Here is a 243,793-nt window from a genome sequence, read left to right as displayed (position 1 = left end):
CTGTAGCCCGCTCTCGAATGAGGAACTATCACAGCTGTTGAAAATGGGCAGCGGGAGGTTTAAACACAATGGTACCACTCTCTGGTGATGAAAGCTACACAGTACACGGGTCAGGGGATCCAGAAATGGGAAGCTGACTCAGCTTTTAATACTGTCCTTTGAATTGTCTAAAATGTCCTTGCAAATAATCAGAAAAAAAATCATAAAAGAATGATTTGTTAGCAAATAAGTTGACTGTGTTTATAACACTAAAAATAGCCAGAAAAGACAGCACGTGGGCTGAGCGATCCTGTAAGATGCAAATGAGGAGATAATTCCCAGCACTAAGCAAACGCAAGAAACTTAATTAGAACAGCTGAGCCTTGTCTGATGACCTGGCATTTGTTCAAAACTTGGTCAAGAAAAGGAACTGTTAAAAAATAAAGATTGCCAATCAGGTCTCATCCTGGAGGCCTCTCATCCTTAGTTGGGAGGCTGGAGTGGGCTGATAGTGGGAGCTGCCAGCCAGCCTGGGGAATTAGAGTGAGTTCAAGGCAGCTTAGTGAGTCCCTGTCACAGAACGGAAAGTAAAAAGAGGGATATAGTCCAGTGGTAGGACATTAGACCAGCAGGTGCAAAGTCCTGGGCTCAATTTCCAGGGCCACAGAAATAAATGGATGAATGCATGCATGGATATAAAAGTAAATATACAAACAGGATAAATGACTGAATTAAAATAGAGGTTTCCTTAAAAAAACAAAAAACCCAAAAAAAACAAAAAACCAACATGTCCTCATCTTCAGAGTAGCAAAAAGGCACCCGCATGTGTCTCATCCCTAAATGCTCCCTTTCCCTGGAAGAAAACCCCACCTTGTCAGGCCAAAGAGACTATCCTTGATGCAAATCTTACAGTGGCTTTCCTTCCCCTACCTAGAAGTAGGAATATACTATGAAAAAAAAAAAAGGTAGTTATCCAGGCCATCAAAGAAGTATCTATAGAAGATTATCAGATTGTCATTTTGTCCCCTAAACCCACATCCTCAAGGGTGAAACCATGGGACTCCTGGGCACATGCATGGCTGTGGTGGCCATGAGCACACTTAGTACTTCCAGACTAGAAGAATCCTCCTTTAGCGTCTTCTTTCTTTATCCTCAGATTAACTCATTTAGAACTGACATCTCAGGGTTGGAGATGTCGTTCGGCTGATAAAGTGATTGCCTAGCATGCTCAAGGCCTGTGGCTCAGTCCCTACTGTCATCGGACCTAGCTGTGGCAGAACCCACTTGTAATCCTAGCACTTAGGAAACAGAAGCAGGACAATCAGAAGTACAAGGTCATGTTTGACTGTTAGGGAGTTCAAAGCCAGTCTGGGCTACTGGAGACCCTGTTTCTAACAAACAAACAAACAAACAAAACATTGAAATGATATCCCTAGCAAAACAAAACAAAACAAAACAAAACAGAAAACCCAAAACAAGAACAACAACAACAACCCCTTAGTAAGGCCTGGTGGCATAGGAATGGAATTACAGCTACTCAGAGGACCACTCTGGGAGGATCACTTGGGGGTTTCTATGGAAATTCTAAGCCTGTCTAGTATCCAGGCAACAACACAAACAAACAAACAAACAAACAAAAAATACCCAAAGAGGGGGGATAGGGATATAGATCAGTGCTGGAATAGCATGCACAAAGCCCAATTTTAAATCCATGGGGCTGCAAAACAAAAAAAAACAAAAATCAAATAGATAATAACTCTTAGTTGTGCTGCTATTCAAACGCTGTCCAAGAGCATCGTTCCTCACTCGCTCTCCTATGTGAGCATTTTCATCTGCATTGACTTTGTCTCCCCGCTCTCCCATGACATTCAGTTCTCCTTAATCTCTTCAGTGCTTCTGATCCTTGGGTACAAAATAGAGCCAGGCTCAGTGTCCTTGCCCTTTAAGGTCTAGCTCAGCTTGCTGCAGTCCTGCTGGTGTGTGGAAGTCTATCCCCTCACTGAGATTTCTGTGAATTCTTAGGGGTTTATAGTTACAGTCTCTAGACACACCCACATCTGCGTGCTCTCTGCATCTCAGTTCAGTGTGATTGCTAGGATTCACAAATTAGGTTGTTGGTTCCACTAAAGCCACCTGAGAGATCAGGGGAAGGGTTCCCCATTCCCCAGCACATTTTCCACTGTCTTGCTTATTGAATGTACCCCGCTTTCTATTCTCCTTTTCTTTGTTCTGGGGTGCTCTGAGGCTAGCCAGTTTGCTCACTTTAATGTGCTTGTAATAGTCAACTTATTTTCTCTTTCTCCACACTATCAATTACTGAATTATTTTGCACACTTTTAAATCTATGTTCCCCCCACCCGAGTCCAACTCTTGGGTTTAGGTTTCTGCCTCCACCCTGAGATTATTATAGTATTACTGTGAACTTGGTTTTGAGTTTTCAATTTTTGAACCCTATAAAAAGTTCTGCATGGTCCTGAAAGGGGTATCTTTCATTGTGTGTGTGTTTTGTTTTTTTTTTCCTCAAGACAGGGTTTCTCTGTATAGTCCTGGCTGTCCTGGAACTCACTTTGTAGACCTCAGAACTCAGAAATCCGCCTGCCTCTGCCTCCGGAGTGCTGGGATTAAAGGTGTGCGCCACCACGCCCGGCTCACTGTGTTTGTTCTTTAAAGGAAGAGTTCTCGAGTAACCCAGTACTCACGCAGCACAATCCTAGTTGTTTAGCCTGGCTTTGCAAACATTTTGTAGTATGGTCCCAAGCTCAGTTTCCAGGCTAGTCCCCATCCTTTTGTCATCTGAACCAGCCAACCATGTAAGTACATTTCTTGAATAGTCTTGGCTTCATAACCCTGGACTGTGATATGCCTGATATTATTCCAGTTGGATTAATTAATTGTCAAGTCTAATCTCATATATTAAGGCCTCTTGCACATCCTTCCTGGCAGTCTCCACTTGAAGGGGTCGTCTCCCTTTTGCTGATGAGATGTAGCTTGGTGGGTGGAGGTCCGCCTAAAAATCCTTTCCCCTTTGACCCTCTGTCTTAGTTCCTTTTTTAGTTGCTATTGACAAAATACCTGGTCAGATAATTTAAGGGAAGGGTTGACTGTGACTCACAGTTTGAGGGCAGAGACAGCATGGCAGCTGGTCATGTCACATTCTCTGTCAGGAAGCAGGAAGAGATGAATGGTTAGCTAGCTGTGATGGTTTGCATAAGCTCATCCCAGGAAGTGGCACTATTAGAAGGTGTGGCCTTGTTGGAGGGAGAGCATCACTGTGGGGGTAGGCTTGGAGATCTTCCTCCTAGCCACCTGAGGATGCCCAGTCTGTTCCTGGCTTCCTTTGGATGAAGATGTAGAACCCTCAGCTCCTCCTGTGCCATGCCTGCCTGGATGCTGCCATGCTTCTGCCTTGATGATAATGGTCGGAACCTCTGAACCTGTAAGCCAGCCCCAATTAAATGTTGTCATTTATAAAACTTGCCTTGGTTATGGTGTCTGTTCACAGCTGTCTACAGTTAGGGTGAGTCTTCCCCACTGCAACAACCATTCATAGGCATGCCCTTGAATGCCAAGAACCTTGTCTCTTCATTCAATCCTGTCAACAATTAACACTAACCATCACACCAATTTCTTTTCTCCTGGTATGCATTAGGGTGATAATGTTGAGGGGTTTCTTGGAGCACAGGGCTTTTAGCAGTAAAGTGGAGTGGTCCAAAGCACACCAGGATGGTTGGTCATTCTACTTGTAATATATGTGGCAAAGATCCTTGTGGCAGAAAAGTAGTACTTTCTCATGGCTATCTATCTTGAAAATTCACAAAGCAAAAATAGCCACACCACTTTTGGGGTGGGGCTGGGTAAGGATGAAAACCCCCAGACCTGATGGCAGACCTGGGGATGAGGCCATCAAATAAGCAAATAGTCAGAAATTGTCCTTCTCTGGAAGTCTCACTTGAGAATTTTTTTTTCTCCTTTTAAAAAATGAGTTGAAATAATTGAGGAAGGAAAAAGAAAAAGAATCCTCCAGTCAGAGTCTTCGTAAGAACAGAAGTGGGTGGAGAAAGTCCAGCTCTCGATACCAAGAGGAAAGTCTAGGCAGATACATAACCTTTTCCTTGTGCTGTTACCTTGGGAACAGGCAGATTCGCAGCTATTCATCACCAGGAAAATGGAATGAAACCCAGAAGTCAGGACTGAATTTCCAGGTGCTTTTCTGATGCCAAACTGAAATCCAAGATGAGGTCTAGAGGTGTGATAAAGCAGCAGCCAACGAAACCGTGGGAGAACCATACTGGAGGTCTGAGATGCGCAATTCAGTCTACTGCTAACGGAAGAAAAGAGCAGGGTGGACCGATTAAGCTGTGCAGCACATACGTAAGTAGTAAATAAAACTTGGGAATGTTAAATGTACAGACACCTTAAAAGGGATGGAAGGACCCAGTGAAATTTAATCGTCACGAGGTACTACGTATATATATGAGGACCCGTGGCCACAGAGAAAAATCAACTTAAAGGAAGAACTGTTTATTTTGGCTCCTGATTTTGCAGGTTCCTGGTGATGGTCAGCTGGCTCAGTTGCTTTGGGGCTTGTAGTGGGGAAGAGGATACAGCATCATGCCCAGGAGATACATGTGGCAGAGGAAGGCAAGCCAGGAGACACACAGACACACAGACACAGACAGACACACAGACACAGACAGACACACAGACACAAAGACACACACACATACACACAAGGGGGGGGGGAGAATGAATGAAAGAATGAATGAATGAATTTTGGGACCCAATAACCGCTTCAAGGGTATGCCCTAGTGATCTGACTTCTGTCCATTAGACCCCCACCTCCCAAAGGTTTGATCACTTCCCCACAGTGCCTACCACCTTGAGATAGATTCTTTACTCCTTAGACTTTGGGGATGTTTGAGACCCAAACCATGACACAGGAGACTTGCCCTGGTGTTTTCCTGGTAGAGCACTTTTTCATATGGGTCCTTGGAGACAAATCTCAGTTCTGGGATTGGGGTTGTTAACCAGTAGTAGAAGGTTTACCTAATGTGTGGGAGCCCTTAGTCTAGGCTTCAGCAGCCCCCCCAAACAAACAACAAACAAGTGAACAAGCAACAAACAAATACCTCTGGGGCTTTGGCCCTCACATCTACACCTCGGCAGAGAAGCCGATAGAGTGCCATGAATTCAGGCAGCATAAACAAGCAAGTTTCCTAGGACTCACCCTGTTAGCCCAGCCGCACCGCCCAATAAGAGTCTTCTGTACCCATCTCACTTCTTCCCCCCTGCTCCTCATGACTATTTTAAAGTGATTTAATGTGTTGTGAGATGTGGGCATTTTAATACAGTGTAAGAGTCTTTATAGTTGATACAGTGACTCCTGCCTATACCTCAGCATTTAGAGAGCTGAGTAAGACACTGCTGTCAGTCAAACAAACACAGGCCTGTGAAATGGCTTAACAAATGAAGCTGTTCGAAGTCAGGCTTGACAGCTTGTGTTCTAGTCCTTGGACCCACAGAGTAAAAGGGGAGAATGGACTAGTGTGTATTGGGTGCACCCCTAAATATAAATAAATGTAATAAAAATTAAAATAAGCAAACAAATACTTGCAAAGGGAAAAGACCTGATGACTTTAAGTCATCAGGACAAAGTTATTAAAAAAAAAAAAAACCAACCCACAAGTGAGATTAATATGTAAAATAACAGATTTTCAAGTTCTCATTGAAACTATTATTTATAATTAAAATGCAAAAACAGGTTACAGCAAATGTTTTCAATATAGACAAACTTTTGAGCTGGAGATGTAGCTCAGTTGGTAGAGGGCTAGCCTAGTAGACTTGGAGCCCCAGGTTCAGTCCCCAGCACCGCGTAAATGAGGTGTCATGGTGTTCACCTGTAATCATAGCTCTTGGGAAGTAAAGGCAGGAGGATCAGCAGGAAGATCAAAGTTCAAGGCCATCCTTGATTAAACAGTGAGTTAGAGGTCAGCATGGACTATTAGTCCCTGTCTCTAGCAAACAAGCAGGCACGTAAACAAACAAACAAACAAAAAACCCCAAACAAACCACAATTTAAAATAATTAATAAATAGATTTTGTAAGGTAGAAGCAAAAGACAAGTTAGAGAAAATAAGCAAGTGTTTTCTATATAAAGACATGCAAATGACTATCAAATGCATATGGCTTTCAAGGAGTGAAAAATTGTCCCTTTTGTTTTCTGAAGATTCTCCAACTTGAAGAGATAGACAATATACAAATTATAGGAGCAAAAATAGTCACAGATATTAACATGTAAATCTTCCTGGGAGTTATACAAAATATAAAGCTCAAAAAAGGGTCAAAGCTGGGCATGGTGGGCACAGCTGTAGTCTCAGCAGTTATGAAGTCAGGAGTTCAAGGTCATCACTGTCTGTCTGCTTCTTAGAGAGTGTGAGGCCAGCCTGGGATACATGAGTGCTAATCTAAAAAAAGAGAAAAGAAACCAAAAATCAAATCAAACCAAAACAAACATCAGCCAGATAATTAAAAACACTCTTCAAAGGAGAGAGCTAGAGAGAACCAGGCGGTAGAGGCAGGATGCAGGCAGCTGCCAAGAGGCAGACAGTGACTTTGAGGCGAAATGAAGATGGGCTTGGAGAAAGCTTCTTGTTGTGACAAACGTTTGGTTGCTCCCTCTGTGATTCCCATTCGAGATTCCTTGGTTAATAAAATCTCAGTTGGAGGTCTAAAGACAATCTGGCTCCTCTTGGGTGGATCTGGCCTTTAGATAAGTGGGCTTCCGTGGATGCCCAGCCTAACACTCGCTGCTACCCGGAGCCTCACAGCTGAAGTTCAAAGTAGAACATTGTCTGAGACCTAACAAAACAGCATCCAGATTCATTAAAAATGAAATAAATAAGAGCTAACATAACTGTCTGCACTTTGTAGATGGACAATGAAGGAAGAACTTCAAAGTAGTAGAATTTAATAAACTTCCAAAAACTGCTTTTAAGTCTATATTTTGGGAGGGGCAGGGTCTTGCCCCGGAGTTCAGGGCTCTCTTTAAACTTTCTATGTGGTCTACCCTGGTGTTGAACTTGCGGCAGTCATCCTATCTTAGCCTCTGTTTTAGGATTTACTGCTGTGAACAGACACCATGACCAAGGCAACTGTTATTTACATTTAACTGGGGCTGGCTTACAGATTCAGAGGTTCAGCCCATTATCATCAAGACTGGAGCATGGCAGCATCCAGGCAGACATGGTAGAGGAGGAGGTGGGAGTTCCTCATGTTCATCTGAAGGTTGCTTGGAGAAGACTGGCTTCCAGACAGCTAGGACTAACCCTTACCCACAGTAACACACCTCCTCCAACAAGGCCACACCTCCTAAGAGTGCCGCTCCCTGGGCCAACCATATACAAACCATCACAGCCTCCCAGTGCTGGGCTTACTTACAAGTGTGGGCGACTGCATCAAGGGAGCATATACATCTGTTGGAACATTATGGTGGATGATTGGTCATATGGTTCAAAAACTATAAATAGTCATGGTCTTTTATCTATCAATCTCCTTCCTGGGAATTTATTTTAAGCAATAAAATAGTAGGGCGGGAGAGATGTTGCAACAGTTAGGAGGACCTGCGTTCATTTTTCAGCACCCGTGCCTACAACTCCAGCTTCCGAGATCTGACACACTCTTCTGCCTTCAACAGGCAACTGCATTCATGTGCACGTTCCTATAAACAGACACATGCACATCATTAAAAATAATTTAAACAGAGTCTTTTAAAAAGTAATAAAACGGGACTGGAGAGATGGCTCAGTGGTTAAGAGCACTGACTGCTCTCCCAAAGGTCCTGAGTTCAATTCCCAGCAACCACATGGTGGCTCACAACCATCTGTCATGAGATCTGATGCCCTCTTCTGGTGCATCTGAAGACAGCTACAGTGTACTTAGATATAATAAATAAATAAATAGATAGATAAATAAATATCTAAAATAAAATAAGAATAAAAAGTAATAAAATATTTTAATGGAATGACAGAAAGTATCATAATGATTAATAATGACACACTGGCATGAATTTACATGAGACTGAATAATAAAGTCAACGGTAAATTGAATGCATTATGGTACTCTTACATTAATCTGAAACTGTGATATAGAAGACTACTAAATGACATGAGAAATTATTTCTAATATGTTGTACTATTAGAAATCATGTTACAATGCTGGATATGATATGATTTTTATGAAATGTATGTAGTGATACATGTGTATATATATCTATATCAATAACTGGCTTGATATCTTCTGAACACTTCTGATTTATATTATATATTGTGGTACTGAGGGCTGAACACAGTCCACGCAAATGCAAGAGCTTCATTTCTAGACTGGTGATAATGTTTAATTTCATTTCATAAGTTCTTCTGCATTTAAAGATTTTTCTAGAAAACAACACAAGTTATTCACAAAATAGTAGTTAGAGCTGTTTGAAATAGTTTTAAAAATTCAAATTCTTCTGATTTATTTATTTTTTGTTTTTCAAGAGAGGGTTTTTCTGTATAGCCCTACTGTCCTGGAACTCTTGCTGTAACTCACAGAGATCTGCCTACCTCTGCTTCCTGGGTCCTGGGATTAAAAGTGTGAGCCACCACCTGCAGTCAAGAAATTAAAACTCTAATAGTTAATTTTAGCAGACATTTCTCAGCCGTGCAGTTATTGAAAAACTATTATTAAGTAGACACAAGATCTGGTGATGTAGCTTAGCTGTAGAACAGGTGATTAAGATAAGAAATCCTGGGTTAAATCCTTAGGGACAAACATGGAGAGGGGGAGGGGAGGGGGAGGGGTGGTGCCTGATGGTAGGTGGTATCTTAAAATCATTCCGCTAAAAGACCAACAGGTTTTATGGTTCCCCTCCAACACAACAGGATGTCATCCTGAGTCACCCTTGGTTACCAAGAGTCCTAGCTTTTGTGTTGATATTTGACTATGTCTTGTAAAACTGCGTGACTTCGCCTCCTTTGAAACCATTTGCAACTGTAGTTTATCCGTAGGACAAGGAAGTTTCTAGACTAAGGATTAGAAGAATTGTTCTGGGGGATGTTCCCGGGGAAAGGACTATAACCACAGATAGAAGTGTAGCTCTTGTCTATACTGAAGGGAGTCTGGTAGATAAATGAGCCAATTAGCAACAAGCTTCGAAGGTCAGAGGTGGCTTTTGCTACCAGAACCATGTAGGAATTTGAGTGTGAAACCTTTTCATGCAGCTCTCTTGACATCATACCCTGACCATCCCATAGAGAGAAGAAAGGCTGGCTGTGTTCCGAGGAACCTTATTATCTCAATAAACTCTGTAACTTTCAGAGGTTCTAAATCATACGGTTGATTCTGCCAATCTCCTAGCACAACACAATGTGTCAGGAAGAATTGGTCTCATTTGCCAAGGACCATCCAATGAAGACTGGGAGAATCCACTGTAGCCCTGTGAACCAGCCAGGCAGTGGTCTGGCCGGAGGAGAAGGGGTCCTGGAATCAGCTGGACTAGGGGTGCTCAGGAAGTCAACTGAGCCCTCGGAATGAGAGGTCGTGAGGATTACTCCATCAGCAGCACACAGCTGGGATGGCCAGGTATAACTGGAAAAACCCGAGAGACTTCTATTATTGATGTCAACTGCAGCTCATTTGAATTTTCAGGCCAGAGACACTAAAGCCTTCTTCCTGCCTCCCTTCCCCTTCCCGTTCTCCTTTTTGAAACTTATTTGGCTGTGCAGGTTTGTTTGCTTGATTGATAAACATGAGTAGTTAAAAAAATAGATCTGAATCTTTTTATCCATCCATTCATTAAATACTCTCAGAGCAACCTCTGTGTACTTGGTAACACAAAGACTTGAAAACACAGGTTCTGTCTTGTGGGGGGAACGAATGGGGCAAACGGTAACAAGGTAAGAGATGGGCGAGCGGGCACAGGCCTACTGAAGCAGGAAGGCGCAGCACCTAAGGGGTGGGGGTTGGGTCTAGGCACTCTTCTCTCAGGAAGTCACACATATCCCAGCTCATCCTTACAGTTCTGGTCACCTGAGCTGCCACGTCTGTTCGCAAGATGTCTGATCTTGGCCAACTAGATTGATGAAGGCCTCTCAGTAGACCCAAAGATGGCAAACATAATGCTTACAGGTTTTGCCCTTTAGTCAAAGTCTCTCTCTCTCTCTCTCTCTCTCTCTCTCTCTCTCTCTCTTTCTCTCTCTCTCTCCCTTGCTAGAAACTGATAGATTACATTCCAAAAGCTCGCCCCCAAGGTCTAGTCCTTATTTGGCTGCTTTCTCATTCCTGAGACAAAACACCAAGGTCCAAAATTCAAAATTCATTATTTGGCTAATATGTCCCATCAGGATTTATGAACTCACCCTAGCACAGACTCCCTGTTCTTCTTAGAAGCCCACTCCTGCAAAACAAGCAAAACAAACAAACAAACAAAAAACCAAAACAAAACATACACAAAAACAAACCACAACCACCAAAAGAAAACAAAACTAAACTAAACTACCTGATGTGGCTTGCTGTGTGCCTATCTAGAGGCAGCCCCCACCTTGCCCCTCCCAGGTAATAACTCTCCTTTGTGGTAAGAATTTGGTGTCTGGGGGCTGGTGAGATGGCTCAGTGGGTAAGAGCACCCGACTGTTCTTCCGAAGGTCCAGAGTTCAAATCCCAGCAACCACATGGTGGCTCACAACCATCCGTAACAAGATCTGACTCCCTCTCCTGGTGTGTCTGAAGACAGCTACAGTGTAGTTACATATAATAATAAAATAAATCTTTAAAAAAAAAAAAAAAGAATTTGGTGTCTGGATGTGTTCTGTGTCTTCTCCTTTGGTTGCCAAACCCCTTCAATTGTATCTGTAATCTGTGCAAGTGAGGAAAGCAGGGAAACTCACCCGAAAAGTGAGCGCGTCCTGTTCTGACGGCAGCCCAAACTAAAGGAAGAAGGTTATTTTTATTTTTAATTTATTTATGATTGCTTTTTGGTGGCTTGCCTCCATTCTTTCTGGCAAGTTCATCTGCTTGGTTGTTGCCACTGCTACATCCCTTTGGTGCTGTTAGGAACCTTCTTTAGTCTTCCACAGTGCCAGACTGAGACTTGCAGACCTGTGGACTGAGCAACTACTACTGTGTTTTTAGCCTTTCTGGTGTGAGACAGCCATTTTCGGATTTCCCTGGTGTTGGCTTACAGGCGATTCCGCTGGGCTCCTCCCAGGAAACTAGCAAAGGCTTACCTCATAATCTGCCACCATTACATGCTGCAGCCAGGTGCAGCCAGGCAGCCTATAAAAGGACTGCTAGCCACCCCAGTTCACTCTCTCTCTGTTCCCACTTGTTCCCAGCCAGCCAACCTCTCTCCCTTCCCTCTTTCTGCTATCTCTTCCTTCTCTGTCCTCGTGGCTGTGCTACTCGATACCTACCTCTTCTCCAGGCCCTCCCTCCCCTCCCTCCCCTCAAATAAACCCCCTTTATACCAGGTCTATTGCATGGTATGATTTCTCAGGGGGGCACCCTAGCATGGGTCCACCAGGTCCCCACCCCACCCTCCAGTCATTATATTTCATAACACCTGAACTATGTAGACCTCAATGTGTAACAAAAGGTGGTGCAGTGTGAAGAAACTAGGCAAAAGGAAAAAGGGTTTAGCTCAGGTGGCTCGGGAGGGCAAATGTATAGTCAACACAGGCTTTAAGTAAAGCTGGTTATGCGGGGAAAGCCTTGTTCTCTGTTTTCTGGTACGGGAACACAACAGAGCTAGGCAATTCAGGGTGCCATTTTTGGTTCCTAGCTTAACAAAATAATTTAGAATTAGAGTTTGCAACAAAACACCATGACTGGAAAGGAAGCTGAGGAAAGGGTTTATTTGGCTGACTCATCACTGGAGGGAGTCAGGACAGGGATGCGAACAGGGCAAGATTCTGGAGACAGGTGCTAATGCAGATGCCATTGAGGATGCTACTTTCTTATAGAACCCATGACCACCAGCCCAGGGATGGCACCACCCACAATAGGCTGGGCACTCCTCCATCAATCACTGATTTAGAGAATGCCCTACAGCCAGATCTTATGGAGGCATTTTCTCAATCCAGGTTCTCTCCTTTCGAATAACTCTAGTTTGCATGTCAAGTTGACATAATACTAGCCAGCCCAGACTTTGAGAGAAAACCAACCAGGGCAGGCAAGCTTTAAATACTGGCAGCTGCTGGGAAGAAAAAGGTTAAGAGCAATCATGCTTTTCAAATTAGAGGTTGAGATCAGAGAAAGAGTGAGAAAGGCTAGAGAGTCACAGGGCTTGCTTAGACTTTGGCCAGTAACTGAAAAACAGATAAAAGTGCAAGGGCAAGCAGGCTTAGCGCCGGCCCTTGAATCTAAGTTCAGGGAATGCCCTCTCCATCTCCCTCTGTTCCTCCTCCCCCCCCCCCCCCCCCCGCAGACCACAGTTTCCCCTCCCTGCACCCAGTTCTCCCCCCCTCCCCCCTCCCCCAGATTCATTCCTCCTTGGTTTTCCTTCAGAAAAGAGCAGCCCTCCGAGGAATATCAACCGAACACAGCACAGCAAGTTACAGTAACTCTCATATCAGGGATGGGCAAGGCAACTCAGTAGGAGGAAACGGGTCCCAAGAGCAGGCAAGAATCGAAGATACCTCTGCTGCCAGTGATAGGAATCCCACAAACATGCCATGCTAATGTAAGGAACAAGACAAAGAAATGATACCATGAAAAACAAACCTAGAGTAGGCTTGAGTATGATAATGTAACCATGGAAACCAAGCCTTGTGTGTGTGTGTGTGTGTGTGTGTGTGTGTGTGTGTGTGTGTAAGATAAAGTTGAAGCCCGGTGAAGTAACATGTGAACGCCTTAGTTATGATTGGCTAAAATAGTTTAAAAACCCCAGTCTGGCACCGCGACTCACTCACTCCCAGAGTCCTACGGAGATGCCGTCTCGCTGAGAGACCAATCCGCAGACCCGGATGCCCTGAGCCTGCACCTCGAACCCAACTCCAGCAGGACCTGAAAAACAGGAGACTTCGTGAACCTTACTTGACCAACCACCATCAAGCCAGGCTATCACATCGGGCCAGACCGGAGGTGTGTGAATGAGTGCGATCCCATTTCACCATTTACTTGTTTATTGCTACTTCCCAATACATAAGCTATTATAACCTAACCTCCAAGTCCGAGGTTTCCTTCTCGCCTCTGTCCTCAGTTCACGACAGTTCGCAACAGTTTTGTGACGCTAAACAACCACAGCATGTATGTAGAGCAACTAGCCCAGACCCATGCAGGATCTGTGAGCCTCTATGAACCAACCCTGCTTAGTTGATTCTGTGGGTCATGTTCTCCTGGTGTCCTCCACCTCACTGGCAGAATCCTCCAATTCTTTCTTCCCCTTTTCCTCAGGGCTCCCCAAACTCTGAGGGGGAGAGACTGGAAGGAGACTTCCAAGTAGAGAGCTTTCAGCTCAAGTTTGGTGTGGGTCTCTGCATCAGCTCCCATCAGCTGCCAAAGGCAGCCTCTCTGATGACGATTGGGCTAGGCACTGATCTATGAGTACAGCGGAATATCATTAGGAACCATTTGCGATTTTCTTTTTCTTATCAAAGGTCTCTGGGCTGTCCAGCCTCTGGTTCCTGGTCATGCTGTAGTATCAAGCATGGGCTTCCTTTTGTGGCGTGAGCTTCAGACTAGAGCAGTCACTGGTTGGCCACTCTCCCAAGATCTTTGCCTCCTTTGCCCCAGCACATTATTTCAGACAGGGTAGATTGTAGGTGAAAGGTTTGGGGGCTGGGTTGGTGTTCTGGTTCCTCCACTGAAGTTATATCCCAAGGCTAAGGATTACACCACAGATGTGTGGTTAAAATAGAAACACAGCGCTTTGGTTTTGTTTTGTTTTTAAAAGGAGGGAAATCCAGGAGTGGGCTCTTGAGCTGAAGGAAGACACCTCGCCCCCAAGCATCAGACCACACATGAGGTGCAGAACCCACGTCTCCCAGGTCTGTAGCGTCCTTTGTGAAGCCCGAGGAGGGGGGAGTGGGGGTAGTGCTCTACTCTTTGCAAACTGGCTGTCAACCTTGCTGTGTCAGTGCACTGCTCCTACTCCCCAGTTACATAAATACACCTTTAAAACAGAGTGGGGAGTAATCCTTACAAAGAGAAATGTATAGTCTACTTCCAGCAGGAAAAGGGAGGGCAAAGAGTTGTTTCTCTGTCTACTGCGTAAAGTAATCCTTATGCTTAAACGTCTTATCTGTACCCTGTCCAGTCCAGCTAGCATCGGCTGGCCTTTGAGGATCCTCTTGCCGCAAGCTCCCTTACTTATTTTTCGTTCTTTCTCTGTGATTAGATAGCCTGCTCCTTTAAAAAGACCGTTTTCCGTGAAGATCCACAAAAAGGGGCTAAGCAGGGAATTCTTCAAAGTTCCCTACCAGCTTTAAGGGCTACAGCTGTGGAGAAGAGACACACCACCATATTTTCTTAAATTAAAATTACATTCCCCAACAAACCAGCAGTAATACCACCATTTGCCCCCAGCCCGGAAAAAAACAGTAGCATTCTTTTCTACAAGACATATTCATATTTTAACTATTAAAAAAAATAGTTTTCTCTTATTTTATTCAGATACTGAGGAGCCTTGCCTGCAAAAAATTTGTAGATGATTTCATTTAACAATTCCAACTTTTAGCTCTTAAACTGCTGTTGAAAATGCTACTTTTGGGGGGGGGGTAATGGCAAGTAAATAAAAGCATCTCATTATAGCGACGTTCAAGGTCTCGCTATTGTATTGTACATTTTGCTCAGCCCGCCTATTTTGCAATCAGATCTGTGTTTCCAAAGCTCCACGCTAAAGCAAACACACGGGTTCTCAAGGGACAGCGGGCCAAGGAATGCTCTCTGGATCCCTGGCTCGCCCCTCCGAGCGTGGGACGGGAAGGGCCGCGCCGCAGGAAATAACCGAGGGCGGCCAGAGGTCGGAGCCCGAGCCCAGCACGGCCCCGGGGACCGCCCCGATCCGGGTATCCACGCCTCGCCGGGCCGGCCCCTTCCGGCTCCTCCTGAAGCGGCGGGTGCCGGGGATGCTGCGACTCGCGGGGCGTTGCGCCTCCGCAGGCCTGGCCGCCGCGGCCCGCGCCCCCGCCGTCCCGCGCGCCCCGGGCCCGCGCCTCCGTCTCTGCGCCGCGACCATGGAGCGCCCCGCCGTGGGTGAGAGCGCTCCGCCCTGCGCGCCCCGGGGCGGCCTCTGCCGTGGGGCGTGCTCGCCCGCCCCGCTCCGCCTCCCAGGCCGCCCGCAGCCCCACGCCCCTCGCGATCGACCCTCCCCCTACACCCTGGGCATCCCGGTCCAGCCCGGTAGTCCGGGCAGTTTGGTTGCATCCGTGGGTCTCCGTGCACCACTCCACTCCTCGAACCGAAAGGGGTGTACACACAAGTTGTTGTTTCTCTTACCTCTTCCTATCTTGTGACCCATGACCCAGAGTTTTGCAGCACATCCTTTCCTACTGTGTTGGGGAGGTTAACAAAATCAAGGGGGGAAAAAAAAAACTCCGTTTTATTTACCTAATTATTTTTTAAAATGGCAAATAGAAGCCTCTGAACACTGTCTTGTCTCATTTAGGGTTTTACTCGAGGCTTGGCAAGGCACACTTTAAAACGGGCGCCAATCTGCTGGCGCCCAGGATGTACTTCAGCTTGGGTCAACTTTCGTTGTATGCTGAACCTGGGTAGGAATTAGAGGTTGGACTCGGAGGGAAAGGGACTGGGAAGTAAGGGGAAAAAGGTGTTCTACAAGAACACCTACATGTATACAAAGCGTAAGAATATTAAAATAGGCAGTCCAAGCATGCTATGTAAATACTTTATATGTATGTAAATATAAATCAGGTGAATAATGTACATGCGTTTATAAATTTCATGTGAATGCAATTACTCGTATCACGTGAGGAGATGCCCAGAGTGTCCCTGCTTGAGATGTTTTTATAAGGTTACAGGAGTGTGGGTAATAGGCAGAAGGGAATAGGGTAATAGTTGGAAAGAGAGGACTCTTCTCACCTTTTTACACCGTGTGGCTTTGCAGTTTGGGATGCTGTTAGCGCATCGTTTCCCTATAGTGACAAAGCTTATGGCACTTGTCCAGTTTACTGGGTCCTTCCATTCATGTAGTGTCGATTTGTCAATTTCTCCTTAATAATTTGGATTGCTCCCTCTTCATGAGGCGCAAATGGAAGCACACTGGGTAAGTGGCCTGGTTGGCATGAAGTTTAAACATTTCTGGAGACCTACTCTGCTGTTTTACGTAGCTAGTCGAAGTAGATAGACCGTAATGAATGACAGGCCCATTCCATAGCTGTTTACAGTGCTGGGGAACCAGAAGAGAGTCTTGCCCAATGAAGGTGTGTTTTGTTGTTCAGATAGGAAACTTACTTTGTAGGACTTGGGCAGTCTGTCTGTCTGTCTGTCTGTCTTTTTTGTTTTCTGTTTGCTTGGCTTTGGTAGTGTTTGCTGAAGTGTCCCTGTGATCTGAGGATTTGAATGCATTTACTTTCTTGGCTTGAGAAGATTCTTTACATACATTCATGGTTTTTCTTACAAAAGCAATATTCACTTTAGAAACAACCTAGTACAGTGGTTGGAAAGTATTTGGCATTCAGAAACACTTCAGCTTTTATTCTTCCTTTCCTACCCGTACGTCTTGGGAACATGCAGTTTTCTAGCTACTTTTTGACTTATGCTTGTTTTTGTAACACTGGGGATAAAGCCTAGGGCTTTGTGTATGCTAAGTCAGCATGACCTTGACTGCGTATCTGCTTGTTAGAGAGTCGCCTTTCCCCCTGTTGTTAGACTCCTCATACCGGTGGTTTTCAGTCACCAGAATGATCATGCACTGTTTAGTTGTTTCTCTGTTAGACATTTAAATTAGTTCCCCTTTTCTCTTTGCTTCAAGCAAGGTTGCGAGGAGGCCTGTTTGAGTGTATGTGAGAGGAACCCAGATTTCAGTAAGACATTTAGGCCATCTTCCGTGCTTCTCACCTGTTGACCCATTGCTTCCTGCCTCAGTTTACAGTGCTGCCATCAGTATATGGTAAAGAGTGATTCTGGAAACTGTGGGTCATGTGACATGTTCACGTGATCCGAATGTTAGCTCCTGAATCTACTTTACTTGTGGGCAGGTTCCTAAGTCGGTGCCTGGTGTAATACTAGTCTTCCCTATAACAGAGTTGTTAAGGTTTAAATGAGTTACTTAGCAAAGTGCGCGTGCCTGGCATAAAGTACCCATTACAATGTTGGCTAGTAATGCTGGTAATGCTAATGTCTAATTAGCAAAACTAGTAATTCTAGTATTGCTAATTTCCAGCTTCACGTCATCATTATTAGTGTAACCTTTACTCCCGTGATTATTTGGATTTTTGGAAATGATACACTTTGTTTTAGTGACAGACCAAATTTTGGGTGACTTTAAAATTCTTTGTGCCATGTGGCTCAGGCTGAGGGTAGCCTTGAACTCTTCACCTTCCTGTCTGTGCCTCCCTGGGATTGCAAGTGTGACCTAACACGCCTGGCTTACACACTTTGACATAGCTTGATGTACTTTGTAGAGTTGAATCTCAGTCTGGTACGCAGCAAGCAAGAGCTCTCTCATGGTGGTAGATCCCGAGCTCCGTTAACTTTACAGGTGAGACAACAATCTCACTAAATTAGTTGTATAGGTTTGTTTGTTTTTTTAATTTATTATTCTGCCTCAACTCTTTAAGTACCTGGGATTGCAGGTCTGTGCTACCAGGCTCAGTTTATTTAAGCAACATTACAGCAGCCAAAACAATGAATTTGTGCTTTAAATCTTAAAGATCGACTGTTTTAAGGCAGTTTTCCCAGAGAGAAGTATTTACAGCTTATGTAACAGGAAGTATGGTTGTAATGGATATATTTAGTTATATCCCTTAGACTTTGCCCAAATCCCTGTGTGCAAACCTGGAGCAAGGCTCCTGAGATTTAGTTTGAGAAATATTGTTCTGTGGAATGATCTGCACTTCTTTCGAGATCTGTGAGACAGATACAGTGATGCATACACCAGCCCTTTGGTAACTAAGGTAGGAGGATTGCTAGTTCAAGGTCAGCCTGGGGTATATAGAAAGATTGTGTCTCAAAAGCAAACAAACACAAGGACTAGGATGTGGGGAAAGATGAACCCTGTTGACAGGGAGGTGAGCTTGTGTAATAATACGGTGGGAATCAACATAGAGGTTCCTCAGGAGCTGAAAATATAACTACCCTATGGCTATATGCTATGGCTATACTGTATCGCTGTACCACTGCTGGGTATAATACACTCAAAGGATGCTTACGTCAGTGCATTGCACATCCACATTGATGATACACTGTTCACAGTCGTCAAGTAATATTACTAACCTAGAAGCCCATCTACACAAGAATGGAGAAAGAGAATGGGGTACGTTTATAGTCTCCAAAATTCCATAACACAGCATTTTCGCAGTTGTGAAGAAAAGTGAAGTCAGGGCATTTGCAGGAAAAGAGATGGGACTGGAAATGCTTATCCTAAAGGAAATAAGCCAGACTCAGTTAAACAACATGTATGCTTTCTCGTATGTGTGGGACCTAAATTAAAATATATATGTAGATATTCACATGTATTTATTTATGTATGTGTGCTTGTAGGTCATGAAACATAAAAGAGAATCTTGAAGGGGAGGCAGAGATAGAATCTAAAGGTGGTGGACAATAAAGAAAGGAATGAAGTATTTTTAACAGGAAGGCAGAGAAGGACTAAGTCCAGGAAGCAGCTGGGGGTGGGCAAGGCGAACTGTTATGAACAAATGATATGGTGCACGAGTATGAAAGTGCCACAGAAGAACCCAGTAATCCGATAACCCCAAACTAAAGCTGGAACTCCAGTGTCATAAAGAATAAAAGAAAAAAAAAAGACTTAATTGTAGGTCACATTCTCTTTTTGGAGTTAAGTCTTGTCTACAAAAATTCCCTTCATTTTGTTCTCTAACGGTGGAAAGTAGTTTGTATTTTAAGTTCTTGGCTTTTGTCAATTTTGATAGAAGATGGCATTTGAGTTTAATATTTAGATATGTAAAATGATGGCAAGTGGGCGGCCATTGTTCTGTACCCTGTCATCCCCGAGAGGTGGAGGTAGGAGACCGAGGAGTTCAAGGCCATCCTCAGCTACATGTTGAGTTTGAGGCCAGCTTGGAGTGCAGGAGACCTTGTCTCAAAACCAAGACCAAGGAAGCAGACATACAGACAAACACAAAAGAGTGCTCTAGAGAAAATCATAGTATGCCTTATGTTTTTTTTTTTTCTTTCTGATATTGGTTGGTTCTAGTTTTGGTGTGTAGGATTGAGCCCACAGCTGGGCACAATAGACTGGTGGTCAGTGGCCTTTTAATGAATCCTGTGAAAATGAGACAACCTTTTTTTTTTTGGTTTTTCAAGACAGGGTTTCTCTGGGTAGCCCTGGCTGTCCTGGAACTCACTCTGTAGACCAGGCTGGCCTCGAACTCAGAAATCCGCCTGCCTCTGCCTCCTGCGTGCTGGGATTAAAGGCGTGCACCACCACTGCCCGGCCTGGTTCAGAGACTGCTGTTAAATACCATTGGTTTCCATGGGTAGTGAGACAGCCATACTGCTGTCGGATAATAGCCACGTCCAGGTATGTACTTGCTTTGTCCAGTCATTTGGTAAAAGTTGGTAGAGGATTCTTGCAGGTGATCTTGCTCAGTGCTCAGAGTGGAATTATCCAAGGGCAGCCAGCTGGGGCACCGAGGGGGTGATGATGAGGATCATTTTTACTGACAGTCGTTGAAAGTTCCCCTTTTCTCCACGTTTCCTGGTTAGAGTGGTAGGTAAGCTGTCACTTTCCAATCTCACGGAGAGGACAGACAAGTGGGCAGCTGCAAGGCGTGCATTCCTGGTGGTCCTTCCTAGGTGTCCAGAAGGAGACTGGATCGCTGGCTCCCTCAGCAGCGTTTGTAGATCATGCTTTTTATTGCAATCTGTCATTAGAGCAGGTTCAAGGGATAGGAAAAGTGACAGTTTTGGCAATGACTTTCAAACTTCCCTTGCACATGGGAATCACCTAGAAACTTTTAAGGAATTCTGGAGGATACCCTGGTCTATACCGTGTAGACCTGGTTTAACTGGCCTGGGGGTGAGATCCATCCCTGGACAGGTTTGGTGCAGTGCCTGGAATCACTGCTCCTAGTTTAAGATTCTTTTTGGCTTCATTGAGTGACTCACTTAGCATGCTTTGCTTGCTCAGTACTGATGCTAAGTGATCTTATGATGTACTAAAAGTTGAAGTGCATCAAGGACTTAAAGAATGACTTAATTTGCCATGTATTTAATGATTCTCCTTGCTTTCAGAATGTACTAGAGCCAAGAAATCAGTTTCCTCTATTTCATATATTACCAAGATGTGCGTTGTAAGCATTCATTGTAAGTGGCAAATACCGTAAGGAGAAAATAGGCCTTAAAATACACCAAGCCTGCTGCACATCATTGCTTAGCAACATAGTCCATTATAGAGTTTTGTTTCTTTCATCTCAAGATCTTGGGGCTGTACTGAAGCTGGGGCTTACTGCTGTCCCTCCCCCACCCCACCCCCAGCATCACAAGAAGGAGCATCATTCCACTAGCCTGGGAAGAAATCAACACTCAAAATTTGAATATGCTTTCTACTAAATGACACTGCTTTCCTGAACAGCTGACAGGAAGGAAAGTTGAACAGAGAACAAGATGCAGACCACTTCCCACAGACTCTGGACATGGAACCCCACCCATATCCCGACCTCACGCCCTGCCTCCTTGGCTCCAAAAGCCTAACCACATTCCACACCCTGCCTCCTTGGCTTTGAGAGCCTCAACTCCACCCCATGCCCTGCCTCCTTGGCTCTGAGATCCTGAATCCCACCCCATGCCCTGCCTCCTTGGCTCTGAGATTATGAATCCAATCTCACACCCTGCTTCCTTGGCTCTGAGATCCTGACCCCACCCCACGCCCTATCTCCTTTAATAGTAGTAAGAATGATAGCTAGCTTTTGTACTATCGTGAGATTGAAAAGTTTTACTTGAAGCCATTGTAAGTCAGGAACTTTCCACATGGCATGTAGACTTGGGAAATAGTATTGACTTGATAGTATCATATTGGGACTATTTCCTGTCACTAAGTGCTAGATTGAGAAAAAGTTAGGGGAGCCATAGTTGGGTTTATTTATTTCTCCAATTCTGATTTTATGCAATCTTCTTAAATGTTATAGGTAGTATATAGGTATGTTTAATTGTATAAGTACTTTAAAAATTGCTTTATCATTGATATTGTTATTTGGAGTCAAGATCTCAGTCTATAGCCAGGCTGGCTTTGAACTCAGGATTCAGGCAAGGGTCGATGCAAATTAGAAACACAGAGAGGGAAGAAAAAGGGATTAGAGGTGAAGTGCGTAAGTGTGTATGTGTGTGTGCATGTCTCTGTGTATGTGCACTCTCATGTGTGTGCGTGTGACTCTGATCAAATACACTATGTTCACCTATGAAAATATTACAATGAAACCTGTTAGGAGTTATATATATTATATATGTAATATATATGTATATGTAGGTATATATCTAATATATATATATATATAAATATATATATATTAGTAATATATATTACATATATAATTAATATATCTCCTAACAAAACAAAATTAGGCAAAACATATTAACATGCCCCATTTAGCTGATATCATTGAAAAGAGACTTGTGAAGACACAATGAACAAGTTAGCAAACAACCTTTGTTAGTTTGTTGTCAAGAGGTGAGAAAATACGGCTTTTAGGAGTAAGAAAACTTACCAGTGAAAGATGGAAGATTATTGATGTATTTGTCATCCATGTCTGAGTTGAACATACTCAGGAGAAGGCTTAAAGCCTCAGAAGCTCACTATTTAATGTAAAGAATGCACCTTTAAAAACAAGACTGTCCAAAACCAAAGCAAGCCAACCAAACCAACCAAATAAACAGGAAGCCAGGCATGGAACCCATGTCCACCCAGCACTCGGGAGACAGAGGCAGGTGGACCTCTGAGGTCGAGGCCATCCTAGTCTACAAAGACAGTCCAGGATAGACAGTTTTATTACACAGAGAAACCCTGTCTTGAAATAACAAGACCAACAACCAACTAACCAACCAAACAACAACAGCAACAACAACAAAAACCAAGCCACATCAAAACAAACAAACAAAAAACCCCCAAGGCTCCGTTAAAGGAGTAGTAATAACCTCTCTATGGAGATTCCTGTGTATTGAGTTCACTTAGCCAGGTTGTTTCGGTTTTCACATTGGAGTTTAACAAATAACAATTTAATAATACTTGTTTATGTTTCTGGTCTGTTGCAGGAAAACTAGATTCCGGTACGTGTGAACATATATCAGGAGAAGAGGAAGTGGCACGAGAACTGGAACCCAGCCCTGTAGGTTCCCTGACAGACATGCCGTTTGCTGCTGTAGATATTCAAGATGACTGTGGAAGTAAGTTCTGTATTCAAACACAAGTGTTTAGAAGCAGTGGACACTACATTTAGTTATACATTCCCTCTTTAAGTTAATTCATTTTATAGATGTATCATGCTTTTGAGTGCTGACAGTTATCTGGTACTTTGTTATCCAAACTGTCAAGGATAATGTTAAGGCATGGCTCACAAAATTTTGGACCAGACTATTCTGTGGTTGTTTCTGAAGGTCACGGATTTGGCAGATCATTTCATGGTTTACAATAACCCACTTTAGTTCTTTAGAACCGCCTCTGATTTCAGAACCTATCACTTCATGTAATAAATGGTTAGTGGCATTTGGGTGTATGTAGGCACTTGGCTTTGCGTTGATCAGATCTATCTCTCCGCTAGTGAACCAGAGAGGCATTATCAGTTCAGTTCTGTCAGTCCCTTAGAGCTTTGTCTACAAAGTTTATGAATCAATACTTGATTGAAATGCCAAACTAGAAAGTTTCTGTCATTGTGAAAACAGAACCATCCATAATGACTGGGACTCTCTCCTCTACCAAAGTGACAGATTTCTGTTATTCACAAGCAGGAGATGAGACCTGCCCACTGTCCAGCTGTTGGCATGCACTTCTGATCTGTCCATGTCTTACTCTCATTTAGTATATCTGAACAGCTTACAGTAGTGTGAGTGATGAGCTACTTCTGGGTTCCCAGAGAGCAAACAGTGTTCTGTAGCGTCTGTGATCTGACTATTGATGGAGGAGGTCCATGACCACTGTATGCCAGGGAGAAGGACTGGGGTGCGTTTGGGACCTCTGCTCTCTTCATGCTTTGAAAAGGATGTCTGTTTCTACTCAGGATGGGCCTCTGGAAGGGAGGCCCTTTATGCAAGCAGCATCTCCATTCTCCCAGTCCCACCTCTTTCTCTCTTGTTACCAGAGAGAGCAATACTATCTATCCATGTAACGTGGTATGTAGGCCAGTCTACTGAAATCTGTTCTTGACTATGGAGTATTATACCACTCTTTGATATTGTCTTAAGAGCTTTAAAATCATTTGAGTATTAGCCTACACTTCAAACCACAGAATGGGAGCTTTCTTCTGTGGGAAGATGGCTTTCCCTGTGGGATAAGGGGAGAGAGAGAACTGTGTTTTCAGTTTCGATTACTGAATTTTCTTCTTGTGTGACTTTGGTCATTGAAAGTGTGTGAGTGGGACTCTAACTGTAAAAAGAACGCAGATTATAATTCCTTCTTGCTTACCTCATTATGATACTGTGCAGATCAAAGAGGAAATGTGTATAAGAAAAGGGTTAAATATAGCTATGTGTAATTGCTATTTTATAAAATCTTTCTTTGTGTGTGTGTATGAGTGCGTGTGCACAGTTTTATATGTGCTGGCACACACGTGCATGCGGAGGCTGGACAGTGGCGCTGAGAGTCTCCTTTAGTCCCTTTCTGCCTTGTTGTTTGAGGCAGTCTTTCATCGATTCTGTGACAAGCTGTTTCAGGAGGACATCTGGAAAGTGTACCCCTTGCCAGAGAAAACACTCTCCTGACTTTTTAGATGATGTCTCTTGTAGTGACAATATTGGCATTTTTGGTTTCTTTAAAAGCACAGAAATATTGTAAGAATATGTTTTCATTTGACTCCCAGGTGTGGGATGTGGGGCGGCTTTAGGCTGTCTGCAGCAGCTGACTGTGATTTGCCTCGTGCTCTAGCAAGGACATGATTTTGCCAATGGCAGATAGTTTGTGCAATTATGTGATATTTGGAATTCGGGGGGACTTTTCAGAGGTTATATAAATGCTAGGGCCCCCAACGGGTGGGATTGTTGTGGTTGTTGGATGGTTGCTATTGGTTATTGTTGGCCATTCATTAAGCAGTTCAATGCAAAGAAGAAACAAGAAGAAATTGGATATCCTGATAGCAAAGATTAAATTTGCCCCAAGAAACTCAATGCTGATGCTACACCCTTCCCCCCATCCTTCATTCTCTCCTATGTAGTGTTAGAGGCTTGAAGGGGTAGAAGAGGAGGAGTAGAGAAAGGTAGAAGGAAGAAGGACCCAGAAAGTAGCCAAAGACAGCCATAGTCTCTCTCATTGTACAGAGTCATCTTTACTGGGTCTGCTTGGCTGAAATGGGGTTTTGCATTTTTGGGGGTGCTTTTATGTAAGAGGATGTTTCACTAGAAATATATAGGAATATTAAATGTTCTCAAATAGTAAAATCAAATACAAGAATATTAGATACGTCTAAGGTCATTTGTCAGAATGCAGAGATAGATAAATAAACCATAAATGTATATATGAAAGAAAATCTGGGACATGCTGAGGAGATGGAGCAGCCCAGATCACACTTTTGTCTGTTGGTTAGGCGTGTTCCAGCAGATAAACATAACTTGAGAGAGGACATACCAGGACTCGGGTGTGTTTCTTCTCTCTATAAGAGAACTGTGGTTCAATTGGTTTGAAATCCAGGAAGCCTCCAGAAAATGTTTTGTGGTTTTGTTGTTTGCCGCTGACAGTGGCGTGGACATTAGCATGGGAGAGTCATTTTGCTGATGGGACCAGCCTAGTCTGCTTCCCAAAGAAGATGGGGAGAGCTTTAGTTTCACTGACTGTCGTTATGTGAGATTGTCAATTCCTAACAACCAAGCATCATTTTAAAAATTACATTTATTTGTGTGAATGTATATGTATGTAAGTATACATGTAAATAGATAGGTATATGTATGAGTGTGTTCATGCCAGCTCATACACGTATGGAGCTCAGAGGACAACTTGAGGGAATCAATTCTTTCTCTCCACTATTTAGGTCCTGGGAATTGAACTCACGTCATCAGTCTTGGTGGCAAGCACCCTTACCTCCTGAGCCATCTTGTCTACATCTTGCCTTAAACTACACTTAAATCAAGATAAAGAAAACATTTGAGAGTTGGTTTTTAGTTACATGACTTTCCTAAATGTGAGACTAACTTCCATAGAAACTACTAATTTTCTTTTTATGTCCTCAAAATTTGTTTTGTTTATATGGGTGTGTGTTTTAAGACAAGGTCTCATGGGGCTCAGAGTGGTCTTGTAATCCTTATGCAGCTAGGGCTAGCCTTGAACTTCTCCTCTTGCTCCCCTAAGCATTGGCCACATCAGCTTGCACTACCACGCTGAGCTTCCTCACACAGAGTTCTAATATAATTATTAGAGATTTTTGAGCTAGAGGAAGTTATAATTTCATTTCCTATTAACTAGTTAGGTTATATTTATGTACTTTTTAAAATATCAAACAAAATTCATCTAAAATTTTTGTATAGAAAAGATTGTATTTTAGTATATAGAGATATCAGTGATTATTCTTTGTCAGTTAAAAGGCGATTCATTATATTCAGTGTCTTTTATATAGTTAATTGAAAAGGCGAATACCACATACAGACATGCATGGTTAATAAGTTCTGAGAATTGCTTTATTAGGCTATTTTTTTGTTTGTGTTGTGTACATCACAGAAAATGTTGCAAATTAAGAGGACTGTGATGTCACTAGGTGATACTTTAATATTTTAAATGTATTTACTTTTTTAAGATAGTGACTCCATGTTTAGCCCAGGTTGGCCTTGAACTCAGGCTGCCTCAGCCTTCCCAAGTGCTGGAATCACAGGTGTGCATAGCCACTCCCAGCTTACTTGAGAGATTTTTTTTTTAATCTGCTTTAAATAATGAGAAAGGAAATAGCAAAACAAACTCTAATTTATTCTCAGCATTTTAATTAAGAGCAAGTGTGACAACAAACCACAATAACAGATGGCACACTTAATTAATTTCTCTTCTAGTTCACTCCTTTGTAGTTTTGGAGGAATAAATAGAATTGAGAAAAAATTAGATGATTTACTTAAGATGACTTGTGGTGCTTTTGTTAAAAAAAACAAAAACAAAAACCTGCAGTTGAGAGAGTAACAGCCTTTGTCAATGATGCTGAGTCTATCAGCAGCACATAGTAAATGGCTACTGAGGTCATTATGAACATTAACAAGTATAATAAATTAGGTTTATGGGTTTACAAGCTGTACTTCCACGGATGACTTTTTGCTAAGTAGTAAAATTACTATAAATAATCTGGTGAACGATCCAAGGCAGCTGGCCAAAGATTTCTACATTTTGTGACCTCACGTTACCAACCTTTAATACTGTTATCCGTAAGCTAGATGATTACACACATCTTTGGTTTTTATCTTTTCATGTGTAAGCAAGTAAAAGAAATATGAGCAAGTTGTCTTTCAGGACCCAGATGTGATCTCAGAGCTGGAAGGACTATGAAGCGCGGGGTGAGACAGTAGAGACATACTCTGTTCTGGTTCTACAGATAAATGTGATAAACACAGGAAGCCTCTTTGCAAACAGGAGACAACGTGACTGACATCAGCTCAGTGTCATGGGTTGCCTGTGTCAGCAGGACACTGCAGTAAGGGGACAAAACGGCAAACACACTACAGGGTTGTAAAGCCGTCCCGTGTGCATGCGAGACACTACTTTTTAGAGTAATTCTCTGAGTTGTCGTTTTAGTTTTTTCTTTTTAGAATCATTGTGAACTGATTGAATATTTTTTTTTTTAAGATTTTTATTTATTTGTTATATATAAGCACACTGTAGCTGTTTTCAGATACACCAGAAGGGGGCATCAGATCTCATTATGGATGGTTGTGAGCCACCATGTGGTTGCTGGGATTTGAGCTCAGGACCTTCGCAAGAGCAGTCAGTGCTCTTAACCGCTGAGCCATCTCTCCAGCACCCTGGTTGATTATTTGATATAATTTATACTACTAGATTTGTTATTCAATTTGATGCGCAAATGATCTCACCTTTAGCCAATGGAAAGATTATAAATTGACCTGACAGCCTGTCTGACATGATTCCTCTTGAGACAGTTTAGATCGTGAATGTCCACAGTGGTCCATGTATTAGGTCCCCTGCACTGCTGTGGGTGGCGGGACATCGTGCTAGGAGGAAGTGGGGTTGGCAGGAGGAAGTTAGGCCATAGGGAACTGATGAAATAAATAAACACAAGGCAACCTACAATTCACTTCCCTAGTGCTACAAAGACCATGATTTCAGATGTAGTGGCGAATACCTATAATCCTGAGTTTGAGGGGCCAAGAAAGGGGGATTGGTTTATATAGCAAGACCCTTCCATAAAACAAAATAAAACAAAACAAAAAAAATAGGAAAAAAAAACCCAACAAGAACAAACCCTTTGGCATGTGGCAGAGAATGCTTGTTAGTGGTGCCTTAAGGCACAAGTCTGTCTGACCTGTTTTTTAAATAAAGTTTTATTGGGACACAGCTGTATCCTTTCATTGTTTTGCCAGAGTTGGATTGCTGGAACGTGGAGCCTGTGGTCTGTGAAGCCTAAACTGTTAACGATTATGTTGGTTATGGAAGTGCTTGCCGACTCTTGCTTTATATTTGAAAATGACAATTATACAGTATTGTTGTTTATTAAGGACACTGCACGCCTTCTTCCATTTTAAGCTGGGTTATTGTTGTTTAAATGTGCGAGACACACACACACACTCTCTCTGCTCTGTTCTCCTCTAGGCCCTGATGTACCTCAAGCAAACCCAAAGAGAAGCAAAGAAGAAGAAGAAGATAGAGGCGACAAGAATGATCATGTGAAGAAGAGGAAAAAAGCCAAAAAAGATTATCAGCCCAACTATTTCCTGTCCATTCCGATCACCAACAAAAAGGTCAGGGTTTCTCAGGAATCTGTGTTTGCTAGGAAGTTTTATTCTGAACAGTCTTTAAAGAATATTACCTACTTGTCAGCTCACTTGCTTTGTGGTTCTAATACTATTTGATACCATTTGAGAAGGACCGAGTGAGGAAACTTCCCATTTAAGTTAGAGAAAGTTGTTTACATAATAGTTTTGAAAAAAATATTACTTAAATCATCACATTGGATGATAACAGGGCCAGATTGAATGCAGGCCATTAGGAGACCAAATGGTGGCCAGCTGGAGTGACTTCCCCGAAGACGTGACGGTGACCAGATGGGAAGCCAGTCTTTTGTTTTGATTTGGTACTTTTAGGGTCCCCCAATGTGTTTAGATCTGAGGGTAATCAGGCTGTGATTACCCCACTATCTTGATGTAAAAGCCGTACTCACAAGCCACGTCTGGGTCCCTTCCAAAGCCTTGCTTGGTGCATTGGAGAATCCTTTAGAATCAGAGAGCAGTGGCCACGTGCGAAAAGAGGCTTCAAGTCTCTTTGAGGACGGGAAGTGGGGCCTTTTGCTGCATAGTCCTTCATATGATGGGCGCCACTGGAACATCATTTCCATAAACATTCTTCATTGCTGTGTAGGCTGCGTGTCCCCTGCTCAGAATGCTGAGACCAGGTATCTGACACATTATGGACTAATTTGGATTTGGACTGGTGGGGTGTATGTACACAATGAATTCTGGCTGAGATCCACCTCTGAATAAGGAAGGCGTTTACTCCTCGTGCTTGCCTTCTTTCCGTATCCTGACGGTAACGTAATGCATGGTATCTAGTGTGCCTGTGTCTTGACTGCAGTTTATCAGACGACATCAGGTATAAAATTTTTTCTTGCATTGGGGTTTAGCTTTGAGGTATTTTAGGTTTTAGAATTTTGGATTAGGAACACTCAACCGATTGCATATTAAACTCAGTAAGAATCTATTAAAAATATGAAAACAAAATCAATGTTGTATAAACAGTAGAAAATGGGACTAGCCAGTGAACTCGTACCGAGATTCTCTTAAGATAGAAAAGTATAGTAGTGTATTAACCAAAACCCCGAAGCGGCAACATGGGAATGAATTCACATGATATTCACCAGACAGCTTTACGACTTAGCCTGAGGTTAAGTCAGATCTGAGTCTGATTGTGAGTGACATATACTCTCTTTAACTAGGCCAGCAGTTCCCATCCTGTAGCTCATGGCCCCTTTGGGGGCATTAAACAGACCTTCACAGGGGTCACCTAAGACCACTGGAAGACACAGATATTTATATTATGATTCATAATAGTAGCAAAACTACAGTTATGAGGTAGCAGCAAAAATAATTTTATGGTAGGGGATAACATGAGGAACTGTATTAAAGGGTCACAGTTTTAGGAAGGCCAATCGTTAGTTACTGAGGATCCAACCCAGGGCCATGGATTTACCAGCAACTGCTCAACCACAAAGGTACCCCCCCCCCCGTCCTGCTTATAATCTTTAGTTACATACATACATACATACATACATGCATACATACACATGCATACATACATGCATACATACATACATACATGCATACATACATACCATGTTTTGTTGGCTCAGTCTAGGAAATACCCTGTTTTTGAGTCAGGGTCTAGCTAGAGAGAAGACACAATAAGAAGAAAAAAAAATGACTACAGATTCCCATTCTGGTCTCCCTAGCAATAAGGTTGTCCTTGGAAATGTTTAAGTGATACACAGCTTAGAGTATGAGCAAGATGCTCATACCATCTGTAAATGCTCGTCCATCGTCTGGATTGTTTTTCTCTTGCTTTAGGACTATGTGCACATGGACATTAGGCAGGAGCAGGATGAGAACTTCTGCCCCGTTAGTGGGCAGCTGCATGTCAGCTGGGCCCTGAGGAGATCAAATGGTAGGCAGCTGGAACAATTTCCCTGAGGACATGTGACTGTGACCTCTGCCTAGAAGAGAGGCCGGGTTTTGGTTTGTCTCTTTGTTTTGATTTGTTGCTTAGACTGAAGTCTCGATGTGTTTCGCTGTGAGGGTGATTGTGTCCCTTCCTCCCTCACTGCCTCAACTATGTCACTTCTAAAGCTGTGTAGTTGTAAAATAAAAGATCTTCCCTAACAGAGGAGGGCCGGTCTTTGCAAGGGGATATGAGTAGCTTGCACACCCCTGCTTGCACCTCCAAGCTAGCTCTTAGCGTGACTGATCTGCACTTCTGGGTTTAACTGGGTGGGTCATTTTATTGATTGATTGTACTTGTGACTGGCCCTAGAGGGCCTGATATGTATTAGCACATGCTCTAACCCTAAACTGCATTCCCCCGGATTCTTCTTACTTTTCGATTGAGAGAGGGCCAGTTGCCTAAGCTCAGCAGGCAATTGGGTTTAGAGTTCTCCCGTCATACTCTTTGCTTTGCTTCCATCTTAGGGTATCTGTCTTCTTGCTGTCTTTCAGTGAGGCTGTAGGGGCATGTGATGGGATGCAGTACATGAAGATGGGGACCACTGGAATAAGGCTGCCAAGCTCTTTTGATCCTCATTAGGATTTGGTCCACAGGGGATTTGGGAGGAAGGATGCTGGAGTCCTGTATGGCTCAGAGCTCACAGACCGGGTAACCTGTCACTACCTTACAAGCTCTACTGGTGACTAGATTATTAGAGTTTTAGCTCCTTCAGGGGACAACACTAACCTCGAGTGCTCGTTTTCCTGTCCCCATGCTGAACACACCAGCCTCCTGCTTGCTTCTGGCTTTCCCCGTTGACATCAGGGTAGAGCTGTACTCCTGATTCAGTTCTTCAAAGACCTTGCTGTTCTGTTCTTCTCCATGTCCGTCCTTCCTGTCTGAGCCTCTCTTGACCAGGTCACCTCCCTATTCTCATTCAATCCCTCAGTTAAAGGTCTTTATAGACTCTGCTTGTCACTTGTCACTCGTGCAGTTTGTTTCCCTTACAGTGTGTTTGTTGGCGTTCCCCATGTCTAGACTGGTGCTCTCCGGGAGTAGGTATATGCGTTTGCATACGCAGACCCGGTCCCCACTGTCATTTCAGGGATTCACCGTACCAAGCCCTAATCAGAACTCCTTTTTCTTTAAGCATGGCACTGAGGGTTGAATCTAGTCCTCACATTATGATAATTAAATGTTTCAGTCCCAGCTCCCAAAGTCTTAAAAATAAATAAATACAAATGCTTATTTCATAATGTAATGTCATTAGTAAATTATTTCAGATGGGGTTAGGTGGTTTATAGCTGTGGGAAATGCAGCTTAATTTAATCATGCTATCTTGGGAGACTTTTAGGGAGCAGTAAGTTTTTCAGACTTACACAGGCGGATGGGGAGAAAAATGTGAGCACTGGCTAGGAATAGGACTTTATGTATCAGATCTTTTGCTAGGCTCCTTTTCTGTTTGTTTTAAAGTATCTAATTAACGTTCATTTTTCTTTTTAAACTGCTTCTGAGGCTGGGTAGGAAGGCCTGGGAAAGGCGGCCCGTTTGCCACATTGTTTCAATGGAAGAATGCATTCCAAGTTCTAGTTTAGTGACCTGCAAAGAGAATCTTGGAAGCCAGGACATTCACAAAGAGTTGCTCCACTTTTGGCCTCAGCTTCTTGGCACTCAGTGTTAAAGAAAAAAAAAAGAAAGCATTCAGAATTATAAGGCTCTTCGGTTTTAAACATGTTTTTAGTAGTTTGGAATTCTTTATTACGGAAATTTTTCATTTCATGTTTTTAAGAAATTATATTGGAAATTAGATTAGAAAATAAATTAGAATTGCAGCAAGTTAATGCCCCAACCCATAGCACAGGAGTGTGTGTTTTGCAGTTAACGTGTAATTTCATATTAATTTAAAAGAAGAAAAAAGTATAGCAAGGCTTGTTCTCATGGATACGACTGTGTAATTATTTATCTGGCTGTTGCCCACGCGTGGTTTTATGAGTTTTCATATGAGAAGTAATCTACTTGTTGGTTGTCTCCCTAACAAAGCATCTGAGATTGACTCTTGCTGTCTGTCCGTGTCTGGCTTGTTGGTTGTCTCCCTAACAAAGCATCTGAGATTGACTCTTGCTGTCTGTCCTTCGAGGCCCAAAATCCTCTTCATGCATGGAGCCTGTGGTGGAGCAAAACTGCTTTCCTCCTGGCAAAAGAAAGAGGATTGAACCAGGATACAGAAATCCCTTCAAGGCTACTCCCCCAGGGATCCAATGACAGCTCACTAGGTGCTCAAAGAGTCACTGCTCCAAAGCTCCACCCTGGGCACTAAGCCATTAACATAGGGACCTAGGGGGCATTCATGAACGCATCAGCACTGAAAGACTGGAAAGGACCTGCCAGAAGCAGCTGAAATGGGGAGGGAACTAATTTTTAAATAAGTTCTTTTTGTATGCTAAATTTGTATGCAAATTTCCTTCAGGCCGGTTAGAAGCGTTTGCTGCTGTAGTTCTTCATTTTGTAATGTGGAAGTTGCTACTCTTCATACAAGTATGGAGGACTAGTGAATTCAGCCCTAAAATAGAAAAGTATTTCAAGTCTTCCTTATATTAAACACTTGGTAAAGAACACTTTGGTTTGTGGCTTTTTTTTTCTTTTATTCCAGTATTGCTATTTTATTAGTTTTTCAAATAATTTTCATGGTTGTTTTCAGTCAAGAAAAATGAGAGTATTTAATATTCTCTCTCTCCTCTGTGTGCATGTGTATGAGTATTTTGCGTGTATGTATGTGTACCATATGAATATCCAGAGTTCTCAGAGGACAGAAGACGGCCTCAGGTACCATCAGACTAGGGTTGCTGGTGGCTGTGAGCTGTCATTTGGGTTCTGGGATTCTGATTCATGTCCTCTGGAGGAGCAACCAGTCCCCCTACCTCTGAGTCACCTCTCCAGCCTCCAAGAGTGTTTAGCTACAAAGTTTGGTGGCAGGCATGCCACATGGACTTTTCTTCCTTGTCTTAGAAATCAAACCTAGGTCATGTGTGCTAGACAAGTACACTACCAGTGGGCTACACCCTAACTCCTGGATAGCATACTAATAGAATTCTAGTAACTCTTAAAGGGGCAGCAGATTTAGCAATGATACAATGTTACAAAGTGAGGTCAAAGACATTCTTTTCCTGTGTACTAGAATATAACTTATGTCTTTCATGGAGAGGCATGCTAATTTATACCATTAAAAAAACTTATACATGCATTGAGTCAATTAGAACGAACCCACACACCTATGGTCACTTGATCTTTGACAAAGGAGCTAAAACCATCCAGTGGAAAAGAGAGCATTTTCAACAAATGGTGATAGCTCAACTGGTGGTTATCATGTAGAAGAATGTGAATTGATTCCTTCTTATCTCCTTGTACAAAGCTCAAGTCTAAGTGGATCAAGGAACTCCACATAAAACCAGAGACACTGAAACTTATAAAGGAGAAAGTGGGGAAAAGCCTCGAAGATATGGGCACAGGGGAAAAATTCCTGAACAGAACACCAATGGCTTGTGCTGTAAGATCAAGAATTGACAAATGGGCCAGGCATGGTGGCACACGCCTTTAATCCCAGCACTCGGGAGGCAGAGCAGACAGATTTCTAAATTCAAGGCCAGCCTGGTCTACAGAGTGTGTTCCAGGACAGCCAGGGCTACACAGAGAAACCCTGTCTCGAAAAACCAAAAAAAAAAAAAAAAAAAAAAAAATATATTGACAAATGGGACCTCATAAAATTGCAAAGCTTCTGTAAGGCAAAGGACACTGTCAATAAGACAAAATGGGAACCAACAGATTGGGAAAAGATCTTTACCAATCCTAAATCCGATAGGGGACTAATATCCAATATATATCTAAAGAACTCAAGAAGTTGGACTCCAGAAAACCAAATAACCCTATTAAAAATGGGTACAGAGCTAAACAAAGAATTTTCAACTGAGGACTACTGAATGGCTGAGAAGCACCTAAAAAAATGTTCAACATCCTTAATCATCAGGGAAATGCAAATCAAAACAACCCTGAGATTCCATCTCACACCAGTCAGAATGGCTAAGATCAAAAACTCAGGTGACAACAGATGCTGGTGAGGATGTGGAGAAAGAGGAACACTTCTCCATTGTTGGCAAGATTGCAAGCTGGTACAACCACTCTGGAAATCAGTCCGTCGGTTCCTCAGAAAATGGGACATAGTACTATCTGAAGACTCAGCTATACCACTCCTGGACATACATACCCAGAAGATGCTCTAACATGTAATAAGGACACATGCTCCACTATGTTCATAGTAGCCTTATTTATAGTAACCAGAAGCTGGAAAGAACCCAGATGTCCCTCAACAGAGGAATGGATACAGAAAATGTGGTACATTTGCACAATGGAGTACTACTCAGCTATTAAAAACAATGAATTCATGAAATTCTTAGAAAAATGGATGGATTTGGAGGATATCATCTTGAGTAAAGTAACCCAATCACAAAAGAACACACGTGATATGCACTCACTGATAAGTGGATATTAGCCCAGAAGCTCAGAGTCCTTCTTAGAAGGGGGAACAAAATACCCATGAAGGGAGCTACAGAGACAAAGTTCGGAGCAGAGACTGAAGGAAGGACCATTCAGAGACTGCCCCACCTGGGGATCCATCCTATATACAACCACCAAACCCAGACACTATTTCAGGTACCAATAAGAGCTTGTGGACAGGAGACTGATATAGCTGTCTCCTGAGAGGTTCTGCCAGTGCCTGACAAATACAGAGGTGGATGCTCACTGTCATCCATTAGGTGGAGCACAGGGTCCCCAGTGAAGGAGCTAGAGAAAGAACCCAAGGAGCTGAAGGGGTTTGCAGCCTCATAGGAGGAACAACAATATGAACCAACTAGTACCCCCAGAGCACCCTGGTACTAAACCACCAATCAAAGAAAGCACGTGGTGGAACTCATGGCTCCAGCTGCATATGTGGTAGAGGATGGCCTAGTTGGTCATCAATGGGAGGAGAGGCCCTTGGTCCTGTGAAAGTTGTATGCCCCAGTGTAGGGGAATGCCTGGGCCAGGAAGTGGGAGTGGGTGGATTGGGGAGCAGGGGGAGAGGGGAGAGGATAGGGGATTTTGGAGGGGAAACTAGGAAAGGGGATAACATTTGAAATGTAAATAAAATATCTAATAAAAAAACAAAAAATTGAATGTTTCAAAGATATAAAGATGCATTTTCTAATTGCATTGTTCTAGGCATGCGGACTGTGGCTGAATGGTAATGTTTAGTAGTTAAAAACGTCTGCTTTCCTGTTAACTCAGTGAGCAGAATATTGGAAATGTCTGTAAAGCTTTATTTGTAGAAATTTCTTTTAATGCCATATTTAAGTTTGACTGTTAGTATTAGGTTTGAAAATATACTTTGTGCAGTTACACCTGTGGTGGGGATTACGGTGATGAGTAAGGTTTAATGGTTTTGTAGAATTTTATTCAGCGACTGTGTCTGTTAACTGTATACAGTTAAGATTCTGCCGTGTTTTTCTTGTCCTTTAAAGATTGTGATTAGGAGTAAAAAGCATTTAAAAAGTCATAAGATGATATCAGGGAATCTATACATTAATTGGAAGCATCAAAGCATAGTTAGAAATTCATTGCTTGATTAGATTAGCTTTTAAATTTTCATAGGTTTGAGCTTAATCCTATATTACAAGCCCTATGTGGCTCCACGGAAATAATAAGTCCTCTAAGCATTTTACAGGTTTTCAGTTTCAGTTTTACAATTTGCAGATAATTAAAAGGCACAAATGGCCTAAAACCATCTCACATGTAAGACATTGCACTAAATGCTGAAGATGTTTGTGGGGCGAACTCTGTCAGACCTTAGTGTGGTCCTGCATATCTCCCAATATTGAAGGTTCTGCCACAATTTTATTAAGTTCGTATAAAATGTGTACTTTGAGGGAAAAATTTGAACCAAGATCTGTAGTATCCCTCAAATCCAGAGAGACCTCTCTACAATCTCTTAGATGCTGTTTGAGGAACCCTTGGACCGGCTTTCCTTTCAGAGGAGAAGGAAACACTTCCTGTAGTCAGCCCATGATCTGAGCAATGGACCTATTCTTACAGATGTGAACATTTTCTATGGTGTTTTCTTTTTTGGTGCTGGTCAAGTACGTGCTGAAGGAGAACTGGGTTGTTCCCGATCCTATTTTGGCAGGAACATCATATCAGATTCTTTACATATTAAGTCAGCAGATTGTCTCATGAATTCCAGGGCTGACAATGTAAGACGAGCCGTTAGTGGACTCAGATGGCGTTCAGTCTGTGTGTACTGCTGATCCTTAAAGGCACAAAAAGTGACTGACTTCCATCAGGTCTACCACTGTGAACTATTTAGAACCTGCCGGCACATCAGATAGCAGCGTTGGGTTCAGAACACCCACTGTCTTGGAATTATAATTTCACGTATTGCAGAAAACTCTTAGACAAACCCAGTGCTTCCTCTGCCAGGTGTTTGCCTGGCAGGATTAGAGTGCTACAGGCATCCGTTAGTGATGTGAGTGCCTACAGCTGTAGGGAGTTTTGGGCAATTGAGGCAATGGCCAGTCTACTCGAATGTTTATACTTTTAATTTTACCTGTGCTGGTTGAGGAGGAAACCCTCAAGTGACGGGGACAGGGTTGGGGGAAGGGGGTACAGTGTGGGGGAACAGGTGGGGACACGCTTCAGAGAGGTCTGAGTTTCCATTTTATCACTTCCTGTTTGTGAGGGGCAGAGTCCTCACACTCCAGAGGGTCAAGGAACCCTGGAATTACTTCCGCTCCAAAGAGAACGTCACGTGTGCCCTCAGGATAGAAAGCTCTTTCAATCCCACTGTCACCTAGCAGGAAGATAACCATTCCTGAGACCGGTGCAGAAGACCTGGGAACTGGTCAGACAGACTGTCCGGGCTTGATTTGAACACCACCCTCCCCAAAGATCTTCCTTTAAGTGGTTTGTTGGTTTGTTAAGAGTGTATAACAGGGGAGATGGGTTTTGCTTTCCTCCGACCGTGTGTTTGTGTGTGTGTTTGTGTGTGTGTGTGTGTGTGCGCGCGCGCGCGCGCGCGCGCGCGTGCGCTCTGTTGATTTGGATCTGAGCTTGCCCCTGGCTATGGAAGCGTGTTAGTGGAAGTAATGTCGTAGTCGTCTAGTGCAGCAGCAGCAGCAGTGTGGACCTTTATTTCAATAGTCAAGATCTTGAGGGGCCACCCGATGGAGAACTTTCTATTCCAAAAAACATGGTTTCTTTAAAACTGTCAGCATACTGGACAGTCTTTTCCCTCAATGTCACTCATAATGGTGACAGAAATCTATTAGGTGCAGGGCTTCTTGGGTTAGGACAGCTTGAGATAAGACTTAGAGGCTAACTTCTCGATCTTCATCCCTGTAGCTTTTTGTTTTTTAAAGTCATCTGGACTATTTTTCTTATTTTTATTATGGCATTTTTATTTAAGTTATGTGAATGTGTGAGTGTAGGTTTGTGTGTATGTGTATGTGAATGTGTGTGTGTGTATGAGTATGTGTGTGTGAGTGACTGAGTGTGTATGTGTGTGAGTGTAGTGTGTGTGTGTGTGTCTGTGTATACACCTGGTGATGAGAGGATGACTTGTGGTTTATGGGGACTGAGCTCGGGTATCAGGGCTGAGGGCGGCAGGTACCTGTGCCCGCTGGCTGAGCTGGTTCTCATCTTGTTCTTAATGTTCTTTTAAACTGTTTGGCTATGGTTCAACCTCATGTTTCTCTGCAAGTCACTGAGCCCTCTGATAAATATTCATAAAAGTCATTTAAGAAATACTCCTGCTTTGGGTCTAGTTAACTTTGGTGTGTGATATTTCTATTTAGAAGTTCTTTGTAATAACAAAATCAATAGAATTAAAAAAAACTACTCAGGCTGTGTTTTAATGAAAATGTTAAACAAGTGAGATTGCTAATCTGGCACGGTAATCAGAGGGTGACTCATCTATCTTTTTTTCCCCTGCTTCTATGCCTGAGTGGTAGACCATTCAGTCTTCTGTGGGCAGACAATGGAAATAGTTTGGACAGGCCTTTCAGCTGTTTGTCAGGTCCCTAGAAGGAGCTTTTAAAGATCTGGTCAGTATTTTGTTTAGGTGTATTCCACTTGCTGGACCTACAGTGGCCCTGATACCTTCCTTAAGTTTGGCTCCTCAGTGTTCCTGGAGGTCACTGGGGTCTCCTTTGGATGCCACTAAACTCTTAGAGCAGTGGTTCTCAGCCTTCCTAATGCTGCATCCTTTCAGTACAGTTCCTCATGTTCTGGTGGCCCCCAATTGTAGAATTATTTTTACAGGGTCTTAGGCGATCCCTGTGAAAGAGTCGTTCCACCCCAAAAGGGGTTGCGAATCACAGGTTGAGAACAGCTGTCTTAGAGGAAAATCTAAGTTTGAGTACAGATCAGTTTGTGAATTAGGGACAGTAAGCATAAAGGAGGTTTAGCCTTCCAGTTTCCTTGTGTTGTGGGTAGGTATTTATAGGCAAAAGGTAGGAGTAAAATAAAGAAATTGGTTGTACTTATGAAGTTGCCTTTTATGGTTTACCTTGTTGGAACACCCTAGTCATGTAATCACTCTGGTAGTTAGATACTTACGCTTGGCTGAGGTCAATTTATATTTCTGCCTAACAAAACCAGCAATGACTAGAAACAACTCCAGTCAAATTTTGCTTATTTCTTTTCCATTTGAGCAAAGTTGAGGCTAAAATCTCCCTGGACAATGTTTAAAAAATTCTTTATATGCACTGGTGTTTTGCTTGCATGTGTGTCTGTGTGAAGGTGTCAGCTTCCCTGGAACTGCAGTTGCAGGCAGTTGTGAACTGCTACGAGGGTGCTGACAACCAAACCTGGGTCCTCTGGGAGAACAACTGCTGAGACCCCCTCTCCAGCCCCCTCCTCGGACAATTTTAAGGCTAGATTTGTTTTCACTGTACCAGGCTCCATGGACACAGGAGTGGGATATAGGAGGTAGGTAATGGCCTTACTGAGCGAGATGGGCTTTATTCCGGCGTAGAAGTACAGTTGAACTTTGTAACAAGGGACAGTGCTAAGGTCATTGCTGGCAGAACCACGGCTGAAGGAAGGCCACAGGGACAGTAGTCAGGGTACCAGGGATGGGAGGTTTTCACCAAAGTGACCAAAGTGACTTCTCAAGCTTCTTCTCAGATCGGGTTCTACAGGGACAAAAAGGGGTCTAAAGCATGGGACTTGGAGGCTGATTCAAGGAGAAAGCCTAGGACGGCGTCTTCCGACTTGCTCAGTGCAATCCACAGATGGATAATGCGGGCATTGTTCAGGGTCACACAGCCACTCCAGAATCAGAACAGCCTGCTAGGCTCGTGACCCCCTCTCTCCTTATCCCTGCCTGTTCTGTTTTGTTTCACTGGATGCTGCTCCTATTGCGAGCACAGCCTTTCCTTTTCTCTCAGTAATTCTGTTGTCCTGAGGCTTTTATGAATTCTCTGCGGCCTTTCTTGGGGCTTGCTGTTTTATTTCATAGTACACTGCCATTTACAAGTTGGCTAGAATCTATGACTCTAACAGGAAATGGAGGAGGGAGATACATTGTCCCTCTTCCCGATCCAGAAGATCTCAGTACTTCCCAGGTACTGAGAGGGAAGTCAGAGAGCAGCCCGAGCTGAGGGGCTTTCCCCTGAATGCATAAGGTCAGACTTGGAAGCCTTCAGCTCTGTCTCCGTGGTTATGCCCCACCTCTCACAAGTTAGGAAAACATGGCAACAATCATTCTTATTGGAATTCCTCCTATCCCAGAAAACCTTAAAGGCAGCAAGGAAGAGATCCAACGCATTCACTGTGGGACAAATAAATATTACTTCTAACAGAAATGGAATGTTGTCTGCTGATTTGACCTTTCTGTGGAAGAATAAAGCTTTTCTCTTAGGAATGTTCATAATTAGTGAGTCAGATCCATATTACAAGGACACATTTCTAAAAGAATGTGTGGCCACAGGGAGTTTTCCCACTCAGTCAGTGACTCACTCTGCAAAGAAAGAGCCTTGTGCTCCATGCTTGCAAGATGCACACACATTTCTGCCTGTCTATGTTTATATATCATACCAAGAATCCAGTTAACTCTCTAGCAAGTGAGGGATCAACTAAACAAATAATTGCGTGTTTATTTAGTTGTGGAATCTCATCTTCACTTTAATTTTGGTAGTTTGATGCTTATTTTTCTTACTGATTTAAATTTTTCCTTAAGTCTTTTTTTTTTTTTTTTTGTATGTGTGATTAGATTACAACCGGAATTAAAGTCTTGCAAAATTCGATACTACAGCAGGATAAGCGACTGACCAAAGCCATGGTGGGCGACGGCTCCTTTCATATTACCTTGCTAGTGATGCAGTTATTAAACGAAGATGAAGTAAATATGTGAGTACCGTCTTCCCTGCATATTACTTTCCCTATTATTACTCCACTGTGAGCAAGCATTGTGAGCCCAACGAGGCATGGGAATTTAATGAACTAGTCTTCTTCCTGACCATGGTGACTGCAAGTCAATGCAGACAGGGCTTTTCATTTTTTGTTCTATATAATGTGGACCGGATGTGTCAAGTGTGGCCCTGGACTTCTGACCTCTGGCCTCAGCTGACTGAGGTTAAGACAGGTTCCACTACATGCTGGTTCAGTACTCGTAATCAAGATGCTCTGTTCACTCTGTTATCAGTGGCATCGTTCGGTTACACAGGTTTAGTGCCTACGTTAATTATCTAGAACACTCCGGCATCTGATGCTAGAGTCTAAGCAGAGTCTCTAGGTGGAGATTCAGGAACTCTGACAGAGCCACCCTTTCTTAGCAGCCTGACATATGCCTGCTATCCCAGTAAACAGTGTCAGTACAAGCAAGAGCCTAGCATGTGCCCCAGCAGGCTCTTACTCGTGGCTGTCCGTCATCAGAGCTGTTACTTTCCTGGGGTGGGGTGGGCATTTCTGGTTCAGCTTGCCCCACTCACTCTCAGGGCCATGCTATTCCATTCCACGCCTCCACTCCACAGTCCATAAAGGTTGACTGTAAGTCACTGATTGTAGAATTCCTTGCTGTCTCCTGTGGCTTTTGATGTATTAAGTTCAAGCTTGAATTCTTTGGAAAACCAAAGCAAGGATGAACAAAGGATTATTCCTGTTTCTGACCCATATGGCTCCTGAGGGAATGAAGAAAAGGCTTGAGTTGGGGAGAGGGTGAGGGAAACATAGAAGAGAGGAAAAGAAAATACATTAGTAATTCACGGTTGGCCACATTATGATGAATGTAGTTAAGGTCTTGACGCAGTCGACCCTTGTGTGACAGCCAGCAGTCTTCTGATCTTTATGACCTTCAAGGGCAGAGAGAAGCAGAGATATTTCTTGCTTTATTTCAGCTTATCAATATACCAATCATAAGAAGAAACAAATGCTTTGATGCTTCTCAAGGAAGACAAACCAAAGGTGTGCCCCGGAGTGAGAGTAGTTGGGCAGAATCTCACCCTGTGTGATGGATTGGTCCATAGCAACAGTTGTCCTACTTTATCAATTGTCAGGGTTCTCTAAGGACAGAACAGGTCGGGTATGAGCACACAAATTCCCGTTCTCTATCCATCCAAGTAGAAATAGCTGCCTATGTAGAGATTCATTCACAGAACTGGCTCACATGGTTGTGAGTGTTGGTAAGTCTGAAATCTATTGGGAAGACTGGAAGGCTGGGGAGCCAGAAGAGTTTGTGCTATGGGCTCAATCCAAAGGCAGTCTGGGAATAGAATTCCTTTGGCCCCAAGTCTTTTCTCCAAGGGTTTCAGCTGATTTCATGAAACCTGCCCACATCTGGAGGAGCAGAGCTGTCAACTTCTAAGAGATGGTGTGATGCAAGGTGTGTCTTCTGTCTGGGCGTCTAACTAGAAAATGGATGGCATTTTCTGGAGAGACAGTTTTTAATGTGAATGATTTTTTAAGTACCCCTAGTCTAACTTTGTTTTTTCATCTCATATTGTATAGTATGTTAGCTATTTGGATTAGTTCCTAGTCCATATTCATTTTAATTCTTCAAAGTTTAGGATCTTGGACTGGTGAGATGGCTCAGTGGTTAAGAGCACTGACTGCTCTTCCAAAGTTCCTGAGTTCAATTCTCAGCACCTACATGGTGGCTCACAACAATCTATAATGGGATCTGATGCCCTCTTCTGGTGTGTTTGAAAATAGCGACAGTGTACTTATATGCATTAAATATATAAATCTTAAAAAAAAAGAATAGGGTTTAGTCAATAGATTGGATGTTGAATATATCCAACAGACATTTTTAAAATCATGAACTGGTTTTGGTAGCTATTATATGAGGTCCTTTTGAGTCTTCACAGTGTAGAAGGAAGAAGTAGAAATATTTTAGGATAAAGCAGCTGTTAATTGATAAGATAGTTGTCCTAGCTTAATTTGAATATCAGCTGTCCTGAACTCAGTTTCAGAGTTCTGTTTTGTTATGCATATACTCTTTTTTTAAAAATTAAAAACCTTTACTTAAGTTAAAGAATAAACTTAAGTATATAGAAGTCTTTCACAAAGCACTCTTGAGAACCCATGTTTAGAAGGATCTAATAGCAGTGCTTCCTAAGGCACCCACTGGATCAATAGCGCCTCATTAGGTAAATGCTTTGCTTTATTCAGCCAGATAACTGAATGCCAGCACTGTGTAGGCCGCCTGTTTCCTTTACCAGGACTCTGCAGATTCATTGCTTCTGGGAGGTCTTAGTCTCTCTCTCATGGTTTGCCTTAGCTTGTGGTTTATAGTTCCATGGGACTGGATGTCTTGTGTTAATTCCTTCAGTCTACTGTATGTGTGTGAGTGCTCTGTGATCCCGTGCTTTGCCTCACAGAATTCAGCGAAGGGAAGGGCAGCGTTGGACTAGGAGTGTGTCTGTGTCCCATGGCTGCGAATGCAGTTAGGCACACCTGACTTCAGAGGTAGCCGTGGAGGCGCAGGGAGAAACGCTGGCATGTAAAAGCAGTTCTCCAGCATTACGTTATCTCTGCGGTGTGGCTGAAGTGCATGCATGGGTTCCTTCAGAGCTTGGGTGTGAAGATTTAGAAATATGAAAACACTACAGAAATCTGTATTTCGTGTATTTGACTGCCTTGATCCAGAGGCAGGTTTGTTAGACAGTTTGAAAAGCCTCTCCAAACCGCCTGCGTTCATTTCTTTTTTAAGCAATTGCTGCCCTCTAGTGAGAGTTTAATTTTTTCTCATGCTAAGCTACACCCACCAGAATTCTTTTTGAGCCGGAAGTGGAAGTGATTGACCCTAAGTTTAAGACTGTGCACAGTTTGCTCGTATCTGATTCGAAGTATAAAGAGCAATGAAGATTTGAAACACAAAGTGGCCATAAGTGAACACGGGCTAAACAGCTCTAACAAACTGTTAGCTCTGGTTGGCAGATATAGATAAACTTATACTTTATTTGAACCCAGTTTTAAGAAATCATATCACAAAGAGTGTTGTATTTTGAGAGAAAATGCCTATTTCAGTTTTAGTGGAATGCATTGCAAACAGTGAGTCCTGTTTTTCTTCTGTTTTGTTTTGAATCTAGGACTTGGGCTGGGGACATGGTTTGGTTGGTAAAGTGCTTGTCTGCTCTGTCAGACACAGCCTGGGTTTGAAACTGGGCATGGTGCGTGCCTGTCACCCTAACATCTGGGAAGTGGTAGCAGGGTGGCCACACGTTCAGAACCATCCTTCTGTACATGAGAACCTGCCTGAAACCCCACCCCTGGAAACAAAAAACAAACAGAAGGTTAGAACATTCCTCACAACCTAGCAAAGTTCTTGTGTGTGGTAGGTTGGTTTGGGATATATCATTAGTAAAAAATTAGTAAAAATGTAGTTTTAATTCTCTCTCTACCCTGGAGGGATAGATTGGATCTAGGACTGGAGACTGAATCTAGGTAGGCCCTCGCACACAGCCAGCAGGTGCTCCACAGCAGAGCTGTGCACACAGCACTTTCAGTTATTCCGGTAGTGTTTTCTTGGTTAGCAGTTTATTATTTGTTTATTTTGAGTTAAGGTCTTGTTGTAGTCTACTACTGTGGTCCAGCTTGGCCTCAAACTCAAATTTGCTGTCCTCCTGCCTCAGCCTCCAGAGTTCCATGTTTACAGGTGTGTACTACCACATCTGACTTAGAAGTTTCTTGATGAATAATGAAATACGATCTGCTTTTATGTCTTTAATAGTAATTATAACTAGGAAAAGACTTAAGTCACTTCTATAGTTGTCTAAAGATTAATATTGGTTTTTAAACATAGGTTAGATTTAAATGATATTTTGAACTTTGAAATAATTACTATAATATACAATTTATTTTCAAAAAATTGGATTTCTTTATTCCATATTTATTTTATTTTTCTATTTTGCTTTTTATGCCATGCTGAAACGTCATCTCTCACTAGCGGTACCGATGCACTTTTGGAATTGAAGCCATTCGTTGAGGAGATCCTTGAAGGGAAACACTTGGCTTTGCCCTTCCAAGGGATTGGCACTTTCCAAGGTCAGGTTGGCTTTGTGAAGCTGGCAGATGGAGACCATGTTAGCGCACTCCTGGAGATAGCAGGTAAGACGGACAGTGTTGCACTCAGGAAACCCCATGTGTGTTTTTGCCAGTGGCTGTCATGGAGATCTGGTGTCTTCTAATTTGGAGAATCAGTATAACCTCACTGCACATGAACCGCTTTGGTGTTTGTTGTGTGAGCAGTGGCTAAAAGCCTGGGAGGTCCTCTTGAGGAGACTCTTGATTCTGGAGCTTTCTAGGGAAATACTAGACTGGATTCAAGTATGAACTGTAAGTCCTTTGCTTATGAGATTTTACATATGATCAGCCCTTGGTAAGCATCGAGAGAATGAGAGACAATCACCATTGCTACTCAGAGGCCTGTGGGAACTGTCACCTCTATTACAGAGAGCCAATCAATGAAGATTAGTCACGTTTTCATTTGTACAGCCCCCTCCTTCCCTTTGGCTAGTTTTTTGCTGAGGAGAATGTCTACTTAGGAGAGTCTGAGGCCCCACATTCATTATAGGCCACTTATAACAAACACACTCAATTGCGACAAAGTGGGGGTTGGATGGGTGGGTGAGCTTTGGGTTTGACTGGGAGATAGTAGGTTAGTGTTAGGCTGCACACTGCACTCAGTGCTGTGTGGCGCTGTCTTGTGCCATCGCGAATGCTCACTCCTCTTTGGTCTGAAACACTGTCAGTGTTTGGTATATGTGTGGTTTGCTTTTCTCTTTTGACTTTTCTCCTCTACTTATCTCTTTTTCTCTCCTCCCTTTTCTTCCTTCTTCCTCTTTACCCCTCTACCTCCCTTATTCCCTCTCCTTTTAACTACTTAAAAAATAATGTAGGAACTGAATGTCTAGTACTAAAATGAAAGCTAAGGTTTCCACAGATTGTTGTTATCCCTACAATCTCTTTCTGGGTCTGTCTCCATTTAATTTGGCCGCCATCCTGAAGCTGGGTCCTTGTATTCTCTTAAAATATATGCATATTTATTTTAGTTGGTTTTAACATGATAAAGAGAAGATCATATTGTCTGTGACCCTTTAGGACATGCTTTTATTCTTCACAGTATATTACCTCTGTGTGTTAATAGTTGCTTACTTAAAAGCACACTTTAGTGGAAGGCTGGGTGGAGTGGCAGTTGGTTTTCATGGTTGGTGTTTCTTCTATGCTTTAAAGAATTTGACCTGCCCTGCAGGTGCCAGGTGTGGCTGCCGAGTCCTGTGTGTGTGTAAGTGGGTGGCAGAGGAGAGAAATCCTATGTCTAGGCTCAGTGTTCTAACCTATGAACATCTAAGTGAACAGTAGTCTAACACTCCCTGAGAAAAGGGAGCCTGAGACTACCACCAGCCTGGCACTGTGCAGGCCCGGGAGGGAAGACGATGACCGAGATGACCCCTGCCTGGTGCCGTACTGCATGAGCACAGCACAGCACTCCCGAGACCACTCCTGAGATGACCCCAGACACTCAGAGACCCCAAGTGCCACTAAGAGGAGCAAGTCAGTGGCAGAGAAATAGAAGAGAAAGAGAAGCAGAAGGATGTGGGCACAATGAAGAGAGGCAGAACCAGAGACTCAAGTGCAGTGAGGAACAGCCTGATGTTAGTAGCTGGTGATGCCATCTGGGACCATGGTGGGGTCCTGGCCTGTGCTGGCACTGGGGGTCATGTCTGAGTCTGTGGCCCTGAAGCAGCAGGGGTCTGTTAGCACCAAGGGCCAGGTGGATGTCCCTGGTCTGGGCTGCTGCCTGGGGACATGCTGATGACTGAGGGCTGTGCAGAACTGGTCCCACCTCTCACTGGGTATAGTGGGAGACCTGGCCTTGGGGACAGGAGAGCAGGTGAGCTGATGCCACCTCTATCCAGCTGCAGTACTCAGGAAAGTGGGGCCCCCACACTTTGTGGGAGTTGTAGGTGAGCTGGCCCTGAGGATAAGATCTAGGAAGAGCTGGCCCTACCACTTGTTTCTCATGCAGAGGTATGGACAAGGGAGCGATATCCTCCTTCCCCCTTGCCCCAGTACACTGGCAGCAGGTAGGAGACATGGACCTGGGGTCATAAGAGCAGAAGATCTGCTCCTGCCCCTCCCCTACTGCAGCACTTGGGAGAGCAGGTCCTGTACCTCACCTGGGCAGCACGGTAGAGCTCACACATTTGGGACACATGGCAACACACTACAGTGTCCACAGAAAGCTTTTGTTTTTCTGTGTTAGGGGGTAGTGTTCAAGGGCAAAGGGCAAGGTGAGTGAGATTGGGGTACATGATGTGAAATTCACAAAGAACCAATAAAACATTTAAAAAGAGAATGTGAGATTAGTGTTTTGTGAGTGGCAATGTTGTCATAGGATTCTCACTACTCAGACTACCCGTGACTATAGAAGGCACAGCAGTGGTGCCAACAATACTGTCCTGGGAGGAGCTGAAGTTTGTCTAGTTGCTATCCATTCAGGTATAGTAAGCAAAGTGCTGTTTAACTTTCAGTAAAAGATTTTTCTATTGTTTATGTGAAAAAATATTTTACATATGAGCATTTTATCTAGTGAATGTAAAATTTGCTATTGATGTTACAGTCAAATTTGTCTTTTTTTTTTTTTTTTTTTTTTTTGAGACAGGGTTTCTCTGTGTAGCCCTGGCTGTCCTGGAACTTACTTTGTAGACCAGGCTGGCCTCGAACTCAGAAATCTGCCTGCCTCTGCCTCCCAAGTGCTGGGATTAAAGGCGTGCACCACCACACCCGGCTCAAATTTGTCTTAACTAAGATTTTGATAAATTTATTTTCCCTAAATTCATTTCTCCTAAACTCATTTCTTTTATATAATTCCAGGGTGAAGGGATTGTACTTTAGCGGGACCATTCATCACTTTGCTTAAGCAGTTGCTTGGGATAAACAAACACTGAAATGCACTTCTTGGTCGTCTGAGGAATAGTCTTTCACAGAACACATAGATGAGCAGATGTCATGGAAGGCAATGGTGTCTATACCTTGAGGTGGAGCCATGCACTAAGGAATCGTAGGAGAAGCTTATGTATGGAGGACTGTAGGCTTAGATTTTTCAAAACCTACTTTTTCATAAATGCTTCAACCTCCCTTCTAGCCCACGAACCAAAGGTAGGGGAAAAAGAAGGTTAATAAGAAAAGGGAGTTGTGGACCTGTTTATAAATATTTCCTTGGGGCCTCAATATCAACAGGCCAGTCCAGTAGCAAACACCAAACATGAACCAGAAGCCAGAAGCAATAGCAGTATACAACAGAAAGAGCAAGGCTCCACTGAATTGGCACCAGTCGGTGGAAGCGGCCAAAATTAGCGGCAGGAGTGCCACGAGAAGCCCTTTGGTGTTTCTCTCTACAAAGTGAAAACCAGGACAGACAAGGGAAGAGCAGTGAGGCACTGCACAGCGTAGAAATGCAAGAACGTCCTGAATGAAGACCACCAAAGTTGTACATGGCATAGCAGTCAAGGGCATCCTCTTACTGTCTGTGGGGTTCTATTTATGTTCTTTCTAAACACCATGGTCCCTCTCAGGTGTACGTTTTCAGCAAAACATCACATGCCCTCTCACAAGATAGTTTCCAGAAAATATCTCATGACATAACTGAGTTTTTAAAGAAACCAGAAATTTGTACTTCAGAGGACATTTTCACAGGAGATGGAGCACTGAGCTGAGCAGTGAGGGTATTTGCAGCATATTCTATTTGTCCTCTGTGTCAGTGTGGAAGTGCACGTGCAGCACACTTGTGTGGAGGTCAATTAATAGTTGTGTGGGCAACTCTTATCTTAGTTTTCTCCTCCTGCTTTTACATGGCTGTTGGGAATCAAATTTAAGCTGCTGGGCTTTCACGGCAAGCGCCTCTCCTGACGACGCCACCTGGCCTGTAGTATAGTTTTGTTGGAGTTTAAATTACACACCTAGGAGTATCAGTAAGAGGAAATTAATTTACTAAGTGAACAACAACAACAACAACAAAACCCCAGAAAAACAAAAAAACAAAAAACAGTGCAGAATGATTTTAGACTAATGGTAAAAGCTTTAAGTAGTGGGCAAGGGAAACAGAGGGGGGAATTTTGTGAGCTGTGTATGATGGGATGGGACATCGCTGCAAGCGTGTTTAGGATGATATTCCAGAACTCCTACTTTCTTATTTTCTCAGTACGATTCTAAGCGTGGAGTGGAGCGAGGAAGCTGAGTTAATGCATGCTTGACCTTTACAGGCAGTTGAATTAAAGGGACCAGCAGCGTGGAGATTGATTGACACAGAGTGCTAAGTGCGTCTGGTGGCATGTTATCTGATTTCTACTATAGAATGAAGTAGGATGGAGAGAGGTTAATATTGGGAGACTGGGACAAGAGGGCTGAAGGTTAGTATTAGTAGAAACCTACAAATGAGAAAGCTGTAAGGGTTAGTAATGGCCAGAGAACAGTAGGTTGAATTTTGGGAGTTTAGGGGTGTTATTCTTGACAGAGATTATTAGAATATTCTTCCATTACTCACAAAGCAGAACAAATGATAGAAGTTCAAAGAAGAAGAAAGACCGTTAAAGCCCGGTGTAGAGTTCAGTAAGGTTGTTAGAGAAAGTATCAGAATAAACATATGGTAGATAATGGAGGCCCGTGAGGTGGTCTTGTGGGTACAGGCGCTTGCCACAAGCCCCGTGATCTGAGTGGGTTCTCTTGGCTCACATGTTAGAGGGAGAGGAACCAGTTCCTGCAGGTTGTCCTCTGACTGCCCTACAGTCGTTGTGACATTTGATCATGTATGTGCACGCACATGCACAAATGTAAATAAATGTAAAAAATAAAAGTAGATAAGTTTGAAGTACCCAGGTTCCTAATGGAGCATCATTTATAACGGTAACACAATGGGAAGAACGTGAAACAGCGTACGTACTGCTGAAGGACAGGCTAGAGAGAAGATTCTAACAGTGCCTTTGCTAGGTGCATTCATCAATGTTTTCTTCAGTTTTCCTTTTCTTCGACTAGCTCAGACCATCAGAAAATTGAAAACTTACTTAAATAAAACCATGTCTCTATAGACGTGATATGGCAAAGTTGCTTTCAAAATCTTTCACTTTCACGGCTTAGAGAAATGTTATCTATGTATTTAAAAGTAAATGTTGCTAATTAGGTTTTAATATGCTAAGTAACCAAAAAAAAAAGCTGATTGGAATTTTCTCGTTCTGTTTTGTTTTTAATCTTGTTTTGGGACAAAGTCTCATGTAGCCCAGGCTGGCCTCCCACTCACTGTGGAGTTGAGGATGGTCTTGACCTTCCACATATACCACCATGTCAGGACAGACCCAGGGCTTTGCGTGTGCTAGACAATACTCTACTGAGCTATATTCCCACCCCGTGCCCAACTTATTTTTTAATCTCAGTATCAGAATATTTTCTTAAGCAAAATACTTTTTACTTGTTGAATATTGGATGTTTAACTTGCGTCTTCTGAGGCAGACTTGCTTGTGAGAGAACTTAGATTTTAGTTTATTTGATTTAGACTGTAGGACACTTCAGCCATCTTCCTTTCTCTCGTTTTCTTTAGTTTATAATCATCTTAAGTCCTGTTTTGGGGTAGGGTCGGACAAAGTGTGAACAAGCAGCCATCTGAGCAATAGTATTTAGAAGGCAAATAGGATGTAAGCACATTAGCTGGTGGACGGGAAGGCAGCTCACAGAGCTGTGAGGGCAGATCATTCCAGAATCGATGCCCACAGGCAACACTGTATTTTCTCTCTGACTCGAGAGAAAATGCTAGACCCAAGTCTTTTCCTTTGTAATATAACTATCACCAGAACGTTTCTAATTAGTCAATCAGTCATTGTCCTTTTAAATAATTCAATGGGGGCTTGCAACAAGAATTCCATCCATTTGCTGCAAATATTCCCACAAAAATACTTTCCAGTATCCATGAAAGCTACATTGTGTGCCGAGGAATGTGAGCTCTCACCAGCTGTCATGGGAGCAAGAGCCCTGCGCATGCTCATTCGTCATTTTAGCACAGGCCACTGCCCCTGCAAGAGCCTGCACATGCTCATTCGTCATTTTAGCACAGGCCACTGCCCCTGTAATTCCTTTTCTTATTCCAGTTGTACTAGGAGTATTTATATTCTGAAAATTTCATTAAAACAATACAAAAAATAGAAATCGGAGGGAAAATATCACCAGCTGTTAAGCTTACTTTCCACCTGTCATGTATTATACTGTTGCTTTTCTTTGTATTTTTCCAGTGTGCTCACAAGAAATCCAGACATACTAATAGTCATGGGAGATTTTCATTTATTTACGCATTGAAGCAGAAGATTTTATTTATTTATTTATGTTGTTGTTTTGAGAAAAGGTTTTGTTCTGTAGCCCTGCCTGGTACTGTGTAGCCCGGGCTGGCCGTGAGCTCGAAGTGGACCTCCTGTCTTAGCTTCCAACTGCTGACATTGTGTGCGTGCTACGATGTCAGCTGTTAGTGATCAGGCACTGCCCTGAGAACAACAGGCACTGGAGTCAAGTTGCTTCTGCCATCCATGGAGTATTCGCGTAGTCAGAATGTAGACAAGTTTTAGTATTTTATTTCTTTTGTTCACTGGATTACATTTTGGCGTCAGGGGTTGAACGCAGGGCCTTTGCCATTACAAGTATATTCCTGGCACTGAATTCCATCCACAGTCTCTAGATTTGGTTTTAAAGGAATTCTTCAGAATCAGGCGTCTGAAGACCAACAGCATCTTTATTGGGATCTCTCTGTCGCCTCCCCTAAGTCCCCTGACCCCTTTGAAAGAAGCCAAGGAAGACACACAGGGAGATATGGCTTGTTGCCGAGTAACGGGAAGCACTGTGGAGGTGAGAGTGGGCAGTGGCCAGAGCTGTGGCCGACCTCTCTACATGCAAGGCAGGTTTTCTAAGGTGTCTGCACCAGCCACCTTCCTGAGGGACATTTCCCTGCCTGGGTGATTGGCTCTGTTAGGTAGACTCAATGGCTGTTCATCAGATATTTTGCTAAACGGTGACCTTATAAGGTTTAGGACTCATAAAACCAGGTTTAGATAGTTATCCATGACCTTCAGGGAAATTGAGGATGTCATATCTCCTCCCAGGGCTAGACATTTGACTCAGGTCTCATTCCTCAAACAGTAATTAGAGTCATGGAGTTCTAGTCTTTGTTTATAAAGTGTCTACCCCCCCTAATATCCTCTAAGCCTGCACACATCTGACAAGTTACCTAATGGCATCAATACAATAAGTTAATATTTGTTTTTATATTGTATCATAACTTTTTGTTCAAATGGAATATCCTAACTTTCAGATGAATATATTTCATCTGGCAGGATGTTATTTAAAAACTGTTATAAATTATGTGTGTGTGTATACATGTGTCTATGTAGTCATATTAAATGTTTGTCTGGAGCAGTGGAGACAGAGCTGGTCAGACTTAGTGGAAAGCAGGAGATTGTAATGGATGTAAATAGTATGACTTACCTATTTTTTAATTGAGAGAAGTCTTAGTTCTCAAGTTAAACTCTTAAAGCAGTACAAAGTTATTATAAAAATCAAATGACTTTAGATGCTGCTGTTTGAACTTATCACTGAAGATTATCAGAATAAGGAATGTTAAGACTCTGGGTGTGAGCCTCATTCCAGCCTTGCTTGAAGAACATGAGTTAGAAGCCTGGACAACACAGTTGGACCTTGTGTGAAAAAGAAGTGGTTTAACAATCCAGTGTATAAAGTTGGAAAACATTCTTGTGTGCATTTAAACAGAGAGTCTAAATTAATGAGCTTTTCCATTGATGGGATTTATGGTATCATGCTCAAAAATATTTTTTGTGTGTATGTTCCTGTGGTGTGCACATGTGTTTATGGTGTGCGTGTGTGTGTGTGTGTGTGTGTGTGTGTGTGTATGTAGTCAAGAGTTTTGTGTTCTGTGTCTTCTTTAGTGATTCTTTGCTTTAACACTGAACCCTGAGCTCACTGTTTTGGCTAGGCTGGCTGGCAAGAGCTCTCCAGGGATCCACCTGCCTCTGCATAGCCAGTACTGGGGTTGCTGGTGTACACTGTTGTGGCTAGCTTCCTACTGGCGCTAGGGATCTGAACTCACATTCTCAGGCTTCTGGGGTAAGCTCTCTACCCACTGAGCCATCTCTCCAGTCCATACCCTAAAACATTTTATTTACTCTAATGATTTATTTTTATTTTATGTATATGGGTGTTTTGCCTGCCTGTATGTCTCTGCACCATGAGTGTGGCTGGTCCGCATGGGGGTCAGAAGAAAGCATTCGATCCCCTGGACCTGGAGTTACATATGGTTGTGAGCCGCCATGTGGGTGCTGGGAACTGTACCTGGGTCCTCTTGAAGAGCAGCTGGTGCTCTTAATCACTGAGCCACATTCCCATATCCAAAGGCATTTTAAACTAAAGACCAAATTTGAGGAGAAGCAGCTAGTCACTTTCTGACCTTCTGCCCTTCCTCTGAAGAAGTTTATAAACTTAGGAGGACTTTTCTAACCATCCCTGGAAGCAGGTTGTCTGGCTTACATTTGAGATGCTGTCTTCCTTACCCCTGAAGGAAACGAATGACCTTTTCTCTGAAGGCTTGCTAAGCTCTCCCAGCCTGATATTATCAGATCAGAATTTTAATCTAATTGTTCTTTTTCTATAACTATCCACATTGTCAAACCCCCTTAAAAAAATCACACAGGTTTACCTGGTTTGGGGGGAAATTGGAAAGAGCATGGTCTTCAATTTCTTATGAAGGGTTCCAAGGCACAGGAAACTAAATAAAATTGTGTGCATTTTCTTGTTACTTTGTCTTTTGTTACAGGATTCTGAGACCTCAACATAACAAAGTAAACAATATCCCCTTCCCTCACTATCAGTCTTTATACAAGCCGACCTGCTGCTACAAATTCTTTTTGTCCTTCTAATGTGAAAGGTTATTTTGTACGGATAGGATGAAGGGTGGAGCTCATCTTTGTGGGTTGGGTGAAGGGGCGGAGCTCATCTTTGTGGGTTGGGTGAAGGGCCAGATTCCATCTTTGTAGGCGGGGTGAAGGGGCGGGGCCCATCTTTGCATTCTGGAATCTGTGAGTTTATGGTGGGGGCTCCTGGAGAGATGTCAGTTATAGCACTTCAGGGGCTCTGGCTCACATCTTCCTATCTTCATCTTGTTTTCCAGAAACGGCATCAACTCTTTTCCTAGCATGATCCTGTAGCCTTAGGGATTATAAAGATACAGAAAACTGAATTTATATGACATTTATTTACATTTACAATAATGAAAATTGCTCTGAAAGGCTTTGTGCATAGAAATGGATATGGAATTTTATTCATTTTTAAGCTAAATGCAATTTTGTTAAGAAGGTTATTAGATTGAGAGATTGCTAAAACTTCAGCCTGTTAGAATTACAATGGTCTTGGCATATTTTTGCTCCAATGAGAAAAGTGCCTTTGGTTAGCATGATAAACGATTCCAAGTACATTTATCTCATAAAATAGAAGATGAAACGATTTAGAATGTTCATTTGAGCATTATGCTTTCTCTTATTTTGACTGCTGTTTTTCCCCCCAGAAGGAGAGGACAAACTGTATTTCTGGGTTTTTTTTAAGGAGATTGTTCCATTCCCAGCATTTTTGGGTCTCTCAGACTGCCGAGATAGTGATGGAAGGTTTCCAAACGCAGGCCAGGCGGTTGTTCTCTCAGGAGCCTGCTGACCCTTCACCTATGGCCGGCACTGGGCTCTCTCTGGACAGAATAACTGCTGTACTTCTGGGCTGCACTTCCTTCCTGCCCGTGCTCCCTGTCCTGAGCCTGGGCCTGTCTTCTCTCCCTCTCATCTCTGCCTGTTGGCATGTGTTGTTCTCTGTGCTTCTTTTCTTTCCTTGTTTCTCTCTTAACCTTTCTGTCTCCTTTTTCATTTGCTTGATTTTTCAGTTGGACCTATAAATGAAGATTCATTGTTTTTACTTTGTTTTGTATGTATGTGTGCCTTATGTGCGAGTCCCTGTGTAGCCCAGAAGAGGGCACTGTATCCAATAGACCCGGAGTTATGCTCTGGATGTGGGTGCTGGGTACTGCATCTGGGTCCTCTGCAAGAGCAGCAAGTACTCTTAACCTCTGAGCTGTTTCGCCAGTCCCTCTAATCATCTTTCAAGTATCAATTCATTAGTTTCAGCAAAACTGTGAGGTAGGGCTCATCACCCTAGCCCCACCTGGTTACCTGATAGACAAAAATGAGGTGAAGTTCCTTACTTGTTGGTAAATGGCAGAGCCATCATGTGCATCCAGGCAATTTGACCAGATTCTGTTTGGATGAGTTATATGAAATCTTGTCAGTTTATAAATTAGCTGCTAGGCTCCCCAGACATTTTCTGAGAATACCCCTTGCCTTTTTGGCTTAGCCAAAAGACAGCTTTTTATCTGAAATGGTAGTTTCTGTTGATGAGGAAGCTGTACATTTCTCCAATCCCATCATACCCAGGACCCAGAGGTGTCACTGCCGTGCCCTGGTCTTTATCTTTTCTTCTTGTCCTGACCTTATGGAAATCTTTCTTCATTGGTGTTTCATGGCATCTGGCTTGTTATCACCCCTCCCCCTTTCTGCGGTCACCTTGGCGTTCCATTCATTTATTGAACCTTTGTGTTTCTTTAACCTGTACTGTGATTCCCGATTGCTCCTGTAACAGAACACAAACTACTGGTGATGCTGGCTCTGATGTTTGTATATATTTGGCCCAGGGAGTGGTACTGTTAGGAGGTGTAGCCTCGTTGTAGTAGGTGTGGCTTTGTTGGAGTAGGTCTGTTACTGTGGACGTGGGCTTTAAGACCTTCCTCTAACCACATGGAAGCCAATGTTCTCCATAGCAGCCTTCAGATGAAGATGTAGAACTCTCAAATCCCCCAGCATCATGCCTGCCTGGATGCTGCCATACTCTGGCCTTGATGATAATAGATTGAGCCTCTGTAAGGTTCTGTAAGCCAGTCCCAATTAAATGCTGTCCTTTCAAGAGTTGCCTTGGTCATGGTGTCTGTTCACAGCAGTAAAACCCTAAGATACTGGCCACAGGGTGAGCGTTAGAGGCAATCAGAATGAACGTGATGGCCTGTGTGCTTGTTAGCAGAAGAGAAGCCATTCACCTCTCAGCTCTTTTCTTTCTTTCCTTGTGTAGCTCACCTTCAGCTCCTGACACGAGAAGAGCTGGTGTGTACGAAACGGCTAGCATAGTACTTGGCACACATGCACTGTTAAATGGCTGGGGCTGCGTCATTAATGATAAACCCCACTGCCCCTGACAGTACAGCGCAGCACTTGTGTTTCTGCCGGTGCCTTGATGTCTTTGACTGTTAGACTAATAGGGTCAGCTGTGGCTTAATCCCTTCAATCGTGTTCCAATCTGCCAATCCCAGCCTGGATTTTGCTCAGATAGTTGATCCTGTTTTGAGTTATTGTGTATTTTCAACCTTTCAGTCAGCCTCTTTCTCTCAGCGTTGTTACCTCGATAGCATCTTTCCCCGGGAGCGTATGCACTGTATCGTTCTCCTCTAGTTTGTTTATTTCAGAATGGCCTGTTTCTAATTGTTCACTTTTACTTACCCTCCCCTAAAAGTAGGTCGCTCCTACTCTATTGCCAAGTCACATCTGTCATTGTTGTCTTTTTTTTTTTTTTTAACTTTTGCTTAAACCTTGACATGCCCTACCCATTGTTGGTTAGAAAAATGAACTCCTACCCTCCCAACATGAGCTTACAAGTGGAAGTTCTGGTCGTTCTGATAGTAAACATAGACCATAGGTCCTCCAGTGTCTCTGGATTTGGAGCCCCAGGTCTGGCCAGAGATTTTTTTTTCAAGTCTCACCCACATATTTTTGATAGTAGCTAACTAGGCTATGGAGATGGTCTAATAGGTAATGTGTAAATTGAAAGCATGTGGCTGCGCCCTCACAGACATGAATGCTCCAGGTCCTTGCTTAGAAACAGACTAGGGCCCAGTGCTGGTAGTGCAGTGTGTATAGCTTGAACATCTTCTGGGTCACATGGTCATCTGATTGAGGCTGCTGACCTTTATGAAACACATCCTCGCTGCCGCTGTCCTCTTGCTCCTGAAGACGGGTGAGGACTGCAGTGGGACTTTGGAGAGTATGGCTGGGATAGGAACCAGAGCTCCTCTGGCCACAGTACAACCAGACATCCCTGCTCATGGTGTCCTGATTGCCCTAGATAATGGTTGTTCTGGAGTTACTTACCTGACAGTACACACAGGACCTTCCTTAATCATTCCTGGTATCTGGGACTACCAGTTTCTTCATCCCCCTGCCTCTGTCTCAATTCCACTGTAAGCTGCTCTCTCTCTCTTTTTCCCTCACCAAGTATCCATGTTTTTGGATTTTTGAATCTGCCTGTCTTTCTCTTACCAGTGCTTCTCCTTTGGCAGGGAGTATCTTGGTGAATCTCCCCAAAGCCCTGCGTCATTCTAGACATGTGGTCATCATCTGCTGTGCATTTGGTCTGCTGTCTCCTCTCTTCTGTACCAATTGCTGTGTCTTGGTGGCTGCTCTTTGGTGATTCCATATTGTTTTCCTGAAGGACAAAGCGTATCTTTTTTTTTTTTTATTAAGATTTATTTATTATTACATCTAAGTACACTGTAGCTGTCTTCAGATGCACCAGAAGGGGGTGTCAGATCTCATTACGGATGGTTGTGAGCCACCATGTGGTTGCTGGGATTTGAACTCAGGACCTTCGGAAGAGCAGTTGGTGCTCTTAACCACTGAGCCATCTCTCCAGCCCAAAGCATATCTTTTTGATTCTTCCACTTAGAAGAACTTACTGGCTGTGAGCTGTGGCCCATTCTTCTTACTGTGCCATCTACAGTCTCAGCTGTTTGACTCTTCCCTGCAGACTCAGCCATAGTTCTTATGTTTGCTACTTGGGCCCTCTGTTATGTATAAACTGCTTTTACACTGTGAAACACTGGGTGTGTTGTGCCTTAGTCAACAGGGCCACTGTCACGTGGAATAGAACACCTTTACATTTACGTTACTCGCCTGATCTGATGGCCATCACTTTTTAAAAAATTCATTTTTAGTAATAGTAAAGTCACATAAAGTTTACCATCTTTAACCATCTTTAAGACCCCTGCAACTGAGTAGCGTCCAGTTTGTTAATATTACTATGTAAACAGTCTGTATATATTTCTTCATTTGGCAAAACTGAAACCCTCACTGGCTTCTGCAAGCAGCCTCTGTCCTGTGCCTAGAGACCTGGCTATGGTGGCTTGCTCATAGGAGAGAGATCACATAGTATTTGCCCCCCTTTTAGATATGTTTAAAGCAATTCTTGGTGAGTTTCACACCATGCACTCATTTCCCAGTCCTTCTATTTGCCCTCCATCCCTGTAACCTCCCCCTGCGCAAAGGAAATAAAAATTAAAATAAAAAATGATTTTACCATGGAACTGTGGTGTGTCACTGTTTGTCACACAGTATACCTTTTTGCCCAGCTTTGTTTGCGAATATTCATTGCACTGAGTCATTGGTCTGGTTGCAGGCCTCTGGCTTCTGCTATACCATCAATACTGGGCCCCACTGGGACTCCTCTTGGATATCCTGTTGCTACCCTGAGTCATGGAGATCCTGTAGGACCACTTCTCTTCATAGAGCAGGAACCCACCTGCTTCTCTTCTCCTATCTCTCGACCACACACTTGCTTGTTTTAGTGGTGCCTGCTTATCTGCCTGTACTCCAAGGCCATGGGTGGGCCTCTGGCTCTAGTATTTGCCTTTTAAGTCTGGCCTGTTTCACTTAGCATCATGCCCTTAAGTTTACCCATGTTATAGTGGCAATCAGAATTTCTTTCCTTTTGTGTGTCTCCTGTGTGTGCAGGTGTATGTAGATAACTACTGCAGAAAGCATCATAGCATATTGCATTTGCTGTGTAGAATCTTTCCCAGACAAAGTAATATTACTTTGAAGGAATTTTTCATCTCTGTGTCCACAGAGCTGGACACTTAAAACTCATTAAACATTGTAGTAGATAAATTAATGCAAAAATATGTTCTGTAACCGTCAGGGCATAACTGGACATTTAATGTTTAACTGTAGGCGCTCCCACTTATACTTGTGCCTCAATCTTTGCCTAAGAACTAAGTCCGTTCCAGGAGTTCTAGAATAGTCTAAGGATGATGCAGCAGAATCTCCCTAAGTTTCCCCTTGAGCTTGTTGGCTGTGAGGATGAGAAGGTGACTAACTTTGACCAACTTCCTGAGGTTTAGAATCACCTTGGTAACAAACCTCTGGGCATGCACGGTGGTTGGAATGGGATGGTCTCCATAGGTCATATAGTTTTGACTGCTTGGCTACTGGTTGGTCTTGCTGTTTGGGGATGCTTAAGAGGTGTGGCCTTGCTGGAGGGGGTATGCCACTGGCATTGGGCTGTGAGAGTTTGAAGAGCCACCATTCCCAGTTTGCTCTCTGCTTCCTGCCTGTGGTTGGAGATGTGAACTCTCAGTTGTTCTTGCCGCCATGCCTGTCCACTGTCATGCTTCCCCACCAAGATGGCGTTGGAAACATAAGCCCACATAAAGTTGCCACGGTCTGTAAGTTGCCATGGTCATAGTGTTCTCTCGCAGCTACAGGAAAGCAAGTTAAACAGCATGTCTGTGAGGGATTTTATATCTTGGGCTAATTAAGGTGGAGCGACTTTCTCTGAGTGTGGGTGGTACCATACCATGGGCTGAGGTCCTAGACTGGACAAAAGCATAAAGTTAGCTTGACTCAGGCATCTGTCGCTCTACTTCCTGACTGTACTGTGACCAGCTACCCCTAGCTCTTACTGCCCTGGCCTCCCCACAGTGATGGCCTGCACCCTCCACCCATGAGCTAACATAAACCCTTCCGTTCTGAAGTGATCCCTTCCAAGTATTTTATCACAACAATAAGACAGGTGACCAACACAGAGACTGAGAAAGAGAATTTATTACAGTTTCTCCCAACAGAGTTGTGCATGTCCAAGAACACAAGCCAAATGTTGCCAAATGCAACCTGGAAGTTTCTTTGGCTTCTCTGTGGTAGAATGGATGCCATTCATTACATGAACCTATAATTTTGAAGACTTGCTTTTTCTTTTCTTTTCTTCTCTTCTCTTTCCTTTTCTTTTCTTTCCTTTTCTTTTCTTTTCTTTTCTTTTCTCTGTCTCTCTCTTTCTTTCTTTATTTTTTTGTTCTTCATTAAGCAAGTTTATTTCTGCAGAGGAGGTGTCATGTTTATATCCAGGGAAGAAGCAGAAAGAAACTACCCCTCTCAGAGTCTCTGAGTCCTCTGTAGCACGCTGTGTCTCAACCATCTTTACTGGGGACCAAAGAGGTTGGGATCATGAAGAATCAAACTAGTTACCAGCTGTTCAAAGTTACCCAGGCTCCAAGGTGGACATGACAGATTTTCAGGGCCAAGAGACCTGCTATGACACGGGGGCTGACTGAAGGTGAGCCAAAGATCAGTCTGATACTGGGGCGGCCAAAGCAAGGCCTTTGTGGCATCCTTTGCTACCTGCTGCTTGCCAGAAAGGACCCAGGCATCTTGACAGCAGTCTCTCAGGGATCAGTTCTCCAGAGAGGCTGCACAGATAGCACATGCACAGCCCTAGCCCCCTGCACCCCGCCAACGTCCTCAAAATGGTACCGCGCAGGCGCAGCCGCAGCCGCTTCGCCCTGCACGTGGGCGTGCAGCTCCAGAATTTCTATGATCAGACTCTGGTTGGTCACAGGATGGCAGGAAACTTCTTGGTTTTCTGGCACCGGTCGGAGGTCACTCACATCAATGGCCCCTGTGGGGAAGATGGCGGAGAAGGCGCCTCTGAACTGTGGAGAGTTTCTGGTGGGCTCCATAGATCTAGTACTTGAGTCTGGACATTAGCGAGGTTTTAAAGAAACCTACATGAGCCTTTGAGGCATCATTTTCCCTGGTGTTCTCGGAGCAGCCACTGAAGTCTTGCTTTTAAGAATGACGTGTTTTAAATTTTTGTTTTACAGTATAAATATATATAGTATTCGATTGGAAATCTCTAGCTTAGATGAGGAGTATAAAGTTTTTAAAATTGAAATTGGTCTCAACATTATGTCAGCCTTTGTTTTGAAGCACATAGTTCCAATTCCTTGTGGAAGCTATCTAATGACAAAATGGGTTTAGGCAGGCCTTCTTTAAATTGTGACACTGGGAATGACACAAAACACTTACTGCTTTTATTCCTTTGAAGTTTAAGGTGAGTGAAGAGTGGGTCTAAAATTTTATTCAGTTGTTTTTCTTATTATATGTGACATAATTATACAGCAACTCACACCGATGTTAGGAAGTGTCTTCCAACTGAAAAAGAATTTCTTGGTGTTGTAAGACATTTTACTTCCCCACAAATCAGATTTTTCGAAAATCATAATCTTACTTACCATTCCTGTTATAAATACATAGTAAAACAGAATGATGTGGACCACATAATTTACATTTAGCATTTGAGTTTGGTTTAGATAATGCTTATAATTATTGGTCCTGGGTTTGAATGTCACCAAGAGACAAAGGCATTAACATATTTATAAAAAGGAAAAAATAATTTATGTACAGTGTGGGGACAAAACTGGTGAGAGAGAAATTTTAATTTGCCCCGTCTTGCCCACCATAGTGTGACAGCTAGAGAGAAGATGGGACTAAGACGAGAAACATTATGTGTAGATTCTGCTGTAGGCCCCTGGTTCTTCCCCAGCACAGGGGTTTTACGGGCCGGGCCGGCTGTTTTGACTTCCAGGGCTCTTCCCTGCAGGGATCCTCAGTCTTAGTGCCCTGATGCAATCTCTCCATATTTGGGGCCTGTTCCTCAGTCTTGAGGAGTTTGAGAACCTGTGCCATCTGGTTGGGTTGTGTTACTGATTAATGTGTGTGTCCTGCCACCAGCACTCAAAGCCCTAAGTAAAACAGGAACTTTGCCTGTGGCTGACAGAGAGATGCTCTGAGCAGAAAGTAAGTTGAAGCCCTGGAGGCTGTCCGACAGCGCCCCTAGTGGAAGGATGGGTAGCATGCGTAAGAACGCCCCTCCATAATTGCTTTTGGTAGTCCGCCTGGATAATCATCCTGTCTCCAAACTCCAAAATCTTCCTGTGTGCATGCGTGTGCGCGCGTGTGCTCGTGCGCGCATACACTACACACCAGTGTGAGTACACATGTCTGTGTAGGGGCACACAGAGGCCAGAGCTGACTGTTAGTGAAATCTTAAGAAAACTAAAGGTTGTTTCAGCATCTGCTTGCTTTTAAATTCTCTTTAATGAAGTTCAATTTATAACTCAGATTAAATAATCTACTATTTTGATATAAGAGATTTATGATCCTGCAGATCCTAATATAATAGTGTGCTACCCTAGCATGTTCTACAAGTAAGTAAAATTTGTTCTTGCATTTCTGAACTCTTCGCTTATACATAATTATTATAATTTTACAACTGTCACTCATCTATCTCTCTGTGCCTTCTTTCCTGGAGACAAAGGTCTCACTGAGCTAGAAGGCCGCTCATCCTTTCAGCGATACTGGCTAGCCAGGGATCTATCTCCTGGGATCTGCGGGTGTCCTGTGCGGGTGTCCTGTGCGAGTGTCCTGTGGGGGTGTCCTCCTGTGCGGTGCCAGGGCCGGTGCCGGTGCCGGGGCTGGGGCTGCGGGCACACGCAGCCGTACTTAGCCCTTGTGTGTTGCTGGGCATCGATGCACACTCTGCTCTTATGCTTGTAGTTTTTACTCACAGTATTATCTCCCCAGCCCTGGATGAAGTTTGTTCTTTGGAGTCTTTGATCTCTGGGTTCCTTGTGAGGGGTTGGTGCAGCCCCTGTGGTAGTCTGTTCCTACATAGGAGAAAAAAAGAGGACAGAAAGGAAGAAAAAAAGAAAGAAAGAAAGAAAAAAGAACCCCCACTACTTCCTTATATATTTATTTTTTTGCCAAAGTAGAGCAACAAAAGATGTCCTTTCAAAATTTGCTTTTGAAACAGTGGCCCTTAGGTTAAATTAACCTGTAGTCAGTTAGCCATTAATAAAATGATAATTAGCATCTTGGAACAGACGTACTTACACATAATTTTGACAGTGTCTACTGACAACATTGAAACCAGGTTATCTGTAAAACCGGCTTAGCTGTCAGAAGGTCTCAGCTAAGAGCCACTGTTGGAGTAGCATTCAGGAAGAGAGCGTATTGATTCAGAAATCATAAGCTCAAGGAGAAATATGGTAGGGATTATTTAAAAGCTTCTAAGCTTAGTCCTTTCCTAGAAACTAATCATGAGTAAGATCAGGAGTTACATTTTAATAATTAAGCTGCAGTTCCCTGCTATGTTTATGGTGATCACGTATTTTAGAATTTCTTAGGCACATGTCACAGGGCTGTAGACTCTGAATGCAGAATGGAAGAATTACTCTTTATTTATTAAGAGCACATATACCACACATGTAAGTACTAAGATTTTTTTGTTGTTAATAAAATAATTAAAAAGACATGAACCTTGGTGGGAGGTGGAGCTGGCGTAGGGGGGAGAATTGGAGGAAGGTGGCTGGGTGTGGACATGATCAATACACACAATCAATATGTAACGTTCAAAGAATAAAAAAAAATCCTAAAAAAGGACTCATGTAAGTGACTGCATTATAAATATATTTTGTAATATGACTTAGTTTTCAGTATTTACATATGATACAGCTAATACACATGCTAAAGTTTCTTTAAAGTTGCTGTTCTTATAAATCTCACATTAAAACTATAATTTTAAACTTATTTAAAATAAAGGTGAATAAAGCAAGATTCCTGGCTTACAGAGATATGACTCATGCTATATAAAAATACCACATCTATGTGTGTGTATATAGGGTATTTAGTAACTCAGCAACCAAGTTTAAGATATTTTCAGAGCACATTAAGACAGTAATTAAATCCTGTTACATTAGGAATTTTATAGCCTTAATGATTTTATAAAAGTTATATTAATAAAATGTATAGTCTAAAAATAATAGTAGGTATTTAGTCTGAGTTGTAAGCTGTATGTCATTCAAAAGACCTTACAAATAGGCAGATGTTTGGGCAAGGTTTGACTTTGGTCTTTAAATAGAGTTCTTTTGTAAATTTATTTAGAGCCTCCAGTGTTCTGGAACATGAAGAACTAGAGTAGGCTGAAGAGCGGGCCCAGCAGTTGCAAAGGGCCTGAGTTTGGTTCCCACAATACAATGGCGTGGTTCCTATGGAGCATGGACACCAGCTCCACAGGATCGGATGCCCGCTTCTGGCCTCTACAGACACCTGCACACACATGCTCACGTGTACACAATCATATAGAAACGTTACATACATTTTTGGAAGAACTGGCTTCTGGTTTCATATGTGTGTATTGAAGTTTGAACTTGAGACTGCTATAAGTGATCTGTTAGTCATAGGTAACTTAATCATCTACACACTTCTATTCTATTTTCTTTCTATGAGCTTCATGTAATGGGGTAGAACTTTTGTAACACAGTTAGATCTTTAGTTACCACAAAGCATAATTCTTGGCATTTTACATGATAGTATCCTAAAAATCAGAACTCATATAGATACTACCATCCTTTAAACAACTAATTTGTTATTTTCTTCACTTTCTTTAGGTATGAGGGCAAAAAATATAAATTTAGATTTTTCTCAGCTCAGAAGTCTAATAGGCCTGGTGCTGTGGTGCACACACACATGTAAATCCTAGGATGTGGAAGGTAGAGGTGGGACGATCAGAAGATCAAAGCCATCCTTGATTACATAGTGAACTTGAGGCCAGTCTGGGCTGTGAGACTGTCTCAAAACCCAGTAACCCAGCCAAACTGAAACAGCGAAACAAAAACCCACCAAACAAGAAGAAGGGATCATTTTGCAATGTCTTCTCCTCATTACAAACTTAGACGGTGCTTATCCGTGTACTTAGCCATAGTTAAGGTTTGACTGTCAGTCTCCACGGGCACTCAGACCTTTGCTCCAGACATTACCGATGTGACTTACAGATCTGAGACTCGTGTGTTTATTGTAAGCATGATACCTGGGTGTGAAAAGCATGGGTTTTGCTCTCATATCTTATAAAGTTTTTCTGCAAAAACAGTTAAAGATGGCATTTTTTAAAGATCTAGGGCTTTAAAGACCGGTAGCTTCGTTGCAGATCACTTGCCTAGCATGCACAGAGCCCCCGTCCAATCTGCAGCGCTGCAGAAGAAAATCAAAAAGCACTGTGCTGGCAGGCAGGTAGGCAGGCAGGCAGGCGCAGCAGCAGCAGCAGCAGCAGCAGCAGCAGCAGCAGCAGCAGCAGCAGCAGCAACAGCTTCCCGATTTCAGAAAAGCAGGCACGCCTCTGTAGTCTTCGCTAAGATCGTTGGCATCAGTCACATAAATCTGATTAAGATGCCAAGAAAGCTCTAATTACCAGTTCCATTTGGAATGTTTTTTTTTTTTTTTTTTTTTTTTTTTTGAGAAACTTGCCATGTAGCTCAAACTGACCTGATATTCAGATCCTTCTGCCTTAGAATCCCGAGTTATGGTAGGATTACATATGCCACTATGCCCAGCTGAAGTAATCTTTGAGTTGAAGTGGTCTTTGCAACACAACAGAGTTATCTGGATAAACCTTTACTACAGTAGACAACAGCTGTTTTACAACTCATTTATCAAGTATAGTTCCTTTACACAAATTACAAACTCTAGGGATTTTAATGTAACTTTTTTTTTTAAGCTGGGCAGTGGTGGTATAGACTTTTAATCCCAGAACTTGGGAGGCAGAAGCAGGTGGATTTCTGAGTTTGAGGCCAGTCTGGTCTACAGAGTGAGTTCCAGGATAGTCAGGGCTACACAGAGAAACTCTTGTCTCGAAAAATGCCACCACCACCACCACCACCATTTTAATGTGAATGGGTATTTTGCCTTCATGTAAGTCTGTGGACCATGTATGCGCCTGGTACCTGCAGAGGCCAGAAGAGGGCATCAGCTTCCTTTGAACCGGAGCTATGCATGGTCGTTAGCTTCTGTGTGGATGGTGGTGATGGACCTGGGTCCTCTGGAGGAGCAGCCTGTGCTCTTACCCCTGAACCATTTCTCTAGCCTCAACCTCAGGGTATTTTAAATTAGTGAAAAATAATATTCTTAAATATCATCTTAAATTTTTGCTGCTTATAGTTTATTTTCTCCAAAGGAACACTACCAAACTCATTCTCTGAAGCCAGCATTATTACCCTGGTATATCAAACCAGATAAAGGCTCAACAACAATACCAACAAAGACAATTCGTAGACCAGTTGTTCTGTTGGACAGGAATCCTCAATCAGATACTTGCAAACTAAATTCAAGAGCGCATGAAGAAGGTTGTTTACCGTAACAAGTGAGTTTTACTACGGAGGAGCAAGGTGATTTCTCAGCACATCAGGAAGTGGTGATATAGGCATGAATAGGGTTAAGGACAGAAATCACACGTTCATCTTAACAGATTTAGAAAAGGCTTCTGACAAAGTCCAACAACCCAGAATGATAGAAGCCTTAAAACAGAAGGAGTGTCCCTCAGCAAAATAAAAATAACCCGTGACAAGCCTATAGCCAACATTATACTGCATGGGGAAAAGCCTGTATCATCAGAAATGAGACAGAGTTCCTGACTCTGCCCTTATTTAGTATAGTCTTGAAGTCTTACCTGAAGCTATAAGATAGAGAACAAAATAGAAAGGATACAGTGAGGGAACAATAAAGTTAGAATATTCCTACTTGTAAATTATATGAACCTACACTACACCACAAAGAATCCAGATACCACAAGGAAACTCATAGATTTGAAAATGACTTTCAGCAAAGTTGCAGGGTACAAATAGACAGACATTAGTGGTTTTAGCAAGGCATGGAGGCCGGAGCCTGAGGCATGGTGGTGTGAGCCTGAGGCTAGGTGGTGTGAGCCTGAGGCATGGTGGTGTGAGCCTGAGGCATGGTGGTGTGAGCCTGAGGCATGGTGGTGTGAGCCTGAGGCTAGGTAGTGTGAGCTTGAGGCTAGGTGGTGTGAACCTGAGGCTAGGTGATGTGAGCCTGTTATTCCAGAACTCATGCAGAGTCCCAGGCTAGCCTGAGCTACATAAAACCCTGTTTCAACAGCAGCAATCAGTTCCCTCCTCTAAACAAACAAATAAACAAACAGAAGCTTTTAGAAATAATATGACCTAATAATAGACTAGCAAAGAAAAAAATCAGGAGGGAAAAAAAAAACATTTTAAATAACTTCACACAATCAAACCACAGTAACAACAACAACAAAATAAATCCCCAACCCTCCAAATTAGGAATAAATCTAACCAGGGAATGAAGACAATAAGAGATTCAGAGACTTCTAATGCTCATAGATCAGCAAAATTAATATTATAAAATGACCTTTTAAAAACCAAAGCTGACATAACCCTCACAATCCTCAGTGAAATTCCAGTGACACTCTTTACAGAGCTAGGGAAAAAAATCCTGAAATTCTCAAAAGCTCAGAAGACACCCCAGTAGCCAAAGCAGCTCTTAGCAGAAACAGCACTGCGGTTCATTCAGAGACATTGCAGTACTGACCTGACACTATCTTAGTAGCCAACACAGCCAGATCTGCACAGAGAGCAGACAGAGAGCACGGAGCTCAGTGGAATAGAGCAGCCGTTCTCAGTCTTGCTCATGCTGTGACCCTCTAATACAGGTCCTCATTATGTGGCCACCAACAGAAAATTATTTTCTTTGCTACTTTATAACTGTGATCTTGTTACTATTATGAATCCTGATATGAATACCTGATATGCAGAATACCCCACAAGGCGGGTCACAAATCTCAGGTTGAGAACCACTGGAATATAAGATCGAGGAATAAAACCTCATGTAGCTAATCCTTGAAAAGGTACCAAAAACATACATTTGGGAAAAAGAGTGCCTCTTCAATATCTGGTGTAATATTTGGAAAAACTATATATCCACATGTGAAATAGTACAACCATATTCCTGTTATGCTGTGCAAGACCAAAATGGATCAGAGACCATAAGTAATACCAGAAACTCTGAAGGGCTGGGCAAAGTAAGGCAAGCATTTCTTCTTTCCTTTCCTTTCCTTTCCTTTCCTTTCCTTTCCTTTCCTTTCCTTTCCTTTCCTTTCCTTTCCTTTCCTTTCCTTTCCTTTCCTCTTTCTTTCTTTCTTTCTTTCTCTCTCTCTCTCTCTCTCTCTCTCTCTCTCTCTCTCTCTTTCTTTCTCATTTTATTTACTTATTGTAAGTAAGTATGCTGTAGCTGTCTTCAGACACACCAGAAGAGGGCATCCGATCTCATTACAGATGGTTGTGAGCCACCATGTGGTTGCTGGGATTTGAAATCAGAACCTCTGGAAGAGCAGTCAGTGCTCTTAACTGCTGAGCCATCTCTCCAGCTCTAGGCAAACATTTCAAGACCCACACATAGGTAAGGACTTTCTGAAAATGGCTGCAAAGGCACAGAGCACAGTCCCAGATTGACACGTGGAGCTGAGTGACAAAGAAGCCATGAGCCGAGGGAGAGATTGCAAGGGCAGGCCAGGAACAAAGGAGAATAACTGTATGTAGTAGGCATCCTATAGAATGTTCAGGCCTTGCTCGATGAAATGCTACCACTCAGCATTCAAAGTCAGATGAGTTACCCTCCTCCATTACTACATAAAACTGGCCAAGAGTTTTGGTCATTATCTCTCTATCTTAAATTGGATTTCTAAACTATGCTCCATAGGAATGTGTCTGAGAATTTGATTTTGGAAAGCACTGTCACCTTGAGACTGGTTGGCTATTCCACGTATGCTTTAAAGATTGACTTGCCTACCCTAAAATTAGAAAATAGAAAAGGGAGGTTGTAGGGGGTCATGGTGGGCTTGGCTGAGCTGCCTTGAGAGGCCTGCATCGTAGGCTGCATCACAGGCTGCTCAGGTTAGAGTCCATGGCTCCTGGTGCACAATGTACCTTTCAGTTCCTGAGAGACCTGATGTCCTTCCTTGGGCAGTGAAGTGTCGGGGCCTCTTTGTGTTTCTCTGTTCCCGTAGTCATCAAGGAAGCATGGACGCTTGACAGAACAAATGGTGTCAGACATCAATCTTGTGTATCCCATATAGCTTGTATCCTGGAAACTACGACTGTGTTGATCCTGGCAGTTGCCATTATATTCTGTTTCTGACCAGGGCATAAAAATATTGTTCTCGGTAAAACTGCCACAGCTTCAGTTTTGCTGTTACCCCTCCAACTTGGAACCCTTGGTTCCTTGTGGCCATATCAGGCGACACTGGCCGGGTAAGTAAGCATGGGAGCTTACAGACAGAATTTATTTAGGCTTCTGGTTCCAGAGGGATACAAGTCCTTCGTGGCAGGAAGAACTGGCAGCAGACAGTGTGAGCAGACTGAGAGCTCACCTCCTCCATGGCAAATGAGTCCCGTAAACAGGGAACCGGAGAGTGCCAAGTCTCTAGACTCTCAAAGCCCACCTCCAGCAGCATGCTTTCTCCATGGAGGCCGTATCTTCTGAGCTGCCCCAAACCGTGCCAGCAGCTGAGGACTAACTGTTGAAATCGATGAGCCCACGTGGGAAATTCTCGTTCAAGGCACTGCAGCTATAGAACCTGTGTGGTTGGAAATCGAAAAGGAGGGTTGTGTGTGGAAACGAAGGACCATGCTGAGAGAAGGAGGAAGGCGGGGAAGGGAAATGGTGGGAAACACGGGTAACGGATAGGAAATGTCGTAATGAAGCCATTACCATTATTTTCACATAATCAAATTGGAAACTTTATTCCCTGTACATTTTATTCCTCTATAGTTGTTCTCTAGCTGGGAGACACCATCAAATAATGTTCCCCTGTGTTTTGTCTTTTTTAAAATTAGAGCCCTGGCCATAAAGCTTGGCTATGCTCCCCTAAATTGGCTTGCATTAAGAGGAAAACACATTATGTGTGTATGTCTGCATCATGTGCATACCTATAGATACATATGCACGTGCTTAAGGGTATGTGTATAAAAATGAACGTATTTACAGTTTTTCCTCAAAGCTGTAGTTAGAAAAATCTTTGTCTGATCTGCTTCCTCATAACAGTGTTATAAAATATTGAAAATACAAAAGAAAAGCTAGGTAGTGTACTCTGTGTCAGTATATCAGCCGAGGGACGACTGAGAGGTAGTTCTTCCCTGGAAAGGAGTTGTTTTCCTGATGCTTTGGCTATTGGTGTGGGCTGCTTTTATTCTTACTGTGGTATTTCTGTCAGGGACCCTAATTCCTAGAGTCCCAATTACGGTGTTGTTGTATAAACAGCATCAGAGTTTGAGGAAATATTAAGAGATAAGAAAGGGAAACAAGGTTTGCAAAAATGAGTATGCAGTTAGAAATATAGGATTCTGTTAAAATCAGCTTAATAGTTTACTTTGAAACAATGTTTAGTGACTTCTTTATTTTTAAGTATAAATTTACTGCTGCCACACTTTTAAAGAATTCATTTTAGTAAGATGTATATAAATATGTAAAATCTAAAACAAAAAGATAAAGCTGTTTTTGTTAGGTTCATTGAAGTGTTGCTTATTAAATTGTTTCAGTGTTCAGCATGGACTTCTAGTATTATAAAAATGTATTTACACATTTGATTACGTGTGTGTGTGTGTGTGTGTAAGACAACCCATAGGAGGCTTTTTCACCATATGAATCTCAGGGTTTGAACTCCAGTTGTCTATGTTGGGCACAAATGCTTTCAGGTTCACTGAGACATCTTGCTGCCCCATAAAACACATTTCAATGAGTTGTTCTTTAGGCAACTCTTTTCCTTCTCATCTGAGCGATAAATCATATTATTTAGGAAGCACAGCACATTGTCATTTGAAGGGTGCCCGATGTATTTGTTGTGTGATTTTCGATTTAGTGTGCGAAGGAATTTCTGTCTTTCTAGGAAGAATTGACAGCCTCTTTAATTATTCATGAGCTTCCCTCCAGAATAAGATTGAGTGCAGATGAAAAAATCCACATAATTTTTACATTAGGGGAGATTTTTTATCTCGAAAGCAACACATGTATAATGACCATCCAGTACCCAGGCTAAGCAATAGATTATCCTTCTACTAAACAAAGTCATTAAGAAATACCTCTCAGAAGGAGAACATTTCCTTCCTCACTTCTTTTTTTTTTTATATATTTTTATTAGGTATTTTCCTCATTTACATTTCCAATGCTATCCCAAAAGTCTCCCATACCCTCCCCCTACTCCCCTACCCACCCACTCCCACTTTTTGGCCCTGGCATTCCCCTGTACTGGGGCATATAAAGTTTGCAAGTCCAATGGGCCTCTCTTTCCAGTGATGGCCGAATAGGCAATCTTTTGATACATATGCAGCTAGAGTCCAGAGCTCCTGGGTACTGGTTAGTTCATAATGTTGTTCCACCTATAGGGTTGCAGATCCCTTTAGCTCGTTGGGTATTTTCTCTAGCTCCTCCATTGGGAGCCCTGTGATCCATCCAATAGCTGACTGTGAGCATCCGCTGCTGTTTTTGCTAGGCCCCGGCAGAGTCTCACAAGAGACAGCTATATCTGGGTCCTTTCAGCAAAATCTTGCTAGTGTATGCAATGGTGTCAGTGTTTGGAAGCTGATTATCGGATGGATCCCTGGATATGGCAGTCTCTAGATGGTCCATCCTTTCGTCACAGCTCCAAACTTTGTCTCTGTAACTCCTTCCATGGGTGTTTTGTTCCCAATTCTAAGAAGGGGCAAAGTGTCCACACTTTGGTCTTTGTTCTTCTTGAGTTTCATGCATTTATCAAATTGTATCTTATATCTTGGGTATCCTAGGTTTTGGGCTAATATCCACTTATCAGTGAGTACATATTGTGTGAGTTCCTTTGTGATTGGGTTACCTCACTCAGGATGATGCCCTCCAGGTCCATCCATTTGCCTAGGAATTTCATAAATTCATTCTTTTTAATAGCTGAGTAGTACCCCATTGTGTAAATGTACCACATTTTCTGTATCCATTCCTCTGTTGAGGGGCATCTGGGTTCTTTCCAGCTTCTGGCTATTATAAATAAGGCTGCTATGAACATAGTGGAGCATGTGTCCTTCTTACTGGTTGGGACATCTTCTGGATATATGCCCAGGAGAGGTATTGCGGGATCCTCTGGTAGTACTATGTCCAGTTTTCTGAGGAACCGCCAGACTGATTTCCAGAGTGGTTGTACAAGCTTGCAATCCCACCAACAATGGAGGAGTGTTCCTCTTTCTCCACAGAGGATGATTATTTTTAATTGAATATTTTTATGCAATAAATTCTGATTATGTTTTCCCCTCCTCATCTTCTCCCAGATCCTCCCCACCTTTCTCTCTCTCATTAGGAAACACACAGGCAAATAAAACAAGATAACCAGAATAAAACAAAACGAATACAAAAAAGCATGAGAAACACACACACACACACACACACACACACACACACACACACACACAAAACCCATAAAATGCAAATTGGAAACCATAATATGATCTTCCTTATAATACAGTTAGTCATCTCTTGAATCAACCTCTTAATAACTAAAGATAACTGTGTGTTACAGTAGCACTTTTGTGTTCTTTTTATCTTCTTCAGAGACTGCGAAAAGAACATTTCGGGAAAAAGGCATCCTAGCTGGAGAAAGCAGAACTTTTAAGCCCCACCTGACCTTTATGAAGCTGTCCAAAGCACCGATGCTCAGGAAGAAGGTGGGTGCTCGTATGTAACGCTGGCCTTGGTTTGCAGGGCACAGCAGGCTGCAGCGTAGTTAGGGGTGTAAATGATAGTTTGTATTTTTTGGCGCCCTAACCTTCTTGTTCCTGGGACCCTTGGTCAATTCAGTTCTAACCCAAGGGTGTCGGAGATCTCAGTGTTTCTAGGAAGCTGTTAGAGCTTGTTTGCTGCGTGGTTGTTAGGTGCACAGCGACACCTCTGATTGCTGTGGCTTCTTTTGCGACTCCTCCCAGGAGAAACCTCTAGATGGTGCCAGAGGTCACTCGTGCCACCTTGGTTAGGTCTTCTGCCTCCTTCAGCTCTAGGGGCTTTTCCCCATGCTAGCTGGCCTTTATTCACCTGCTGCTCACTGCAGTCTGCGGTTCAAGCCCAAGCTGAGGAAGACAGTCTCGCGCTTTAGCCCAGGGGTTTCTTACTCAATTTAACTCACCAGCTGACTTCTGTTATAGCAGAATTTCTGAGATGAGCGTACAGATCAGTGTCCACTCCCAGCCCCGCGTTCTCCTCTGCCCTTGTTAAGGCTTGTTTGCAGCTTTATGAAGAAGGTCATGCTTATTAGTAAGTAGCAACCTCTCCCCGCCCCCGCCCCGCCCCGCCCCGCCCAATTTAGCATGTTCTGTTCTCAGAACTGTTTTTTTTTTTTGTTCTTTAAGCATGGGTTTGAGTGATCTATCCTGTGCTTATGTGCTGTCTACAAACTGTTGTTAAAGACGCCCTCAAAAAGATATCTTGCCTATTGTTGATAGTTATGTGAACAATTGATTAACGTGACCATGAGGCATGATTACAAAAATTCATTTGGTAAAATGACTATGTAAGTACTAGTCTTTGCAGCCCTGAGTGGCAGCCCGCAGAGCCTATAGACTGTTTGCTTCTCACTCACTATCTTTCTTGTTTTGCTGTCAATGGATCGTCGTCTTCCAAGTGGTTTCCCACTTAACCCCAGAGTGAAAACTCGGTTGTGAAGGTAATTCCCCTATTATAAATGCTGCTTTGTCTTTACGATATCAACTTGCAATGGGAGCACCCAGCGACGTTCACCAAATGGATGTTTAATTGCCCAGGTTCTGGATTTCAGCCTTTCAGACTGTCTGCATGTGGTTTCTTGGCAGTTAGCTGCGTAGAATCGACTCCCTCGTCTCCCCCAGAGGGAAGGGATGTGGCACTCAGGTTTAAATGCTTTAAGCGAGGTTGCGTCCTCGAGTTCTAATTCCTGTCTCTGTGTCTATTTTCAGTCTCATGTTCTTCCCTCTCACCGGCCAACTGCAGGTCACCCAAGTTCATTTATAAATATGGGGAGCATCTATTAGAAGCCATGATTTGGTAGCGATTACGTGCTGGGGACGGTTGCTTTGACCTAGGCTGGTAATCAAGATGGAAGGTTTCTGCTCGAATGATGTATGAACTTGAAACCAGGTTGCATTCTGTTTAGATTAGAAGGCTGAATCTACGGAGAACAAATTACCGCATCCTCTCTGTTCTCCATGGAGGAGATGCAACAAGGCCCCCAGTAAGTGCCTGACAGCACAGCCACCACTCATCACTGTATGTGTTCTCATCCCCACATGTGTGCTTACTCACTCAGAGGGGTTTATCTTCGATACATCAAATGCCAGCATCAGCCCTGTGCACTTTGGGGCCTTTATTATGTAAATGTAAGAATTACTTAAATTCTGTGATGCCGAGACAACCGGTCTGATCTCAGATGTGGTGACCGAGTGGCTACGGGGAGCTCCCTGTAGTTAGTGTGACTCTGTTGGTAAAGGGTTGATTCCCATCCTGGGTGGGGCCGGGTAGCAGAGGGTCTCATGCTGCTCAGAAAGGTGCATAATTCAAGACTGGTACGTTCTCTCTCTCTGGAATATCTTTCACTGGGTTCTAGTGCCCACTGTCAGCCTCCTTTTATGATGAGGCCTCCTTAAGTTGCCCAGGCTGGCCTTCAATTCTTGGTCCTCCTCCTCCTTCTCCTTCTCCTCCTCCTTCTCCTCCTCTGTCTCCCAGAATTGTGGGTGTGTATCACCAGGGAAGCTATTTCTCAAATTTTCTATTCAATACTTTTAAAGTGTGGTTGATCACAGAGAACTGAAAGTTTACATAAAGGTGCTGTTGTGGAGAGCCCTGGGGCTAATTATATCTGATGTTAATTCTGTTCTCCTGTGAGTGGTTGTGAACATGGAATTCTTCAGCCCTCAGGTGATTTCCTGTAAACCTGCTTAATTTGTAAAATAAAGGAAAGCTGAGGATTGGGCAGATAAAAGGGAAGTTGGAGTGGAAGGTGAGGAGAGAGAAGGAGAAAATGGAAGAGGGAGAGGATGCAGAGGAGGAGGAAGAAGAAGAAAAGCTGAGCAGAAGCACATGGCCTGGAGAAACCGCAATTTCTAAAGGGTCTCATAGATGTGGAAGATGATAGTGTAGTGGTAGATCTCTCTAATCTAGGCACACAGCATGTAATCATATTAACTGAGTTGTGTTTTCATTGCCAGGGCATATGTGGGTTGGAGAGTTACCACAACAAGGTGGGGCTTCTGACTGCCTGTTTAGATCCTTCCGCCTTCCGCCTTCCGCCTTCCCCCTTCCGCCTTCCACCCCTCCAGGTGCCTGGCCTGCTGCTTTCCATTGGACACCTCCTCCTGGGCAGTAACGTATCACCGTGTCAGCAGTTCTTTGCTGTCATCTTAGAGAACTAATTTTTGATGTAGAATCTGAGGTCTAGTGCTCTCAGGATAGCCTAGACTGACCTTTAGAACAGTGGAGTGCCTCTAGTGCCTCTAGTGCCAGTCACAGTATTTGAGACCAACATTTGTTAAATCAGTTCTTGGTACAGGGACAGCAAGGATTATAAATAGTGGCTTGTAGAGTTGGAACAGCTCTTTAAGTTGTCAACCATGTATCCAGCATTGAAAAACATTGCAAAAAGGTATATTACTGAGGCTGGAGAGACGGCCCAGCAGTTGGGAGCATTTGTTGCTCTTGCAGAGGACTCGGGTCCAGTCCCTAGCACACATGGTGGCTCACAACATCTGAAACTCCAGGTCCAGGAGATCTGCTGTCCTCCTCTGAACCTCCAGAGACTCCAGGCATACACTTGGTGCACACCTGTACTCGAAGATAGAACACTCACAGATGTAAGATGAAATATAAATGTGTATTCTTTAACCAAGATGCCTTTGTTGCTGATATTATCATAAATAATCTTAATAAGGAAGTTCTTTGTGCATGAAGATGTCCATGCAAGCATTAGCAGTGCTAGAGAACGGTTAGGAATGATGACTATGGTAGAGGGACATTTAAGTGAGCCATGTAAAGTATACCAGTGATTTCAGCATGTGTATATAAGGACCCTATAACAGTATAAGGAAGTAAATGAAATTTAGAATGCACCGTCACCAGAGATCTGTCATGAAGTTTGGGAGGTTGCTTTGCATAACATTTACTGTGTCTGTTAATGTCTTTCAGAGGTGAAGAGCGACTTCCCAGTGCTCTCTTAGCCAGTGGTCTTTCTGATGGCGACCTCAGTATCCCTAGATTCATGAACTCCCCTCGGCATATCAAAGATTCTTACTTGGCTAATATTTGCTGGGTTCCAATGGAAGATGGCCCTGGTGACTGAGTTTAGTAAGAAGTGGTTATGGGCAGGTCAGATGATAAGTCAGGAGTGAGGGATGCCACTGGTTTTCGAGGATGTAAGCTTTCTATCACCTTGGAGGGTGCTCATTAGTGTCTAGGAGAAACATAAGGCTTTATCCAGGAGAGCCAGGGCTACAGAGAAACCCTGTCTTGAAAAAAACAAACAAACAAAAAAATTTGTTTTTTATTATACTTGTTTGTGTGTGTGCACGTGTGTAAGTAAGTACATGAATGTCATGGTGTACACACACATATGAAGATCAGAGGACAACTTACAGGAGTCTGTCCTCTCTTTCCACCACGTGGGTTCCAGGTAGCTAACTACTCCGGTGATCAGGCTTAGCAGCAAGTGGCCTTGAGCCACCTCACCAGGCCATAGCTTTTATATTTCGGCTTGACATGCTAGAAGGACATTTGGAAATAATTTTGGGTGTGATACTGAAGTATCCCCAAGACACTGGTGGTGGTTTTGTTGGGGTTGATGACTGTGTGTGTATGTGTTTTAAGAGGTGTGCTAGGCAGAAAAGGGCTGTAGATTAGCAGAGGCAATCTTGCTTGTAAGGCAGCAGGATAGACAGTACACCTACTGGTAATTGTAGGAGACACAACCCTAGAGATTAGGTTTCCTTTTTTCGTGTAGTCTTTGTCATCTTTTAATGACCCCAAAAGCTATTATCCATGTTAAAGTTAAAGGAAAATTCACAGTCTGAGCTGTAACAGGGTTTTTTTTGGGGGGGGCATAAAATATTTCATTATCATTGTGAATGGAGCCTGTGCACTCAACCCACTAAGGTCCAGCCCCAGCCCAATGGTGGCTCTCTTTACATCACATATGAAGGGGACACCAAAGCAACTGCTCTCTGAGGGGGAATCTCTGTAATAAAATTGAAGTGACATGAATTGTCTTGTTTTATAACCCAAGAAAAATCACATAATGTCTTCTGTGTTTAATCACGGGGCAAGCATTCTTTGTTCCTGTCCTGAAATCTCTACATGGTAAGAATTTTGATCAATAGTCTGAGTTCATTTTAGAGAGAGAGGTTTTCGTTTTGGTTTGAACCTCCAGCTGGCTTTCTTGTATGTATGGAAGGACAGTGACAGAGGGAATGTCCTCAGGTTCTTCTAGAAAGGTGGTGGCAGTTTAGAAACCTTACAATACACACAACTATGACAACAATAGGGAAATGGTGCATACAACCATTTTTGTGGCATACAATCTTTGTGGCTTTGTCACAGGATCTCATTGCTATTCCTGACTGGCTGAGAATCACTGTGTAGACCAGGCTAGCTTCAAACTTATAAGGAACTCTGCCCCACCCAGTGCCAGAGTTACAGGTGTGTGCTGCTATGCCAGTACATACTCGGCATCCTAGGTAAAACTGGAAAGTTATTATAGATACCAAGTTATGTGCAAGTCTGGTCAGAACAGGCTAGGATATATCACAGGACTGCATGAAAAGTCTCTGGGTTGGGAAGCAGCCCTGTGGGTGGAAGATGGGGGTCACTCCAGATTTTCACTGCAGAGGAAGAAGGCAAAAAGGGTGTGGGAGGGGCCAATGAGGAGATGCATCTCAGGGGTATCACTTTTAGAAAAGGAAGCAGCCCCTACAGCTATAATTGGTGGACTCATGGGTAAGGGTAGAGTTTCTGATATGGCAGACAGAATGAGGAAGCTTCACAGAGCTGTAGCAGAGAAAGAGGAGAAAGTTCTATATCAGAGAATCTAGAGACAGTCTACCACAGCCTCCACCCAGTTCCCAGAAGATCAGACACACACTGTTTTATAACCGTCTGTGGAACCAGAGGGAATAGCCCATTCCTGAGATTCTAAGAGCAGACTAACTTTGCTAAGCTGTATTGCTAGCATTCACTCCAGTGCTAGTGGCCTAACTATGCATAGTTCATAGTCCGTTCTGAGTCACTTTTACATTATAAGGTACATTAAAGCAAATCCCTTTTTGTCTTGATGGCCTTTTAACTCTAAACATTCAAGGACATCAGATGGATTTATAATTTCTTCTGAAATGCTCTCCCTGCCATCTGTCGGCATGCCATCGAGCACACCACTTACATGTTGGGCTGTTGTGTGATCAGTTTCCATCTATCGATAAATGCCGAGTCAAGGGTGCGACTGTCTAAAGATTGGAGATGGCACCTGAAAAGGTGAACCTACCCGAGTGTAGACTCTCTGCCTCTGCACTGTGAACATCTTTAACAATCTGAACTGTTGAGAGCTCGTCTGTTTCTACAATATCAGAATTTATTAAAAAGCAACAACCCATGGGCTTTGCAGGTTTCATTGGCTGCAGTTTGTCACGTGATGTCAATTTCCTCTAGCAGCTGGCTGTGGGAAAACCGGTTTTAATGCCATCTTAATTACTGATATTAACACTTTAGTCAGACACTTCAAATTATATCTGTGCACCTACATCTATATATGTAGGTTATGGAAATAGATACAAGAGTTAAAGATGACAGAAAAGGGTTCACGGAGTTCCCGGAGGCCCTTAACTGGAGAAGCCGGGAGCTGATACCGAGGCAGAGGGCCACTTTCGTGATCTGATTGATGTACCTAGTTGGAAACTCTGAGTTAGGGTGTAGAGTCATGCGTGAGCTGGGTGTCAGGACCGAGGCGAGCTGCAAGGATGAGATGTAGGATCCGGGAGACTGCAGAGGTGAAGGGCGGGATTGGTCTGCATGGGAGATGAACAGCAGTGTGGGACTGAGCTGCCGGGTGGCCTGGAGGACAGCCGGGAGTTCCTTGCCCATCAGTCACTGCCAGCTTGAGTGGAGGCTCAGCCTTAGATCTTTTTATGAGGTCTGGGTGAGGGTCTGGTATGTTTGATAAATTCCTGGCTTGTTTTTCTGATACGTCTTTAATATGTCCGTGTGCTTATATGGCCCCAATCTATGTAACTAAGCTTGCAGGAGATGCCTTTTTACTTTCAGGACCACGTTGTTTATCAGTGAATGGGTGGTACTGGATAGGTGTTGGTGTCTGTAAAATGTTGCTTGTAAAATGGAGTCCCCCTGGGCTGGAAAAAAAATCACTGTTTTATACAATGTGGAGTAACTTAAAACAGGGTGGAGCCTGATCACCATGGAAACATAGTAATTTAAAACAGGGGCTAGCTTGATCACCACAGAAACACACAGGGTAGATAGAAAGCTATCTTCCTGCTTCATTGACCTCCTATTGGTCCTGATTGACTTAGAGAGAAATGACACAATTAACCTAGCAGTAAATACAAGAACGGAGTGAGATTTAAAGCAACTGTTGGCATTTTTTTTTTTTTTAAATTTCTCTCAGAAAGGGGACGAACACACTGTTAAAGAAGAAGGCAATGTCAAAAAGCAAATTTCCCCCACAGATTTTGCCATGAGTCAGCTAGCCTTTGCCTGTGGTTGGTTTTAGATTTTTTCCTAATAGTTTGAGCTTGGATGGAGAATAGGCTGAGAGGTTTTCTGGGAATCTCTGAGCTCAAACATCACAGAATAGAAGAGAGCCCTGCTGTTTGTGCTTAGTGGTGAGTGCCAGAGAAACTTGCTGGTCTGATCCTCGGAGAAAACGTACAAGCAGATGAGCAAGACACGTGTGTGCCTCCCTGACATCCAGTGTGTACCGGCATCTCCAGTTCACATCACTCACTGAGAGCATCCCTCTGAAAGGCCAGATTGCTGATATATCCAGGATGTTGTGATTTGAGCATCCTGGGCCTGGGGCTTCCTCGATTTCCCTGCTGTTCCTCTGGAGCCATCTTCCTGACTGTAACCCCATCTCCACTGTGCGGTACCCTATTGCCTCTCTGTGGGTGCAGTCAGTCTGTGTCATGTATGTTATATAGCATGGCAAAATGCTCTAAACCCAGGCAACCCGGGAGTATTGTCACTCATGGTGTACATTTAAGGCAGGTCACCTGATCACTCGGGATGTAAAAATTGATCTTGGTAGGTTAGGCCTAACTGAAACTTTTTTTTCTATTAAAAATACAGTGTTTATGAACATTTTTACTCACTAGTATTTGAACCCACAGACAAAAACTTTAAGTTTAAATTTTAAAGTAGATTTTTAGAACTTGTTTTAAAAAGGTATAATAACAAAGTATCCAATTTAATTAATATTACCAACATTTGCTTTAACTCTACTAAATATAAGTGTTTTGTTTCAAATGTTACCATTAGTGACAAGAAACATTGTTTTCCCCCATAAACAGCTATTTTCAGGGAGTTTGGAACATGCATGGCCTAGTGGTTAAGTTCATTGTCCTAATCAAGGAAAAAGGAGAAAATGGATTGTTACAGTTTTGCAGGGAACTGGCCTGCCTCCACAGGGTTAATGCTGGGTGGAGGCAAAAGAGAATGTGTGGTCCGACAGTAAAGGCTTATCCCTGGAGTGATGGACAGGCTCGTCAGCCAACTGCCTGCTGTTAACTATAATTACCCACACAAAGAATCGCTGTATTCTTCTGGAGACCACCCCTTCTTCATATGAGCAAACGTGAAGGTTGAAAATACGCACATGTGATTAATTTATGTTGGGCTTATATTCCCTACTCCTAAATGTAGGAGTCACTTTATTGTCACAGTTCACTTGGGCCTCATTTGTATGAAAAGGAAGACTTCAGGAGCAGGACGACAGGTCCTGGGGAGATGGCTCAGTCAGTCATGTGCAAACATAAGGGCCCGAGTTGGGTTCCTGGTGCCCATGTAAGAAAGCCTGCCTGGCACAGCTGTAATGGTGGCACCAGCTAGTCATGTTTAGCTACAGGAATCTTACTTTTGTCCTTGAAGCCATCCTGACAGTAGCATTCTTAACTCTTGGTACCATACCAAACTATATTTTGTTTAATACGATGTATAGGTTATGTAATTTCTTTAGCTCTAACACCCCATGATATTAATTCCTTCTACCTAAGTTTTTCATTTCCTACTGAGTACATTGCTTATTTTATTACTATAGTATTACTATACTTTTGAAAAATGGAATGATCTTTTATCTTTAAAATCTTTAAAAGAAAAGTGAATGTGGAAGTTACTTCTCATGACATTTCTTTTTTTTTTTTTTTTTACTGTGCTTTTCTAAAAGCCATATGTAATGTGATTTCAAAGATATACACTAATGTGTTTCAAAGATAACCCTAAGTACCTTGGAGCATGTATGCAATCAGGGTAATTGCATCAGGAGTAGAGAAGGGGGGCAATTAATTAAACATTTAAATTTGGTATGTGGACAAGAGGAAGGTTACAAATAAATGTTAAAAATAAACTTACCTTGCATAGCAACTGTGAGACTGGGTTTGATGATGTGCACAGCTGGAAGTCCTCTGCACAATCAGGACAGATGTATTGGTGGAAGCCAGTGTTATGCTGAGAAGGCTGTTGATGGGAGGTGACCGGAAGGCAGAAGGGTGGCCAGTGCCAGTCCTGGAAACTGATAGTTCCTGAGCAGGGATGAGGAGGGCACACTGAGCCTGTACACAGGATTGTTGCAGAATGCCTTGCCACTTTCTTGAAAAAGAAAAAAAGTGATGTCTGTAGGTATACTTAAATTATTTGTCTCTACTTTCTTAACTCATTGGGCTCTACAGTCTCTGTACCCTGGCCACCTCTTGCTTGGAGTGTGTCTGTACTGTGTATGGTAGGTCTGAAGATTAGTCTGTAGAAAATCCAATTTGGGTGTATGGTCCTGTGCTCTGAACTTCTGACTATACATTGCAGGATGCATTTTTATCACCATACAGAAAGTTGTGATATGTAGGCCATTGTGACAATGGAAGGTAAAATTGATGTGTCAGGATTTTTTGCATGACCTGCTTTCTTTCTTTCTTTCTTTCTTTCTTTCTTTCTTTCTTTCTTTCTTTCTTTCTTTTAATTTATTTATTACATTTATCTGAGTACAATATAGCTGCTTTTTGGCACACCAGAAGAGGGCATCAGATTCCATTGCAGATGGTTGTGAGCCACCATGTGGTTGCTGGGAATTGAACTCATGGCCTCTGAAGAGCAGTCAGTGCTCTTAACCACTGAGCCATCTCTCCAGCCCCAATGGCCTTATTTCTAAATAGTCTTCTGGAGATCAGCATCATTATCTTTCCATGCCCTGAACTTTTTCTTTTTTAATATATCAATTATTTGCTTACATTAATCACTGGATGTTTTTAAAGAAAGGGCTGGTTAGCTGGGGAAGTTATTGCATTGGAAGACAGAAACATTAGGTCAGGCTGTAAGTCTAAAGGGCATCTGCGTTGAAAACTTTCGATGTAGGGATAATTATCCTTAGTGTCTAGAAATGAATTGTTAAGTTCAGTTCAGGAGAACATGGGCCAAAGAGCAAAACCTCGGGAAAACAGATGTGACGTAGGGAATAGGCTGATTCTCGTTTCTATTCCAGCAACCACAGGGCAACTCTGGCCCATGAACAGCTGGATCTTGACCCCAGAGAGTGGAGATGCCAGTTCTTCTATGGGGTGGGGGTGGGGGTGTCATTCTTGGATGCCTCTGCTATAGGGCCCCTACTTTCCCCCTTCATTTACAAAGCCACATGCAAGCTCAATCGGGATTGTCTGGCCCAGTACACGGTCTCTCCTGATAGATTTGATAAGCTTTCTGAAGGAGAAACCAAGGCTGGCTTAATGGACGAAGCGTGAGCATTCGTGAGAAGTGGGTAGGAAATGTGGGCACCTCAGTGTTCTGTCAGGGATCATATTGTGCCTGCAGCTATAAGAACCCATGTCCCAGTGATTAACATGGCCAGGTCTATATAAAAGAGCCCCAGTTAGAGTGTTTGTAAGCTAAAGCCAAACTTCTTTCTTTCTGCTTGATGCGATGCCAGCAACACTTGGAAAGAAGTGTTGGGCCCAGCAACTATGGTCCTCCTGGGGATGTTGTGAAGTGGCTTGTCCTATAGGGCTTTCTCTCAGTGACTGTCTTCTTTGCCACTTGATGTCATCAAGGAGCATTGGACTCCTCTCCAGTGACAGGACGGAGAGAGAGAAAAGTGCCAAGAGGGGCTCAGCTTTGCTTCTGTTTGCTACTCCCTGAAAGCAGAGTATTGTATATAATATAGGTAAAGACGTTCTGTGTTTCTTTAAAGTCACAAGATCAAACAAGGCCAGAGTGCTGGAGGCAAGTTAATAAATAGAGGGACCATGGAGAAGGTATACTTGAAACATCCCATACAGGACTATGTAAACATTCTTGATTAAAATACAGAATAAAGAACCATTATGTGTTCAGGAAACCATTGTCCTAGAACTCAGACAATTTCTGCTAGCATTTGAGACTTATACTTTCTTACTACTTATAGTAAGAAAGGGGCTTTTTAAATGAATTGAGTCATTTGCATATTTTTTCTGTGTTTAAGTAACTTCTGTGAGTTCTTTTAAAATATTTGTTTTTATTTATATTTATTAATTATTTTATTTTATTTATGTGTGCCTATGTGAATGAATGTCACATTTGTGTGGCTGACTACAGCAGCCAGAAGGGAGCAAATTCCTTGGGCTGTAGTTACAAGAGGTTGTGAGCCAGAACACATGGGACCCAAACTCGGGTCGTCTGGAAGAGAAACGAGTGCCCTTAACTGCTGATCCATCTCCCCAGCTCCTAGGAGTTCTTGCAGTCTCTCTTCCCTAGTCACAGGGAATGAGAGCCATTTCCTGTATGCACATAGTGGTCTCGTGCCAGCTTGCTGTTGTTTGCTGGGCAGAGAATCCTGACTGTTCCTGAGCCAGTAGGTGGGACCATGAAAGCTTGTGTCAGTCATAAGCAAGCTGGGGTGGGTCTGACTTTGCACAGTTGTTCTGACTGAGAAAAGCTGAGGAAGCCTGTAGTTCACCAGGGATAAATGTTTCCTATCATTGTGCGGATGCAACCACATGTGTAAACTCCAGAAATTATAGTTACAGTAAGAGGGCTGGGGTGATGGGGAATTTCAAACTGACATTTTTCTCACTTCTCTATGCTGATTCCAATTTTTTAAAATATCATTTTGAGTACCAATAGGATAATTTTTAATAAGAATAGTGATTTAAAAGTAATTTAAAAAGTTTTAACACACCACTGAAGAACAGCCTTCTACCACTCCAGTAAAGAAGCTATCATTGCTTTTTAACTAGCCGATGCCCAAAAGGTTAGTCTAGTTTGGTTCAGCTCTTAATACATCTTTAACATTGGTTTTAGGTCATTGTTGCAGGAATTTCTTGAGTTGTCTCACATATTTCTTTAAAAACTAATTGTATCTGGGAATTAAAAAAATAGCAGAGATCCTGAAAATTAAGCTTATTGTCAATTCTTTCTTTTTATTTGTTTATGTAAATTGTGATTATCATAACAAATAAGATGTTACATCTGTTGTGAGCTACTGTGTAAGTTTTCTTATTTATGCCACATCTCTCACCGCATTAAAGATAGATTTGGATGCTCAGTAATGGAAGTCTGAACATCCTTGGGCACATTTTAAATGATGTATATCACTGAGTTGATGTGAATGATGCTGCAAGTGCTTCCAGAGTCAATAGTCTCCATTATTTATCATTTAGATTTCCACCATCAGACAATTCTAAATATACGGGAAGGCCCCTGTGGCGGCATTTTTGAGGAGTTGGCTGTTTGGGTGCCAAGGTACACTCTCGTGAAACAGCTCAGAGCTTCATGGCCACGCCCCAAGGGCTGACAGATGACCTTGACCAACACTGATCTTTTCTGGGGCTGAAAGGGTGCCAGAAGGCAGTGAATCTTGGGTCATCTCTAATAATTAAGACAACCTTGGAACCTTCTGTTTGATACTTATTTCCACGAGGGAATTGCTTCAGAGTTTAATATTTAATTTACTTAGAATGATGTTTATTTTGACAACTTCATACATGTAAACAGTCGCCATCTGTATTTAGCCTCTATTTCTTCTTTCAGTGTCATCATGCCTGACGAATGTGATATACTGAGCACAGTTGTATATCTGAAGCCCTTGAACCGTATGCCGTCCTTGTTAATTTCCAGGGAAAATAGCCTTCATATGGGATATTAGACCGACATCCTGCATGCTTCAAACACCGAGTTTGTAGTGTTCTTAGCACAACATTGTCAGAGATGTCCCTTGTGGAGTTTCTCTACGCTTGAAGCAATCTCAGCACACTTAGATTTTATTATAGGCTGTGTTTCCCTGGGTGTCACAATTTGAGGCTTTTCGTTGAGCTTTCCTGGCATGTTAATACCTTCTACCTTTAAACAGTAGGACACACTAGGAAGGGCAGAGCTGGCCTGTGACAGATTTGGGAGTCATTGGAAGTCCTGAGCCAGAACAGTGCCATCACCCCCAGTCACGCACGTGCACTTGAAGCCATAACCTTGAGCGGGGATACGTCTGAGGCTCTCTTGGCAATCCTATAGATCCCTTTCAAAAATAGGACCTTTCTTAGCCTTGCCTCAAGCAATATCTGACTTTAATATAGGCACCAATTTTCTCAGAATGAGGGCTTTTTGTTTCTTATTTAATTAGTTTTTGAGACAGGGTCTTCCTATATAGCACACACCAGTCCCTTTATTATTACAAAAACCCACCAGTTGCCAGAGCTGGATGGTGATATGAATTCAGGTTTATGAGAAAAGAGATGGGCTACCCATACCCAGCACATTCTCCAGAGAGCAATGATGATGCCGGCCTCCCAGTAAATTTAAGATTAAGCAATTCTCACCTATTTCTAGATTCTTTATTAAATTTTTTTTTTATTTTGACCAGGAGACAGAGCTTCAGACCCTCCCAAGGTCTCATGCCTTTCTAAGTGCACTTTCTGTATGGTATGAGTTATGGAATTTTTGTTTTACTTGCTAATCGAAGTCAACACCTAGGGTGAACATTAGAAGTCAGCTGTGCAGAATTTTGGTAAAACAGTTGGCGTTTGTCGTTTATTACAGTTCATGAGTGGAGGAGGTGGGTTTGCAGGCGTTCTTGTATCTCTCATTTCTTTGGGGCTGCTGAGGTGAGTTGGTGGGTGAAGGTGCTTTCTGGAAAGCCGGAAAACTTTAAGTTCAATCTCCAGGTTCCACACGGGGAGGAGGGGACCCGTTCCCTCTGAGTTGTCCTCTGACCTCCAAATATGCACTGAGCCATGCCCCATCCAAGTAACTTACCAAATAACTAACTAAGTTAAATGAGAATAAAACGACACGGGCACACATGCACACACACACATGAGTAAATGCATACACGTGCATGCACAAGTACAACCATGCATGAATGCATGCACACACAGAGAAAGAAAAGCATTTAGAAGACAAGTAAAATCATTGTCATTTTCTCAGAACTTTTAAAAAAATATTAGACACCCGGTTTTATTTAAAAGCTAGCAAACAAAACCTCTATTGGCTCTAAAACCACACATCAACCCCCCACAGTGATGGAGAGTGACTTCAGTGCTCTGCCTGAATCTAGCCTCTACAAAGGTCAACTGGAAGAAGTAAAGGAGAGTCTGGCACTAAAGAACATCATAAACCCAATAGACACAAAACACATCCTGTTGGGTCTAGCGGTCTTTCCGGTCTGTTCTCCATTCCCTCTGGCTCTACCCCTCTTTCTGCAGGGTTACCTGAGCCCCGAGGGGAAGGATTTGACAGAGGCATCCTGTTTAGTACTGAGGGTGCCAAGGTCTCTCACTCCACACATTTTTCCAGCTGTGAGTATTTGTTCCCATCTACTGCAGGAGGAAGATTCTCATGATGGCTGAGCACTGAGCAAGGCACTGACCTATGAGTCTAGCAGAATATTGCTAGGAGTTATTTTTACTGCTGCGTGTGCCCTTAGCACAGTGGTTCTTAACCTTCCCAACACTGCAACTCTTGGATAGTTCCTCATGTTGTGGTGACCCCGACCATAAAGTTATTGCTACTTCATAGCTGTAATTTTGCTGCTGTCGTGAATTGTAGTGCAAGCGCCTGCATGCAGGATATCTGCTATCCCACAGAGGTGGAGGTGCACATGTTGAGGACTGCTTCTTTGGCAGAACAGTAGCACTTGATTTTCCACTAGGTCCCTGGCCTATCTGATCTCCAGGTAATGTTGGAGATAGGCTCCGCCTCACAGGGTGTGGCTTAAATCTCATTATATACTGGCTGGTCACTCCCACAGGCCTAGTGCCCCCACGGCACTAGCACATCTTGCAGGCAGGACACCACTGGAGATTAAAGAGTTTGTAGCTGGGTTGGTGTTTAACTTTCTCCTTTGGTAATGTGCAGAGCACCTTCCTGAACCGTGAACATGAACTAGTCAGTAGGCGTGAGGGCTTCTGTTAGGCACCAGCTCTACTTCTCCATGTTTAGTGAGTTGTACATGTTGTCTGCAGCGACAGAGCCTTGCTCTCACTGAGAACAACCAATAGCCCTGGCAGTACCCTGGGTCTTTTGGGAGTTCCCAATGGGATCCATATGGCCAGCAACTCAATTAGCTATGACTCATTTCCTGTAGTAGAAAGTTCATTTGGAGGTGAGAACTATCCAGTTGGGGCCCATCTCCTTTGTTATTAAGCCGTTTCCTTTAGGTAGCCTTCATACATGTATATATTTTAGAAAGCTTCTACTGCATTAGGTTGCATACAATTTTTCGAATGGCCTTGAGTTTTATCCGTATCTCTTTTAACCTGTCTCCCTCACCCTTACCGTTTGATCCTCCCATTCATTCCAGTTACCCCTACCCTCCTCCATCCATAACTGTCCATCTCCCCATCTTAGGGAGATCTGTTCTCTCCCCACCCCAGGTCCCTCACTCTATCTGTAGCCTCTGTGGTTATATGGATTGCAGCTTGCTTATTAAAGACTTACCAACTAAAATCTACACAATCTATATAAGCTAATATATATCATAATTGCCTTCCATAGACTGGCCTCTGACCAGATGTTACTTTATATGGTCTGGGTGACCTCACTCAGGATGATCTTTTCTAGTTCCATCCACTTACCTGCAAATTTCATGATGCCATTAAAAAAATAGTTGAGTAAGAGTTTTTGGTGTAAATGTGCCATGTTTTCTTTATCTATTCATCCATTGATGGACATCTAGGCTGTTTCCAATTCGGGCTGCTATGAAAACTGTGGCAGTGAACATGGTTGATCAGGTGGCTCTGTAGTGTCCTTTGAGTATTTGCCTAAGGGACACATTTATACCCAGCTTCCTGAGGAGCTCCAACATTGATTTACATAGTGGCTGCACAAGCATGCACTCCCACCAACAATGGATGAGTGGTCCCCATTCTCCACTTCCTCGCCAGCAGGAGCTGTCAGAGCTCTCTCTTGGCTGTTCTGACTGGTATAGGGTGAAATCTCAAAGGGGTTTTGAATTGTAGTTCCCTGATGCCTTAAGGGTGTTGAACATTTCTCGAAGTGTTTCTTGGCTATCTGTCATTTCTCTTTTGAAAATTCTCTGTTTAGATATATACCACATTTTTAATTGGGCTGTTTTCTTACATCTAATTTTTTGGGTTCTTCATATAAACTCATATTGTCCCTCTATCAGGTGTGTAGTTATTTAAAACAATTTCCCATTCTGTAGCCTGTGTGCTGCTTTGTCGGATGGCATCCATTGCCACACAACAACTTTTTAGTCTTATGAGGTTCCACTTATTGTCATTGTTCCTGTGCTATTGGTGTTCTGATTAGAAAGAAAGCTGTGTGCTGGTGTGTTGCCGACTACTCCTCACGTCCTCTCCTGTCAGCTTCAATGTATCTGGTTTTATGTTGAACTCTTTGATCCATTTGGAGTTGAATTTTGTGCAGGGTGATAACAATTTATCTATTTGCATTCCTCTACATGCAAACAACCAATTTGACCAATCTGTCTTTTTTTCTTTTCACTATGTATTTTTGGCTTCTTTATCAAAAACCAGGTGCCCATAGGTGTGAACTTATTTCTGGGTCTTAAATTGAATTCCATTGATCACATGTCTGTTTCTATGCCAATACCATGATGATTTTATTACCATAGTTCTGGAGTACAACTTGAAATTGGGAATAGTGATACCCCCAGCAGTTCTTTATTTGCTTGGGATTATTTTAGTATCTTGGGGGTAGGGGATTGTATTTCCATATGAAGCCGAGAATTGGCCTTCCAAATTCTGTAAAGAACTGTGTTGGGCTTTTGATGGGGATTGCATTGAATCTGTAGGTTCCTTTTTGTACAATGGCCCTTTCTTTCTTTCTTTCTTTCTTTCTTTCTTTCTTTCTTTCTTTCTTTCTTTCTTTCTTTCTTTCTTTCTTCTTTTTTTTTTTTTTTTTTTTTTTTTTGAGACAGGGTTTCTCTGTGTAGCCCTGGCTGTCCTGGAACTCACTTTGTAGACCAGGCTGGCCTTAAACTCAAAAATTCACCTGCCTCTGCCTCCCAAGTGCTGGGATTAAAGGCGTGCGCCATCACACCCGGCCTCTCACAATGGCCATTTTTTACTATAGTAATCTTACCAGCACACGAAGGTGTCTCCATCTACTGACATCCTCTTAAATGTCTTTCTCTGCTGTTTTCAGTTATATATATATATATATATATATATATATATATATATATATATATATATATATGTGTGTGTGTGTATTTTTTATTATTATTATTATTATTTTATATTAATCAAGTCTTTCACCTTCCTGGCTAGAATTACCCAAAAATATTTTATTATTTTTGAGACTATTGTGAGAGTTGTTTCCCTGAATTCTTTCTCAGTTTGTTAGTCATTCGTATATAGGAAGGCTATTGATTTTTGTGTATTGATTTTGTATCCTGCTGTTTTTCTGAACGTGTTTATCAGCCCTATAGAGCTTTCTGGTAGAATTTTTAGGGTCATTTATGTATAATAAATACTATCATACCATCGTCAACTAAAGATAGCTGGACTTCTTCCCTTCCCATGTGTATATACTCTCTTGATCTTCTTCAGTTGTCTTATTGCTTTAGCTAAGACTTGAAGTACTGTATTGAATAGGTATGGAGAGAACAGACAGCATTCTCTTATTCCCTCTTTTCCTTTACATGGATGTTGGCTGTGGGCTTGTTGTAAATCACCCCTGTTATACTGACATGTATTCCTTGTATCCCAAATCGACCTGGGACTTTTATTATGAAGGGGAGTCAGGGATATCCCATAGTGTTCAGCCTTTGCAGGTATAATAGAGTTCTCAAACTGAGTTGAGAAGGGCTATAAGTGGGGGGAGGGGAGGCAGGGAGCAGTTAAACACGCAACACAAGGATTTCTTACTATACTATTAACTATCAAGGGCAACAGCCTACTAGATAAATAACATGATACTTCATACAGTGGAGCATGTAGAAACGAAAGCATCTTGCAATCTGTATATTAATATTGATGTGGCAAATTTACTGAAATAATGGAAGTGGCTTTTAAGAAGCACTGAGGCTAAAACCATATTCATGTGAAAATTAAAAACTGACTTTCATTTGCATAGGGAAACTGAAATAGAACAAGACCACATGGTCTCCTGTCCTCATAGGGAATTTCTAGAAATCTTTATTATTAATAGGGGAAATTGTATTAGTAGAAAGTCAAAATTAGTAGAAAAAGTAAAACTCAGTGTCTGTGTCTTGGGTCTCTTGAGGTTGCAGTGTCAGGACACTGTCGTATTGAGGAGAGGGGATGATGTTTCCTGCCGGGAGGTTACAGTAGCACCAAGAGGACCTTGCTACAGTCGTCAGCACCTGCTGCCCTTGCTGTACAGGAAACCAGGAGAGGCAGATGGAGAAAGATGCAGAAGACCCACTGGTCTCCCTGCCCTGTGTACTATGAGAAGGTTCCCCTCCCTCTGAAATACAGATCCGCAGTGCTTCAAAACCACCGGTCCATCCGGTCCATGGTGCAAATGGTTACTCTGCCCCTGATGGTTGCTCTGCCCTTGATCTGTCTCATCTCATGGTTTCTCAGCTCTGATGCTTAAAGATGTACTGAGTTTCAAGTGCACCACATCAGATTAGCACTCTTAATTGATGGCTTTAAATACAGCCCTCCCCAAGCCTAGAGACTTAAAACCAAAACCAAAACCAAAACCAAAACCAAAACCAAAACCAAAACCAAACAAAAAACCCAACAGTTTTGTGGCATCTATTTTCAAGTGCTGGGAGGCAGTTCTGAATCCAAAATGTACTATCAGGTTCTGAAAGATTGATAGACGTATGATCTGGCTGCCCAGTGAAATGAGTGCCTGACATGGATTTGTTTTGTCCTTTCAAGGGAGTGAGAAAAATCGAGCCTGGATTGTATGAACAATTTATCGACCACAGATTTGGAGAAGAACTATTGTACCAGATAGATCTCTGCTCCATGCTGAAGAAAAAACAGAGCAATGGTTATTACCACTGTGAGTCTTCCATCGTGATCGGTGAGTTCTGTTGAGAACATCGTTCAGTACAGTTATTCATTATTTCTTGACATCACTTCTAAAATAAATATTTCAGGTTACTTGTGTACTTTTCAATTCACTGCAGGTTTTGTTTGTTTGCTTTGTGGTTGTTGCTGTTTTGTAACACCGCAGCGGAAAAAGTGGAGAGAACTTTTCTCTCCGCCTCTTAGGTCTTGAAATGTCCATGGAAATTTGTTCCAGTTTAATTTTATTTCATGGGCATAAAGAAAACACATTCTTCAGGGCGCATCACGTGGCCACACTGCTCCCCAGCTGGCCTTAGCATGGTAGCTGCTATTAATAATGGCTAGTGACCGGCTCCGGAAATTTCACTACGGGAAGAAGAAGTATAGGTGGCCTGTGACAGTCAAGACTTTGTTGCTTCTCTAAAGAAAACATACTTGAGGGGAAGCCAAGACCCACACAGAGATGGCTCGGTGCTCATGCGTGAAGGCTCCTGCAGGGTTCGATGAGACCAACCCGTTAGTTCCCAGGAGGAAAGTGTGTACACAGGAAGAAACTTCCCTTAAGCAGGCAGCTGCCATCACCTGCCTTCTGGAAGGTGGGTACGTTTCGCAGGAGCCTGCCCTGTGGGACTCAGCTGTACTGTTTCTAGCGAGACACCACTGCCAAGAAGTGAACTTGAAGACAACCTGATTTACATGCCTTTAAAGTAACATGAAGATATATATATATATACACATTTGTAAATATTTCAAGTTCTTCGGCCAAAGTGATTTCTCACCATCTCAATTAAAAGGATCTATTTGTATCCTAAAAGAACCATCATATAACTGAAGTTTATCGAAGGTTTTTAAAAAAATGTTCAAGAGGCAATTTTATTTTCGAGTCCTCGTTACAGAGTGTGACAGACATCATCACCCCAAAGGTCCGTTTTAAACTGAAGATTTAAAGTGGAGTTTGAGTTTTGAGTTTCACATCTGAAACCCTCCTCCTATTTCAAGGAGGATGTTCATGCTTTCAGAACCCGAGCAGGGGCCCTCTTCTGTCAGGTTCAGCTGACTTTCACACAGAGGGGCGATGCAGATCCTCTGTGCAGTGTGGATTTTGGCGAGTTTTCCAGGTTCCACTGTAACTAGGTTAGAGCAACCTCAAAAGGGGGTGTGGAGCTTCATTCGCTTCCAGCTGATTAAGACAATGAAAAGGTCGGATTTTATGGAAGATCCTGAAATTTGCATTATAAAACCTATTGTGTACATCCGACCAGTGGCCAGCAGGGGGCTCTGTTCCACCAGCTCCAGCAGGTTTTCTGCATTCCTGTTCTTTTGCAGGCTGGTCATCACATTTCCTCCACTGTAGAGAGTGTTTATCCATCCTCCATCTTCTACTGCAGAGTGACCGTTTCATCTGCCCTGACCAATTCTGATTTTTTTGTACCATTTAACATTTAAACTGTATTTTGTTTATTACGGATACTTTATTTTTTTCTACCTATCTCGTTTAATTATGACAATATGACTTTTAAAATGATGCCTCCTTCTAACGTAATTTATTATAATTAAGTGTAATCTAAACTGGAGTTGCCCCCTTTTCTTTGCGTCTATGCCTGCATAGAGGCCTGGGTCTCTCCTCTGTTACTCTCCACCCTGTTTTTGAGGCAGTGTGAGGCTGGAGCTCACTGGTTGTAGAGTGGCTGCTGAGCGACCCACCTGGATCCTCCTGTGTCTCCTTCCGCAGCTGGGTTTGCAGACGCTCTCTACCACGTCTGGCTTTCTGGTGGGTGTTGGGAGTTGCAAGTAAGGTCTTCATACTTGCTACTTAGCACACTTAGATCTTCCCAGCCCAGATCTGCTATGCATCTCTATAGCATCATTGCTATTCAGATAAAGAGTAGCATGGAAATCTGGGCGTTAAAACTGTGAAGCAGGGATTGGATTTTAGGAATATATTATTGCGCTAAAGATCTTTGGCTATTCCTCCAGCTTGGTAAGTGTGTACTAGAGATTACACATTGGCAGCCCTACCTTCTGTATTTGATTAACAAAGAGCTTTGATGATTTGTTTCATAATTTGAGCACTTATTATAGTTTGAAGATAAAAGTCTCTTATTGGGGTGTGTGTGTGTGTGTGTGTGTGTGTGTGTGTGTATGTGTGTGTGTTTGAATACCTGATCCCCAGCTGGTGGCACCACTTGCGAACACTATGTGACCTTTTGGACAGTGGCTCTCATCCTTCCTATTGCTGTGACTCTTAATTCAGTTCCTCATGTTGTGGTGAGCCCCCACCACCATTATTTATAACTGCAATTCTGCTACTATTTATTATGAATCATAATGTAAAAGCCTATGTTTTCTGATGGTCTTGAGTGTCCCCCCCATGAAAGGGTGGTTAGACCCCTAAGGAATCCATGACCCACTGGTTGAGAACCACTGCTTTAGAAAGAATGGCCTGGATGGAGAAGGTAGATGGCTAGGGATGGAATTTGAGGATCTCTGCTTCCCGATGTGCAGGAATATGAGCAAGCCCCCATAGCCATGCTCTGCTGCCAGCCTTCCTGTGTAGGGAGTGTAGCCCCATCTGTGAGTTAAAGCAAGCTTTCCTCGATCCCTGTTGTCTCCTTCTTACCACAGGGGGAATGGATATGCTCACCAATGTGGGATGATTTTATATTACAAACTTCAGATTTCTGCCTTCTTGTGAACACTCCCAATGTGGCTGTATGGTTCCAGTGTCCTTCGAACTACCTTCATTTCCTGCATGGAGTAGCAGGCTCACTCAAGTGTGTCTGAATATTCACCCTGCACACTGTACATTCTCACTGCGGCCATTTCTTCTCTGTGCCTTCCCATGGAGTAAGTGTTAGAGGAATTTGAGAAAATGTACTGTTGTCCCACCCAGGCAGTGAGACTCTGTCTTGAGGATGAAAGGAAATGCAAAGATCTGTGTAGAGTACCAGAGGGCTCGTAGCATTTGAGCTCGAGTAGTGCTAATAAAGTACTTTTTATTTTTAAAAACTGATTTTTTTGTTTTGTTTTTGTTTTTTTGAGACAGGGTTTTTCTGTATAGCTCTGGCTGTCCTGGAACTCACTCTGTACACCAGGCTGGCCTCGAACTCAGAAATCCGCCTGCCTCTGCCTCCCAAGTGCTGGGATTAAAGGTGTGTGCCACCATGCCCAGCCTCTGTTTTTGTTTTCAAGTGTATTCAGTTTTCATAGTTTATGCAGTTCTTTCTAGAAGGCCGCCTTATGAGAAGAACATTCTGCACTCTGCCTTATCCATAGTCCCCGTAGGTTTACAGCTTTCTCCCACAGAGTACAGGGAATGTTTTCAAATGTTAGAAAAGACACATTTGAGATGTCTCATAAGTAAAACTTGCGATGATGATATACCTATCTATCATTGAGCCCCTTAGAAACCTAACGTCATTTAGCAGCTAAAATTTGAATCTAGAAGAAGGAACCCAGTTTTCCTGATGTAGCCAGGGATGAGAATATAGCCCAAAACCCCTAGGACTGTGTGGGCACTTGACTTAGGCATTTCAGTAGTGCTCAGGCATCTCTTTTCCATTTCTATTTCCTTAGGGAAGGTAATTGACCCCTTTGTAAAGCTGATGAGCAGTTTAGGGTTTTCAAATACTGGTTTACTTTCAAGTGAGACATACTTTATAGGAAGCAGTGGTGAAATGGAAAGGTCTAGATGCCTTATTCCCAGAGCAGCGTATTTACTTATGACTTCTCAAAGCAGAGGTAGAAACAATAATTTTGTGTGTGTGTGTGTGTGTGTGTGGTGGTTTGAATATGTTTGGCCCAAAGGGAGTGAGGTGTGACCTTGTTGGAGGAAGTGTGTCACTGTGGGGGTGGGCTTTGAAGCTCTGCCCAGTGTGGAAGAGACAGTCTGCTCCTGTTCGCCTTCAGAACAAGATGTAGAACTTTTAGCTCCTCCAGCACCAACCAAGCCTGCCTGGCTGTTGCCAGGCTTCCTGCCTTGACGACAGTGGATTGAGCCTCTGAATCTGTAAGCCAGTCCCAATGAAATGTTGTCCTTTATAAAAGTTGTCTTGGTCATGGTTAACACTAATTTGGTGACATAGTACCGTGTGTTTACTCCTCTCTGGGAGATCGGGAAGCAGAATAAGACACAGCCCTGGAGAACGATACAGTGTCACTGACAGCTAAGACGGCTGCCGAGAAGCAGAGAGGAAAGAAGAGGGCTTGTTCCTGGCAGTTTGGGCTTTGGTATCACATCGTGGAAGAACTTTGTAATCTTGTCTTGTGGGAGAGATGAGGGGAGGAGAGTTTAACTGAGCATGGAGGAGATGAGGGGTGGAGTAGGAGGCGTTTTAGAGCAGCAGAGAGGGCGGCATTGGGCAGGGGCAGTGAGAACCACAGCAAACACCTGTGTGAACCAGCAGGATCAGTGAATGAGGACGCTACAAACTGGGCATTCTAGGCTCTGTGTATGTGTGAACAGATGGGTAGGACTGCCCAAGCTGAGGAGGTAAAAATATACCAGAGAGAACCAAAAGAATAGTTGAGGGATAAGTGGAGCTTAATTCTCAGGCTCTTACAGATGCTTCTCATTTGTGATGGACTATATACAGCCCAATAAACTCATGGCAAGCTGAAAATACTCTTAAGTAGAGAGTGCATCTATACACATAACCTAATGGCCATCATAGCTTAGGCAGGCCCACTGTGGCATGCAGTTTAACCTATAGTTGTGTAACTCATTCGACACAAAGGGGTGTGTGTGTGTGTGTGTGTGTGTGTGTGTGTGTGAGAAAGTCAAAGGGCAAACTCATATATCATTTCTCAGGAGCTGTCCACATTTCTCTTTTTCAGACAGGGTTTTCACTGGTCTTGAACTCACTGAGGAGGCTTAGCTGACCTGTGAACCTCAGGGATCCACCTGACTCTGTTTCCCAGAACTGCAATTACAAACAAGCCAATTCACCCAGCTTTTCCCCTCCCCTATTTTGTTTTATTTTAATAATTTTAGCTTTAAATTTTATTTTTTCTTATTTTAACAAGTCATTTTATACAGTACATTTTGATCACTCTTTTCCCCTTCCCCAACTCCCCCCAGTCTCCCAGTCTCCCCACTTTCCTACCTACCCATGTCTTTATCCCTTTCTTTAAAAACAAGCAAACAAACCCCCAAGAAACACACATTCTCATTTTCTCTCTCTCTCTCTCTCACACACACACACACACCACAAAACACAATCAGAAATCAGAATATATAAGCAAAAGACTAATAAGAAAAACTTGCCCACACTCAGCATTCTAAGAGTCTAAAGTGTGGCAGTTATATCCAGTGAGGCTCTTTGGAGAAGACACTTTTTCCTTTGTAACTGTTCACCCACCTTTTTATATGGGTTCTGTGACTGAACTCAGGTCTTCAAGCTTGCTCAGGTCAGCAAGCACTTTACCAGCTGAGCTCTGTCTACCTCCCACCTTACCACCTTCGGAGAGCCTGAGGTCACTAAGTAGCCAAGGATGACCCCGAACTTAGGATTCTCCTCCCTTCACCTCCCAAATGTTGAGATATGCTAATACAATTTTGACTCAATGTGTGTATCCAAACGTCACAGGGTATACAACATTGTGTAGAGTGCTGATAGCTTGCTCTTGCGATCATGCGGTCGACAGGCAGCTCAGTTCCACCTGAGGTCTGGAGACAAGAGTCATGCTATACATTGCTAGCCTAGGAAGAGGCCATAATTCAGATGGAAAACATAGTCTCTTCTGACTATGTATTGCTTTTGCTCTACTGTTAAGCTGAAAATTGGAGCAGAACCATTGTAAATCAGGACAGCATGAATGACTGAGTCTGTCAATGGTAGTAGGCCAACAGAATACGAGGCCCAGACTGTAGGGTTGAAAGCCTAAGGAGAATCCTGAGTGAGCCAAATCCACGCAGAGATCCTGTTCATTGCGAGTGTCCCCAGGAAGCCTGGTGGTAGAGATCATCCTTTGAGTCTGAAAAGCTTGTCTTGTTCCATCCGGGCTTCTTGAATACTTGAGCAGGGGATAATTTAGCCAATGGGAAGGACTTGTTTTGAACATGCAGTTGAATGTCTGACTGAGGATCCTTACCTCTGACTTGAGTATCCCAATCTCTAGTGATGTGTGACTTAGGGGCCAGGACATAAAGCTGCCCACTTGGGCTTGTGTGCACTTGCACTCTGTGTGTGTGTGTGTGTGTGTGTGTGTGTGTGTGTGTATGAACTCTCTACAGAAAGGAACACTGCCAGGAATGGAGAGATGGCTCAGCAGTTAAAAGCACTTGCTGTTCTTCATACCTGAGGTCAGCTCTCAGTACCCTTGAGGGTCTCACAACTGTGGATAAATCCAGTTCCCTTCTAGGAGATTAGATGCCCTCTTCTGTGTGCGCACTCTCTCTCTCCCTCTCCTTCTCCGTCTCCGTCTCCCTCTCCCTCTCTCTCTCTCTCTCTCCCTCTCCCCTCCCTCTCTCTGTCTCTGTCTCTCTCTGTCTTTCTCTGTCTCTCTCTCTGTCTCTCTGTCTCTCTCACACACACATACATAAATAAACATATTTTCCAAAAAGATAAAAATAAACCTTAAAAAGAAAAAAGCAAGCCAGTGTGACTCACCTTGGTTTGCACTTGAGGAACTCGGAGAAGGAAATCAGTGGGGTTTGTTTATCCCCACTGGGTGAAAGACAGGAAAGAAATCTGAGAGCTTTCTAGAATCCTTGAGCCTAGAGCTTTGTTTGATAAACATTTAAAACATTTAGCTTGGCAGCATGCGTGTGACTCATATCATATGCCCACTTGAAGATCCACTCAGTAGAGTGGTGATAGATCTGTCCTTATCTGACTCTTCATTTTCTTTTTGCAGTAGAAAATGCACTTCATTGTGTTTGTCTGTGGATGAACCGCGGTTCTAATAACTTGCTAAATACCTTTGTGGGTTTTACACTCTTTGAAAAAAATATTTTAGGTTCACCAGCTCTTTGAGATTGGTCTCTTAGACACCTTTAATGTGTCCTTGAAGACAAAGTTGTTTTTTATAAAAATATAAGACACCATTTGCCCCTTCCACTGGGTCATGCTAAAGCATTGGTGAGTGAAAGGGAGAGAGAGAGAGAGAGAGAGAGAGAGAGAGAGAGAGAGATAGACTGACTGACTCAGATTTGTGTGTCTGTGTCTATATGACTGTATCTTTGTCATGTGTATGTGTAGGCATAATTTTTCAGTCTATTTTATTTGGGTTCTTTTGTCTCTACCTCCCTTCCAATCTTTATTTCTTCTAACATCCCAATACCAGGTAGGGGAGAAAGAAGGTTAGAGCCAGATTGGCTTGGAGAGAAGTTTCTTGAGTGTTTGTAGATGCTGCAGTCTAAAGTGGCCATTGCCCTTCTCCCAGCTGTTTTCTTGAAGAACAATAGACAGCCGACTATGGTACTGACAATAGACAGCCTTTGGTACTGATAACTGACAGACTATGGTACTGACAGGTGTTTTTTAAAAAATAAAGACACAGACTTGTCATAGTTTGTACAACTGGCACTGCAGATGATAAAAACTAAGATGCAGATGATAAAAACTCAGATTCTGAAGTAAAATTTGGGAACCCAGGTGGGGTGAGTCAGAGAGTAAGGCTGCTTGCTTCCACACCTGACATTCATCTCTGACTTTGCAGATGCCATACTCACGTTCCAGCTACAAAAGAGGGTAAGAAGAATGCTAGAAATCTCAACTCTATTACCACAAGCTTGCCAACATCCTAAACTTAAAGTATTTTCCACAGTTTTTATTACAGGAAATCATGTGCATAGGAGTAGAGATTGTAGTGTGTGACAATGAACTGTCTTCTTGGTTTGTTTTTAATCTGTCACATCATATAAAATTTAGAAAACCCTGTTCTGTGATGTGTAATGTGAAGGCCACACACATTCAGATCATGCACGGGACGGAGGTTTTACTTGTGGATTCTCTGGGAAGGTATCATCGCCATCAAGATAGAGATCAGTTCCAACACCCTTTCCCCTCTGTTCCTGGCCGGTCCACACATAAAGCCTTTCTAGTGAGATGGGGTGATGTTACTGGGGGTGAGTTTTTGATGTCATATGATGCAGTTGTGCTGAAACCTGGAAGGTGTCAGTTAACTCCATGGATTTACAAGCTCACATAGGGGGCAAAGATCCACTGGAGGACCAAGAGAGAGGAAAGGGTCTGTATGTAAAGGACAAGAAGAAGTTCATTGTGACCTAACTTGAAGACATTACAACTTGTCAGGCTTGAGTACAGACAGCAACACGGACTCTTCACAACTCTCTTGAATTCAGTAAATATCTATAAGAATAACCCCATATAAAACTCCGTGGGAGGAGAGGCTGTCAAAAAATTTGCATCTCACAAAGAATCCTTAAGGAAAAACATTCCAAAGCCTGCTGCAATGAATGGGTCTAAGAAGTCATGGATTTTGGCTTTCAGAATTTTGGCCAATATTACTTCCATAGACTAGTTTTAATGGTACTTGTTACTCTGTATTAAAATACAAACTAGTTTAATTCTCTGTCTTACTTTTTCCGTCTCCCCATCTCCCCATTTAACTTCCATTTGAAAGTCCCGAGGTAAAAATGTAACAACTGCCAAAATACGGCAGTCTCTCAGGGACAGAGCTCTAAAGTAACCATCTTCCGAAATCTAGATTCTGTGATCTAACAATGTCTGTTTTGTGATGGAGCGAAGTTGAGAAGCTTTTGTTTCTTTTGCAGAGGCCAATGGGGAAATGGTTAAGAACGTTTCACATTTTAGGCTGATCTCAATGAATCCATCTTAAGCATGTTAGGAGGGAGATCAGGTTATCATCCAAGGGAACTATGTTCCATTTCTTGCTTGACAACTTCAGTTAACTGGACATTTTTGTTTGTTTGTTTAAAAGTATCACATAGTTTAATGACAACACAATACGAGATACTTGGTTGTTTCCTTTGTAACTTAAATTGGTTGACTATAGTTTGCCATCTGCATGGTGTATTATGTAAATGGAAAGAAGGATCTATTTACTGCTGTGCTGTGATAAAAAGAAAACCAAGACTCTTCTGGCTTGGCCATTGCCTCACATGGCCTTATTTAACAAGTATAATATTGTTGAAAAAGTTGAGCTTTTGATATGCTAAATATTATATATTAATTGATTTATTGATTGATTATATATAAATTAATATATATATAAATTGAATTTAAACTCAGTTTTCATATACTTTTTTGATAAAACACTTGTTTTCCAAGAAGAAATTTGAAATTTCATTTTTACATGCCCCTTACCCAGATGAAGAGCAACCTAAAATTGGAATTCTTGGGTCATTTATTTATATTTGTGTGATTCAGACAAAGCTTTAAGATATGTAACTGAGAAGATTAACCCTGGAGTGGCTCACAGTATTTTAACTGGCCTATCAGATGTTAATCTGGATACTGGCACAAAGTGGCAGTTGTGGTCTAGGCTAGTCTGAAAATCCATCCATCTGCTGGTGTGTGGTCACACCTTGTGGTTTATTAGACATTTTGGGAGGCATGGATTAAAGAGGCAACACTAAGTGGGAATTCTCTTCTGACAAAATCAGCTGTTTGACTAGGATGGATCGGTGATAGATCACCTTGTGAGTTGTTTGTGGAGCCTTCAATTTGAAGTGTATTTTCAAAAAGTTAAAATGTTGAACTCCCAGTTTAAAAAAAAAATTACAAATAAAATTCTGTACAGGGGAGTTGGTTTTCTTTGTGTAGCCACTGATAGGGTGATCATTCTCCATTGGATGGCAGTGGGTCCAAGAGTATGTGGACAGTACAAATTGTACTTTGTGGTCTTAAAACAAGAAAACCAAGAGGATACAAGTTGGGTGGGAGTAGGCTGGTGAGTGTGATTAAAATATGTTTATTAAATTCTCAAAGAACTAAAAATAAAAACAATGCAGGGAATTATATAACTGCCAGGAGATAAAGCTAAAAACCAGCATTTAACCATGAACTCAGATCCATTGTAGTAATGTTCACTGAACACACCCAAGATGGGCCATATCAACAGTCAGTCAAGGAAGGGGGAGGGGCTCCTGGGCTCTACCCCACCTCTGCACTCCTGGCTCTTCATATGTCCTGAAGAGGGAGAATCACTATCTATAGTTGTATACCCTATCACTGTATACTGAGCCCACCAGGCTCCCATGGACGGCTGTAAACCCACAGGCACATGGATGACCCTGGTTAACCTTGGGTCATACAATGAAATAGATATACATAAGTGCTAGAGAGATACTTATGGGGAGGTGGGATGGGGAGGGGGTCTGTATGCAAGGCATGCTTATGTGAAATTGGAAAGAAAGTAAAATAAATGTTAAAAAATAGGAAATGAATATGAGGATATCCTGTTGCCAGTAGTCAGTCTAACTAATCCATCACATTATCATGGTGTCTATGATAAAAGTTTCACTATCCCAACTACTACTTAATAATATTTCCCAAATGCTCGGCATATAGTTCTGACTTACATATGTGTGTATTTTGGAGTGCTTACTACAAACAGGTTCTTACTTTTCTAATAGTAGAACACCTGTTTTTATATGTATTATTAAATTACCATTAAAGACTTGCATTATTCCCGAGCCTCCATTAGATTGGTTCATGATCAGCACTGCATTTCAAAAGCAAGGATGCACATGTAGGTTTCTGTAATGTTTGATATGGCATATATGTATCTATGCCATAGGCATAGGTTGTGGAACTGCTAGCTCATCTCCAGACAAAGCTTTAAGATATGTAACTGAGAAGATTAATCCTGGAGTGACTCACAGTATTTTAACTGACCTATCAGATGAGCAGGTGGCTCCCTCAGTTGCTCACTAAATATTTTGAGGCAGAGTCTTCTTCTAAACTCCGAGCTTGCAGACTCAGCTAGATCAGCTGCTGAATAGACCCCAAGAATCTTCCTGCTTCTGTCTCCCCGCTGCTGGGATTACAGCTGGGTGCCACCATATCCAGCTTTTGTATGTGGGTGCTGGGGATTGAACTCAGGTCTTCATGGTTCTGCTGCAAACACTTCTCAAGAGTTCCATCTCCCCAGGCCCCCTTTCTTCCCTTTTTTTTATTTCATCAAGGCTCCTAGCCTGTGGGATGGCGTTCTTTCAGGGTGGGTCTTTTTTCCTCAGCTAATCCCCTCTGGACACACCCATCAGAGATACCCAGAAGTATATCTCTCTCTAAATATTCTAAATCAGTGGTTCTCAACGAACGGGCTGTAACAGCTTTGGGTCAGTTTTGTTCCAATAAAAATACACCCTACATATTAGATATTTGTATTATGATTCACAACCGTAGCAAAATTGCAGTTATGAAGTAGCAATGGAAAACATTTTATGGTTGGGGGGGGTCATCACAACATGAGGGACTGTATTAAAGGATCAAAGCATTAGGAAGGCAGTGTTATAAACCCAGTTGACAAAGACAAGCAACTATCATGATGTCTGTGAGTGCCTAGTGTATATACAGACATGGTTGAAGATGGTTTAGTTGTGTTAGCTGTGATAAAGTTGACAAATGTATATATTATTCAAAATAATCTGGTAATGAGAGGAGATCATAGGAGACGCAGTTGTCATACAGTCAGTCCTCCTCCATATTAGTGAGGGGTGGAAGAACCAGGGCTAGAACAGGAGGGGGGGGAGAGGGAGAGGGAGAGGGAGAGGGAGAGGGAGAGGGAGAGGGAGAGGGAGAGGGAGAGGGAGAGGGAGAGGGAGAGAGATCGCACTAGTGAGCCAGCAGAGTACAGAGCTGAAAACCCAGCGAGTGAGGTAGACTCAGGCCCTTTTCTACTTGTGCTGCTGCTTCCCACGTACACAGCTTTGTGCACAGCACTTGACTCCAAGCCATTTATAAAATGAGGACAGTGGTTGTGACCCCCTGCGTCTCCTGTGAATGCTGAATGAGGTCATACAGACACGGTTAGCATCAGGCCTGACTACGTTGTGCTCATTATAATTGCTGCCTTGTGCGGCTTTCCTGAGCCCAGGTGAGGACTTAAGGAAAAGTTAGTAAAAGAAAATGCTAGGCTTTTTGTTTGTTTGTTTTTAGTCTGTATTGGGAATACAGGCAACAAGAATTGAGATTCTTAGGAGAGTCAAGGCATTCAAACAGTGTACTGAAGAATTTGTAAACTGTCTTTACTGGCCATCTTTTCCAATGGGAGAGAGTAACCTGAGATCTGGTGTTTAGCCTGATGTTTGAGTAACCTATGAAGTTCCTTCAATGGTTAGGTTCCACACTTCATCGATTTTGTGCAGGACTTGATGAAAGTCCCTGAAAGGCAGGAATCCTCCCTTGGCAATGCTGGGTTTTCTTGCTCTTCTGTGTCTATAGCTGAAAATAGAGGGCTCGCCCTCTTTTGGACCCTGCGTTCTCATCTGCTCTGATTGGTTGAACTTCTCAGTTTCAAAGTTAAGTTTACCCTTAGAGCCCCTATGCTTCCTGTATTAGCATACAAAAGGTGTTCATTGTGGTGACCACTGTGTGGCAGGCTGGAGATGCTGAGTATCAGACCCCCTGTCACTGTCAGCTAGCCGTCTGCCCTTGCTCTCTGCCCTCTGAGCAGGGAGGTGAGTCTCCCATGTAATTTACTTCTCAGCACAGGAAAGGGCTTTGGCTACACATGTTGTTTAAAGCTGGGCAGCATTTGCATGAAAGAACAGACCGATAGTAACCGTGAGGAGGCATTTGAGAACTGGCATCAAGCAGCGTTTCATTAGATGAGATCTTAGATACCCGTTGTGGATTAATTGGTAAAGAACGAGCTGGCTGGGGAGGCTCATATCTACAGCTCCATCACTTGGGAAGCCAAGGCAGGATTGCTGTGAGTTGTGGCTACCCTGCACTATAGAGTGAGACTCCAAAATCACAGCACAAAACCAAGTAGAGACTTATTTTTATATCCTTAGTTTTCTATGTATCTCTGCCCTTCCCTTAACTCACATATGCTTTGGATGGCTTGTTATATTTTTCTTCCGTATGCTTTATAGGAAAAAAAAAATCTTTCCAATTACATGCTAAAATTACACCGAGAATGGCAATTTACAACTACACATTTCTATAACTTTTAACTTACAAAAAGAAAGAAAAGTACTGTAAAGAGAGGCAGGAAGTCTGCTGGGATCTGACCCAGTAGGAGTGACAAGCCAGTAAGGAGTCACACACTTCAGAGGCAGGTCTAGACAGACAGACTGACAGAAACTCCTGAAGGGCGTAAAGTATAAGGACAGCGTTTGCATATCAGTATTCCTGGATGTAGCTTCTGAATCTTTTGTTTTAGCAACAGAAAGACTACAAAGATGCAGGAGTGTAGCTTCTGGGTCCGCGCAACAGACCAGTGCTTATTGTGTTATTTGTTTTTCTTCTATGAACATCGAGAAATCAGGCCTTGGGTGTAGCTCAGTTGGAAGAGAGCTTTCCCAGAAAGCCCTCATGCTTCATTTCAGCACCAGGAGTGGGGGCACATGCCCGTGGACCAGCACGTGGGAGGTGGAGCCAGGAGGATCTAAAGCTCAGAGTCATGGTTGGCTCTGTGGCTAGTTGAGGCCAGCTTTGTCTAGTGTCTAGTTGTCTCTAAACAAACAAACATAAAGAAATAAACTACAGTGTTGGATATGATTATCCTATTTCCTTCAGGCGCAATAATTCATCTTTTGAGATCTTAGTGTTTGTGATTTTTGTTCACTAACTTTATTAAGCATTTATGTGTATGTGTACACGTTCAGATATATCCTGTGTGCATATGTGTGCAGGTGCATAGGCGTGTGTGTGTGTGTTTGTGTGTGTGTAGCAGAGGTCTAGATAGGGTGTTATCCTCCATTTTTTTGAGACCAGGTCTCCCACTGAATCTGGAGCTTGCCAATTTTGCCAGACTGACTGGCAGCGAGCCCAAGGGACATCCTTTTCTCTGCCTTGCGGCACATGCTGCCTTGCCCAGCTTTTACATAACACTGGGGATTTTAACTCAGATCCTCATGTTTGCATTGCAAACAGTTTGCTGACTGAGCCCTCCCTCTAGCTGGTCTAGGGCCTTAGCTTATGTTCCATTGAAACTATGGCATTTTTCTCTTAACGGTTTCCTTTTGTGTGTCACCTATCACACAATCACAGACTCTCCATGCTGTGTTCCTTGTTTTAAATGCATATATGTTCCAGAATTTGGAGTGATAGAGCAGGTCTTTCCTCTCATCATGCTTTAGGATTTAATGTCCCTTTTCTCACCACTATTTTGAATAAAAGGCTCTTTTTATTTTCTTTCTTACGTTGCTACAAGTTATTCAACTTAATGTTTTCTTTAACCAATCAGCCGAAAGGCTGAAGAGCAAGAATTGACAACAACAACAACAACAACAACAATTTGTATAGCTTTATAGTCACATTAAGTAATTAATCAGAAACCGGGTCTCTCTCTCTGCAGCCCAGGCTGGCCAAGAACTGGTGGACTCTCAGCCGCAGTGCTAAGTGTGGAGTGTGCAGGTGCTCACCGACAGCTCTGGCTTCAGAGTCAGGACAGAAAGATTTGCTCTTTATTTTGAGTGGAACTTTTCCTCAAAAGTGCTCTGAAGTCCGTGTGTGTGTGTGTGTGTGTATAGATATATAATTAGTCACAAATGAAAAAAGATGAGCAGAGAACAGTTGCATCATACTTAGGCCTTATTTGTCTATTAGAGACAGTAACTGGACTCAATACTTCAAATGTCATGGACATAAGGCAGTTGCCACCCTCAGAGTATTGGTTTCATTCCTGCCATTTTCAACCATTATAAGAAAACCCCCAAATCCTAGAGGAGATATATAGTGCTCTAAGCACCATTTGCCTGCAGCCAGGCTCCCAAGAGAAGCAAGCAGAAAAGGTTAAGGTTTGTGTTTAGATCAACGCTCTCAAACTTTATGTGCCAAATACGCCTCTCTCTCAGTTTTATTTTATTTTTTTAACAGCTTATGATTTTTTTTATTAAAAAAAACCCAAACAATATTTCAGAATGTAATAAAGACAAAAATATTTTAGGCACACCCAGAGAAAAAGTAGTTATAAGTGAAATAGCTTTTAAAATTATAAAAGTCACCAAGAAGAACCTATGAACATGGAGGGATCAAGGAAGGTTAAAAAAAAAGAAGCTGATTAAAAAAGAGAAAACTGCAAAAATATATAGATATCAATCAGAGCAAGACACACACACACACACACACACACACGTACACACACACACACACAGACACCCATATACACATGCATATGCACACACTGTTTCGTACTTAAGTGAAATAAGACAACTAAACTGTTGGAAAGAACATGAAATGGGGGAATAGCAGAGTTTACATTAGCTAAATAAAAGATTTTTCGATTTGGAAGTAAGATAGAGCTATTCAATAAACTTGTGTTTTAGGGGAAAATATCACATACTACTAAATTGGTAGGCCACTTTTAATAAGTGTGCCAAATACTTTGCATTATTTTTAAATTTTTCTATTTTTTCTTTATTGAAAATAGACACTTTTTCATATAATATATTGTGATGGTTTGTATATGTTTGGCCCAGGGACTGGAACTATTAGGAGATATGGCCTTGTTGGAGTAGGTATGTAACTGTGGGCATGGGCTTCAAGACCCTCGTCCTAGCTGCCTGGAAGCCATTCCTCTCCTAGAGGCCTTCAGATGAAGATGTAGAACTCTTAGTCCTTCTGCATCTTACCTGCCTGGATGCTACCATGCTCTCACCTTGATGATACTCAGTTTTATTTTTAAGATAGTCCTCACTGTGTAACCCAGGCTGGTCCTCAGCCTCGTCAGTGTGAGGTTGACCTCGTATATTGTTATAGTGAGTGTGCCATTCTTCTCTAAAGCCCAGAGCCCTGGGAGGTGGCTCGTGAGTGGCAGAGCCTGTTGATCTCCTGCGAACAAGCTCCTTTTGGGCACTTGCTCCTGACTGAGTCCTCTCTCCATGAGTGGGAGGCAGCATCTCTAAGCGTCAGCTCCAAAGGGACCTGTGCATAGGCCCTCTGTCTTTAAATGTGATCATATCATGCTAGCAGTGTTAATAAAGCCTGTGGTGGTGAAACGTGGGGAACAGAGTCAAGATTTTAAGTGTGCTACCATGAGGACTGGCTGCCATTAATTCCTGTGCGTACAGTGTCATTTCGTACATTTGGCTAAGAGCCAGACAAGTTGGTTTCGCATCCCACTCCAGCTTTTCCCCACCTTACTTTTCTGAGCTTAAGTTGGAGATTTTGGGCTAGCTCATACTTCCTGGAGCTGTTGTAAGGATCAAACAGATGAGTAAAATATTCTACTGAGTGTTGCAAGTGCCTGGCATGTAGGCAGTACCAGCTGAGTGTTAGATTCTTTTTTTTTTTAAATTAGGTATTCATTTAATTTACATTTCCAATGCTATCCCAAAAGTCCTCCACATGCTCGCCCCCCCACCCCCCCCACCCCCCACCCCCACTTCTTGGCCGTGGCATTCCTCTGTACTGAGGCATATAAAGTTTGCAAGACCAATGGGCCTCTCTTTCCAATGATGGCTGACTAGGCCATCTTCTGATACATATGCAGCTAGAGACAGGAGCGGGGGGGGGGGGGTACTAGTTAGTTCATAATGTTGTTCCACCTATAGGGTTGTAGATCCCCCCAGCTCCTTGGGTACTTTCTCTAGCTCCTCACTGGGGGCCCTGTGATCCATCCAATAGCTGACTGTGAGCATCCACTTCTGTGTTTGCTAGACCCCGGCATAACCTCACAAGAGACAGCTATATCTGGGTCCTTTCAGCAAAATCTTGCTAGTGTATGCAATGGTGTCAGCGTTTGGAGGCTGATTATGGGATGGATCCCTGGATATGGCAGTCTCTAGATGGTCTGTCCTTTCGTCTTAGCTCTAAACTTTGTCTCTGTAACTCCTTCCATGGGTGTTTTGTTCCCAATTCTAAGAAGGGGCAAAGTATCCACACTTTGGTCTTTGTTCTTCTTGAGTTTCATGTGTTTTACAAATTGTATCTTATATCTTGGGTATTCTAAATTCTGGGCTAATATCCACTTATCAATGAGTATATATCATGTGAGTTCTTTTGTGATTGGGCTACCTTACTCAGGATGATGTCCTCCAGGTCCATCCATTTGCCTAGGAATTTCATAAATTCACTCTTTTTAATAGCTGAGTAGTACTCCATTGTGTAAATGTACTACATTTTCTGTATCCATTCCTCTGTTGAGGGGCATCTGGGTTTTTCCAGCTTCTGGCTATTATAAATAAGGCTGCTATGAACATAGTGGAGCATGTGTCCTTCTTACCGGTTGGGACATCTTCTGGATATATGCCCAGGAGAGGTATTACGGGATCCTCCGGTAGTACTATGTCCAATTTTCTGAGGAACAACCAGACTGATTTCCAGAGTGGTTGTACAAGCTTGCAATCCCACCAACATCTGCTGTCACCTGAATTTTTGATCTTAGCCATTCTGACTGGTGTGAGGTGGAATCTCAGGGTTGTTTTGATTTGCATTTCCCTGATGATTAAGGATGCTGAACATTTTTTTCAGGTGCTTCTCAGCCATTTGGTATTCCTAGGGTGAGAATTCTTTGTTTAGCTCTGAGCCCCATTTTTAATGGGGTTATTTGATTTTCTGGAGTCAAGCACCTACCTTAAGTTACTCCGTGGGGTTTTATCTTTTTTTTTTTTTTATTTTGTGGTTTATTCACCATTTCTTTTATCACTTTAGCTTTTTGTTTGTTGTGATGGTGTCTACCTATGTTGCCCAGGCTTCTCTAAATTCAAGATCCTCTTGCCTCAGCTTTTGAAGCACTCAGATCCTAGACCTGTGCCACCATATTCAGCCAGCTTAGCTCACTCTGGGTGTCTGTGGAGATGCCTGTAAGGTCATATAACCCTTTGTAGAACATTCTTACAGATACTAGTCCTTAGCCATAGACACATTTTCAGTGCTGTACTCATAATTAGAAACTCACAGGGTTTTGGAAGCAGTGGGGGTATTTAATAAAGTCGAGCTGGTGACATTCACCATAAAGCTGTCCCCCTCTGGATAGTGATTTTTGAGTTAAGGGGCCTTGTATTTGGAGATAGGGCTCAACCTGAGAAAACTGTCAGAGGGGCAGGCAGGATTGCTAGCTGATCCTACAAACTCTGAGGTACATATAGACAGTCATTCTGTTCTCTTCTTCCTTACTCCCCTGCACTTTCTACTTTGCAATGATATTTTTAGAACTTGAAAATAAATTTATCAGTGAAGCTACTCAGATTCTGACAGGTTAATCTTTCATGGTTGTAAACACCCAACAGATCTTGCATTCAAACTTACAGCTTTATGATTCTAAAGGTCATGTCGGGTCTGGGGGGTGACTCAGTTGTTAAAGTGCAGTGTGTTGTGCAGTGTGAGGCTCAGATTCTTAGAACTCAGCACGGTCTGCTTACTAGTCATCTGAGGTCCAGGGGCTGAAGAGATAACTGAGTGGTTATCTGCTCTTCCAGAGGTCCTGAGTTCAAGTCCCAGCAACCACATGGTGGCTCACAACCATCTGTAATGGGATCGGATGGCCTCTTCTGGCATGTAGGTACACATGCAATTAAAATAAAAAGAGTTTTCTATATAGTACTACTTTAAAGAGTATTTTACAATTACACACAACAATCTTATTTCTTAGTTTAAAGTTTTGCCTCATGCATTGAAGAACCTGAAAGAAAACAGTGGAATAGTTTAAATAAGCCAGTAAGCTGTGAACTGACAGACTGGTTCTGACAATGAAATATGACTTAAAGAATAGCACTGTTTAATATAATATAATATAATATAATATAATATAATATAATTAATATAACATGTAACCAACAGAGTGCTCCCTTAAAATACAGGCAAACTAAGCATTATATTTTTACTATAAAATACTCCAAAAAAGGGAAATCCACTTAAGGATATGTAATGTTTCAAATATTAGTTTTAATTATGTAGAGAGACCTAGGAATTTCACTTAGTAAATGTATGCTTTTATTGCATAGACCTTTGCAGTATTTCTAATCTTGCAAATTGAAATACTTGAAGTGTATATTATGTACCCTGTGAGCCATAGAAATAGCTTATATCACTTGATATGCTCTAAAAGTTCTCAAGATGTGTATAAAACTTAAGAGCATCAAAATTCTGGCCTAGTATAGTGGGTCACATTTCCAGTCCCGGCTACTAGAGTGGCTGAAGCAGAAGGACCACTGGTTTAACTCACCTGGGCTGCAGAGTTCAGGATCTACCTGTCTAATAGAGACACTCTGTTTCTCCCTTCAAAGGAGAGGGGCGGGGCAGAGAAGCAGGGCTTGCATAGCATCCCTCAAGCCAGTCACCAGCGTTGTTAACTTCTGTATGAAAAGGCTATTGAAAGTATATTCTACTGCAGGCCAGCTTTTTGTTTTTAGCACAACACCTAGAATCTGTAAGATGGATGAATTTCTTATCCTGCACGGTACACTCTCCTGGTCTGTGTGCTATGTTCAAATCCACTGGGAAATTTCCATCTTGTTTCCCTCTCACTGCAGTGACTGACTGATTGATTGAGGTGTGGGGCTCACTAGGTCATATGGGAGAGAAGGAAGAAGCTGAAGCAGGCTTTCTTTCGTATAGTGTCAACCGTAGATGGCCACACCCCGAATCAGACCACAGCTTTTAAACAACTCCAGGAAGCCCATTATGTTCTCGTGAATCTCAGATGATATCATGAGTCTTGAAATGAGTAGTTTTGCTGCCCTTGAATTTGGCAGTCACCTTGTGGCTTCTGTCAGAATGATCCCCTTACCTCTGATCTAGCGCTCTGCGTTGTGTCTAGAGCCGTGGTTATTTTCTATGCCACTAAGATGTTGGATGCTACAATTTCAAATGTCATCATGTTGACTAATGATTTAATAAGAGAACGAGGGAGTATTAAAAAAAGATCCGGAACTTATGGACAATATGTGTAAAGTGCAGGTAACAGTTGATTCCAGCCTCCCCCACCCATTTCTATTGTTTTACAGTTTGTTGGGTATTTAATGGCACTTGAGACAAGTAGAATTTATTGAAAGAAGTGGAATTTATAGCGTTCTGCTGTGCCGTGTTCTCTGTATACAAGGCGACAAACAAAAGTATGTTGGGCAGCTCTTCCTGTTTAAATAGCAGAGAGAAACGATGGCTTTAAAAAAAAAAAATCCTGGTTTGAATTTCCATGTAATTCCGTGTAATTGCTGCATTGGTCTGTGTGGGTGAAGACTCGGTTTTCTCCTTTACCTTCTTAAAGACACATGTTGACACGTGGTCCTCATCTCAGGGCGGTCAGGGCTCGGGTGCTGGGAGAATTGGGCGAGCATATGGCCACTTCCCTCGCCAGTGCGTCCCGGAGCAGTCGCTGGAACTGGAGGGCCAGGAGGAGGAGCCTTTTCTGAGGCTGTAAGCTCCCTTCTCTTTCTCTCGGCGGTGCTGCGCTGAGCTCCCGGCTGCAGGCGGCGGCCAGGCAGACCTTGGTGTAGCCGCAGCCTCCCGGTGGGGTGCCCGCCAGGAACACCGGGACCATGGGCCAGCTTTGCTGCTTCCCTTTCGCCAGAGACGAGGGCAAAATCTGTAAGTAAGGCGCGGAAACCATGGTGTGCCTCTACTGTGGAGGTTGCCTTAGGGTTAGCTTTGGGCTTTCCCCTTGGGAATCAGAAGGAAGAAACAGAGCTGTGATTCTCAACTGTGCATCTAATGCAGGTGTGAAAGTCGGTGATAGGTTGACACCAGAAACTCGTTTCTGATTGTCCTCTGCTGATAATCTATGGCACTATCTATCTAGCTCAGAGTTTAGTTTTGAGTTTCTTTAAATAATTGCATTCGGTTCATCCGTTGTACAAGCCAGAGCCCCTTCCTCGGAGCTGAAACTGGCAAGCTTTGGGAGCAACACCCAGTCATTGCATGCAGGGGTGCTGTTGGTTCCGAAATGAGGCTGACTAGATGTTTGCAGATACTTTCACGTGTCCTGTGGCCTCCGCTTTGTTCTTGCAGGAGGGTTCAGGTATATCCATAAAGCCACACCAAACGAGTGGTGCTTCTTTGCCTCTCAGCAAAAGCTGGGTGAAAAACACTCCAAATATTGTGTATTATTTTTGAGCAAATATTGGGCAGATTCTGCACCTGTTTCTGGACCATAAAGAGTTCGAGTGGGGGTGTGTGCATCTAAAGACTGCCCTCGGGAGCTTGCATGCATTGACTTAACGTTGTAGCTCCTGTGTAGGCTGCTGTCTTCAGAATTAGTGTGAACGAGCTGTCTTAGTTAGGCTCCTTACTCTGAAACAGGGAATTTTTTTTTTTGCTTCCCTTCAGATGAAATCTTTCCAGTCATACCTCTGAATTTGCAGTCATATATCTGTCATACCAGGGTGTGATTCTCACTTAAGTGGGTTCACAGAATTTCCTATCTAGCTCAGATACTCCAAGAGCCCCATCTGGGTTTTGTTTCCTGATGTTCCCCAGGAACTGAGCAGAGCAGATATAAGAAGTCAGCGGTTATTCTATGCCCGTTACTCCCCTGGGAGTCCAGTCAGTGTTCCTAAGAAATCTTCAGGTAGGGCTTTGGAATAAACATCGACAGACTTTGGAACATTGAGCTCATAACAAGAGTCAATAGATGTCTGTAGATCTTCCTTATGAAAGTGACACTGTGCATCATGACAGACCTGCTCTTACAACCGGAGACACACCGCCCACTTTCTAAGATCAAGCATAATCGTTCACCGGGCAGCGGGGTGCTTCCTGGATGTGTCGGAATGACTTATCTGTAGTTCTGGAGATCTGGGCGCATGGCTTCACTTTCTGGAGGGCACCCCTATCTGAAAAGCCTTGGTGTAGACAGATGCGAGGACAGGACTTCCGGCCTTAGCCCTGCCTCTGCCCCTGTTTCTCTGTGTGGGTTTTCCTTGCCTGGGTTTGCTTTTGCCCTTGACTGTGAACTGCCTTCCTGGCTCTGCAGAAGTCGAGTTCCCGGGTAGTGAGTGCAGCGAGGTGCTTGGGTTCTGTCTTTGTCGTCTGGGACTGCTGCAGAGGGAACTCTTGCATTTCTAGACACAGTGCTTCTAATTTTGGTTTATGGGGAGTTCTCTGTAATGCTCTTTGGGTTCTCTCTTTCTGAAAATTGAACTTTCCCAAAGGTAAAGGAGAATGGCATGGTGTGTCTGAAGGAATCACCCAATCCAGGAATACAGCGCCCATGCATTCACACCCTGCTCCCTCTCCACACGAACTCCAGCCGGCCCCTGGCTTACACATTCCTTCCACGCCATTCTTTCTCCTACCTCTGGTTTTGTTATGACTTCATCCCCGCCCCCATTTACGTACCCCATGCACACATACATTCCTGTCGAAGTCCAAGCTGCTGATAGTGCTTGCCTAATAAAACTTATCCAGTTAGGGGTGGGTGTCAAAAAGGGGGCGGAGATTTCATTACCTGGTATGTCTCAAGAAGAGCATAAGTCAGCACTGACCGGACATATCCAGTCTTTAAGTTGCATTGGGAATGTGTTTTTAAAAGCCACAAAAGACATGTGAGAGGTACAGAATCATTTTGCTCCAGTCATTGGATTATACAGTAACACCCAACGATGCAGATGTGGTTTCTTGTAGGGTTCCCAGATACTTAGTAGCCTTGTTAGCCTGCTTCAAGTCTCCTGCTCTTTGTATATCTGCCAGGGGCAGAGCACAAGAGTGCTCATGTCCATGACCCAGCCTCCTAATTCTGTCACAAAGGGTCATGGCTCTCCTCTGCTCTTCCAGAGGGTGGCTCAAATCAGAGAGAATCCAGTGGGATGTTAGTGAATAGTTATATTTGTGGGTATCATTCTCAAAACACAGGTGAGTTGGAAAATCCATCTTCTGCAGACCTACAGAGACTCAGCCAGGATAGATCCAGCGGGCCAAGGGGTAAGAGTCAAGTGGGACCTCCGCTCCTGCTGGTTTATCCTGCTTTGGCCCTTTGGTGGTGGTGGTGGTGGGTGGCAGGGACTCTGATTTAATTGATTCATTAGTGCTACCATGTTAATCTGTTAATAGCAAACAGAACAATTCTCTTATCAACCAATTCTAAAGGGCCCAAGTTCATGCTGAAAATGAACTTTGCATACCTGGAAGGTAGTGGAGCTCACTGTGGCTTGGGCATCAGTTAACAAATGGAAGCAGCAAAACTGTTTTTACTTGAATCCCAGTGCTTGAACACCCCCTCCCCCAAGTTTGATATTTTTAAATTTTGGACTAAAGTAAGTAGAATACTGAGAATTAGTTGATGATCTGTAGAAAATGAGATTTTTATATCCTGTGTAGAATATTCCTGACACTAAGGTTATAGCAGATGTCCTAGCGATACCAAGTGCTGTAGCTGTTCATCAATATAGCTCTTTCTGAATCCTTTCTAGACCTTTTCCCCTTTGGATTTCCTGGTTTTTAGTACTCTGGAAGGAATGTCCATGAATAAAAGCATCAAGGCAAAAGGTGCACTGAGCAACATTTAATACGTTACTAAGAGAGCCTCAGTGGAGATCTGGGAGGTAGACACTTCTATAACTAATCCCTCAGCATTCCTGTTGTTGTTTTCCCAGCAAACACTTTCTTGTTCTGAAGCACTCTGTGTAAAAAGGACAGGTGAGTGGTCACAGAAGGTATGAGCTGCCTCCTGAGGCAGGTCCCCTTTCACCGCAAGTGTGCATGCATAGGATGGCAGCCTTGTTAGGGACGTTACAGGGGCACTGGGCATCAAAGCCATGTGTTGACAGTTCAGCTATTAGCATTCTATGATGCTGCTCGTCAGTTCTCTACACATGCGGGCTTCGTGGTTGTATTTCGTGTGTGTGCTCTGTCTCTTCACATGGCTGTCCAGTACCTAAAGTTAAGAACATGTTGTGTATCCCTGTAATTGCAGCAGGCCCTGCACATGGTGTCCCCTGACTGTAGACATGTTGTGAGTTCTTGTCAGTGAAGAGGAGGCTACTGATTTCCTGTTAGGCTATGCACATGGCAGCATTTGCTATGACTAAGGTTAAGAACTACTGTGGATAGGGGTGTGGCTTAATGTTTAAGAGCACATGCTGTTCTTTGTTTTTATTGAAAATAGATCTTTTTTCATACCCTATGTTTCCCCTCCCCCAGCTCCTTTCGCTTCCTCTTCACTTTCCCTCCCATCTGGATCCATACCCTTCCTGTCTCTCATTCAAAAACAAACCGCATCTAAGGAATAATAACAAAATAAAACAAAACAAAAACAAACATCTTGGAATAGGACAAAGCAAACAGAAGAAAAGGCATAAGGAACACAGACAGATGCACAGACACACTCATTCACACACACACACACACACATAGCAGTCCTATAAAAGGACAAAAATGGGAGCCATATTTATACAAGAGGACCAGTAAGGCTAAGGGGAATGCCCAGATACAAACAAACAAATGGGAGCCTTCTGGAGGCAAGGGGCTGCAGATGCCATGGAGTTCATTTTGTGACGGCCATCTACCTCTGTGTCTGGGACCTACCCTTAAGTGTGATTTGTTTTCCCAGTGAGAGTCTCTTGGAGAAAACTAATTTTTAACTTGTAAGTGGTTATCGGTTGGAGATAGCTTTCGGGGGCAGTATGAGAGCATGTGTCCGTGTCTCCTCTCAGCTTAGAAGTGCTGCAGTCTCTGTGAGATCATGTATAGGTACATACTGTTCTTACTGAAGACCCCAGTTTGGTTCCCTGTCTCAACACTGGGTAGCTTCTAACTGCCTGTAACTTTAGTTCCTGGAAATTCTAATAACTCTAGCCTCTGAAGGCACTGAACTCATGTGTACATACCCAGCCGTCTTACATACAGGTAAAAATAAATCTATACATAACAACAATAAAGACCAATACCCTTAAACTCCGAATACACACAAATAATAAAATAATATTTCTTTAACCAACCAACCAACCAACCAACCAACCAATCAAAAACTCCTATGGGGCTGGAGAGATGGCATAGCAACTAAAAGCACTTGCTTTTTTAGAGGATCAGAGTTTAAATCCTAGGTCCTAAGCTTCAGTGACTCCAGTGCCCTCTTATGGCCTTTATGGGCACAAACACATGTGGCATTCATGCACACAGACACAAAAATATAAAAATCTTTCTAAAAAGCATTATGATTTCCCCCCATTTGCCTCTTAGTGCCAAAAGGCTAGGGGCTACAAGAATCAATCGAAGATTGCTTTTAAAAATCTTTCTTCCAAGCTGGGCATGGTGGCATACACCTTTAATCCTAGCATTTTGGAGGCAGAGACAGGCTAATCTCTGAGTTCAAGGCCAGCCTGGTCTACAGAGTGAGTTCCAGGACAGCCAGGGCTACACAGAGAAATCCTGACTTGAAAAACAAAATCAAACAAATGCAAACAAACACAATTTCTCTTCCTTCTCTGCTGCCTTCTCTTTCCCATCCCTACCTCCACTTTGGTTTAACTTTTTGGATGCCTGCCATCTGCCAGGTACTGTGCCAGGGTTATGTTCAAAGTGTTCATGAAGATCAATTATTAAATATATGCTCCTAGCTGCCCTGTTTCTGAGGGAAAGTTATTGACAGCCAGAGAAGTGGGGACTATCTCAGTTATTGTCCTCTGGAGTACTGGGGCTGAAGCTGGCCGAAAGCCTGGGTCCCAGACTGCTCAATCTCTATTACCCCTTCTGAGCAGAGAAAGCAGCACACTGTGCAATCAGGACTGTACTGGACATAAGATCTCTTTGGGCAATGTAGTGGTGTCCTCAGTCATGTTATACAATGTAAACCATTTAGCCATAGTCAATACTGATTAGATTTTCCCACTGCTAAGTGATGTACACCCCAGAGGTTTGTTTCTAAAATGGAAACATTAGAGCAAATGCTAACGGTTACTGTTCATGTTTCACCTCCCTGACTCTGTTAGTTCACAGGCTGTGGTGACCATTGTGTTTCCTTTCAGTGTCGTTCTTAGGACCTCTGAACATTGAACATCGAGGGAAATGCTGGGTAATTTTTTGTGGGAGTACCTTGGTTGTAGGAATATATCCAGTCCTTATGGCAGCCATCAGCTGCTGTGACCACACACTATATCCTCTTTTCTGGGCATATGACAAAACAGAGTTGGCTTTCTGATGCTATACAGGAATTTTAATCCAAGGAATTACATCCAAAGGCCTTCTAAGCCTAAATGATCTGGCCAGAATGCAGATTCTGGGATTGCAGCATGATCTGGCTGGAATACCATCATGCCCTTAGTATGCACCTTTAATCCCTAACAATGAAGTTAAGGTTAGTTTGTAGAAGGAAGCAGCCATGTTTGAAAATGACATCTAATTGAGGGGCAGACAAAGTGATGAATCAGAGAAAGATCTGACAGAATGAGTCAGAGATAGGTTACATCCAACTCTCATAGGAAAGAGAGTTTACTTAAGAGCAGAGAGAGAAAAAGAGGGAGGGACAGAGAGAGAGAGAGAGAGAGAGAGAGAGAGAGAGAGAGAGAGAGAGAGAGGAAAAGAGAGGAGAAGAGAGAAGAGAAGAGAAGAGAAGAGAAGAGAAGAGAAGAGAAGAGAAGAGAGAGTGTGTGTGGAGGGATGAAATTTGCAGAAAGAACAAGCTAGACACAGGTGAAGACAGAATGAGCCATAGAATGAGAAGGAGTCAGAAGATTAGAGCGAAAGTCAGTATGAGGTCAAGCAGAGCATTTCAATCAGAACTGAGAGAAGCCAGATTGAATCAGGCAGCTTGGAAGATTAGATTGTGCAGAGGCAGGAAGCTCCCAGGTGTAGGCCCAGGGATAGTTAGAGCAGAGAAGGAAGCTCCTGGTGTTTCTGAGGTGGGTATTTGCAGAGTTTAGGTATGGCTCTTGTCGCATTCCATCATCTGAGGAAATAAAAGCAAAATTTACACGACATCCCGTTCTCCAGCAGTGTGCTGTGACCTAATATCCTCAGAAGAATTTCAGGTATTAGTTTAAATCTTGTAAAATCCTTTGAAGATGTGCGATAAACAATTTCCCATAGATCTGTTTAATTTTTGTCCATTTTACCCAAAGCAAAGAGACTTTAAAAAGACATAGTGACCCAGTTTGGAATTTTGGTTTTGGAATTTACTGTTTAATTTTTACACTCCATACCCCAATCTTAAATAGTATCTACCTGGCATAAAAATTAAATGTTAATCAAGATTTAGCTAATATTTATAATGCACTTGCCTGCTAGCCACTCTTCTTTGATATACTTGGTAGATATGATTTCTCTACAATAAATAAAGACTATGTTAATTGCACATAGTATTAATTTGACACAGTGATGTTTTATTTTTAGCTTACCATAGAAGGGGATTAGCACTTAGAATTTCAGCTCAACAGAGTGTCCTTCTTTTAGAAAATTCTCTACCTGTGTTCTTGAGGTCATGTCTATCACAATATCTTGCTTCCTGCCCTGGGAGAAATGTGTGGCTCACACATTGTCACACATTAGTCTTCTTAAGGTCCAACAGAGGGCCATTCTACAAATGAAGCCAGCACAGATAATAGAAGAGCCAGGGGAGGGAGAAAGGCCATCCCATCACTTCAGCCATGTGTAAGAACTTCTCCAGTCCACAAAGCAATACATAGTTGCCTCTCTTTGCTTAACTGTATCTGGGTTAAACTTTTATCACCTGCAACCATAGACTTTGGACATTGTTTTATGGGACTTTCCATGTTTATAGTAGGTGTGGATCGTGGCTTCTGCCAAACTGACTTAAACTATATCTCTGCTTATACATTAACATGTTCTCATTGTTGCAGAGAACTTCCACTCAATGGGCTTATTATGTGCCACACCCCAGTGTATATTCTGATAAGAGATGTACTTCACTACCCCAGTGAAGAACAGCACCTCACTGACTTCTTAGAAATTTCATGCTGTGTTTCATTGCACTGAGATCTGGCCTTTCATAAAAGATGTGTAGAGCAAAGTTTTGTCTTATTTCTGCTAACACTGCTGGGCTCTCCCCATCTAGAAAGCTCTGACGAGGTGTTGAGAGGACCCAGGGATGAGTTACGCATAGCTGTTACTGTTGGAGGTTTCTTTTTAAATTTACATGCGTTTTCAAAGCAGAAGTTTGTTGAATTCCAAGGTGTATTGTCCTCTCAGTAGTACAAGCCAACTCAAAGTTTCTAGCAGGTGATGCCACACCCAGGAGACCACGCTCTTCCATGGTGCCACTAGCTTCCCATGATGCAATACCCTTCCCATGATGCAACACCTTTCCCATGATTCCAAACTCTTCCCATGCCAGGAAGACTGTAGAACCAAGTCAGGAAAGTTCAGTGACAGAATGTTAATTGCCACCTTGGCTGGTATTTGAGCTAAGCTTCTCTCATTGGTGACATTTACAATTTGATATGAGCAAACACAGCTCCTACAATACACATTTTAGGAAATTAAGTGCCCCATGATGAACATTCATAATGTCAGAGTTTAAAGTTAACCGAGCTTAGGACTACTGAAATAAATCTTTCAGTTGGGAAACAGTCATAGACAAAACCTGAAAACAGTGAGTGTAGCTTACATTTAAATGTTGTGTTAACTGGGATGCGAATGCTAATTTTATGGTAAGCCATGTAGAAGATATTTGAAACTTACAATTTCCTACTTCCAAATACTGTTTCCTCAACTTACTAATTTAGTTAAGGATATTTATAAACAAAATATGTATGTATAGAAAAAAATGTAACACCAGGAAAGAAGTGATGTATAAGCAAGATGCTTGGTGGAGAAGGAAATAAGGTTCTCTCCTCCCCACAGAGATGGCATTCCCTGGTGCTGCTGGCAAGGGAGGGAGGGCCCCAGGGAACAGAATAGTCCATGCCCCATAGCATCCACCCTATGCTAATTGTGGTCAGAACTGCTGTTGGCATTTGCCATGGGAATGGCATCAAACTTTAATTGGATGTCTAACATATGTCAGTTAGGGCAAAAATAAAAAAGTCACACTTTCTAAGCATTTTAAATGTACAGCCAACATTAGCTATAAAGTCAGTGTTTGGGAGATTTAGAATGATATAATTTATGATTTCATATAAACTGGCAAATGTATGATTTGTTAATCTGATACTTCATGTCTAACTTTATTGTGGTCAAACTTTACTTAAAGCTCTCTTGGAATGTAACGTGTCCTAAGGGAGGTCAGGATGGGGAGGAAACTGCAGACACACCCTAGGAGGCTGAAGGATTCCAACCATGGGCTGGGTTGATATTTTCTTCATTTACATTTCAAATGCTATCCCAAAAGTCCCCTATACCCTCCCCCCACCCTGCTCCCCAACTCATCCACTCCCGCTTCCTGGCCCTGGCGTTCCCCTGTACTGGGGCATATAATCTTCGCAAGACCAAGATGGCCCACTTGGCCAACTAGGCCATCCTTTGCTACATATGCAACTAGAGACACAAGCTCTGGAGGTACTGGTTAGTTCATATTGTTGTTCCTCCTATAGGGTTGCAGACCCCTTTAGCTCCTTGGGTACTTTCTCTAGCTCCTTCGGGGGGGGGGGGGAGAACTGTGTTCCATCCAATAGATGACTGTGAGCATCCACTCCTATATTTGCCAGGCACTGGCAGATCCTCTCAGGAGACCCCTATATCAGGCTCCTGTCAGCAAAATCTTGTTGGCATCTGCAATAGTGTCTGGGTTTGGTGGTTGTTAATGGGATGGATCCCCAGGTGGGGCAGTCTCTGGATGGTCATTCATTTAGTCTTGCTCCGAACTTGGTATTTTGTTCCTTTGTCTAAGAAGGATTGAAGTATCCACACTTTGGTCTTCCTTCTTCTTGAGTTTTAAACGGACTATTATCAATGGAAACATCCAAGTAGATTTTGTATTAGTAATGTACAATATGTTGTATGCTGGATTTTTTCATATTATTATTATTATATTAATTAATTTATTTACTTTATATCTGGATCATAGCTTCCCCTCTCTCCCCTCCTCCCAGTCCCTCCCCCTCACCTCACTTCCTGCGATCTTTTGGTCCTTCCTTCTCTCACCTCACCTCCCCACCATCCTCCTGACTTCTCTTTCTCCTCAGAAAAGGCTCAGAAAAAGGGAGGCCTCCCATGGATATCGACCCACCTTGACATACCAAGTTGTGGTCAGACTAGGTGCATCTTCTCCTAGTGTGGCTAGGCAAGGCAGCCCAGTTAGGGAAAGGGGGTTAAAAGACAGGTAATGGTCAGATGCAGCTCCTCCTCCTCCTTCTCCTCCTCCTACTGTTAGGAGTACCACTTAAAGACCAAGCTGCACACCTGTACATATTTGTTGAAGGACTAGGTCCATCCCATGCATGCTCTCTATTTGGTGGTTTTGTCTCTGTGGACCCCTACAGCCCAGGTTTGTTGATTCTGTAGGTTTTCTTGTGGTGTCCTTGACCACTCTGGCTTCTTTAATCCTTCCTCCTCCTATTCCATAGGATTCTCCAAGCTCTGACTAATGTTTGGCTGTGGGTCTCTGCATCTGTTTCCATTAGTGGCTGGATCTCAGATGACAGTAATGCTGGCAGCCTTTCTGGAAGTATAGCAGAATAGCCTTAATTGGTGTCAGGGGTTGGCTCTCCCTCATGGGTCTCAAGTTGGGCCAATCATTGGTTGGCCATTTCTTTGATTTCTTCTCCATCTTTATCCATGCACGTCTTGTTGGCAGGAGAAATTGTGAGTCTAAGGTTTTGTGGCTGGGTTGGTGTCCCAGTCCCTCCATTGGAAGTCTTTTCTGGTTACAGGAGATGGCTGTTTCATGTTCCATATCCTTCATTGCTAAGCATCTTAGTTAGGGTCACCGTCATAGATTCATGGGAGTTTTCATTGTCCTAGGTTTCTTGCTCATCCTAGAGATGCCCCACCCCACTGCATCCATTCCAGTTCTCACTCCCTGCATTTTTCCCCTCTGTCTTCTCTGTATGGTAAAAGGCAAAATTTCTAAACTGTTTTGCCACTAAACTTTAAGTAGAGGACCAAAACTTTTTATAACAATGTGTGCTTTTAAATTAATTAATTTATAGTGACTATTGAGTGATATTCAAATTAATACCTTCAGGATCAGCAAACTTGCTTTAAAATTCAGAGTGTAAAGACACAAGTTTGGGCAACTGTTTAGGCACACCATTGTCTACCCTATGTTCTGCTATAAATGTTGGTTATTGAACTCCCTGAGAACCAGCAAGTCCTAGTTATAGCTAGCCAACATGTGCTGCCTGCTGTGCGACTGTCTTTAAAATGGAAGTTGTTTTGAAACTTTAGATTTATTCTACTGTACTTTTTAAACTGGCATATTAAATCTAAGCCAAGCATTCACTGGGATGAAAGTATATATTCACCACTGCATATATGCAACCTACTTAACCTCTAATGGAAAATTAAAATTCTAGACTTTTCATAGAACTTACTATATACGTACAACTACATGAAGTTTGATATTAAAAGGTTATAGATTATTTTATGAGAAAGATTGTTCCTGACATAATGCAGCCATAGTTGTTTTAACTTTGTGTTTTTACCTTTGTACCCTTTGTTTCTGTACTGTTGGAATCACCAATAGCTACACAATTGTGTGAGGGGGAAATAAAAAAATAGCAGATATTAGTTATGGAATAGCAAAGAAAACAGGGAACTACACGGAATTTAATGCAGGAAATTAGTGAAATAGACTGGAGTGATAATGAGTGTGAAGTCAAGACTGAAGTAAACATACAGTAATTTTCAGGTGACTTATGGAGAGAAGGGTCCTATGTGACTGGGATCTTTGAAGAGGGTGGCTGTCTCCAGGGAGGAGCCTCTGGGATTTGGGAAAGCCATCAATAGAGCTGGAATTTTGGCCCTCAAGGTTAGGACATCAGTCAGCTCTGCTGATACCTCCATGGGAACGACAAAGGAGTAAGGAGAAGAAATAAACTGGAACCAACTGCTTCTAGAAGTGGAGCGGTGAGGAGCAGTGGGAGCAGTGAGGAGTAGTGGGAGCAGTGAGGAGCATTGGGAGCAGTGAGGAGCAGTGGGAGCCAGTGGGAGCAGTGAGGAGCAGTGGGAGCCAGTGGGAGCAGTGAGGAGCATTGGGAGCAGTGAGGAGCATTGGGAGCCAGTGGGAGCAGTGAGGAGCAGTGGGAGCCAATGGGAGCAGTGAGGAGCAGTGGGAGCCAGTGGGAGCAGTGAGGAGCAGTGAGGAACAGTGAGGAGCAGCGAGGAGCAGTGGGAGCCAGTGGGAGCAGTGAGGAGCAGTGGGAGCCAATGGGAGCAGTGAGGAGCAGTGGGAGCCAGTGGGAGCAGTGAGGAGCATTGGGAGCAGTGAGGAGCAGTGGGAGCCAGTGGGAGCAGTGAGGAGCAGTGGGAGCCAATGGGAGCAGTGAGGAGCAGTGGGAGCCAGTGGGAGCAGTGAGGAGCAGTGAGGAACAGTGAGGAGCAGTGAGGAGCAGTGGGAGCAGTGAGGAGCAGTGGGAGCAGTGGGAGCAGTGAGGAGCAGTGGGGAGTACTACAGAGCAGCAAGGAACAGTGAGGAACCCTGAGGGGCAGTAGGGAGCAGCAAGGGGCAGAAGGGGGTTGTGGGGGGACAGTAGAAGTCAGTGAGGAGCAGTGGGGGACAACAAGGAGAAGTGAGGGGCAGTGGGGGGCAGCAAGGGGCAGAAGAGGGTTGTGGGGGACAGTAGAAGTCAGTGGGGAGCAGTGAGGAGCAGTGAGGGACAGCAAGGAGCAGTGAGGGGCAGTGGGGGGCAGCAAGGGGCAGAAGGGGTTGTGGGGGGACAGTAGAAGTCAGTGGGGAGCAGTGAGGAGCAGTGAGGGACAGCAAGGAGCAGTGAGGGGCAGTGGGGGCAGCAAGGGGCAGAAGAGGGTTGTGGGGGGGGACAGTAGAAGTCAGTGGGGAGCAGTGAGGAGCAGTGAGGGACAGCAAGGAGCAGTGAGGGGCAGTGGGGGGCAGCAAGGGGCAGAAGGGGATGGTGGGGGAGCAGTAGAAGTCAGTGGGGAGCAGTGAGGAGCAGTGAGGGACAGCAAGGAGCAGTGAGGGGCAGTGGGGGGCAGCAAGGGGCAGAAGGGGGTTGTGGGGGGACAGTAGAAGTCAGTGGGGAGCAGTGAGGAGCAGTGAGGGACAGCAAGGAGCAGTGAGGGGCAGTGGGGGCAGCAAGGGGCAGAAGGGGGTTGTGGGGGGACAGTAGAAGTCAGTGGGGAGCAGTGATGGACAGCAAGGAGCAGTGAGGGGCAGTGGGGGGCATCAAGGGGCAGAAGGGGATGGTAGGGGAGCAGTAGAAGGTGTTGGGGAGCAGTGAGGAGCAGTGGGGGACAGCAAGGAGCAGTGAGGGGCAATGGTGGCAGTGGGGGAGGTATTGGGGGGCACTGAGGGGCAGTGTGGAGCAGTAGGAAGCAGAGGCAGGTGGCTGGTGCAGCGGAGGTGGGGACAGTGACCAAATTGCTCTGTCCCCTTAGTGAAAATTTCATTTAATCTCTAGCTGTCCTCCTGGGAGAACCTAACAGGTGCATCTGGCCAACGGATAAATTTGTGAGCCTCAGCCTTTGTATCACCAATCTTAATGAGGAGGGGTAGGGTTGAAGCTGAGACACCACAGCTTCATAACAGACCCATACTTGTTGTCTATGCTTTAATAACATCTATGGTTTTCTTTGCTCTAAGATGAACATTTAGTTTATGCTCATTTGTAGTTCTTATTTCTTTGGAGACTAAAGTACTAATCATATTAAACAATGATGTGAGCTTTTTAAGAAAATTGTAAAATTTGTAGTTTGAATAAAAACATTTCAAAGTCTATAAAAATGTGACTGTTTCAAAATAGGCATGATATATGGAAATTCAAATTAGTTAATGTTTCTAAGGAAAAGCCTAATTTACATATATTTAACAAACTTGAGTGTTATGTCTGGCCAGTAGATCACAACCTGGGTTCTAGCCTGGAAAGGCATTTTGGAAACCAAGAGAAGAGGGGCTGGGCTGTGCGAGATAAGGAAGGAACCAAGACAAAGCTCTCTGCTCAAGGTTTAATTTTTACTATTTCGGCACTCAGTTATAAAGGAAGGGGGAGGGGCCCAATTCCCGCCAAATAATCTTGGGGTCCAGTAGCAGGGTGATCACGTGATGGCACCAAACAGCAAAGCGGCAGGTTCCAGCAGTGGGCGTGGCAGAACGATTGAGCGGGAAGCTCCACCCATGAGCAAGCAGGTTTTAGGCTGGGGGAGGGGAGACTACACTTAAGATGCACAGATTGTTACTTATTTTTTAGTTAACGGACTGAATTGTGGGTTTAGTTACAGCACTGGTGTATGTGTGTATATCTGTTGTTCATATTCACCCCATTTCCCCCTCATTGGCTATCTCCGCTGGTCATCTTTCTTCCCCTTCATGAAGAGAACAAATTACTTAAAAGCTAGTTTGTCATAGATTCGTAAGTACTATTTTTAAATGCCTTATGCACACTCTATAGTCTTGTTTATGCTGTTTGGAGGGAATGGTGGATAGCCCTTAAACTAGTCCCTGTATTTTGTATTAAGGATACAGCTACTAGCCCCTGCTGTGGGGACCAGCTAGTGAGCGGGTGGGTACTTAGGCCTATGGCCAGTGCAGATCAGCACTGAGAACAATAGACTGCCCTTTGTCAGGGCTAAAGGAACTGAAGGCTCATGGCAGGACCTAAGGCAGCATTGGCTAAAATAGCTAAAAGTCTGAGGAATTCTGGGAGGTGCCTGGGAACCAGTTAGAGTAAAAACAGGAGGGACAATGAGGAGCTAACATATCAAGACAGCGTCTTACTGAAAATGGAAGATCTATGAGAAGACTCATTGGCTGATGAGCACAAACAAGACAGCCTGCCTGAACATTGTCGGCACTCTACCTCTCCCTACGTTCAGTCATGTGCACACACGTGTGTCCATTTGTGTGCTCATGTGTGTCCATGTGTATGTGTGATGGCTTTTTTTTTTTTCTTTTTAAGACAGGGTTCCTATCTTGGGGCTCATTCAGTGTGGCAAGATTGAATGGCCACCTAGCCGCCGCAGGAGTCTTGCCTGTTTCTGTGTCTTCAGTGCTGAGGTCATGAATGTGTGCAGCTTCCTCGGCACTTTTGTGTGGGTTCTGGGGGTTGAACTAGGCTCCATGTGCTTGCGTGGCACCCACTTACCACTAACCACTAACCACTAACCACTAACCACTAACCACTAACCACTAACCACTTACTTATGGTGAGTGGCCATATCCCCAACCGTTGCCTTCTCAGCTTTTGCTTGGTGTTGACTGTGGCTCCCAGCGGCTTCTCTGTTCTCACGCTTACTGGCCTCACTGGTTTATGGAGGTGGGACTTCCCTCAGCTCTGGGAAACAAAGAGTTCTTCTCTCCTTCCCACATAGAAGATCAGGAGCTGCACCTGAATGGCCAGTGTGCCATTGCTGCCCTCTCCTACAGGGCTCCTGGAGAGCTATTGAGCGGTGCTGCTATGGCCCACAGGGTAACCTAGGGGAAGTTTTTAACAGCTCTGTAGGAGCTCTGTAGAAAGGGAGGGGAGCCAGAACACACAGGTAGAAGTGGAGTGAGCCTAATAATCTTGTTTGCTTAGTGAAAGGGTGGGAGGAAGGTATGGAAGGAGATTGGGAGGGATGTGACCTCAAGCCCTGTGCAGCTATGAGCGAGCCTGATCCTGAATGCTCTTTGGGCTCCTGGCATAATCACTATACTGCTGCTTTCCTCTGAGTTTGAGGACACGAGGAATCCCATGGCTCCCTGATCCACCCCTCTATGACCTGGGCTCTTCCCTGGTCTTTACTTGTTTATTAAAATTTTCTTTTTATTGGTCCTGATTTTTTCTTTTATTTCTAGGTTAACTCTACCACTGTGTTTTTATGCTAATAACGATATCAGATCTTTTGGGAATTTAGTAGAAAGGCGTGACTAGCTGTCAGGAAGCCTTGTGATGGAAGGTGTGTAGCGATTGCCAAGAAGATGAGAGAAAGCTGGGGTGACTCTGATTGAATGGCTGTGGCATTTATCATGAATGCATGACACCGGTCTTGTAGTAGTAGGCATGCTCTTTGGGGAGTTGCATGCAAACCGAACCTGATGGGCTTATTCTTACGATGCCGCATGTTTGAGTTTAGTGCATCTAGACACTGAAAGCCATCTGTACCCTGCTATTCCTGATGCAGTTTGTTTATACGTCTGCTGGACACCTTTTGCAAGATGAATTAATTTACAGTACTTCTCTAAACCACAATGGGACATTCTTCAATTGTAAAGGAGTGTACTTTAAGCTGCACAGAACAATACAGAGCATTGCTAGAAGCAGCTACACTCACTGCTACACTACCTGTCCATGCACTAGAAACTTCTTGTTTGCAATTATTTCCATACCTTTTAAGACAACTTTTAAAGAGCATTTAAGAAATAGTGATGGCTCCGTGTACTGGTTAAGACGGCGTGCTGCTCTTGTGCAGGACCAGAGTTCAGTTTCTAGCACTCAGGTTGGAGAGCCGACAATTGTCTGTATGTCAGCTCATGTGAATCCCAAACTCTCTTCTTGGCTCTGCAGGCACTTGCATTCAATACACCCTGCCCCCTCACATATGCACACAATTAAAAATAAAAATCTTTTAAAACGACAGAAAAAAAATGAAAGTGCTTACTATTCAGTTGCTGCCTTTAAAAAAAAAAATCTTTATTTTCATAATCGCCCTGCACTGCAGAGCTGCTGTTATCTGTACTGTGTAAAGAGTGGGGCAGAGGAAGGCTGAGTGGCTTTCACAGGGACCCAGGTATGCCATTCTGACCCTGTCACTTGAGAAAAGGCATAAACATATTTTATGATTATATGTCTCAGTGTAGAGTGAAAAGGACTATAGTATGTATAGTTGTATAAAGTACTAGATAGAGACTAGCATTGTGGTACAATGTCAAAAGTGTGATGTGTTAGAGCCAGGCTGATCTGTATTTGAGTAACAGCTTTGGCAGGTTTTAGAAATGTAGAGCTAGGTAGGTCTCCTGGTTTCCAGATCCTTCTTTTGACGTATGGATTGAGCTTTGGACTTCCATGTGTGGGAGAAAGTCCACATACCAGGTGCTTTCTGTGGGGCAGGTTTATTAAGAGAGTTTCTGAACACAGTTACCAGGAGCAGGGGAAGGAGGAACCCGGGTGTGAGTCAGCGCATCCTAGAGGATGCCGTGGTGGACTTGACTACTCCTGCTCGGTGCTCCAGGGACGTGGCCAAGCATCTGCAGTGAAGCCAGACTCTGGCTCATCCCATAAGGAGGAGCAATGGGCTGAGTTCATGTCATCTCTGGTCTCCTGTGCATGTTTCCAGCACCCCTGTCCCTATAGGAATCAAGTTCGTGGCCTACGCAGGAAGCCCTGCACAGTGGTGACTGTCCCTCGCCCACTGGCTGCCGTCTGTGATGGCTTCTTGCTGATATTTGAATTGACTGGTAGCAGTTCTTCTATATATGGAGACCAAGTTGTCCAGAAGCAAAGACTCACTGATGGACCAGATGCATGTCCCTTTACACACCGCCTGTGCAGTGTTCAATAAAACGTACCTGCTAGTTTGATTTTCTGTGTGTGTGTGTGTGTGTGTGGGGGGGATTCCTAATAGAAGTTTCTAGTAAATAGGTGGTCTTAAGACACTGAGAAAAGAAAAATCCACCCTAAGTTCCTTTCTTCAATCATATTTTTTCCTGAAGTTAAACACACAGAGTCACTGGGCTTCAGTTTCTCTAGGAGGCTGTGGCTCTGGTTCCTTCTTCATTTTCACTGTATTGCCCAGGGATGGGGTTTATCTTGACTTTGTTGGGCTGGTTGAACATCTTATTCCTTCGCTTTCTTCAGTGCCTCATGTTCATTATCACCCACCATTACTGCTTGTTCAGGGTCCAGTGGACACTGTCCAGGATTCATCAGGGTTTACAAGCAAGCATCATGACCAAATTCTTGTTTACCCTGGTTTTCATGTTCAGATTTTGAACATGAAAGCAAAGATTTTTTGCCATCAAAGCAAAACGGTGACACTTACTTAACCTATTTGGAGTTTAAACCTGAGAACTAGAGACGTTTGTAGTCTGAAACACTCTGCCCATTCATAAGAGCTTTAGTTAGCCAGGCGTGGTGGCGTATACCTTTAATCCCAGCATTTGGGAGGTAGAGGTAGGCGGGTTTTCTGAGTTCAAGGCCAGCCTGGTCTACAGAGTTTCAGGACAGCCAGGGCTACATAGAGAAATCCTGTCTCGAAAGAACAAACAAACAAATAAGAGCTTTAGTTTAGTTGACTGGGTTAAAGACAGCTAATATTGAATCATTAAAACTACTTCACTTTTTCTTTAAGTATGTTTTCAGGCTAGGGGTGTAGCTTAGTTGGTAGAATACTTAGAATGTGTGAAGCTCTGTGTTTGATAGCTGGTGTTGTGTAGGCTGAGCATGCTTGACACATGCATGTAGTCCCAGTTATCTCCAGGTTTGGGGAAGGACGACCTGTTCAAGCTTGTCTTTAGATACATAGAGAGTTTGAGGGACACTAATATGCTAGGGACTCTGCTTAAAAAACAGAAACATGTACCCACATGCCTGCACACGCACACATGTATGAAGAGTTTGGGATGTTCCCACCTACTCGGTACTTATTTTGATATTTTAGTGCCCTTTCAAAGAGGTGTCTGCTTATTTACAATAGAATTAAGATATCACTTAGTCAGTAGCAAATGTAGTGTTTTCTTATTAAAAGGTCTGTGAGAACCAAACTTACATAGCAATATTGTAAGAATTGAGTTAAATCTCAGCAGTTGAAATGAACCACCATTTGTTATAGATAAGCCTTTAAAATCTGTGGGTATCTTAGAACATGGAAGTTTAGCTTGATCCTGCAAGGAAATAGAAGCCCTGCTCCCTCCTCAGCATGGCCTCAGGGGATGGGGTGGGGTGGGGGGAAGGGGCTTCCAACCTCACCATTCTCCTCCTTACCTCATTAGTCACCATACACTAGAGCAAGCCTGACATTAGCCACACAGGTCCCATCAGCAGTATGCCAGATAGTGTTATATCATGCCAAGCTAGTCTACCTGGTCCACCTGGGAATACTGACTCAGTCTACAATCTGACGTGAGCACTGCCTCCTTCCACCCACACCAGGCTTTGGGTTTTTTACCCTAGACTCACCCATTTATTTATGTATTTATTCATTCATTTATTCTTCACTATATAATACATCCAGACCATAGCCTCTCCTTGCCCCTCCCTCCATTCCTTACAGTTCCCTCTCACCTCCCCTCTCTCCTAGAACCACTCCTCTGTTTCCCTTCAAAAAGGAGCAGGCCTCCTAGAGATATCAACCAAGAATGGCATGTATATGTGTCTGTGTATACACACACACACAAACACACACACACACACATACACACACACAAACACATACACACACATACACACACACATACACACACACACACACACACACACATACACACACACACACACACACACACACACACACACACACACACACACGTATGTAGCCAAGGATGACTTTGAACTTCTGACCCCATGTGTCTGCCTCTTGATTGCTAAGATTAGAGGTATGTCCCAGAATTTCCAGCTTACGAACCCAAGACTTTGTGCATATTAGGCAAGCACTCTGCTACCCGAGCCACATCCCAGTTGTCTATAGTCTTTTAAAGCTTCCTGTTTATTCATTTAACATATGCAGGTGCTTTGTCTCTATGCATGTCTGTCCCCCATATGTATGTATGTATGCCTGATGTCTGAAGAGGCCAGAAGTGAATGTCACATGCTGTGGGATTGGGCTTCCAGAGGATTATGAGCTGTTGTGTGGATGGTGGGAATTGAACCTTGGTCTTCTGGAAGAGCGGCCAGTGTTCTTACCTGCTAAGCTGTCTCTCTAGCCTGCCAGTCTTTATATGTGCATCCACTCTATATTCCTCTTTCCTTCAGAGTATGTAGGACATTTTATTTATTGCCATGCAGTCTTACTGAATTGCAGGTTTTCTGAATGTAGGGCCATGTTGAGTTTGTTTCTTTATTCTGTAGTCATAATGCAGGTGCTTATCACAGGCAGGGTGCTTAGTGATGTTTGTAGACAGGAAGGTGGAGATATGGAAGAGAGAGAGGAAAGAGAAAAGAGAAGGCAGGGAAGGAGAGACAAGAGGAGGAAGGAATGGCAGGGTAAAGGAGGGAAGGAGGAATCTTGTGGCAGTCAGTCGAGTTAGACTGTGCGTTTTCAGTGGAGAAGGAGGTTCCGTGAGCGAAAGCAGAACTTTCCAGTTCTCTAGTCATTGGCAATTTCATGTTGACCTTCTTGGCTCCAGGGTGAGAGTTCTCAGGCTACCTGCCTGGGGTGGATGTTCAGGTGGACTAAGCTTCCGGTCTTTAGTGGGAGAACTCCGGATTCCCATCTCTGTGGCTGCAGAATCCAACACGTGCTTTGTAAACCCCTGGTGTCATTGTTTGTATATTAACACTCACCTTACCTCACTGTGCAAACCAAGTCAGATATTGTTTCTTATGCTGCTTTATAATGCTGGAGTCCCTCCGGATGGAGAGGGGAAGCTGTCCGTGTTATCACCATGCTGACCTGTGGAAATGTTCTCAGCCTGTCGTTCCTCCTGACCTGGGCGTGTCTGTATTGCTTATAATGAGCCAAAGTGGCAGCCATAGCTTAGGCTTTACGTTGTTTGATTAGATTGGCTGGGAACGTGTACTTGGTTGGCCTACATTGCTGAGTACAGCTTTTAGAATGGGAGAACCCTCCTTTCTGCTTGAACTAAGGCCTACTTTAGGATACAAGCTTAGGGGAGCATGTGCTGTCACGAGCAGGTGTTTTAGTGAAATGACTGAGAACTCAGAAGTCAGCTATCACGTCCAAAGCTCTTAAACTATATGGCCAATCACATGGCCGTCACAATGTTAAGCATGGTTTCATTTCCAGACTTCATGTTTTCTGAAGATCAAGAGATGATTTCTTGAAAATGTATGCGTATGACGTCTCTTCATCCCCAAATATTTTTTCAATGATATTCACCCTTGTACTGATTGATACGCCTGTGGACCCAGATTTGTATTAATAATATCTACTTCTTTTTTCCTGATTCGTAATTATACATCTCAGTCAGTTTTGCACTGAATGACCCAGCGTGGTCTCAGTAGCCAATCAGGGACATTCGAGTCTCACATTCCAGCTGAAACAAAGCAGGAGCTGAACTGTCGTGAGGAAACACCATGGTTTCCCCATTTGTGAGTGTAAGTGTAGTGTGGACTCATAGGCAGAGTCTACAGATAACACAGAGCCAATCCCAAAGAAAACACATTGCAGAGAGGCTGCCACCCCCAGGAAGCAGATTTCAACACCAGAGATGGTGATCACCTGTCAGCCTCACAGTGGTGCCAAGGTAGTTTGTACTCTTTGAGCAGACTGAGTGGATGGTATGTCTGATACAGAGGAAGGAAAAAGAGAAACGGTCTGTTTGGCTCCTATCCACACTCACAAGCCGCTTCAGTCAATTTTATGGAAAATATTGTGATACTGAGTACAACAGAAAACTATGATTCACTAGGAAAGCAACCGAGAGGCAGGCCTGTGGTCCTGAGCTTGCATGAGCTGCAGTTGGGGTATATATTAAAATACTGAGGAGCCAAGAAGTCATCCTTATGGACCGCCACAGGCTAATGGCAGAGTGACGAACAGGCTTATCAGGGAGCACTGTGATAACCCCCACAGAGGCAATACTGGGAAAACAATGCTGTTCCCATTGGCATTTTAAACAGTGAAGTCTACCTTGCATGCAGTAAATCTGTTCTTATTCATGTTTAGTTCTGTGAGCTTTAATGAACACCAGAGTCATAATAACCAAAGTAGATCAGAAACAGCTCCATCGTCCTCCAAAATTCTGTCACATCCCTTCCTGTTCATCTGCCCACTCCCCCAAACCACTGCTCTGTTTCCCTTCTAGCTTTGTCCCTTTTCTGTAACAACGAACATGAAATCACATAGCGTGTGTCCTCTTTGGTTCGGCCTCTGTTGCCTGATGCATCTTAGGATCTTAGGATGGTCTGTGCTGTATGTAGCACGTGTGAGTGCTTCCTTCCCCTGGAAGTGTTTTCACCGCGTGGACCTATCACAGCCTTTCAGTTCATCCATCGGACGGAGGCTGCTTAGGTAGTTTCTAGTTTAAGGCACTTCTGAGTAGTGCTCCAGATATTGCTGTGAGCAATTTGGTGAGCGTATGCTTGCATTCACCGGTTTTCTAGTCAAGCTAGAGGTGAGATTGCTGGATAGCATGGTGAGAGTACAGTCATCTATTCTAAGAATTTACCACAAACCCCCAAAGTGGGGTATTTGCCTCTCACCAGTAGTAGAAGACCTGCTTGCTGGCTTCATCCTCAGCCACCCTCAGTGTTTTGTGTCCTCTTAATAGAGCCATGTGAATGGGTGAGTAGTGTCATCTCACCGTGACTATGACTTGTCTCTCTGCAGTGACTAGTGATATTGACCTGTCTTTTGCCATGCCTGATAGCCATCTATCCATTTTTGCTGTTGTTCTGTTTTTGAAATAGGGTCACTTACATAGTTCTGGCTGTCCTGTGCATACCAGGCTGGCCTTGAACTCAGAGAGATCTGCCAGCCTCTATATCCTGAGTATGGGGATTAAAGGTGTAGGTCACCACATCTGACCTCCATACATGGCCACAGTTAAAAACAAAAGCCCTTTTCTGCAGCAGACGTAGTTGGGTTTCTAGAACAGCCACGTACATTTTGAAGTGAAGGGGAGATGCTGAGGGCGCCTTGTTCAGATCTAAAGGAATGTTGCTCTTTTCATTCATTTCCTCCATTTGTCTTTCCAGCCCCAGCCTTTACAGTGTAACTCACACTGTCTCCTGACATTTAACCCTCCTGCCTCAGTCTTCCCGGCTCAGTGATACAGGCATGGGACAGGCATGGGACATTTGTGCCTGACCATTTGAACAGTCTTGACTGCAGGCCTGTAAGGCCACACAGGAGTGTTCAGAAGAGTGGCTTTCCTGCCTGGTTTGCAGTCCTCAGTGACTGTGAGCAGGTATTTGTGGAGAGCTGCTGTCAGGTCCTCTGGGCTGCACACAGACACCTGCCACCTTCAGCTTGTTGGCTCCTGGCATGTTTCCTCGCACGCTCGATCTCCTTGTGTCCCAAGGCCTCTCCTGCTCACATTTGACTCCCTGGTTTCACCTTTGGAGAAAACACTCCAGTTTTTCCTAGTGGAGGTGGGGGATTTTTTTTCACACCAAGTATTGGCAAGTCACAGGTGGCTTCGGTTTAGTGTGTACAATACTGGCTATGGAAGCATCAAACCCATTGGCCTATTGAGCCTTTCCTCTGTGGGGTTTCTCCTAAGATCTTTCTAGCAAGTTGGCATCAGTAAACTTCTTCTAGACTTGCCTTTTCCTAATTGTCAGTGACTGGTTCTGTTTTGTTTTTGTTTCTTTGGGTTTTTGAGATAATGCCCGATCTTGAACTCACTGTGTAGCCAGTGATGATGACCTTGACCTCAGGCTCCTCCTACCTCATCCCCCAAGTACTAGTTATTGGCATGGGCCACCCCAAATGTTAGTGGCTTTCAGTACTTACATTTCTCCCTGGGTACAGTGTTTTAATTGAGACTTTCTATTATCTGTCCTTTCCTCCCTTGCAATCACCTTGGAAAGCCCCTCAGGTGTTGCGTCCCGGGGAATCTTGTCCTCATTTCTTCCTGTTTGTCCTTTAACATTTGTAGTTTCCAGCATATCATGGTATGATAGGGCCAAGCCTTCATACCAGTCTTCCTTTTGTGTGTATGCCTTTTGAACGTTCATAAACCTCTTGGCTTTTCTTCTTTTGCATTTTCTCGTGATAATGCAAATAGAACATATAGGGCTTATGGTATAATCTGATATGTTCTTTGTGTGGCATAGTGACAGCCAGGGAGCTGCTGCTACAGCCTCAGGGGTCAGAGAGGCTCTGCTTTCCCTAATGAGGCTTTTGACACTTGATGTGCAATGACAACTGCTGATGTTCTCAGGTGTGAAGGCTCTCATTTTGATATGTCCCCTCACTACTGTGTGTGTGTGTTCCTCCCTCTATCATCTTTATATTTTCTGATTAAAAACTATATTACTATCTATTGATTTATTCTCATTGGTACATATAAGCACTTAGATGTCGGCAGGACATAGGAAGCTGGTGGCCATCTCTAGAGCCTTTCATGTGACATCAGCCCAGATTTCGTTGGGTAATCTTAGCTCCTATGTTAGGATCATCTGAACACTAGGACTCAAATTATCCTAGGAGTTCTAAAATTTTCTTGCCACTACTGAGGAGGCTTTTTGTTGTTGTTTTGTTTTAATGATTACCAAAAAAAGTAAACCTAATCACTGACCTATATTAGTGCCAAAGATCTCAGTAAATATAAAGAAATATATAGAATAATAGTACAGACCATGACTAAATCATGCCACACTCATAGCGAGTTGCTAACTCCTGATAGCTCATGTGAAGTTCATTGAGACATGTTTTAAATGTACCCTTTAGAATATACTGTACTGAGTGGATTCATTTTCATTTAGTGTTTGATATTTTGGGGTAAGCTTATTTGATAGCCCAGAGTGTTCTAAAACTCACCATAAAGTGCAGGCTACACTACTGCTGCATCCTTCCGAGTGCTAGGATCATTGGCATACGCCAACATACTTGTCTGTGTTTTGTAGTTTTAAAAGATTTTTCATTTCTTTTATATTTTTTAGTATCTTTCTAAGACATTGTGGATCCGGGTGTGGCAGTTGATGCCTATAATTCCTGCATTTGGATGATTGAGACGGACGGGGATTATTGTCTGTTGTAGCTGTTGTAGGCTCCGTGATGAGTCCAGGCCATCCTAGGCTACAGAGGGAGACTCAGTCTCAAACACTACCACTAAAGACATCTTAGGGAGATTTTTCAAGTACAGCATCAAAGGCGAAAGCTAGTCTCTTCAATAGGTATGAGAGTCAGCGCACCACACAAACCAAGAAAGGATACCTGGATTGGGAGTTTGATGCTTTTTTTAGGAATATTTTTCTTCCTTTCTTTAAGTATCTTGTTGGAATCAAAAGAGAGTTGTGTGTATTGACATACAGTGCTGAGCTGCTGTTATTAAAGAGGCACTGGGGGGGGGGGGGGGAATGCCCTTTATCTCTGAGGTCAGCGTGAGAGACTGCTGTCCTTATGCAGTTGTTAACCGGAGGGAAATTACAGCATAACTTTAATCTGAAAATGTCCCTGTAAGTTGTACCAAGTCTACTGAAAACTAGGAGACAAGTTCTCCCTGGAACAAAGAGTCTGGTTTCTTAGACTATTGCATCCTTAGATCCCTGGATTCACATGTGTGTGCATACACACATATAAACACGTTTATAAGGTCTCATGTTTCCTAGGTGGCCCTAAGCTCCCTGTGTAGCCAGAGATGAGGTGACACTTCTCATCCTCCTGCCTGGGAACCTCTGGGCTGTTAGGGTCATAGTCCTGTGCCACCACGCCCAGTTTGCTGTGGGATAATATTAAGAGCCTGGGTGAGTTTGCAGAGTTTATGTGGGGAAGCTGGAGTCAAGGTCAGATCTAGAAGACTTGTTAATTTGCTTATTTTTGATTGATTGGTGAAATAACTACTTATTATGGATTGTTAATTTATGATTGGTAGATATATTTTGTCTTGCCAATCAGGTTCTTCAGTTAAAGGAGATGTAAAATTTTCATATAGGCATTTGAATTATTTTGGAATTCTCTGCTCTTATTTTAGATTTTACATTTAAATCTCTGGCCATGGTGTACTATTTATATAGGATGATAATAACATTCCAAACTGTTGCTACAGCTTCCAAGGATTTCAACAAAAAAATTCACTAGGCAAAAAAATAAAATAAAATAAAATAAAATAAAATAAAATAAAATAAAATGAGCATTGTAATGAATAGACTGTGCCATATGTCAGCAGAGAGGAGGGTAAGAGAGATCAGTTATAGTTTTTTACCTCAAGCCTGTGTTTATGTGAGGTACATGTGCATGTGGGTGGATGCATGTGTTCCTACATGCAAGTATATGTGCACACGTGTATGCATGCACATAGAGGCCGGACAGAGATGCTTCCTTGATCACACTCCACCTTATGTTTTGCGACAGCGTTTGTCAGTGAATCTGGAGCCCCAGGGCTCTTCCCCCCACACCCCCTCTCTGCTTCCCAGTGCCAGCATTGCAGGTGTGTACCACTGCACCCAGATTTTCATGTGTTTGCTGGTGGACCCAAGTGTAGGTCCCATGCTTGCATACGGGCATATTCCTGACTGAACCATGTTCCCAGCCAGCAGACTATGTCTTTATGAATTAATAAAAGAATGTCCATCATTTATAAAGGAATTAAAAAAGAAAGCCAGGAGGATCTTGGTTTATTCTCTGTGGTATTTCTATAGGCTGGGAGAATATAGACTATTTCTATAGGCATATAACAAGTTCTTAGACTCTACTTCTATGTACATATAGTAAGCCCTTAGACTCTATTTCTATATGTACATAGTAAACCCTTAGACTCTGTTTCTATACGCATATTGTAAGTAAACACTTAGACTCTATTGTTAGGACACATTTGTGAGTAAGTGACAGAATGACCAAATGGGCACATACACTTGCTCTTCCCGCCGAGCAAAGCAAGAAGAGTTTCATGGAATAGGTAAAATTTTAAAGGGAAGGGAAAGGGTGGGGCCATCTAGTAATAAGGAATGATCTTGACGCTCTAAGGATGTTAGAATTCCAACCAGGAGTGAGACAATAGTGACTGTTTAAGCAAACTCAGGAAGTTCTGAAATGTAAGCTTGCTTTCCTGGTAAGTAGAGGCTGGAAGGGATATTTTAATCTGATTTTTTAAATTAACAAATTGGATGTTTGTTTGGTTTGCTTGTTTGCTTGTTTGTTTCTTGGTTTTTTTTTTTTTTGGAGGGGGTTGTTTGTTTTGTTTTTCTTGAGACAGGGTCTCACTATGTAGCCTTGGCTGGCCTGCAGCTTGGTCTGTAGATCAGGCTGGCCTCAAATTCACGGCGATCTGCCTGCCATCTGCCTCTGCTTTCTAGGTACTGTGATTAAGGTGTGTGCTGCCATGCCCAGTCTGAAAGGGACACTTTAGAGAAGTGACTCTAGAAGGCATTTTGTCAGGTTCCTGTAAGACAGGAGAAATTGTGGAGCACGCATTAATGGTGTTCTGCAGTGACGCAGGCTGATGATGGGCAGGAAAGTGTCAAAGGTAACCATGGTTGCAGTCTGATCGACATGGGTAATGGGAAAGTATGGACAAAACCAGGGTAACCAGAAGGGGACCACCCCTTGTTGGGAAGCTTTTCATTTCAGCCTCTCTTCAGAAAGAGCATCGACCAGCACCTTCCCCCGTAACCCACACTGGCCTTGAACTTGCATCCTGAGTATGGAAATAGAATAGAACCAGAACCCCTGTGTATTGCAAATATCTTCACACAAGGACACTTCATTGACGGAAATAACGAGGCACATGATATTAGAACTGGGAGGGATTTTGGAGAATGAGTTATTAATGAAACTTAAGTTCAACCTTGTTATCTTACCCAGCGAGAAAGACTGGAGTTCTAGAACAGTCCATAAAATTATTGTCTCTGGCCTGGGTATAGAGCCTAGGTAGGAGATTTAGAAAGTTGTTTTAAAAGTCATGTTTTGAAAGGTCTTAAAATAGCATCCCTTCATTTGCATCTCATTTTCTGTTTTAAATTTGAAGAGCCACTGTATAAGCAGTTGCTTGTAATGCATATAGAGATATCATCTATATGGAGGAAATATTGGGATATAAGACTGAGAGCAAATAATTCAAATATTAGGTAACATTTCCATGCATTCTTACTAGGAAAAATCTGAACTTTTGCCTAAAGTTATATTAGTAAAAAAAATTTTTTTCTTGCTTTTCACAGTACCTGTTTAGTAAGGTCTCTGTAATTATCGCTGAGTCAAAGCTTACTCAATTCTGAACATGTTTTCTCGGCACATGTGCTTAAACTTCTGATCATGGTGTTTGCCACATTGCCACATTTGAGGGGGAAGCAGTTGCTAAGGCATCTCTCTAGGTTGGTCTTAACCCACCCCCCCCCCCTTTCATTTGTGATGTTTGTCCCTGGGAAGGAGGGAGTGGCTACCCGAATGTGTACTGCAGACAAATACCAGGGCTCTGAAGGTAGTCAGGGGCCAGGTCTGATCCTGGGCACACCTTTTCCTCTCCTAGCCCTGTTATAGATGAGGCTAGAAAATCACATCTGTGTTCCTGTTCACACCCATGGTATCCTGTCCCAGTCCTGAGCATGCAGGTGGAACACTCACTGTCTTGGTCATCATGAGCCCTTAGTTTGTCCTGCCCCCACCGTGAGCTCATCTTACAGTGAGTGGGCAATTACTCTCTTCTTCACCTCCATCTATCTGCCTTCCAGGCTGCAGGTCAATGGAGGGACTGAGGGTGCTGACTGGACATAGTGCAAGCGCCCTTTTGCCTTTCCTGTGGATAGAGAGGATTTGGAGTGTGTATGGGTGGCATATAGGACTCGGGAGGAGGAGGAGCTTTTATTCCCAGCCGTGCTAACACCTGGGTTATCACCAGCGAGACAGGAAAATGACCCTTTGCTGTGACTTCTCAGAAGTTCCTACCAGTATCTTAACCCTTCCTAGGAGAATTTCCTATCTCTAAAATTACAGTGATAGCAATGAGATTTTAAAATCAGGATGTTAGCCCTGCAGTCCTTTTTAAAACCAGCTGCTACTGGTCGTGATTACTACACCTGTCTTGGTGTGTGAGCGCTGGGAGTTTATCGACAATGATCTCTATGCCAAGCGTTTAAACATGAGTGAGCCTAACCTGTAAGATAACGGGGGCAGTCTTGATTTCCTGATAGCTAGCACTGGAAAGGGAGCAGCAGATGCAGAGCTCCTTGGTGAATTCATGTGCTCGAGACCCTAGGTGTGGGTACAGGCAGCTCCACAGCTGTCATAAGCCTTGGGTGAGAGAGGAGCGCAGAGCTATGTAGAAATGAAAGGCTGCGGCGCTGCCCGCAAGGGTGTGTCGGGCTGCTTTTCAGCGTAGAGTCTGCAGGAATAGACAGGTTCCTGCTTGGACAAATGTCATAGGAAAAAGCAACCCAGTCTTGTTGGAATTATAGATCCCATTTGCCAGAGTGAAGGGCACTTGCTCTTTTAACTAGCTGAACTAGCTGGACCCTGGTGGCCTAGTTGCTATGGCAATACGAGCTCAGTGACCTCTCTTCTCTTGTGGAATGTAGGTGAGAAGGACCGAAGGGAGCCTGAGGATGCTGAACTGGTCAGGCTCAGTAAGAGGCTGGTGGAGAACGCCGTGCTCAAGGCTGTCCAGCAGTACCTAGAAGAGACGCAGAACAAAAAGCAGCCAGGGGAGGGGAACTCCACCAAAGCTGAGGAGGGAGATCGGAATGGTGATGGCAGTGATAACAACCGGAAGTGAGAGCTGAATCCAGTCCGGTCCGATGCCCCTCTGCTAAGTCGTAGACTAACTCGCAATGTGTCTTGTTCAAGCCCTGGAGATCACCTAATACTTCTCTGATTGATGTGATTGATGCGTTCGGTGTTGCTGCGACACAACAGAAAAGAATGGGGTGCTGGGACCAGCAGAAGAAATTAATTTACAGAAGAACAACACTAAGTCGGTGTGCCATCGACCATGCACAAGGGAGAGCGGGCTTTTCGGACCGCCTGCCTGACTCACAAGGCGGAGGGAGGGAGAGGACTTGCCACAGACAGAATACTGCCGTTTACATTGCTTCGATCCTTTGACTACTTTATCGGAGGCCAAAACTTGCACACAGCTATCAAGTGCTAAGTTCAGTTTGTCATTGTTGAAATGACCATTAGTATAGTGAGTCCACAATGTTTCCTGTTTGTCCTCTATGTGTTGTTACCACACGGTGATCTTTATTTACAGTAAATTAAGTTTCGTGTAAAGTATATATTTTTGGTAAAATGCAATCTTTTCTATGAAATGTGGGTGATGTTTTAAAGGTTTTTAAGCCTTATTTTGATAAGTCAATGTGCCATATTTAATGTACTTCATTGATATTTGTACTTTAAATGTATTATATAATTTTTCCCCTTAGGCAAGAAGCCAGTTGGAACCCAAGACTTAATTAATGAAGCTTTGCACCGAGAAAGGATGGAGCTGAAATCCAAAGTGAAACAGATAAAAGAACTTTTGTTAAAGCCTGAGACTCAGGCCAAGATTAGAAAGGAGCTTTTTGAAGGAAGAGTTTTTAATAATGGTAGTCCAACAAGCAATGCTGATTTCAACCTGATTTTGCCATAGCTCTCCACTGTTGTTATGCCTGGTAAAGTGTTTATGAACTCTCAGCCCATTAAATAGCTCTTTGGTGAGTAAACAGAGTGTTCTTACAGTTTCTACAAAGCCCACAAACCAACACTTGGTAAGGAATTAACAACTTCTTGCCAAAGAAAACATATTTTTGCCTTATCATGGTCATCATCACCATTATCACCATCATCACCATCGTCACCATCATCGTCATCACCATAAAGTTGAGTTTTAGAATGTTCGTTTTGGTATCTTTGACTCATTTTATAGAAATAACTTCTTAATTAGCTGTTGTAAGATGTTCCATGGGGTCCTTGCAGATAATATTGCGCATACATATATATATACATGTATGTATGTATGTATGTATGTATGTATGTATATATATATGCACACACACTATGAAAAACACTATGAAAAATCCTTTACAGACAAAAAACAACAAGAAAACAAAAATAAACCATCAACAGTATTCTAAGGGTCACCTGCCTCCTGTTGATGTAAGGGTCACCTGCCTCCTGTTGATGTGGCCCTTGTCACTTCAGAGGAAGCATTGTCCGGGCTTGTCCAGTGTCACAGTCCTTTTGCTGAGCGTTTGAATGCTTATTGCTATCAGTACTTGAATGAACATCAGTAAGTGTAATCATTGTAGTCATGGGTTAAGAATGTTTTATAATATCTATATTATTATTTTTCACTGATAAAAGTACAGTTGCATTTTTTTTTTTAATTTCTTAGTGAAGAATGTTCAGGGCTCTTATTTCCTACTCTATGAAGATAAGCCCAAGGCTGTGTTCTTTACGATTTGAGTAGTTTGCACTGGTTCATTTATAAACGAGCATTCTTGAGGTGTTTCCCCCCATGTGATGTTTCTTTGTAACAGCTCTTTGGGTAGTTACTTTAAAATTGCTGCTACTGGTAGATGATGGGGAAGGAAGTAGTTAGAGATGAAATATGTAATCCTCCCACACACAGTCCAGTTTGCTCGTGTATTCTGGTTATTTTTTCACTGGGTAGCTGATACTACATGAATTCATGATGTATTCCTTTATACGGCCCTACGTTTTCATGCCCTGTAATAAAAGTACTCTTTCCCCTGTTGCTTTTCTTCTTTTCTTTCCTCTGGAAACCATTGGGTTCTGGTTGGTGTTCCAAAGCCATGAGCAGGGACTCTGAGGTTTTAGTGCTGCCTGCCTTTGTGCTAAAGGAAGCATAGCACTTCACCACTTTCAAAGCAGTCAACATCAGACGCAAGTAACCGCAGAACAGAAAACTCAAAGATAACCCAAGTGGCGTCTACAAAATAACTAACCCTGTGTCCAGAGTAGCAAATACAAAGAGAGCAAATTCATCTGCGTGTGCACATCTGCTAGCTGCTGGCTGTAAGCCCCCTCTGAGAAGCTGGCCGTGAACCAGGAACCCCCCCCCCCCCCGAGTGGCTGTCCATGAGCCTTCTGTGACAGGGGCTGTCTACGAACCCCCTCTGAGCAGTGGAGGTCATCACAGCTTTTCTTGGGCAACTTTAAAGGAAGCAAAGATGCTTAGGTCTGTCCTGGTTTTTCAAAGGAGGAAACCCACTCCAGGGGTCGGGTGGCTGCCCTAGTCAAAGGCACACTGCTGTTAAGAATTTGGACCTGAGTCACAGCCTAGTGGCCCCAGCGCTCCATTGTTACTTTGTCCCCTGATCCACGAGAACAATTTCAGATCGACATTTCTTAGCACCAGTCTGTATCTTCTTCTCAAGGACTTATCCGCAAATCTAAAGAGCTTGAAAGATGTAGTGCTCCGATTCCATGTCTCTCTGTTAACTTCAGTTGCCTGTCAGTTTCTGTTGTTAAATACCCATGAAGACCTGGGCTATGGTGCCAGGTGATTTGGGCACATGGTTAAATCTCTTCCTTAAGTGGTTCTAGTAGGAAGTAATTAGTACTTTCTAAGTTAGGACACTGGGGGAAATTTATGCTGAAATGGTCAAGGATGTAAAACAAAAGAGCGCTGAATTTAAATTAAAATCTATTCTACCTAAAAGGTGACATTTCCCACAATGGGGCATTTCCTCCCTTTTACAAATACAATATTTCAAAAATTAAAGATGAGTAATAAAGAGGAAGTCCTTGAGCCCTCCCACCACAAACACACACAGACACACACAGTCACACACAGACACCCCCCAACAGTCACACACACATACACAGTCACACAGATACACACACACAGCCACACCCAGACAGCCCCCCACAGTCACACACAGACACCTCACACACACATAGTCTCACACACACAGAGACACACAGTCACACAGACACACAGTCACACACAGACACAGACAGCCCCCCCCCCCACAGTCACACACATATACACGGTCACACAGGCACAGACACACAGTCACACACAGCCACACCCAGACAGGCCCACCCCCACAGTCACAACCTCCCCACAAACCTGGTTCTACATTTCTACAAACATGAGAGTGGTCAGCTGACATTATAGAGGAATAATGTCTAGATATTTAATGATTCTTATCTTTGTCAAGGGCTCCCCATGTGACCCTGCTCACAGAACACTGGACCAGGAAGCAAATGTTGCCTTTAGACTTGGACTTAACACTGATGGGAATTCTTGAGCAAACCAGTTCCGTTCTGAGCCGCACTTCCCAGTCTGGGCAGCCGGTTTCAAGGAGCCTAGGGCAGTTTTCTTTGGTATCTGTGCTGAAGCTGCCAGTCGGTTGGCTGCTGGACTGGGTCACATCGTTTCCCCTGATGACATCAGATGCTTAGGTGTCAGGAGGATGTCCCCTTCTGTTTCACTTGTGAGCTGTCAATTTCACCAAGGGAACCCATACAGGAAATGGTCTCACTTAGAATCACATTCCAACATTTTAAGAGTTAGTCGGTAGAAAAATAGATCCTACAAGAGTAAAGGACATAGGAAAGTAATCCTTTGAACGGTGGGGCACTGTTGTGTCAGCTTTCAGCTTGGCCTCACTTGTAAAGTCTCAGATTCTGCCACACCTCTACTCAGTGTGCACCACATGGAGGGCCTTTGTCCTTTGGATACACAAGTAGCTGTACTTTATATGACATTTTTTGGATCAGAAGTATATCTGATACTAGATTTTTTAAAAAGATATTTGTGATTTCTTAGGTATAGGCCTCATATCTGAATAGGAACTTCATCGGTTATATTAATACCTGTGTATCTTACACACCAATCTCAAGGTCATTTTCTATCATTTTTATTCAGCTCACCCCATAAAGCCAGGTAAGGAATGTTCTACTTGTGAGGTCCTGTCGGCATTCTGTATGTTTGGAATTTTCAAACCTTCATGTTCTCTATTCCTGGCCTAGGAATGCTCCACCTGTATTAGTCTCACATCTAAAAGATAGTTAGAATCAAATGCTTTTCCAAAAAATCCCAAATGTGTCAATTCCCATAAATCTTATGACAGCAGTGACTTCACAGTCTACATGTCACATTAGGCACACAACCATTGAGGACATGTTTGCTCTTCTGTGCACCCAACACAGATGAAGCATCCTTTTTTTTTAAATTTTTTATTTTTTATTTATTTTTTTATTATTACATATTTTCCTCAATTACATTTCCAATGCTATCCCAAAAGTCCCCCATACCCTCCCCCCCACTTCCCTACCCACTCATTCCCATTTTTTTTTTTTTTTTTTTGGCCCTGGCGTTCCCCTGTACTGGGGCATATACAGTTTGCATGTCCATCAGACAGAGCATCCTTAAGTAAAAATTGGTGAATGGGTACCCTGTCCTCAGCCACTGTTCTTAGCATTTGCTTTTCTTTCCTTTTTTAAGGTTTGTTTGTTTGGCTTTTGAGATTATGATTACATAATTTCATTCCCTTTCTTCCCTTCAAATCCTCCCACATTTCCACTTCTCTTTCTCTCTTTCAAATTCATGGCCTCTTTTTAAAATTGCTATTATATATATTCATAATACATATTTACATATATATAATTTTCTAAATTTGCAGTGGGACACATATTACCTATATATGTTATATATTATTAGTAATATGCATATATTACTAAGTACATAATGTAACCTGTTCAGTCTATATAACGTTACTTGTATGTATGCATGCTCAGGCCTGACCTCTTGGTAGAGGATAATTAACTGGTGTGCTCTTCCCTGGGAAGACCATTTCTCCTGCTCTCAACGCTCCTTAGTTGCTTCTGGTTTTTTGTCCCCTCTTCCATGTAGGCATGTTGCTGGTGTCATCCTCATTTATGTTATGTTTTGGTGGCCATGTTGATGAGACTTCATGGGTGTAACTTCTAACAGTCTCAGGAGCCACAATCTCATAGCTTACAGTCATTATATTTCTTTTTCAATGATCGCTGAGCCTTACATGTGGGAGTTGTAGTTGTATCAGTTAGAAGTTGGTTCACAACTCTGCATTTTGATTGGTTGTGGCTTCCTATAATGGTCTCTGTCTGCTACAAGGGGAAATCCTCTTGATGAGGAGCAAAGACTGCAGCTTTGTGTAGGCACAAGGACAGATGTTTAGAGTCTACCCTCAGCATTCTCAAACATCACCTGTAATCGTTTTATCTTCAGAAATCTTATAGATGCATTCATGAATTCCAGATTTTCCAGATCCAAAAAAAAAAAAAAAAATATTAAAACAAATAAGCCGGAATGCATTAAAAACATTTCCCAGTCCCTGTTGTGGTGAATCTCCAACTCCAATAAACCTGTGCGAAGAATCCACAACTCAGTTATAATATTTATAAGCTGCGTGCCTAGATTAGGCAGATAGACCACTACACGACTCTTTTCCCCCAGCTATGAGATACCTTGCTACTTGTGGCTCCTCCAGGCCACATGGTTCTATTCCATCTTCCTTCCACCTCCTCTTCCTCTATCTTCCTCTCTCTCCTTCATCTCCTCATCTCGTCCTCCTTCCTCTCTTTCCCTCTCTAAAACCTCCAGCCCCACCTTTCTTTTCCACTGCTCAATCACAGGCTCTAGTTAAAGTGGGGAGAAGGTTTGTTGGAAACAAAATTAACGGGGAGGCCCAGGGGCCCTGGGGAAGAGGGGAAAAGGAAAAGGGGCCCAACGTCCGGCCAGAGCTCCTGTGCTCTGGGCAGGCAGACGGACGGACGCAGGCGTGGAGGGGAGGGGCTGCCCGGACGCTTTCCACAGGGCCCCAGGTGAGCATGCCTGACCCACGTGGCGGGGAGTGGAGAAGGGGCAGCCCCCGACTGACCCCCCCCCCCCCCAGCTACTTTGCTAAAGCCATCAGGGTTGTGGGAGGGAGGGAATAGGGGAAGAAGTTCCCAACACTGACCAGGGGGCACAGCAGAACTTGGAGGGCAGAGACTCTGTAGGGGAAAGAGAGAGAGACAGAGAGAGAGAGAGAGAGAGAGAGAGAGAGAGAGAGAGAGAGAGAGAGAGAGAGAGAGAGAGAGAGAGAGAGCTAGAGAGAAGGCTAGAGAGAAAGAGGAAGAGAAGAGAGGAAAGAGAAAGGGAAGAGGAGAGAGAAGTGAGAGATGAGAGAGGTGAGAGGACAAAGGAGTGAGAGAGCGAGGTGCGGGCTGAGCACCCCTTTTTATGGTCTTCACTGTTGCTAGGTAGCTGGGAAGGAGTTTAGCCTGAAGGTCAGAAGCTTGGGCATTGCTTAGTGACTACTGACCATGCTTCTCTTGTAGGGGCTGTGGGATGGTACCAGGAGCCAGAGTTCCAGGAGCATGAGGGAATGCCTACCGTGTCCTGTAGGTGAATTATGACCATCGGGGTTCAGACCTCAGCTCAACTGGAGACCAGCCTGCAATTCCCCACATTTCTTCCTCTTTTTTTATTAGAAAAAAATTGGGGGGGGTCACTGATGTGACTGTGTCATTAATTGTGAAAATTTAGAATGGAGTGGAATTATCAGAAAAAAAAATATATATATATATATAGCCTAGAGAAGTAGTAGAACAAAGCCAGAGTAGTAAGAAGAGTTGAGGGTAAGAATTGAGAAGGCAAGAGATTGAGTTGAGAAGGCAAAAGATGGAGTTGAGAAGGCAAAAGATGGAGAATACACAGCAAAAGAATACACAACTCAGTTATAATATTTATAAACTGCGTGCCTAGATTGGGTAGATAGACCACTACACGACTCTTTTCCCCCAGCTATGAGATACCTTGCTACTTGTGGCTCCTCCAGGCAAGAGATTATACAATCAAATCAGTCAGTTTCATGGGTAGTACAATTTGAGAGTAATAACATCCATTTTTGAACAGCAATTAACTAATCTGGATAGACATTATGCTTTCCTCACTATCATATAACTTTCCCCCAAAGTTCAACAGCCATTTAGCTTTAGCAAAAAGAGTCCATCTGTAGCTGGAAGGTCCCAGGTCTGTCTTCTATAGTTCAGCACTTGTCTCAGGAGCCCTCAGTCAGATGAGATTTTTGGAGGAAGGCAGCTTTGTCTGTAGATCCCTGTAGATGGCACTGTCTCCCATACCCTGTAGATGGTGCTGTCTCCCATATCCTGGGGGCTACAGAGTGTGGCCCTGGGGCCCCCAGGTCGTGGGGGGGGCGGTCCCCAGGCAGGGCTGCCCCTTGGCTACCCCCTGAAGAGTGGGATAGAGGAATGCCCACCTAGGGATGAGTAGTTAGAGTAGGTAACAGCCCTCCCACGCCTGACTGACCAGAGAATAGGGAAACTCTGGCGGGGCATGGGCATCTTTTTCCTTCCGTTCTTCCCTGGGCCCCCCTTTATTTTGTTCCCAACAAAGGTTCACATGAAATCACATGAGTTTGTGATCCACTCCTTGTTGGGCAGCCCCTCTCGAGGAAGCAGAATTAGCATCAAAATACAAACAGCACCAGGGCAATCCACAACAAGTCCCTATGAGCACTGGATAGTTGTGTACACACCAATAAGATAAATTCCTATATGATTTCATTCACATATTAAAATGATTATTAGAGCAATTGCCTTGGAATCAGTGAGTTTAGAATTATGATACAATCCACAGCCACTCTTCCCTGGATCCCTGCACTGGGGATAACGAGGCTCATTCCGAAGGCCATTGAGAAATCCTGAAGATAGGCAACATTAACTTCTACAGTACACTATGCTCTAAACCACCAATTTGTATTTCTTTAAATGCAACTGATGAATTCAGGTGATGGTTTTAAAATGGAAACTGCGCTGTCTGGTCGTCTATAAATCCCATTATTAGTCACACATTGGAACACCACGAGATTCTCTTGTAGCAGTAAAGCTAAGGGCAAATAAACAAGAGACTGAAGAGTAGAATGGAGAAAGTGATCCCTGGGAACCGACTCTGGCTTCTCTCTAATGGTCCAAATTACTTCCTAAACGCTGCTATCTTGTGGAAGCACCCCCATACCTTATGTGTTACTTTCTTTGACTTGTGTTAGGAAAGTGGCAGAGTCCTGCGTGTGCCCCTACTAGCCTAAGTAATTCTATGGCTTCTACATCTCTTGTTCTTTAGTAACTATATTGTAAGTTGTTATAGCATTGCAAATATCTCCCTACAGTTCCTACCCCAACCCACCTGGGCACAATGTCTCTGTGGTGTCTTTGTACTAAAGGAATCTGTAAATTCTTCACTGATTTTCCCCCTAGCCTATGTTTCATCTCACCTATAACTTCAGAAAATATTTTTATATTTACATATGTGAGATATAAAAAGTCATAGGAGGCAAGAGGACAAAGAAACAGGAATCTTTGCAGCTCGACAGAAATGATGGTGCTTCGAGCAACAGAAAAGGCACCAAATGCAAATATCTGATATGGTAATCGAGTGGAGAAAATGCATGAATATGCAGCAGTGGGGAGAGACTAAGTATATCCTTGAGATCCGGGAGGACAAACTTGGAAGCTGTTCTCACCAGCCTGTGTTTGGGGGGTACCCTCAGGGAAAGGCTTGTACTGAGATCTTTTGCTGACTTGGTTGGACATTTGTCACAGCTAGGGACAGCTTAGTATCTTTAGAACACCTTTCCTATGTTTATTAAGCTCCTGCCTTTTAAGCTCCGCTTGCCCAGGGGAGATACCCCAGGAAGAATTTTGGAGTTGAGCATCTCATTGGTGCACTGAGATTCAGATTTAGGATCTGGGATCTCCAAGAAAGAGGGAGGGACCCTGAATTGAGCCAGGCCATTTTGATGAGGATATGGCTCAGAAAAGCAGCGGTGGGGTAGGGAGTATGGCTCAACTGATAAAGTTCCTGCCACGAAGACTTGAAAACTTGAGATTAGGTCTCTGGGTGCATTTCCCTGTGACCCCAGTGTTGGGGCAGGGCACAGAGATAAGTAGGTCTTTGTAGTTCACTGACAAGCCAGTCTGATTAATCAGTGAGACCCAGGTCCACTGTGGATTTTCTCATATAATGCACAGTTATTGAGGAAGGCATCTGACATCAACAGACCTCCTCATGCAAATGCATATACATACATATGCCTCTTTATGTGCATACACACATACCCACATAGACCTGTAATCACACCACCCCTACCTACGTATGTAGCTTGGTTAAGTCTGATATACCACTGATAGTGGTATAGGGTCTTGGTATAGGTACAAGAGTAGCTGGCAATGTAATGGAGCCCTCTTCTTTTTCTTGGCTTTCCAGCCTAATCATCTGGGCCCTCCGGGTAGCTACTGAGTTCTGGCTCTGCTTTAAACTGGCTGAGATTTGTCTGGAAAGGTGGCTCAGAAGTCAAGATCACTTGTTACTCTTGCAGAGGATTTCCCAGGGCCCATACAATGGCTCACAACCCTCTGTAATTCTATTCTAGAGATACAGGGGATGAGACTCCATCTCTTGTCTCTGAGGGCACCAGTCACACACATGGCATATATATATATATATATATATATATATATATATATATATATATATATATATACACATGCATACAGGCAGGCAAAACATATGAAATACATGAATATAAAAAAAGAAAGCTGGATAAAGCTGGTTTTAGTATTTTCAATTAAATATCAAACTACAAATTATTTCTAAGCATTTCAACACAGGGCCCAGTGGGCGCTTTGGATTTGATGCTTCTGTGTATGATAAGTATGGTTGTATACACTGTAGGAAAGATTGTGTGCACTTTAGGAAGCCTCTGTTCCTGATCTAAAGACAGTAAATACAGCAGCAGACTCTGGGTATTATGACAATTAATAGCTCCATATATTTTCAAAATACTCTCTAAATAAGGTCACCCAAGCCCCAATAGGGAAGGTATATTAAGTATGGTTTCCCTGGCAGCATAAGAGACAATGCTCTTCATTTCTACCCTGTCCAGAAGTAATGTAGCCTGCAAGAGCACCAGCGCACTAGGACTCTGCACACATTATCTGCTTCCTGGATAGAAATGGGAAATGAAACTACCTTTATAATTTGTGTGATGAAAACCAAAACATTTATTACACTAAAGAGTGGTGATAGATCAATTGTAACAGTTCCTATAAAGTCATAATTTCAGAAATTTTCTTGGTTAACTGATTGGGAGAGCAGACTTAGAGACTGAGATCTCTAAATTCTAAGATCTCTAAATTCTACTGAATATGTTATTATTATTATTATTATTATTATTACTATGTAATTATAACAATAGGGCTACTTCTTGTTCAACTTTATAAAAACACTTAAAATATATATTATCTACCAAATGAAAAAGTCTAATTTTCTGATAATAATAGAGATGTTAGAAATATAGAAGAATTTTAATATAGAAAAATATTATTTTTTTCTGAGTGGCAGATAGAAAGATTTTAGATAAAAATAAAATGAGGAAGAACCTTCCCTATAGGCTCTAGTAAAACTTGCAGGGTAGCTTCTGAATTAAATGGCATATGGAAACGAAGAGATGAGGTTGGTGGAGGGGCTGTATCGTGGGTGAGCGCTCTGTGGAGGGGCTGTATGGTGGGTGAGCGCTCTGAGATGTCCAGTGAAGCGTTCGGATGAAAGAAGCAGGACAGAAGGAAGAGGACATGTATGTCACCTCCAACACTGAGTGTGTGGAATTTAGGCTTTGAAAGAGAAGTTAGAAGTTCTTGGTGCATTCAGAATATTATGCTTACACTAAGGAAACTCTATATGGTTTGTTTCTTACCATAGTGGACTATCGGGCCCCTATCTAAAGGGAAGCAGTTTGAGTGAGGATGCTCGTCCTGTGACAGCCTGTATCCCTGTTCCCAGTTCTTCATCTCTAACTGTTCTTTTCCTTGTGACTTCCACAGACAGCCTTTTCTGTGTAATTTCATAGTAAATTCCTCTGTCCTGTTGATACAAGACTTGACCAGAGACTTGTCTTAAATAATGGGATGTCAGTAGATGTAGAACAAGGCAAGGCTTAAACCACGGAGATACCTGAGACAGACTGAACCAAAACTTTAGCCTGGAGAAGACCTCTGATGTGAGGATGTGACTAGTGGCCCCCCTCCCATGAATGTACAGCATTGGTCAATGGCTTGCATGCAGCATTATTCTTTTAAAGACTGACGAGCATGGTCCCAACAAGCCAAACGAAAACACAAAAGCAAGGTTAAGCCCACAGAGCAGCACGGCCATTTTGGAAGTCGCTAAGTCTCCTCTGATGGGATTGGGAGCCTGTGCCATGAGCAGAAACCCATGCCTGGGACTTTAAACTTTATTAAAAAGCTATGCCTCGGGCTGGAGAGATGGCTCTGTGGTGCACAACATTCTTGCTCTTGCAGTGTTCAGGCAGGAGAGTTCTACATCTTCATCTGAAGGCTGCTAACAGAATACTGGCTTCCAGGCAGCTAGGGTGAGGGTCTTAAAGCCCATACCCACAGTGACACACCCACTCCAACAGGGCCACTCCCATCACATTCCACTCCGTGGCCCCCATAGGCTTGTCCAAACACATGAATCTATGGGGGCCATGCCTAAACATAGCGTAATGCAAAATACATTTAGTCCAGCTCAAGGGGCTAAGAATAAATGATGGCTGAGGGCTCAGCCCTAAAGGAAGCATTTATACCACCCATCTAAGGCTCAGGGACCATTAGGGAATAGGATGTGGAAAGTGTTACAAGTCGAGGCCTGCACCACCAAGCCTGGCCAGTCAGAAAACTGTCCCTCCAGCTATAAGCCAGAATACGGCCTTCTTTAAGTTGCCTTTTTTGTCAGGTCTCAGGTCACAGCAACAACAAAATACCCGCTCCAGCTATGTTCAGGGATGAGCAGATATGATGCAATGTGACAGGAGAAGGGTACACAGATTCATTTTAAAGGTTTCATGTGACTCAGCGATTCTGAGCAAGGACATGCTGCCCATAACACAGAATTTGATGCGATATCAAGGGGTTTTTGCAAAAAAGGAGCAGGCTTAATGAAGGTCTATGGACAGGGATACTGAGAGCAACCTTAAGTAGCCCTTCTGATTGGCGAGTGAAAAGTTCAAGGTCTTTGGGGGCTAGTTAATGCTGCTGATGTTTTGACTTGATTAGGTAGAGTTGCATTTTGCTATCTTAATGTTGTGAATTCGAGGTCAGCTCCCTGCACTCTTAATCTTAGCTCATGTAACTTCCTGTCCTCAATCTACGGTTCTGTGATTGTCAGGCTTTCAATTCCACACAGGTCTAGGTCATTCTTAGGTCAAACTTAAGGTACCTACCAGGAAATGGTCTGTGAAATACCTTACATTACAGAAATTCAAGAATTTTTAATGTGGGCATCCTAAAGGGGGCAAGATACGGGGAACAAAAGAGAGAGAGAGAGAGAGAGAGAGAGAGAGAGAGAGAGGGAGAGAGAGAGAGAGAGAGAAGTCAGATGTGCAAAGCTGGTTACTGTAAACAAGATGAAGCCAGCTGTGTTTGCTAGCTGGAAAGTATGAAGGATAGGATTCTGTCCTCCCAGAGCTCCAGATACAGAGGCCTTAGGAGTTTCTCTTAGGCTCCTAAGGGATAATTCTGGGTTACAACAGATAGGTTCACAATTTTAAGTAAGTCTTTTTTAGTACGTGCCAGCAGAAGGGTCTAGCCTATTGAGGAAGGATCCAGTTTGTAATGAAGAGGCAAAGGAATGGAGGAACTTGCATGAATATTAAGCTTGGAGAAAGCAACAGGCTTCCTGGTGGTCCTAACTGGAGGAACTCAGCCCTCCTATTCAAATTCTTCTCTGGCCTCTGAGTCTTGAGAGCCTGCAGTACTCCTTTCCTTTCTGATGGTGTGTAGCAGGGTATCTCTCAGATGAGTATCTTATGATCACCATTTGAAGGTCACAGTCTTCATCTATGGCTTGCTTCGGGGGGACAGAAGCGGCAAAAGACCATGCTGTCTTCCTGCTCTTGTGATTTGTTTCAAATACCAGTGTACCCTGGGCTGCATCATCCGTTTATTCTTGCTTTAACTGATACCTAGCTTTGATAATCTTTTCTGCCCCCCCCCCCCTCAGTTCAAGCTCATCGTGGTGGAAGCCTCCTGAGGACCACATGGGTAGGCTGGGTCTCTAATTCCACTACTTAGGATACAGTGGGACACAGGAGACTGATGCTTAGGCCACAGAGGTAGCCAGAGAGGAGCACAGAAGGAGCCAGAGTATCACCAGGGAGACCTGAAGGAAGATAAACTTCAGACTGGCTCTGGGTAGGCAGAGTGTGGGGACCAGCCTACAGCCCAAGGTTCACAACTGTTCCCCAGAGGATAGAAGCTAATCTAGACTGTCAGTGGGATGCAGTGGGTGGTTATGGCTGGAAGGTGGGAGAGCTGGGAAGGATATTTGGGGACCATTTGGATCAGAAATCCATCTATTCTAGGTCAAGGGGGAGGCTTGTGGGAACCCAGATCTAAAGAACACTTTAATCTTCCTCTTTTTTCTGTTCTTTTTCTTCTTTTCTTTTCTCTCCCCCTCCCATTTTTCTTTCTCCTCTACCTCCCCTCCTCCCCTTCCTCCTCCTCTTCTATAGAATTTTGAAGACTGAACAATATCAGCACCTAAGAGCATCCCCAGCCACAGTCCCTGTGTCTCTCCCAACTAACAGGGTGAAGAGTGGAGGATATATATAGTGGAGATAACAGTGTTGAAAGGTTGCACTTCATTCTCCACTCTCCACCCACAGTTGCAGCACCTCAACTGTGGGTCTGGAGCATGCTGGGCACTAGGTTGGGTGTATTTAACCATCATGGGACCAGGCATTCCTAAGGATGGGAGCAGGAAGTCATGTGTTACAGAAGGTACTTTGGGAACCCGTAACTCAAAAGAGAAAGCCCCAAATCTAAGGGGCTGTAAGAATTTCATCCTGGCACAGATTCCCAACACAGAATGAAGTATAACGGATCAGAGAAATAAAAGCAAAGCTGTATTTGGATAACATCTCGAGTCCTGTTTGTTCAACAAACTAGTCACGGCAAGATGGCTTGACTGGATTAGATGCCTGTCATCTCTGACCAGGGTGGAGAAAGTCTCACTCTGAAAGGAAGGTGGGGAGAAAGGAGTGTAGAGAGGATGAGGGCTTTTGGTTGCAGTTTCTGAGTGAGGCGTGTTTCGGGGAGCTATTTTCAGTGTTTCCTTGGGCTTGCCCTAGGGAGTTGCTTAGGAGAGTTCAGGGACCCTCCCATTCTTTAAGTTTGGGAAATGTGACAGTGGCAAGGTCTCTGCTTCATTTCCATCTAGAAGAGAAGGGGACTCTGCTGCTGTTCTGGAGGTCAGCTGTGTGAGTAAAAATGGTGACTGGAGAGGTGCGGGATGGTGTGCCAAGATGTGAAGATTCAGAGGAGGGTCCATATGTCCCTGCCCTTGAGTGTGACACATTTCCCGAGGTCCTAGTGTAGCTATCTCATTCAACCCTACTCATCCTCAAGTCACTCATTAGTCACTAGTACAGTCTCTGCACCCTTGTCCACGATCCTTAGTGGAACCTGAAAATGGTGGGATGCTACATAATCCATATGAATATGAAAGTGTATAGATATACACATCTATCTGTCTGTCTGTCTATCTATCTATCTATCTATCTATCTATCTATCTATCTATCTATCTATCCCCGAAGGACAAATTGTATTCTTTAAGTTATTCACAGCAAGAGACTAAAACTACCTAACACAATTGAGTAACTATACTATAATAAGTTATTTGTCATTCATGAGTCATCTTCCCATTTACTGTTTTCAAATGTGTGAGTTACTGTGGGTAGCTGACACCTTGAGAGTAAGTTGTTATTAAGTGAAGTCAGGGTTGACCATGGGATACTGATGCTAGGAAATAAAACAGGTAGAAACAACAATGAAGTGATTTATAAGACCCGTTGGGGAAGATCTGAGAGTTAAGGGTGTAGAAAGATGTGAGAAGCCAGAGCACTCAAATCCTTTAGGCAGGGATCTAACTTGAGGCCACACTTTGGTAGCACAGTTTGGTGAAATCTCTGGTGATGAATACACTGGTAATGTTAGCCCTGAAATTAGCTCCACTTCACTGTTATCGACAATTATATTTGTGTGATTCTACAAAATTATAAGTACAAAGGTGTTCACTACATCATAGTTTATGAAGGTAACACCACCAAAACCCAAATGTTTCATTACAAGTATAACATCAGTTATAACTCAAATAAGAATAAAATGATCAGGCATTCTAGCACTTGGCAGATGAAGGCAAGGAATCCACGAGTTCAAGGTCATCTTCAGCTACATGGATAGCTTGAGGTTACCCTGGATTACATGTGACCCCATCTTATAAATCAAAACCAAGGGTCTGGAGAGATGGCTCAGCTGTTTAGATCACTTGTTGCTTTTGCAAAGGATCTGTGTGTTCATGGTGGCTCACAACCACCCATTAATTCCAATTCTAGGGGTTCTGATGACCCCTTCTGACCTCTTAGGGCACCTATACATGATGCACATATATGCATACAGGCAAAACAGTCATACAGCTTCAATTAATAAATAAGTCTAAAAATTAAAACAACAATAGCAGTAACAGAGGAATAAGGTAGACACAATTATTTTAAAATACAAAGCAGAGAAAATATGTTAAGCAAGATATGCTGTAGAGGACAATATGAATAAAATGTTTATACTTATGAATGAGATTTCCAAAAGGTGACTGATGCATTTATATGCAAAGAACATTCCAGAAGGATTACCCTCTCCCAATCATCGAACGTAATTCCTTTCTAAAGTGGGACTGAGAATCTGGAGGATGGCTGAGGTTCACTTGCCACAGGTGCATGCTGGGAATTCAAGCCTCCAGAGGAAGTCTCAGACCCAGAGATTTTATCATATCAGGAACCAGGAAAGTGAAAATAGGGGTAAGAAGACTTCAGGAGAACTCAGTCTTGGATAAAGGATACATGGAGTCACAACAGCAAGGGACAAGACAGCAGGGAATTGAGGACAGCTAGGAGGAGGCAGGGACTCAACTGTTCTCCAGGGTTGGGAAGCACAAACCTGGCAGAGAGCCAGCGACAGTAAGTGGAGGGTGGCTGAAGAAACCAGGGAATAGTCGCTCTCCCTACCATTTATCATGAGGATTTGCCATCAGGAAGAAACATGGAAAAATGTTTGACCCAGGATTCTTTTGTTTGTTTGTTTGTTTTGTTTTGTTTTTCTTTGTAGAACATGGAAAGCCTACAGATGTCTGCATCCACAGTAATTAAAGAAGGAAGTCATTTCTCTCTTCTAGGGACTCTGCATTTAAAGATAATGCATGGCAGCTGTGCATCAAAAATAAAACAGCACCCTAGGTGTCATTAGTACCAGGACACTCCTAGCCCTGACCTAACTATGTGACCCTTGACCTGCGTTGCCAGGCCAACGGCCCTCAATTCCACAATCCACTTGGCTCACTTCCCACCCTCACTGGTGTAACGTAATTTTCTGTGTAAATTAGGAGATCACCCCCTCCTCTCTCTCTCTCTTTCTCTCTTTCTCCTCTCTCCCCTCTTTCTCTCTTTTCCCTCTTCTCTGCCCTTCTACCCGCTTCGCCGCCTCTCTACTTCTGCACAATAAACCTCTCTCACGTGGAACCACCTTGGCCTGGTCTGCTGTTTGGTTTACCCGCTCAATATATATATATATGTATGTATATATATATATATAGCTAGATATTAATTAATTCATAAAAAATTGCAAACGGCAAAAGAAAGGAAAAAAAGAAAGAAAGAAAGAAAGAAAGAAAGGAAGGAAGGAAGGAAGGAAGAAAGAAAGAAAGAAAGAAAGAAAGAAAGAAAGAAAGAAAGAAAGAAGCTAAAGAGAGCAGTGGTGGTGTGGGTGGGGATAGTAATGCTAGTCCACCTCAGATACTTTGACAACATGACTTCATTGATATATACTAATGCGACAGACTCAGGGGCTCTAGTTAGCCTGCACATGTCAAACATGGCTCTGGCTGGCCTTGCCCTTCTCTCCTATTCCCTCTGCCTTGCTAAAAACTCTTAGATTACATTCCTTGAGCTGATTACCAAGGTCTATCCCCTTGTTTGGCCACTGTCTTAGTCAGGGTTTCTATTCCTGCACAAACATCATGACCAAGAAGCAAGTTGGGGAGGAAAGGGTTTATTCAGCTTACACTTCCATACTGCTGTTCATCACCAAGGAAGTCAGGACTGGAACTCAAGCAGGTCAGGAAGCAGGAGCTGATGCAGAGGCCATGGAGGGATGTTCTTTACTGGCTTGCTTCACCTGGCTTGCTCAGCCTGCTGTCTTATAGAACCAAGACTACCAGCCCAGAGATGGTCCCACCCACAAGGGGCCTTTCCTCCTTGATCACTAATTGAGAAAATGCCTTAGAGCTGGATCTCATGAAGGCATTTCCTCAACTGAAGCTCCTTTCTCTGTGATAACTCCAGCTGTGTCAAGTTGACACAAAACTAGCCAGTACAGCCACTTCCTCTTTTCAAGGTTCAACTATCAAAGTGTGCCAATACTTGAGTTTGGCAATTAAAAGCCCCCCCTTTGACTCCTCTAATTAACATGACCAATTAAAATTAAACACCTGATCCTAACGTGGAGTTTCTGCTTTTACCTTTATAAATTGTCTGCCACCTCTCTCTCTGGAGGCTGTCCTTTGCCCCCTTTCCCTTCTCTTCCTATTTCCCCTCATTCTGTCTCCTGTTTTTGTATCTTATTTCTGGCCCTTTGTCCTTCTGGAACAAATAAATCTCCTTGTGCTGAGAACTTGACCTTGGGATATCTTGCAGTTTCCTGCACAAAGCACCTCTCAAAACCACGGAAGTAATGAAATAATGATGCTTCTTTTAACTCCTCCCCTCTCCTGTATTCTCCCTCCTCCTCCTCTGTCAGGTTGAGAATTGAACTCCCTGCATGCTGAGAAACCATTCCTTTTGAAGAGGAAAAAAGTGAAGGGGGGAAAAAGAGGAGAATATATATATGGTAAGTTTTACCTTTTGGTAAAAGAAAACAAAAATGTCTGACTTTTTATTATCCTTTCAGTTATAAATTTAAAAACAGTGGCCCCCAAACATGGAGAAAAGAAGCCGAAGGAAGCCAGGGAGATGGAAACATTGAAAGGTCAAGGCAAGGGCAGATTACTTCCGTTTGAGCTCTAGGTTTTATGTATGTGGTATTGAAAGCTTACCTGACCTGGAAGCACATGATCTGAGCTCTATTTCTTAGATATGAGGCATTGGAGAGCCTAGCAGACCCAGAAGTAACACCACTGTACTGATGCCAGAAATAAGGCTGCACTAACATGCTAATGATGCTGACATGACGGTGCCAACAGTAGTACTAATGGAGACTGGATGTGGGATGCTCCACATCAGCTTATGAAACTTGAGTTCTTTCACTTGTTCTAACACATAAAAGGAATACTTATGATTTTATTTTATTTTATTTTTTTAAGAAAATAAGCCTAAAGGAATAAGTCAGAAAAGCCCAGAATGTCAAAAGGCACCACCAAAATGTTACCTTTTCCCTACAGGTGACAAAAGCAATGTGTATTCTTCTTGTGGATTGCCCTGGTGCTGTTTGCATTTTGAGGCTAATTCCACTTCCCTAAGAGGGGCTTCCTGGCACTAAGGAGTGAACCCTGTACTCAGGTGACTTCATGTGAACCTTCTGCCCATTTTAACTTGTAAAAAATAAAGGCTAGAGCCAGTGATTGGGCAGTGGAAGAGAGGGTGGAGCTGAAAAGTTTGAGGGAGAAGGAGGAAGAAGAGAGGAAGGAGAGCGAAGAAGGAAGAAGGGGTTGAAGGAAACTGGAGCAGAAGCATGTGACATGGCTCCCTTCGAAGTGCCCAAGGGATTACTCCTACCTCCCATTTAACCAATACATTCTCTTTGCTGCTGAGTTCTGCTTTTTCATATACTGAACACCAGTTTTTAGGAAAGGGAGTAGTGGTGTGCTTTGGAATGTCTATCGAGGTAAGCATTTTGGACAGATGGATCAATAGTTGCAGAGTAAATAAAGAGCAATCTCTATTTCCAGCTCTGTCTTACTCTTACACACACACACACATACACACACACACACACACACACACACACACACACACACACACGCCCACACGCACACGCCCACACGCACATGTACGTCCTAGTGTAGGGGATGGCTGCTTGCAATTTTAGATGAGATAGCTAGGGAGCAATTTGCAAATTGGTCTACTGTTGGTGATTTTCACTGGTGTGCTTCCATGAAGCAGCAGATGTGTTGTGGGATGAGGAAGATGGGCCACTCAGCCCAGATAATAGCTGTGTGAAAACCTGCTTGCTTTATTCAAAGGACTAATATCAGACTATTTGAGTGGATCAAGTTTGCCAGTGGGCTCAATTCTGTGCTTCCTGCTGTTTTCTTTAAAGTATACCAGAATTACAAATGGTTTTGCTTTCAGTTTTAATTTTCTGTTCCATTTCCTTTGAGGTCGACCAGTTCTCTCTTTGTGATTTAAAGCTGCATGTCTGGAAGTATGAAAAACTCATAGTCCAGAAGAGCTGTGGAATGACTGACTGGTCGGAGCATGGAATTCTGCACATCACCACTGCTGTGCTGCAGTGGTGCAAAACCCTTTCCTGTTTGGCCTTTTCAGCTAACACGGTACCAATTCTGAAGAACTAGTCTGAGCCTCAGTGGGCAAATAAATTTAACTCTACTCTGAGTAACCCCCTTTTGAAGCAGATAATGTTAGAATGAAAGATATATTTTGAATGGCATAGATTTGACAGCCACTATAGCAATAGGAGGTAACTGTTCTCCATGCTCTTATGACACATTGAATATATTCTCCTAATGCTAGTACCGCTCCTGTTTTTTTTTTCTGGAGTGTCTTAGCGGCCTCTGTCCACAAAAAGCTCAGCAGATGTGTGAATAAATATGCATGAATTGCAGTTTTCTCATGTTTATGGTACCAAAAATCAAATGCACATAGCTTTTTGAACAAAGGTTTGGGACTATAGTCTGCTGTAAAAATAAGGTAGACATTTGTCAGCTTATATCTCCTAAATACACAAGGTCAGGATTCGGCTTATTCTCATCTCCACCCTCACCCCACCTCCCACCCCCCTTCTTTTTTCTCTGCTAGAGAACTTCATAACCATCTACTTCTGAGGGCCTGTGACTACCATGAGTCTGCCCTTCTCCTCTGGAAATGCTAGAGTGAGCTCCATGACAAAGGTAGAAAAACATGCAATCTACAAAATATAATGCTTTCCCTTTGGGTTGTGTTGCATTTCTGTGGTTGTTTGTCACATAAGCGGGTCATGTTGGTCCCACCTCAGCAACAAGCACACATTATCATCTGTATGTCCAAACACACTGCATGTGGACTCAATGTCGCTTTTCTAGCCACTGGGGTTTGGTGATGTCAGCCTGTACTCTCCACTGTTTGGGCAACTGAGGAAGGGCAACATGTTTAAGTTCTTCCTAAGTGACAGAGTGAGTTCAAGCCTGGCCCAGGCAGCTATTGTCTAAGCTTGGTTTTTTGTTTTTGTTTTTTTGCTGATGAGAAATCGGATGTTGTTATTCTGCAGGGTTTGCTCTTGCAGGCAAGTTGATATGTTCTTAGATGTTAATACTGCCTGTTTGCTTTGCACGTCTGACATTTTTGACTATAGTATGGTATGGATAGAATGATTTGTTTCTGCTCATGTTGACTGTGGTTATAAAAGACTCTCGTGTCTAGATGCCTTTTTCATTCTGTGCATTTGGGGACTTGTCTGCTATCTTCCCAATGAATAAATTCTGTTTCTTTTAGTGTTTTAAAACCTCAGTTAAATTGTTGAATTTGTCTTTCATGTTGGTAACCTTTTTATCCATGTGGTTGATTTTCTCATTGACTTTGTTGACTCTTTCTGGGCTATAGCAGGCTTTCCTCTCCATGTCTTCCATTAATTTCCTCTGATTGTTTATGTTCTCTGAGGATGGAGATAATTTTTACCAGCAAATTGAAGTCTTCATCCTGTATGTTATCATTTCATTATCTTCAGTTTGAATTGAAGAATTATGATCCCATGGTGGAATAATGCTGCCTTTCCAGGTGTCTTGGGTTTCTATGCTGAAATGTTTACATCTCATTGGGTATTTATCTGATTTTATTTGAGGATCTTAACTATCAACCTACTCTTGGGAGTTCAGTCTTCAGTGCCACCCAGAGAGGGAACAACAAATTGCTGCAACAGCAATAGCGTCCAATGTTGCAAGGCATAGAAATCCACTTAAAACTGATAAATACCCATAAATTTTCACTAACGATAATAAACCTAAGGTAGAAAAACTACTATAAAATGTGATATTATTAAGGGCAAGTGTGGAGAGAGTCAATGAATGAAATAAAGGAAGGAGGCAGAGAAGGAGAAGTCATGGGGAAAAAGCTAAATAAATGAAAGGAAAATGAGACAAGTGAAGAAGATGCTGTCTGCTCAGCATTAGATGGTGAGATGGAGCCTGTGCAATGGCAAAACCATAAACCAAAAGGAATGTTGAGAAAAAGGCAGTCCAAGTGGATTTTGTTCACAGATGATGTGATTGTATAGATGGAAGTTCCTATAGACTTCTTATAGCTTACAGGATCAGTGAGAACTTAGCAAGGTCATAGGACAAAAGGTCAGGGTATAAAATGAATTGTCTCTTTAGTGTTTTATCAATGAGAATTGGATCAAAATATTAAAAACTGTTTGAAATAGCATCCCCAAACATGGACAATTTAGAAAATATATCACATATACTTGAGTTGCAGGGTGAACATTATAAAGCATTACTGAAAGACATGAAAGAAGTCCTAACCAAATTGAGAGCAAAATCAAGTTTATGAGATAGAAGGGTCAATGTTTTGTAGATATCAGTTTTCCCCAAATTGACCTATGGGTTCAGTGCATCCTTGTAGGCAGTTTGCTTTCTCTTTAGGCAGGAGATAACTGCCCTAGAGATGCCCAGCCTTCCATCCTATGAGCTTAAGTTACATGCACAACATGGCATTTTCACTTATTCTCTCTCATTCAATTTGGTATTTGGAAGCATTTTTATCTAGTTGGAATATTGTCATTGATACAAAAGGTGATGATCTTTTAAAATCAAATATTGTAAGATTTTTCTGGCTTCAGTAGAAACCATTGAAGACCCCCCAAAAGATGAGTGACCTGGTAGCAAGTGTCCATGTGAGCTGTTTCAGGTCATTTGGAGCTATGATCAAACTTACATTTATTCTTCCTTTTTATAAAATGTATCCAAAAAAAGGTGGATCATGGTCACACCTGTGGTAACCCAGTGCTTCAGTTACAGCTCTTAGCAAGGGAGTTTATAATATTGGTTTTGTTCTCTGGGCTCTCACTTTCCAGATGGTTGCCCATGGCCCAGAGGAATCCCTGGGACACCTATTAGAAGTACAGAACCCAAACTTTATTTACCTCATCTGTATTTTAGGAAGATTCATGCAGGATTCTTACAGGTTTTTAAATTTTGGTTTTTCATATAATGTCCCCTGCTAGTCTGGCCTGGCAGACCCTGTTCTAGGAAGGAAATATTAGAAACAATGACAATGTCATGTGCTCACCTGGATGGCTTTCTTCTGGATCAGCACACATCAAATTATAAATAATTTTGACTCTACTTTCCCTTGACAAGATTGAGAAACAAAAAGATTATTCTTACTGAACATATTCTAGAAGTTTTAGAAGCTTTGCATTTTGGAGATAATATCAAATGCCAAACACAAGCTTACACACTTAAATATAAATTATATATGCCTTGAGGAAGGCAGCACATAAAATTGAGAAATAGAGAAGGCAAGTAATCTGAAGATATGCCTTTTGATTTAGTTAGGACCATTTAAGACTTTTCTCAAACTAGATTCGCTTATCCCCCTTTCCCTTATTCATGCCTTTGTTTCTTTATCCCTTTATTAAATGCCTACCATGTATACGATGCTATTTCAGATATGACCTTGGAAGTGGAGATGGACATGGTCTTAGCTTTTGGGAAGGTTTACAGTCTAGAAGGATGGGCCTCAAAGCATGATGAACTATGATAGAGCCATGTCAGGCCCCAGAGGTAAGAAACTTTACCTTGTTAAGACCATGTTCATCAGGGGCTCAACTGAGCAAATAAGTCTTGGATTAAACATGGAAAGATGCATTGTGAAGGAGATGACAATTAAAAAAAAAACTCATGCGTTGATAACGTCCATTTATACAAAATAATGTGTGAGTGTGTGAGTATCCATGATGAGCTTTACAGACATAGAAAGAGTCATGAAAGAACAGCCACCAGAATGTTCGTGGTGCTACCTCAGGGTGGCTGAGATGCCAAACATGGGGGATGAGTAGGTCTTTAAGGAAAACATGTGCACTACAAGAGACAAATCTAAGAATCTCTCTCCATTCCTTAATGAATAATATATACCTTTGTAAATAAACCATTTTGAGAGTGTGACTTATTTCCTGATTCTCATGTCAACCTTCTAAGTTTGGAAATATATATACACACACATACATGTATATATGCATATTCAGTTACAGCTCTTAGCAAGGGAGTTTATAATATTCCCAAACATATATATATTCCCAAACACACACACATATATGTGTGTGTATATATATATCTATATGCGTGCGCACACACACACACACACACATATATATATATATATATATATATACACAAACAAACATACATACATGTATATGTGTATGTATATGTGTATCTGCTTTGGGAGATACCCTGTTTAACAATACCCTGTGGCAAATCAGCATATGGTATAAAATAATGTCTCTTTTTTTCCTGTTAGAATTTACCATACAGTGCAGCACCCAGCAAAGCACGGTGGTTTATCATTATCCATGTTTTACAGTTGTAAGTCAGGATGTGAGGTTAAGTGACTGGCATAAAGATACAGAGTAAGTTTGCAGAGACCTGGAGACTCAATATTCGTTCCCTCAAGTTCCATTCCACCTGAGCTGATTTATTACCGTTAGGTCACGTCACCAACATCGCCCAGTTCCCAGGCACAGGATGGGGATTTGTCCAGGAGTAGTCGATTCAGTAGATCATTTCCCTTCACTTTTTTTTTAATATTTAATTTTAATTTATTTTATGTTCATTGGTGTGAGGGTGACAGATCCTCTGCAACTGAATTTACAGACAGGTGTGAGCTGCCATGTGGGTGCTGGGAATCGAATCCTGGTCTCCTGGAAGAGTAGTCAGTGCTCTTAACCACCGGGCTACCTCTCCCGCCTCATCCCCTTCATTCATTTCTTCTCTGTGAATGTCACCATTTCCTGCAGACCTTTGGAATATGAACTGAGTTTTATTCTTCAGTCTCTAAATTGCCTTTCCCTTTCTCATTGGTTTCATAAGCTTGGTGAAGACTAGGAAAGTTTTACAGCACCATATCCTCCGTAGTGCCATGCACCTTATCCTGCAAATACGGACAGCCGCACAAGAGGCGGCTGAGTGAGCAAATGGGTGGAAGAATGAATGAGTGGATGAGAAATGCGGCGTTACGTTTAACAGCATTTGGACAGACAATAATGAAAGCAGAAAATCAGAATTAAAGCCACAGATCTGAGACAGAACTCTGCTGCTTAGCTTAAAAGCAAGATCTTGAGATACAGATTTCCAGCAAACAGTACTGCAGAGCCCAATTTAGACCTCTTGTCTGGGTTTCTCTTTATAGATGGCACCTGGCAGACTCCACATTCGGAACTCCCATTTCTGCACCGAAGCAAAGCAGCCGGGGGAACAGACAGTGACTGCGAATGTGAGATCAGTATTGCGATCAGGCCCCAGCGCTCCGCTTCACCTCGCAGTCAGTCGATCTGGTCATGTTGGAACCAGCCCTTTGTGGGCAGCTGCTTTCCAGCTTCAGTTCGGCAAACCAGTGTTTATTAAAGCGGCTGCCACCCCGTTAACAATTCTTGTCAATATTCTCGGCCATTAGCCAAAGTAGTTTGTGACGTGAGATGTATTTGGTGGCACGTAGGATCTCAGTGCCAGGTTTCATATGACTCTGTTTTACATCCTCCTTTGTTGGCTGACACCCCCCCCCCACCTCTCCCCCATCCCACTGCAGTACCATCTCCACCTCTCTCTCTCTCCTCCCAGCTTTCTGTTTCCCACTTTCGTATCCCATGTACAGCCTTCTCAGCCTTCTCTCGTCCAGCCTCCTCTGATAGGCTTGTTTGTGGTTTTCTGACGTACACTCACTGCCGCATACAAATTAGAAGCTAGGACCCGCACGTGAGAGGGGATGGGCAGCATTTGTCTTTCTGAGCCTGCTTACCTAATTCGGAATGATTATTTCCCGATTCCTCCACTTTCCTTGCAAATTTCATATACTTTTTACAGCCAAATAATATTGTGCCCTGTACCACATTCTCCTTATCTATTCCTCTGCCGAGGGATGTGCGGGCTGGTTCTGTGGAGAGGAGAAGGAGAAGCAGCCATGAGATAGCTGAGCAATAAAAACGTGGCCATGTGGGCTGCTCAACTGCAGCTAAAGCAGCCCAGATGCAACATAGTAAGTAACAATTCAAGGTTATCTTGAGGAGAGTAGATTCTAAAAGCATGGAGGGTAGACAGCTGCCCAGCTATTGTGCTACTCAAAGCGTATTGTGAAAATAAAGGCTGTGAGTGTGTCTTTCTTCCAGGAACTCAATAACCCAAGGTGGGGTAGAAACTCTGGGCTGGGATTTTATAGTTTCCTACTACATCTTACTATTGTGAATGGAGCAGCAGAAACCATGGATACACATGTCTCTCTGGACTAAGATATAGAGCTCCTTGAGTGTGTGTGTCTAGGAGTAGTCTGGGTGGCTTATCTAGCACTTCTATTTTTACATTTTGAGAATCCTCTAATCTCCGTATTCTTGCACCTTCAACGGCTGCACCACATTTCTTCTCAGCAAAGGTTAATACGCGTTCCTCTCTCCTCACATTGGCTTTCGTCCTGGCAGCCATTCTGACGGTGAGATAGAATCTCAGGGTAGTTTTAATTTGCATTTCTCTGGTAGTTAAGAATGGTAAACATATTTTAAAATGTTTACCGGCTGGCGTGTAGAAATTTCTTAGCTCTGGGATTTTGAGCCTTGTTCTGCTATATATAGGAACCATTATATTTTGAACTGCTCAGAGGTTGTTTTTGTTCAGATTTTATGTGTAATAACACTAGTGGTTTTGCAGGGATAGAGGAACTGTGGGCAAGGAGACCCAAGGATAGATGACTGCTACTTAAAGCATTATACCTTACCATATCTATTCAACAAATATACATTGAATCCCTCTACTGTGCTAAGCCCTAACATGGAGATTAGACAGAAGAGTTAATAAATTATAACAATTAGTGATAAGTCCTTTAGAAGTGGGCACAGGCCAAGAAAGAATGACAGTCTAAAGTCTAGAACTGGCAAAACTGAAAGAGAGCAGTGTATACAGAGAGGGGAGTAGTTATACTATAGGACCTCACAGCCTGAAGCACAAGCAGGCATGGTCTGAGACCTGCTGAGGTCCGGCAGCATTGTGGATGTCCCTTTGGGAATTGATGGATGATTATCCTGGAGATGAGGTGACAGATGTGGTGAGAATTGTTTGTCATCTTGAGGCCTTTGATTATGGAAAGGAAAGGGGAGTCAGGTACCAAAATGTGTACTTTTACACACTGGATAGCCCCAGTGTGATGATAAAGGAGGCAGTGATGTGTTAGAATAGCGGCTCACGTCTGAACACAACAAACCAGGCCAAAGCAGTTCTACATGTTAAGAGGTTTATTGGGAGAGAGAGGGGCAAGGAAGGTGGTGGCAGAAAGAGAAGGGGGAAAAGAGAGAGAGAGGGAGAGGGAGAGGGAGAGGGAGAGGGAGAGGGAGAGAGAGAGAGAGAGAGAGAGAGAGAATTCCTCTTATATATATGGATGGTGACGTGGTCACAGGTAAAGATGGGAGGTGAGTCCAATGGATTCTGGGAATATGGTAGCCGTTATCTTGGCAACAAGTATGTAGGTCGCACAGTTGCCTATGTGATGTCACTGGTTTCTGAGGTCCTGATGCCAACAGACAGAATCTCTGGAGAGTATGAGAGTAAGGTAGTATGAACCCTTTCTTCACACAATAGCTCCCAGAGTCTCCCCCAACCTCTGTTTTGAGACAAGGTCTTGCTGTGTAGCCCAAGCCAGACTGGAACTCACTATGGAGTCCAAGCTGATCGTAAACCACAGCAATCCTTCTGCCTGAGCCATTTGACCACGAAATACAGTTTCTTCTTCTTTTGCAAACATGGGAGTAAAGGTCCTCTAAGCGCTCGAGTCTGCTGGCATCCTGAACTCGATTGCCAGAGCCGTGAGAAATGTTTATTGTTTAAACCTTCCTTTTCATGGCAGTTTCAGCTAAAACTAAGGTGGAAATGAAATTGGTTGTCTTTTCTTTATTTCTGTTCTTAATAGGAAAAGAAGCAGAATGGAGAAGTTAAAGACAGGAGAGAGAGAGAATTCTGAAAAATTTTATCTATCCGTCCATCCATTCATTCGTGCACTGGGCGATAGAACCAGAAGTCTCCCACATTCTAGGCCAGTGCTCTGTCATGGCTATAGCGGCACCCACCCCCATTTTAATGTTAATGTAGGATCTTGCTATGTTACCACGGCTTTCTTTGAGCTCCTTCTGTAGTCTAGGCAAAACCTATAATCCCCAGGCTTTAGACATTTGACTAGCTGCGTTTAGAGGCCTGAACCATGAGACATGGACATTTGTGTTAAAATGTAAATATAAACATTCAGAAGCAAAACACAGAGGATTTTTTTTTTTAGTTTTAAAATATTCATTTATTTAGTGCCTGGGTTTGTGTGCATGTGCTTGCGGCAGTGTGCACACGTGGAGGTCAGAGGATAACCTGCAGGCCTTAGCTCAATCTTCCCTGTATGGAGCGCCTTTAAGAGCTCCACCAACATGTGTAGCAGAGGACGGCCTTGTTGCACATCAGTGGGAGGAGAGGCCCTCGGCCCTGTGAAGGCTCAATGCCCCAGTGTAGGGGAATGCCAGGGCAGGGGAGCAAGAGTGGGTGGGTTGGTGAGCAGGGGGTAGGGGTAGGGGATAGGAGGGTTTCAGAGGAGAAACCAGGAAAGGGGACAACATTTGAAATGTAAATAAAATATCTAATGGAAAAAAAAAAGAGCACTTTGAAATTTCTGCTTGATGATGTGAGCGGTGAGGCTGAGCTGTGGGAAGACAGGAGAGGAAGGAAGAAGCAGCATGTTTGAATGACCTCATCATACCCCGCCACACAGTTGTTCAGAGATGACCCAGAAGACACAAGAGGCAAGTCCAGGAATTAGCTCAACAGCTCAGTGAAGTAACAGGGCGTATGTTAATTGGAAGGGATTGGTATCAGCCCAGGACCCCCCAAGACCAAGTTCTAACCACAAAGGAGATTTCTTTGCTCAACAAGGACAAAAGGGTAGGGATAAGAGGCAAGGACAGAGATAGAGGATGAGGGATAAGGCAAAGGGACCAAGGGATAGGAGGAAGGGGTATTTGTCCCAAAGGAGGACAAAGATGGCCTGGTAAAGGGGGAAATCTCATGTCGGGATGAGGTGTTTCATTGTGCATGCTATTTAGATGAGCCAAAGAGGGCTGAACTTTAAGACTTTGATGGCTGGACCTTGGTAGTCAGCCTCTGGAGGAGGAAGTGGCCAAATAAGAGAATAGACCTTGGGAGAGAGCTTTAGGAAAGTCATCTAACAATTTGTAGCAAGGCAGAGGGAACGGGGTGAAGGGCTAGGCCTGCCAGAGCCCTGCTGACCATGTTGGAGCTGGACAGAGTCCAGTCCCAAATTAACTAGTGTGCCAGAAATGCATGTAAGTAGATAAAGACAAAGAAATGCAATAATTGTAACTGTTACTTAAACTATCCTTAGGAAGCTTCACTAGTAAAGATCAAATAGTTCATAGAATAGTCCCAAAGAAGTAGGTTAGACATGTAGGTGGCCCCAGTAGAGAACCTGGGAGGGGTGGAATGGTCTGGAGTGTGCAATATCATCAACAAATGTAGAAGAGATAGAAAATAAAAGGGTTTTTCTAGGGCTACTTTGACTATCAAGGGATTACAATGTTATAATTCTTTTTTTTAAAGCTTTGTGTACTATTTTTTATTGATTTATTTTATGTATATGAGTACACTGTAGTTGTCTTCAGACACACCAGAAGAGGGTGTTAGTCAGATCACATTGCAGATGGTTGTGAGCCACCATTTGATTGCTGGGAATTGAATTCAGGACCTTTGAAAGAGCAACCAGTGCTCTTAACCACTGAGCCATCTCTCCAGCCCCAGTGTTATAATTCTTATGTAACATTTGGTGAAAGCTGCCTAGCTGTCTAATAACATATGCCTGTATATATGAATATATTTGTATACACACAGGTCTGATATAAACATACACATATGTAAATGTACACATCTCATGTGTATCAGATTCATGATTATTTATTGAACTTGGTTTGAGCACAGACTCAATAGGGCTAGAAAGAACACAGAACTGACAGGACACCAGTGGCAGAGGGGGTTGGATTCTCTGCATATGGAAGCTTGTCCGAACCTTCTGTTTATTCTTAGGTGTATTTGAAATTCTCTGTAGTAAAAGGTTAAGCAAACAAGACCCAAACAGCAGCTCTTTATATAACTTCAGTCAACCTACCGATGCAACTTTGTGTCTCAGTGAGCACTAGACCACACGATGCACATGGGAACAAATGTGCATTGTCGTCTAGGGAGGAGGTCCAAAACTCTAATTAGATTCCTAGTGGTTTATTTTGCTAAAGTGTGTGGAAAGAACAGTTGGGGTAAGTAGCCTGTTAACTTCTAGCCAACCTTCCTTGAGGATTATTTCTTGCAACTGATGTTGATAATGAAAATTGGAAAACACAGATTTTAAGCTCATAATCCCTTGGAAAGACCTTGAAACACAAAGGAGATTTGCCAACCCACAAGGGTTCTTGACATTATTGTAGCAAAATAACCAGAGCTGCAGAATCTAAGACCTTTTGAGGAAACGGAGTTGGGGGGATTGAAGGTTGCAAGAGAAGCCATGAGAATTGTTGTAATATGCTGTAAATTTATTAAACAACATAATTGGACAAAACGTTAAAGAAAGGACGTGAAAGGGACGTGCTAAGTGCGTAATAATGAGCCTCATACAATTAATTTCCATTTAGCTTCTGCTCTGGAAAAACTTACTCAGCAGTCCCCTTTGAGCTCCTTTCAAATACATTTTGTTCTGCGGCTCACAAAAGGCTAAGAGGCTCCCCCAATTTCACTGCCTCAGGCTCAGCAGCTCGCCTCAGGCCCCGCCCACGACCCGCCCCTCCCCCACCCCCCTCCACCCGCTCTGCTCACCCTGCAGGTCTCAGGCCCAACCCTCCCTCCACTGTCTTCTCACATGCTTGCCTCTGGCCCGGCTCCCAGTCTTCCCCTCCCCTGCTCCCACCGCCTCCAGCTCACCAGTGCACTGGCCCCAATCTTGGCTCAAGTGCTGAAGATCTTTCAAATGTTGTCCCCGGAAGTTATTGACTCCCACCTCCAAGCCCATAATGTTCCAGAATCAAAGAGAAGGGAAGCATTTCTTCAAAAATATTTCTCTGCCCTCTGCAAGAAAGGCCTCTGGTCTGTGATTTCTTTTCTCAACGTCCAATAACACATGTGACTGAATTAGAAAATGGCTAGGGTCATGGCTCAACTGGTAGAACTTTGTGAGGCATGAAGCCCTCGGTTTGGTCCTAGCACCACAAAACTGGGTACAGTGGCAAATGCATAGAAGTAATCTCAGCAATCAGGAGGGGAGGCAGGGGGCTCAAGAGTTCACTCTTTGTTACATAGTAATTTGGTAGCCAAGCTAGGCTGCATGAGACCATGTCTCAAAAAGAAAGCAAAAAACTAACACAAACAGGAAAGTGGTCAACTTCTCCCTCCCTCATTTTGTCTCCATTCCTTCAATGAGCAAATGGCTTTTAATTAATAATTAAAGATCTCAAGATACAGCAAGGTGGTATTGGTGATGATCAACAGTGATTGCTGTAGACACTGTCTTAAGTTCATGTTAATTCATCATTGGAACAAATATCAATCTTAGAAATGGGTAAAAGAGACAGGCATCTTTCAAAGACATTGCAACATCAATTTTTCTGTGACCTCGAAAATTTTAGAACTCGGTTGGTGCAGAAAAGTTGATGGAGAGATTTGTATAACTTTGGAAATTGGCAGTTCAGTTCCAATTCACAGATTAGTAGCAACAGCTTGATCCACGACACACAAACATTTCACCGCTAACACCAGTGGTCCAGTTCAGTAGAGGTGGGAGAGCAAAGACGACCCTGCAACAGTGGCACGACCTAGCACAGATAGCTAGGCCTCAGCCTCAGCTTGAGTCAGCAAAAGGGACCAGGAGGAATGACAGGAGAAGTTCTCCCTTGTGCCTCTCTCAGCAAGTGAAGATCAGCGAAGACATATGAGACCAACAAGCATTGCACAGCTAGCTCTCTCTATATAAGCAAGCCTAGCTCAGTCTCATTCACTATCTGTGGAGTCCTTTTTGCACCCTCCAAACATCACTCCATGGGTCTTGCCTCAACACAGTCATCTGTTTCAGCTGACATCACTCTGCCAATTAGCCCGAGTCTGCAGAATGGGTAAGAAACCGCAGAACACCACCAGAAGTTTTTTGGTGTTTCTCTCTATGGAGTACTGACAAATGCAGCTCAACTATGCAATGTAAGCCAGACCAATACATGCATGTTGTTAGCAAAGAATCCCTTATCACATGGTCTTAGCCTTTCACCTATGTCCATTTCAAGAAAACACTCCTTAATGTGTTTTCCCTAGCAAAACACCATCCAATACAACGGACTTTCCAAAGAACCCTTAAGTTTCCACTTCAGATTTGTGTCAAGACACTGAAAATACTTATTATGTAGAGAGTTAGTAAAGGACTGGGTGTGCATGCGTGCATGCATGAGTGCATGAGTGCGTGTATGCATGCAAGAGAGTGTGTGTGTGTTTCTATATTGATAATTTGAAAAGATGTGGTCCACTGCTGTTTTGGACATTAACCAATTTTGCTCCTCTCCCAGTAATTGCATCCTAACATTGATTTACTAAATTATCTGTTAATGCCTAGCTTCTCAAATGCTCTTTGGACCACTTTAAGCATCTTACTATTATATCATTAATTAATCAGCTAAATTAAACTCTTGATACATGTTCTTTTTATTATTATTATTGGATATTTTCTTTATTTACATTTCAAATGTTATCCCCGGTATCCCTCCCTCCAGGAAACACCCTATCACATCCTCCCTTCCCCTGTTTCTATGAGGTGTTCCTCCACCCACCCACCCTCTCCCACCTCCCTGCCCTCAGTTCCCCTACACTGGGTCATCTATTGAGCCTTCATAGGAGCAAGGACCTCTCCTTCCATTGATGCCTGATAAGTCCATCCTCTCCTACATATGCAGCTGGAGCCAGAGGATTGTACCAGCTTGCATTCCCACCAGCAATAGGAGTTTCTTCTTTCTCCACATCCTCACCAGCATCTGCTGTCACCTGAGGTTTTGATTTTAGTCATTCTCACTGGTGTGAGGTAGAATCTCAGGGTTGTTTTGATTTGCATTTCCCTGATGACTAAGGATGTTGAACATTTCTTTAGTTGCTTCTCGGCCATTCAATATTCCTCAGTTGAGGTTCTCTAGACTCTAACTTCTTGAGTTGTTTGTTTGTTTGTTTTTGTTTTCTGTTTTGTATATATTGAATATTAGCCCTCTATCAGGTATAGGATTGGTAAAGATCTTTCCCCAATCTGTTGGTTGCCTTTTTGTCTTACTGACCGTATCCTTTGCCTTAGAGAAGCTTTGCAATTTTATGAAGTCCCATTTGTCGATTCTTGATCTTACAGCACAAGCCATTGGTGTTCTGTTCAGGAAAATTTCCCCTGTGTCCATACGTTTGAGGTTCTTCCACACTTTCTCCTCTATAAGTTTTAGTGTATCTGGTTTTATATGGAGGCCCTTGATCCGCTTGGACTTGAGCTTTGTACAAGGAGATAAGAATGGATCAGTTCACATTCTTCTACATGCTGACCTCCAGTTGAACCTGCACCATTTGTTAAAAATGCTGTCTTTTTTCCACTGGATGGGTTTAGCTCGTTTGTGACCATATGTGTGTGGGTTAAGTTCTGGGTCTTCAATTCTATTCCATTGATCTTCCTGTCCATCGTTGTACCAGTACCATGCAGTATTTGTTTTTTTTTTTTTTTATCACTATTGCTCTGTAGTACAGCTTGAGGTCAGGGATGGTGATTCCACCAGAGGTTCTTTTATTGTTGAGAATAGTTTTCCCTGGGTTTTTTATTATTCGAAATGAATTTCCAAATTGCTCTTTCTAACTCTAAGAAGAATTGAGTTGTAATTTTGATGAGAATTGCATTGAATCTGTAAATTGCTTTTAGCAAAATGGTCATTTTTACTCTATTAATTCTGCCAATCCATGAGCATGGAAGATCTTTCCATCTTCTGAGATCTCTGATTTCTTTCTTCAGAGACTTGAAGTTCTTGTCATACAGATCTTTCACTTGCTTGGTTAGAGTCACACTAAGGAACATAATTATTATTTGTGGCTATTGTGAAGGGTGCCATTTCCCTAATTTCTTTCTCAGCCTGTTTATCCTTTGTGTAGAGGAAGGCCACTGAATTGTTTGAGTTAATTTTATATCCAGCTGCTTTGTTGAAGTTGTTTATCTGCTTTAGGAGTTCTCTGGTGGAATTTTTGGGGTCACTTAAGTATACGATCATATCATCTGCAATTTGTGATATTTTGACTTCTTCCTTTCCAATTTATATCCCTTTGACCTCCTTTTGTTGTCTGATTGCTATAGCTAGGACTTCAAGTACTATATTGAATAGATAGGGAGCAAGTGGGCAGCCTTGTTTAGTCCCTAGTTTTAGTGGGATTGCCTCAAGTTTCTCTCCATTTAGTTTGATGTTGGCTACTGGTTTGCTGTATATTGCTTTTGGTATGGGCCTTGAATTCCTGATCTTTTCAAGACTTTTAACATGAAGGGATGCTGAATTTTGGCAAGTGCCTTTTCAGCATCTAATGAAATGATCATGAGGTTTTTTTTTTCCCTTTGAGTTTGTTTATGTAGTGGATTACATTGATGTATTTCCGTATATTAAACCATCCCTGCATCACTGGAATGAAGCCTACTTGATTGTGGTGAATAATCATTTTTGAAGTGTTCTTGGATTCGGTTGGCAAGAATTTCATTGAGTATTTTTGTATCAATGTTCATAAGGGAGATTGGTCTGAAGTTCTCTTTCTTCATTTGGCTTTTGTGTGGTTTAGGTATAAGTATAATTGTGGCTTTATAGAATGAATTGGGTAATATACCTTTTGTTTTTATTTTGTTGAATAGTTTGAAGAGTATTGGTCTTCTTTAAAGGCCTGATAGAATTCTCTAAACCCATCTGATCCTGGGCTTTTTTTTTTTTTTTGGTTTGGAGACTATTAATGACTGCTTCTATTTCTTTCAGAGTCATGGGACAGTTTAAATAGTATATCTGATCCTGTTTTAACTTTGGCAACTTGCATATGTCTAGAAAACTGTCCATTTCACCAGATTTTCCAATTAAGTTGAGTATAAACTTTTGTAGTAGGATCTGATGATTTTTTGAATTTCCACAGTTTCTGTTGTTACCTCTCCCTTTTCATTTCTGATTTTATTAATTTGGATACTGTCTCTGGTTAGTCTGGCTAAGGGTTTATCTATCTTGTAGATTTTCTCAAAGAATCAGCTCTTGGTTTTGTTGATTCTTTGTATACTTCTTTTTGTTTCTATTTGGTTGATTTCAGCCCTGAGTTTGATTTTCTCCGGCTCCCTACTCCTTTTGGGTATATTTGCTTCTTTTTGTTCTAGAGCTTTCAGGTGTGCTGTTAAGCTACTATTGCAAGCTCTCTGCAGTTTCTTTTTGGAGGCACTTAGAGCTATGAGTTTTCCTTTTACCACTACTTTCATTGTATCCTATAAGTTTTGGTATGATGTGTCTTCATTTTCATTAAATTCTAAAAAGTCTCTAATTTCTTTCTTTATTTCTTCCTTGACCAAGTTATCATTGAGTAGACCTTTGTTCACTTTCCACGTGTATGTGTGTTTTCCATTGTTTTTGCTGGAAATTAAGACCAGCCTTTGTCTGTTGTGATCTGATAGGGTACATAGAATTATTCCAATCTTCTTGTATCTGTTGAGGCCTATTTTGTGGACAATTATATTGTCAATTTTGGAGAAGGTACCATGAGGTGCTGAGAAGAAAGTATATTCTTTTGCTTTAAGATGAAGTGTTCCATAAATATCTGTTAGATCCATTTGGTTTATAACTTCTGTGAGTTTCAATGTGTCTCTCTTTAGTTTCTGTTTTCATGATCTGTCCATTGCTGAGAATAGGGTGTTGAAGTCTGCCACTATTATTTTGTGGTGTGCATTGTATGCTTTGAGCTTTACTGGAGTTTCTTTTATGAATGTGGGTGCTCTTGCATTTGGAGCATCAATATTCAGAATTGAGAGTTCATCTTGGTAGATTTTTTCCTTTGACAACTATGAAGTGTCCTTCCTTATCCTTTCTGATAACTTTTTGTTAAAAGTTGATTTTATTTGATATTAGAATGGCTACTCCAGCTTGTTTCTTGGAACTATTTGCTTGAAAAATTGTATTCCAACCTTTTACTCTGAGGTAGTGTCTGTCTTTGTCACTGAGGTGAGTTTCCCATATGCAGCAAAATACTGGGTCTTGTTTATGTATCCAGTCGGTTAGTCTATGTCTTTTTAATTAGGGAATTGCGTCCATTGATATTAAGAGATATTAAAGGAAAAGTGATTATTACTCCATGTTATTTTTGTTGTTATAGGTAGCATTATGTTTGTGTGGCTATCTTTTTTTTTTTGGATTTGTTGAAAGATTACTTTCTTGCTTTTTCTAGGGTATAGTTTCCCTCCTGTGTTGCTGTTTTCCATCTATTATCCTTTGTAGGACTGGATTTGTAGAAAGGAATTGTGTAAATTTGTTTTTGTCATGGAATATCTTGGCTTCTCCATCTATGGTAGTTGAGAGTTTTGCTGGGAACAGTAGTCAGGGCTGGCATTTGTGTTCTCTTATGTTCTGTATGACATCTGCCCAGGATCTTCTAGTTTTCATAGTCTCTGGTGAGAAGTCTGGTGTAATTCTGATAGGTCTGCCTTTATATGTTACTTGACCTTTTCCCCTTATTGCTTTTAATATTCTTTCTTTGTTTAGTGTGTTTGATGTCTTGGTTATTATGTGATAGGAGGATACCTATTTTTATATCAAGAAACAACATAAAGCCTTTTGTATTAGGGTTCTCTAGAGTCACAGAATTTATGGGTAATCTCTATATAGTAAAGGACTTTGTTGATGATTTACAGTCTGTAGTCCAACTCCCAACAATGGTCAACAGCAGCTGTGAATGGAAGTCCAAGGATCTAGCAGTTGCTCAGTCCCACAAGGCAAGCAAGAGAAGGAGAGAGAGAGAGAGAGAGAGAGAGAGAGAGAGAGAGAGAGAGAGAGTAAATCTTCCTTCTTCCAATGACCTTTCCCCACAGGTCTCCAGTAGAAGGTGGCCCAGATTAAAGATGTGTTTCAACATGCCTTTAATCCCAGATGACCTTCAACTCAGAGATCTCCCTGTCTTAATCTTCTGGAATTCATAGCCACTATGCCTCAAGATCTCCATGCCAAGATCCAGGTCAGAAACTTGTATCTCCCAGCCTCCAGATTAGGTTCACTGGTGAGTCTTCCAGTTCTGGATTGCAGTTCATTCCAGATATAGTCAAGTTGACAACCAGGATTAGCCACTACACCAAGAGTGAGGCCATCTTAGAGACATTATCAGTCTCCTGCAGTTGTGCCTCTGCCCTGGTAGCCTGGCCAGCCATGCATTTTCAGGCAATGTCTGACCTGTATTTATCTTGTGGAGGCTCTGTCTCAGAACTCCACAATCTCTCCACACAGCTTGCTTGGTTCCCATTGGTGGGTCATTACCATGCCAACCCCATGTTTCAAATCCCCCATGGCCTTTGTGATGCACATCTGGCAAACCAACCCTTTGCTACCATACCTTTTTCTCTTGAACCTAGACGAGCCATCACATGAAGGAAAATGCAACACAAACTTAGTTCAGAAACAATGGTAACTGAATCTCTGGGAGTAACAACTAAAACCTAATCTTGTAAGTCTTGATCTGCCATGATACTGGGAAACTCTAGCAGCTACATCTTACCCTTATGCTGTCCCCATTCCAAAAGGACCTCACTCTCTCTTGCTTCCTCTCTTCCTCTACATGTTCATTCCCCTCCTCTACCTTTCAAAAATAGCTTTGTAGTTAGTGTATAAAATAATGGCTTTCATTATGACATTTTGCACAGCTTTTTCTTTTAACATTTTATAATTAATACTTTGTTTATGTTACATACAACTATGTATATTTGTGTTCAGGCTTACATGAGTGTGGAAACCAGAAGTCAACTTTGCATGTGCTTTCTCAGGTACTTTCTATTATTTATTTATTTATAGATAGGCAGGGTCTTTCGTTTGTGTGTAGCTACCGAGAATAGACGGCTGCCCAGTGAACCAATGGTTTTTAGCTGTCTCTTTTGAATTCAGTGCCAGGATTACCAGCACTGACTATTACTATTCATGGTTTTGTTTTTGTTTTTTGCTCTTTGATTATTTTTTAATGTAGATTCTGGGGATCAAATTCATTCATTTTTGCTCATATACCAAGCAGTCTACTGACTATGTTATGTGCTGAACCCCACATAATGCTAGGTTGGCCTTGGAGACCACTGAGTGTATCTGGGGGATCTATTGAGGTCAGTTAAGGGAAATCTATTTCTATGTCCAAAGAATGGAATTTACCTATGGCTCTGGGTGGAGACAAGACGTTCTGATCTGCTTCAAAGACCAGAAGATTATATACCATCGTCTCCTTTTCTTAAAAGTTAATCCAGTTGGACCTGTCAACCACCCAGCTAAGCCACAGCCTCTCAGAAAGGCTGGATCACCAAAGCCATGGTGAGGAGATGGGAGGAATAGTTCTCTCCCTTCCCAGAAATCGTTCTTTATAGACACACACAGAATCCCCGTCATGTAGCACTGTAGTCTGTCCACTTCTTTAGTAACTCAGAAAACAACTTTTTGTTTTCTGTATTCTTTGGAGGTGTATACTGGCCGAGACTGGGGGATTCTTCCATGGATGCTCTGTGCTTTCTCACTTTTTCTCCTCAGCTCACACAGTATGACTGCTTATGAACAACATAGTTTTTTGTTCTCTATATTTCTTCTTTGGCAGATGCCATGATTTACAGCTTGCCTGCCCTAATATTTTTTTTCTCTTAAACCCTAACCAGTTGTCCTTGAGCTTTGTTCTGAGCCTGTTTCTAAATTATCTTCTTTATAAAGATTTAAAATTTATCCTGCCTGTACTTAACCAATGCAGATGTGGATGTGTGGAGTCAACCATCAGACTGAGCTCAGGGACCCCGGTGGGGGAGCTGACAGAAGGCCCAGAGAATCAGAGGAAGATTGCAACCCTATAGAAACAACAACATCAACATTGGCTGGCCAGACCACCCAGTGCTCCCAGGGACTAGACCACCAGCCAAGGAGTGTACAGGGAGGGATCCATGGCTCCAGATACATATGTAGCAGAGAATGGCCTTGTCTGACATCAATGGGAGGGGAGACCTTTGGTCCTGTGGAAGTTTGATGCCCCAGCATAGGGGGATGCTGGAACAGTGGGGTGGGTGGAGGAGCACCCTCATAGAGGCAAAGGGGAGGGAGGAGAGGGCAGATGTGGGATGGGGGGGTTTGTGGAGGGATAACCTGGAAGTGGGGATATAATTTGAAATGTAAACCAATGGAATGATTAATAAATTTTTTAAAAAGGAAAAATTAGAAAAAAATTATCTTGTATCTATGTGTGTATGTGCATTCAGGTGTGGAGGCCAGAAGAGGGCTGATCCTCTAGAACTGGGGTCACGGGCAGTTGTGAACTTCCAGATGTGGGTGCTGGTCACCAAACCCCTGCAAGAACAGCAAGTGCTCTTAACTACTGAACCATCTATCCAGCCCCTCTAAATTCTCTTCTTGAGACTACATACTTTGAGAAGAGAACACCAGCTTCCCCAGCAACAATGCAACATTTAAGTGATGTTGTGATTACCGTATTTTGCGACCACTAAGAAATATGTTCTATTTATTTCTGAAATTGCTTTCAAAACATCATCATCTTAAGTTATGATAGCACAAAAGGAATTTCTACTCATTTTAACAACTTCATTTCCATCTTGCATTAGAGTTTGGACCAGTTTGCATTCTAGATGAATCTCAGAATATCTTCTTTTATGTATTTTTGCCCTGATCTTTAGTATGAGTAGCTCATACTTGTAAAAGGAGGAGTTGATGAAAAAGAATAACTAAAGTTTTGAGGACGGGGGTCCTACAGGTGGGGTCTTACAGCTTGCTGAATTACAGTGTAAGGGCAACGGCATGATTTCACAATTGTTCAAGTTGGGCTGGTTGTATGAAACCGTTAGGAATCTAACGAGCTTCCTGGAAAGCTGCTTGCCTCTCCTGTGCATAAGAAAGGCCAATGGCTGTTCTCAAGACACAGCAACATCCTCTTCCTTCCTCTCTTTCTTTTCCCCTGGCCTGAAAACAAAACTGAAGTTTGCCACGTGAGAAGCTAAACCACGACTTGTGATGTCTTGGCTTCAGTTTGGAAGAGTTCATAATTATTTTTTATAACTACCTACAACCTTGCACAAATAAAAATATGTCATTATAATCAACACTACCCATTTCTGTGCTCACTTCCTATTATAACAAATATGAATATTTCCCAAGAAACAAAAACAAACAAACAAAAACCCCACAGAGAAATGGGCAAGTTTTGAAATAATTAAGTTTATCTTCTTTAAAAGGTAGCGGTGCAATTTTCTTTACCTTATTTATGTGGGGTTAATTACTTTAGAGGTCTCAAAATGTAAGATCTTTAGACTTGTAATTTCTTAAGGACAGCTGAAAATAAAAACCATGATATTCCTGCTGCTTATACACATCAAGTGCCTTGAGAGTCTTTGTTTCATATGTATTCAAATAAAGACTTCAGTGTGGGGAAACATTGTGACTATAATATAAAGTTTCTTTGTATAGTAACAAATAATTGTTTCTATTTGTTGTTATGATTTTCACAATAAAGGACCGTTTTCTAGGATGCCTCAATAAATTTACTGCCCACATTATAGCATCAATCCTGAAGGAGAAACAACAAGCCTGCTTTATTCAATTTTGTGCAATAGACTACAATAAACCCAGAGAGTGTATACTGCATTAAACAAGAACAATATGACTCAAAATCGCAACTCTACTGTCAAGGTCAACAGTCATTTGCAGAGGAAATATCTGCTGAGAAATTGAACCATGGATATTCTGTTGTTTTTACAACTAAAGTCAATCTTTTGGTTTTATTTGACTATCAAGAAGTGATATCAGACAAAGTTTGAGTAACTGAAAATTCATTTCGGGCCTAAAGACCTGGGAAGAGGGTGACAGGACAAGAAGAGACAGCCCCAGGAAGAAGACCTGTTGCCTTCGGAAATCACACCCAGTTATTTCCATCTTGTAGCAAAAGATGCTCTTAGGATGCCAAAAGCATTCACAATTGACTTTGCCTTCTCCCACTCTCCCACTTAAACTTGGAGCCATCTTATGTGGGAAGGAAATCTATCAATGACCTGATATGAACTCATAATTCCTCATCTTCAACATGAACAAGGCCAGTCAGAGACATGAAATAGAGGATTCCAGAGTCACTTGGGCAGCACCGGTCTATCTCTAGAATTCCTGAGGAAGGTGGGAACGGAGCTAGCAGGGAAGAGGAAAAGGAAGTACTGACGGTCACTGAGGACCCCAGGGAGAATGTGCTCACTGCCCTAACCTTTGACCTCCTCGAACCTCTCAGCTGACAACAGAGACAATAGACTTATGTTTGAAACAAAGGGCTTCCTGATGTAGTTTTGTGAGCTACCTCAGTGTTATTCTTTTGTGTGCTTCTCCAAGGTTGATCAGGGCAGTTTCTAGTCCTTAAGCATGCCACAGATTTTGAAAACCACTAAACTGAACAACAGCAAAGGGCTTGTCAAAGTCATGTTTACCAGAGATGTGACGACTCTGATGGCTTCAGCACAAGATGCGGGTGTCCTCCAAGAAGTGTCCTTGGAAATCAGTCCCAGAATATGCAGTTTGGCAATAATGACATCAGGCAAAAATGAAACATTAAAGATTTAGTTTTAATTAAAATATTTTAAGACAGAATAACCGGTTTTGGTCAGAAATTAACAACTGAGAACAGAATGAGGCTTAAATAGCAAAGAGAGATGGAGGGACTGAGTCCTCTGCCTTCTATAACCCAGAACTTGGGAACATTCCAGTCAGTGTTTTTAATGTTGTGAACAGGGGGAGGTCAGTAAGCAAAAGTGCTCTGAACTTTACATTCATCTTTCCCCCAACAACCCTTAATTGCAAGTCTTCAGCACCACCTCTAAATTCCTAGGAAAAACATGACTTCCCCAGGAAATCTCCCTTCCTTGAGGAGGTATCCTTTCCATCAAGCTTGGCGTGCAGAGAAATCTGCCTCATGCCTTTTTCTTCTCTACCCACTCCCAAGGATCAGCCAGTATTCCAGCTGGAATCCTGTCGCTCCTGGGGGGCAATCTCAGATAAAACAGACTTAGGAGCCTAGAATTACCCAGAATTGGTGAGGCGGTCGAGGTGGTGGTGAATGAAGCAGTGATCTGAAGTTCAACAGTAGGAGAGTGTGTGACAAAAGTCTTCCTAGGGTGACACAGCATACACATGCACTCAACCCAGAGAGAGCCAAGGACAGATCACAGTATGGATACCAGTGAAGTTCAACTTGATGAATCATGAGTTTTAGTGGGGTTACTTACAGAAGCAGAAATGACTCAAAGACAGCTGCATTACCCAAATCCACGCCAGCAGTGGGGGACAGCTCACGAAGCTGGGAGCCTGGAGCACACTGCACAGCCTGTGGGTTTCCACGTTTTCCACGCAGCTGGTCTGGACTCAGAGTCTTCTGCTTAAGGAGTTTCTTTGCAGATTGGAATGTTTCAGTTTCCGAGAAAACTGTTGCACAATAGAGGGGTAACAGGAAGAGCCACTGAGGGGAGATGGGATTAGCCAACTCCTGAGGCTTTTCTCAGAATAGGGCTAGACAGTGGAAATTTGTTGACTGAAGAAATTTTATTAGACGTTTGCTTGTGTTCTGGCGTCTCTGTCAGAGAAGCCATAAAAGTTGAGATGGGAGCTGGACGGATGACTTAGTGGCTAAAAGTGCTTCTTGTTCTTCTAGAGACCCGAGTCTAGTTCTTAGCTCCTAACTACCTGTAACTTCAGTTCCAGGGTATCTGACCTTCTTCTGGTCTCTGTAGGTGTCCCCACACCCTCCACGATATTCCTTATAATTTATAAGATGAGATGACTCATTTCACGTTGCTTTTGAAAATGTTTTCTTCTGAGACAGTTATTAGACCTTTCTTTAGTTTTTGACAGTTGGACCACTGCTTCATTTCATAGTTGGCTTGTGTGATGGTGCCTTTATCATCAACTAGAGAACAAGTGTGTAGTGTCGAGAGTGGAAGCAAACACTCCCCCTGGAATTGCAGTGGTGGAGTGGAGGACTAGCTGGGAGGGTGGGGGCTGGAGTTTGAGGAGCCCCAGAAATGCCTTGGTCAGTGTCTTTGGGGGTGAGAAAAGGTTAGACGTTGTTCTGTGGAGGCAGCAAAGACTCGTGGGTAGCAGGAACAGGAGATAGAGTCCTCCTCCAGGCTTCCCCTGACTGCCTTTTCTCTACGTTCCAAGCTCTGAGAAGGCAAAGAGAAGAAAACATCATAGATGGGCTCATTTGAATCCTGGGACATGGATGGAAGGAGCCTTAGAAAGCTTCACTCAGAGAAAAGTCTGAGACCTTTTGTTTCCAAATCACATTATTTCAGATACTGGGAGTCGTGGCTCTGAGATAACCGTGCATCGCTTTCTGAATAGAAGTTCATTGCCCTTGGAAAAGCTCTTAACCAAACCTGATTTGATTTTTGTACATGTCCCCTCTGTTCTTTTCACTTCCCAGAAAGCAATTTCAGAGGTAAATAGTTATCTGCCAGATCCACTAGATTTAACAAATGTAGCATAATTCTATAATTCTCTGTGATTTCCCAATTACTCTTTAGCTGCCGCTTCAAATTGCTGAAGGAGCGTATTTACTTATGAATTTAACTTGTTGATCTAAATTCTAGGCAACTTAGTTTCCAAATAAATTGACATTTATAATCATTTAGAGCAATATTGCAAGATGTAAGGCAAATATTTATTCTGGGAATAAGTACTTCAAGCTCATGGGTTTATTCCAATTTCCTGCCTTCTCATTACTTTTTCGGGTTATTTTCTTCTGTTAGCTTTCACATTCTTACATAATCCTTAGGGAAACTAAATTTAAACATTTTTAATGGAAATTTCTAATATTTAGATAAATAAGTGTTAGGAACAAGCAAAAGAAACTTCTTGTAAATGCTACCATTTTGTTTTCAGACTCTGTTTAATCATAAAAAGAAATGAAATTCAGGGTCCCAGGCATAGGGGAGCTGGGGACTTCCCTTTAACTGAACAGCTTCTATTGTAAACAGTTGTCTAGTCCAGCCATCTCAAGGACAACCTCTTCAGACTGCTGGCAGGGTCAAACAAGATTATGTTCCCAGCCTAGGGACAAACACCTACCCAACTTCTCCATGTTTTCTTAATTGTCTGTTAAATTAGTAAAGAATATAGACATTGCTGTTATCTAAGCCAAGGTGCATACATTATAAAAATATATATACTAATTTCCTGTTATGCCCTAATTAACTACATGCAGTTGACCCACTGCTTTGTCCTCTTATCACTCTGAGCTCCAGACCTACAGTCAAGGAGAATGAGTTAAGGACCTTGAGCCAGGTGCCCTGGATACGGCCCAGTCTCCAACAGGTTCTCCCTTGCTTAATCCATAATGTCAAAATACAATTGGATAACACTGCAGTTCACCCATCTCTTTGTGTTCCCTTCCTTTAAAAATGTTCAGATCCAGAACTGGCTGCCTCCCTGAGAGCTCAGAAAATAAAGTTTTCATATTTAAGCTTCCATCTCTGAAATGAACTTTTTCAGCTTCCACCCTGAACCCAACATTAGTAAAGTAAACGAGTAGACCAGTTGGTGTGGGGAGGAAGGGAGAAAGAGTTCAGCAGTTCAACCCAGATAAGAATAAAGTTAACTTTTACAAGTGTGTATTATTAGCTTAACACTCTAAGGCCTAAAAAAATGGCTGTTAAAGTTGCTGGCTGGATTGCACAGCTAAATAGTAACAGTTCCATATTTCAAGAGACCACGTAAGTACTTTGCATATGTTGCCATCAGACTTTTTTCCTCCTCATTGTGACACACTTACTGATTTTGAAATGGAGGTTTATAGTTCAAAAGTTTATCTAGCTCACATGTTACATGAGGCAGACCCATGATCTGAATCCAGGATTTTTTTTTTAAACCACTGCCTTACATTGGTAGAAAGTCTCCTTAGCAAGATATACAGTAATAACATAAACACAATCATATTCTAATGAGTTCTATTGAGACTCATTAGCATTCAGATCTTTCTAGCTTCCTTATGTAAGAGTTTGTCTACGAGCATCTCCATGCTATTATGACAATTAGTATGAAAGATGTAGGTTGACAGATTCTACAAATCAACCTGATAACCATGGCTTTACCTTTAATCTATTAAGCTTTGGTGGGTTTAGAATGTATTTTATGTGTCTTGGTGTTTTGCCTGCATGTATATCTGTACAGCACGTGCATGTATGCCTGTTGCTTAACGAGGCTGGGAGAGACTATCAGAACCCCTGGAATTGGAGAGACACTCCACTCCACTTTGTGAGCCACTGTGGTGGGAATTGAACTCCAGCCCTCTGGTAGAACAGCAAGTGCTTTTAACCATGGCTTCATCTTTCCAGTCTCTAAGTTTTGATGAGGTCATACAGCACACAGGTTGGCTTCAGGCTCACTGTACCCAAAGCTGGTCTTGAAATTCTAGTTCTTGGCATTGTAATTATGGGCATGTGCATAGTCACGACTTTGTAAAGATGTTTGCAGCCTTATCTTTGAAATGCCTCTAAATTTTAATTTGTGATTATGAAGATATGGTTACAGCTGCATATCTACCTCATCCAATTATTTTAATTCTCAGGGCTTCTGCACAGGTGTATACTTGTTTCTTTGCATTCGACTTTCCCCACAGATAATGTGAAAGCAGTGAGGGCCTTTTAATACAGTTTTAATCAGATCTACTTCCAAGCCCATGTGACCATGATGGGTTATTTACTGAATGATACTCCCAAGTGACATACAGAAACGTGCCGTCTTGGTCTCCTGTCTCTTACTTTCATTGTCAGTATAAACATAAGCATTAATTCCTCCCACTTCTACCTCATTGTATCAAATCCTAAGCCTAAGTCTGTGTATCTTCTACTGTTCAAGGGTGTATCAACAAATGTTTGGACTTCGAACGATCTTATTTGGAATGAGTCAAAACATTAGTTAGCCCATGAGAAGGCTCCAGTTTCTGGATACATAGTTTTTATTTTTAATTTTGGTTCAGAAATATAATTTCATGCCTATGATGCCTTAGCCCATATTCAGTGCACAACCCCACACCCTCCCTAGTGTAGTTTCTTTCATGTTTTATGTTTGTGCCTATTCTAGTTTATTTTCAAGTCTCTCTCCCAGACTTCCCCCGAGACTGAATCATGTCACTGTTGAACAAGTTCAAAAGAGGATCCCTTCATTTCTCAAGTTTATTTCATATTATTGTCTTGAATTAAAATGTACTTGAAGGAAAAGCTAATATAGAAAATAAAACCCACAGGAGAGCCTATGAGAACTCAGTCTTATGTTCTTTGCAACTTTCTCAACATTTTCAGCCTGCAATGTTTCCACAACAAAGCAGCTGATCATGTGACCAGCTTTGGCTATGGTCAAGGCGGGGCAAGAGTAGTTGGAATGCTCCTGCTGCCATGTCTGACTCGGCTTCTGCAACGTGGAGCTGGCATGCAAGCAATGGCTAGGCAGAGGAGAGGCCAATGCGCTGCCTGGGGTAACTTTGTGCTCCCCAAATGAGGAGGGACAAAGGCCCCTACTGACTGGCTTTCTTGGAAGTAATGCCCAACCATTCTGCCTTCAATCTGCCGGGGCGCCTAGATTCCCTGAGAAGACTACAAAGACAGATTGGAAGATCCTGGTGGCGAGCTGAGAGCATCACCAGCAATATTTGGCCCTCAACAGTGACATATATGCATGTGGGAAAGCAACGGAGAAATGGATGAGTCCTCACCACTGCACACCTGTGAGGTTCTTACACCACACCACTGCACACCTGTGAGGGACTTACTCCACACCGGTGACCCCTAGGCACCTGGTACAGAGAGTTTCTCCTGGTTAATTCAGGCGAGGGACTAAGCAGGACTAGAAGACAATAAGCAGGTTGTCTGTGCTGCCCCAGCCTTCAGTCTTTCCCCCTCAGCGGTCTTGTGCTTTGGTTCAGATGAACAACATGGAAGAGAGAATATGATGTACACAGAGTCACTTTCTGTAACAAGGACAGCATCAGACTAAGAAGAAAGAACTATTGGGTGATTTGAAGAAAGTATAAAACTCCTCGGTCTGTCTGTCTCTTTTTTTCTTGGACAGGGCCTTACTCTCTAGCTCTGTCTTGGAACTTGCTATGCAGACCAAGCTGGATTAAACTTACAGAAATCTATCTGATTTTGCTTCCTAGTGTAGGGATTAAAAGTGTGTCTCCACATACCCATTATTAAAGATTTTTTTTTTTCGGAGACAGGGTTTCTCTGTGTAGCCCTGGCTGTCTTAGAACTCACTCTGTAGACCAGGCTGGCCTAGAACTCAGAAATCCACCTGCCTCTACCTCCCAGGTGATGGGATTAAAGGTGTGTGCCACCAACGTCCAGCTTAAGATTTATTTTTATCATTGAAAAACTGTATGTATGTGTGTGTGCCTGGGCATGTGTGAGTCCAGGCACATGAGGAGGCCAGAGGTGTAGGATTCCCTAGATCTGGCATTATTTATGCTTATGAGCTACCCGATGTGGATGTTGGGAACTAACCTTGGGTCCTCTGCTAAGATAGTGCATACCTACACATACATAATACATTTGGATATATGTATGGATGTGATGAGTAACAGAGCCCCCCTGCTGTGGGTTTGCTGGCCCTGATTTCTGTGCTTTCCTCTCTCTAGACCTTTGGGAAAGGGAAGGTGACCTTAAATTCTCAGATTCATTTCCCCTTTGGCAGGACAAATCAAAACTGCAAAACCAAACCAAAATAAAATCTGAGACCAACAATAATAATCATCACCTCCATCACCTCTAAGCAATCCAGGGACATTTAGTGGTTAGATCTGTGTGCAGAGCATACAGACAGTGATTCTGGAAAACATAGTTGAAGACTAGACAGTGTAGAAAACCATTCTTGGAAAAAAAAACAGAATGTAGCATCTTTGGAGTAGAGTTAAACTTATTAAGCAGGAGAAATGATGTCATATATAATTCAAGAAAGAAATGATGTTATATATGATTCTAGAAAGAATTTTTTTACCCAGAAATTAAAAACTTCAGTATGACAAAGAAAAATATTGAAAAAATATCAGGAGACAGACAGGGAAATAAGCAGGATGAAGTGCCTGTAGTTTGCATCAAACAGGGATGTATTTAAAAAAGTTTCTGTCCCATGTGTACACTCATGAGAAATGAGCTAAAGACATCAACAGTCAGACCACAGAAAAGAGAAAATATTTGGAAGGGGAGAAAACTTAGTGTCCTCTCCTTGTTCATCAGAATTTTCATGGCTTCTTATCCCCATAACACTAGACAGACAAACAAATATATCTAAGCATAGCCTTATGTGACACTCGAGTTTTAAACAATGACCCAAAGATGCAGGAGGAAATGTATTTTCTGTGAAGACTGGTGATATGAGTCGGGGTTTGGAGAAACATTGCTGGATAAGATGGGGTGTGGCCTACTGGCCATAAACAAAGGAGTGGAGGTGTGTTCGCACAGGCTCTTTCCTGTCTCTCTCTAGGACACCCCTTCTCCCAATGCTCCACCGCCTGAGGCTTCTCAGGAGAGAAGGAATGAGGCTGGAGAGTGACCTGCTAGGTAATACGGCTTTGCTTGAGGAAGGAGATTTCTGATTTCTATGCTCGCTTTTGCAGGAGAGGAGTCATAGATTCTACAAGCCAATTCAGAGTAAACAGATAGACAGTGTAGGCTTAGCTTTCTCAAGACCTACTTTATTTAGGGTTCTTAAACTGTTCAACCTCCCTTCTAACCGACCAACCAGAGGTGTGTGTGTGGGGGTGGTGGTAGGGGGGAGTTAATAGGAAAAGGGACTTGTGGACCTGATTAAAAGTAGTTCCTTGGTACAATTCCACTCTTTGTTCTCAGGATCCCAGCAGTCAATTCAATAGTAAACACCCAACACCAGTCAATAGCTGCAGCACAATCCAACAGAAACAGCAAGGCTCTGCCAAACCAGCACAAGTCAGCAGAAGCAGCCAGAAGCAGCCAGAATACCATCAGCAGTTCTTTGGTGCATTTCTCTATACAGAGTGAAGACCAGCAAAGTGTTGCAATGCATAGTAATGTAAGAACATCCTCTTACTTTCTGTGGGGTTCTATTTATTTTCTTTCTAAACATTCCATGCCCTCTTAAGTGTCTGTTTTCAGGAAAACATCACATGCCCTCTCACAAGACAGCTTCCAGAGAAACATCATGTGACACAACTGAGTTGTTTAAGAAATGAAAAACGTCCACCTCAATACAGTGTCCCATCTCCCTTAGCTCAACATCATCAGTATGCCAAGGAGGTATTATACTTGAGAGAATGTTTTATACATGTTCTGAGCCCCAGCAAGGCCAATGAACCTTCTTAGGCATCTGGGAAATAAAAATGGGAATGAGTTATCATCTTCAACCAATATTATATTTAAAAATTAAACTTTGAATGATATGCAAGAGTAACACAATATGGCACCTCAAATACAGCACTTTGGCATCAAGGTTATTTTGAGAAAAGTGGAACTGAGGAAAGGCAATCCTAAGGACATTCCTTGCCTAAAAGCAGGACATGAACTTGGCAAGGTGTTCCTCTTCTGTCTTCTACCAGGAAAGACAGAAGGTGATCGCTGGAGACAACCCAAGACCTTGCTCAGGCACCAGAGCAAGCTGTGCAGTAAAAAGTACTCACCAGGCTCTGTCTGCCATTAGCTTGCCCCAAATATTTATCTTCATCCAACTTTAGCCCTAGAAACTCAGCCCTCTTCTTTTGTCATGGCATTCTCAAAACACTTTTGGTTTTGTTTGTTTGTTTTGTTGTTTTTGCTGAGATGCTCCACAACAGTCTCTGAGTGACTCCTAGCTCGGGGTTGCCTGTACATGTATCCGTGTGTGCACTCTACTCTTGATAATCTGTCTTTTCTTCCTCAAATGCAGGCCCCCACCTGGTCAGCCTGGGAGGATTCTCTCCTACAACACCAAGTTCCGGTCTGGGTGTAAGGAACTTGTTGGTGTGCGTATGAATGACATTGTCTGCTAGTGAAGTTATGTTACAAATGTAATTAATTAAAGTTATAAATTATAAAGGTAACACAAAATTAAAATATAAACACATCTTTAACAAAACAATTATATTTTAAGCATTTATTCAACAGGATATGTTTACAGAGAAATGTGTTCATAGAAGAATACTTATTCTGGCAATTTTATTATTTATAAAACTAGAGGAAAGGAAGATTTCTCAATAAGCCAATGGTTGATCCTCTTTAATTACAGAATTTGAGATTATGAACTGCTAGAGGGTTAAGAGAAATAAGGAGGTGTATCTCATGTGTTGTCTTAAACATACCTCAATATGCCTAAGATAATAAAGAGAACAGAGTTATAATATATAATGTCTTTTAAAATGTACAAATAAAAAGAAGTTGAAGATATATGCATGGATGATCAAGTAAAGGAAGAAGCATAATCAGGTAACTTTGAAATTGACAGAGGGATTAATAAAGAGAGAAGTGCTTGGCTTCCATTTGAGGTGTGATTAGAGGGGATCTGATTCTACTATTGAGCATTTCTTGGTTTTAGAAATGTTTCTGCAATATGTAGCATTGGCATGTGAATCAAAATGAAAAGAAAAGACCGAAGAAAAGAAATGGCTGCTCTATGTGTCGGCTAGCCCAGTTTTGGGTCTGTTTAATAAGCATACAAGCCTTGTGGGCCTGTTCTTATACATCTTTTAAGTCCTTGTGAAGCGAGCTCCTGGAATTTCTACAGCTAGGCCCGTTTTAAAAATCACAGATATATTAGGCTTCGTGGTACATGCCCTTAATTACAGCACTCAGGGAGCAGAGGCAGATGGATATGAGTTAGAGTCTAACCTGGACTACAAATTGAGACCTTTTCTCAAAAAAGAAAAGAAAAATTGTATCTGGGCAAAAGCAACAAAAGCACCCGGAACCGGAACCGTTCCGCTGTAGTTCTGTTTGTCTGGAGGGGCAAAGCATTTCCTGCACAGATTTCTGTCTTGAACGAGTTCTCTGTCCAAATGGAGGAGATTCTTATATTTTTGGTTGTGAGCCTAGCCTTTAACGGCTGAGCCATCTCTCCAGCCTACGGAGGAGACTCTTAGGTCATGCGATTACGGACCTTCAGTGGCTTTCATTATAGAATGTTTCTCAAGGAACGGATTTTTTTTTTTTTAAAGAGTAATTTTCTAGAGTGATTTTAAAAAATCACTTTATTGTATTCTTATTCTTTGAAAATTGAATTTAGAAAAAAGGATCCAAGAACAATTTCAAATTCAGCTCCTGCTTCAGAAGCGAAAATGATAAAACTATCAGTACCCCGGAAGCTCAGGTAAGAACCTGGATTTCTACTCATTATGGCGTTTTCCTCTCACAGAATCTTAGCAATGGCTTCATTTTTTACATTAAGACCCTGGTTATTCAACCCATACTCTCTTCATTTGGTCAGCACTCAAGACACTTGTTCCCAAGGTAGCACAGAAAGGCCCACTTCAATGTCATTGCTCCTGCTGCAGCTGACCCTTTCTTGCCAATCTAACAAACTGGGGGTTAGGGGGTGGGAAGCAGCTCTGCTCAAGACAAAGGAACGCCCCTGCCTCCTCTGCACACATTGCAGGCCGTGCCTCTGGACCAGTGCCCCCTTCCTTATCTGCTCAGTGAACGCTCAGCCTACACTTCTGTATTTGTGGTTTCCTCCTTCCTTTTCAACTGTCATGACCCGGGTGCCCCGCAGAGAGCCACGCCCTTCAAGAAGGGAGTTCAGACTTCGTTCCCTGCCTGCAGACAGGTTGGGAGCAGTATGCAGGTCGGAGTAGTGAACTCTATATGCTACAGTTGGGAAAACCTCTGTATTTTATAACAGGAAATAGGAAATGCAAAGGCTTTGAGATAGAAAAGGGATTTTCCCCCTAGGAGAAAAAACTCCCACTCGGGACTTTTTACCTCCAAAATAAGCATGCCGCCGCCTCGTCCAGGTCTCTCCCCACTCCTCAGACCCACCTCTCCCCCCACCCCCCACCTCCAGCGGTAATAGTGGCAGGCAACCAGCAGGAGGCTCAGCCCAGGGCACAGTAGAACTCTAAATTTATTCTCTGGGGACAGATATTTTGCAGAGTTTGGGACTCAAGCAACTTTAAGCTGTAATACTGTGTGGTTAGGGAGTTGGGTAGAGCAGAGAAACTCAAACAATACAATGGTCCACGTGACCTCAGTGTGTAAGATCTAGACTTTGAACAAGAAGAGAGCAAGGAGATGACGGTTCCCATAGAAACCAGCCTGGAACAGAGGAGCAGAGCACAATGTAGGTGCTGGACAAAGAAGATCAAGAGTAGACCTAGAATCTCGGAGAATCCTTCTAACTATATCTGATTAATGAGGTTACCAATTCCTAGCAAGGAGGACTTGGATATAAAGTTTATAATTTCAATACATTGTAAGTATGTGTGTATGTGTTTTGTGTGTATGTGTAGGGTTGTGTGTGTGTGGTATGTGTTGTGTGTTGTGTGTGTTGTATACGTGTTTGAGTGTAGTGTGTGTGTGCGCGCGAGTGTGTGTGTGTGTGTGTGTGAGAGAGAGAGAGAATGTGTGGTGTGTGGTACATGTGTAAGTGTGTGGTGTTGTGTGAGTGTGTGTGTATGGTGTGTGCTGTTGTGTGTGAGTGTGCATGTGTGCAGTGTGTGTTATGTGAGTAGTGTTAGAGTGTAGTGTGTGGTGTGTGTGTGTGTGTGTGTGTTGTGTTGTCACCCTCCTCAATCATAGGTCAAATGGATATCAGTCTGCAGAGTCCTTTGTGTATTGATCCCACTATAGGGAAGTTATTGCATCTGCCCGTCTTGACATGACTCCCAAACCAGGACTCCCAGGTGCTCTCTCTGAAATGAGGTGCTCCCTGGTCTGGTCTCCACCTTGATCCCGGGTAACAGAATGTAGTGAGGTGTAGTGGTTACTATGCTAGCCCATCTGCTATGGAACCAAGTAAAAGAGCTCGATTATAAGCACATTCAGATGCATTCTCTCTGCACTCCTTACCGACAGAAAGGATTAGAATGCTGCATACAGTCTGGGCAAGCCTGGGGCACAGCCTGACGAGTGAAGTTGTCAATCGCAGAGCTTGCAAGGCCCTGCTTTACACACCATTCTTGAATGACAAAAAGACAGAGATTTGCATTGTGACGTTTGAAAGTTTTGAAATGGAGAAGTTTTGAAATGGCCTGCACTGGCCCTGGGACAGCATAGTAGAACTGGCTCTGGTAGTGGGGATGTGGGAGACCTGGTGTTGGGGGCATGGGAGCTGGCCCTGACACTCGCCTGGGCACAGTGTGGGAGAGCTGGCCAACTGACCAACCCAGCTCCCACCCAGGCCCAGATCCAGGGCTCTGAATTGGCCCACCCCAATACCTACTCCATCTATGAACTCCTGGAGCACGTGAAGTGGCCAGTCCTATAGATCCAAAGCTTTATTATCTCCATGAAACAGGGAAACAGGGTATCTAAGAGGAGTGTTGATACTGTAGCAGAAGCCAGAGATCTTGAACCAGACTAATAACTCATTGCAATGAACATTTGCAACCAAAGCTGTTTGAGCAAAAGGGTATACTGTATGACCCGCTGCAGCTCCCACAACAATGTATTTTTATTTTATTTATTTTTACTTTTTGTTTTCTGTAAAGGGGGAAGGTTGTAAGGGTGGGGGGCAGATGTGAAGGGATGGGGAGATGAGTGGTAATGGGATGCATGATGTGAAATTAGAGAATCAATACAAAGTTAAAAAAAGAGAGAGAGAAAGGGGATGGATGTCTGGCTTCTGACTTTGAGAGTCTAAATGTCCTTCTTCATACCCATAGGAGGCAAACTTCATAAATATCAGCTGAACATCATATATCTGCTCTGCCTTGGTCTACATGCTTATAGTCAGTTTTCTTGTTTTAGGTGAAGAGGGTCTGTGGTAGCTACAGAAACTCCATGCCCCCTCTTCTTGTTCATGTCAACATCTGTTTGTGCTTAGATAATGTAGGCAGCACACTGGGACTAGGATGATTGACAGCAAAGAGAGGAGAGAGAGAGGAGACTAAAGGATGTTCTTTGGGGGGACTGTGGCATCTTTAACTGAAAGCACAACACAACATAGCAATAAGTTTTACAGTGCAGTGTGTGTGAGGCTGGAGTATGTCACCCTTTGTGAACACCAGTTTCCTTACATGTGCATCTCCAGTGGCTTCAAGACTAGACAGAACTATAGCTGCAGCATTCAGCAAACCAAAATCACGTTTTAATATAAGTTGTGTCCCATGTAATATTTGGGTGCCACTAATACTAAAACATCTGTTGTTTATTTAAAATCTGACATTTAGCGTTCTGTATTTTATGAAGCATCTCTAGGAATAACAAGTGGTAACGGTGTCCATTTTTCTGTGTGTGCATTTACATACCAGGCACCAACAGGCCCTTTATTCATTTTGATTACCATGATGCCAACAGCAGATCTAGGCATTTATTACTAATGAGGATTTTGTATTTGGGAGGTGGAAGTTTTCCAACACTAAGCAGCCAGTAAATGGAAAGGCAAGATCCAAATCCGTGATTTCACACTGCCCGTTGAAATCAGATGAAAAGCACTTTGAACCTGGATCATTTCCGAACGCTTATGGCCCTCCATTCATTACCTCTATCCTGAGTACTGCAAAGGGGCTGTGATGGGAAATGTGGAAATCAAAAATCACCAGGAAGTGTTGAAACAGCCTGCAATCACGGCTCCACACTTAGAACTTCCATTTTTAGAGTTTCCAGAGCAAGGACGGTAGGCGCTGTTGGGAGATGCTCAATATTTGGGAGATTTATGGACTTAAATTGATCTTAAAGGAACCACAGTCACCTCCTCAGAACTCTTTCAAATGATCAGGATACTCTTAAGTATCGAGACCATTGCCTATAGTAAGTAACAACTACACAAAAGCACTACCGTATGTTTTCTACAAATCCTCCCTGCCAACTTGTCAATGAGTAACAATGCAGGGGCTGTGAGTGTAGCTCGGTTGTAGGGTGCTTCACTAGTAGTCATGAAGCCATGGGTTCAATCCCCAGAAATACATAAACTGGGTGTGGTGGTCAGGTCAAAAAACCTGCTCCCAAGCTAGTTCTCTTGGTCTCTGCTGCCTAAGCACTTCCTGGGCCTTCCACCCGCTGTGGCTGGCCTGCAAAAAGCCTGCTGCTGCTCTAGCAGGCCCCCTTAGCACCGTGAAATGATAACTCTGGAGACTTATAATATACCAGTCAGGTTTATAACGATAAATCTCCAACCCCATAATGCCCGCACAAACCCCACAAACTCAATTGATATAAATACAAGCTGCGCACCTAATACAAATATGCCCTCCGCTACTGTATTGCCCATCCGTGAAATTCCCTAGCTACTTATGGCTCTTTCAGGCCACGTGGTACTGGTTCATCTTCATCCATCTTTTTCTATCCTCCGGCTCATCTGTCCCTTCTCTTCTCCCCTTCCCTTCCTGTTCTGCCCAGAAGATCCCGCCTCCATATCTTCTCCCAGTGATTGGCTTTCTGCCATCTTTATCAGCCAGTCACATAATTAGAGGAAATTCTTCTGCATACACCTGCCATCCTAACACTCTGGAGGTAGAGGCAGGAGGATCAGAAGTTCAAGGTCACCCTTGGCTACATAGTGATTTTTTTAGGCCAGACTGGTACACCTGATATTGAATGAATGAATGAATGAATGAATACTAGGATACTGATAAATCATTTATGCTATGAATCTTCCAAGTAGGATCATTTATTCCTTCATGCATACATTCCACAAGAACCTATATAGTGCTTTCTAGAGCTAGAGAGCTTTAGCATAGCTACATAAATGGAGCCCTCCTCTGTTATTCCTTCTCTCCCTTACTTCTTACTCTAAGACCCCCAAGGTCACATGCAGTTGGGTAGAATCACATACAAGTGGTTGAGAGGAATGGCTAGACACTTGGGTGAGGTCTCATAAGTCCCTACCCCTCCCTCTGTAAAGAAGCACCAACAGCCAACAAGTCAAGACAGGAGGCTCCTTTGTAAGCAGCTACGGGAGAACTGAAGATGACAGTTGTTCAGCTCAGAGCATAGTTGTGTACAATAAGAACCAATGGGCCTCCAAATACATTATACTGGAGATCCAAGAGCCTTTGTAGCTGTAATCAAGCGTACAGACTATAGAACAGGGGGTCGGTCTATTATTGGAGATGGCCTATTCCAAGCACGGGAGGCTGTAGGCACAGACAAGGTTCTTACTAGCTAGAGAGGTACCAAAGGTAAAGGCAGGATAGAAGTAAGGGGGCTCCATTGGCTCTGTAGTTTGAAGATGCAGGTGTGTGCTTTTAGTTGTGGCTTTTAGTTGGTGGGGTGGGGCTGAGGGGTAGAAATGAGGATGCAGTGTGAGACGAACAACCTATTAAGCCAACACCCCAAGTCAGCTGGAGGCAGTTTCTTCTCAGCCTCCAGGATCCTAGAATAAACTGTCAGTTAAGCTCATGTGAAATTCTGGCCCATGTGACGTGGGTGGTATGTTTGTATTGTTTTTGAGCTTCTCGCTGTGCAGTGACTTTTAGAGTAGCAATGGAAAATGAACATAGGTGATGTCATTTCACCGTAGCAATGGAATATGAACGTAGATGATGTCATTTCAGAGTAGCAATGGAAAATGAATATAGATGATGTCATTTCAGAGTAGCAATGGAAAATGAATGTAGATGATGTTATTTTACGTTTCAAGATGGCGGCCACAGGCTCCTTAGTTCAATGACACATTTCTGGTGGAATGGGGTTGTACCACTCAGTTGCAGAGGGGCAACATGATCCCTCAGATATTAAACCCCACTCAATTCTGTGATTCCATTTCAACATCATTAATTTTGCTGGGAAAGGATGTGGTTTGAAGATATAGTATACATTATATTGGTAAACTGTCCTGTGCTATTGAAGCTTGTTGACATCATGACTTTGAGATGGTGGAAGGCTCTCTTGTCCCAGACTCCATCAAGTTTATTTCTAGTGTCTGGATGGGCTGCCCCCTACCTCTGGAACATGAAGAAAGAACACTAAAATTTCCCCTGAGTAAAAGCATGGTGTCCTTAAGAATAACTGAAAGAGAATATTCCCAACCGAGGTTAGTACCATTTATCCCATAATATAAAAATGCCTACAGTGGGTAAGAGAAGCAGGAGGCTCCGCTAATCCGTGACAAGGATGGAGAGGACCCTCTGCCCAGGGCTCTGTCCTCAGAGCGGCACTCCAGCGCCTGCAGTCAGTTTCTGCTGGATAACTGAAAGTGCCTGGTTGATGACATCACCTTTCTAGTGTCATATTTTTCCTTGGAAGCCTTACCCAAGTGGGCACCGCTGCATCTGGGACTCTGGACTGGGAACTACAGTTCTGCCTTCCCCAGGGTATCTTCTGGGTTTTTATGTGTTCCTTGGCTCTACTAGACACTCTTTCATTTGCTCTCTCAATAGGGTTAGTCCAGCAGTCTGGACGGGATATTTTGAGCACCTTGTTTGGTGACAGTTTGCTATCTGTCTGCCATTTCTCTCTGCGATTTGATGTTTATTTATTTATTTATTTACTTTGGCTTACTATATAATTAATCAGCCTACTCATTCAAAATTGAAAGCACTGCTGTCCAAGGTGCTCTCCAGACTCTACAGAATAGGTGGGGTAGACAATAGAACAGAAGAGGAACACACACTAGCAATTTCTGGTGCTGTTTCTGTAATTCAAGTGCTTGCTTCTATCTTTTCCAGTTTACCTGCTCTATAATGATAGGTCCATCTTGTAGGATAGCGTTCACAGAGAGAACACGGTAGAGGCTACAGACCTAAGAGAAGGATGGACGTCAAATTGTCATAGGTCTAGGTCAGCTACCTACAGATATTGAACTGCAGAAGGAAAGTGTGTCCTCCAGGCTGAGCCCAAACCAAGCCAGCAGGGAGCCGATGAGCTGATGCCAAGCAGAGGAGAAGGCTGGAAAGAGTCTGTTGTAGCAGACCCAGGCACAGAGTCAAATACTGGGGATTGTTCTGTGCTGTGGTGGACCTGCTGGGAGTATTAAAATTTATGCAAAATACTAAATACAATGTGAAGGTACCCATTACTGAAGATCAAATTTTTATCCTAATATAGTTTTGTACACAAACAACAAGCTTAAATTTCCATTGAGCTTTTTTTCCTGCTCAGTGTCTTTCCATCCTAAGCTTTCATTTAAAAAAATCCTTTGTATCCGCTCAGCCTTGCCGGCTGTGGTTTCCAGCGGGCGCAATGCAAAGACTTAATAAATAACCATTATGGAACTAATTGTTTCGTTCAGCATGCATGAGAAATTCATCAATTCGAATTTAATTTGAGGAGTGTAATGAATTCAAGAGCTCATTCCCAGCACCGTTGTGTAGATAAGATTAAAAAGTGATAGTCTATAAATGTGATGTTTTAAGGGTATATTGTACTGTTGGTTAGAAAATGTCCCCGAAACAACTTGACCCTGATAAGAAATTTCCAGAGATTGCTTTTTTTTTTTTTTTTAAAAAGGTCATACTTGCAGAAGAAATTTAGAAACGGGGTCTTTGCTCTAAGATTAGTACATGGGGGTGGGGGGAGTGATGGCAGTAGGTATTTGACCAGGGGCTCAGAAACCCCAGCGGTGTTTGCAATTCCATTCAGAGGTCTTATCTTCAATCACAGGCTGCTTAGTTCTCATGAGTTGTATTTGTAAAGCTCGTGGCTCATCTACTCAGCAAGATGGATGATAAGATTATTTTTGCCTTCTTGGCTATGTGATGCTGGACTCTGATCCAATGAAGTACTCTGCTATGGCAAAATGCCTTCCCTTTGCCAATGCAGAAGGAAAAAAAAATCCTATTAAATGGCAAGTTATAAAAATCTCGGAATGGCTCCCAGCTGAAATACTGTTTGTATTCTCCTAGATAGAGTCTCCCTTTGAAGTCATTGCTATTTCAAAGGAGATTGTAGGCACTTAAAAAAAAAATCTAGGTCATTCCTCACAAATTCCAGAAAGGAAACTGTGATAGACAAAGGCCCGAGGACCCATCTGGAGCTGTGTGGGAACTGATGAGGTTGTAAATAAAACCAGCGGGGAGTCTGGTGCAGCCTTGCAAGCACTCTGACCTCAGAGCCAAGAGGACCACGCGCTCAGAGCTGGGCGTGCAGAAATACAGCTGAGCAGGTGATGTCCCTGTGAGTCCCTAATGAGAATGCCAATTGTACTCATGTAACAATGGGGATCTGGTGGGTGATGAGGGACGGACCGACAATTGACCATTCTTAGCATTCTTTTTTTGTTTTTTTGTTTTTTGTTTTTTTTTTAAGACTGACTAGTTTTTAGGACAAAAGATTGTTGATAATACACCGGTTGGTAAATTATTTAAGTGGCAGGAAGTGCCTAGCTTTCTGATATTGTACATGCATATGTGCACCAAATTGGAGGCTGTGTGTATGTGTGTTCAATCGTGTACTCGTGTGTGTAAAGTGCACCTGCACATGTGTACATGCCTGTATGTGTAGAACCCAGAGGGTAACATTGGCTGTGTTCCTGGTTTGTCCTTCATGTTACTTTTTTGGGCACGCACTCTCACTGACCCTGGGGCTCACAAATTCCTCTAAACAGTCTGCCCAGCAGGTTTCAAGGACCCTCCTGATCTCTGCGATCTCTGCGCGTGCTGGGATTGCAGGTGAGGGCTGAGAGCTGGGGTTAAAAGTCTGCTAGGGATCTGAGCTCAGGTTCTGGCACAGTCTTTACTTAGGTATGTTTTCATCCGTTCTTCTTTGGTCCTTTTACTTTCCTCTGCTCTTTCTATTTCTTGTTTCTTTTCTTTTTTTGTGACAGGGACTCATGTAGCCCAGGCTGGCCTTGAACTTAATACATAGCTGAAAATGTAGAACTTCCCCTCCTCCTGCCTCCATCTCCCAGGTGCTCAGATTGCAGGCAAGGATTATGTATATATCTGGTTTATGTGCGACTGGGGAAAATGTGCAGCCAGCACTCTGCCAAGTGCTGCATCACAAGCCTCCACTCTTTCATATATTTTAAGAACTTTATAGTAAGTATGATGGTGGTGAGCACAGGATATCAGGTAGAAATATAGAGAGACGCTGGGGCTGTGTCTAGTTTTTACCTTTACTGTGACGATTTGAGTGGCAGGAAGTGCTTAGCTTTTTGTGTGGCCTTGAAAGAACCGCTTCACCCTCCGTGTCTCTGTTTGTTGGTAGAAGCAGTTTATGGGAAAACAGAAGCAAAATGCTATCACACTCTAATTAACAATGGATTTTTAATGTTATAGGGCCACACACTTCAAAGGAGATACTATACCAAAAAAAAAAAAAAAAAAAGTCTCGAGTGTTGTATTGTTGACTTTTGTTGCCTGGTGCTTTAGTGCTTTTTGGTGATTGTGGAAGAGTGTGATGAACTCATTCCTACTACTTAAACGTGTCTTTCTATTGGCCAGAGAAATGGTTGTCCGTATGCACCTCTAGATGATAATCCAGCCAGCTACAACAAATGGTCTAGAGATGGCATTTCTTCAGTCTGTGCAGGGAGAATTCTGATGAGATGGGCCATAGGTTTACTTGGTCCCACATGCTTCTTAGAGAAGAACCAGATACCATTAGCAAAAGAAAGAAGGGATACAGGTGTTCAAAGTCAGGAGACACCACACAAAACCCTTGATAGCTAACAGATGTGCAAGGTGAACCCTCCTGCTCCAGATGGGAAAGGGCTTCTGGTCCAGTGCTCATATCTCGGCATCTTTTGTCACAGGGCAGTTTTGTTTCTTGACATACTTCCCCATGGCTCCTGTCACCTTAGTTACATGGCCTTCCTCCTGCCTCACAGATCTCTTCTCCTCATTCTTTTTTGTTGACTCTTCTGTTTCAATGTGGAGTGTTTTCTGCCCTGAGTTTTTATCTTTTCCTTATGAACCTGCTGAAATGAGTGATCCAGGCAGTCTTAATCCCCACATTACAAAGTAATAGTAACAGCTATGGTTACTATTACCATGGTAATAGGAACAGCAAACAATCTAATGTTAGGACCAAGTTCTATTCTTAGTATGGAATGAGTTAACATGTCACAGCTACATGACATGGGCAGGGATATCCCTATGGATAGATGAAGGAGCCCAACTACTTGTCTGAAGTCACATAGGATGAGAGGAGCTGGATTCAAGGACACATAATCTGGTTTTCATGACCATGAAAGATGCTGCAGACAATGCCAGGAACACTTCTACATTTTTTGCCCCTTTCAACCAACACTGGCTGACTCCCATCTTATGGTATCTGCAGCTCTGAACCTTAGGGTACATATGCCTACTGTACTGGCTAGTTTTGTGTCAACTTGACACAGCTGGAGTTATCACAGAGAAAGGAGCTTCAGTTGAGGAAATGCCTTCATGAGATCCAACTGTAAGGCATTTTCTCAATTAGTGGGGGAAAGGCCCCTTGTGGGTGGGACCATCTCTGGGCTGGTAGTCTTGGTTCTATAAGAGAGCAGGCTGAGCAAGCCAGGGGAAGCAAGCCAGTAAAGAACATCCCTCCATGGCTTCTGCATCAGCTCCTGCTTCCTGACCTGCTTGAGTTCCAGTCCTGACTTCCTTGGTGATAAACAGCAGTATGGAAGTGTAAGCTGAATAAACCCTTTCCTCCCCAACTTGCTTCTTGGTCATGATGTTTGTGCAGGAATAGAAACCCTGACTAAGACACCTACCCTGTCTGAATGTACAGCAGGCTAGCAAGAGGTCAGCTCTGACCTTAGGAAGTCAGTCATGCCGCTGGGTGTAGGCAGCAGGTGCCTAAAAGATGGTGCTGGTCTCCGGTACACCTGTCACCGTAAACAATATCCCTGCGCAGGCGCTAGCCCGAATCTGGCGCCAACCCCTCCCGAGCGGGTGCATGCAAATTAAGGTGCCGGCAGACTGACCAATCCCAGGAGGACACAAAGCTTTTCCCTGTGCTGGGGTGTATATAAGGAGTCCTCCCTGGATACCCGGGGTTCCCGTAGCATCGAGGCGTTCCTGCAATAAAGCTGTTGAGAAGAATCCGACCGTGTTGTGTTTTCCTTGCCAGACGAGGTGGGCACAACAGTTGGGTTCATTCTGCACACAGCACCTTCTTTCTGTTTTCCCTGGTCATTATCTACTTTGGTAACAGGCATAACCATACACCATCATGTAGACGGCTCCTTTGTCTAAATCACTTCCCCCATTCTCTACCAATGTTGTCCATACTTTCCAAGTAACCCACAGGCTTCAGAGTTCTCGTCTCAGGGTCATTTCCTGTGAGAAGTCAAGCTAGAATGAATAGAAGTTGTGGGGGTCCCCATGCCGTTATCTCCTAACAGAGTCTCTGCTTCATGTATTTAACTCTCTAATGCCATCTGAATCTAAACATTTGAAAACAAAACAAAACAAAACAAAACACCTCAGACTTAACAGAAAACGCGTGGATTTCCTTTGTACACTGTCCAAAGTCCTCACTGGTTTGGAGTCACAGTGCTTCTTACATGCTCTGGAGCCTTCTTTGGCCACTCCCACTCTTTCTCTAGGCTGTAGACATATCAGCATCATTCGGGTCCCAAGGCACTCCTTCTATATCCCAAATACTTTGTGTTTTCTTCAAATCAAGGGGGAGTGTTGAACTTGGGAAGTGACTTTTCTATGACTATTGGGGTAATTATATATTTTATCCTTTGTACAGAAATGGAATGTGTTAAAATAATTGATTTGAATATATCTAGTCACCCTTTGACCCCAAACATGAATTACAATTGATCACAATGTGTAAATCTTTTTCATTATTCCCAAATGTAATTTACTAGCATTTTGTTTTTGAGGTTTTTTTTTTTTCACATATATGTTCACTAAGTTTATTGATTTATATAATGTCTTTCTGGTAATGTTTTGGTAGAGATGCGATGATGAACCCAAACACTGAGTTCAGAAGATTTCTGTAATGTGTTTGAAGAGTTTAAGAAGGACTGATGGTAGCTCATCCAATGTTTGTTAAGACTCCTGGGATCTTAACTGTACACATTTACTGTGGCTTTAGTGTCCTTAATTGGTACTGGTCTGTGGAAGTCCGCTGTTTGCTCTTTGTTTGGTCTTGATGGGTTGTGTGTTTCCAGGGTTTTGTCCTTTCCTTTAGGGTGTTCAGCGTGATGGTGGATAGTCACTCGGACTCTCCTCTTATGCCTGTGACGTCTGCAGCAATGCACCATATTCTGTGTCTTTATGCCTCCCCTTGCTCTTAGTCTAAGCATTTGCCACTTCTGTTTATCGCCTTCAGAAACAGCTTTTGTTTCATTGGTTATTTTCTTTAACTTTCCCCATTCTTACTTTGTTTACTTACACTTTAATTCGTTCCTTCCTTCTGCTAACTTTGGGGCTAGTTTGTTCTTCAGAAGTTTGATGTGTAACATTAGGGGTGTTTTTTGGAGCTGCTCCTTTTTTTTTAAATTTTATTTTATTTTTATTAGGTATTTTCCTCGTTTACATTTTCAATGCTATCCCAAAAGTCCGCCATACCCACCCCCCCAATCCTCTACCCACCCACTCCCCCGTTTTGGCCCTGGCGTTCCCCTGTACTGGGGCATATACAGTTTGCAAGTCCAATGGGCCTCTCTTTCCAGTGATGGCCGACTAGGCCATCTTTTGATACATATGCAGCTAGAGTCAAGAGCTCCGGGATACTGGTTAGTTCATAGTGTTGTTCCACCTATAGGGTTGCAGATCCCTTTAGCTCCTTGGGTAATTTCTCTAGCTCCTCCATTGGGGGCCCTGTGACCCATCCAATAGCTGACTGTGAGCATCCATTTCTGTGTTTGCTAGGCCCCGGCATAGTCTCACAAGAGACAGCTCTATCTGGGTCCTTTCAGCAAAATCTTGCTAGTGTATGCAATGGTGTCAGCGTTTGGAAGCTGATCATGGGATGGATCCCTGCATATGGCAATCACTAGATGGTCCATCCTTTCGTCACAGCTCCAAATTTTGTCTCTGTAACTCCTTCAATGGATGTTTAGTTCCCATTTCTAAGAAGGGGCAAAGTGTCCACACTTTGGTCTTCGTTCTTCTTGAATTTCATGTGTTTAGCAAATTGTATCTTATATCTTGGGTATCCTAAGTTTCTGGGCTAATATCCACTTATCAGTGAGTACATATTGTGCGAGTTCCTTTGTGTTTGGGTTACCTCACTCAGGATGATGCCCTCCAGGTCCATCCATTTGCCTAGGAATTTCATAAATTCATTTTTTAATAGCTGAGTAGTATTCCATTGTGTAAATGTACCACATTTTCTGTATCCATTCCTCTGTTGAGGGGCATCTGGGTTCTTTCCAGCTTCTGGCTATTATAAATAAGGCTGCTATGAACATAGTGGAGCATGTGTCCTTCTTATCGGTTGGGACATTGTTGGGAGCCGCGCCCACATTCGCCGTTACAAGATGGCGCTGACAGCTGTGTTCTAAGTGGTAAACAAATAATCTGCGCATGTGCCGAGGGTGGTTCTTCACTCCATGTGCTCTGCCTTCCCCGTGACGTCAACTCGGCCGATGGGCTGCAGCCAATCAGGGAGTGACACGTCCTAGGCGAAGGAGAATTCTCTTTAATAGGGACGGGGTTTCGTTTTCTCTCTCTCTTGCTTCTTGCACTCTGGCTCCTGAAGATGTAAGCAATAAAGCTTTGCCGCAGAAGATTCTGGTCTGTGGTGTTCTTCCTGGCCGGGCGTGAGAACGCGTCTAATAACAATTGGTGCTGAAACCCGGGACGAGAAAAAACTCGGGACTGGCGCAAGGAAGATCCCTCATTCCAGAACCAGAACTGCGGGTCGCGGTAATAAAGGTTCCCGTAAAGCAGACTGTTAAGAAGGATTCAACTGTATGAATTCAGAACTTTTCAGCTGGGGAACGAGAGTACCAGTGAGTACAGCTTTACGAGGTAAGTCTGATCTTGAACTTTCTAAGGAAATTCAAGACAGTCTATCAGAAGTAAAGTGGAAAATGTTTGGCCTTGAATTTTTTCTAATGTTAGGAGCCCTTTTGTTCCTTTTCACATGTTATCAAGTGGTTAAGATAGGGCGGATTCTAGATGAAATTCAGGACAAGCTATCAGAAGTAAAGCGGGGAGAGAGAGTAGGAGCAAAGAGAAAATATGGTACACAAAATAAGTATACAGGCCTTTCCAAGGGTCTTGAACCCGAGGAAAAGTTAAGGTTAGGTAAGAATACCTGGAGAGAGATTAGAAGAAAAAGAGGAAAAAGGGAAAAGAAGAAAGATCAATTAGCGGAGGTCTCTAGGAAAAGGAGCCTGTGCTCATCGCTGGATGGGCTCGGGGAGCCAGCTCTTAGTAGTTCTAAAGCAGATGAAGAATTCTCCTCTGAGGAAACAGACTGGGAGGAAGAAGCAGCTCATTATGAGAAAAAAGGGTACCAGCCAGGTAAAGTGCTAGCTAATCAGTTAAGGAAGCCAAAAGCGGCTGGCGAAGGCCAGTTTGCTGATTGGCCTCAGGGCAGTCGGCTTCAAGGTCCGCCCTATGCGGAGCCCCCGCCCTGCGTAGTGCGTCAGCAATGCGCAGAGAGGCAATGCGCAGAGAGATGCGCAGAGAGGCAGTGCGCAGAGAGGCAGTGCGCAGACTCATTCATTCCCAGAGAGGAACAAAGGAAAATACAACAGGCATTTCCGGTCTTTGAAGGAGCAGAGGGTGGGCGTGTCCACGCTCCGGTAGAATACTTACAAATTAAAGAAATTGCCGAGTCGGTCCGTAAATACGGAACCAATGCTAATTTTACCTTGGTGCAGTTAGACAGGCTCGCCGGCATGGCACTAACTCCTGCTGACTGGCAAACGGTTGTAAAAGCCGCTCTCCCTAGTATGGGCAAATATATGGAATGGAGAGCGCTTTGGCACGAAGCTGCACAAGCGCAGGCCCGAGCAAACGCAGCTGCTTTGACTCCAGAGCAGAGAGATTGGACTTTTGACTTGTTAACGGGTCAGGGAGCTTATTCTGCTGATCAGACAAACTACCATTGGGGAGCTTATGCCCAGATTTCTTCCACGGCTATTAGGGCCTGGAAGGCGCTCTCTCGAGCAGGTGAAACCACTGGTCAGTTAACAAAGATAATCCAGGGACCTCAGGAATCCTTCTCAGATTTTGTGGCCAGAATGACAGAGGCAGCAGAGCGTATTTTTGGAGAGTCAGAGCAAGCTGCGCCTCTGATAGAACAGCTAATCTATGAGCAAGCCACAAAGGAGTGCCGAGCGGCCATAGCCCCAAGAAAGAACAAAGGCTTACAAGACTGGCTCAGGGTCTGTCGAGAGCTTGGGGGACCTCTCAGCAATGCAGGTTTAGCGGCTGCCATCCTTCAATCCCAAAACCGCTCCATGGGCAGAAATAATCAGAGGACATGTTTTAACTGCGGAAAGCCTGGGCATTTTAAGAAAGATTGCAGAGCTCCAGATAAACAGGGAGGGACTCTCACTCTTTGCTCTAAGTGTGGCAAGGGTTATCATAGAGCTGACCAGTGTCGCTCTGTGAGGGATATAAAGGGCAGAGTCCTTCCCCCACCTGATAGTCAATCAACTGATGTGCCAAAAAACGGGTCATCGGGCCCTCGGTCCCAGGGCCCTCAAAGATATGGGAACCGGTTTGTCAGGACCCAGGAAGCAGTCAGAGAGGCGACCCAGGAAGACCCACAAGGGTGGACCTGCGTGCCGCCTCCGACTTCCTATTAATGCCTCAAATGAGTATTCAGCCGGTGCCAGTGGAGCCTATACCATCCTTGCCCCTGGGAACCATGGGCCTTATTCTCGGCCGGGGTTCACTCACCTTACAGGGCTTAGTAGTCCACCCTGGAGTTATGGATTGTCAACATTCCCCTGAAATACAGGTCCTGTGCTCAAGCCCTAAAGGCGTTTTTTCTATTAGTAAAGGAGATAGGATAGCTCAGCTGCTGCTCCTCCCTGATAATACCAGGGAAAAATCTGCAGGACCTGAGATAAAGAAAATGGGCTCCTCAGGAAATGATTCTGCCTATTTGGTTGTATCTTTAAATGATAGACCTAAGCTCTGCCTTAAGATCAACGGAAAAGAGTTTGAAGGCATCCTTGATACCGGAGCAGATAAAAGTATAATTTCTACACATTGGTGGCCCAAAGCATGGCCCACCACAGAGTCATCTCATTCATTACAGGGCCTAGGATATCAATCATGTCCCACTATAAGCTCCATTGCCTTGACGTGGGAATCCTCTGAAGGACAGCAAGGGAAATTCATACCTTATGTGCTCCCACTCCCGGTTAACCTCTGGGGAAGGGATATTATGCAGCATTTGGGCCTTATTTTGTCCAATGAAAACGCCCCATCAGGAGGGTATTCAGCTAAAGCAAAAAATATCATGGCAAAGATGGGTTATAAAGAAGGAAAAGGGTTAGGACATCAAGAACAGGGAAGGATAGAGCCCATCTCACCTAATGGAAACCAAGACAGACAGGGTCTGGGTTTTCCATAGCGGCCATTGGGGCAGCACGACCCATACCATGGAAAACAGGGGACCCAGTGTGGGTTCCTCAATGGCACCTATCCTCTGAAAAACTAGAAGCTGTGATTCAACTGGTAGAGGAACAATTAAAATTAGGCCATATTGAACCCTCTACCTCACCTTGGAATACTCCAATTTTTGTAATTAAGAAAAAGTCAGGAAAGTGGAGACTGCTCCATGACCTCAGAGCCATTAATGAGCAAATGAACTTATTTGGCCCAGTACAGAGGGGTCTCCCTGTACTTTCCGCCTTACCACGTGGCTGGAATTTAATTATTATAGATATTAAAGATTGTTTCTTTTCTATACCTTTGTGTCCAAGAGATAGGCCCAGATTTGCCTTTACCATCCCCTCTATTAATCACATGGAACCTGATAAGAGGTATCAATGGAAGGTCTTACCACAGGGAATGTCCAATAGTCCTACAATAATGTCGACATTTCCACTCCCAATGACGGTGATGTATAATGCTCAAGTATTCTCCTGCTTTTTTACCACTAACTAGGAACTGGGTTTGGCCTTAATTCAGACAACCTTGGCTCTGTCTGGACAGGTCCAGACGACTGACACCATTAACACTTTGTCAGCCTCAGTGACTACAGTCATAGATAAACAGGCCTCAGCTAATGTCAAGATACAGAGAGGTCTCATGCTGGTTAATCAACTCATAGATCTTGTCCAGATACAACTAGATGTATTATGACAAATAACTCAGCAGGGATGTGAACAAAAGTTTCCGGGATTGTGTGTTATTTCCATTCAGTATGTTAAATTTACTAGGGCAGCTAAATTGTCAAAAAGTCTTTTTCAGTATATGTTACAGAATTGGACGGCTGAATTTGAACAGATCCTTCGGGAATTGAGACTTCAGGTCAACTCCACGCGCTTGGACCTGTCCCTGACCAAAGGATTACCCAATTGGATCTCCTCAGCATTTTCTTTCTTTAAAAAATGGGTGGGATTAATATTATTTAGAGATACACTTTGCTGTGGATTAGTGTTGCTTCTTTGATTGGTCTGTAAGCTTAAGGCCCAAACTAGGAGAGACAAGGTGGTTATTGCCCAGGCGCTTGCAGGACTAGAACATGGAGCTTCCCCTGATATATCTATGCTTAGGCAATAGGTCGCTGGCCACTCAGCTCTTATATCCCACGAGGCTAGTCTCATTGCACGGGATAGAGTGAGTGTGCTTCAGCAGCCCGAGAGAGTTGCACGGCTAAGCACTGCAATGGAAAGGCTCTGCGGCATATATGAGCCTATTCTAGGGAGACATGTCATCTTTCATGAAGGTTCAGTGTCCTAGTTCCCTTCCCCCAGGCAAAACGACACGGGAGCAGGTCAGGGTTGCTCTGGGTAAAAGCCTGTGAGCCTAAGAGCTAATCCTGTACATGGCTCCTTTACCTACACACTGGGGATTTGACCTCTATCTCCACTCTCATTAATATGGGTGGCCTATTTGCTCTTATTAAAAGGAAAGGGGGAGATGTTGGGAGCCGCGCCCACATTCGCCGTTACAAGATGGCGCTGACAGCTGTGTTCTAAGTGGTAAACAAATAATCTGCGCATGTGCCGAGGGTGGTTCTTCACTCCATGTGCTCTGCCTTCCCCGTGACGTCAACTCGGCCGATGGGCTGCAGCCAATCAGGGAGTGACACGTCCTAGGCGAAGGAGAATTCTCTTTAATAGGGACGGGGTTTCGTTTTCTCTCTCTCTTGCTTCTTGCACTCTGGCTCCTGAAGATGTAAGCAATAAAGCTTTGCCGCAGAAGATTCTGGTCTGTGGTGTTCTTCCTGGCCGGGCGTGAGAACGCGTCTAATAACAGGACATCTTCTGGATATATGCCCAGGAGAGGTATTCCGGGATCCTCCGGTAGTACTATGTCCAATTTTCTGAGGAACCGCCAGACTGATTTCCAGAGTGGTTGTACAAGCTAGCAATCCCACCAACAATGGAGGAGTGTTCCTCTTTCTCCACATCCCCGCCAGCATCTGCTGTCACCTGAATTTTTTATCTTAGCCATTCTGACTGGAGTGAAGTGGAATCTCAGGGTTGTTTTGATTTGCATTTCCCTGATGATTAAGGATGTTGAACATTTTTTCAGGTGCTTCTCTGCCATTCGGTATTCCTCATGTGAGAATTCTTTGTTTGGAGCTGCTCCTTTTTAATGAAGGTATTGATGATTATAGACTTATTTCTGATTCCTACCTTCATTATTATATCCAATACATTTTGCATGTTGTATTTTTGTCTGAAAGTATTTCCTTGGGCTAGAGAGATGACTCTTTGGGTAAAATACTCACTATGTAATCAATTAGGACCCGAGTTCAGATCACAGCACCTACATAAAATGCCTGGCATGGTTGTGTGTACCTGTAACCACAGTACTTGGGGAGACAGAGGCAGGGGGATCACTGGGACCTGCTGCCTACCAGCCTAAGCGCCAAGTTCAGTGAGAGAATCTCTCTCAAGGGAATTAGGTAGAGAGTGATATAGTAATGCCTCCCATAGCCTCTTCTGCCCCACAGCTGTGCAGAGTTAAAGAATAAGAAATATACACATGCACACGTACACATATAATACACACACACACACACACACACACACACATTTTAAAAAAGATACACACACACATATATTTTTCTCTATTTACATTTCAAATGTTATCCCCTTTCCTGGTTTCCCCTCCGAAAACCCTCTATCCCCTCTCTTCTCCCTTGCTCAACAACCTACTCACTCCCATTTCCTGACCCTGGCATTCCCCTACACTGGTGCATAGAGCCTTCACAGGACCAAGGAAGGGCCTCTCCTCCCATTGATGACCAACAAGGCCATCCTTTGCTACATATGCAGCAGGAGCCACGAGTCCCTCCTTGTGTAATCTTTTGTTGGTGTTTTAGTCCTTGGGAGCTCAGGGGGTACTGATCGGTTTATATTGTTGCTCATCCTATGGGGCTGCAAACCTCTTCAGCTCCTTGGGTCCTTTCTCTAGCTTCTCCACTGGGGACCCTGTGCTCAGTCCAATGGTTGGCTGAGAGCATCCACCTCTATTTGTCAGGCACTGACAGAGCCTCTCAGGAGACAGCTATATCAGGCTTCTGTCAGCAAGTACTTATTGGCATACACAATAGTGTCTGGGTTTGGTGATTGTATATGGGATGGATCCACAGGTGTGGGTGGCCTTTCCTTCAGTCTCTGTTCCACACTTTGTCTCTGTAACTCCTTCCATGGGTATTTTGTGCCCACTTCTAAGAAAGACAGAAGTATCCACACTTTGGTCTTCCTTCTTTTTGAACTTCATATGGTCTGTGAATTGTATCTTGGATATTTTGAGATTCTGGGCTAATATCCATTTGTCAATGAGTGCTTACCACTATTTTAAAGAATATCTTGTTTCTTTTCAACCCACTTCTTAAGTTCTCCCCATACTGATTTAAAGTTTTATTTAATTGTAGTTGGAAACTATAACTGGCATGATTTTATTCTTGGTAAGCTTGAAAGGCGTGTTTTGTGATGGAGAGGTAACCTATCTTTGAGCATGCATGAAAAGGGCGTATTCTGTTGCTGATGGTGGAATACTCTTCATGTCTGGAATGTCTGTATAATCTATGGTGACACACAAATCCACCATTTCCTTTATAATTTCTGTCTTGATGTATTTAGGTGCTCTAATGTGTGATGTATATATAATTATTTTATCTCCTATTGAATTAACCCCTGTATCATTACATAATGATTCTATTTATTGAAAAAGTTTTTGGCTTAAAATAAACCATTTTCTCATATTAACATAACTTCCTCTGCACTCTTTTGGCTGCTACATATCAGAAATATCTTTTTTTTTTTTAATCTACTTTGGTTGGCTCAGGCAATTATAGTAAATTGCCTTAAACTATGTAACTTATAAATAACACAACTTATGCTTTAGTCCACAAAACTAGAAATTTAACGTTGGGATTCTGATAGAGAACTTCTTGGTTACAGATTTTCAGTTTCTGGAAACAGTCACAGGGCAGAAGGAAAGAAAGCAATCTTGGGACTCTTATAAAGGTTGGAATCCAAGTGATGAAGACACGATTCTCAGGAACACATCTAAGCTACATTGCACCCTGATGATCTTACCTCCTACTTATATGACATTAGTGGGTAGGATTTCAACACGTGAATTGATGGGGAGAGGAACACACATGTTCTGCCCCTAGCACCTTTCTTCACTTATAACCTATGTGTGATTTTAATTCTGGAATGAACCAACTGTTGATGGCACATAATTGGATCTTGTCTTGAAAGTCCATATAGCTATTTTGTCTGTGATTGGAAAACTTAATCCATTTCCCTTTAATTATTGATAAGCAAGATCTTATGAGTGCTATTTAAATTGTTTTACGCCTGTCTTTTGTCTTTTGCTCTGTCTCTCTGCCTTTGCACTTTGTTGACTTTTTTGTGGTGATAAGCTTTCATTTCCTCCCTCTCTTATCTCCATCTTTTATGGGCAATTTTCTTCGTGGCTACCATGAGGCATATAGAAAACACATAGTAACCACAGCAGCATCAATTGTAGCTGACAACTTAATTGCATACAACATGGTACACGTTTATTTCCCTGCCATCTTTTATGTTCTTGATTCACACCTTTCATAGGCTTACACTGTTCATCTATTAAAGGCATTTATACTTGTATTTAGGCTGTTTTACTTTCTGCAAGAATAAAGAGTGATTGGTATATGGTAGTCCACATTGTTATAATCTCCATCTATGCACAATATTTTGGCGAATTTTACACTTTTATATTCTCATGTGAATATGAAATGTTTGGTATTCTTTCATTTCTGCTCAGATACTTCAACCTAGGATGCCATATAAGACAGGCCCTTCAGCTTCTGTCTGTCTGAAGAAGTCATTATCTCTCCATTATATCTGAAGGGCAGTTTTGCTCAATATAGAATTCTCTTTGATGGCATGTTTTCTCTCCCCACTAGCCCCTGCTTTAAGTACTTTGACTGTATCCTCTCGATTATTCATGGCCTGCCAAGCTTCCAGTGAGCATTATTAAAAGTCCTTAGATGATTCCCGTCCTTTTAACTTTTTTTTTCAGTGTCCAAAATTCTGTCTTTGTCTTTTGGCACTTCATTGTTTATTTTGAGAATTCCTTAGAATTCTCTGGATGCCAGTTTTCCTCCCTAGACTTAGGAAACTTTGAGTCGTTGTTTCTTTATATAGTTTTTCCCCCCTCTTTACTTTCCCTGTTTTGCTTGGTGATGTTCTAAAAGTTCCTCGGGTCTTTCTACACTATTTCTCCTCAGAGCAACTCCTGTTAACATCTCTTTGAATTACTAATTCTTTTGTTAAATTGTGTGTGTGTGTGTGTGTGTGTGTTTGTGTGTGTGTGTGTGTATGTGTGTGTGTGTGTGTTTGTGTGTGTGTGTGTTTGTGTGTGTGTTTTTGTGTGTGTGTGTGTGTATGTGTGTGTGTGTGTGTTTGTGTGTGTGTTTTGTGTGTGTGTGTGTATGTGTGTGTGTGTGAATGCCATGTCTGTGCAGGTGCCTGCAGAGGCTAGAAAAGCCCGTGGAGCTAGAGTTACAGATGGTCCTGAATAGCAGCCGTGGAAGCTCAGAACCAGACTCTTGTCTTCTGGAAGAACAGCAAGTGTTCTAACTTGTGGGTCATCCCTCCAGCTCCAGAATTGTTGATTCTTTCTTCTTGGTAAAGCCTGCTATTGAATCCCTTTCATGAAAATTTCAGGTAGGTTTTTTTTTTAACCTTTTTACTTAACTTAAGGTTCTATCATAACCTTAAGCTCTGAGATTTCTGAGTTAGTCATATTATCCAAGCTCCAAAATGTCTGTTTGGTTCTTTGTAATCATTTTTGTCCCTTTCTTACATCTTAAGTTTTGCCTCATTTTCTTTCTTTTTTTTTTTTAATATCTCTATTCTTTTGTGGCTCGCTGAGTTTCCTTAAGATAATTATTTTAAGTTATTTACCAGGCAAATGACAGAGCTTGGTATGTGTGTGTGGGGCGGGGGTTGGATTTGAGACTTTGTGCCATGTCTCCTTGCTTCTTTGCTTTACATCACTTTCAGCTCTTTATGGCCTGGAATCGGCAGAGAGACTCGCCAGCATGCTGGTGGAGATTCTAGAAGGCTGGCAGGCCAGCATGAATGTGTCTTCTCCGCACTTGTAAAGACATCTGTCTAGAAGATTAGCGGTTGCATGAACCTGTAATTTGATTCGATTTTTGGTGTTTGCCTTGTGTGCTATGAACTAGGGTGTTGAAGGAGCACCCCCCCACCCCACCCCCCTTTTCCTGCGGAGAAAACCAAAGGAGTTACATGAGTACTTCCAACATCACAGAGCTGTACCGGGCTTGGCAAGCCTCCCATTTTTTTGTTTCATTCTTAACAGCCCCTCAGGTGTCAAAATTGTTCTATCTGCTCCATGTCAAACAAGATTGGGACTGGCTCCTCCTACAGTGCACTGAAAGACCAGGGGCATTGAATATGCGGTCTCCTCTCCTCTCTGCTTTTGAGTGAGAAGCTGTAGACTTGGGCAGAAACCCTTGCAGCTTGGGGAAGGGGACGGCATCAGTGAAGTGAGACTTCTCCTGTCCCTGATCTCAGTGAAGCTGTCCTCCACTTTGTCTTTTCGTCGAGTATGCTTTACCTCCAGCAGCAGGTTCTGCTCCTGACACAAAGGTGGTCGTGACCACACTGGTGTTACATCAGTGTTCCTGTGTGGACTGAGGATTAAGACTTCATGTTCTTCATCTTGGTGACTAATATCTTGGCTTATTCCAGAGGGTCGGTGATTACATGAATCCCTAAGGAATTTCAAAGTACTTGTGGCAATTATTGTCAGTGACAAGATGTCCTATTGAAGATCACACTTTATCCATTCCTTAATTTTATCACTTAAGAAAAGACACATAAAAGCACGTATTTCCCTCCATTGCTTTGTTTCTAAAGATGACTTTGACTTTGGTACATTGAGAACACACAGTGGCTCCTAAGCCAGAAATGTTTTAGAATATAATGTGAAATTAGGCTGAAATAATCACTGTCTGTTCCTAATCGTGGAATTAGAAAGGACTCAGGGCCATTTAATAACAGCAGGGGAAACTGCCACTGGATTCAGGCTGCTGAGACAGGCACCTGCAGAGAGTAGATGGATTTCACCAAGCTTTCAAGAAAGTACAGGAAAAATAATTTGCCATCCTTTGTCTTCTGACAAGATGAGAGAAACCAGTGAAAAGAAGTGAGAATAGAGAGAGAGGGAGGGGGAGGAGAAGGAGGAGGGGAAGGGGGAGGGGAAGGGGAGGGGGAGGGGAGAGATTTAGAAGGTGAGGCAGTAAGGTTGATGACCATGCCCATCAGAACAGTTGGAAAGAAGTAAGACTTGTAGATACAGTAGGCTAGGCACGGTGGTGCAGGCCAGCAGAGTAGGAACTCAGGAAATTGAGGCAGTATGATTAGAGGTTCCAGGCCAACCTGGGTCACAGAGTAAGTCTGTGCCCCAAACCCCCAAAAAAAGAAAGAAAAGAAAAATGAAGCCGAACCAAGTCTCCAGGCCTTGATAGTTATTGAACTGTTTAATTGATAGTAGTCAGATGTTCAACAGTGGGGAAACCCTTTGGTTTCCATAGAATAGACATATTATTCTCTAGTTACCTTCCTAAATACTACTAAACATCTTAGGAGTTATGTGTAAGTCAAATGTATGGGACTTGGAAAGTTGGGAAGAGAGAGAAATGTTGCACGAGGTCCCCTGGCACCAGGAAGCTGACCCGAGACGAGGAGCTAGAAACAACAGAGCCCACACACACAATTTCTCAAGAAAACCTGTTCCTTCTAGTCAAACAATCTAGCAAGGAGCGGCCCAGCTCTGTTAGGCTTTTTCTTTTTTAATTAAATGTGTTAATGGACAGAATACTTGCACATTTTTATGAGATGCAATGTATTTCGACTTTTTTGGGGTCATTTTAAGTACAGTTTTATTAGTCTAGGCCAGCCTCAAACTCTCCATGTGCTGAAGATGTCCTCGAAGGATTGGACATGTGTGGAGACATGTGTCACCACATTTAGTTATATGGGTCCTGGGATTTCATGTGTGTTTGACAAGCACCCTAACAGCTGAACCCTGGTTCTAGCAAGGTAAAGTATATGTTGATGGATGCAAACAATGTTTTAATTGGTGGTGTGCTGCCATAACAGAATACAACAGACTGAGCACGTTATGAGCAATACACATTTCCTTGGTTCCCATTCTGAGGCTGGAAATTTCAGTTTCGAGTGGCTTCATCCGCCAAGGACACTTTCGTGTGTCACCACATGGCAGAAGATACCATGTGGTGAGTGCACTCATATATAAGAAAGGGAAAGGGGCCAAATTCATGCCTCGATGGAGAACCCACACCATGATAGTGAACCTGCCCCTGTAATAATGATATGAATGAATTCTTGAGGCCATAGGCTTATGACCTAATCATCCTTGGAAGGCCTCACCTCTCAATACTGTTGAGTTGAAAATTAAGTTTCCGATCTATGAACATTTGGAGATACACGATCATAGCATTAGCAAGATGGATAAAGTTTAAGTAATGGCTAATCCAGCCTATCACCATGGGAATAACTGAAGCTACAACCCTACTGACACCAGCAAAGGCAGAGTCAGGGCATCTTTCCATCGCTGTCAAGCTAAGGTGTGTGTCTGTAGATGTAGTCCACATGTGTTTCCTATGCTTTTCTCTTTGGCCCCTTGTTTGTTTTTGCATAGTCCAATTATTTGTTTGTTTGTTGACTTATTTTATTATTATTTCTTAGATGCCTGGGTGGTGTTGTTATTGTTTTTCCTAAGGGGATAGAAAAGGTGTGGATCCAAAGGAGGAGGGAAGCGGAGAGGACTTGGGAGGATTTGGGGGAGGGGAAATTGTATTCAAAATATATTGTATGGAAAACATCTATTTAAAATAAAAGAAAATAGTGAACGAACTAATTTGCACATCAATTCTCCACACACGACCTTTAACTAAGATCCTTGTATGTAATTACACAGAAATAATTTCTGCATTTAGAAACATTTTTTAAAAGTTGGCTGTTAAATATTCAATTTCCTCTCCTGAGTAATGTGCTTACAATTAATGCTAACTAAGGAAGCAAGAGTGATTTATACACTAGTATACTCACTGAAGTATTATTCAATCATGACAAACCAGATGTAACTCTACTCTGGCAAATTGTATTGAATAATTTTGATCATATTTTTGGAAATAGCACTATTATGAATATTATTTCAAACACGGTTTAAACAATATTGAAAAATTTTATAATATTACATGAAAAGAAGAAATGTTTATAGGACATATCATTTGCTCCTAATTTTGGGACCAAAATATAGTAATTTTCTCTTAAAGAACTGAACATGGTAGATCAAATTGTTCAATAATTTTTTTCTACATAAAATTAAGCACATTACTATTTTTTTTTAACTTCAAAAGACTGATGTTATCCTTTTTCTAGTTAGGAAAATGAGTGATTTTTAGAAAATGTGGTAAGTAGTCATGTGCTTGGAAATTAATTTTTTCTGGCTCTTTTTCTGAGTTTTATGCTCTTCTACTTTTAGTGCTGTCCCTGGTTCAATGGCTAACACCAATCAGAGGGATTTACTCTAGGATCTATGGATTTGTTTAATTCCTCAACTTCCTTAGTTAGGGTTTCCGTTGCTGCAAACAGACACAATGACCAAGGCAACACATATAAAGGACATTTAACTGAGGCGAGCTTACAGGTTTAAAGGTTCTGTCTATTATCATCAAGGCGGGAACATAGCAGCATCCCAGGTAGGCATGGTGCAGGAGGAACTGAGAGTTCTGCATCTTGATCTGACAGCAGCCAGAAGAAAAGTGATTCTTCAAAGCCCACCCCCACAGTGACACACTTCCTCTAACAAGACCACACCTCCTAACAGTACCATTTCCTATGGACCAAGAATATTCAAACCACCACATGATATAAAAACATACTTAAAATAATTTTATTTTAAAATCATTTTAATCTGGCCAAAAAACATTTATGAGTGATGTGAAACCAAAAGAACCCAGGACACAGAAGTCGGACATGTTATCTCTTCATCCAACAGGCTTAAGATTTATGTGGGAAGACAATGAGATTGTCACAGTGATTCATAAATTTAATGTTGATTTTCCAGGTTAGTCTATGACTTTTGTGTGAAAGGTGGAAAAGAAACGAACAAAAGTCAACTGAGAATAAGAGATTTCTGCAATGCCACAGGAGTGATTAAGAGGAAAGACCCAGGTCTTCCACTGAACTTTGAAAATGTAGAGTGATACACAAAATCCCAGAGAAGCCAAAATTACCCTTTATTAAAAAGTTTCAAAAGAAGTGGGGAGACTCAATGACTATCCTGTGCATGTGACTATTTCAGCAGGCAATGGACCTGTGTGGCCTTCAGTCACCAAGAACACCCTCATCCATGCCATAGGATATGGTTACATCCCATCCATGCCATAGGATATGGTTACATCCCACCCATCCCATAGGATATGGTTACATCCCATCCACCCCATAGGATATGGTTACATCCCACCCATGCCATAGGATATAATTACATCCCATCCACCCCATAGGATATGGTTACATCCCATCCATGCCATAGGATATGGTTACATCCCATCCACCCCATAGGATATGGTTACACCCCATCCATGCCATAGGATATGGTTACATCCCACCCATCCCATAGGATATGGTTACATCCCATCCACCCCATAGGATATGGTTACATCCCACCCATGCCATAGGATATAATTACATCCCATCCACCCCATAGGATATGGTTACATCCCATCCATGCCATAGGATATGGTTACATCCCATCCACCCCATAGGATATGGTTACACCCCATCCATGCCATAGGATATGGTTACATCCCACCCATCCCATAGGATATGGTTACATCCCATCCGCCCCATAGGATATGGTTACATCCCATCCATGCCATAGGACATGGTTACATCCCATCCACCCCATAGGATATGGTTACACCCCATCCATGCCATAGGATATGGTTACATCCCACCCATCCCATAGGATATGGTTACATCCCATCCACCCCATAGGATATGGTTACATCCCATCCACCCCATAGGATATGGTTACATCCCATCCACCCCATAGGATATGGTTACATCCCATCCACCCCATAGGATATGGTTACATCCCATCCACCCCATAGGATATGGTTACATCCCATCCACCCCATAGGATATGGTTACATCCCATCCACCCCATAGGATATGGTTACATCCCATCCACCCCATAGGATATTGTTACATCCCATCCATGCCATAGGATATGGTTACATCCCATCCACCCCATAGAATATGGTTATATCCCATCCACCCCATAGGATATGGTTACATCCCATCCATGCCATAGGATATGGTTACATCCCATCCATGCCATAGGATATGGTTACATCCCATTCACCCCATAGGATATGGTTATATTCCATCCACCCCATAGGATATGGTTACATCCCATCCATGCCATAGGATATGGTTACATCCCATCCACCCCATAGGATATTGTTACATCCCATCCATGCCATAGGATATGGTTACATCCCATCCACCCCATAGGATATGGTTATATCCCATCCACCCCATAGGATATGGTTACATCCCATCCATGCCATAGGATATGGTTACATCCCACCCATCCCATAGGATATGGTTACATCCCACCCATCCCATAGGATATGGTTACATCCCATCCACCCCATAGGATATGGTTACATCCCAGATGCCAGGCACAAACTTTTCACAGGTACAAAGCTTTTTACAGGGGCAAACGTTAAATCTTTAATGGGGCATGAAATAGTCAATACTTTTAAGTGATAGAAACTTAAGAGGTAGAAACTAAATCGTAATAAAGTAAAGAAACAGGAGGAACTTGCTGATTTATGTCTGAGAGGGGCCGGGAAAGCTGCCTTTAAGAATGGTGGGTTTAGGGATAGAGAGATGGCTCAGAAGGTAAGCGCAAGAGAGGATCTGAATATAATCTCCAGCACCAAAGGGATCTGCAACCCTATAGGTGGAACAACAATATGAACTAACCAGTACCCGGGAGCTCTTGTCTTTAGCTGCATATGTATCAAAAGATGGCCTAGTCGGCCATCACTGCAAAGAGAGGCCCATTGGACTTGCAAACTTTATATGCCGCAGTACAGGGGAACGCCAGGGCCAAAAAGGGGGAGTGGGTGGGTAGGGGATTGGGGGGGTGGGTATGGGGGACCTTTGGGATAGCATTGAAAATGTAAATGAGGAAAATACCTAATAAAAAAAATAATCTCCAGCACCCACATGGCCATTCAAAACCACCTGTAACTCCATTTCTCGATGATCTGACACCTCCAGCGGGTACCAGGCACATAAGGGGTAAACAGATATACATGCAACCGAAACACCCATACACATAACAGAACTTTAAAACATGATGTTCTGATGAGCTCTGGGTTCTGGGCTTTGACTCTGCTTTTCTGTCTGGGCTTATCTATGTGTGTCTTTGTTTGTTGGGCAGACGTTCCCAGGTGTTTGGGAACTTGGCTGCAGACGGCAAAGACACACTGCTTAGGACTCATTGGAGATATTTCTGTGGAATGCTTTAGCAGAACAGTCTTTGGGAAGATGGCTATTTGTCCATGACCAGTTGATATTGAAAGAGAATCTGACTTTGTGGAGAATTAGCCTTTTCTAACCACATAGACTCTCCTTTCTAAAAAGTGTCCTTTTGACAGGAGAAGGAGCAGGGAAAGGAGGAGTCTTGTGTGGTTTCTAGTATAGAGATGTGGCAATGAGATCAGTGTTAACCAGGAAACAAGGCTGATAAATACAGGAGGGAAAGGCAAAACATGGGCATGCTAGCCGGGCTTTGTGGAGCAAGAGGGTCATCAACTCTAGTATGTCATCAACATAATAGGGTAGTGCAAAATTCTGCTTAAAAAATAATAGACTAAATAGGCTAATTGCAAAGTAGACCTCATTTCAGGAAAAATGCATCCTCTGCTTAACAGAGACTCATTTTTTTTAAATGGCAATTGCTTCTAGTGTAATTGCAATGACTGCAAATCCAACTTGCAGCTATTAGGAATGAAATAATCCTTCCTGAGCAAACACTTGGACTGAAGTCTGGAGGGCAAAGTTGCAGGAGTAATATCCCTTCAGATTAGAAACTAATCATTCATACACAGCCATCAGAAATTTTAATTAGGCAGCACAATTTCTGCAAACAGAGAAAGAAAAACAGTCCTGCAGATCTCAGCAACACCTGTACATTGACGGTGAGCATTCTCAACTTCGGTGGGGTGTGTGCAGAATTTAGCAAGCGTTGATTCCTTCCAATGCCTGCATCAAGCTTCTACACTGTCATATATTAACTTGATTAATCTTCAAAGCAGGCATTATCACACTCCTCTACTTCTGGTAGATAAGAAAACAGGCACAGGGAGGCCACACAGCTAAAGAGAGAATGCGCACCCTTCTGCACTTGGCCTCAGAAGTTCCAAAGTTAGAGAACTAAATTAGAATCCTGTCTCCACAACCTGCTTGCTACACACACACACACACACACACACACACACACACATACTCTCTCACATACTTGCATACATACACACTCACACACATGCACTCATAACTCACACATTCACAGGTACTCACACACACACATACACACTCACACACTTGCATACATACACACTCCCACAGCTCACACATACATACTCATACTCTCACACATACATGCTCATACTCTCACACACACACTCACTCACAAACACACACACACATATGCATTCATACATACACACCCTCACAGGCACTCACACTCACACACATACATAAATGCTCACACACATGCACTCACACACACTCACACTCTCACACACAACTCACACATACATGCTGTGCTCGTACTCTCACACACAAACTCACACTCGATTACTCACACTTCAGTCACATTTTACCTCTTCTTCACTAGATGTAAAAGTGTGACAGTCATGCTCAGTATTAGTTTGCGTTGTTGTGACACAATCCTTGACACAAGCATCTGGTTGTGTCGACACTGGGCTCACAGGGATGCAGAACAACATGGTGCATAAGGCACAAGCTGTTCACTCTGTGACACACTGGAAGCAGGGAGGGAAAGACAAGAAAGTCCAGGGAAAGATATACAACCTCCAGTGAACTTCTTCCTCTGACTTGGTCCTGTCTCCTACTTTTTCCACCTCGCAATATGGCCATTATGTGGATCCATTTGGGATTAATATATAGATAAAATTGAGAGACCAGATCTGAGTTCAAACTCTTAGAGAACCTGACCTAAGGTTGAACTCAAGTTAACTAATAGGCCAGTACTCAGCACCAGTTTCCAGGCTACCCCCCCCCCAACAAAACCTGTGACTAGCACCAGTTTCCAGGATACCCACCCCCCCAACAAATATACACCTCCAGGTTACAAGACTTGTCCCTGGCACTTCACTTCCTGATAACCACCAATCAGGAGGAAAACAGAAATTAAGTTTATGGCTTGATTTCCAGCACCAGCCAATTACGTTAAAGACCATAATGGCCACTCAATCAGACATGTACCAGGCTAGATACCCCCTTCTTGCCTCTATTAAGGCTTGCAAGCTCAGGGCTCCACCTTCCTGCTGTGTCAGGGTTGATGGAGAGCCCAAGCTTGAGCTCTTTTGAATAAAGAGACCCTAATATGATTGCATGGGAATTGGCTTCTTGGTGGTCTTTTCATGAATGTATCGAGGCACAAGATCAGAGCCCTTATGATTCAATCATTTTTTAATCTATTGATTACTGTGCTTCCAATATGTAGGCCCAGGGGACATTCCATAATAAGTTATAAGATACATTACCAGGTGTTTCTCACTGTAGATCCCTTTATAGCCTCTCTCCTTCACTCTGGATGTCAGTAGGCTCAGCCCTTTGAGAATGGGGTCAAAGAAAGGGGACCACAGCCATCTCTCTCCTTTGGCACAATTGAGAAGTTCTTACCTATAGGAGGGGGTGGTGCATAGTCTGCCCCTTGTAGCTTGAGTGATGGAAAATAGGATGACATTGAGGCAAGGGTCAGAAGCAGGGTTCTAGTTTTCTCCTGTCTTCTCAGGCACAGATTCAAAGGGAAGGGATAAGGGTCAGCTTGCTGCATCAGGATCTCGGCTTCTTCTCCTGCCCAGACACCGGAGAAAGTCCACAAGCAGGCTGCTCCCACTTGTGATGAGGAGTTACATCATAAAGGCCTGCTGTACAGCATGAATTACAGACAGGAGCCTGAATTTTCACCCCAAACTCCTCGGCTGCCGATGGTGGGGTGTGTGAGGCTTGTCTGGGAATTTCTGAATGTCTCATTAGCCAAAAGCTTCTGCTAAACAGAGGAGCCCAGAAGGTCCCTGAGACCACACTGGGAGGCTTGGCTGTGGAGGTCTGTAAGCCTAACTGACAGCTTTGTACCCATCACCGTGACCTTACCTTCCAGTTTTATAAATGAATTCAACAGTTGAGATTCTCTTTTTTACAAATTTATTTTGCATCTATTATCTGTTCACTCTCAAAGCAAATAATTCCATACTGTTACTCTGAGGTGTGAACTAAATACGGGCTACATGCTAGCTTATAAGCAATAGAGAGAACATGTTCTTTGATTTATTTATTCATTTATGTTTTTACTTTTTAAGTTTTTAAACTGGTGGGTTTTTATTTCCCTTTTTTTTTCCTGTTTTCTATTTTTTTGAACTTTTAAAAAAATTGATCTTTGTGTGTGTGAAATTCACATCATGTATGCCGATCCTACTTCATGCTTGCAACCTCCCCCTAAAGAAAACAAAACAATATTTCTCTGTGGAAGCTACAGTGTGTCCCAGTGTGTCATACAGTATACCCTTTTGCCCAAACAGCTCTACTTGCAAACGCTCATCGCAGTTGGTCTGGTTCAAGGCCTCTGGCTTCTGCTACACTTTCAATACAGGATCCTCACTGGGACTCCTCTGGGATATCCTGCTGTTGCCCTGTGTCAAGAAGATCTTGTAGCTTTGGTTCTGCAGAACAAGCCCCTTCACACACTCCAGAAGTTCACAGATGCTGTAGATGACAGGCTGGCTCCACTCAAAGTCCTGGATCTGGGCCTGGGTGGTAGCTGAGTTGGCCAGCCTGCTAGCTGTTTTGTACCAACACCACCAAGGCCAGCTCTCCATTTTTGCCCAGTCAAGTGGCAGGGCAGCTCAGCTGTCAAGGAGCCGGACAGGCTCTCACAGAAGCATGCCATTGGGGTCAACTCTCCCACATGGCTCCAGCAAGGGGCGGGGTCAGCTCACCAGCTCACCTGACTGCCTTAGCCAGTAAGGGGCGGGACCAGTTCTCCCATTGTCAAGTCTTCAGGACTAGTTTACCTGTGCCCCGTTCCCCTCCAGGGCCAGCTCTCCCAAGCTGCCCAGGTGTGGGGTAGGACCAGCTTTCTTGCCTGTCATAGGAAGTGTGTGAGTGTGTGTGCGCGCGTGCGCGTGCGCCTGCGCCTGCGCGTGCGTGTGATCTCTCCCACACCCACATTGCACGGCGGGCGAGAGGCAAGGCCAGCCTCTCATGTTCATATCCTCAGGGCCAGCTCACCTGCACTTCTGCCACCAGGGCCAACTCTACTGTGCTGCCCAGGTAAGGTGCATTGACCAGTCATGGTGGCAGCACTGTCATGGACATCACCATAGCCTCGGGTAGCAGCGCAGGCACCACCCTTTTGTCTCCAGTTCCTCCTCTCAAACCGTTCTGCTTCTTGTTCTCACCCATCTTCCCATCACACACTTGTTCATCATAGTGGCACCAGTACCATGTCAGCAATGACATTTTCTTTTGAAAAATAGGGTGGTCAACTGTTCAACCCAAAGATCCCAAAGGAAAGACATCCCTGGACAAAGCTAAACACAGCGCAGAAAAAACTGTAATTCAACCATGAGTCGTCCAGGCACATGGTTGAACCTCTACCACAGCCAACTACAGAGATTGATAGGTCGATGGCAAGAAGAACAGCAATGACACTCACATCCCCAGTTCTGCCTCTTCATAGCACTCAAACCACTTGGCTTCTCTTCCTCTCCTAAGTCTCCACCACTTACTTCTCACCTCCGTGGAGCCATAAGGTGGGCTATGAACCCGTTTTGGACTTGACAACTGCCTGTTTGTGTGAGTAGTTTCTTAACTCTTGTGTCATGGTCACTTGGCAGCTGATAATTCTTGGTCACAGAAGCTGGTCTCTGCAGTCACATGTGCACCTTTGTGCACCTTTGACCTGTTCCCATTATATACCAGGAGCAATGCTCAAGATGGCTCCAGGCACTACCATATGTAACCTCAAGTGAGGTGACATGGGGCTGATCTTGGTCTATGTAAATCTGTTCTAATGAAGTACTAATATGGCTTATGTGAGAGTTAAGAAAAACAAAGAATGCTCTTTTGGGAACTTCACTACTTTCTAACTCTATGGGTTAACCTTAATAAAAACTACCAAATTCTACCTGTCTTAGTTAGGGTTTCTATTACTGTGAAGAGACACCATGACCACAGCAACTCTTACAAAGGAAAACATTTCACTGGGACTGGCTTACAGATTTATTCTATTGTTATCATGGAGGGAAACATGGTGGCATGCAGGAGACCTGGTGCTGGAGAAGGGGCTGAGAATTCTACATCTTGATTCACAGATAGCAGAAGGACAGTCACACTGGGCATAGCTTGGGCATAGGAGATCATCTTTTTCTTTTTTCCTTTTTTTATTGGATATTTTCTTTATTTACATTTCAAATGTTATCCCCTTTCCTAGTTTCCCCTCTGAAAACCCCTATCATTTCATCTCTCCCCCTGCTCATCAACCCACCCACTCCTGCTTCCTGGCCCTGGCAATTCCCTATAATGGGGCATAGAACCTTCACAAAATCAAGGGCCTCTCCTCCTATTGATGGAGCAGGCCATCCTCTGCTACATATGCAGCTAGAGCCATGAGTCCCACCATGTGTTTTCTTTGATTGGTGGTTTAGTTCCAGGGAGCTCTGAGGTTACAGGATAGTTCATATTGTTGTTTACCCTATCAGACTGCAAACCCCTTCATCTCCTTGGATACTTTCTCTAGCTCCTTCACTGGGCTAGTTGTGGTGGCGTACACCGGTAGGATTTGCAGAAGGAAGCAGAGGCAGGAGGATCACGAGTTCGAGGCCAGCTTGAGCGTAGGAGATCTTGAAGCCTGCCCCACAGTGACACACTTCCTTCACCAAGGCCACGCCTCCTAATAGTGCTATTTCCTATGGGCCAAGCTTTCAAACTCATGACTCACGGGGGCCATTCCTATTTAAACCACCACAGTACATTTTTACAAAATTCCTCACTGTCATCTCTGAGAACTTCACAGCCACATTTACCTTTAGGCCAGCCTCCACCTGGTCAAGGATCAGTCAGTGATACAGGAAAGGTGACCTAGTGGCTGACTTTGAACATAGAAGCCTGTGAGGGCATGAATGGGGCTAAGGACACCATCCTGGCCTCTGGCAGAGTTTATGTATGGATCATTCTCCGCGGAACTCATTAATCGTTAGTATAATTACTGAAATAATTGAAGACTTTTAAATTTTTAAATTATTTTCTCAATAAAAAAATCTATCTCATGTTTATTTATTTCACTGTGCGATACAAAGTATATTCTTTACGAATTATTTTAATTGTCAAGTAAAAATATACACCTGCAAAGACTGTGGAAGGAGTTTATCACGTGAATCATCGGAGCCACTTTTAGTTTTCAGATCTTTTTGTGTGTGTGTCATGGAAACACTTAAACTTTGTTCTTAAAGGCTGGTGAGATGGTTCAGTGGCTGAGAGCACTGGCTGCTCTCCCAGAGGTCTCAGGTTCCTATCCTAGATCCCAGCACCCATATGCTGGCTCACAGCCCTCTGTAACTCCATTCCCAGGGGATGTGATGCCTTTTTCTGACCTCTGGAGGCACTGCATGTATGTAGTGCATAGACATACAATGCAGGTAAAATATTCCATGCACATAAAATAAAATAAATCTAAATCTATTCTCTTTGCAGTCGTAAAGTAGAGGCGACATTGTTATTAACTAAAGACACTGTGAAATGACTAAATTATTCCTCCTGTCTAAATAAAATATCCTTTAACCAAAATGTCCTCATTTTCCTTACCCCCAACAAGTCCCAGCAAAGACTGTCATTGTCAACAGACCATGATATAAAGAAGCACAAGAAGCAGGAAAGTTATATGGAGGTCTTTCTTGACATTCAGAGTGAAGACAATGTTTATTTAAAACCAGGATCCTGGCTTTCGTGAGGGGAATGCTGTGTATGTTAGAAATCTGTACTGTGGTGGTATGTGAACAAGGAACTTTACTTTTTAAATTTTTTATATCTATCTATCTATCTATCTATCTATCTATCTATCTATCTATCTATCTATCTATCTATCTGTCTGTCTATTTGTCCGGAGACAAAACTGAAAACATGGGAGAGTAATGAGCAAAGAGACGTTCCCTCTGAGGGTTTTGTGCATCCAGTTTCTAATGGGCCACTTGCTCAATCAAAGCAGCAAAATTACCCCCATTCCCTCTTGGGTTGGCTGACAAGCTTCCATGTTTCCCTATTAAAATCTGAGCGGATGGGAGCTCCTACTCTGCAGTGCCATTTTGACCACTTGACTGAATTCCTGTCAGTTCCCCTGGCTGTATACATCTGTAGCCCTCTTAGTTTTCCAAAAAAATCAGTAGGTTTGACTCAATTCATTAAAAAAAAAAAAAAAAGAAATGAGAGCTGAAACAAACAGCTGGATTTATTTAAGACACTTCTTTTTCATTTCTACTTGAAGTAAAGTTCTCAGCTGTTGAAGGCCAACATAAACTCAGTCCACAGGTTACTGCCCTAAGTCACCAAAAGACATCCTGGAGTCTCGGTCAGCCTAGTGATTCCCTGAAGTTGGCAGGGAACCGAAAAGTGCCAGCTTCATGCACAGAAGAGGACTGATGCTTCAGGAGAAGCTGTGACCGGCTCACATAGAGCCCAGCAGGAGGATGCCGGGAACAGGGTTCAGACATTGTCAGCTGCCATTCTCAACGCCTCTTGGTTTCTCTCCATCACACTCTGCCTTCTTGGGCAACCACATGGATCTCATTTTCCAAATAGGAGGAGTGTGACGGCACGCTGTGAGAATATCTGTTGACTGTGAGAGAGCCGTGTTTGTCCCTGCTGCTCAGCTACCGCTCAGGTTAATCATTTTCTCAGCAGGAACAGTGCTGCCCAGATAACCAGAGTTTGTTTTTTATCCCCTGAATCTAACATAGCTGTATCTATGGATACGATCCAAGGTACGTGCAAGGTAGTGATTAAATTCTCAGCCTACTCAACAAATATGTTTAATGGATCTAGATGATTAGGATATTCATCATGAAAAGTCGAAGTAGACTGGGTCTCCACCCCCCACTGGATTTAATGATTTTAGTCAGAAAAATCACTCACAGGAAATTTGAAACACAAGACCCTAAGGAGGGATGTTAGAAACCATGGAGGCCCTTTTGTCAATGAGTCAGCTCAGCCAAAAAGTCAGAGAAAAGCCTGACCTGAGGGAGGACTGAGTTGAGAGCTGTGAAGTAGGGGAAAAGGAAAGAGGTACAGGGTTGATTTGATGTCTGCTTACTATAGGGATTATATGTAACCTTTGGAGAACAAGATAAATGCAGTTGGGCACAGAGAGCCAGGGAAAATGTGGTTGGGAGCAAGACCAGAGCCTGGCTCAGTTTCTGGACCATGCAGTGAGTTTTCAGTGTCTGTCTTGGTCCTAAAGCAATAAGCATATATCAGCAATGGGTTAGAGCAAGCATCTAGTGGAATCAAATTATCCTTACATCATGTAAGTAACTTTAAAAGAAAACCTTATTTTAAAATTAGGTTATGGACAAGTTTTTGTTTAGACTGTAGAGGATATTAAAATAAATTGTACAGCATTATCCAATATGAACATCTTTATGAAAGGAAGTGATATTGATATATTAAGTTATATTAAGAGCAAAGAAGCAAACAGAACAACCAAGGTCATGTCACTGCCTAAGGATAAAGTATCGGAAAGAGCCAAGGCCAGGCACAGATCTGCACTGGAAGGGGATCCAAGGACTCAGATAAAGTTTTCAGAATACGTAGGGTTAGCCTGGTCTAGGAAACGGAGTACTGAGGCTTGAACAGAGTCCATGGCCTAGAAGGAGAGGGGCTGCTCCACGTGAGTGGACCAAAGCACAGAGATGATGAGCCGACACGTGAGGCCAAAGCAGCCTGGAGATCTGGCTTTGTGAGGCTGGGATGTGTTACTCACATTACATTATTTTTCTAGACACAAATTAAGGAGTATGCCAATACAATCTGAACGTACACGGCCTCACAGAGCAAAATCCACCAACTACATAATTTGTTTCTGTTTCATTCTGGTTTTGTTTTTGGTAAAGTTTATACTTTGAAGATTAGACTCTGAGTGAACTTCTGAAAGCTAACACACACACACAGGGAGCTAAGTCATTCTTTTAGACCCTGGACATTCTCCACTAATTATTCCACAAGAAGGAGTGGGGGGGGGGCTACTTCTTTCTCCCACTTCTTTTTTTTTTTTTTTTCTGGTTTTCAACGATTAGTTTTTGGTTCCTTTTGTTGTTAATTGCTTCTACCTCCAGATGGGCAGGTGCCTAAAGGCAGGCTGTAGGAGAGCTGGCCATTGTCCTTCCTGTCACCTTTGGACCCACAGGAAGTCAGCTAGCATGCTGAACTAGAATGGATGCCCAGAATCCTGTAGTGAGTCCTGAAGCGATGTGAAGGGAAGCTTTCCTAACCTGCCAGGCTCAGGGAAGGACACTTTGTTTCACTGTGTTCTTTGAATGCTTTAAAATGTTCACGTCCACAAATTTGATTACCCTCCCCACCTAAAGCTAGGCAAATAGCAGATATACCCTTTACATACAGACCTCTGTCAGATGACCCAAATCCCTGTCCTTTCTCTATCCAGGATCATTTCAAAGCATTTATCCGAGTCAGCTCATGTGGCTTCTGGATGTTTTAGTATTCTGGGTGTTTTGATTCACAATCAGTTGGCTTTGTGGCTTTGGGCCTGTGGTAAGGTATCAAACAGTGGCAGAAAAATGCCACAGAAATAAGCCAATCTCATGACCAGGAAGCAAGTGGGAGGGAGGGGAGAGGGTCAGAATTGTAGTCTCCAGCACGGACATGCCCACAATGGCATCAAGTCCTCCTTCTGTGTTCTACCTCTTCAAATTCAACCATCTTCCAACAGTGCCTCTGAGAGACAGGCGAGATATGAACTCTTGAGGGATTTCCAGCAGCAGGCTGCTATCAGCAGACCTAAGTTTTCTTATTAACAGCGAGTGACAGGATTCATCTTCATGGCTTAGGAGACATATGGGTGAGTCTGGAAATTCCTGCAAAAATTTCAGAGGAATTCCTGTGATGCTTAAACTGACTTCAGAATAAACTGCAGGAAAACTCCTTGGGAGTTGGGTACTTGACAGATATTTGATGACTTTTTTCCCATTAACTTATTGATTCACTTTACATGTTGACTGATTGCTGTCCCACCGCGTGGTCCCCCATCACACAATCCTTCCCCCATCCCCTCCTCCCCTTCTCCTCTGAGAGGGTGGAGCCGCCTCCCAACCAGCATTCCTCCGCCCTGGCACATCGAGTCTGCAATGTTAGGAGCTTCTCTCTTACTAAGGCCAGACAAAGGCAGTCCATTTAGGGGAACCAGATCCACGGACAGGCAGCAGCTTTAGAGACAACCCAGTTGTTGGGGGACCTACATGAAGACCAAGCTGCACATCTGCAACATATGTAGAGGGGCTATGTCCAGCCAATGTATGCATTTTTGATGGTGGTTCAATCTCTGCAAGCCCCCACCTGTCCAGGTTAGTTGATTCTGTTGGCCTTCCTGTGGAGTTCCCATCCCTTTTGGGGCCTTCAATCCTTCTCCCAACTCTTCTATAAGACTCCCTGAGTTCTGTTCAATCTCTTGGCTGTGGCATCTGTTTCAGTCAGCTACTGGATGGAGCCTCTCAGAGGACAGTTAAGCTAGGCTCCTGTATAAAGCATAACAGAGTATCATTAATAGTGTCAGGGATTGGTTTGTGCCCATAGAATGAGTCTCAAGTTGGGCAGGTATTGGTTGGTCATTCCCTCAGTCTCTGCTCCATCTTTGTCCCTGCATTTCTTGTAGACAGAACATATTCTGAGTTGAAAGTTCTGTGGGTAAGTTGGTGTCTTTATCCCTCCATTGCAGGTCCTGTCTGACTACAGGAGGTAGCCACTTCAGGTTTCATAACTCCACTGTTAGAAGTCTCAGCTAAAGCTATCTCATAGACTCCTGGGAGCTTTCCCCATCCCAGGTCTCTGGAAATTTCTAGAGATGCTCCCCACCCCCCACTCCTGCCAACTACCAACTTCCAATCATCCTCCTGGCCATCTGGCCTTCTCTTCTATCTCTCTAGCAGTTTCTCAGAAAATTGTAAATTGTTCTACCTGAAGACCCAGCTATAGTCTCCTGGGCGTATACCCAAAATACCAAAGGACACACGCTCTACTATATTCATAGCAGCTTTATCATAATAGCCAGAAACTAGAAACAACCCAGAAGCATTTTAACCAAAGAATGGATGCAGACAATGTGGTTCATTTACATAACAGAATACTACTTAGCTATGAAAACCAAGAGCATCATGAATTTGGCAGGCAAATGAATGGAACTAGAAAATATCATCCTGAGTGAGGAAACCCAGACCCAAAAGGACACACATGGTATGTATCACTGATAAGTGGATATTAGCCATGAAATACAGGATACCCAATGCTATACTCCACAGACCTGAAGAAGCTAAATAAGAAGGAAGGCCCAAGCAAGCATGCTTGAGTCTCTCATAGAAAGGGGAATAAAATAGTCATAGAAGGCAGATGAAGGGAAGGAACTGGGTGGGAGAGGGGGCTGGGGGAAGAGGGTTCAGGATCAGGTGTGGATAGGAACAGGAGAGAGGACAGGAGAAGGAATGGTGACTCTTTAAGGAGTAAATTAAAGCATAATTTGGAGACAAACCCTGTTTTTCTCTGCTATCCAAATTCCCTCCCCTCGATGGATGTATGTTTAAATACTGCTTCCTGTATTAACTGTAAAATCCCATGCCTCCTCTTGTTCACATGACCCTTCACACTGAATTTGATTTTTTTGACAGACCACCATGTATTGTTCACTGTCTTAAAAATGGACTTTCTCTGTATGTCTGAGATTGCTATCAGAATTTAAGGGCAACAAAACCACCGTTACAGCCTGGACGGAGCAGTGGCTCAATGGTTGTGCATTTTTGTTGAATGGCACTGACTTATGGTTCCTCACCAAGGCTCTTCCTCTCAATACAGAGCTTTAGAGATATGTAGAACAAGGCTACCAGGATTAGCAAATAAAGAAACAGGGTAAACCAGGCATGGCGGCGCACACCTTTAATCCCAGCATTTGGGAGGCAGAGGCAGGTGGATTTATGAGTTCGAGGCCAGCCTGGTCTACAAAGTGAGTTCCAGGGCAGCCAGAGCTATACAGAGAAACCCTGTCTCAAAACAAACAAACAAACAAACAAACAAAAAAACAAAAAAAAAAAAAAGAAAAAGAAAAGAAACAGGGTGAGCACCCACTTGAAGATCTAAAAGTCAATCAAACAAACCAATAAAATGGCCTCTTCACAAGACTACGTCATATGGCTTACTTAAAGTACACTCTTACTGAAAATAACTTATTTATATGAAATTCAATTGAGTCTTTCAGGGAATCATACTTAGGGGATTTGTTTTTCAAATATAGTTTATTTTCTTAGAGCTCTTGAAAGTTTTAAAATTAAAAGCCATACTGCATTTCAAATTGTATTTCACCTTGGTTGCAACTAGGTATGGTTATCGCCCACCTTTCAAATGGGGGAAATGATTGACAGCCCTCATCCAAGGCAATGATTTTCTGTTCTGTAAACAAGGAAAGGGGGGATTGCAGCAGTGTGAGGTACTTCAGGTGTTTGCTGAGTGCGCTCTACTGTGTCTTCCCTGTGTTTGTCGCTGCAAGTCGTTAACTACCAGGCGAGAGTTATACTGATGACGTTGGCAAAAGGAAATCAACAACTACAGAATACAGGAGATGCTCAACTGTTAGCAGTTGATGATAAGCATCTGAAACCAATGGGCTGGGCAAATCCATCTTTTCTCCAGAGGTTCTCAGGAAGAGACACTTCCAGATTCATTGGCTATAGTCCAGGTTTAGCTCTGTGCCGATTTGGATTTGGGGACCCTGTTTTTCTTGATGACTTTTAGTGGAGAGTTAGGGCATTGTTTCTAGCTTCTGAAGTTTACCTGCCTTCCCTGGCTAGCTCCTCCGTTTCTTCATCCTCGCAGTGCTCACTGGTGGCCCAAGTCTTTCCTGGGTTTCCAATCTCTGACTTGTTCTTCAGTCACCAAGGACTCACTTGTTTTGCTATTTCTGAAGTAAGTAATTGCCTGATCCAAGTCCTACAATCTAAGACAACTTTCATTCCTTTGGATTCACAACCTTAATTCCCCCAGCTATGTCTATTTTGCCATATATTGTAGTACATTCACAGATACAGTGTCAAGGTCTTGGGCACACAAGTCCTACTTATGACAGCTACCTCTGGTCTTAGGAAAATGAAAACAACATACACACACACAAACACACACACACACACAAACACACGCTCATGCACACACACACGTGCACACTACTGATGGTGTTTGGGATGAGGAAAGTGACATGGACTGAGATGACCCAGAGCAAAGCCTTTAAATACCATTTTTATTTTTAAAACAGGCGAATGTATTATCTAGTTTAAAAATAAGTGAATGTCAACCAAACATAAAAATAGTATTAACATGATTTTTGTATAATTTAACAGTGCCAAGGGTGCCCAGATTAGATGTTATTTCTGGCAGTGTATGCGAGATGATGCTGGTATTGGATCTATTGATGCAGGGAAGTAGATTGCCCAAGTGGGCAGACTTCTCTCAGCCCACTGAAGGATTAACAGAGGGGTGGGAGAAGGAGAAATTTGCTCAGTTTTCCTTCCCACCTGCCTGACTGACCTGTATCTTTCCCTTCATTTGCTTCTGAAGTTCCCAGGCCTTTGAAATCAGGCTGGCATTACACCTCCAACATTTCCTGAGTTTCTAGCTCACAGATCTTGGAGGGTCGTATGATCACTCTGTAGTCATGTGAGTCAGCTCTTCATAATCTCTCTCACCTCCTGACTCCCCTTCCTACCTTGCTGGTTTTACTTCTCTGGAGAACCCTAACTAGTCCAGCAGTTCTTCTCCAGAGAATGGATATGATATGATATGATATGATATGATATGATATGAGATGATGTGATGTGATATAATATAATATAAATTATTGTACATTTATGTAATATATAATAAATATATTAACTATAACATAATACCGTATAACACACTAATATATAATATTATATTAGCATATAATGTAATATATTGTGTATATTAATATCATGAAATATTATAAGCTAATATATATATATATAATCAAAGGCATGGTCTCAAGGTTATATTTTGTATACCTGTGTTTGTTCACAATAGTCAAAGCACAGAGGTAATTCTGGTAGGTGAATGAATGGGCAAAATATGGTACAAACACAGAATGCAGTATTATCCAGATTTAAAAAGGAAATTATGATCCATACTACAACATGGATGATTCTGTGCTAAGTGAATTGTGTGGGACATTTAAGATACTTAATTTCCTAGAAACTGAAATTAGGACAGGTTACTATGAATCCCACAGTTAAATTAAAGTTGGCCTTGGCTCTCTCTGTCGGTGGCTTCACTAATACAAATGCCACAGAGCTACATCATACAGTGAGGACCAATTCATCCCATCTTTGGCATGATTGTTTAGACTGGATTCTCGTGAGGATCTCCAGTCTGTAGTTTGCTTCTCTGGATTTCATTTCTGTTCCTAGAAATAGTAGCTTGCTCAGTTGATAGACAGTGAAAACGTCCAATCCCTTCATCTGAATCTCCATCCAAAATCCGGAGCCAGCCATCTCTGCCCAGCGTCCCTCAACAGAAAAGTTACTACCAAATACAATGAGTTTAACAACAACACATATTGATCATGAATGTACCATCGTTTATAGGATGGGAATATCAATAATTTCTCTTCACCTAGACTGTGAGACTATAAACCCCATCCAATTTGAATTGTATTTTTACTGCATTTACTGACAGCCCTTTCTCTTATTGTCTCCTACAAAATGTAAAAAAAAAAAAAAAAAAGAAAAAAAAAAGAAAAAAAAAGAAAAAGGTTACATATCTGTCAAATACTGTACCATAAATTTATATATCAAACATTCTGTGCTGTATCTATTGCTTCTCTTTCCCTCCCTCCCTCCCTCCTTCCCTCCTTCCCTCCCTCCTTCCTTTATTCCTGCCATCTGATGCTGCTATGGACTGAGTTATGTGTGCCCCCTCTCCTTGTGTGTCAAGTATTCCTATAATGACAGCATTTGGATATAAGATCTCAAAAAAGGGTTAATTAAGTCATTTTAGTGGATCTGTTTCAATGGTGTTTTTATAAAAATGGAAAATCAAACACAAAGTGGGGACCATGGGCACCTACTGAGAGAAGATGGTTATGTGCAACCCACAGAGAGGCCACAGAAGAAATCAACCTGCCTGGATCTTTATCCTGGGTCTCTAGTCCCCAGAACTGAGAAACAACAAATTCCTGTTGTTAAACTCTGTCCCTCAGGGACCCCTTGCTATGCAAGCCCTGGCAAAGAAAGATTGGCTGACAATTTCATCTCTCCAGGAACAAGCAGTCACCCCATTACAGAGCCAACACACATATTTCTAGAGGAGCCAAAAAGATGGAGAGTTGTAGTAAGAATTTGGTTTCTTTAAAAATCCATCTACGTTATGTGAACATGTTTTTGTTTTAGTCCCACATGTGGGATACGGGGCTGCTTCAGATTGTCCACAGTTGCTGACTATGATTGCCTTGTGCTCTAGAAGGGGTGTGAAATTGCCAGCTGCAGATAGTTTATGTTTGGAATTCTGGGGACTCTGAAGAGGGTGTAAACAAGAGAGCCCCAAGATAGCCTGTGGAGCAGCGGCTCCCCTGCTGCTGCTGGTTTCTGCTGCTAACTTTGCTATTGCTGGATAGCTGGATAGCTGGATAGCTGGATAGCTGGATAGCTGGATAGCTGGATAGCTGGATAGCTGGATAGCTGGATTTCTGGATTTCTGGATTTCTGGATTTCTGGATTTCTGGATTGCTGAATAGCTGGATAGCTGGATTGCTGGATAGCTGGATTGCTGGATAGCTGGATTGCTGGATTGCTGGTTGAAGATATTCTGAGGACAAAGATTGAACTTGCTCCAGGGAACTTGAAGCCCCTTGTCAGCAGGAAGTAGTATAAAGAGATCTATGCCCACCTTTACCTTGTAACCTTTTTTTCTCTCCTACCTAGTGTTGGAGAGTTGGAAGAGATTAGGGTAGAATAAGGGGTTGGAAGCATGGTAGATATAATAACCCAATAAAGTAGCCGAAAAAGTATGCCTACAAAGACCATTGGCCTTGGCTGCATGGACATATTTACCTTATCAGAATCCAACATCTGTTTTTCTAGCTCTGTGTGTGTGTGTGTGTGTGTGTGTGTAATATGTTTGCTTAACTCAGTAGTTCCTAATGCTGTAACCCTTTAATAAAGTTCCTCATATTGTGGTGACTCCAAAGGAAAAAATTGTTTTTGTTGCTCCTCCATAACTGTGATTTTACTACTGTTATCAATTATAATGTAAATATTTTTAGAGAAAGAGGGTTACCAGAGGGTCATGACCCACAGGTTGAGAATCACTGGCTTAACGTGTCTCCAAATACTGAAATTGTAGAAATGGAGAGGCTGTGCTGCTGCTAATGGTTGTAAGGTACATAAACTCCAGACACAGAGTAGAGAAGTAACAGCCAGTGCCTCCCCAGCAATGCGGGATCTCCCTGGGTGAAGAGGGCAGCACAGACAACCAGATCGCACTGAAAGCCCTGCTCTGATTGGCATGCTTGGGAATTTGTATTATAAGCTAGCAGTGGTGCAGGAAGACCTGACCTTAAGGATGGATTAGTGACTTATATATATAGTTACTTTTCTGTGTGTGCCTCATTCTTGGATGCCCTGGATCACAGATCACAAGCTTATTCGGCAGCAGGTGTTGCGTGGAATGATTCGGGATGGACTGTGACAGGCGTCTTTCACTTTGAAATGTGGCACTTTTACGTGTGTCTGTGGGAAGAGTCGCTTGGCTTTGTTCTTGGTGGTATGTAGGAGAAGGGAGCCAGGAAGGTGTCATGCTAGGGATGTGGGAGTCATTCTGACTGGTGCTGCTTTATCGGCAAGAGAGAGGGGCCCTAACTCCATGCAGTGGTCTGTGGTCTATGAGAGTGGACTGTAATGGCGGCCAGAGTGTAAGCCTGGCTGCCCTTGGGAGCTTGGATGGTATGAAGGACGTTCTCCCGCACCTGCTGGTGTTCTTCACTGCCTGCTGGCTTGTGACACTGAGGTGATTTGAGTGGTAAAAGGCAAGCCATCCTAAAGGTTTCTTTATAAACATGTTTAATCCCAGATAAAAGGCTGATTACTTAATGGGGTTTAAAAATGGCTGACTTCCGTTCTTGCTCTTTCTGCTTTTTTGCTCCAGTTGAGCTGGAAGGAATGTAAGCAAGAAGCCTGGGGGTTTATTTCTACACACACAACACACACACACACACACACACACACACACACACACACATCTTTCAGCTCTTGATTTATTTATAAACATGCAGACATTACGACACATCTCTGAAAAAGACTTGAGCCTTCTTCTCTAGCTTCAAGTCTAAACTTTTGGTCTTGTTCTTCACAGAAAAGTCACTTTTCAATATGACTTTATTGATCTAATATACAAACTGTTTTTAAACACAGATTAATCATTAAACTGGCAGGGAAGAGAGTCCAAAATTACTACATGTTTAAAAAATGTAAATATGAATTGTTTTACATATATGTATATGTATGTATATATATGTATATATATGTGTATATATGTTTACATATATGTATCTCACTGATGGACGTGGAGTCTGCAAACAGTCAAAGCCTGCGTAAGATGTCCTGGGACAGAGGATGGCTGTGTAGTCAAACAGGTAAAAGCCCCCAGGCTGGGACTGCAAAGGGCATGTTTCCTTCCCACAGAAACACCATCAGTAAAAACAAACCACTCTTTTGTTTAATCAGCTTGGGTCTGGGAAGATTTTGCCTATTTATACAGATGTGTACAGGGCTCTGAAGATTTGTACTCCAAACACTGAGCTGTTGACCACAATTAATCACCCCCACATTGTGGAATGCACAGCTGGCCCAGGTTCCTGTACAAAAGCAGCAAAGCCAGGCTGTGGCACTCAGGCCGTGCTTAGGGTAGACAGATGGAGGCAACACTATAGCTGGGATGCTGCAGACCGCCATGGAGAAGGTGTTTGTCACTCAAATGGGCAAGAAAGACCAATCTCTGTGAGGCCAAGAACTCATGTGCTACAATGGGAAAATTAAACTATGATCCACAAAAATAGGATTCTCTAGGATGGTAAAATGGATAATAAGGGTCTGTCTAGAAATGGCTCAACAGTTACGAGCACCTTACTGTTCTTGCAGGAAACTCAGGTTCAGTTCCCAACATCTACATGGTGGCTCACAAACATCTGTTACTCCACTTGAAGGGGAATCTGGTGCCCAAGTCTGACCTCTGAGAGCAGCACCAGTACACATGTGGTCTGCATACATAAATACATGCAAGCAAAACACTCACATACATAAAATAAATCTTTAAAAACAATGATTCTAGATATGGTTAGAAAAGTCACAATAAATAAATAAATAAATAAATAAATTAATTAATTAATAAGACCCTTATGGTGGTATTGTGACTCCCCTAGATGGTTAGAGGACAAAACATGTTTGCCAAAAGTTCTGAAATACAGAGAGACTCCTTTGGAAAATTCTGAGCAAGCAGGTGTGATGTGACGGGATTCCAGAGAGAACCAGGTCGCAGGATGCAGGAAAGGGCGAGGAGAGACTCAGGTATGACTTCTAGACTCTCTTCCATACTCATCCCAGAGGAAGGAGCTGCAGAAACCCCTTGGCTGTCCAGCCGGGTCAAAATCAGAGCCTACAGCAGTTAAAGAACTGATTAAGGGATTATTAAAAGGGAAATTGAAGAAAGATTTATCAGGGGAAGAAAGTTCAGCAGAGATGACATCATACACTTAGCCTTGTTGGGGAACCTCCAGGCCAGCTACCCTTTGCCCGAGGTAGAAGTAGCCCTTTTGTAATTCAGTGTCAAGAGGCCCTGAGATTCTGACTGCTCCACCCCCATTCCCTAGCAAGGTAGAAGCTTTCAGACAAAAATACTTTGGTTTACTTAAGGCATTCCAGGGTCGCAGGGTAGGTAATATGAACGAACCATCTGTGTATAAGAGAAATTATATTGGCAAATTGTCACATGCTGTTTGCATGCATTGGCAGCTGCCTTGATGGCCTGCCTTGTTCTAGACCCCACTGTGTTTACATCAACTTTCCTTGAGAGCCTCTGTCCTGTAACAGGTGGGCTCCCTCACTTTGTGACAGAGAGACTGGAAAACAGCAAAGAATAATAAATGGAGAGCAGGCAGAAGATGAACCGTTTCCAATAGAGATCACTAGTATTATCTCCGGGTGTAGAAATGCCTATGATGGAAACAGGGAGCCACAAGCTTGTCCACACAGAGACTGCTCTGCTGTGTCTGAAAACCATGAACCTCAGGTCACTTCAGCAAGGCTTCACCAGTCCTGTCTCCCAGATGCTGCAAGCCTCCGACTTGTTGATAGTTTGGTATCTATCTAGTGCTTCTGTCCGTCACCTGCTATTTGTTCTTTTTACTTTACATGCTTAACAATGTAATGTACTCAGAACCCAAAGTGCGGCCATCCTGATTGTTCTTCATACAGCAAACCATGGTTATGGTTACCTTGCTCGGTGACTGTGAGACGAGGGTGCGTGGGGCAGGGTGCAACTGGGCTCACTCCACACACGTTCAGAACTGGTTCTGTCTGACTAGCAAAATTCCAAGTAAATTACACTTGAAATGGCTTATAAAATCCCACATGTCCTTCCCGCTCTTGGAGCCCTGAGAGTTGACTTAAGGAAGAAAATCATCTCTGATGAGATCTTGCTATCCCTGGGAGGCTTTAACCATGCCCTAAGACCAGCTGCTGTCAGTTCTAGTAATTAGTGAGAATTAAAGGAGTTACCGTATTCTCTGGTCTGTCTGGATTATTCTCCAGTAAAGGATTTTCTTCTTTCTAGTGAAAGGATTTTTCAGAGGTTATCTGACATGCCCATATCCTTTTGAGCGACGCTAATGCTCTGGATCACAGGGGAAAGGGTCGAGTTTGTACTTGTCTTTGGAAAGGCAGATGCTTGTTTCATTCCCTCATAAATCTCCCCTCAAAAGAAAAAGCACAGGAAACATTCTCCCATTCAGCTCTTCTTTACCATAAAGAAATTCTAGATCTATTTCTAGCAGACTTTAAAGAAATACTTCGTAGTTTTTAGTGTAAGTAGAGTATTATGCTTTCTATAGAAGGTGATTACATTAATTTGCTTCATGACTATTATTTAGCTATAAAGTCTTTATTAGCATGAACTCTGGGGAATTGTAAAGGGCTTAGATTTATGTTTTAAAGAGTCCCCAATTGGGCTGGAAAGATGGCTCAACAATTAAGAGCACTGGCTGCTCTTCCAGAGGACCTGAGCTTGATTCTCGGCACCTACATGGGGGCTCACCACCACCTGTAACTCCAGTTCCAAGGGATCTGATGCCCTCTTTTGGCCCCTGTGGGTACTGCATGCATGTGGTGCAGAGCTATATATGCAGGCAATACACACAAAATAAAAATAAATAAATGTAAAAGGTCTCCAGTTCCCCTTTCTCTACAATTATGAGATGGCTGTGAGGGTGTTTTGCTGCGTTAGTTCCCTTACTCTGCTGAGATCTGGTAAACTTGTTTGGAACTCTCACTATCCCATCAATTCTATGAAAGTTTGGTTCTTGTGTTGTTTGGGATAAGAATGCCCCCCCACCCCCAGGAGTTCATATATTTGAATGCTTAGTCATCGGGGAACAGCACTACTTGAGAAGGATTAGGAGGTGTGGTCCTGTGTGTCACTGAGGGAGGAGGGAGTGTGTCACTGAGAGTGGGTTTTGAGGTTTCAAAAGTCTAAGCCAGGCCCAGTGTCATTTTCTTTTCCTGCCTCCTGTGGATCCAGTTCTACTCTTAGCTACTTCTCAGTCCTATGACTGCCCGTGTGCTACCATGCTGCTGGCCGTGATGATAATGGGCTAAGCCTTCGAAACTGTAAGTGAGTCTTCAATTAAATGCTTTCGTTTGTAAACGTTTCTTTTATCATGGTGTCTCTTCACAGCAATAGAACACCGACTCAGACATTTCTAGAAAGTCAATGTCTTGGACATTTTTAGAAGATTGAGAAAAAAAACAAACAAAAAAACAAAAAAAATGTTCTCTGGACTTCCAAGAGCTAGAAACCAGCAGTTTCAGCATTAAAAAGACAATGGTACATTCACAGGGTTCCCTATCAACCTTATAGATCCTAGAGGCCTTTCTGAAAGGCTTTTATGCTCCTAAAACATAAAAGTTATGTAAAATAAAACTCAAAACTGCTGGTGAGGATATATGTCTATATCTCAATCTTGATCTCGATCTATCTATCTATCTATCTATCTATCTATGAATGATGTAGTATATGGGGTGCCATGTGGCTTAAGCCTTTGTACCTTTCCCTTCTTTGTAGCTCATTTCTAAACCCATGCTTTTAATTTTCTAGGCTTTGCCTCTACATTCAGATTAAAGCCTTCAGAATTCTAAAAATAATAGTCTTACCCTTCCCAAAAAAAATCTATTTTGTCTCTTTAGAAAGTCTGGCTTATGTAAATAAAATGTTCTATAGCTACCAAGTAGCTGGGTCTGCTATGAATTTCCAAAACCAATTCAGCAATTCATCTGACTTGGGCTTCTCTGGAGTCAAATCAGTGTGCATCTGCCTACTGTGCTGAAGGCCAGTTTTTGGCTGCAATGGTGGCTTTGCACAAAGAACAGGAAAACAGCAGCCTGCTCATCCCCACACCACCCCAACGTGTCAGGACGGGTTTGTAGAGCTAATCGTTTCCTGCGAATATAGCAAATGTTTCCTGCAGGTAGAGAAGAGAAAGTTACCCTGCCCAGCTGCCCAGCTGCCCAGCCAGCCCCAAGGGGACGTCTGGTCCTTATACAATGAACTCACCCCAGTATTGCCCAGACATCCTCAGATCTAATCAACGACAATTTTCTTCTTTGGCTTCTAGTTTTAAATTTATCCAGTTAGAGCCTACTCTCTCTTTTCCTCCTCTTGATTCAAAAGATAAATAGCTCCTATTTCTGTCTAGTGCCAATCCTGGAAAATGTCTACTCGCCTCATAGGATGCGGGTTAATTGGGCCCTGTCTGTTTCCTCGAGGTCTGTCCCATCTGTGGCCTCACCTCGTGCATCTGCATCTCCTCTTTGTGCTGAATTTCCCTCGACACCTCTCTCTCACCAGGCTATGAGCTATTGGAGCTTGCAGACATTGCTTTATTTCTGTATTCTCTTCAGGACACACACAGTGCTTGCCTGGTTAGGAGCTATTTATAGGACTGCGGGTCATGTATGGAATGGGTCACGTTTCTCAAGGAAATGAATACAGAAGTGCTGTGTCAGTTGTCAGAAAAGTGGCAGCGTGGATGACTATGAGAAAGA

The 243,793-nt window shown here is 42.9% G+C and overlaps 1 protein-coding gene, 3 long non-coding RNA genes, 1 other non-coding gene and 1 pseudogene across 30 annotated transcripts; 3 read left to right on the top strand and 3 right to left on the bottom strand.

Moving 5' to 3' along the window:
* Nucleotides 1-5,698: 5,698 nt before the first annotated feature.
* On the bottom strand, nt 5,699-13,526 carry Gm40617 (predicted gene, 40617). Its single transcript, NR_166644.1, has 6 exons — nt 13,318-13,526; nt 12,920-13,017; nt 10,902-10,940; nt 10,374-10,411; nt 8,580-8,621; nt 5,699-7,696 (listed from the first exon to the last, which is right to left on the bottom strand). It is a non-coding gene; the product is annotated as a predicted gene, 40617 (long non-coding RNA).
* Nucleotides 12,918-143,045, top strand: Akap7 (A kinase (PRKA) anchor protein 7). Of its 23 annotated transcripts, XR_001779546.2 has the most exons (10): nt 14,901-15,207; nt 22,405-22,536; nt 28,094-28,242; nt 40,494-40,630; nt 44,667-44,827; nt 72,397-72,509; nt 72,987-73,501; nt 91,377-91,524; nt 140,887-141,494; nt 141,733-143,045. XR_001779546.2 is itself a non-coding variant. In XM_030245157.1 (9 exons), exons 3-9 carry the CDS (start codon nt 22,497-22,499, stop codon nt 141,081-141,083), a joined length of 945 nt encoding a protein of 314 aa, XP_030101017.1. In that variant the 5' UTR covers nt 13,009-13,095; nt 13,907-14,000; nt 22,405-22,496; the 3' UTR covers nt 141,084-143,045. The 23 variants fall into 23 exon arrangements, 14 of the variants coding, with proteins under 14 accessions (NP_061217.3, NP_001366169.1, XP_030101017.1 ...); XM_030245157.1 differs by lacking the exons at nt 14,901-15,207; nt 72,987-73,501 and adding exons at nt 13,009-13,095; nt 13,907-14,000 and having other exon boundaries at nt 140,887-143,045; XR_001779547.2 differs by lacking the exon at nt 140,887-141,494.
* Nucleotides 45,960-46,090, top strand: Gm25016. The gene has a single exon (XR_003949118.1). It is a non-coding gene; the product is annotated as a small nucleolar RNA SNORA17 (small nucleolar RNA).
* Nucleotides 59,970-60,732, bottom strand: Gm7791 (predicted gene 7791; annotated as a pseudogene).
* Nucleotides 143,046-157,994: 14,949 nt separating the features above from the next.
* Gm36313 lies at nt 157,995-178,039 on the top strand. 4 transcript variants are annotated; one of them, XR_001779749.2, is made up of 5 exons: nt 158,740-159,302; nt 160,792-160,965; nt 161,450-161,541; nt 164,298-164,412; nt 166,037-170,392. It is a non-coding gene; the product is annotated as a predicted gene, 36313 (long non-coding RNA). The 4 variants fall into 4 exon arrangements; XR_380207.3 differs by adding an exon at nt 178,007-178,039 and having other exon boundaries at nt 157,995-161,541; nt 166,037-166,879; XR_001779750.2 differs by lacking the exon at nt 161,450-161,541.
* A 4,695-nt stretch (nt 178,040-182,734) lies between these two features.
* Nucleotides 182,735-224,479, bottom strand: Gm51762. The gene is made up of 2 exons (XR_003948858.1): nt 223,830-224,479; nt 182,735-184,348 (listed from the first exon to the last, which is right to left on the bottom strand). It is a non-coding gene; the product is annotated as a predicted gene, 51762 (long non-coding RNA).
* Nucleotides 224,480-243,793: the final 19,314 nt, after the last annotated feature.

Source organism: Mus musculus, chromosome 10, assembly GCF_000001635.26.
Source record: "Mus musculus strain C57BL/6J chromosome 10, GRCm38.p6 C57BL/6J".
Lineage (NCBI taxonomy): Eukaryota > Metazoa > Chordata > Mammalia > Rodentia > Muridae > Mus > Mus musculus.
Note: the sequence above shows the minus strand (reverse complement) of the source record. Positions and strands in the feature narration are given on the sequence as shown.

Excerpts from the sequence above, each read along its gene's own strand:
- Akap7 (XM_006512788.4), top strand. The coding sequence starts at position 22,497 with ATGCCGTTTGCTGCTGTAGATATTCAAGATGACTGTGGAA. Across the intron at positions 22,537-28,093 it reads TATTCAAGATGACTGTGGAA|GCCCTGATGTACCTCAAGCA; the intron begins GTAAGTTCTGTA and ends GTTCTCCTCTAG. Across the intron at positions 72,510-91,376 it reads CACCGATGCTCAGGAAGAAG|GGAGTGAGAAAAATCGAGCC; the intron begins GTGGGTGCTCGT and ends TGTCCTTTCAAG.